Source organism: Aptenodytes patagonicus, chromosome 1 (genome assembly GCF_965638725.1).
Source record: "Aptenodytes patagonicus chromosome 1, bAptPat1.pri.cur, whole genome shotgun sequence".
In the NCBI taxonomy this organism is placed as follows: Eukaryota; Metazoa; Chordata; class Aves; order Sphenisciformes; family Spheniscidae; genus Aptenodytes; species Aptenodytes patagonicus.
In genome coordinates this window covers 98,380,229-98,667,725 of record NC_134949.1, presented here as the reverse complement: position 1 = coordinate 98,667,725, position 287,497 = coordinate 98,380,229, and the positions used below count along the sequence as shown (strand labels likewise).

The 287,497-nt window shown below is 42.2% G+C and overlaps 4 protein-coding genes and 1 long non-coding RNA gene across 20 annotated transcripts; 2 read left to right on the top strand and 3 right to left on the bottom strand.

Annotated features, from left to right (window-relative positions):
* Nucleotides 1-1,881: 1,881 nt before the first annotated feature.
* HHLA2 (HHLA2 member of B7 family) lies at nt 1,882-14,766 on the bottom strand. Of its 2 annotated transcripts, none has more exons than XM_076350507.1 (7): nt 14,713-14,766; nt 10,494-10,590; nt 9,015-9,335; nt 8,289-8,549; nt 6,118-6,408; nt 3,400-3,500; nt 1,882-2,078 (listed from the first exon to the last, which is right to left on the bottom strand). In XM_076350507.1, the coding sequence occupies exons 2-7, from the start codon at nt 10,555-10,557 to the stop codon at nt 2,055-2,057; spliced, it is 1,062 nt and encodes a 353-aa protein (XP_076206622.1). In that variant the 5' UTR covers nt 10,558-10,590; nt 14,713-14,766; the 3' UTR covers nt 1,882-2,054. The 2 variants fall into 2 exon arrangements, with proteins under 2 accessions (XP_076206622.1, XP_076206613.1); XM_076350498.1 differs by lacking the exon at nt 14,713-14,766 and adding an exon at nt 13,706-13,840.
* A 548-nt stretch (nt 14,767-15,314) lies between these two features.
* On the top strand, nt 15,315-35,848 carry IFT57 (intraflagellar transport 57). Its single transcript, XM_076350453.1, has 11 exons — nt 15,315-15,543; nt 17,968-18,130; nt 19,201-19,319; nt 20,262-20,352; nt 23,641-23,709; nt 24,257-24,379; nt 29,299-29,370; nt 29,981-30,112; nt 31,621-31,683; nt 34,124-34,190; nt 35,416-35,848. The coding sequence occupies exons 1-11, from the start codon at nt 15,320-15,322 to the stop codon at nt 35,592-35,594; spliced, it is 1,302 nt and encodes a 433-aa protein (XP_076206568.1). The 5' UTR covers nt 15,315-15,319; the 3' UTR covers nt 35,595-35,848.
* On the bottom strand, nt 18,694-30,835 carry LOC143166271 (uncharacterized). Its single transcript, XR_012996381.1, has 3 exons — nt 30,780-30,835; nt 21,170-21,371; nt 18,694-19,051 (listed from the first exon to the last, which is right to left on the bottom strand). It is a non-coding gene; the product is annotated as an uncharacterized LOC143166271 (long non-coding RNA).
* An 18,532-nt stretch (nt 35,849-54,380) lies between the features above and the next one.
* Nucleotides 54,381-78,748, top strand: CD47 (CD47 molecule). Of its 8 annotated transcripts, XR_012996378.1 has the most exons (13): nt 54,381-54,484; nt 58,163-58,513; nt 59,881-59,928; nt 62,182-62,271; nt 65,515-65,616; nt 66,004-66,096; nt 66,657-66,752; nt 68,567-68,659; nt 70,174-70,205; nt 72,533-72,557; nt 73,232-73,259; nt 74,058-74,111; nt 76,338-76,404. XR_012996378.1 is itself a non-coding variant. In XM_076350431.1 (12 exons), exons 1-11 carry the CDS (start codon nt 54,439-54,441, stop codon nt 73,255-73,257), a joined length of 1,002 nt encoding a protein of 333 aa, XP_076206546.1. In that variant the 5' UTR covers nt 54,381-54,438; the 3' UTR covers nt 73,258-73,259; nt 76,338-76,405. The 8 variants fall into 8 exon arrangements, 7 of the variants coding, with proteins under 7 accessions (XP_076206546.1, XP_076206538.1, XP_076206563.1 ...); XM_076350431.1 differs by lacking the exon at nt 74,058-74,111 and having other exon boundaries at nt 76,338-76,405; XM_076350423.1 differs by lacking the exons at nt 73,232-73,259; nt 74,058-74,111 and having other exon boundaries at nt 76,338-78,748.
* Nucleotides 78,749-120,822: 42,074 nt separating this feature from the next.
* Nucleotides 120,823-268,769, bottom strand: BBX (BBX high mobility group box domain containing). 8 transcript variants are annotated; one of them, XM_076350413.1, is made up of 16 exons: nt 268,739-268,769; nt 265,349-265,421; nt 184,283-184,453; nt 182,435-182,677; nt 175,954-176,152; nt 170,070-170,137; nt 162,554-162,634; nt 154,888-154,968; nt 151,501-151,581; nt 148,360-149,278; nt 147,316-147,454; nt 143,892-144,040; nt 136,152-136,241; nt 128,561-128,758; nt 127,689-127,881; nt 120,823-124,844 (listed from the first exon to the last, which is right to left on the bottom strand). In XM_076350413.1, the coding sequence occupies exons 3-16, from the start codon at nt 184,442-184,444 to the stop codon at nt 124,757-124,759; spliced, it is 2,691 nt and encodes an 896-aa protein (XP_076206528.1). In that variant the 5' UTR covers nt 184,445-184,453; nt 265,349-265,421; nt 268,739-268,769; the 3' UTR covers nt 120,823-124,756. The 8 variants fall into 8 exon arrangements, with proteins under 8 accessions (XP_076206528.1, XP_076206473.1, XP_076206500.1 ...); XM_076350358.1 differs by lacking the exon at nt 268,739-268,769 and adding an exon at nt 234,040-234,123; XM_076350385.1 differs by lacking the exon at nt 268,739-268,769 and adding an exon at nt 234,040-234,123 and having other exon boundaries at nt 143,892-143,965.
* Between the last annotated feature and the right edge of the window lie 18,728 nt (nt 268,770-287,497).

Genomic DNA, 287,497 nt, shown 5'->3' with positions numbered 1-287,497 from the left:
AGAGCAGAAAGTAAACTTTTTCATATGAACAGTCAGTTTAGAAGCCTCCACTACTACCAGACTCTTGTTTGCCAGCTGCAGGAGAGACATAGGAAATGCTGTGGAGGGACATGTCCTGTGAGGACTGCCTGTGGCTCAGAAATAGAGTGTTCTTTTCGATCTTTTCCACTTTTAAACAGGGAAGTTGTCTTTGCTTGAAATTAAAACACTAGAATCATAGAATCATTAAGGTTGGAAAAGACATCTAAGATCATTGAGTCCAACCATCAACCCAACACCACCATGCCCACTAAACCATGTCCCTAAGCACCTCATCTACACGTCTTAAATTCTTCCAGGGATGGTGAATCAACCACTTCCTTGGGCAGCCTGTTCCAATGTTTAACCACTCTTTCAGTAAAGACATTTTTCCTCATGTCCAATCTAAACCTCCCCTGGTGCAACTTGAGGCCATTTCCTCTCGTCCTATTGCTAGTTACTTGGGAGAAGTGACCAACACCAAGTACAACCTCCTTCCGGGTAGTTGTAGAGAGTGATAAGGTCTCCCCTCAGGCTCCTCTTCTCCAGGCTAAACAACCCCAGTTCCCTCAGCCGCTCCTCATAAGACTTGTTCTCCAGACCCTTCACCAGCCTCGTTGCCCTTCTCTGGACACGCTCCAGCACCTCAATGTCCTTCTTGTAGTGAGGGGCCCAAAACTGAACACAGTACTCAAGGTGCGGCCTCACCAGTGCCGAGCACAGGGGCACGATCACTTCCCTACTCCTGCTGGCCACACTAGTTCTGATACAGGCCAGGATGCCATTGGCCTTCTTGGCCACCTGGGCACACTGCTGGCTCATGTTCAGCCGGCTGTCAACCAGCACCCCCAGGTCCTTTTCCGACAAGCAGCTTTCCAGCCACTCTTCCCCAAGCCTGTAGTGTTGCACGGGGTTGTTGGGACCCGGGTGCAGGACCCGGCACTTGGCCTTGTTGAATCTCATACAGTTGGCCTCAGCCCATCCATCCAGCCTGTCCAGGTCCCTCTGCAGAGCCTTCCTACCCTCGAGCAGATCAACACTCCTTCCCAACTTGGTGTCGTCTGCAAACTTACTGAGGGAGCACTCAATCCCCTCATCCAGATCATTGATAAAGATATCGAACAAGACCGGCCCCAAAACTGAGCCCTGGGGAACACCGCTCGTGACCAGCCGCCAACTGGATTTAACTCCATTCACCACAACTCTCTGGGCCCGGCCGTCCAGCCAGTTTTTTACCCAGCGCAGAGTCCACCTGTCTAAGCCATGAGCCGCCAGCTTCTCTAGGAGAATGCTGTGGGAGACAGTGTCAAAGGCCTTACTGAAGTCCAGGTAGACCACATCCACAGCCTTTCCCTCATCCACTAGGCGGGTCCCCTGGTCATAGCAGGAGATCAGGTTGGTCAAGCAGGACCTGCCTCTCATGAACCCGTGCTGGCTGGGCCTGATCGCCTGGTTGTCCCGCTCATGCCTTGTGAGCGCTCTCAAGATGAACCGCTCCGTAATCTTCCCCGGCACCGAGGTCAGGCTGACAGGCCTGTAGTTCCCCGGATCCTCCTTCCGGCCCTTCTTGTAGATGAGCGTCACGTTGGCAAGCCTCCAGTCGTCCAGGACCTCCCCCGTTAACCAGGACTGCTGATAAATGATGGAGAGTGGCTTGGCACTTGGCATTTATACTAAATGAAGTTTAAAACAGTAAGCCCTCTCTTTCCCTCATACTGGGAGGAAAAAAAAAAAATCCCTCAAAACTGAATCTTCTTCTGTGGAAACTTTTTCACTGTCCCTTTAGGATATCCAGGTTCCAATTTTTCACGCCAGCTCCTCACATGCAAGTGTCAATTGACTTACTCTTTTTTTTTTTTCTTCTTCTTTCTCTATCAGTTCAGTTGTTTGTTACTGTTGCTCAGATAATCACATTTCCATGTGGCTCTTAGTATAACTCAGTAGGGAAGGTGAAGGAACTCTCTGTTCTTTTCAGCAGCAATCTCAGTAGCATCTGTGTGTGCAAAGAGGGATTTTCTTCTGGTATGTCAAGGTGCTCATATGATTCCACTTCTGGATTTCTAGTCAAAACAAAAATGTTTGTAAGAACTACTGATGTGTAAAATTAATCCTCTAGTGGGAACAGAACAAGACACACTCACTATAAAGATAAGTCAGTATTTTCCATTTTAACATTAGCTGAGTAAAATAAACATCCATATAACAGTCCAGAAACATTCCTATTTCTTCCATTTAGTCCTCCATCAATGTAACCGGAGCTGAGTTAACCTGTAAGCTGTTCCACTTCCTCTGATTATAGTATGTTAAAGGTCTCAACAGGTCCCAAGATTAATTTAAAGAATTTAAGCAAGATTCATTTAATAGCTACATCTCAAAAGCATGTTATCATCTCTAAAGCCTGTTAGCGTTAAAATTGACTAATCAGAAGCATGCAAGTGAATATCTAAGTGAGAGAAAAATGAAAAAAGACTGAAGCTCAATCATTTTAGAGTTGTCTTTCTCGTGTGTTCTTGTTGAATGTCATGGTAACCATCATAAAGTGTTTCCTGAAGCTTACCAAATTCAGGCTGTGACAAAATCTTAAGGCCCAGGGAGTTTGAAGGTATAGCTCTCCATGGATAGGGCTGTACTGTCAGACACAGAAAGATGTACCCTAAGGCCTAAAAGCTCAAGTTAGTTTTTTAAGGATACTCATCACAAATGCAGAGGAAGGAGACAGAATACTATGAGACAGAGCCAGCCTATTACAAATGCACAAGAATAAAATGCATTTTATTCTTGAAGATGCTGTACTCTAGTAAATAGGAGAGACGTGTAGAGAGATGAGATTAAGGACCATATGGTTATAACAGTCTCCTAAACAAAGCAAGTAGTATAACTTTTCACACTGAAGTTTTGGTGAGCTTTGACATTGGGTATAATTGAAACAGTAATTTGAGCCCTAATGAAGACTAGGTATGTGCATTGTTTGAGGGACTCCATGTTTTGGTTTGGGGTTTTTTTGGTCTTAAACACAAGTGAGAGAAAATTAACCAGTTTGATTGCTTTTAAAGCAAGTTACCAGAAAGTATTTGTGAAGGGTAACCAATTTTTTCATCTTTTTATAGAGCACAGGAGAGCATCTGGTCAAGGGAGGGTCATGTTAACATTGTTACAACCAAAATACTATTGCATAGACGTACCAAAGAGGGCCTTCTGGACATAGAAAATAGTAAGAATGAGGACAATTTATTTATGCTGAGAGTTATCGTCCTACATTTTCAGTCTTTTTTTGATGCTTTAACCCATGAAAATCAAATTTATGTTTTGGTCAAACATGCAAGGTCTGGATTTAAGATTAATAGTACCTTTAAAAATAAATCCCCTAATGATTGTACATACCTTGAACCTGACCCAGAAACAGACTCCAACTACCAGCACAGCAATGACTCCTAGCACAGCAATGACTCTTTGCACAATATTCCAGGTGTTACCTGAATTTTCTTTAAAAATACAAATTCCAAAAAGTTTAACAGAAGGGCTTTATATCGCAAATTAATGTTCATTATTGTTCAATAAGTATATCAAAGCTATGATTTTTTTCTCTTATTTATAATCTAAAAGCTATGATTTAGGGAGAATGTCTCAGTTTCTTTTTAGGGTTACTAATATATAAATGTTCAAGTTACTTGACCCATACTCTAAGACTTTAAAGTGATACTTTAATGACTTAAGTGTGAATAGCTGAAAGCAGATTATTTTACTTAATTGTGCTGATACAAAATTCCATGTGTGTTCATGTAATGTGATTTGACGACTTCTTAATACAAGTCCCACTTAAAAACAATCAACTGCCCAGTATGGTAAACACTGCCTCCAGGCACAGTGCTCAGTGCCATTAGCAGTACTGCTGATTTCCAGTAGAACAACTCAGTAAGTGTTATCCAGCCTGGACCGTAGATTTCATTATTTCTGTTGCGAAACCTTTGCAACTTTCATCTAAAACATTTCCCAACTTCATGATGCAACCACGCAATCCAGGTAGGCACAAGAAGCAGCAGATCCTCAGGTGGGTGGTAACAATGGATTCCACAGGAGATAAGAGCCCGTCTAGCACAGGTTGGTCCTGCACAGCACCAAGTGTCTCATTATGCCAGCCAATTTCAACAACGTGAGAACACTCAGACCCGAAGGACTCATTCCTTTAAGTATGGTTCTTCTACTTCAGGCTTCCTTTCCACTGCTGCGTCTCGTCCAAAGAATTTGAAAAATTCTACCCTCCTCTGGAAACTCCCTATGGATGTCTAGCAAAGAGTTCAAAAACGAGAACTGCCAAACCAGAGCATTTAATCTAGTCATTGCCTTTAGCTTGGCTCTGTCCCCACAAGCAGACCTGTTTACATCTTGTCAGTTCCTTTGGTAGAGCAGCTTTAAGCTGCGACCTTTCTTTACACAGGAGAAGGCCTCTAAAATGATTGTAAATTCATCTCACTTTTCCCCTTAAAAGTCTCCTTTCCAGTGACACTTGGAAATCTTTCTGACAGTTGAGCAGCTGCTTTGCTTTGACCACTATCTAACATACTGATCTAGCTCATTCCCATATGCCCTACTGTCTCTATCTGCTTATCTGCTTTCAGCCTGTGCTGCCACAAAGATGCTAACCTCTCTGGTAAGTGTCTTTGTTCTGTAAAATGTATTTCTGGTCCACGAGTAGGAAAATTCTGTGAGTGGCACAGTAATTTAGCCACTAAAGAGGGGATTTCTATCACCTATGGCTATTGTAAGATCCATCTGCAGAAAGCAGCTACAGAAAGGCATTTGTAGAGGATGATCCAGATCATATTTGGACTGAACACGTGCGTGTGTCTGTCTGCAGTGAATGTACAGGGAGACCGATGGACTTGTGCGCATAAGTTAGGAGCATCAGTTAAGTGTGTAACTCCTTGGGGGTTTTCAATGCTTTCCACTTCAGAGGCACAATATTGGGTTTACAGGATAAGGAAGATCATGCTGGAATTTGAGCTGCAAGGAAATGTGTTTTTCTGACTTAACCATTTTCTTTAATCTAACTCCCCTCCTTCAGATTGCATATAGCCACTGCCATTTAAAACACCCCCTACATTAAGTTTTCAGACCGAAACTAAGCTATCATGGGGGAGGGGGGGAGAAAGGAAGACAAAAATATGCAGTTATTACCACTTATTCTAGCCCCTTTCCTGCTATGTTGCCTCTATTTTTCATGTCCTACTGGCTTATTTCAAGTTCTCTTCTTTCTTAAAAAAAACAAATGAGGTGCTCTATATTAGTTCTCAGTCTTTTAGGTGATTGTATTTAATTGTGTAAAATACCTATGTGCTACTGTTTGAATGTTTTTTTTTCCTCTTCCCTTTGGACTGAGATTTAAGGAGGCTGCATCCCAAACAGCATACTATTTTTGAACAAATCTGTAATTTGTTTGCACTATAATTTTAGAAAGCTGGAGTAATTTTTTTTAACCTTTGGTAAGAATTTTCAATAGATAGAAAAGTTAATCAGTAAGTCTCCTTGAAACTGGAGACAATGAAATAACTGTAACTAAGACTTCACAGTTGGAAATTTACTACAGTTCATAAAAACACAGGCATGCATATAAACATATATATCCCCAGGTCTAAAAAAGGCCTGCTGTGTAGAATTAAAGCTTTGAAAATAACAACTGTGTGCTCTCCTCAACAAGGTTTCTTCTGCAGGCACATTTATACCACATCTTTGGGCTTCCCATCATCTCCCTGCTACCTTTAAAGACTGTATTTGCTATTAGCGGAGCATTTAGGACATGATTCTGAGAGTTTCCCTGTGCCCTCAGTTCTGAGGGCAGTTGGTGGCAACTGAGAGCAGCCACCGATTGAGACCTTTGCCACAACAAGCTGCTAATTGAAAAAAAGAAACTTCAAGTCTTTAAATAAATTCATCTTAGGTAACCTTTTTTTCCTGGGGGCACAATAATAAAACATCTCTTCTACCCACCTGTACTTATTACACAAGATGATTTTTCTCAGTATTTTACTTCTGACTGACTCTTTGGCTCTGCATTCTCCTCACTGGTCCCCATCCTCCAAAATGGAAAGAGTGGCAACTTACCAACTTGCAAAGTTCTCGCTGTCAGTTTTGTGTAGTGAGGTGTTGAAATATTACATAGATATTCTCCACTGTCATTTGCAGTAAGATCACACAACTTCAGTGAAAAGTCATTTTGGTTAATCTGGACTCGAGGCTGGTAAGAGTGAGATGTACCATTGAAGGAGGCCAGGACTGAGATCACTGCATTTCTGTTTAATGTCCAGACAACACTGACACCTTCATTGTTTGTAGCGTTATTGCTGTATTCACAAGGAATTGCAGTGCTACTTCCTTCCACGTTAGACAGTTGGTCTGAAACAGATAATTGAAGAACCCTCTGCAATTTTTTTGGAAAATACTGTGAAGGTTATTTAGACATTTTCTGATTGTTTTCTGAAGTCTGATACTACTGTGGACAAATATAAAAACATATTTCACTATTTTGATATCATATTCAAACATCACGGTATGCTTCTAGAAGCACCTGAAGATTTTAAAAGCAAACCTATCTTACATTAAAAAAAAAACCAAACACCTAAATGGTATTAGCTATACTTATGAAAATTATTTTGTTTTCACTTGCCTATTTCTCCTCTAACTGGGGGGGGGGGGGGGGGGGGGTTCGTTAATAAAAGTGATTCAGCCTAGTCTAAGTTACTGTGTAAAGTAGCATGAAATTCCACACGTTGGGAGCAGAGAGAAAATGCAACTAATCAGACACCTGCACATTTAAAGCAAAAGGGTAAAACTGTTACAATGTAATTTAATTAAAAGAATAAAGAGATTGTATTTAGTTAGAAATAACTTTCAGCTATGGTGGACTTAAGTACTTTACCTGTCTGTGTAGAACACTTACAATTAATTAATAGCTTTAAAAAAAAGGAAGGGGAAGGAAAGAGCAAGTAAGTGGAACTAATAGCTAATGTATAAAATAATAATATAAGCAAATTAGTATCATAGCACAACCATCAATTTGACAGCAGGGATTTGCTGCAAAGGAAGGAAAAACAGAGGAGGCTGTGGTGGCTGGCAGTCTGCTGGAGAGGAAACTAATACGTTAACCACACTTGGTTTCTGTTTGTGGGACTGAATGAAGAGAGACATGGGGCTGAAAACCACGAGGGCAAAACAAAACAAAACTCTACCCCACACTGCTATTATATAAGGAAAAGGAAAGCAGTATATTTTCAAAATGTTCCAGTGAGAAGATAGACGGATGTAAACAAAAGTGTAATGAAATGTACCTTTTTCTCTTGTGGATCAGAAGGATAGATTAACAAAATAGACACTTATAGTGCACTTGTTACCTGCTATGATGCCATACTTGAAACCTTCCATATTGCAAGCTATTGTATGTAAATTAGAAACTGCACTCTTGTTCTGAAGGATATACAGTGGATTAGGAACTGAGAGTGTCTGGGTACACTTTAGGGGGAAATCAGGGCAATGGAAGCAGCCACGCACATCTCACAAGAGAATTGCTCTTGCATTGCTCTGGATCCCATTAAAAATATTTCCTAAGAAACAGGAGAGGTTGAAAAGTACCAGTTATTTACTTGAACTGAATTTCCAGTGAAATTCAGGAGGAGGACAAAACGGAGAGTTGAAATTTCATAGCCCTGTTTTTCCTTAACTAACAAAATGAGCTGCTGTTTGCTCAAATGCAAGCTTGCTGCTCTCCACTCCCATGCACCCCCAGCACCCAACCCGGGCACTTAAGAATGCACTTGAAGAGAAGTACAATGAAAGCATCAAACAGTACTGAAAAAACTTTCACAAAAGATAGGGAATGGACTGAGTAAAGAGCGTATGCATCTAGAGCAGCAGGCAAACTTTCCCCTCTCTCATATAACCTACAGGTTCACTAAGATTTCCATGTATTTTGTCCGAGTTCATTCTTTTCTTCATAGAGTGTAAAGTTTGATTATTATGCACCTCTTGAAACATGAAACTGATATGGAAAAAGTGTTCAGAGTAAAGCTAACTCACAGAAGTGTGAACTATCCCCTCTTATCCCTACTTCTTGAACATATACTGCCTTGTAACAGATGAGTTTCAAAGAGGAAGGCGCATCCTTTTGCACCATCCCATATCCGTGTTGCTCCACTGCAGAAATACTGTATTTAATTTGGCTCTGAAACCAGCTGTGACATTCAGTAACAATGCAGGAAAAGACTTCCATCCATTCCTACCTTGCATCTTCCATTCAGCAGCCCACTCTTCATAAGGGAGATGAACATGACAGTAGTAAGGATCAGCTGTATTTATAATGTTTTGGTCACTTCTAAGAGAATAGAGAACTCCATCCTTGGTTTCCTGCCAATCTGTTTCTTGGATGGATGTATTGCCTTGTACCCAAGATATACGTGGTGCTGGGTAAGTGAGAAAGGCATAGCACTTCAGCATCCTTTCTGTGTCCGTCTTTTGGTATTCTAGTGCATAATAAGAGGAAACTGTAGATGAAAAAAAAAAAAAGAATCAATCCTACTAATTTCAAAATCCTTTTTAACTTGAAGAGATTGGTCTTTTGAAATAACATTGGGGAGAATAAACATAACTGAGAACAAAATTTAATCTGTGTTTGATTTCAGAAGAAAGCACAGCGTTACTTACTGTCAATGCCAGGGTCTGTACCGTTCTGAGGAGCCACATGTTTTAAAACTCAAGTATATTTCCTAGTTACCCTTTAGAAATCACGGTGCAGTAGGTTATGAGAACAAGTGCCGCACTGAAATTTTTCAACTCATGTTACAATGTTTCACCAGCGAAAATGAATTGCCTGATAATACCATCAAGCCCAAAAGGTGCTCTGTTGGGTTGGAGGATTTTGATTCCATGTAAGAAATAACATGAGAAAATCTGTTGATGTAATCCCATTTCCACTGGTGTGATCCAAGCACTTTTGATGTCTTACTGACCTCTTACATGCAGCATGACTTCCACTTCTGTTTTATTTTGCTGTGTTCCCACATAGCAATTATAAGAGCCCTCATCAGTCACGGTCAAGTTACTAAGTTTCAAGGAGGCATTTCCACCAGGAATGTGTTCGTGGAAAAGGTGTGTTCTGTGTCTATAATCTGGGTCTTGTCTTTCCAGCTGATCACTCTGGTAGTAGTAGCTGTGCACAATTTTGTCCCCTTTCTTCCAGTAAATTACTTCATCATCCCCAGGTGAGAAAGGACAAGGGAGGATGCAGTCCTTCGAAAACAGCCCTGTTACTGTTTCCTGTTCTGTAAAACCTAAAGCACGAAGTACAAATGAATAAGTTAAATCTAGTCTACAAGCATATTTCTGCCCCTCCTTATCCCTGACAAAAAAATGCTCTGGCAGGCAGCACATTCCTACCGAGCATGCCAATGGCTCTTTCATGGCTTTTCTGTAGTGTGAGTCTCTGGCACAGCAAGGGTCTTCATTCAGTTTAATCAATATTATAATGCAGAGCTCTGGTCTTGGAACTTATAATCAGTTTAAGTAGATATCCTGAGTAAGCACCTATATATTCAAATCAGCACACCGCCACCTTAGCACCTGAGCTTCAAATGCATTTCCAAAAGCACCACCTTCAACCTCAAAACCTTTTGAGTTGCAGCTTGCTACTTGCTCAAATGTTCATGGTGCCATGTTGCAATGACCCGGGTTACCAATAACCTCACATAGTGCCAAGCAGTTGTACCATCACAGAAAAAAAGGACGCGATGGTGCAATCAGCAGGAAGGACAGAACATCTTGAAACAGCTTCACCACCACAGATAGTGCCAGGGAGCTCTGTCCCAGCCCCCAGAGGTAATTAAGGTGTGGATTCCTCAAAATTAATTCACACAAGTGGTAGCATCTGATTGCTGTTAACATTTAATTTAGGCCTTGCTGGCATAAAAGAACAATTTTAAATTAATCTTTTTAAAAACTGACTGCATTAACTTAGCATTGTCGTATGGACCTTCTTGGCAAGGTCAGACAACCTTTTAGGCTGGTAGCGAGTGTCCTACTGCAGCTGTCGTCTTGGAAATTTTGACGCCCTCTCCAGCTCAGCAACAGGGCAATCCAGATGACTTTTCCTCAGCCACCTCAGTGCAAAGTCAACCAATGTACTTCAAACCATTTTCAGTACAAATGGACAACTACTGCCTGCTGAGCAGCCACACGAGGCACTCCACCAGCTGAGCCGTGGGGCAGAAATGTGGGCAGGTAACAGTTTGGGTGCTCAATGTGCTCGATGGCCTTGGCTATCCATGCAGCCATCTTCCAAACAGTTGTCTTTTGCTTTGGGAGTGTTTTATATTACCCCAAATCAATTCTTTACCATTAATAAACAGTGTTTGAATTAATTAATTCCCCTTATTAAAAAATGAGTAATAATTGTCTTATTATTTTCCATAAACAATAGAGCTAAAACCTACCCCAAAGTGTAGCACCTATGTGCAATATATGGATGAGAAGAGATGGTATTTTCTGTCCCTTCATGTCTTCTTTGGTTCATAGTAGACTCATGTCAAACTGACAACATAAAAGGAGGAGGGGAGAAAACCTGTTTAAATGCAGGTAAAAGATGTACCCTAATTATATAATTTCCTTTGTACAGCTTATTAAGGACTGTAGGCCTTTGTATCACGTTTTTTGTTTGCAACAGTCTTGGCCCAGATTTTTAGCCTTGAGGTCATTATGTTATACTATACATTTCATAATGGTTGAGGCCCTCTCATTACCGTGTAATCCTTTGCAGATAGATACTTTCTGTTTATTTTCAATAAATAGGAAGTGTTTACCCTCAGTGTTCTCACAGGGCTAGGGAACATTAATTTTCATCATTCATGAACAGGACACTGAGGAAAAATGGTCAAGTACAATTTCCAAAAGGATATAAGACGTCCCTTGTCAAGCCAGATTTTTCTACTTCATAAAATATATTTCTGGTTACTGCAACATTTGACTTTCTGAGGTGGGAAATTTGCCTGCATTTGCAAATATTGCAAATATAAAGAACTTTTCACACTTTACTCTTTACCAGATCAAAAGGGCATCAGCTGAACTTCCAAAAATGTGTTTGTTTATGGACGTCTGGGGTAGGAATGCAAAGGAGAAGGAGGTCCTCCCATCATATCTTCTGGTTTGTCAGTTAAATAACAATGAACTGGAAGCTCTCATGCACAACAAAAAAAGAATAATCTCACTGTAACTGATAGACAGCACTCTTCCTCCACCCAGGCACACTATTCTAAAATCCAGCGTACTGCAGTGGAGAAATTACCTCATGAATCAACTAGCTTGAAAAGAGCCTAAAGAGCTTCCCCTAGTCCTTTTCCTCTCCCCAAAGGACAGCTATAGGTACCATTCCTGACTTACATAGGGCACAGGTTTAGCCAAGCTTGCTAGCCAGTTCTTTTAATACTAATGAATAATTTTGACTGGTGTGTGTCACTGTATTTGTGATGGATGTGAATCTTACTTCCCAAGGATTTTTCCATGTTATTTCTTTTGTAAAGCTAGTGTGGTTATTTTATGTATTCTCACTTTTCTATTAGGGAGAAAACCCAACAGAGGGGCACCAAAATATTAAACCTGAGACAGAGATGATGCAAGAGTAAAACAAACACTTATGATAGATATTTCTGTTCCATGTTAGCAGCAATTGCCAGCATCTGCCTTCTCTTCCTCCTTGCCTTAGCAAGTGGTGTACATCATGTTTTATTAGCATTTTTGCTCATTTGTCCATCATTTCCAACTTGATTAATACATATTTGTATATGTATTAACAATGCATATTTGTATAATTATAGAATAGTTTGGGTTGGAAGGGACCTCTAAAGGTCATCTAGTCCAACCCCCCTGCCATGGGCAGGGACATCTTCAACTAGATCAGGTTGCTCAGAGCCCCGTCCAGCCTGGCCTTGAATGTTTCCAGGGATGGGGCATCCACCACCTCTCTGGGCAACCTGTGCCAGTGTTTCACCACCCCCAGCGCAAAAAATTTCTTCCTTATATCTAATCTAAATCTACCCCCCTTTAGCTTAAAGCCATTCCCCCTTGGCCTGTCACAACAGGCCCTGCTAAAAAGTTTGCCACCATCTTTTTTATAAGCCCCCTTTAAGTACTGATAGGCTGCAATAAGGTCTCCCCAAAGCCTTCTCTTCTCTAGGCTGAACAACCCCAACTCTCTCAGCCTTTCTTCATAGCAGAGGTGTTCCATCCCCCTGATCGTTTTTGTGACCCTCCTCTGAACCCGTTCCAACAGGTCCGTGTCCTTCTGGTGCTGAGGGCTCCAGAGCTGGACGCAGTACTCCAGGTGGGGTCTCACCAGAGCAGAGTAGAGGGACAGAATCACCTCCCTCGACCTGCTGGCCATGCTTCTTTTGATGGAGCCCAGCTTTGGATCTTCCCACCATAGTGTGTTGAGAAAAATGTTTGCTGGTCTGTAGAAAAACCTGAGGAGTGCAGGCTCTGGCCCGTTGTCTTTTCAGCAGGTCTGGGGTCTTACAGGCATAAAGCATATGTATGCTGATAGTTAAGAGTCATGCTGCAAAGTGCTGAATAAGCATGCTTTTCCTGTTTGTTACAGACCTGTAAATGGCACAACCAAGAAATCACGCCCTAAGGCTTCGTAGTGAAATATCAATATGAAATTATTTATACAGACAGCATACAACTAGAATTAAGATCACCATAGTCATGTCAGCTACTGATGCTCTAGTTTTCAGGAGACTTATTTCATACAGAACCGTCACAGGCTCAACCGGGCAGCAGCTCAGCCAGGGTTTCTGAGAGCAAGGCAAGGCACTAAAATGCATCTTCCAAGACATACAGCACAGTCAAGCACTGAACAGCTCAGACAGTCATAGGGGCAACACTGCACTTGCTTTGGCCACGATAGGAAACAAACATCAGAGGGCACATGCTTTCTTTTTCTTCTGTTAGTCAGTGACCAAACCACGTGTCCTGCATCATCTTTGAACTTTGCATTCGATCTGAACCCTGATCAGAGCACTCCCTTAGCATACAGGCATCGCGATCAATCTCTGCTCAGTGAACTTTCCTCTGTGACCCCCTTTGAAAGCAGCCATGCATATTGTAATATTCTCCTAAGCCTGTAAAACAAAAGTTATTTATGCTGTACTAAAAAGGATTCTGACTAATTCCTTTTCAAGGTAACTTAACAACAGCACATTTCAAGCACACACACACTTATGAGGACTGGAAATACCTGAGGATTTCAAGTTTTACCAACAAGCAAACAAGAAAAACAAATGTGTAAAGTTCAAAAAAACCCATGTTAATCACATACTGCTAAAATCTCGTCCTAGCCACAATGATACTAGCTTTCCAGCATTTCCCCACTGAATCTTCAGGAGGCATTTTCTGTGGTAGAAAAGAGAATTAATTCCCCGCCTCCCCAATGAAACCCTTACGGCTTAAATGCTGACTCCATACTTCAGTTGTTGAGAAATACTCCCGAAGGAAGAAGGTTCCCACATTCTAAATATCCAAAATTGTCTTAGGAAGTAGACCAAAAATACTGTGTTTTACCTCAATATACACATATCTTATTCCCCACTTCCCCCACCTTGTACACGTATAACACCATAGAGCTGTTATAAGAACGTCAGGGTTTTTTTACCTCTTCTGATTTCACAAGTAGTCAAAAAATTCAGAGTCATCTTGTTTCAGGTGTTTCTTGCAGGCAGGGGTTTTATATATATATATAAAAAAATAAAACGAATATATAGCTCTCCTGAAGCTGTTACTTCTTCCTTGCTCCTTTCACAGACACACCTACACATACCACAGCTCAAGTACTTAACATGCAAGTTCATTCCTGTCCCACAAATGAAAGCAGTTGTTTCTGCAGTGTGAACCACGTTTCTATACATGTGAAGCTTCCACACCTTTTGCATTCACTTCTCCCTCTTTGGGCTTAAAAAGCTTTTTCTCTTAACCATTTCTTTTGCCTGACTTTGTTGAACAAACTATTTAATGATAACTCCTGCAAGCTGTAACTGAGTAACAGAAGAAATCAGTTATGGTCAGAAATGTGATTTCTACAGAAGTGGTGATGCCTCTTGGGGATTGTGCTCAGGCATTATGAGAGCATGAGCACTGCAGCTGCAGCGGACACTGGCAGTTCTCTTACTAAGGCAGAGCGTAGGAACTTGACACAAGGAGCGAGGTAAATTCTGTATGGGCACAGGACAAAAAGAATGCAAGATACAAATTATCACAACATTCTTCTCAGAAAGCTGGTAACATGAAACAAGAACAGTAGGTGCCTTGGGCTGTCTGCAGGGTTAGGTAATTATTTTCTAAGAATATTTCACTAGTGCTTCATTTTCTCTGGACAGTTCAAGTCTCCTGTGTGCTATTTGGTTTCCAGTAGAAGAAACTGATATGACAACTCAAGTATTTTAGGAAAGAGGGCTTACAAAAAAACCAAACAAAATGCAAGAAGAAATGAAAGGAAGTGCTGTCTATCCTCAAAGATCCCAGCTGGTGTTAGCAGTACACAGGTGAGGTGCATCTCCTACAGTCCTGGGAGAACCAGCTTTCCCACCCACTCTCTTCCCCAGCAGGTCCAGCTGGCAATTGCAGCTGATCTCCAGCTACAACTCCTCAGCTCGCGAGATCTACCTTTTCATGCATCCAGCTGTAAACTACCACACCACAGGCCACGAGCTTTGATATCGGTTGGCATAGTTGCTGCCTCGTCTCAGCCTGCATGGTGTTAACTTGTTCACAGCTTAGTATTAAATCGGGTAAACGTTTAACTGAGGAACCAACACGAAAGCCCCGTGCTTACACACGCAAGCCCAAGGTTGAGCCACTCGTCAGGCAGAGAAGAGCAGCAAACTTTAAGAAATACACCCCCCCGCGTGTTGAAGAGTAACTGCGGGCCGGGCCCCACACCGTGAGGCCTTATCCGCTGCAAGCAGCGTGCAAGAAGACGCCGCGCCCGGCCCGGCCCGGCCCCTGCAGCAAACCAGCAACGCCATCTTCACCCCCACCCCGCGGCCTTCTGTCTCCATGGTTACTAAGCGGAAGTGACGACAGCCGATGGGGCAGTGATTGAATGTTGACCCGGCATGCCTCACCGCCATTGGTGACTCGCGCTGGACAGGCGCGGCTTCTCGGAGCCCCGAGCGCGTGTGATTGGGGCAGGAGGTGGGTTTCGAGGCCGAGCCAGGCGGGGATTGGTAGGGCCGGTTGCCACGGTTACGGGCGGCGGCGGCGCTCCAAGATGGCGGACGAGGCCGCGGGCGGCGGAGGGACACGGCGCGGGGCGGCGGCGTGGGACCGGGACCGGGACCGGGACCGGGACGAGGAGGGGACGGCGGCGGCGGAGCGGGGCCCGGGCGCGGCCTATCATATGTTCATGCTGATGGAGGACCTGCTGGACAAGCTGAAGCTGCTGAGCTACGAGGAGGAGGCGCTGCGGCGCCACAACATGCGGCCGCTCTCCAGGTGTCCCTCGCCCGCTCCGCCGGGCGGCTGGCGGCGGCGCGGCCCAGGGGCGCGGAAGGCCCCGGGGAGGGCGGCGGCGGCTTCGCTCGGAAGGCGTTCGCGTGGCTGTGGGCGGTGGGCCGGCTGGGGCCGGAGGGTCGCGCCGCGTGGTACGAAGCTCCACGCGTGAGGGTTCGTGGCTGCCACGGCTGCAGCGAGAGGCGTCAGACATGTACCGCGGGTGCGGTACATGTATCCAGACGTTGCCCCTGGGTGCAAACCCAGAGTGTTAGCAGGAAGAAATCCCAGCGGGCGGTTAGCCCCCTGCGGTCAGATATTGGGGAAGGAAGGCCGGCGCTCAGATGACAAGATGCCTGGGTCGAGTAAAACCGGTCAACTTCACAGCTTCCCATATGATTTTGAAGCTTTCAAAACGGGAAGCCCCTCTGTAGGCTGAGATGTGATAAGGAAATAGTCACTTGACCTTCCCTGCCCCCAGTAGGTAACTTGAGTTTGAATATTGGCATGCCAGTATATCTGCAAAAAATAGTTCTACCCTAAATGAATTTCTTGTATTCAGGGTAACTATTTGTGGGGGCTGTGTACGTGTAAGGGGGCTTGGACCCATTGGTTTTAAGTCTGTTTTTTCATATCTAATACATATTTGTTTCATATGTAACAAATTATTTTTTTTTTTAAATTACGGTGGGAGACAGGAAACTTGGGAAACAGGACCGATGTGCTCCCAACATCCACCTGCCCAATTAACTTTCAAATCCATCCATCAGTTTCAACCAGGTTGCACAGCAGCATATCACATGGTTAAGCTTTCTATGAGCAACAGAATAATAGTCCATATTATTCCCTTGTTGGGAGGGAGGCTCAAGTACGAGCTCAGTGGCTGTAAGCTGTTTTTAGCCCGCTGTCAGACCATCAGTATAGTTGGAGCAAGGATAGCAAGCAGCCGTATCTGTAAGGGGAAGAGTTTGGTTCCAAGTATCCAGTGTGTACACGATTTATATTTTGGGGGGACTAACTGTGGTCTGATTTTATGGACTGAATTCTCATTTGAACCACATCTTTCAATTTAGTGTGATCCAAAATAGATCCAGTTTGTGTACCTTGCTCTCTAAAGTGACCCAAAGCACAGTAGGTGAGGATGGGTGGAAGGGTTGCTTCAAAAACATGCTCCTGATCTGAGCTTACGCACTGATTTAGGTACACCAGCCTCCTGCCACTCTTGAGGAATATGGGAAGGGGAAGAGGTTTGCGGAACTTTGGAGCAAAAGGAACTGGATGTATTGCTGTTGTCAGCAAGAGCATTTGGGGATGTTAAGAAGGGAACAGGAGGTGAGGTTACTGTGGTATAATGGCATGGATGAGGACAATGTGCAGAAAGAGGACACATCTCTTTAGGCAGTGAGGCTTCAGTAAATTTGCTCTCCCCTCCTCAGGGAAGTGCCATTCAAGTTTTCATGTGGTCACTTGATGCAAAACTTATTTATGTATTTATTTATTTTTAAAGAGGCATAATCATATACTCAAATACAGATACTTTTCTTTGGGCTATTTGTCTAAACTCCCTTTAATGGAGAGCAATATGCGCTTCTAAAGCATTTTTCAATGTGTTCTAAAGTAGGTAAAAGATGAGACAAATCCACCCTGGCTTCCAGTGTCATGGGTAAAGGTATAAAGCTTTAGCAATGGATCATTTTAATTTTGTTTTTGAAGTAGGCCGTTTGCTGTATGATGTTGACAGTAGTTATCAATCACTTTTGCTAATCTATTCAGAGGATGTTTTTCAAATTTAAATTTTGTCTTGCACTGTAAATCACTTGCTGTGTGAAAAATGCCAGAGATATAGTAAAATCTTAGCTCATTCATGGCCTACAAGTTATTGGCGATTGTGGATCTTTGACTTTTGATTCTTTTGAGCTTTTAAGTATTTTATGTTATGCAAGGGACATTTGAATGAATTAATTGCATAGGCTTTTAATTAGTCAGTGGTGGTATTTTATGAAGTGATAGGATGGATTCTGCATCCCTAAAATTAAATGGGAACGGAACTGAGCTCATCATGATTTGAGACTGCTCAGGTAAATAAGAGGAATAACTTGGATTTATGTGGAAATGTTAATTTGGTGGTGTTTAACTGAAGCTGTATAATCCTGATGGCAGGAGAGAGGAGTACCCAGTTTCCATTTGATTCCTTGGAAGTCTAATGTTGATTAATAGCTTACTCAAAGCGGGAAACAGATGAGCTGCATGTAGAAAACTTAGTCTGCTGTGGTTATATGTGAAACTAGACATTCTGAATTTAGTTCAGATGGATCACTCATTGAGAAAGTCAGTTAAAGAAACTGCTTTCTAGCCTGTGCTGGCCTATAATGCTGTAAGAGCTTCAGGAGCTCAAAATATTTACCATTTTTTCCCCTTTTTAAACAGGCACTACTTTGCACTGCCCACTAATCCTGGTGAGCAGTTCTTTATGTTTTGCACACTTGCTGCTTGGCTGATCACTAAAGCGGGACATCCCTTCGAACAGCCACAAGAATACGATGACCCCAATGCAATAATATCAAATGTACTCTCAGAATTGCGATCATTTGTAAGTGTTGAACATGCTTTTTTCCCCAAGTGTATTTCAAGCATGTGCATCACCTTCAGAAACACTTTGTCTGCTGTCTGATTATGTTCCCAAGGACTAGACAGACTTTTCCTATCTATAAGTTTGTACTATGTTAATTAGTTAATTAGAAGTTTATACTGTGTGTACCTACTTGCTAACTTTTTGGCACTACAAAAATGATCTTACAATATTATATATGATTCCAATTAGTTTTATTCCACAATCTGTAAAATGGATTAAATCAGGCTTACTCCTTAGAGTGCCACATATGTTGCTCATTTATAGTAGTATAATTTACGAAGATTTTATCTTGAAAGTTTACATAGAGCTTGTGATCCTGCCCTTGCTAAAGTCAATTGTATAATTCATAGTGAAGAAGGTGGTTTAGAATTGTGTTCATGTTTTCTTCATTTTTTTTGTTAAGGAATAAAAGGTTGCATAAACTGCCAGGAACTATTGGGATTTTTTTTCAATATTAAAAATAACCTCTGAAGGTCAGGAGAGTGTATCAACTTACGGGAAGTATGATCTTATGGAAGATTATACTGTGGAACAGCTGTGAATGATGTTAAGAACACTGTTCTCTAAAGGATTTACTTGATAAAAAACTAAGATCTTTATTCTGTAGGACAGCAGTAAATAAAAATAAAATATTTTGTAAATAAAATCTGGAACAAACAAGGCAATGTTGAAAAGCTGGTGGTTAAGTCTCAGTACCCGAGTTCCTCTGTAGCTGTTCTTGCCTTGCCAGCATGTCACTTGTGTGCTTGACCTCTAGCTCCCTTGCGGCTTCTGACTCTTCTGCTCCCTGTGAATATCCTCTTATCAGGTGCTTTAAGATTCCTACACTGCATCTGTTCCTTGGGTTGTTCTGTTTTCCCTTCTGTTGCCTGACTGGAGCTGCACAGGGGAAGAATAGGAATTAACATTGGTAAAATCTTCATACACAATGGAGACTTTGGTTTTAGTGTAGTAAATCTTGTTACCTCCCTGAGAGGAAACTCGATTGATGGGTAGCCATTAGTAAACAGCATATCTCTTTATTTTAGGGAAGGCCTGTGGATTTTCCTCCCTCAAAATTAAAGGCAGGTTATGGAGAGCAAGCGTGCTATGTTCTTGATTGTTTAGCTGAAGAAGCCTTGAAATACACTGGCTTCAGCTGGAAAAGGTATAGTACACTTTTAAGCATCCTCCTTTATGCATTGTTTTCCAGCGAACATAAGTTGTAATTGTAAAGACAAAACATAGTAATTACCAAAAATGTTTTACTTGATGTTTTGTGAGATGCAAAATTCAACTAGGCTTGAAGCAGTGGGACAAATCAATTCCTAATGCAATTTCACACAATTTAGTCTATTACCAGCAAGGATGAGTTTGGGCCATCAATAGACGTAGCTAATTAATAAAGATTTGACTGATGACCTTTTTTTGGTAATTTTCCTATGCACAACTGCTTGTTAATCTGACAGTTGAGTTGAAACGTACTCATATTCTTTTGGGTCCTATCAATCAATCTTGACCTCTTCAGTTGGAGGTATGCACAGGATGTGATCATGTTACAAGAAGGCTACAGTAACTTTGAATATTTAATATGAAGGAAATCTTAGGAGAAATTAGATGACAGATAATTTCAAGTATATAAAAATTTGTTTAAAAGTGCTCTTTATTTAATTCCTTTTCTCTGATGGGTTTTGAAATGGATATAACGTAGTAATTTCTACCTTGGAAATATTTTACTGTTACCTCTATTTAATACACAAATTCCACTGTAAGCCGAAAATGAGTCTGTGGTGACCTGCACTTAAATTTTAAGAGGTTAGACCGAAAGAGAAAACAACTCAGAATTTACTCCCCAGATGTCTTTGCAGTATGAATGTACTGTACTGCTTGGCATAATAACTAACCCTCACTTTTAAGACAGTCCAAGATAAACAAAGACTTTTAAGGCTGAGCTTTAATTTTATTTGTTTAAGTGTGTGAGACACTGTCTAGTCGTGTTCCACATCATCCATACTTCTCATGAAATGTTTTGTTTGCTTAGGAGTAATTTATAGAGGTATTTCCAATTTACTGTGTTTAAAAGCTCTGCTGTTCTTTGAACTGATTTCAGGCCAACATATCCAACAGAAGAGCTAGAAGAAGAAGAAATAACAGAAGATGATGCAGAATTAACACTTAATAAACTGGAAGAGGATGTTGTGGTAGGTTTACCTAAATTTTTTTGATTATATCAGTATTGGTCAGCTATGAGGAAATTTTTCTCATTGTTCATTTTGTTTGGCTTTGTTTAAGAAATGTTTTCTACTAGCTGTTCCATCACCCTTTTTTCCTGCATCTCCTTTCCTGCATCTCCAGCTTCTCCGTAGAGTTTGTTGTTTCCTTTCAGATAAGGTTGTTAACTCTTTGGGACAGAGCTTATGTTCTTGTGTGCATTTACAGTTAATGTAAAGTGAAGTGGAATCTAACCATACGTTAAAATTGCATAGATTCAGAATTGTTTGTTTTCTGCTGATACAAGCTGTTGATGTCAAACAAAACTTCAATCCCTGTTTACGGAATTGTGTAATATTTGGTTAAAATTTGCCCAGCGCTTAATTAATAGAGCACACACTATTGTAACTCAGATTTTGATGCAAATAGGAAACAGTAACTTTGGTACTTAGTTGATCTTAAGATTTGGGAACAGGGCAGACAGAAAAGAACAACTGGAAACTGAGCATTTGTTTAAAAACACCAGCAATGACCTGAATAAAGTTTGCAGAATTGTTTCTGTAGAGAAAGGCCAAGGCAGCTCATCGCTATATATTCCAGCAATGAAATGGTAATATCCAGTCATCCGTTCTGACTGCAGAATAAGTCTGCTTTGAAATACCTTTTACCAACAAGATGGCAATGTTTGAGGATGAACTGTTTTATTTATTCCTGCTTTTTAACTATAATAATTACAGTGAAGTTGTCAGGTCTGTGAAACAGCCTATGAAATACAGCTGTAAGTTCAAATATGCTTTTACGACTTACTGATGGATGGATGTTGAACAGAAGTTGTTTCTTGCTGATTGACTTTCTCAGAAGATTATTTTTGAGAGTTGGAGTCTCAGTGTTATCTGGTAGCATAATGTTATCACAAGACATTGTCATTTTCACAGGCCTCTGTCAGTCTCCTCGAAGTGAGTCTTTGTACTGCTGACTTAAACACGATTTTTCTGCAGACAGAAGTTAGCTGAAGACAATTAAAGTGAAAATTACAAAAAGAAGTTAGTTTCACATCCGATTTTTCCAAAAGCTGATGATTCTGTGCAAAATAAATGTAGATCAAAACCAAAATATCGAAAGCTGTGAGCCTGGAAGTGTTCACTTGCTGGGCCAGTAAATTACTTGAGGAGAAAACAATTTTCTGGAGTGTTAAGGCCCAGCAATACTGGATAGAAAATGCCACAACTGTTCCATTTTTGTGTTCAGATTTTTCAAGTGCTTCGGAAAAATTAAAGGTCATAAAAGTTGGAAATAGAGTGCCAGTAATGTTATCGTATGGTTCTGATCATAGTCCCAATTTATATGCCACAATAGTCCACAAGAATGTAACAGTTGAAGAGTTTCCTTCTCTTCTTCCTCTTCTCACAGTTTTCCTAAGTATTGCATTATTTTCCTCATTTTTATTAGCCAAGAAAAAATCCAAATTTTTATTCTTAAATATCATACAATATGCAAATACTGTGATGTGGGTGTCTGGTTGCATTTTTACCAGCTTTGAAGTCTCCACAGAAGAAGTCTTGAATAATTCTGAGAACAATAAGAGACATTCTGTATTGCATGTTTGACCAGCCTCAGAAATGCAAGCTGTTGGCTAAAAGCTTTAAATATGAAAACAGTCAGCTGTCTGCTCTTTTCTGTGTCTCGTTAAGGTCTAAGCTGTTAAATTGGGAAGTGGGGAGGAAACAGTCAACTAAGGCACAGTTGAAACCCTTCAAAGAACCTCTGGATTTGCTGTCGGGTAGTATCTGAGGCCATGATTTTCACATCTAACATGTTTTATTAGCTATTCTGAGTTTGTGTGTTAATAAAACCATTGAGCTAGGTTTATACCAAGTGGATAACCACTTTTTTAGAGCCCCTAATGGTTCTACATGGACTAATTATATGCTGATGTAATTTTTTTTTTCCCCTAGTCCATCGTTGCTGCCAATATGTCGATATGTCCTGGATGTATTAGCTGTATCCATAATTAAATTTAGCAGTATTTCCAGTAGTTAAATGCTAATGATGAGGTTCACTGATTGTTCTTCTGGTTTTGATTCTTCTGAATAAAATTGATGAGGCTGACAGAGACAAGCCTAGTTCTGTAAATCTTGGGGAATTAGGTGAACAGTAGCCAGCGAGGCTGGCTGTGCAAGGAAATCTGCACAGTTTGGTTCCTCAGTTCTGATAACTAGTTGTCTTGTTGTCACAGTAGTGTTGTAATATGTTCTTCTAAGTGCTGTACAAATATATATTGTCCATTTAGCAAAAGATAGTCCCAATCTAGTCACCATTAATTTCTTGCAAGTATTCAGGGGACTGGGGGCCAAACATGCCGGAAGAAAATAAAGTGGTCCCTGTTAGTTAAAAATTAGGTAAGGTACAGGAATAAGCTCCCAGGTTTTCACGGAGTCTTGAAGGGTTCTACACTAAGACCTGTGTTATTGCAGCATTCATGATTTGTCTAGAAAGGCGGTGAATGATGAAATTTGACTTTCGTGGAAAAGACGATGGCTAACAGAAGAGCTACAGAAGGACAAGGTGTATAAGGGTGAAGTGTATGGGTGATAAAATGGCAGGTGAAATTCAGTATAGATAAATGGAGGGTAACGCACGGCAAAAGCATCTTTGACTTATGCAGTGATGGGCTCTGAGCTGATCGTGATCACTGAGGAATGCAATTTTGAGACTATAATAGATAATTCCATAAAACCGTCAGCCCAGTGCGTAGTGTCATGGACAAGAAAACAAATCAATTGCCTCAATTTGAGTTGTATCATTCTGCACTCTTTTAAAATGTGGCATCATTCTGCATCTCCCCATCTGTGGTGCAGACAACATCTTGAAAACGTTGTTCAGGTCTGGTTGTGGTTTGGTTTTTGTTTTGGTTTGGTTTTATTTTTAAGGCAAAGCTTTAGGAAACACATAAGAAATTACAGTTCCCATACAACTATTTATAATGGCCCATTTGATGTGAGAGGGCTTAGGTTTTGGGTTTGGTTTTGGTTGGTTGATTTAGTTTTTAAATACTGTGGCACCCTGAGAGAAATGTGGGGTAGCTTTCATCTTACAACTTGTCCCAGATACTGTGTCTCCTCGTAAGATTTTTAAGTAAATACAAGCTCCATTATCATAAACTCTCCATGTTGGAAATTTGGAATTTAATACTCCTTGTCCTGTGCTCCTGCAAAATGAAATTATGGAGAAAGATTGTGCAATACTTACTGAAGTCTTACTTTGCAACTTTCCTTAAGGAAGAAGAGTCAGACAATGAAGAAAATTTTATTGACCTGAATGTTCTAAAGGCACAAACATACAGATCGGTAAGTTGTAATCCATCAGTCCTCTCTTGAGAGATTTTTACATCTGTAGCAGCAATTCATTTCTGTTGGATTTAAGTGTGAAAGTCCTTATATAGTCTAAACTTGAAAAAACATTCCAACCGAAATAAATCAGCTTATTTTAAAAGAAAAATGTACATTCAGTTTCTAAACTGTTATCACTGCAAGGTTGCTGGAAACATTTGCAAGAAATTTTTGCAGACTTTTAGGGAAACATGGTATGAGTTTCTTGAATATATTTTAATTTCCCCCTCCTTGCTATTTCAGGAATGTATTATAATTTCTTATTATATATGTTTTATTCTTTTCAATTCTAAATAATGATGAGAAGATATGTTTATTTTAATTCCTAGTCTTTATGAATTCAAAGAAAGCCATTAAAGAAATCTGTTTTATCTGTAGTCTAGATCATTCTGGATATAATTTTTTTTCTGACTATGAACACTGTAAGCCATTGTAATGATTTCTAACAGTTCTCACTGTGCATAATGATGATATTTTGTATATAAACTTTGTGATTTTTACACAGGACATGAATGACTCTGCAAAGCAAGAAGAGATTTTACAGTCCACAACAGATGCAGCAGAGTGGAATCTGGAAGTGGAACGTGTGCTTCCACAGCTGAAAGTTACGGTCAGGACTGACAATAAGGTATGCGAGAATGGCTTTGCATGTGTACAGATGGTGATTAAAGTGTGATTTCAGCCAGTGTTGTTTACTTTCCATTTACAACTTTTTTTCTTTTATCATGCCAAGAACTGTGAATAATGGGCTCTCCAACGCTATCTTGTCTGAATCTTTGTCACTTACTTTTACCCTAGAAGCAATAATTTTCAGTAGGGTTTTTTTTCCAATATTATATAAGAATAATTTTTTCTGCTACTCACAGGGTACCTTATTTCCATATATTTATTTCCATATATTTATTCAGTGGAAACTTCTTAAATCGTTAAACATTTCCAATGTATTCATACTTCTGAAAAATTATACCCTCAGCTTAGCAGCTATTAAAATATCTTCCTGGAAGAGAGCTGAGGAACTTCTTAACTTTCAACTGTTAAATTTGTCAGCCACATGAAAGGTTGATTGCATGGAATTCATCTTGCTGAACTTAAAATGGCAATAAAGTAGATCTGTACCTCTGATATAGTCATCATGGGCTCTGCTTATGTTTAGCAAAAAGAAGTGAGTATTTTTTCGACTGATTTTACTTACCTATCCAGATAACTACCTCAAGATGAAATTCATCATTTCTTAGAAATGAGTATTTCTCTCCATAATCTATTCCAAGGAGTCTAGAATGAGCAGCTTAGAAGTAGACATCTATCGTTGGCAAGTCAAAGTCCAAACCTAGGACCTATTCCTGGCATTGCCGTAAACATTCTTTCTAGGAGCTCGTATAGCACACACAGATCAGTGCAGTATTGAAATTGCTCATTTGTTGTGACCCAGCTAGTTGGGGTGTTGGAGCAATCTGTAGCAGTGATACGGAATTCAATGGAAGATGATTATCTTGCCCAAAATAGGCTAAGCTCTCAACTCTGTTAAATTGCTTGCCTGTCTTATGCTATACTGCATTCTTCTATGTGAAGAATTGCCTGATTTGAGCCACCTTTCTCTGATCCTCAGCAAGCCCATCTGTTACGGAGAACATCATGCTTGATTCTCACACTAAGAAATGAAAACTTATAAAGACGTACATGGAAAATTAAAGCCACTGTAAGAACTGAGGTTGATTAGCTTCCAGTTTAATGCACCATCTCTTGGCTTTAAGGAATATGTCAAAATGAACATGAAAAGAGGATTCTTCTTTTTCTAGCTTCTGTGCTATCGTGCTTTCAGAAATAACTGGAGAGAAGTGTTTGGTGTTTTCTCATTCTACAAGAAAAGCATCATGTCCTGTTTCCTGCGCGGTGCATGTATACATAGTACCAGGCGAGGGTTAATGGTTTAATCAATGGCATTAGAAACTAGAACCTATTTGTAAACTCCTGGGCAGGGGTGGGACGTGTGTGTGCGGGGTGTTTGTTGTTTTATTTAAACTCCAAAGTTTGACAAATTGTGAACAATTGTCACCAGACCAACAAAAGATCCTGAGTCTGCTGCAAACTTAAAACCCAACATACAACATAAGCACATTTTCTCTACTAGCCTTTGTTTCGTTCTGGAAGAGAATAGTGGGCAGCAGCACAATGGTAGACAGCAGGTGAACCTCATGGGCTGAATAGCTTGTTGGAGATGCTTGGCTGTGCTCTTCTGGGATAGTGAGACAGAAGCACCAGTCTTTTGGTAGTTAATGTGCATGTCGTATGCAAGGGGATAGCCTCACTTCAAATCGGTGGAACTGCCTGTGATTGAAGGATGGCACATGTTCAAGTGTGCAGCTGTTTTAAGCCAGGATTTGTTTTATACCTGTTATGAGGCATTATAAGTGGCTGTATCCTCCAGAAGCCCTGGGATTGGGAATTCCTGTTGCTCAGGTGCTAAAGCCCAGCCCCGTGTGCCTGGGGGCCTGCAGGTCTCCATCCCAGACTGATGGATGCAGCTGCTGCTTCTTTCTTGTTTGCAGGTTCAGAAGCATGTATCACACAGACACACAGAGGACCCTGACGTGGCCAGCTACACAAACTGCTGTAAACAAGGCCCTGTCTTCAACAGCACTTGTAGGACTCCTGTAAAATATAAGTTTAGAGGCCCCCTTCCTCCTTGTCAGCTAATTAAGATTGAAGTTCAGTAGTGAAAGCACACACTGCCTTCTCTCTAGATTCACAAGCACAGGCACATTCATGGATCCCTCAGCTATTGGCATGGTCCTTCTGTCTGTGATCCCCCTGCCTGGATGCTGGGCCCTCTTAACTGTTTCACTGCTCTTCTACTTGCCAGCTAGTCCAGCTTGATGCTTGTCAGCAAACGGGTGCACACACTCATGCGCTCATCTTAAGGGCACTCTATGTTTGTGGGTCCCCCTGAATACCAGCATATACCCTCTGCCTGCCTCATACTCAGGCCTGGATCCAGGGCCTACTACTCAATGACTAGTTCAGTTTTAAGTCTGCTATTGAATTTTACACGTGCATAGCAGGTTTAGGGAAGATGCAAAGTTTTGCCTGTCCCTACCCCAGCAGCTGGCACCAGCAATACAGGCCGGGGACCCACAGTCTCGCTCCAGCTGCTGGCACTGAACCCTTGTCGTGGTTTAATCTCAGTTGGCAACTGAGCACCACGCAGCCGCTCGCTCACTCCCCCCGACCCGGTGGGATGGGGGAGAGAATTGGAAGAGCACAAGTTAGAAAAAGTCGTGGGTTGAGATAAAAACAGTTTAATAATTGAAATAAAATGATAATAATAATAATATGATAATAATAATAACAACACACAAAGCAAGTGATGCACAGTACAATTGCTCACCACCCGCCGACCAATGCCCAGCCAGTCCCCGAGCAACGGCCCCCCCCGGCCAGCTTTCCCCAGTTTATGTACTGAGCATGATGTCACATGGTATGGAATGTCCCTTTGGCCAGTTTGGCTGTGCCCCCTCCCAGCTTCTTGTGCACCTCCAGCCTTCTCAGTCAGTAGAGCATGGAAAACTAAAAAGTCCTTGGCTAGTGTAAGCATTACCTAGCAACAACTAAAACATGGGTGTGTTATCAACTTTGTTCTCATCCTAAATCCAAAACACTGTACCAGCTCCTAGGAGGGAAATTAACTCTATCCCTGCCGAAACCAGGACAACCCTTCACTTGTTTTACTTACACCGGTCCTTCCCAATAGCTGGATTTTAGGATACACGCCAGTCCTGCCTTGGTGGCTGAGACCCTCGCTTGCTCCTGTGGCTGGCACTGAGACCCCCACTCTCTCCTCCTGCAGACGCCACGGGCCTGGGACACCTGCAGTTCTGGTCTGATTCCAATTGCCGGCCCCATATGACCTCTCACCAGCAGCCGGCACTTAGTCCTTGCAGCACTCATACACGCACGCGATAGAGTGTGAGATTGCACAGAAAGATGATTAAAAAAGAATTTAATAAGAAGAGAGGACAGACTGCAGTGATCAGGCACAGGGCTCAGTCAGACAAGTGGACTGACTGCCAACAGTTTACACATGACTAGCCCCTCTTATACCCCTCTCTGTTCTCCACTTTGTTCCTCCTCGGTCCCCTTCCCCTGCACATTGCTTCATCAGTTTGCACAGTTGCACCAACGTTCTTCCCAAATATCCAGAACCCCCAGGTTTGCATCCTTACCCAGTTGCAAGGGACAGGTTCACCTCCTTTCAAGTGATGCTTGCAGTTTCTTGATAGCCCATCAGTTAGTGTGACTGATGAGCTTTGTTTCTCGTCCTTGTCTCCCTTAGTGTTCGTCTGACAGGTCTGTGTCTCTGTAGGTTTTGCTTTTTCCCCTCCCCCTTTTCCTTATCATCCCATTTTGACAAGGTCCTCAATCAGATAAATGTACTGATACACTAATGGATAAGGGCATGTGGAGCGTGAGAATATTTGTAACTGTCCAGTTACAAATGTTACTGCCTCCATTATTTGTCGGTCAGGTTTGAGCCTCTCTGTTTTGCTTATTATCCTTTTTGACAAGGTCCTTGATCAGATAATCTTACTGAAGCAAACACCGTCACCTTCCACGTATCCTTACAGTGTTTATTTTACAAGAAAGTCTCCTAAGGTTTGATTTCAAGTGATAAAGATTTATTAACATCACTTTTCTTTTTTAACACCTGGACCAGTACAGTGCCAAAATCTTAAAAATCTTAAAAATATTTTTTAGCATGTTCAGAAACACAATACTGAAATAGCAGTAATTCTGCAGTGCTGCTACTTTGCTTCATTTTGAACTCTCGTTCTCTCTGCAGCTGTGCTTTGGGTCTGGGAGATATAAAAAGTTTGCATTGATAAGGAAAAATTTGTGATAAAGCTTAGGAACTGGAATTGATTTCAAAGTAAAAGATGCCTACCTATCAAGTTAAAACAGCACCTTTTCTCATCCCCCATCCCTGAGTCCATGTATGTTTCCTATGACCTAGAAGCTGCAAATAATTTTCCCCCTTCTAATTTTGTCCCACTATCAAAAACAAGTTTAGGTATTTCTGCCTCTCGTTTCTTTCTGTTCTTCTCCTGATAATAGTAAGGGCTAAGTAGAAAGGGAGGATCTGGAACAGTCTGGAACTGGTAGGTGTTGGGCATTTGAAGCACTTGTTTTGTCTAAGAATAAGCTGAGCTAGTGCAGCTATAATCAATATTTTCAGTATTTGTGCCCAGAGTGTTTTCTAGCAGAAATAGCTCCACAAAGATCAAACAGACTCTAAAAAGCATAGCTGCTGTGGTATCTGAGGATGTCAGTGTTTGTTTATGGTTCTGAGTGTCACATGTGACATTTAGGAGATTTATAAATTGTGTCACATTAAGCAAGTGCCTCTGGATATGAACACGGCAGTGGCCGAATGATGCACGGTAATAGTGTAAAAAAGAACTGACCCTGCCTTGCATACCAGCCTTTGTTTAGTAACCAGGGAAAGATAAAAGTTGTACTTGCCTATGTTTTACTTCGTGGCATCTTTTTTAGGATTGGAGGATTCATGTAGATCAAATGCATCAGCATAAGGATGGAATCGAATCTTCTCTGAAAGAAACTAGGGTATGTCTTGTGTGTGCAGAGTATTTCACTGATCTGTCAGCATTTTTATTTTCTCTTTTATTTCATATACATTAAGAACTAAATTGATTTTCTTAATTTTATTTGTGCTAATGCTGTAAAACTAAAAAGGGAAACATACAATAATGATGATTAGAGACAGTGGGACTGGCAAAATATCTTGTGGGAAAGAGTTGTATAAGTGAGGATTAACAGGGATATTAGAGTTCATTAACATATGCATTACCATAAGTACATCCTGACTACAGAGGGCAAAATAGAGTAATACAATAATACAATCTCAAAATAAGTGCTGAGAAAAAAACCCAAAATACCATCAAATACTGTTGTTAGAGTAACTTACTGACCTTGACATTTGTAATTAATTGAGGGGGGGAAAGTGATGGAAACAGTAAAGCTTGAAATATGTGTTTTGGAGGTGGATAAACCAGAACACATTAGGTATATTTTTTTCGTTGGCTAAACACAGCATTTCTGTACTATTTTTGTCTCTCACTTGTAGGCTTCCATATCCTTTCTTAATTACAGCACCATTTTAATACTCTTTGTGTACTATCTGTATACTGTCAACCCACAGAATATGATTTTCTAGGGTTACATTGACAAACTCCATAATGAAATCGGCAGAACACTGGAAAAGATCAATAGCAGGGAAAAGTACATCAACAATCAGTTGGAGCACCTGGTTCAAGAGTACCGTTCAGCACAAGCCTTGCTGAGTGAGGTAATGCACTGATCTTTTGTTATTGCCTTCTCTAGTATTAACTTGCTCTTAAGTGAGGGTGAAGGCAAAGAAGACTCGGAGGAGTTATCTGTGAATTCTGCTGTTCGATATAAAGCAGGGGAAATGTTGATTGGCTGTCAAATTATATAGTTTTTAAGCTAAACTAGCAACTTTTAGTCAACTATTCTACAGGGGAAAGTAAATGTTTTTTGCCTGAATATTATGTAAATCTGTTGCCGATCTTGAGCAGCTAGTAAATTGCTAGTTCTGCTTTCCCTGTGAAGTTCACAAATCTGTGATGAGTGGAAAAACTACGGTCTCAGTCCAGCATTCATCTCTTATATTGATTACTTGTGCTAACGTGCAAAAAGCGCTATGATTGCTTCTTTGCTTCATTTCGTTTTTATGCCAAAATAGTGCTGTTTGAGAAGCTTTTTGATAGCCTAGTTAGGAGGCCTGTATAAGCTGCCATTTGGCTAGCTGTTGTGGTGTAACCTCAGCCGGCAACTAAGCACCACCCAGCCGCTCACTCACTCCCCTCACAGTGGGATGGGGGAGAGAATCGGAAGGGTAAAAGTGAGAAAACTCGTGGGTTGAGATCAAGACAGTTTAATAGGTAAAGCAAAAGCTGCGCACGCAAGCAAAGCAACACAAGGCATTCATTCACCCCTTCCCATCGGCAGGCAGGTGTTCAGCCATCTCCAGGAAAGCAGGGCTCCATCACACGTAACGGTTACTTGGGAAGACAAACGCCATCACTCCAAATGTCCCCCCCTTCCTTCTTCTTCCCCCAGCTTTATATACTGAGCATGACGTCACATGGTATGGAATATCCCTTTGGCCAGTTTGGGTCAGCTGTCCTGGCTGTGCCCCCTCCCAGCTTCGTGCACCTCCAGCCTTCTCAGTCAGTAGAGCATGGGAAGCTGAAAAGTCCTTGACTAGTGTGAGCACTGCTTAGCAACAACTAAAACATTGGTGTGTTATCAACATTGTTCTCATCCTAAATCCAAAACACAGCACTGTACCAGCTACTAGGAGGGAAATTAACTCTATCCCTGCCGAAACCAGGGCACTAGCCCTCCTATTTGTGGGCATGACTTTAAGGCTAACAGGATCTGATCTCTGTGCTTTCTGTTTACTTTACTGTTAAACTTTAAGAAACTTCAAAGTAGTAATTTACTGTTGACGAAGAAGTATTCTGGGTTTCAGGATTCAACTGTGTCTGCATTCTGGCAAATTTTCTTTATGTTTATTTCCTCATGTAAGTGATTAGAAAACATACTTCTAATTGTGTATGTATTAGGGCTATTACAATTTTTAAAACTGCTGTAAATTTTTGAATGATAGTCATTACAGGGGCTGATATTTCAAGCCTGTCCTCATATGTGTAGCACTGTAAAGGTCACTGGGACTTTGTGGGAGAGTTTCTGGAATTGGGACGTGTGAGAGCAAGTTTTGGTGCATATCTTCAGCTTTGTCATTACAGCAAAAAACATGTTTCTTTCTAGGCTAAAGAGAAGTACCAGGAGGGAAGTGGAGGAGTAACTGAAAGGATTAGAGTGCTTTCTGAGGTAAAACACATGTTCACATAATTTCTTTTGCTTATTTTAAAACAATCTTCAGAGAGTTGGCATTTAGTGCTTGCAGTTTTATGAACCCAGTTCTTTCTGATTTGTTCTCATGTTAAAGATTAATCTGTTTGTTTAGCGGAGGCAATCTAGTCCAGTCCCTAAATTTTAAACCCAGGCTGCCATTGATTTTTAACTTGTGAATTTGGGCAAACTGTTGTGAGCTCTTAATTTCCCCCATTTGTAAAAGAGGGTAAATGTTCTGTATTTTATAACCTGCCTCCTAGAATTATTGAGGATTAATCAAGTCATGTCCATAAATTCTTTGGAAGAAGAAAAGCTTAACTCTTATTTTTAGTTAAAATTAACAAATTGAAATTTTCATCTTCCAAGCACTTAAAAGCAATATTTGACTAAATAGTACCTTTTTCATACCAGTCTGTCGTGGTTTAACCCTAGTGGGCAACCAAGCACCACACAGCCGCTTGCTCACCGCCCCGGCTCCCCCTGGTGGGATGGGGAAGAGAATCGGAAGGGCAAAAGTAAGAAAACTCGTGGGTTGAGATAAGAACAGTTTAATGATTGAAATATTATAATAATAATAGTAATGAAAAGGAAAACAACAACAGAGAGAGAGGGACAAAACCCAGGAAAAACAAGTGATGCAACCGCTCACCACCTGCAGACTGACTCCCAGCCAGTCCCCGAGCAGCAATCGCTGCACCCGGGCCAACTCCCCCCAGCTTATATACTGAGCATGACGTCACATGGTATGGAATATCGCTCTGGCCACTTTGGGTCAGCTGTCCCGGCTGTGCCCCCTCCCAGCTTCTTGTGCACCTCCTCGCTTGCAGAGTATGGGAAGCTGAAAAGTCCTTGACTGAGTATAAATGCTGCTTAGCAACAACTAAAACATCGGTGTGTTATTACAATATTCTCATGCTAAATTCAACACACAGCACTGTACCAGCTACTAGGAGAAAAATTAACTCCATCCCAGCCAAAACCAGGACACAGTCAAATTATCTTCATACCTAAAACTGTTTTTCTGTTGTTTTTTTTTTTTCTTGAAATCAGTGCTCTGACAAATTTAAAGAAAAATCCCCAGACTCCTAACTGCCTCAAGATGTTGAGTGTTTCATGGCATTTCATTTACTGCCTGATTTCCAAATATTTCAACCCTTTGTCCAAATCAGAAACTATTTTTTTAATGGCTCTGTTTGGGTTTGAAAAACCCACTTTATTTATTAGACGATAAAGTGTCTGGAATAGTCACATAAAATAGATCACACTATAAGAATGTGGTCGAAATTGTAAAACAACTTTGAGATGTTTTAGAATAGAACAGAATAGTTCAGTTGGAAGGGACCTACAACGATCATCTAGTCCAACTGCAGTAGGTAATACAGCAGTTTAACGAGAGTTTTCTAGCAAAGATTTCTGAGTGTATGGATTCTGCAGAATTAGAGCTGCTTTCTATTTCGCTCTCGAAGTAAGTTTGAAAAAGAGAGTACTTTACAATAACTTCAGATTTATAATGTGTTCATGCTTTGGAAGTTATTGACTGATTAGTAATGATGAGTATGTTACTAGTTGGCAGCCTTCAAACTATGTAGATGCAGTGGTGCATAGCTGAGATAAACTAGACACACTGGATATTACTACTGATCTGCTTTCAAGCATGCAATCAAGTCTCAGCCCACTTAGCCATACCAGTACCACTGTAGGTATGCATTAACAATGCAGTGATGTTTCATTTTTGTTACTGAAAAGGCTTACTGGAGCCTTAATGAAGGGCCATTTTTATATTATAAAATATTATATTATAAAAATACTATATTATTACCTAGTGTACCTTAGAATCATATATTTGCTTTTTCTTCATTGTCTACAAAGGCAAACTCGTTGATGGTCAGTGCTGAAATGCACTTTTATTCTTCATACATGCATTTTGCATACCCATACCGGTGCCAGTGCCAGCGCCAGCAGGCTTGACTGCTGCACCATCTTTTGCTGCAGTGCTGTTTCTCAGATTTCCACCATCACCTGCTGACATCCTGACACTTCCAGAAGGGCAGCTGGCATGCTCATTCGGTGAATCTTGGTCTGCGGGGGATATTGGTTCCTATCTTCCATCCAGCATCATACTGCAACATTTTACACTGTTGTTTTTATTGTTTTGGGATGCGCAGATTCTTAGTGAGCCCACGCTGTTTGGCCAACTTGTTACTCTTTTTGCTGTAATTTTAAAATATTAATGTATTTAAAGTTAAACTAAAATTTTCTTAATGTTTGAAAAAAACGTTCCTCCATTTACAACAACAAAGACTGATTAGTTAATTTTTTTTAACTAATGCAGTTATTCAGCAGAGAATTTTTTTGTTTTCTTTTTTTAACTTGACATTCACCTGGTGTAATTGAGAAAAAAAAAATCTATTTTAAGATTACAGAAGTATTAGAGAGAGTAAAGCAGGAAACGGAAGAGAAAGGAAGCAGTATGACCGATGGTGGTAAGTATGTTTTTGCCTCAAACCAAACACCTGTTTTCTCAGTGACAGGTACATAATTTGTCCTTTATTAAAGAAAAATAAAACAAGACCAGAATGAGTGACTTGTGTAAAATACCAATATTAAAATTTTAAAAGGTGTCTAAGAAAATCAGGAGTCTAAACCTCTTTGAAAAGGTTACGTAAGCCTGCAGAAGGTAGAGATTCCAGGATTTCCCCCTTTGGTAAATTATTTGTAAAAATCTAAAAAAATATGGGTTTTGTCTCCGCTTTGAACAGTTACCAATTCACTGGAAGAAATTCACACATTACAGGTTCAAGCCCTTTGACTCTGAAATAGTTACTGTCAGTAGCTGTTAGATTCCCTAGGGCTGGCTGGAGTCGGTGAGAAAATTCATTTCGGTGTTTTGATGTTTGGACTTTTTTAATATTTAAAACTATGTACCTATTTGAATTAGTTTGTCTCAGACTCGGGATTTGGTGGTTTGAGATTTTTCCTGATAAATGCATTCTGTTGCAAATGTATAAGGAGTACGAATGCAGAAATAAATTGATGCATGTTACAGTAGGACTAAATATGCAAGCTGTATCCATGTTTAACTGTAACCATTACAGCTAATTTACTTAAGTAGTTGTAAGTGTTCTTGTATGAATAAATTTTGTGCACCCTTGCTTCACTGTGAAGGAGCTCCTTGCGTGCCTCGCAGCACCTTTTCTGTATTATGGCATGGCCAAGGGTCAGGATAAACTCTAGAGACCAGAATTATAAGGAGCAATATGACGCAGCAGCATCCGCATCCCTAGGGTGATATTAGTGCTAAGTGAGGGATTAGAAACAAAGTATGGAGCACAAAGCATTTTAATAGCTTTTCACAAGTAAGGTGACGTCCTGCTGAAGGTGTCTTCAGTTCTCTACCAAACCCCAAGTCAGCTATTGGGATGAAGCTTTCAGCTGAGCAAAACACATCATTGACAAACCTATCTTAATGTTGATGCACATCTTTATGCAGATCTTAGATGTCAAGAAGACAGCAAAATTGTCGTCGCCTATTTCTATCTTTAAAGTGTCTTGCATATTAAAAATGATGTATCAGTACAATAAAGTCTTTAGAGTAGAACGCCCTTTTGTTCATTCAACTCTTCAATTTTAAGGAGTCAATTATAGAAAATAATGCTTTTGTGTTAAGTAGCTGACACAGAGTTGCACTGTTTATCTTTTTTTGAACAGCTCCTCTAGTGAAGATTAAACAGGCCTTAACAAAACTGAAGCAAGAAACCATTCAGATGGACATACAAATTGGTGTAATGGAGCACACATTACTCCAGTCACAGCTGAAACAAAAATCCAATATGACTAGAGATATGCATGCAACAATGATTCCAGAAGCCACAGTAGGTGCCTATTAAAATTGTTTGGAGCTGACTTGGTTTGCCCAAAACACGGTTTTCTACCATTTGCTTTTTTGTTAGTTTAGAGGTTCCTTTTTGTTGGGGGAGGGGGGCATTCATTTTTCTTTTTTGTTTTTAAGAAGATGCTTGTCATGCACTTTTAAGAAGCAACATGCACACTGTGGACTCAGCATGGAATCATGTTTAGTTTTGTGCTGTAAAGATTTACTGCAGATCCCTTCCAGATATACTAATAAATTCTTACTAATGAACATGTCTCTACTTCATTGGAGAATGTTATGTAGCGTGAAAGACTATAGAATGATACTGACAGTCTGTAATCTTGATATTCTACAGTGCTGAAAGAAAATTGCTTGCAAAGGACTTGAAATGAATTTAAAATGTCTATTATTGCCATTTATGTAGGTTTAGTATAAAGTATTTAATTGCTGATATTGAAATAATACAGCATTATCCTTTCTAAAAGGCTGGGTCAAAACTGATTTCAGTGGCAAGTAAAAGTAAATTGTCGCTTCCACTTTAAGTTTATGAATTAAGCAAAAAACTAATGTTGCAATAGCTGCAATAATATTGGCATGTTCCCAGGGCAGCCCTACACAAATTTGTGAATGGACAACCACCATATTCCTCATGATCCTTTTTTTTTTTTTTTTTTGGGAGTGATTCTCTAGACAGACTGGTATGGATGTTTTTTGTAATTACCTTTATTTTTACATTGCCTGTAACAGAAGCAATGGTAACAAAATCTATACAACAGACCAGAGAATGTGAAAAGTGTTGTTTGGAAATTACTTTTGGCTTTCTAATATTTTTTTTATGTGTCATCACTGTTTCAGAGTCACTTTATATTAGCATTGGGTCAAATGCTGCTTTCATTTATAGAATATAGTAAAGCCCTGTGGACATCATTTGGATTATTCTTGTTTTCTCTTCTTGTGTCAGAACACCTAATTTTGATCTCTGTTAAGGAAAAATGTTGACAAATCTAGCTGTGTAATACGGAATGAGAAGAAAAATGTAGGAGGAAGGGGTTGGAAATGTAACGGCAACAGAGAGCTCCCTTTGTCTCAGTAAATGTGTAGGTAGGGAGTGATTCTAGACGTTATAGGTAATGAAGGAGCATGGAACAAAGACATAGCCTTATTAAAGTACTAGTACATCCTTTTGGTTACCATTGTTCATAAGCCATGGACAATATTAGTACAATTCCAGTGATATTAAAATCCTCCCCTAACTTCTGTAGGCAATTCCATTCATCTTACAATTAATTTCTCTCACTTAAAGGTGAGCAGTATTCTGTAGAATCAGTGGATCAGTTCTGTGTCTGAAAGTCAAGACGCTTGACACAGTCAGCACCATGAGCCAGTTTCTTAACTTTGTTGTGCTTCAGTACTTCATTTGCCAAAAAGAAAGAGCCCTAAACCCATCAGATTTTAATATGTGAAAAGCTATATGCAAATGCCAACTATTAGAATTTACCTGTGCAAGCAACTGCTGAAAATCTCTATGAATCACACTGGAAATCAGTTTCCAACTTCTTTTGCTGCCTGCCTATATCCTCCCACATTCAGCTTAAATTAGAAAAGTTATTATTCATGTTCCCTTTGTTAGGTGGTGTTGCTACTGCATGTTTACTTTAACAGTGGGTTTACTTCAACTTAAGATAAAAGCAATCCCCTTCTGCATTGCCTCCAAAGCAGCTCACTGATGCTTTCGGATTGCAAATGTTGTGCTGTGTAAATGCTGTTTATGTAAATACTTTCCCCCAAAAACCTCCTCTTTCATGCTAATACAACAAACAAAATTAATCAAAAACCTTCCCTTATGAATCCAGCCTCTTATTCTATTAGAAGTGACTCTGTTGAGACAAGCATGGTCAAAAACCCTATAATGTGGTTGAAAAACCTCCAGAAGAAAAGTTAGCCTTCCTTATGCTAAAGTAATTCTAAAATAGTGTGCTAATTATATGTAATTAATCTACATTATTTTTCATGGTACTGTCTGAAACTGCATTAATCTAAGCAGGACACTTCTGTTGTTGTCTCAAGAGTGATACGTGGCCCTTAATTGTCATCTGACAAAGAATGGCATTTGCCCATTTAGACAGTAAAACCACTTGACCCTGCTTTGAAAGCAGCCTTACTGATCCAGCAAGTGGCTACACCACCTTCTTCAAAAGCATGAGGAGAGCAGTAAGGCCTGTCACAAGCAGCCTGAAAGGCTGTTCTAAAAAAGCAATTATCTGTGTAATTATTCCACTGCTGGATCAATGCAGGAAGCAGAAGCCACATTAAAATTAAATCACTTGATTCACATCAGTTCATACATTGCTCATTATCTAATGCAATGTCAGAACTGAAGACCAACAAAACGAAGGTGCCCCTAAGTTAGTAGGATGCATGTGAGGCTGTGCTGTGCTATAAAACAGTCTCTCTTCCGAAGAATACTTGGGGCAGAAGGCCTATTCGTAAGAGTTAACTTTTATGTACAGCTCTCCTCTTCCAAGGGCCTTTACCGTTTTCACTCCTCTGAAATACACCAGCATGGAGGCACGGTGTCACTGTTACATGTCATATAGAAGCCAAATAGAAGCTAGCTGTAGACAGATCCGGAAGTAGCGCAGAGGGATAAACAAGGAGTTTCATTTGCTGAATCTGGTCAGAGAAGCCATGGGTTTTGTCCTTGCCGTGAGGACTGCAAATAGTTCAGTCTCATATGTGGCCCCAGGGAGAACTGAGACTTGGCTCTTGGAAACGTGTGGCTGAGGAAGGCTCATCGGTAGCCAGCTCACTCTCCTGCCTGTACTCCCCAAAGCTCCAGAAAAGGAACACTTTTTATTTATGTATTTATTTATGTATTACTTCTTAGGGTTATGCACCTCTGAAATCCCTCTGAACCTCGTAATAGGACTCAATGTCTTATTTCCCTGGGCTATCTTACCTCTAGGCTAGGATGTAATGGATGCAAGTGCCCTGCTAGGAACTGGAAGTAGCTTTAGTGCTCGCTGCTGTATTAGAGGTGCTGTTTACATGCCATTTAGGATGTTTGAGAGTGATGTTATATTTATTAAAGTAAGAAGGTAATGCATGTAATTTTCCAATCCCCATTCTCTTCTAATGTCAGCAGACAACATGATTTGCTGAATATTATGTGCTGTGCTGGTAAAAAGTGCGAAGTAAGGGTTGATTTTTATCTCTTAATCCAGTTCTCGCATAGAGAACCTTCTGTGGAGTTAATGACTTAATATTGAAATTGCAAGAGTTTAATAGGGGCTTTCAATCATATGCCAAGAATTCAGTATTTCAGTAATGACACAAGTTAATCATTTGAACTTGCATCAGTGAGTGTTGTGCAGGAAGGTGAACCAGAAGTTTACATGAATTTAAGAAACCACTAACTGTTACAAACAACTCCAAGATCCGGTCAAAATATTCTCACTCTTTTCTGCTGATGGCATTAAAGGCCTTCCCCTCTTCCCCCACCTGAAAGAGAAGAACTTCAGGAAAAATTCTTTCCTGAAAAGGAAAACAAATGCCACCTACTATTAAACGTTGCCACTTTTTTTGGAGTATAGCTCTGCTGTGCACTATGACATACAAAAAAAATCACTGTATTGCTAATTGTAAGTTACAGTAAGAGCAATTAAGTCATCTCTGCATGACCTATAAAAAAGACTAGGCATAAATGAAGAGCCTGTATGTGAAATTTCCAGCTTCTGAGCTCTTTGAATTTTTCATATAAATTTTGCAGCCTGGGCTTCTCTCCAAGTTTGACAAATGTTAATTAAAAAAAGAAGAAATTAATGTGATGCTGTTTCTGTTCACGCTGGCTCTCAGCCCACTCCCTGAATGTCGATGCTGCAGCGTGCCTCCACAAGGCAGCTGCATGTGCATACACGCACGCAGTGCGCGTACTCCTGCCTGTCATTTGGCCGAAACTAGCAGTAGACTTCGGCAGCATGACAACGTGCCTGTGAATACCCTGTCCCAGTTCCCACAGCATCACTGCTTTCCACTTTCACCTTGATATATCAATGTTCTAGGAAGTGGCTGGGTGTTTTCTGACAAAGGCTTGAAATAAAACTTGGGAAATGCCTGGCCTATGACATCAGTGCCTGTGAGCTTAAGTAAACAGGGGATATGAGCACCAGCTTTTCTGCATGAATACCGTTCATAGGTGGGGAGTTTCCACAGGAGGCTCTGAGATTGCAGAAGTTACTTTTGTCTGCCATTTCCTCCTCTCAATGTATTTCTCCCTTCAGCAAACACCATTACCAGGGCTTTCTCAGGTATTAGCCAATACTTAGCTATTGCTCCAGGGCTTGGTGTTGGTGGAAATGTCTGTCTTTCAGCCTCCTAGTAACAGCCCTACCATTTTGCAAACAATTATTCCCAGGCAACACTGGTATGAGCAGCATTGAGAGCTTTTTATTGAGAGTAAGCTACAATTTGAATGATGCTACTCTTTCACTTACTGGCTAGTTTCACTCTGTTCTTTGTCGTTCCTGGTCTTAAGTAATGAAGAGTGGTTGTATCTCAGTACTCCATTCCAGAAGGGGCTGAGACATGCAAGTCACTCATATGTCTTAGCTACCTGTTGTAAAAATCAACGAAGATGAATATTTTAAGGTCAGAAGTACAGAATAATTATTTCTAATAATATTCCTCTTGATGACTCACTAATTGCAATTGTTCATTCAAAATATTTCCTGTTTCTGTGGCTTTCAAAGGATGGCAATACTTCAAATGACATCTTAGTCTTATTCAGCAGTAACATGAAGAATTAAACTGTGGATTGTAGGCGTCCCCTGGACCAAAAGTTTCCCATCCCTCCTCTAGTTTTAGGGCTGAAGTTTCTCACTGTATCTTGGGAGGTGAGCTCTTGTAAGGTTTTTGAGAGTTCTCTCTACCTTTCTCTCAGCCTTGCTGGTCCATGAGCATGTTACCTCCTTTCAAAGAATCAATTTGGGAAAGAATACAAGCCAGTAGTCAGACCAAGGAAGACAGGCTGTTTGTGAAATTTTGCTGGAAACTACTGCCAAAAAATGGTGCAGAGGGTTTCAAGAGGTTTGACAGCATCTGTTGATCATTGTTTCCTTTGTTATAGGAAGTGCTCAAGTTCCCAGTATGATGGCAGGAGGGATTTCTGCCAAGTTTGACAAATGCTATCAAACAACAGTAAAAACAATGAAAACTCTGTGATATTGAGTGCCATTCACTAATTTTGTACTAATCTGTCTAGCAGCCATTTCATTACAGCCTTCTGTAGCGTGCCCATATTGTGAGCTCAGGTAAAACATACTTGGAGTTTTTCACCATCTTCAGCTGTATCATACTGGCAATAAACAATAAAAAATATTGTTCTGAGAAGACTTTGTTCCTGGGGCAGAAAGGTATCCTCTAGGTGTGGCAGGTTTGAAGAGGTTTTTTTTGCTATAAGTACTCCAGTACTCTGACATTTCTGTTCGAATAAGAATGTACTTAATACTATGTTTGGGTTTGTGAGATCTCTATTGAAAAACAGAATTGCAGGTAACTGTGTTAGAGAAGATAAACAATTGAAAGTCAGTTAGATTTTTCTCTCAGTTGTGAATAGGATTGATATACAGGTAACAGATTCAAATGGCTAGAATGAAAAAGCTTCCTTGAAAAAGCTCCTCCATATTATCTTTGCTTAAATATAGAAAACATGCCTTCACTTAGTTATATTCCCTTCTTTGCTTCTAGTTAATCCTCATCCCTCTCAAGTGCACAGCTGTTGTGGTTTAACCCCAGCCAGCAACTGAGCACCACACAGCCACTCGCTCACTCCCCCCTCCGGTGGGATGGGGGAGAGAATCGGAAGAGTAAAAGTGAGAAAACTCGTGGGTTGAGATCAAGACAGTTTAATAGGTAAAGCAAAAGCTGCACGCGCAAGCAAAGCAAAACAAAGAATTCATTCACCCCTTCCCATCGGCAGGCAGGTGTTCAGCCATCTCCAGGAAAGCAGGGCTCCATCATGCGTAACGGTGACTTGGGAAGACAAACACCATCACTCTGAACGTCCCCCCCTTCCTTCTTCTTCCCCCAGCTTTATATGCTGAGCATGACGTCATATGGAGTGGAATTATCCCTGTGGTCAGTTGGGGTCAGCTGTCCCGGCTGTGTCCCCTCCCAACTGCTTGTGCACCCCCAGCCTGCTCGCTGGTGGGGTGGGGTGAGGAGCAGAAAAAGCCTTGGCTCTGTGTCAGCACTGCTCAGCAACAACGAAAACACCCCTGTGTTATCAACGCTGTTTCCAGCACAAATCCAAAACACAGCCCCATACCAGCTACGGTGAAGAAAATTAACTCTATCCCAGCCAAAACCAGCACAACAGCTTATTCTTCTGTGATGATGTTTCCCTCCAAATACTTGAAAGTTTGACAACATGACCTGAATATAACTGATGCAGTCAGTTTGTCTGCGCTTCTGCTTACCTGGGTGGAAACTATCTGGTGTGTCTCTGTAGAGTGCCATATGTAAGCAGCCACTGCCGGGAGGCCTGCTGACATCAATTCAGTGTGGGTCTCAAGAGATCGGAAGCAGGAAGCTGGCTCCACCTATCCTGTCATACAAACCTTAGCTTCTCTGCAGAGTATTTAAGAACACCCTGTAGGAGACTGTAGAAGGCCGGGCAGACTGAATTTGCTATTACAGCTACATACAGAAGGAAGGCAAACACCATGGTGCTTGTCACCCTTCTGCTAAGAGCAGCTAATCAAAAACTCAGTGTCTCATTGATTGCTTTAATCAGGGGGAGGAGAAAGCGGTGATGAAACCAGGTGGTAACTTCTGCATCCAGAATGAATCAAACAAAAAGCAGAAAACAAAACACACAATCTGCTCACAAATTCAAGTCTTCTCCTGGTAGACTTGATCTCTCGGCTTGTTCTTGGGGTCAGGCTAAATATTCTTCTGAGTCAGGATTAGCTTTCCTACCTCACCTGTTTTTTTTCAGATCTTCACCACCTCTCTCTTCATATGCTGTAACCTTTATGCCTAAAGCCTCAGAACTCTGGATGGATCTGCTTATCTCTTTGTCTGGAGGAGAGACATCTTTGTGTTGCAGCTTTCAAAACCCCTTATATTTCAACCACTTGCTTCTGCAAAGAAACTTCCTTCTTATCCGCATCTTGAAGAGCTGTATTGATACCCAGAGTTTCAAAGTAGCTTAACTTGACCTTTATCAGCACAAGGTTTGGCTAGGAGGAGGGAACCTTTCATTTGTGAAAAAAAAAAAAACGTTCTGTCCAGGGGTGGAAGAAAAGGAAAAACGCGAGAAGATACGGCCACAGGATGTAGCCTTTAGAAAGCTATAATATTCCCTGTGGGACCCAGATTTTTATCCTGTGGCCACATATTGTGGGGTGTCTCCAAACACCCGAATTTGCCATTCCTGATTTTAGCAGTGACCCCAACGTAAAGCTTCAAGAATATAGCAATGAACAGGACCCATAGCATACAGAAAGATCTCTCACTGCGCAACAGTCAACTAAGTCTGCATCTGAGAAGAAACATGGCATTTATTTTTCAGTTACGCGGAATACAAAATACCAGTTTATCAGTGAGGGACCTTCTGACAAGCACAAGATAGAGCTTTGCTGTGATGCAGAAAATGTAACAACAGTAAAGGGCTATGAAGTCTTTTTATGACACTCCATTTTATATTTCATCCCAGAGAATGCTGATACCTCCTTTTCACTGTGTGCTAGTTCCATTATACAGATCCTGATCTTTAAACCATGCTTTGGCAAATGTATCCTTTGTGGCACTTCTGTGATCAATTATGCTTTACTCAGTGCCATAATTGTTTACAACATGCCACAGTCTTCCACTGGGTGAAAACACATTTATTACAGACAATGGTGCCAGTGCCGATCTGTTCTTATTGGCCATTTGAAAACAAAAGCCAGACAAAAAGGCATCTGTTTTCAGCGGCTGGTCAGGTTAGTACTGGAAGTCACTTCTTGGTGCTTTTCACCCTGTGTTGGATACAGCTGCCAGTGCTCTGGGTCCCCTTTCATTCAGGACCGCCTCGCTAGAAGTGTCGTGGTGGACTCGGTTTGGGGCTAATTCTAGCACTGACCTCGCCTTTCACAAGCTGTGCAGGCAAGTTTTCACACTGAGCCATTAGAGCCCTGCAAATGGTTTATACAGTTAATATAGCCAAGAGTGTCAAAATGAGTCATATTTTTCAAGTGACAATCGCTATTTTGAGTGACTGTTTTGCATTACACTTACCAGGACACCCAGGAACCAACGGTGTTTAAGCTTTCCTGCTGATCTCCGTTCCCACCTCATGACCAGCTAGGGCAGTTATTTCACTCATATTGCTGAGCTGCACCTTGCTCTTCCCCAGAAATCATATTCCTGGGCGTACATCTCACCCTGTCAGGAGGAAGTGACTGCGGTTTTCTACGAAAAGTTGCTTCAGGCAAAGAAGGGCATTGTGCTCAGTCGCCAGCCTGAATCGCAGACCGCATACCCGGTGCCTCTGCCTTGGAGAGAGCTGAAAACGGAACCGAGACCCTGTGGGCATCTGCAACAGTACCAGCGTGCAGAGTGAAGAAAGGCAAGGTTAAGAACATTGTCGTCGTGATCACTCCCATGGAAGACGGACTTGGAGGACAAAAGCTGGTGAACACGAGGAAACAGTTGGATGTGCCCATGCAGAGAAACAATCCCAGAAAAGAAACAGGAAGGCTGCAGCATGGGAAAAGTCATCAGCTGGATGAGGCTGTTTCTGTGATGTAAAGGGGCAGAAGGTAGCTGCAATCGCATAGGAAGCCAGCAAGGAAGCAAAAGCACTGGAGCAAGTATATTTGCTATGAGAGTGAACAGCAAGAGAAAAGCACAGTCGACAGGAAAAAGGAGCAGCTCGCTTAAAGGAAGAGGGAAAAAGAGGCATTGAGGGTGGGGAGAACAGACCGGTATGAAATTAGAGTTCACTACAGCCTTAACATAAGCTAACATACGTCACTGTTGGTTCCCCCCAGCATGCGTGCACACATGAACACCCCAAACAAACAAACCAACCAACCTTATGTTTACCAGAACTACCTTTGGTGTCCAAAAGCCACAAGAAGAAATCAAAGGAAATAAGGAGAGGTGAAAAAACAGGGGGAAGTCAAAAGGTTAGGTGAGGACGGAGGCTAAGTGACTTCAGAAACAGATACACAAGCAAAGGAAATTATAAACGGAACGAGAAGAGGAGGGGGGAGGAGGAAGGCAGAGCCCAGTATGCTGAATACGCTGAAATAACGCTGGGTTTCGCATAGACCTCCTTTGTTAGCAGCTCTTCCAGTTCTGGTCTCTGAATAGCTGGAGCTGTTCCAGCTGTTATGCAAGGAGATATTACATTATCTGCTGCAGCCACAAAGAAACAGTTAAGCACAGTGTAAACTGTTGCAGGAGTACAAGCAAGACCCCACTTGTAACGGCTACAAGTCCATAAAATTGTCCTTGTTTGGCTACTACCTTGAGGAGAAAGGGTAAAAAAATTCTTGCAGTAACGCTTTCCAGGGCTTTTTTTTCTCCCTCTTTGGAGATAACAGCGGATAAATGCAGTTCATTTGGTAGATAAACAGGATTTCATTCTTGAGTGTTGTATGTCCGGTATAATTTTTACAAGCAATAGGGAAATTTCAAAAAAAACTAAAGCCGTTTTAGTTTTTTCAGTTCACCAGTGGTAACTCCAGTGGACTTCCTGTTGAACATTTCCTTTTTTTTTACTGTTTGCAAGTTCAGATTTGGTGTCAAAGGGCAGAACCCACAATTATCACTTCAGGCAGGTTTAAAGGCAGTTATATTTAAATAAAATTTAGTTGGGAAAACATCCATTGGAGGCCTGCTCCTTGAGGAGAGCCATAAACTAAATTTAAAGTTGCTACATATAACTCAGAAAATAACTTTTTCTTTGTCCCTACTGCAAACTGAAGACTTGTGATGACAAGGTAGTTGAAAATACTCCTGTGTAACCAAAATCAGGTGGAAAAATGCCCACATGATGAGGCCAAAATGCTTTACTTGAAACAAGCCAGTTGCAGAGTTTGAGCTAGGGTTCAGCTGGAGTGCTGCCTGTGTCCCTGGCATCCTGCCACAGACCAGCCGTATGTCTCCATGCCCTGGGCCTGGGCCTGGGCCTGGGCCAGGGCCAGCCTGCCTGGGAAGACTCCTGGCTCCGCGGAGGTCCACCAAGCTGGAGATGGCAATGCCTCGTGGACTGCCTACACTGGCTCCGAAAGCCTCGTAAGTCCCAGCTTTAACAGCTGCTCGGCTGTACAGGTAGGCGTTGGGATGAAGCCTCTCTGGAGATGCAGCACTCTGTCGGCAGTCACGGTGGGAAAGAACAAACATACAGCCCTGGGACTTTGGCTTTACTGCTAGCTTAAGCTGATCTAACAAGAAGCTCCTGTGGGTAGGTTCAGTTGCCCATTTTGTTTCCTCATCTGCACCTTTCTGCCACTTCCCCCGCACGAGTTGCCAATGTACAGCAGCGTGATGAGCTGGAACAGCTCACAGATCAGCCTGAAAACTAATCCTGTAGGAGCCCCCTCTGCCCGCCCACCCCACGCAGTCGGCTCAGCAGCCCCTTGGGAAGACACAGAATGGGAAACAGGAAGGCACGGGTGAGTTTTCTGCTGGCAATCCACAATTAAACCAGCTTCAGCTGGTGGTCCAGCAGCAGCCTACAAGACCAGAATCTGTGACTCCCCGTTAGCCATTAATGGCTCCTACCAGTACTGGAGAGTTTCACCAAGCAGGTAGGCCAACAGTACGTAATAATTAAAACCAAAATACTCTTCTAATTGTTCCAGTACTTAGTGTTTCTTACATTTGAATTTGATCTTGAGAAGCGCTGTCAGAGAAACAATTAAACGATCCCACCTCCACCTCACAAAAGCTTTTAATTTCAAGAGAGAATAGATTCCTTGCCCCCCACCCCCTGCCGGACTCTCTTGAATATAATTTCGAGAAAGACCTTCGTGGCTAAATTAAACATTGGACAAGAGAATGGCAGAATACCAGCCACTTTATCTCATAATATTGTAACAATAAAGATCTCATATAGTATTATTACCCTTTTATACTCATTCTGGCCTTTTCCCTGTTCTCTCAGAACATCTCCTTTGTCATTGATTGATTTTATTCTTAATAATAGCATTACCCTGAAACACAGACTAGACTGAGGCTCATGCACATAACCATAGAAGAAGACAGAGCAATCACATTCACCCACGGTGCTTTTCAGTGTAGTATCTGTTGTCTTCAGTGGAAGTTCCACCTCCTCTCTCCATTGTGGGCTCTAATATAGGCAGAAACCAGGAGCTCAGGGAGTCTGAGCTAAAAAAGGCTGGATGCTGAGGAAGCAAGAAAGTAAGAACTATCGCATACGTTTGCCCTCTTCCCCAGGCATCCACGTCTGGGCACTGTCATTACAGGACACAGGGCTAAGCTGCTCTTAGGGCAGACCCAGCACAGCCAGTTTCATATATTATACAGCACCTGAATTTGGCTCTGGGAAGTGGTAAGAATTAAAACCTGAATCTCATGGAATTTGTGCCATCAGCTGAAGCTTTGTGATTAGCAAATTACACACCATCACAAATCATATCGCGCATTCACTGGGGAAACATTCCTCAATCAGTTCCGTCACCCTGTTCAAGCAGCTTTATGCGCTATTCATAATGCTGTATAGAAATGGCATACATGACATTACATGCACATAAAAATTCCTCTAAAAAATGAAACACTTGCTAATCTTGTGGGGACATTGTGCTAAAAGTGGTGTATCCATCAAAAGAGAACCAAATTCCATTTCATGCAAGCTCATCAAGAAAACATACACAATATGCAACCATTTCACAGCTGCCAAAAGAGATCAGCCTAATTTCTTTTTTTAGCTAGAAGGAGAAATCTAACCAGGCAAAGCTGTTGGGAGCCGAGAAGACTATTTAAAAAAAAAAAAAAAGAAAAGAAAGGTAGAAACCATCCACAATTCCACAATTTCATCCAAAGGCAGAAGAATTTGTCAGTGAAATGCATGCACTGGGCCAAGTGAAGTAGTGGTGACATTAATGTGTCTGCACGTGAGGCATGTCAATTAGTGAATTTGTTAGAGGATTGTTTGTAATCCTGGGAACTAGAGCTACAGAAAACATTTTGTGCAGTTCTGTTTCTGGTATTCCTCTGTCCTTATCTCTCCCATCCTCCCCCGCCTCTGTCCCCTTCTCAGCCCTCCCCCATACAACAACTGGTTGCATGCTAACAATATTTCTCTTTGTGCCGATGCAAATGCCGTTAGATCCAAGCATATCCCACGGAACTTGAGGTTATCATCTGTTCGCATGTACTGGGTAGTCAACAACTTCCACAGGACAACCATTCTCCTCACCTGGCTTTCATTTTCTTAAAAATATCCCAGGAATGGTTATGAATTGTTTAAACATTTTAAATTAGTACCAAGAGAAGCCCTACCACTCACCTCCCCAGCCGCCCCCAACCTGTGTGCCATGAGAAACCCATTCAGCCCAAAGAGAGGCCAGATGTTAAAATCTCTTGGAAAAATTTAGTATTGGGACTGTGGGCAGGGTGGCTGGATTATTCTGCCCCACTGGAGAATGAGAGCCACCGTAGCTGCCCTATACGTAGCAGCTAAACCAAGACAGAGGGAGGACAAGGGCTACACAGTCCTTGCCCTGGCTCCGCTAGGAAGCGGAGTGGAGAGGGTGCAGGCTCCTCCCAGGGATGGCATGTGAGCTGTCACACAAAAGATGGCTCCAGGAGACTTGGTGTCTCGGAGATACACCTAGGAATCAAAAGTCTTCTGCTCTCTGGGAGAGGGCAATTAATGGCTTACTCCAGGAATAAGTGACTCCAGGAATAAGTGATCCACATCCGGCTTTGGATCCCAGTGCAAGTAGCCCTTATAGACACTATGGGGATATGCTTACATTTTTCTGTCAGTGGTGCAGTCACTCTTCAGGCCCACATAGCTTCCAGTCACTGAATTAACCTCTTGGGACCTCGGTCACTGGCTCTGAACGGGGTGGTATGTCCCTAGCTAGGTATTCCTCAGATGAAAGAAGTGGTATTATTACAATTACTACAGTACCATCCTGCTGCAAATGGACTGCTTGTGCTTGGTTACCTACCACAGATTTAATCTGTCAGCATAACAGTCTTCTCTGTGTGTTTTCACAGCCTGGCTCTTCAGAGGAAGGCCCTTTGTTCCCAACTAGGATGATAAATGGGTTTTAGCTTTATTTTCTCAGAGGGAAGCTTATATGATTGTGCTGTCTGTCATCTGTCTATGCCGATAAGTTTTTAACTGCCACAGCCAATTACAATTATTTCCAAAGAAAAAAATCGCTAGAGGCAGACAGCTCCATGATAATTATATTTCTATGGATTTTGTGAAAGACAGCAGCAGACTTGGTTGGGGCTAGAGAGGAGGGAGAGGACAGAGCGCAAGACCACACCGAGAGCGTGCCATGTCAAGGAAACCTGGGAGGCCTCAGCTGATCCTCAACCTGTCCCGGCCAAAGGCAGCCAGTCAGTCTGCAGGCGCCGGAGAGTCAGTCAGCATGGGTGTCTCTCCAAACGGCTCACAAGACGTACCGCCTCTTGCCTGTGGGTATTATTTCGTAGGGGACATCACGGCAGCTGCAGCTGCCGCAGTGCAGGGGGGGAGCAGGCACAGACCTTCTTTCTGCCGGCTGTGATGGAGGGAAAAGATTTTGTTGTTTTGATGGAGGCAGTGGCACTATTTTCCCCGGGGCCCATACTTGCAGGTTGCAAAACTTGGATGGTGGCTGGGCTGGGCTGGTAGGTGCCTCCAGGGAGGACGGATTGGCTAAGTGCAAGGCGTGGTTAGAATATGCTCCATACTATAACTAACTGAACATAATACGTGCATTGCTAACAAATACTTGTAACGTGGGGGACAATGTGTTCTCTGTGCTCAGAGACCTGCCAATACGCTAACGAAAGCTGCTCAGGCCAGGTTTGTAAATATATTTAGGTGACTGAACCAAGATATTTGAGAGCCTAATTCTCTCTGACATCAAAAGGGATTCTGACTTACACTGCATGGGAAGTCGTATCTTTACACAGCTTTAAAGCTATGAACCTTTCTTCTTAAATATTTTAGAAGAATTGACCCTCTCTCTGAGTGAATCTTGGCTGAAATGAGAGGTTTATGGAACTGCCCTCGAGAACCGAGTAGAAAGTTACGGGTTTTGCTTAACTGAACCATTCCCTGGAATCAAACATATTGTTTCACCATTACAGAACTTTCTTGGAAGGGGCAAAATGCCTAGGGTGAAAGCAGATCACCATCTTCACCACCTAAATACCATAACATTTCTATAAGCTTGTTGATGATCTGATCCAGTTCTCCAGGAGTCTCATTTAAGTGGAGGGCAGCTGCAGATAACACCCAAGAGAGTTGCTCTACCTAGCTGTCTCGGGCAGCGGCCTGAAAGTGGTGACCTCAGCTGCAAATCTTCTCACCGAGTTCAGGAGCCCTCATGGCAGGAGAGTGTTTCACAGGCTGAGTTTTCAGTGGCCACTAAGTCACTAAAGGGATAAGCTGCGTCACGATTCCCAGCAGCTACAGCAGTAGGTGAACAGAGTGCAAAATAAAAATGGAAATGCAAAAAAAAAGCATTCAAATACAGAACATGAGTAGAAAGAGAGTAATTGAGGAAGGGGAGGGAGGAGCGTGAAAGAAGCACTGTTTTCCTAAAATAGTTTTGAAATGGAGGAAAAATGACTGCATGTCAGCCCTATCAAACAACTCTGAAAGGTTAGCACTTTTTCCCAGCATTGCTTTATTTTTGACTAGGTCTCCAGCAACTATTACTCAAAGTTAATTCAGGCTTCGGTCTTTGGGAACTTTTTTAATGTGCTACTGCTTAGAAGGCCATTAATATTTATAAATGTCACTTGAATCCCATTTTTACCCTCTTGCCCAGGCAGGATCTCTCATAAGAAGAAAATATTGTTGCTTTTCTTTTCCTTTTTTTTTACTCTTTTTTTTGTTTTTTAGAACTATAGTAAGTTCAGGGTTGAGCCTGTTCTAAAAATGTCATATTCTGTAGAGCTGTGATGTACAGCTTTGGTAGCCTGCCTATGCCCCTGAGACAGGTCTGAGAGTTAGATCTTAGGCCTGGAGAAATGGATATGGAGTCTATTCTCAGCTCTGCCACTGGCTAATTATGCAACCTTAGTCAGTTCATTTAACCTCGGCATGCCTCGGTTTCCAGCTCAAAAAAAAAAAAGGGATAACAGGCTCCTTTGCGAATGCTTTGCAGCACTTGAGGGAGAACAAGGTATTACCCATCACGTTGCTGCTTTTGGCTGGGATAGAGTTAATTTTCTTCACCGTAGCTGGTATGGGGCTGTGTTTTGGATTTGTGCTGGAAACAGCGTTGATAACACAGGGATGTTTTCGTTGTTGCTGAGCAGTGCTTACACAGAGCCAAGGCCTTTTCTGCTTCTCACCCCACCCCACCGGCGAGCAGGCTGGGGGTGCACAAGCAGTTGGGAGGGGACACAGCCGGGACAGCTGACCAAGTGGGAGTGAGTGAGTGGCTGTGTGGTGCTCAGTTGCTGGCTGGGGTCAAACCACAACACTGCTGCACTGTGACTTCTGGGTACAGATGGTTTCCGTGAGTGTTATGATATGTACGTCGAGTGAGTCCAGGAACACAGATGGAGGTCTGGCCACTGCATTTCTTGCTGAGGGAGACAGCTCTCGCAGTCAGTTTGACAAATCACAGCTACAGACACCCATTTTCCCGCCAGCCATGGCAGCTGCTGCCTCCTGTTCGTTGGCTTGTGTATGTGATTCACGTCTGCCGCAGCTTCACTTTTGCTGATCACAGATAGTGATCCATAGCACTTCAAAGAGCAGTAAACCAGTGTAAAATGGCAGATCAGTGCCTAGTAGTGGTAATAAAATAGTTGCCAAATTTAAAGACCCAAAAGCGTGCCCCGGAAGTCATAAATGAGGGACTCGTGCAGAATTTTCAAAATATATGACCTATTGCTTCTGGAGCACTTGGACCCCAATATGCAAGTCAGAGATGGGTCTGTCCTTTTCACAGCTTCTGAGATGTGTTTCTGTGCAAGCTTCTAGAGCGTGCATGCACTGGGTGAAGACAGACACGCAGTACCGCAGGGCAAAAAGAGATGGAAATGGTCACAGTGATGTTAGTAAAAGTGGTTAAAAGCACGCAGCTCTTCTGTTACAGCAGGGTTTGCTTTCTGTACCTGGCTGAGAAAGGAAAGCAGAACCTTTCTCTCAGGAGGAATCAGAAGCATCAGAACTGCCTTGCGCTGCACAATCCTGCTTCCTGAAACCATCAGCAAGCAGAGGCATTACAAGACAAAGTATTGCAGATGTACACACACACACACATATATATATGTACCTCTAGCCAGATGGCACAGCTACCTCCAAAAAACACCAGGGAAACTGCATGCAGAGAGAGTTATCTTTTGGGGATTTGTGAAACCCCGTTCAGTAGTGTAGGAGACAGCACCTGACTCAGAGCAACACTCTCTCACGCCAAGACTCCTGGTTGTATGGAATTTCCCATGTGCGCTGTTTTGCTTCTAGGCTAGTGTGGGTGTGTTACGTGCTACCTTAGCAACAGCGACAAATGCGTGGTGCAGCTGTAGCCTTCTCCTCTTTGTAGCAGGAGTAGAGCATCCCCGTTTTTCCGACAGACAACGTGCTGTGCAGCTCTCCACAGAGCTGACCCTGTCCCCCAACGCCTGCCTGCGGCTCTCAACTCGCTGGCACTCCATCTGGGCACAGATGCATGAGCTACAACTGAAGCAGACATGTCTTCCCTACTACCCTCTGCTCCAGCCCATTTCTTCTGGCCTCCAGAGAACATCATCCGAATCAGTCTGGCAGGAGCAGGATCAGCTGCTTCGTGCCAGCCCCCTCCATCGTTTCTGGAGTCAGATGGCTCCCACTGCTCAAGGCTTTTTACTAAACTTGAATGCTGGAGGATGTCTGAGTGCTCTATGAGTATCTGGAGAAAACAAATGCAGTAGTCAAGGCATTAGTATCCACTTAAGGAGGGCTAGGGAAGAATTTAAGAGAATAGTCTCAGGAGGCAGGGGTGGGGGAAGAACCACCCAAGCCAATATTAACATTGCAGCTAAAAAAAAAGTAAGTAAGTAAGTAAGTGTGGTAAAACCATGTGAGACATAAAAAATATGGAAATTCAGTTTCTTGCAGGATTTTGATTCTGCCCTGGTTTTCATCCTCTGTTGAACTTTGGGACTTGTAAAAACATATTTTATATATATATACACACACATAACACACATATATGTGTTCCCCAAATATATTTAACCGTCCTTTTTTTAATGCTTCACCAACACATATGCCTGAGAACAAAGTATGCATTCAGGTTGCAAGTATTTATAGATCCAAAATTTTGAGACAATTCTACCTTTAAAAAAAAAAAAGTCCTAAAGAGGACTACTTCTGGAAAAAAAACAACCCAAACATTCATTGAAGCATTGCTGAAATAGTCAAACGTGTAATACTCCAGACGTAGGAAGGAAGAAAGGGAGCATTTATCCTCGCTTTTAACTGAAGGGCAACAACAGATCACTTACAAATTCTTCTGTTTTGTGCGGTCTTTAAAAACTTTCTATTTCAGTTGTGTGTAGAGCGCATCAGTCTGGTAACTCACCAAACGCCAAGCGCTGTGGAGCTGGCGGTTAGCAGGAGGGGGGCTGAGGCGCCGGAGTTTCCCCCTCGCTGCTGTTCCCTTGGCGTGTGAGAGCCGGGGAGGGCATCGGGAGGGCGCGGATTTTAACTTCTGCCAGAAGCAAACGTGCCACTGTCAGAGGCGGGTTTTCCCACAGGCTTTAAGGACGAGAAACCTCTCTGTCCTCCCCCCCTGGATTACTTGCAAGTGCCACGTCAGGTGATTAACGAGAAAGGGAGACGGAAACCGAAAGCGCCCACCGTCCCCTCCTCCCGCCTCTCCCCGCCGCGGGGCCGCGGCCCTTCCCGCCCCCATTTCAGGCAGCCGCCGCAGAAAGGGGGCGAAGGGGGGGGGGGGGGGGGGTGTTAAGCGTTGCTGGCGTGAGGGGATGCCCCCCTGAAGGGGGCTTTGACCGCGTTCAAAATCGATAAAACGATCGGGGAGTCGCTTGGGGAAGGGGAGCGGGAGCCGCCCGCTCAGCGCTTCCCCTCCTGTTGGACTCGGCACCTTCCTCTTCGCAGCCCCGTCCATGTTAGTCAGCCATTTTATTCAGCTGTTACTCAACACACAACCTTCGGCTCTGTGCATGCAGAGAAAAACAAAACAGAACATCATGACGGTCAAGCAAAACATGCCCTGGTAATTACTTAAAAAACAAAAACCGAGCTTTGTTGAAGCTATTTTCGCGGGCTGTTTCGGTTTCCCCGGGAGGGGAAAGGAAGCCGGGCGGGCGGGCGGGCCAGCCGGCCAGCCCCTGGCGCCGAGCCTGGCCCCCGGCGGAGGGGCCCCCGGTGGCCCAGCCCCGTGCTGCCGGGAACCGACAGCCGAGAAGGCGGGGCGCGAGCGGTCTAACGGCCACCAGCAAGCCGTTTTCTCCGTCACCGCGCGGCGGTGGGCGGGGAGGAGGGGCGCGCGTCACCACCCCCGCGCCAGCGGCCGCAGCCAATCAGCGGCGGGAGGACGCCCCCTCCTCCCCCGGGCGCCCCGCACCGCCCCCTGCGCGCAGCCGCCCGCCCGCTGCGGCGACCAGCTCCGGAGGCCGTCGGGCTGCCTGGCTGCGCTCCCCGCCGCCGCTCCGCCATGTGGCTGCTGGCCGCTTGGGTGCTGCTCAGCGCCGTAGGCGCCGGTGAGTTCTCGCCGACCTCTTTCTCTCTCCCTCGTCGTCCCGACCCCTGCGGCTGGGGCCGCGGCAGCCGGGCCCGAGACACCTTCCGTCCACCCCTGCCTCCAGCGGGTTCTGGTGCAGGCGCCCCGCCAGCCCCTGAAGTAGCCCTGGCGAGGGCCCGGGGGGCGAGGGGGTGTGTGCAGCTGTGAGGGAAGGAGGGAAGAGCCGCCTCCCTTGGCCCGCGCGGCCGCTGGGCACGCGGGAGAAGGAGGGGCGGGTGTCGCCCTGGCGGCGGGGTGGGGGGGCGGGACGTGAGGCGGCCGGTCCCGCGGGGCGAGCGGAGCGGAGCGGCACCTACCCGCCCTGCCGCCGCGGTTGCGGGGGGGAGTGCAGCTGCCTCCGCTCGGCCTGGAGGCTCGCATCGCCCCTGCCCGGAGCTCCCGGCTGTCACTGGTGACAGCCGAGCAGCGACGGTGACAGCAGGCGTGTGTGGGACTGCGGTCTGCTTAGCTGTAGCTCGCCATCCGTTGTGGGGGGGGGCTGTTCCTCCAGCCCTACGCCTTACCGCTTCCCTCATCCTCCCCGGGTTTGGGGCTGGGTTGCTTCTTGCAGAAGTTGCGGGGGAGAGGAGGGACGCCGTGACCAGCGCAAAGCTCCTCGTCTTTTTGTGTCTAGTAGCATTAGGGCAGCTTGGCTTAATGTGCTTTCTTGAAGAAATAACGATGATCAAACTGGTCATCTGCTGTACGGTTTCTAAGGTTGACGGCAGTCCTTGATCTTAAAAAAAGTTTGGGTGTCGTGGATGTGTAAATGACATCTCGCAATCTAACTTCTTATTTTTCCGTGCCTCAAGAAGAAACTCAGTGGGGGGAGGGAGAGTTAAAAAAATTACAGCACTTTCACTGAGGTGCAAATGCTAGATTGTTCTTCTGTCAGGAAGCAGCACATCTAAACCTGCACGTTTGAAGCTAGTATCTAAATTCATGTCTGGGTTCCTGAGTTAGCGGTAGACTGGCTTAAATGCTGGGTGCCCGAGCGTGTTTTGTAGTCAGTGAGAAATGCAAGTGTCCATCAGGTGCAACTACCAAGCTTAGCCAATTTTGACATCATGTGCAGTATTCCCGAATTTGCACTGCATATGTAATTTGAAACAACCTTTCTGTGGCAGCTTCACAACTGCATATTCTTCAGAAGCAGGCCCCCCAAACTGCTTAGTGTAAGGCTCTAAAATTGTCGCCTTTATGTGACACCTCTAAGCTGATAATCCATGAGAAAGTTTGAAGCTAGGAGCCCACCTAGTAGTCCACTGCCTGCAGGATTTGGGAACTATTGCCGAAGGGTTCTGATGACTTCCTCCTCATATCACAAGAGGAACGTCGGCTGTTGACAGTGGAAATATCATCTGTAGTAAGCAGTCAGGTTCCCTTTAGTGAGATAGCAGCCAGCAACCCCTTCTAGTAAAGCAGCCAGATTTGCAGAGGACAAAACCTGCAAATATTTGTCTGCTTCTGTCGGCGTCTGTCTGCAGCCTGCTCGTTATTTCCCCAGCACTCTGCTGGTGGAGCAGTTCACATGAGTACTTCTTCATTGGCTTCAGGCAAAATATGCCAGCTCTCGTAGACTACACAGCAGCAAACCGGTGGAATCAGTAATTTACAGCTCCCTGCCATTCCGTGCTAATACTAGCGAGAAAATCGTGATCAATTTAATTCCTTCAAGATGGTTGTTTTTTATTCACTTTGGTAAATATTTGGGAGTACGGTTGCTTCCTTTAGTTGAAAATCACCTTTCTCAGTGGTGGAGCCAGCAGAGAATAAATTCTTCCTACAAAGTGTAAATGTGCTAGCTCTAAAGGAGGAAAAAAAAAAAAAAAAGAAAAAACACAAAACCCAACACTACCCCAAGGTAGTGTTAAAATAAAACAGATGTGAAAATTATTTCAGGGAACCACTGAAGCATTACAGCTTTTAATTGTGTGCATTTATTTTTCATTAGTGTGTATTTTGGGGTTTGGGTACAGTTTCCCTTTGCTCTGCTTTTGTTACTTTTATGTTTTGAGGTACAGTTGAAAAATGCAACATAACGAGTAAACCAGAGAATAATTATTTCTTCATTGTTAAGTGCTGTCATGCATAATGCATATTTAGTCAGTTTATTGTAGGCTTTTGATATTCAGTAGTAATCCAATGACTTGTGTGAGAATGTTTCAAGGATCAGTGCTTTTGAAATTTGATCTGAGACTTGCTTTGAAAAAAATGAGCTACTGCAAGTAGTGACACAACTTTTACTGATTTTCCCCCCCCCCTTTTTTTTTTCTGCCTCCCTTTCCCCTAATTGGATTTAGTCATCAAATACATATCACAATTCTGAGCTGATTTAGACATGTGAATACCAGTAGTTCCTCAGAAGTCACTGGAGCTACTCCAGTTTGTAAGTCTCTGTGCTTACAGTATTAGGGGTTGTGGTCTTGTTTTACAGTACATATCTTTTCCTGTATTTGGTTTTATCAGGTGGACATAATCAGGCATTTTGAATGATGAATGCCACTGGGACTTTGGGGAGCAATGGCTATTAGGACAGCTATTAAACTAAGTTACAATTTTACACAAATGAGGAAAAATATGGAAAATTTAGGATTCAAAGCCTTCATATTTTGCAGTCAAGTTAGTTTAATTAACCTCTTTCTTCTGGTTCCTGGCGTGATTTAAATATTGATGGTATAATTTTTGTTATTCTCAAGAACAGATGAATGGGTCTTCATTTCAGATAAAATCTTGGCATAGGATTTAGGTCTTTCTTGAAACAGTGGTCAGTCAGTACTACTGTTTTAGAACTGTGGTGCAATGTGGGAGAGAAGTGATAAAAACCAGCAGTGATAATATAATCTTGTGTGGTGGTGATTTTTCATTACCTGCATTGAATGCTATTGTTAGTAGCATTAATCACAGCGATTTATAATACAGGACATTTGTTGTTACAAATTCTCCGTTTTCAATTCTATTGTGTATACACTCAAATACTAAGTAAGTAATAATCTTATTTAATATATGGTATTGTGTGCGCCTCCTCCATCGGAAAGGAAGACAGAGAATTTGCAAGAAACAATCTAAACCTATGGGCATTTGGCTCCACCTTCAGAGATAAGAAGGAACAAATGACAAACCTTTGTTGACTAAGCTGCCTTGCCTGCCTTCTCTCAGAAGTGTAGATTCCCCCCCCCCCCCCCCCCTTAACGAGCTGTAAAGGATGCTTGTGTGGAGCTGATGCCTTGACCTCCGTTTTTAGATACCTGTGTGATCAGCAGCAAAAAATTGAACATCAGTGGGACAACCTGTGCTTAATGTTATGTGTATGCTTTGCAGAAAACAGGCAGTATTTCTGCATATGGCAATTAGGGGAAGTGTCCAAGTAAGTGGCAGCCCAAAGTTTTATTACTTTTTTTTTAATTTATGATAGGTTATGTTATCTGTACATTAAATGGATGTGAGAATGGCTATGTCCGCGTAGAGGGGCTGTGGTAGAATTATAATTATGCCTTTTTTCCTTCTTCTGTTACTCCCTTAAAGCATGGGTTTCTTTTTGTGGTTTCGTTGGAGAGTTTGTTTTGTTTTCCCAAGTCACATGTTGTAATTCTTTTTTTCTTTCTTCTCTTGTATATTAAATAATTCTGAATGTGTCAATTTTCATTTTTCTTTATAGGTTCTGCCCAGTTGATATTTAGCGTGACAGACGTTGTTGAAAGAACTGACTGTAATAAAACTGTCATTTTACCTTGCTATGTGACTAATCTAAAGGAGAACAATGCAAATGTCATGTTTGTTACGTGGAGAAAACAAGGAAAAATAATTTTTTCTTTTGATGGAGCAAAACAGCAGTTTTTCAGAGATCCAGCAGTTCCATCAGCTAACTTAGTATCTCAGGCGGATTTACCCAAGGGTATTGCCTCTCTAATGCTTAAGAGTGCAGAAGCAGATGCTGGGAATTACAGTTGTGAAGTAACAGAATCAAACAGAGAAGGAGAAACAAGAGTTGAACTTAGAAACCACTCAGGTGAGTTGCCTGCCATTGTTTTAGAATCTGTTGGGAGAGAAAAAAGCAAAATCTTACGGGAAAGAGAAAAATAATGAATATGACGATGTATTACTTTAAATTGAAAATACAAAAAATGTAGCACCCAGGCCTTCTAACCTGAATGCTAATAGGAGTTATTTTGGATTAAGTTATAGGGGAGTGCTTCTGTGGGAAAGATCTGAACACATTTTTTCATTCTGTAATAATGTCTGAAGATCACTTGTCTAATACAGTGAAATCTATGCTTTCCCACATCTTTTAGATTATATAGTTGGTGAGATTTTCAGCACGCTCATGTTATTGCATTACATACTGAAACATATTCTGAATATCTTAGTAATACTGAGATGTATACATCCATCACGGTAGCTGCAGAGATCTTTTCTTTGAAGAATTGCATCTTGCAATCTTTAGCTATGCTGGAAAAATTACAGATAGAACTAATATAAATTCTGTATGAGAACTCTAAAACTTGATCTGAAGGTATGCAGTTTTCCAGTGAGGTTGAAAATGCTACTACTAGATAGTAACTTGTTAGGGTTGTCTAGCATTAAATGTCATCTTCAGAAGACGATGTTAAATTGAAATAATGGTGACTAAGTGATGAATTTCTCATTTAGTGAGCCATTTTACCGTATCTTGTCAGACGCAGCCCATGTGCTCTAGCGCCTCAGCTATTGAATAATGGGATCTGCTGTACATGTGCAGTCTGTCAAGTATTCTGCAGAAGTGACAGTTTCACTGAACATATGTGTGTATTTATCTGTTCTGCACAGGAAACTTGCTTCTTGCTTCTTGAAAGCTTCTCAGAAGCACTGAATATGTTACATATGTGTAGCACATGGAGTCTTACCCATACACTGTAGAATTGTCTTAGGATGTTTTTGCTATTAATTTTTGCATTTGTCATTAAAATATTTATGAAGCTCAAACAGATGTTATTTGTGTCCTGCTGCAAACATCTGTGTAATTCACAGTTGGGTCTAATTATTCAGTTAACCATATACCCTGCAAAACGTGATCCTGAAATGGATTGAGAGGGGCATAGCCACTGAAAGAGTGAGGATGCTACAAAATCATTCAGTTCTTGGAACACTGCAAAAACAGGGGAAGAGGTATAGGCAGTTTCTTTCCTTCTTTTATAACTTCTTCCTCACTCAACCTGTTTGGACTGCCATTCAGTGTTAAGCTCTAGAAGAGGAAACGAGGCTTGAGGATGTAGTAGAATCAAGTCCCATTTGCAAGTTTTATTGTTTTATTTTTTACTTTTCTGTGCTTAGAATTTTGAAGGTATAAAGACTACAAAGCAGGAAACTGATGTAATTTTTTCTAATTTCATTTTCTAGTTGTCAGTTGCGGCGAGGAAAATACCCCAACACCAAAGGAAAAACTTGGTTGGTGAAGAATTCGTAGTTGCGAGGTCACATTAGGTTTGAGAGCTAGAAAATGTAAAACTTAGTCTTATGTTTGAGGGTTTAGCTGAAGGTAAATGAGTCGCTTGTTCTCTCTTTAAATGCTTCTGCATAATTTCTGTTGTTTGTTCCTCAGTGTTCTAGAGAGACTCTTGAGATAATAAGCTAATAGAAGAAACTGTAGCAAGTGAGTTTTGAAAAGGGTTAGTGAATAATGGAAATCCTGTACCAGTCTTCACACTGTCATTTCTGAGCAATGAATTCATGCTGTCACTAATATGTTGCAATTGATGCGTTTACAAAGATAGTCTTATAAGAGCCAGCTATTCTCCATCTTTACAGAATTCTTGGATTCACTTAGGAAGTGGGTAGCAGAGTGAGCAAGACTTATATGCTAGTACCCTTGCCTTTGGCCACACTCTTTCCTGATCAGTTATCTTCGCAGGAGAGTGACCGTAAAGTTTCCCCTTTTTCTTTTCCCCTCCTTCTCTTTTCTCCCCTCTCTTCCTCCCCTGTTTCCTTTCCCTCCTCCCTCCCTTCCTTCCTCCTCCCTCCCTTCCTTCCTCCTCCCTCCCTTCCTCCTTCTCCCCGCTCCCCCATGTCTGGAAGTCTCTCTTGTTGGTTTGGAACAGACTTCCTTATATTGGCTCTCAAAAGAATACTTTTTGCCAGGAGTTTACTTTATTGCTATGAAGCACCAGTGTAAGGGAAAAGTATTACCAGGAAAATGTGTTCAGCTGTTTCTCTTACTTGCATGTTGCATATACCAGCAGTATTGCAAGCATTTCCATATAATAAGTGCTTTTAGACTCTAAGACTGGACTGTATGTGGTTCCATGTTGCATGCTGAAGTCCTAGCAGATACCAGGCTTCATGGCTGCTTTTTTCCTATTTGTAATACCTGGTAGTGTCATCTGGAAACGCTACAGAGGAAGTGAAGCTGCTTTAGTGTTTCTGCTTGCAAATACTTTCAATTCATTAATAATTCTTAGTTACATTGAACAGCATTGCTGGGATTTGCCTGTAGGATTTGGCTTATCTAGAGAATGGCAGCTGTGCATTGAAGTTACTGTTCAGTATTAGTTGCTTTTTTGAAAATGCAAATGAAGCAAAAAGCCTTCCTTTAAACAATTCATTAAATTAGGCTTCTTTTGGCGATAAGGAAGTTCAAAAATATTCCTCCATTTCTCTGCCTTTAGTATATTTTGTGATTGCCTTGTATTTATGTTGTAACCACAGTATCTTCTGTGACCCCTTGCGGGGGGAGGGGGAAGAGGGGAATTGTGAATTTAAAACTGTCCTCAAGGTACTTACTTGGCATTGAAAGTTGTGAGGTATTGCTCCTTAATTCCATGTTTCTGAAGCTGCAGATACGGCTTTTAAATATGGAGAGTAAGTGCAAGGAGTATGCATCTAGATGAAGATCAGAAATTTCTTTGGAATCAAGTGTGCAGGCAGAGGAATGGTGGCAAGTATAATATAAGAAATGGAGACTTTGGATTCCACTGAGTGAATCTAAATGGAAGTTATGAGGAGAGATGAAAGAATCAACTGCATTTTCTAGTTCAGTGGAGGTATTTTCAGAATTTTATGTTGGAAGGTGGCTTACACGGTCTTACAGCACGAGTGACTGAACAGCCTAAGGCACCCAAGATGCAGGGGAAAAAAAGCTAAATGGATGATGGTGGGAAGACCTAAAGGAACATGTATGATTTCTAAAATTAACAGAGCAGTGTTTCCTTCTCACTTAGGTTAGCTCCTGTATTCCTTATCACACATGTGGAATTCTTCAGGAATTACAGCAGTTGGAGGTAGAACAGAATAGCCGGGGAATCATCAAATTGGACTTTTCGTATCTTGCCCAGCTTCCCTGCTTAGCCTAAATACACCATTTTTCTCATCTACTGTGCTGTTTGTAGTTCCACAAGCTAACTAGCTTGTACTGCCAGACAATAGCATAAACGTATCCTCTGCTGCAGTGGAGGTTAAGACCTCCAGTTTGGAAAATGTTCTGGTAGCTAGAAATACCGGAAAAACAGGTTGTCACACACAAGATCAGAGTGAAAAATACATAGGTAGAAGTCATAGCTTTCTTAGCCTATTATAACTCTTAATGCTAACTATTACGTACAGTATTGAGCAATCTAGAGCATAGCCTAAAAGGAGCAATAAATGTAAAGCTAATAACTCCAGTTTTTGTTTTCTTCCTACCATTTTTCTTTGTTTATTCTCTAGGATCATGGTTTCTTCTAGTGGAAAGAGCTATCATCATAGCGTTGCTGTTCTTAGTTATTATTTTGTGTTCGGCTCAGTTAAGTGTTATTGGTAAGTATTGACTCTTTAATTCTTTGCAATTATTGATTTGTCCCGAAATCACTTGTTTGCATAAAGGCATCCGTGTAAGATGAAAGACGGTGCTTACATCTAAAAGATGTCTGGTAGAATTGATCCAGATAATACGTAGAGGGGTGGTACGTCTGCTTTGTCAAATAACCTGGCGTCTGGTTTGCTCTGGAATCCTCTCCTGATCATCCACATTGTGTTACTTATGTTCATTTCTGGGCTTTCTTTTGGCATGAATCAGCTAACACCATGAGAGAGTTAACTCGTATACAGTTCTCGAGATAGTTCCTAATAAGCACTATTACTCACAGGCCTGGTCAATAAGAGCACACCAAGGTACACTCTTTTGTGCTGCATCGTCTTCCATTTCCTTTTCAGTGAGCCTTGCACTCTTTCAGGACACATAACATACATTTTTGGCATCAAGCTACGAAACACTAGTCTGGCATAGCATTTGCAGAGTTTGGGACCTTTGAACTGAAAAAAACCATGACCTCATCAAAAAGATGTGAGTTGTTGGAGGCTTCAGCATGCCACATGGTGCCCCAGTCATGCAGTGTGGACTGTGTTGAAGGTCGTCTAGCCCTAAGCAGTGGGGTCTGGGTCAGTCTGCTCTGTTTGCTTGGAAGCCAGGGCTTGCTTCCTGGGGATAAGATTTTTAGCAGCTGTATGTCTTTGTAGACAAAGGTATGACGTGCAGCCTAAAGGGTCTGTGTTTAGAGCTAGTCTGCCGTGTGGTGATGTTTCTGCTGCCAGTACTGTTGCAAACGATGAGTTTCTTTGCATGTGTGTAATTTTTGTGGGCTATAATTGATAATGTCTACTGTCATTGGTTAGAACAAGGAAGCTTTTCTTCACTGTTGGTTCACCATGACATTACTGAATCATTAGAAACATGTTTCATTTTATGGTCATAAAATCAATATTAGAGAAGGATGGTGCTCTCTTCTTGATGTAAAATTGTTCATTAGTCTTTTAGCAGTAGCTGAGTTACAATTTAACACCGGCATCAATGATTTTGTTAAATGTTTTTAGAGGCAATACATTCACCAGTGTCAGACATCCTTAGATGTTCTTTATACACTGGTGTCCAACATCTATGCAATGTAGAGTGTGCTTTATGTGCTAGTCTTTCCAATGGTTCCCTGTGGTGCAGTTTGTTACATCAGTCTTTGAGGTTTTTTCAGCCTTTCTCAATTTGTAGAGTTCTAAAAAATAAACAAATAAAAAATTTCTGCTTAGAGTCGAGTCCATAAGAAATGGAAAGGAATTGCACTCAGTGATTTATAGTAATCACATATATTCAGCCATCTATATATAATTTCCTTTATTACCTTTTCATGAACCTCTGAAAGTGGTTTGTGACTCTTCAAAGGTCCATCCATGGTCAAAGGTTGAAAACTAATACATATTTTAAAAATTATTTTATTTCCACAGTGTTAGATTCCTGATTTTCATTACTGTTTATAATGGTTTAGGAGTCTCTGATATGTTCAGGAATTGTCATTGCCTTGCATTTGTAGCAGAAGTTTTAACATTTTTAGCATTTTGATAGGAAAGTAATAATTGTCCTGAAATAAGCATGGATACATCCATGGAGAAGCACTGTCATTTACAGGAGTAAGTTGAGCCTGCTTGGATTTTTTTTGCATCTCTGCACTTTATTGCGAGGTCTGTGACCTCTGTGGGGAAAAGTAATTGTGCTACCTCTAACTTAATAAATGTGGGTGTACTTAACTGTTCGTTTTTGTTGGTTTTTTTTTTTTTTTCCTTTAATTTGCACTGTTTTAGTTAACCTGTGAATCCAGCAATGCTACAGTATGCCTTTAAATAGTTTGTTAAACTGGGTTTCTGTGTAACACTTGGGTATATATGTTTTCTTGGGTTTGTGTTTTATGGAGGGTGTTGGGTTTTTTTTTTTTTGGTCAGTTGGTTTGGGGTGGAGTTTTTTGGGTTTTGTGCTTACAGGGTCAGCTTTTAGGATTTAAGTATAGCATGTCCATTACTTATTTTTGCCTTTGTGTCTTGCTTTCCTTATTTAGCGTATTTATAATATGAAAAAATGTGAATTTCCAGTACAGATATGCAGGAAGTTTTTACTATTACTACTATTCCAAATAAGTTTTTGGTTTAAATGACACTTGAGAGTCATTTGAGAGACACTTGGTAGTTGAGAGTATGACTGGGGTCCTGTTGTGTTAGGCAATGTGAATATAATGAAAGGCAGAGTTTTAACTACAAGAGAGAGTATTCTGTAACCCTTCCGTAGATGAGATACTATTAAAGATTTTGTCATATGTACCCTCTACAATATTTACTGTATCCTCATGATATTTTTTTTGTGCTAACACAGTGCATGTAAGTGGGATGTTAATTCTGTACGTGCTCCTTGTTTTTCTTTCTGAAGTTACTTACAGTACTTGTTTACTCTCTGTTTCTGATTACCAATTTCAACATGTACCAAGATTGTTGGTATATTAATTTTCAAGCTCGGTGCAAGAGCTGCTTTTTTTTGTGTCTTAGTTTTAGCAGTGTGTAAGGCAGAAGCAAACACGGCTTATTATGATGTTTTATTTGTACTGTTCCTTCTTTTCCAAAGACTACTAAAGTGCTGCTGCTTTGAAACCCTCCACTGGAATCAACCATTTCTGAGATGGCAGCTATTTAGCAGTGCCGTTTTACTGAAAATTAGTCTTGTCTATGGCATCTGAACATGTAGGTCATGCCATATCTGCTCATCCTCAAAGCATTGTGGTGAGATGGGAACATCACCCTGTTCCCTAGGGGACAGAGGTGATATGTCTGAGCTCACACAGTGTCACGGGGAAGAGAATTAAACCTGGAATTTCTAAATCCCTGTCTGACACTCATCTGAGTAACAAATTCACTTTAACCTTATTTAAATGTCAGTAGCACATCTACTTGAATTAATCTGTACCATGTCCCAAAGTTGTTTTGATAACATATCACCTGAATTGTATAGAAGGTGGATTAAGAATTTGACTAGAACACCAATGCCAGGTTTCATTTATCTGAGTAAGCCATATTAACCATATCAAACAATGAAAACAAATGAAATTTTGGTAATATATATAGTTCTAATTTTTTAGGAGTTTGTTTCTTTGTTTAGGACAACAGTCCTAATCATAAAACCTGTGTATTTTAGTGAGAGAATCTCTATGTCTGATTGTTTTCCTCTCTGTCTCTCTTTGTTTTTTCTTTAAGCATTAAAATATGAAATTGTACCTCAGAAGAAAATGGGCATGATTGTAGCAGGTATCATCTTCACAGTTGCTGCTGTTGTAGGCACTGTTCTTTTTGTCCAAGGTAAGTGTATTAAAATTGCCTTCCTAGCTTAAGGGAATAAGAGCACAAATTAATCTCTTCCATGCAGTAGTATGGAAGTTAATACCACCTATTAATTGCCATCTACTAATTTTAAAATGAAAAAATACTACAGAATACAACAGAAACAGCATTGTGGTTGTCAGGCCCTCAGATGATCATAGGGAGATAAGGACTCCAAATTTATTTCTGTTTTCTGTCCTGCTACCTTGGGTGAATATTAGGGGCTAGGGAGTGACTTCTGGTGCTTCAGTGGGATTTTTTCTGGACCCTGAAAACTTGATGATACTAATGATTTACTTTTGTTGCTTTGTGCTTTATTCCAATCAAGGATTTCTGTTTTACTAATTTCCACATACATGTTTGCAGATGGCTATACTGCACAGAATCAAGCTGGTCTTGGCCTAATTGTAGTTCCTGCTGTGATTTTGGTACCACTTCAATACTTTATGTTTGGAATTGGTGAGTATTAATTTATTCACTAGCTCAAGAACATACTGATAGAAAAACTGAACGAGCTCCCCCCCCCCCATAATCTACATACCATTTTCATTGTTATAAATAGGTGCTACGATAGCATCCTGGATTCCTGACCTTCCTAGTATCTCAAAACAAAATGTTTAACCTGTGTTTGTTTGGCTAAGTTGCTTCAGGGAAGAAGTATAAGTTACCTGCTTGAAAAATGAGATTTAGGATAGGACATCTGAGTGATCCCTGCTCTTCCTTCCTGGGTCTTGGGACTGGGATGAATAACTAACTCTCAGAATGTATGTGTTTCATTTTTTTCTACTTGTGGTTTATTTATAATTTTATTTATATATACATATATTTTTATATGCATGTGTGTGTATACATACAAGAGCCCTGAGTGACTTGCAGTGACTTGTGAGTTTTGTTATCACACTGGCTGGCTGAGCTTGGAATTTAGGAGAATCTGATTTCTAGCTTCATGTGAATGATCTACCTTTTGTGTCTCTGTAGTTAAACTTTAAAAATTACAATTTTGTTTCTGTCTTTCCCAGTTTTCGATAGTCTACCACAAGCAACATTCGCTCTGATAGGTTTGCAAATTCTTGGTTATGTAATTGCTGTGGTTGGTTTTGCACTGTGTGTCTCAGGTAAGCAATTTATCTTCTCTAAAAGTGTCTTTTTACTTTTGTCTATACCTGATGTTTCTTTATTTGTAACACTAAAATGCTGTGAAAATGGCTTCACTACATTGAGTGTTAGCAAGTAACTTCTGTAAATGTACTTTACTGTGTTAATGCTCTTTTATCTGGTGAAAGAATAGCCCAAAGGCAGTATTACATATAGCAGTTTCATTAGTATGACTATATCCAGCATGACTGCATTCTATGAGCAGTTGCTTAACAGGAAAAAAAAAAAAAGTTAATTTTTTAAATTTTGCAACAGTTAGTGCCCTAAAGAGTCACCTAAAACCAACATTGACCTTTATTACTGTTATTCTTACTGAGGCCTAGGGTATTTAGAAACTAAACTAGAGTCATAATAATTTTCTCATGTTCAATAAATAAATCAGAAATTCCTTGTTAATCTCCGCTAGTATGTGAGTGATAACTGAGTCTCTGGGAAACGAATACCATTGAAACAGCCTAAGACGGCAAATGCAGGGACAGTAAACTTGGAAGTGTTCTTGGACTGTTTTAAGTCTGGTTGTGGCTGGCATTCTGTTTCAGCACTGAAAAACAGTCACTGTTGTAAAGGAACACCAACTAAACACCGCACACAGTGATACCCCTTATCCCTGCCTCTAACCCTCCTTTTCTCCCCTGCCTGCCTTCCCCTCCGCCCACCAGAAAACCCCACTGCAGAGGAAAGGGTCAATTTAGGACTAGGCATCCTTGGCAGTATATTTAGTAGTAGAATACATACTTGTGTTTATTGGAAGCACTTTATATCCCTGATTTATTGTTTTGTAGAGACATTCTTCATTTTAGTCGTTTATTTGGTTGGGGATTTAAGAAAAACAATTTCTCCTTGAAGTGGTTTCTAAAGGTTTGTCTAATCTGGGTGAAATGATAGACCTTTCAATGAAGTTGTGATTTGAGTTTTATGCTTATTGTTTAGTATTTACAGAAGTATTTGTAAGGGGCACCTAAGTGTTGTCAAATGTAATAGTAAAATAAACTGAGGGGAGATTTCTGGTAAAGCATTAATCCTCTAGAGTAATACAAAATGGAGGATGTTTTTATTATGCTCTCAAATGGAAGGTCTCCCTAGTTTTTCAGGGTGACCTTTTCACAGGTCAGATAAGGTAGATGTTATCTGTATCTCTGGAAGTTTAGCTGAATGACCCTTAAGTGTCAGTAGAAATAGCTCATCCTAGGTTGAGCTCACAGGTAGTTGCAATGACTTCAAGTCCCTGGAAACAAGGATCAGAGAACAAGGAGTTTCTGTAGTGAACTATGGTTAGATTGTAATAGCCTGTTCCTGCTCTGTGATATCCCTGTAAACATGGAGCATTCCTGTTATCTGTGGTGGATTTGCCTCAGAGCTACCCTCATATTCTGCTCCCTTCTTCCCATTTTTTACCCTGTTTTATCAGTAACAGTATTGTATTCTGTAATCTAATGCAATTATAGTTCAAAACAATTGGGATTGAAGGTGGATGTTTAAATTTAAAATACAATTAATGAAAGAATGTTGTCAGTTGCAGTGAATGACAGAAGAATAGCTAAACTGTAGTAGAATAATACAGCTAAGCAGGATAAATCAGTAAATGCCTCTCTATCATTAAAGAATGTATACAGAAAAAGAAAGATGCTGAAGTAGTTCTGGGATAGCTTTGAAAGATAAATTAATCACATCTGGTTTTATCAGGCTTATTTATTTTAGTATTCAATTATATAAAAAAATAGAAGTTTGTGCTTTTACTTGTGTCAGATGATACAGTTTCTTGTGTTTTTAACAGCCTGTCCTCCGTTACATGGGTCTGTTTTGATTGCTGGTTTAGCTATTATGGCTATTGCAAGTTTGCTTAGTCTGGCTTACATGTTTATTATGGGTAAGTAGCACCTAATATTCTGCCTTTTTTTTTTTAGCACTTAAATATTCAGAAGAGCAATTTTCTCTATTGTACTTTTCAGAGGTAGACGTAGCTTATTTGAACATAAGGTGTGATTTCACAATTACATAGCTAAAAAAATTACTGAAAAATTGTCTGTATATAGTGGCTTTGTTTCACAGAGACTGCGGGGAATCTTGAGTAACAAAATTTACAGTTTATCATTATAAGCTGTCTTGAGATCAACACAGCCAGGTTTCTTAAGTAAGAGTGTTTCAACTGTAGGACAGATGTTGCTGTTTAAGTTCTGCATTTATGCAGTTGGCTAGCTGAAGCTTAGAACGAAGAGAGCAGAAGTATTTCAAGGATTCTAGAGTGGGTTATGGGATGGTGCAGACAAAAGCTTATCAGAATATGAATTTAAAGAAGCAAAATCTGCCTAGTGATTTCCACTGGTTAGAGGTAGGTTAAAATAAGAGCAATTTGAATGCACACCTTTCATTTTAGTGAATCCTATTTTTTCTTATGCTTAATTTTAAAAGCCAGGAGCAAAGAATAGCAATACTTTGTTTCAGAAACTGGTCTGTTCACCAGATCTCAAAAAGATGAGAGATTTAAAGGTATAAAAGCCAGTCAGGCCTGCTAAATAAGCAAAAAACACAGCAATGCTGTGTGATTGGAATGTGGTGCAGACATCTCTGAGCTGGCACACCACAGCATAACATTACGTGGACTTTACAGCTTGGGTCTGAGAGCAGAGTGACTTTATTTGCTTCTAGCTGCGCATGAAGGCTCTTCAAACAGCTTGTTAGTTTGGATGCAGAACCATGCAATTGAGGATATATTGCTTCCAGATTCAAGCTGATGTGTATACAGTCAGAGCAGTCCCTAGTCTGCACTGAAATATGCAGTCTTCCAGGTTTAGTATGTGCATACCATGTGTGGGCATGGTCAGAAATAATAGACCCCGAGTCAGGGAGGATATCCATTAAAGAAGAAATTAAGGCAGAATGCCTAATATTTGATATCTGAGATAGATGAAGATGAGTCAAAAATGTGACAGAGGTGAAGCAAGCCTTTTAACAACGATAAAAGTAATTTTTATTGACTTTGGACTACTTGTATATACGACTGATGCTGTGTGCTAATGGTCTGCATAAATATTGCATTTGTAGTTTGATTATGCTGGCTGAAGAACTCAAATGTGACTGTTGGGGTAGATTCCAGCACACCAAAATAAGCACAAAGAATAGCGTGTAGCATAATTCAATTTTAGAGCTAAATGCATGAGTGAGACAATTCACAGACTGTATGTGATAAGATTATTCAGTTCTTAAACAGAAGAGTGCTTAGAGGCTTTCAGAATTTGCATCATCATATTAAGTAGTTTTGGATATGGGAAGCTTCAATTTTGTGTGTTGCTACTCTGTTCCAAGTTTTACCAGTAGATATTTTTATTCGGTTGATCATGACATTTATTCATCTGCCTGGTCACTTTTTTGTAATTATTTTAGGTTCCAGAATGAAAGATCATCCTCGTCCAGGGGTAAGCTTAAAATTAATAAATTTGGGGTGACTAGATGGCTCGGGGGATTGTAGTGAGATACTGAACCTTTCTGCACTAGTTCGAATTCAGACCAGGTTGGTAGCAAGCAAAAGTTCTGGCTGTGTAACAGATGTCTAATGTTGAGTGAGTTGGTGGTCTTCATTGTCCTTATTGAGTGTGTCTATAGTACTGTAATTGCCACCCTTACCTAACAGCTACTCCGACTGTTGTGCCCAAATGGAGTTTCAAGGGCTGTCACAAAAAGGTGGTGGATGTGAAGGGTAGTTTGGTGTTCTTTTACAATGCACTTTTTCATATGAATTTATAAAGACCTTTTGCTCACCTTAATGAAAAAGGTGAGTGCAGAATACTGTTGAATCTTTTTATCTAGGTGGCTTAGAACCAAGACTTAGGGTTTTTTTTCCTATGGTCTTTTACACCAGAACCCTTTAATATTCTCTTGAATTCCCAGCTATATGGGTGCTATAGCCTTGATCTTTTTTTCTTTTCTTATTTTCCTATAATGCCTCTTAATTTGATGAGACCATCTGAAAGCAGAGTGTCTGTCTTTAGGTCACACAGAACAAATGGAAAAGCACTTTGTTTTTTTAAAGAAGGTTTTTCAGTCAGTTTTTTTTAATTCTGAAGTAATAATTCCTAAAACAGTAATTTTCGTAGGCTTAGGCAGTGCTTTCTAGTGATCCATGAATGTGAACTGCCTGATTTCTGGAGTTTTGCAGAAGCAGGCAAAGAGGCACAACTGTAAAATACCAGTAAAATTTCCTTGTAGCAGGGGAGCATGGCAAATACTAAGTCATCCCATTTCTTTGCTGGCAGCCATCATTTGAGACAGATTTCCAGGTCTCCTCTTCAGTCTACAGCCTGAGACCCAGTTGTTGAAGAAAGATGGTTTCTAACAGTGGGGCAGGAGAGCTGACCGCAGTTAGGACAACAGAAATTTTTTATTTTTTTTCCTTTGCTTTTTCTCATCCATTTTCATTTTAAGGAACAGTATTTCAGAGGATTGGTCTCTTACTTACAGAAGGAATATAAGTGCGCGGAGTTTAATTAAAAAGAAAAGAAAAAGAGGAGGTTCACAAAGTTTATTATATTATAAAAATGAGCTGAGAAGTGTATTACAGATACGCTTCTTTCAAAATGCAATCTTGCCTTTATCTAACATGCTCATGTTTACTTGTAGAATGGAAGCAAACAGAGCAAGAGGAGATTTTTTTTCTTAACTTAGTTTTTGGTTGTAAATAAACTTTGAAATAGAAACTAACATGCTAAATAACATCCTTTGTGGAAGTCCATTCTCTTTATGAGCTGTTCTCTTCACAAGGTGGTTTTATGCTGCAGCAAGGATTTGACAAATAAAGAAATAGCCACAATTATGTAGTAGTGAACACCATGTTACTCTGAATTGGAGACAGGAATGAAATCAAAAGAAAGTTTTAAAACTTACAGGTCATTGGAAATCTCAGCCACTAAAAACATGATTTTTGCAGCTGCAGTTAGTGGAGGGTCAGATACAGAGGAATTCAGATGATAATTTGTGCCCATGAACTTATGGAAGTTATGGAAAGACTTAGTGGAAAATTAAGTGTATACAATAGTATGTTGCTTGTTTCCATCAAGGGCTGTTCAGCATATATTGCTGTACTTCGAGGCAATAAATAGGTGTGAAGTAATTTTGAAAATACACTTTGATTCTGTGTAATCTAAAGGCTAGTGAAAACTTAATGTCAGTGAAGTGCTTGATTTTGACACTGGGGCACACTTACAAAACGATACTTGGTATTTTCTTGAGTCTGAGGGGGAAAAGGTGCGTATTTTGAAATCTGCTGTCTTAACCAGTTATTGATTTTTCTAACATTTCTGTAGAGTGCGTGTGTTGTTTCTGATGATTGTCTACCAGATTAAATGCACAACTGTGGTGTATTTCCTTTTGAGGAGATTACACTTGATTGCTTGGCTACTATTTTTTTTTTTAGTTGTGCTGCTTTATTTCTAACTATTGATCAAATCACAGAAATAATCAGGTTTTAGAGCTTAAAAGTAGTATCTGCATGCCTTTTGCTGCCACCTAGAGGTATTTAATCTGAGAAAAAATTTACAGTGGGGAAAAAATAACCTGGAGAATGCAGTTATTGATTGATTTATTTTTTTTCAGACCTCTAGTAATTAATTTTATTAACGTTCAGCTTTCTTCATTTTTGTAGAATCACTACTTACTGTATATGTCAATTAGAGTAATTTAACTGTGGCGAGCCAAAAGTAAACATGAAGGCTTTTTATACATATATATATTTTTAAATGTTTTGCAGAAAGCTGTAGAAGAACCACTAAATGGTAGGTGATATTCAAGGCTTATCTTCTAATTAAGGGATGAATTATGGAAAAAGATCAAAAATATTTGTAGTTCGCAATACAACAGCACTGAGATGGCAGATCGGTGTGTCAACTTACGTGGCTCTGAGTCAGTAAGAGTTTCATCTCTTGATGAAATTATGCCTGCAGCTCCAGACCCCTTGTTCTACGCTACTGTGCTTGCTAGCCAGTGGCATTGTTTGACTGTTTTAGGACAAATCTAATATCTCAGGGTATTATATCTACCCTCTTTGCTTTGCAAAAAGTCCAACTTTTAAGAGGAAAAGAGGGACAGGTCTTGAAAGTTGATGTTAATTCTTCTTCATGAGCATTTATCTTGGTGGAATACTTACGATTATAGCAAAACTTATCCTTGTCACTCTGTTCTTTGATATTTCTTTGGGTTGGAGAAACTCTTCCATGGTGTTGGGAAACTCGTGATAGTGCTTAAGATGGGGGAAATTTATGGTGAGAAAGGGATGACTCTGAATTTTTTTTTTTTTTTTAAATTTTCTTTTTTTTACTATTCTGTTCACTAATTGGCATGCTGAGTAGTAGCAAGTTCTAACCCAAATTTTAGAATTAATCTTAATACTAATTATGAAGCATTTCTTGCTGTTTGACTCATTACTAATCCATTTGCTTGGCTTTTAAAGATGCAAAAGGAGTGATGTTAGAATGATGGTAAGTCCAAATGTATCTCCAGTTATTTATTTTAATTAACATGTATTTGGGGATTTTGATGTTTAGAGTTACCCAGTGTGGTGTTGTTTAACCCCAGTGGGCAACGAAGCACCACACAGCCACTCGCCTGCCTGCCTGCTGACCCCCCCACCCCCCCCCAGCCCCGTGGTGGGTTGTGGGAGAGAATCAGAAGGGCAAAAGTAAGAAAACTCGTGGGTTGAGATACGAACAGTTTAATAATTGAAATATAATAATAATGATAATTTAAAAACCTGTAACGAAAAGGAAAACAACAAAAAAGAGAGAGAGAGGGACAAAACCCAGGAAAAACAAGTGATGCAACCGCTCACCACCTGCGGACTGACTCCCAGCCAGTCCCCGAGCAGCAATCGCTGCACCCGGGCCAACTCCCCCCAGCTTGTATACTGAGCATGACGTCACATGGTATGGAATATCCCTTTGGCCAGTTGGGGTCAGCTGTCCTGGCTGTGCCCCCTCCCAGCTTCTTGTGCACCTCCTCACTTGCAGAGTATGGGAAGCTGAAAAGTCCTTGACTGAGTATAAACGCTGCTTAGCAACAACTAAAACATCGGTGTGTTATTACAATATTCTCATGCTAAATCCAAAACTCAGCACTATGCCAGCTACTAGGAGGAAAATTAACTCTATCCCAGCTGGAACCAGGACACAGTGCTAATATGGTAAAACTTGGAGGACAGGTTTCAGTGCAGGTGCTGTTCTTACTCAAATTATATTTCATTGAAAATAAAGAATACCTATTTTCTGTATTATACATAGGGGAAGAATGTGTATTTCTAAACAGTGAAGAGGATGAGTCAGAACTATTAATTAGTATGTTTCTGATCAAAAGTGGAAAGTCAAATAGTTTGTACACTTCCTTTATGCTTATATAGTATTTCAGATGCATGGACTGTTTCCTTGGTGGTGGGTTGTTGTATTTGTTTTTTGAGGTAGGTTTTTTGGTTGTTGTTAATATGGCTAAGCCTTCTCTACATATTTAATTGGTGATCTCCCATGGAAGTTCACAGGGAAGTGCTTTAAAAGTAGACTTTGTCTCCCCCTCCTCCCCTTTAGTTGTTAGTTAAATTCTCTGGGTTTTGTTAGACTGTTTGTATTCCAGTCAGATTTCACTCAATTTATTATTTTTTCAGGGTCAGATAGTAGTGTTTAAAAATGAACAGAACTGAAACACAACAGAATTTAAGAACTGCTTAAATAACTTCAGCTTATTTTTGACAAACTTGAATTTTGAACTTTAAGATCTAAAGGTACGCTGTGGTTTCTGCCCATTGGTTATGCTTGATGTTTAAAGATCTACCAGATATTGTAAAGAAAGATGTATGTTGCAGTGTCCTGGCCTAACTTAAGATTTCTTCCGACTTGAAATGTCCTCAATGCTGGGATTAGTCCTTTCTGATTTTATAACGGCCTGTGAGATTGCAACACCAACTACGTGTGAATAGACTCCTCCTAATACATAATAAGCCATGAAATGAGAGGGACTGTATTAACTTGGCCCAAAATTCCCAAACTGGTACCTAAAGCGGGTAGCCAAGTTTGTGAAGATTCTTGGTTCCTGCAGTTCATATCCATCAGAAGAGTAGCAGACTTTGCCTGGCCAGATTGCTCTTGTTGAAGAGCTTAAATTTTAGATTAGATGCTCAGGCTTTGAAAATGAAAACAGTCTTTTATTGGTTCTTTTGTATTCAGAAGCTGTACTTCCTTTTCATGGGAGTAGGGTAAAAGAGCACTTGTTGATGCTGTGGGTACTTCTGTTTCTTCCTGGAAACTGAGCAAGCTTGTCATGAGGTGTCACTACACCCTTTGCCTAGTACTTCTGCATCAAATTACAACATTTTGCTGGTCAGGATAAAGAGTAAGGTCACTGCAAATCTGTTAATTTACTTGAAATATTTTTATATCATGCCACTTCTAGAAGGCATGAATTGACAGTGTGACAATAAATGAGGTACTAATCAGCCCTAATTGGAAAAAGGTATATCGGTTGATTTTAAAAACAGGCTGCCTTACAAATACCATGTACTGCTAGGTTTATGTTACTTATGACTACTACATGATTCATCCAAATATGCCATAGGATTATTTTCTAAACAATAGGAATACAAGCACTTCTGCAGTACAAAGGAGAACTGCATTGGTGTCTCCTAAATGCATTGATAAAATGTATGCCAGTTAGTATCATCTGAAGTAGGAGGAGTGGAAGGTAGGTCCTGCTTCAGAATGGCTATTGGTTGTTCTCCAAGGCAGCGGTTTGAGATCAGGAAAGAGATATTTGCCAGTCTGTTGCATTCAAAACTGACCGGAAGGGAGATAAGGATGGGATCAATACAGTTACCGCATACTGCTGAAGAACAAGGTAGAGTTTTGCTTGGAGATCCAATTTTAACTAAGTTGACTGCTTCTTCTTGGGTCTCATGTAGGCTTATAAAAACCTGCCTCCTCTTCTAGTGCTGAGGTAGAGCTTCTAAAAGCACAGAAATTGCTAATTATCCATTTCATTTTGACTTTTAGGGTAGGGTTAGAAGTCTGTCTGCTTTTTCTGCCCTGAAAGATGGCTCCTAAAAATAACAGAAGGTTTTACAGATAGAAGGCAAGGGCTCTGACACACAACCTGGAGGCAGGAACCTTTTGAGCTCTACCTGCTTTCTACCTTAACCTTCCCTTGAAAGTTCACACATACACTGAAGGGGAGATGAGTCAGATGCTGAAGCACACTGGCTTACAAAATGGCATGTGAAAGTAAACCAGTATTAGGAGTAAAGACAGGCCAGGCCAGACAGCTAAGGCTGGGAGCTGCTACAGCTTATTCCAATTCGTGAGTCAGAGCTCCAAGACAGCGTCTGCTTTTCTGTTGTGGAGAGGCTGAAACACCACTTGCTGTTAGTACCGCTCTTTTCCGTTATTTGAGTGCTAAGCGTGCCTTCAAAGTTTGAAATAAAAATAAGTCATTTTATTAAGCTGTAACTTGGGTAGGCGGCACAAAACGTTGCTGCTCTTCCCAAACAATCTTTTTTTTTTTTTTTTTTTAATTCCCAGAGCTGCAGAGCTATGTGATATGTGAAAAGTACACCGTTGTTGATACACCGTGGCCTTGAAGATGCACTACTCAAAGAGAAGAAATTCAGGAAACTAATTGTTTTGCATGTGTGGCAAAAGTGCTTTTGATATAAATGATGTAATTTTATAGTCACAGCAGCTGTAGCGAGGAACATGTGTGTTTGCCCACATGTGATCTTTATTTACTTTTGTTATGGTATATATGGTATGATTGAGGGTGAGAATATAAAAAGCACTGTTTGCCCACTACAGGGTCTCCCTGCAGTAATCCTTAGTGGTATTATTTTCAAAAACTATCAGTAGTCACTGCTTTGATAATGGGCCTGCTCAGCCCAAAGATTGCAGTACCATTTAGACTATTGTTTTCTTTATTTGTGTGCATGGGCAAGGTATGGTCATATGTCTATGATACAAGCAGGAAGTAGAGATTGTACAAATACGTCTTTTCTGACATTCAGCAAAACTTTTATAAAAAAATGAATAAAATGCTTATACACAAAGTTGCGTAAGTACAAAGTTTACTCCCAGCTCTCAAGTTATTGACCGAGTTCTCCTAATTCCATGAAATGGTAGTATTCCTCTCCATGGGCAGTAGTCATGTATGCTCTGGTGGCCAGTATTTTAGTTCAGTGAGAGAGCTCTCTGTGCCTCTTCCGTATTCTTTGATGAGAAACTGCTCAGCTGTTGGAGCCTAGTTCAGCACTGGAATTATGGAGCACAGCAGCTAGTAATTTTCATGCTGAATGTGGTTCTTGTGTGTGTTCATGTTGTGCAGTGTGTGGTACTGGAAGCAATTTCAGGCTTTCTTAACTCAGTGAATTTGTAAAACTCATTGATGCTTCATAAAAATAGGAGTTGTCCTATTTAATGTATTTTTGACAGTTTTAAAATCTGTTTTCTTGAATGGAAAAATGAGCTATTTCATTTCTGACCCACGTTTGATATACTGCCATTACATCACAAGTACATAAAATAGAAAATAAGTAGGAGGAGCCGATGAGAAGTGAGGAGGCTCAGTTTCTGTATATATGTAAGTGGTACAGGTAAAAATCAATTTTCTAGGACTTGCACATTCCATGAAACGTTACCACATTTTACAACCGTTTTGAGAGTTGCTCCAGTATAGTTGGCTTCTCTTGGACTTCATGTATACTTTGTAGAAATCTTCACACTGTCTCCTGTTCGTACCAAGGTAATATATTTTGAAGGCACACGTGGTTTTCTCCTTCTAACAATTTAAAACTTTGTTTGGAAAGCCGTTGCCAAACAGTAATGTAATAAAATCCATGTTTTTAAAGATTCTGAGTAATTTGGCAAGTCTCAGAGTTGGATGTTATAAACTAAGGTTCATATCCATGTTGTGGGTGTATGTTACAGAGATTCAAGTCTCTGCATGTTGAGCTCCAAGTCTCGATGCAGACGCCTTGCATCAAGAATTCAACAAAATAAAATTGAGGTATCTGATTTTACAATATTTACTCTCATAAACAGTCCTCTTGCTAGGGCTGCAGGACTGAACCGTTTAGAGCAAACCCATGGTCCAACCCTCACTGAAATCGGTGGAACTGGCCACAGTGAAGAGGGCTATTCATGTGATAAAACATTTAAGAAGCACGTAGGGTTTACACTTATTTTCATACCTTCAAGTTTGTCAGTGGGAGTATTCATATAAGATTTGAGCTCCTATATATGAATCTTTTGATACAGGTTTTTCCATAATGGCAGCAATCTCTACCTAAAGACGGGAGGTTACTCTCCATTAACAATTCAGTGTAAGAATTTACCCGATTAAGTACCACACAGAGCTCCCTATTTATAACTAGTGATTGCCTCTGACAAGTTGAAAGTTGAGCAGTTGAGGAATAAAAAACAAACCAACTGGAATTCTGTTGAGGTATTCTGCCTTATAAAAAGCATTATGTATAATAGCTTTATGTTAACTTCTGTAAAGCAAACTGCAGTAGAACCCGTTTGTGTCACTGTGGGATGAGGCTGAGCTGTCACCAGGCAGTGCTGAAACGTGAGGAGCTCGGTGGCCATGTGCAGGCTGCGGAATCGATTGCCCAGAAATGGGAGAAACCTACCCATCCTGTTGTTGTGTTAAGGGCTCTGCTCTGGATTTCTTGTGGGTACAAATTTAAAAGCGAGAGTTTAAAAAGTCATTGATACACCCAGCCCTTTCCCAACAGTAATTTAAAACCAAAGTTGTTTATAACTGTATGTTTCCATTTGTGTGTGTACGGATGTGTGTGTGTATAAATATATAGACATTTTAAATATCCATAGATCTATAGTCTTTACCCAAGAAAATGTTTTTATTTATGAAACATGAAACAATTTTGTAAATATTGTGCTAATATACTTAAAAAATAAAGTAATTTTAAGTTGTTTTTGTGAGAGATTTTCTTTTTGCTATCACATTGAACTTCTGTAACTGCTTCCATAAATTCATAGTCATAGCTCTTCTTCTCCCTGCCTTTACACCCTCTCTCCCCCCAGATTACTTACTGGATATACAAGAATGTTCTCAGGGTTACTTGGGCCGCTGCAGACGGTTTTGGCTGGGAGATTGTCATGGGCTTATCCATGGCCACACGCTTTGAGGTGCTCCAGCATAGCCTCATGTGCAGCCACTGATGCTTCAGGGTGTACCTGCTGCAGCATGGACTTACCCACAGCCACAGATGCTTCGAGGTGTACATTCTTCAGCGTGGACTTAGCCTCGGGCCGCAATCCCTTCAGAGTTATACCTGCTGCGGCACAGACATAACCATGGCCACAGATGCTTCAAGATGTACCTGTTCTGGCGTGGACTTACCCACGGCCACAGACACTTCGGGGTGTCCTGCTCCCGCGTGGACTCATCCACAGGTCACAGTCCCTTCGACTCGAGTTCGCACTGGAGTTCCAGCCTGTCCAGTACAGCAGCGCAGAAACAGCAGCGATGCCCTGGCCGTCTGCCAGCCCAGGCGCATCACCACTGCTGTTATCAAAATGTTCCCAGGCACAGCAGAGTAAGGTGATAAGCAGTACAGCAAGCAGTGAAAGCAAAAAGCAGCCACTAACGAGCACTAGACTCTAACATAGAGCAAGGCAAGCAAGCCCCGTGGCAAGCACAGGAGCTTGCTCATTAATAGCTAAACAGCAATAACAGCTATAAATTCGATCTAGCACATTCCAATCAAATCTCTGGTTATCTCGAACCCTTCGTGCCCCACGTTGGGTGCCAAAAAAGACTGTCATGGTTTAACCCCAGCTGGCAACTAAGTACCACAAAGCCGCTTGCTCACTCCCCCACCCCCCACCACTCCGAACTTCCCCCTGTTCCTTCTTCTACCCCCAGCTTTATGTGCTGAGCATGATGTCCTGTGGTGTGCAACATCCCTGTGGTCAGTTGGGGTCAGCTGTCCTGGCTGTGTCCCCCCCCCCGCAACTTCTTGTGCACCCCCAGCCTGCTCGCTGGTGGGGTGGGGTGAGGAGCAGAAAAGGCCTTGGCTCTGTGTAAGCACTGCTCAGCAACAATGAGAACACCCCTGTGTTATCAACACTGTTACCAGCACAAATCCAAAACACAGCCCCATACCAGCTACGGTGAAGAAAATTAACTCTATCCCTGCCAAAACCAGCACAGAGATCTTGGTGTTTCTCCTTAAAAAGATCATCCAGTTGGGGAAGAAAGTACGTAGATTGCTCTCGAACAACTTGAATTGGGCTGACCAACTTCAAATCAAACGTTGTCACCAGAATATGCTGTGGGAGGAAACGGGAGCTGAACAACAAGCTCCTAGTGTAACTAAAAACACAGCAGAGCAGTGCATACTTCTAGTCAGTCTTCACAACGCTGAAATGACATTTCTGTGAGAAGATAATTTCCTGGGTTACTGCTAAAGCACTACTGCTTAAGTTCCAGATTTTCTGAAGTTGTGTTTGACATTTGAGAGTGGAGAAATGAGAAGGCTGTAAGTCCTGTCTGGAAGTGTTTCTGCTCACACATCCCCTTCAGTGGAGCTGAGCTGATGGGAACAGTTACAATTATTAGCAAGATCTCCTGCTTGTTCAGGGTGATTTGAACCATGGCTGTCAGTTCAACTTCTCTTCTGAAATCTTGTATGATTTCCCTACACACACACTTTCCTCTCTAAAGGAGCAACGAACCACAGTTTGGGCTGTGAAATTTAGAAGTTTTAGAATTTTGCTGTGCGGGGTCCTAGCTGCAAGGTAAACTGCAAGCTCAGAGTGACCCTGGTCCTAAAGCTCAGAAAAACTGTGTACTTGAACCTTGGGGTGAGAAAAATGGTGCTAATCTAAATGTAAGTGGTTGGAGAATATCAATGCAATCACATCTAATACCTGTAATTCAGACTGTTCCAATCAGGTAAGCCAGGAAAACCAACCCAAACCTGAACTGTCCGGTCCAGAAGCCGCCTGAAAGAGCTTCAGTGCTTTAGCAGAGCTCCATAATTGAACATTTACTACTGTGGTTACCTGCCTAATAGCAAAAGTGGGCATCCCCTAGTTCCTTCCACTTAACAGAAGAATTGTATTTATTTTTTTTTCTCCAGTGAATAATTCTTTTGTGCTTAGTGTTCTTTGCCTTTATCACAGATACAGCTAGTATGATCTTGGGTATGGTGTGACCTGGTAGGTGTGCTCCAGACCCTGCACAAGGCGCTTGCAGTGTCGTGTGTCGGCACTGAGGATTGGCTTTCACAGGCCACCTTTTCTGCCGCAGCTGGGCTATGGTATAAGGGGAAGGAGTAGTCATAAAGTATGAGAAAAGGGCAGAACCAGACTAGATTTCAGTGGATTGATGAATTGGCAAGAAACTGTAATACACAAATGTAAGTAGCACGGAGAAAAGGATCATCTGCTTTGGGGGAGAACTGCAGTGCTGAAACAAGTTTTCGTTTCCTTCTGTTCTTTTGCTTGCTTGCTTGTTTTTAAAGACTACAGTAAAGAAGCTTTTGAAATTACTGGGCTGGAGAGTGGGTGCAATGAAGGGAAGAGAGACTCTTTCATGAATACATAGTTGATGGCAGAAGTATTTTAAAGAGCTTAGGAACTGCAGATTTGCTGGAAGAGTGTGAACAATTTCTCCAACTTGACTCTAACAGTGGCACTTTTGGACCCTTCGGGAGTTATAAGACTATTTATATAGCGCTAGCTTCTGCATGTGACCAACGAACTGACCAAGTAGAGGTACCTGGGGACATATCGTCATGTGAAGTCAGCATGCTACCTCCACGCCTCAGGGATGTCACTCGGGCATAGTAACCAACTGGTGCAGAGTAAGGTCTGGCACGCCTTCGACTTGAATTGGAAATTGTGTTTAAGGAAGTACTACCTGTCATTCACAATTTATGTACTTGCAGATAATGAAAGATGTTTGAAACTGATTGCTCTAGCTAGTTAATCTTCCCCCCCCCGCCCCCCTTTCTTTTAAGATTGCACAATAGGTAGCTGCAGGTTAAACTTAGAATGATTACCAGACCTGTGGAAAAATGAAGGATGACAACATTTTCAATAACTTCTTACCCTAGAGTCAGCTTGGTGGTAGTTCTAGTTGGTTACATTCATTTAACTTTCCTTTTTTTCTTCCATAAATGCAGCAGGAATAGCTTTCAGAGCAAGAACCTTTGGTTGTATTTTGGGCGTTTGGGGTTTTGTTTGCTGTTTGTTTGTTGGATTTTTTTTCTGTGTAAGAAAGCAGTTTTCTTTAATAAATTAGATGATGGATGCAAAAAACCCGGCAGAAATTCACTCTACTGTTGACCAGAGGGTTCACTCAAGCACAAACAATGAAAAGTTCAAAGACAACAGTAAGGAGAATAGGGATCTTCAACGTCTATCCATTGCAGTTAATTTCATTTAAGTTTGAGCATAGCCAGTCCAGATAGACTTTCACTGAAGCAAAAGGTGATTTAGGATTCTCTGACATCTCTTACAAGTTGAGCTCTGTGGAAAAGAGAAAATCCATCATATTAAATATGAAGTGGAAGTAAAGGTGCTGTGTGGTGCACAGACCTCTGCAGGTACTGGGAATCAGGCTAGATAGAACTTGGAAGCTTTGATTCAAAAACCACTGAGAATTTAAGGATTATAATAAAATTATATCATTACAACTAAAGGAATCCTGCACTGCAATTATAAAATAGTGAGGTTTTCCAAAACACAGTCCCTCTATAGCTGGAGTTACTGCTAAGAATGGAAACACTGCATCAAGTACGTCGGGCTTTGACAGAGCGAGGCAGTTTGTATTCTGGGAAGTTTGTGAGGTTTTGGCTGGCATAGAAACAGATAAGCAGGTACAACTGTAGGAACCTAAAACGTCCTTCCTGCTTCCTCCTCCCTTACCTAGTATGTAGGCAGGAAAAAACAAGTTATTTTTTGATAGACTGAGAAAGCTGAGCAGTACTGTGATATTGCTATTCAATGTAACGATGTGAAGAAATTGGGATGAAAAAGGTTGAGGGGAGGAGGAGGGCAATTGCTTTTTCTCTACAGTACCCCTTATCTGCCCTTTCGTCTGATACTGCAGTCACTGGAGAACTTCATCCCAGCAGAACAAGATTGGGCAGGGGGCACTGGGCCCCTGCTGCCTTCCCCCTCCTGGTTTGACACACCCCCCCCAGTGCCTCTTCCACTGCTGCCACGTTAGCAGCGTGGCCGGTCCTTTCTCAGGCTGTGGGGGAGAGATGGGCATACAGCTCATCCTCTCCTACCTGAATGCCTGCAAGAGGTGGGGAAGGGAACCCCAGCCTAGCTTTGAGGAAGAGGATGAGGATGAGTAGGGTTGGATGTGCAGTGGAGCTGGCTCTTTGGAGCAGGGTACAAGATTTGCCTCAGATGTGCCACCCTACCACCCTTACAGCTGTGTTTAATAAAGGCGATGCCTTGACACTACTATAGCCCTGTTAGGTTGCCCTTTATGCTACCCTTTTTCCCTCATACCAGCCCTCCAGTGAATGATATAAACCAAACAGTAATGGGCAGTCAGGGAATAAAAAAAATCGCCAAATTATTCTGGACCGTGAGGCTGCTTTTGGCATTTGCAATAACAGCACACCTGAGCACCAAAGAAGAAACAGCTTTAAATGTCATACTGAGCGTGAAATGAAGCTGGATACAGTGTCAGTAAGGAAGTATGATTAATGTATGATGGGGTATGTCATGACTGTGCCAGTCACAGTGAAGGCGACTGAGGAGAAGGTGGTTCCTGTCCTGTCCCAGGGCTGGCTAAATGAACTACAAATACTTTGCTGTGAGCTCTTGACAGGCTCCGCAGGTGAATTAATAGCATGATGCATGTCAAAAAGCCAGGAGGGAAAAGATGCTAAAACAAAACAAGCAGCGCAAGAGAAAAGCCCTGTGCCAAAAGGTTACAGGACGCTACTCATTTATTTACCAACAGTACGAAAACACCCTTTTCACCACATGCATTTGGTGAGGGACTGCTCCGTGCCTGAACCTGCTCTTAATCCAGATTGCAGCCTCAGGCTGGGAAACCTAAACAAAATAACCTCCTCGGTACATAGCAGGATCTGCTGGGCCAAAATCTGGCCCCAAGTGAGCAGCAAAGAGAAAGCGCTGGGAGCCCACAAGGCTTAAAGAAAAGAGCAGGCACTGGCAAAAGGGAGGAGGTGGGGGAGGCTTCAGCTGCATCTTTTCTGTGTCAAGCTGGTTGGGGGGTTGAAGGGGTGGTCACATCAGCATGAAGCAGCTGTAATTGGCGGCACAGTTTACCAAAGTATGGGCTAGGCCTTCCCTTGCCTTTAGCACAGCGCAGTGCTGCTCTGACACCTTCAACTTCCTCAGATGTGCTCCAACAGGACACTTGGGCCCCTTTGGCAGGTGGCAGAAACCTCCATATTACTTTATACTTAACCCTGTCATTTGCCATCGCCAGTTCAGCTCAGGTTGGTTTCAGCCTTCCTGAAGACGAGGAATGAGACCAGTTGTTTCGTTCCAAAGCATCCCAGCATCTCAAAGTCACCTAAATTTCTTAATTTAAAAAGTGTCCCCCCACCCCCCCAGCCTCCTCCCCAGGGAGTGCTGCTGCAAGTGAGATGCAGCCCATCGCGAGGCTTGCAGTTTGCTTGAATCCCGCAGCACTAGAGAAATGTTAAGCCTACAGGACAAGAGGGGAGTGTCAAAGTCACAAGCTCTGAAAGCATCTCCCTAGAAGGATTTCATACGAATTTGAAGACCTGGGAATCTTTTGCTGAAATATTTCCTGATCTCAAGAGGTATGGTTTCTACCAGGAAGCTGGTATGCTTTGATGGGATCTGAATGATCCACACAAAAAAAATCAAGCAGAAAGGAGGCTATTTTCTGGATTTTTAGGTAACTACTAGGCCAGTCAATCTGTGGCTAAATTTTATTTTTTAATAAAGCAAATGTATATGCATTTGCTGTTGTAAGCATGTCTTTAGCATACCATTCCTGAATGTGGTGCTCTCACAGATCTGAAAAGGACCCCAGTAAAATAGTAGCTTTGCCAATGGAAAGATTTTAAAAGCCGTACATATAGGTGACAGTTGTATCTCATTGGAGTCTGAGCATCCCTAGGTGCCAAAATTCCCTCAGTGCCAGAGAGAAACTGATGACATTTGAAAGCCCTTGAGGTCTGCGTCTTCCAGTAGCTGGATATTTGGAGATAACATCGCCACCTCTGAGATGACCTGTTACCGGCCAGCTTCCTGAAGGTGTTACGGGGACCCCAAAGGAAGAAAAAAACCAATTTTGCCAGTGAAGGACTGAAGATGAGAGCAAGGCTGAGTGTTGTCACCAAAGTGGCAGGAGGGGGATGGAGTGCAGCAGTGAGCTGAGCTCCACTTCCATCACCTTATTCATAGCGATTACTCAATCTCTTCACACCTGCCACAACAGTGATCTTAGGGAAGTAAAATGGTGGCCTACCTAATGCATTACGAAGTAGGCTTTTTCACTACAGCATTAGTAACGTACCTCTTTTACAGTACCGGATCATTCTTCCCATGGTCTGATTATACCAAAGTGACCTCCTTGCAGCTCTAGTGTGTAATCAGATCACCCAAAATATATAAACAAGAGCAGTGGGAGAGGCAGGGGAAGAAGGCAGCTGCTTTGAAGGTACCACCACCATATCCTGTAGATGGTATGAGACCAGCGCTCGTTCCCAGGCTTCTCAGTCTGGAAACCCAAACTCACAGAGTGCTCCGAGAGCTGTGCAGTGCAAAACACTCTTAGCTAAAAGATGCAACCCCTCTTGCCATTTCTACAGAGTTACTCCTTAGTAGATTTTCCCATATTCTAGCCTAAAATAGCTTGAGTGGGGATGCTTCCCCACTTCCCTTGGGAGCCTGTGCTTGTGAGCCTTCAGAGGGTGGCTGGTGGGTCAGGTTCTTGGTTTAGATTTTGTCCCATCGCTTTTAATTCTCACCCAGAGCAGCTGCTGCTGGAGCCTCAGGTCCTCGTAGGCTGCTCACCTGGCAAACGCTGCCAGCACAGAGCCACTCCCCGTTACTCAGCCAAGCTGGCCAGGTTCTGCGAGGTGCAGCCTCTGAAACACCGGCTAAAGCATCCCAGACTCCTACAACACGGCACCAGTACCAGGTTTCGTTTGCTTTTGATTTAATAGCAGGTCTTCCTCTGTTGGCACTGCATGAATAAACTGAAACTGCCCTTGAAGAAATTTCCTGTGCCAACAAAAGCAAAAGTTTACTTTTGCTTTGGTGTAAAGGCAAATAAAGAAAAAAAAACGTAAGTGCTTTTAGGCTTGAGCCTGCTAGAGGTTGGAGGGCTATGGTAAGAAATGTAGGTTGTCTGCCTGGGAACCTGTAGTCCCTTCCAGTGCTATAGTCCTAAACCTATTCCCATTTTGAGACCTGTCAGTGCTTATGAGTCTCAAAGGAATTGCATAGTCCATAGGTGAGAGAGAGAAGCCGCAAGCAATGAATACAGAATGCAGACCAAGTCAAAAGCTGCTCAAGAGCAACATGTCAGAACATCAATATAAAATAAATAACTTGGAAGCTGTTAAATTATTTAACCTGAGCTTATACCTATATGTATGTACGTGTTCGTGTACATATGCAACCACATAAGTATTTTCTGTGCATTCACAATCAGGAGGAGATGGATGAAACACAGCCAGCTTCAGCAGGCTGGAAACAGCGGTGCAAGTGCCACCACCTGTAAGTGATCATCTGTAGGTATAGCAGAGGTCACGGAGGGAAAGGAAAAAATAGGGATGTGCCACAGCAGGTGGATGCACACCAAAATCCAGCTGGTGCAAATGGAGGTGTGTCTCTGTGGCGTGTGAAGAATTTGCTTGAATCACAAGCTGGCTGAGTCACCTTGTGCTGTCATTGAGAAACGCATCACATCAGGCTGGAGGAAGAAGAGGGTGGCCTAAAAAAGGCTTGTCACTCTTCCCTTCTGCTCAGAGGTGTTAGGGCCCCAGCTGGATTTCAGGGGCTGTAGTTCAGCTGTGGCTCTGTTGGAGGGCAATAGGGGACCCCAGGGAAAAAAATGACCCTAAGTCTAGAAAAACATGGCCTTAGAGGAAGGATTGGAACTAACGGGTTGTTTAATGAAAAAAAAAAAGTCTGTGGCAAGGCATGACAACAAAAGGGATGAAAGGGGCAATAATCACTTTCCCAGACCTGTGGCAGAGAGGACAAAAAGCTGGCTGCACTGGGATGGAGAGGCAGACCAGACGATTTTAAAGCTACCTTTCTCCAGTGCTAATGTTTATGTTTTAACAGCTCAGAAAGAGCAACCGAGGAAAAAACTTTCCACTGTGGCTGTTCCTTCCCAGCCATCCCAGTGGGGAGCTGCTGCAACATGCCACGCACCGGGAGCACACACTGACAGGCTCTGCGGGCTTGCTGAGCCGGGCATGGCACCAGCACGTGGTGGGAACGACAGCCTGTGGAGACCTCTGGTCCCTGCTGCCCTCTCGTCCCAGGGCTGCTCAGCCACTGTGGCCGCCCAGGCACAAAGCAGCTGAAGGCAAGGGATGGTGAGGTTGGGGGGGAATGGGCACCAGTGACACTGTTTAAAAATAGTGGTTGAGAACAGCTGGCCCTGCAGAATATGAAGGATTCAAAGCAATGACAAAAATGAGGCAATATGTCTTTATCTGTTATTTCCTCTGCAGACACTTGTGAAGCAGCACCTCAAGGAAGCAAATTTTAAAGGTTTGTCCAACTTTAAAAAAATTAACCTGTTTGATTGATGAAGTGGTTGATTTTTGGAGAGTCAGTGAGGAGACTGGCAGAAATCCATACTGTTTGTTCTCCCATCAGATACACGAAGTGCTGACTCCGAGTTTGCACGGTGCTGTGGGTGAGCCCTGGTGGACAGCTCAGCCCCTGCAGCTGCTCACTCACTCGCCCCCCCAGTGGGATGGGGGAGAGAATCCGAAGGGTAAAAGTGAGAAAACCCGTGGTTTGAGATCAAGACAGTTTAATAGGTAAAGCAAAAGCTGCGTGCACAAGCAAAGCAACACAAGGCATTCATCCACTCCTTCCCATCGGCAGGCAGGTGTTCAGCCTTCTCCAGGAAAGCAGGGCTCCGTCATGCGTAACAGTGACTTGGGAAGACAAACGCCATCACTCTGAACTTCCCCCCCTTCCTTCTTCTTCCCCCAGCTTTATATGCTGAGCATGACGTCATATGGTGTGGGATATCCCTGTGGTCAGTTGGGGTCAGCTGTCCCGGCTGTGTCCCCTCCCGCCTTCTTGTGCACCCCCAGCCTGCTCACTGGTGGGGTGGTGTGAGAAGCAGAAAAGGCCTTGGCTCTGTGTAAGCACTGCTCAGCAACAACGAAAACATCCCTGTGTTATCAACACTGTTTCCAGCACAAATCCAAAACACAGCCCCATACCAGCTACGGTGAAGAAAATTAACTCCATCCCAGCCAACACCAGTACACATGGGAACCCCAGTCTTCCCTCCCAGAGCAACAGTAACAGCCGTAGGTCTGCAGTGCCCATGGCCACGGCTGGGAAAATCAAATGCTGCAAAATCTACAAAGTAAAATAACCTGCATCTTTTTTCATCTCTTTTTTTAATTCCAGTCTCAGATGTTTTTGAAAAGTCAAGGCTTGTGATAATGGGAATTGCGTGCTCTTTGTATTTCCTCTAGCTTACTTATGGTTCTTCCTTGCAAAAGGAAAACTGGTTATCAAAACTGAGTGTAGTGCAACTATTTAACCTATTCCTAAATTTTAACCACACTCAGTTTCTAACTGCTCCTGGTGTCATATGGCATGTGTGAAGCCTAGGGTGATCCCCATTTGCATTTCAGAGGAGAGTCCTCGCTCTTCCTGCAGATTACATCTAATGGGGGGTAGAGGACTTACTTCATCCCACAGTAGTCATCTAGCAGCGAACAGCTGAGTGTCAACCCCTCACCTAGGCTCCCTCAACAGCCAAAAAAGAGAAAAAACACATCCACAAGGCAAGATATGTCACCTGTTTTAGGATGGGAACGAGTCACCCTTGGGCAAGTTTGTCTTTGATGTTCATAGCTGAGACGTAGATGATTACCTTTCGGAAGGACAAGGCCAGGCCAGTTTATCACCACTGTCAAGGACAGCCACTAGCTGAATGTCACAAAAGGGGAATGGCCACTTTTAACTTAATCATGAGTCTTTTTGCTGGTGGTGCTTTCTTTAAAGCCTCAGTTCCTGGTGTCACATAGCTACATGGGAATCTCTGCTTTCATTGAAAGAAAGGCCATTCCTCCTGGCCATTGAATCCTTGAAAATGTCAACCTTCCACTTATCGCAAACATATATATGTGCACACACGTGCTCACACCAGCTAGGCAGTGTCCCAGTGTAGTTATTTTTAAAGACACCTAATGAGTTTTGGCTGGCCTGGCATGTAATTTCTGAGGTTGCATTTCAAGGGTTGGTATGGTAAGAAGGTATAAGATCAAAGCAGAAGGTCTGGATGGACTTGAGCTCCTCAAACAATGCATCCACACAGCAGAATAGTCTCTGACATGTGTACACCTCTGGTGATGTAGGACTTGGAGCTGCACTGATTGACTTCTCTTCCATTTTGCAGAGCCACACTACAGCCCTATTGCTTTATCTCGGCCTGTGGGAGATCCGAGAGATCTATAAAAATGGTAATCAGATTATGAGGATGGATATTGCTATTCTGAGGGCTAGACCTGCAGGCAAAACCTCCTGTCAAGATGGGACAGACATGACTACAGCTGGGGAAAAGTGTGTGAGAAAGGACACCGTGGAGGGTCTGAAACTAAGTTTCATGGAAAGGGAAAACTCCCCCCTTGTGATTCCTGGGATGGGCAAGGTGTGCATTTGACTGGAAGAAGACTGGGGACCTGAGGACTCATGCATGAGGCCAAATAGGGTTCTGGATCATTAGAGATCATGAGGACAGTGGGAGCAGTGAAAATCATTTCCATGAGGTGTATCTGTACCCAACTATTGCTTTGGTTTGTAGCAGCTCCTTTTCTGGGGAACAGCCTACAGGACTCACAAAAAGGGAAGCAAAGCACTGTTTTTTCCTTGGGAATACCTCTGAAAACATGTGTATGTCCCGTGCCAAAAAGGCACACAGCCATCCTCCTGTGAGGAGGAGGATGGCCAGCATTACATTTTAATGACCGGTCCATGCGTGTTGGAGAGCGGGGCCCATCTTGCCTCCAGAGGCTGTTTGTCTTTGAGGATAATACTCTTCAAACTAGCAGGGGTTCTCTTATGCAGGGGATTATATCTGCTGGAAGAAAGCTAAAAGAGAGCAATTGGGGAAATATGTCATGATTATTCATAAAGGCCGATTAAAAAAATGTTTTTAGTGGCTTAATTCTCCCTTAGTGAGTGTGGTTGTTGGATTCATACTTTGTTTTGATTCAGATGGCATCTGCAGCAGGGTGAATCACTTGAACTGAAGCCCCGAGCTTTTGAAATACCAACTTTTCTTTAGGGAAGCAGAAAAATAGAGCTGGAATTTAAATGCAGCTGATTTAAATAAGCAGTTTAAAAATACCTGCTTAAAAATTCTGATGTATTTTAACCTCTCAACTTATTAAAGCAACAAAAAAACAGCTTTTGGACAGACTGTTTCAACAAACACGCAGGTCCTTAAACTGCTTTGAAACCTCATGACATTGCCAAACGTAGACTTTGGGGCTGGGAGGTGGGATGGGAAGGTTAGCAGAAGGAAATGTCTACCTTTCTTGAAGTGTGTCTTTTGGTTTTTACACGAGAAAAAAAACGATGTTGAAGGCTTATTGGGTACTGCTTCGGCCCAACCAAGCACAAACCAGGTAAGACCGAGGACCACAACAGCCTTTGGCACAACACCTGGCTTTCCCAGCCTACCATGAGCTATGGTCTAGAAAAACCTTAATCTTCATTCCCTCGGTGCAGGGGATGCTGGTGGCATTTTGCCTGCTGGTGTGCTACTGATAAATTAGAAAATAATTAATATTACTAAAAGATTATTTTTCCCATACCCAGTAGTGTAACACACCAAAATAAGTCCTGTTCACTCACCTGAGAGATGAAGTGCAGGAAATGCAGTGCCATCTCTTACGCAGTGCCACTATTAGGATACAAGAGGTAGAAAGATGGCCTTGAGGTACTTGTTGACGCTTCCTCGAGGCCTCTCCCCACGCTGTGCTTTTCACTCATTCGTGACACTCAGAGCAGCGAAACACGGTAGGAAACAGGGTTACTGGCACTGACCATGCCAGGTGTTGGCACCGCTTGCCGTGGACCAGCGCACTCCTCCCTTGCTTGTGAGTGATGTGGCCGAGGGCACGCCATGGCTGCCCTCTCCTGTCCCAGCCGTGCGGGACTCGAGCTGGGAGGATTCAAAGCTGCCTTTCTGTTTTATTTTTCTTTAGCAATGCATTGGTGGTGGTGTAGCCCCGACTGCAGCTGTAGTTAGACACAAGGAGCCCGGTACTCATTCCTGATTTTCTGTATGGCAACCGGTAGTTACTCCAGTATAAGGAGACAGGGGGACTTTTACCATTGTATTGTGGTATATAAGGTACTAGATACATGTACATACAGACATACACAAATACACGTATGTGTATGGTATGCACATTACACCATACACGAGTGGTGAATGCACCATACTCTGTGAATACAGGCAAGGGTAGCCTTATTTTGCAACCAGCGACGGTACGACAGCTTGGAAAAGAAGGAAAGAGATGGTTAATCAGATCTTTTCTTTTTCACTGCACATTTGCTTCACTCCAATAGCTTGCAGGCTTTATTAATGGACTTTATTAAAAACCTAATCCTTTCATCCCCTCAGCCAAAGGCTGAGAAGCCCTTAACGCATGGTCCCAAAGGGAAACCTTCAGCAGAAACCAAGAAAGCGAACTTGGCAGCCCAACCAGATATTTCAAGGGCCAAAACTATGTTTTCCCTCCCACGAGAGCTTCTACCTACAACAAGCCATATATAGAGCTTTCCTTAGCCATCACAGAGAGGTGGAAAGAACTCCTCTGGCAGGGTCTGGGGCATCGGCCAGGCTCCCTGCCATCAGGGCCGGGGGCTTTCAGGCGGGGAGGCACGAGCTGGCGTTACCCCACCACCAGCGGCAGACGTGGTCTTGGGTTCCGCAACCTCTGGCGTGAGCCCAAGGAGGGACGCCCATGCAGGATATGCACAGCAGTTGTGTGGTGCCGGCTCACTTGGCAGCTGTACTGCAAAGGCTTGGGCAAGGGAGAAGCATCTGTGCCACCACCCCAGCTGTAGCTACTCCCTGTTAGTCATAAAAATTACACTATGAAGAACAAGCAGTTAGTTGAAACTGGTAAATTAAAAGTGTATCTGTAGATGTAAGTTGTATTTTAGTCGAGTCAAAGCCTACCTAATATTGCAACAGCTCTGCCGTGTTTGGTAAGCCGCAAGGAAGGTACACAGATGTTTTGAAGGTTTCCAGCAGAATGTGAACGCTGCGGAATAGCTTTTCTAATAGGAGTGAAAGCATCAAGTCTCAGAAGGAGAGGGCAGAGCAGCAGGTATTTGCAAAGGTAGCCAGTGGAAAGGAAGAAGCACAGGCTTGGGGCTGGCCAGTAGCCAAAAATGACAAAAGGAAAGAATTCGGAGAACTCACAAGGGTAGAAAAGGGGAATTAAGGCATAAAAGCTATGGTGAAAATAGCCATATCCTATAATTTCCCCAAAATAAAGGAAAAACCAGCGATGCCACAGAAGTGACCGAAACCAAGAAGCAGAAGGTGTTTATGGAAATCCCTGTGCCCTGGGAGTTTGTAAGTGGTGTAACTTCATCCTGAAATACAAAGGGTAACAAATTAGTTTCTGACATGTCCCACACCCCATTCTTGCACACACGGACCACCAAGCTGGTGCCAGATCGGAGAAGTGATACAGCTAAACCTTTTTTATCTTTTAAACGGGATCTGTGAGTATTCTTTTTTTCCTCCATTTTTCCTAGATAGGATCATCACCACGGTGTGTCATTTTTTTCTAAATGGCAAACCATGGTTGCTTTTCAGCTAGCTTGTAGCAGGGGGAGTATTTTATCTGAGTCACCAGAGCCATCTGTTTTAGACAAATATTTTAGTGAATGATCTCTCTTTTGTAGTTAGACAATTTCTTTATTCTACTGTTTAAGGATCAATTACATGAAGAAAAAGGCGGGGTGGCCTCTCACCGGCTCGCTCGCCCGTGAGCACCTGCTGGCATTAACCCGTGTGCCTCACCCGACTTCAACACCACCAAATATTAAAATGGTCCATGGAAAGATTTTTAAAGCTGGGTTGGAACTACGGCTTAAAGTTTAAAGAGAAACATTTTTAGCCTCCGGGGCAGTTGCAAACAATTTCTATTCAGTTCCCTGCGGACCGCTCAGGAGATAAGAACATCATGTGGAGGTGGGGGTTCCTCAAAACATTGACCTGTGCCTGCTTCTCATGGCACTCGGGCATCATTCAAGGTTCACAGCCAGTGTTTCCTCAGTATGGCAAGTTCCTCCCCTTCTTGCGAGGGGTTTGAGTGGCTTCAGCCTCAACTCCTTCCCTTGGTTCCTGCTATCAGTGGCATTCTCTTCCCCTTCTCCTTTCTGCCCAACCATAAAATCCCAAGTGAAACAGCCTTCACAACACATGCATTGGGATGGCTTCCCCTCACGGTTGGCAGCATGAGACTCGGCAGCATCCTCTCCCATACCACACTGCAAGCAAGACTGGTGCCGCCGGGCAGGCTGCTTTCCTGGTGTCCCTCCCCATGCAGCTGTGCAGGGTGGGTGGCTTCTGCTCAACTGGGCTTGCCGCAGTGGCAGGCCAATGCCCAGGCTCCCGGCAGCAGTTTTGGCTGAGGCCGGCGAGGAAGCTGTAGCACACGGGATTTCTGTCAGCAACATCTTGTCACCCGTAGCCATGACCATCACGTGTCCGAGACCAGCTGTCCCTGAACCTCGGGATGTGGCATGCCATGGTGGCCAGCCCAGTTACAGGCCTTTACAGCCTTGGGATATTGTTAAATACGATGTTTAAAAAAAAAAAATCCACTGGTGCTGGTTAGTGGTGGTGGTACATATTGTGTCTCCACCACTAGCCCTGCCATTCTCACACAGCACCAGAATTGCAAATATTTGATCTGATAAAAAATATTTGATCCAATAAAAACTTTCCACAGAAGCAGCATAAGAAAACCATAAAGCACTTAGAAATAACATTTTTCTCTGCATAGCAATAGACTGGCTGCAGGAAAAGCAGCCGTTTCAGAGACTTCTGCATTTATTGCCTTAGCAGTGCTTGAGCCCCGGCTTGTGCTAACACCATATGGATGCAAAAGGAAAAGAGAGCCCAAACTTGCAGCTGAAGACCCCACAGCAACATGGTCCTAGCGGAGACGCCACCACTGCTGCTCTCACTCAGGCCTTGTTACCCGAGGCATGCAGCCCAAACCACCGGTGCCTTGCTCCTGCTTGCACACCAGCCGCCGGACCCCAGCATGTGGAGGCATGAAGCTCTGGGGCGAAGGCCAGAAAAAACGCTATTTTTTTTGTCATGGGCCAGTGTTTGCCCTCAGTTTCAAAGCTCAAAGCCGGCACTGCACAGAGGTGGGTTTGGCTTCCTCTTTCTGCAGCACAGCCTGCACTTAAAAACTGCAGCGCACCCCACTGAGGTGTGTGAAGGTTGGGCTTTCATCTGCACTTGCTCTCCTTTGCACCCAAGGGCAGGTGACACTGCCCTGGCAGCTCAGCAGCACTCCCAGACGGGCGCCGGAGCCAAGGCAGGCTCTCCCCAAGGTCCATCTCCCTCCCCACTAGCCAGCCAGGTGAAGCAGCACTGCGAGGTCAGCCATGGGTAAGTAATTTTCCAAATGACTCATTGGCAAATAATTTGCTGCAATGGACTAGAAGATCGAGACAGCTGAGTCGCTGACTCTGTATTGAAATTTCAGGGGTTTTACATACAACTAGGTGTAGTCTGTCCATCCGTCCCCATGCACACACACCGCAGGTCCCCAGTGCACACGTGGCTGGAAGCTGTCCAAAGGAGGAACCTACATGTCCTCCTTGGGGCTTGCTTGCGTTTGGGACATGCCTGGCCCAGAGCTGCCAGGTTATTAAATGCTGGAAGAAAATTAATGCACATGCACCACTGTCGCCTCCCCCCCCCCCCCCCCCCCCTTCCCCCCCGCACCCCCCCCCCCCCAAATCCTTCAAACCAACACAGCCAGGAGGAGATGAATTGAGCCGAAACACTATCGAGTGCACCAGTTTAACAGCAACGGGAGGCTGAGCAAATCTGGTGAGACTTGGTGGTTGCATGGGGTCCCTTGGGTTTGGGTGGGATTAACCCACCCTTACTGGGTGTTTTGGGCCAGTTCCACTATGCTTGCCTATGATAACCTGAAAATCATTAGTGTGGACATCAGGCCAGGGCTTGTTTATGTTTCAGTTTTGCACTAAATAGATTTAACAGTACCTTGTTGTGGCTCAGCTTGAAACAGCACCTAATCAGTGTAAACTGTATGGATGTAAGCGGCTCTGAAACCACAATGTGAGTGTACTCACCCAAGTATGTACTACCTGAAAAGCATCGCTGCTTGCCTGGGTCTGCAGGAGACCAATAACCTAGGGGCACACTGGGCCTTCGGAGAGTTTGAGAATCATTGAATTTGCTAAATAATGAAAATTAATAGAAAGCTACAGATCGGGTTGCATTATTTTTTATGATTCTGCTCTTATTTTAGTCTTGTCACAATAGCAATCTCCTCTCCCAGCAACTCAGGGGTACTTCCAGGAGCGTCACACCCGATGTTTGATGCTGCTTTCAGAAGCATGACCCCCTAAATCTTGACTGCAGCATCAAAATCCATCGACTGCTTTACTTGGGAGAGGCTCGACTTGTGCCACAGCTCCCTCCATAGGGCTGCAGGTAATTATTTGCATTACTATCAATCAAATGCTGTAGCTGAACTACACCTTTATCAGACAGCCAAAGTCTTTTCATGTTTGGGCAGTGGTTCAGTCTGGATCACGTCACTGGCTGAAACAAGTCTGGGGAATAGAGAGGAGAGTGAAATAAACTGGTTTACGTGAAAGTGGGTGGTGCCAGTTTAACAGCTCCCAAGAGCTGGAACACCACTGGTGAGACCTGAGAAATATGCAGCGTCTCGCCAGGCTTGCAGCGATTTAAACTGACTCTATTTGATAAATGTTTGCTGAGTCAGGCAGGAGGGATGCTTTCACCCCCACTGCTTCTGGTAATGGAAAGTCGTTTACCTTCAATGGCTGGTTATAAAAAAGAAAAATAAAAGGAAAAGCTGCCTCAAAATCAGATATCTTTTGGGAAACACTTTGCTGGGCAAAGAGGAGCCATTGGAGGCACTCTTGTCGAACATTTTGGGGAGCGAGAGCTGCCTGCAGGGACAGAGCCAGGGCCCAGAGTAAACCTCTGCAATAAGATACACTCGCAAGTGGGCGGTAGCTCAGTGCCACGAGGCCTAGTGCCTTGGAAACTTGTTTTGGGCACTCTTGACCTTATTTCAGCTTGTGTTTTGCTGTAAGAGCAATTGCCTGACTGTTGCCTAATTTTCTTTTAGGTTTAGCTTCGCTTTGTGCAAGGAAACGATCGCAAGGGTTTGTCAGACCCTTACCACCCAAGTGATCATCATGTAACTACCCCTGCAGACAATTTAAAAAAAAAAAAAGCAAAGACTGCTCAACCAGACTGCTTAAGATGTCTAAAAAATAGCCTCAAATGGGCTCTTGACCAAGGAGGAAGAAACCCCACCATCGATGTCCTTCTCCTGGCAAAGAAACAGGGATGTAGAGCACATGCCATACCAATGCATGAAAAGGGTAAAATAATAACAAAAAATTAGCAGTAATTAGATAATTGGGATTATGAATTTCAGTAACATGGTAACTGAATTAATAGAATCTGTTGGGTTTTATTATGATTAGGCTGGCAAGGCTTTGTTAGATGATGAATACACTCGTTGCGCCACGTAGTAGATGTGGTTCCTCAGCCCACATAGATCGAATTAAACTTGCGTAGCACAGCAAAGCAGAAGAGCTTTCCATCAAAGTACTCACAGAACCTCTTTTGACCAGGCCTAGGAGAAAACTGTGGGGCGAAGTGCATCAGCTAGGGAGCAGGGAAAAGCACCCAGCATTGTCTTTCATGTCCTTCTATTAAGTGGCTCGATCAGGAGATTAGTCCTGCTCTAAATGATGATGAACCTTTCCAACACTAACACCAACACCTGGAAAATGGGAATAGGGTTTGGCGCAGGGGCTGGCAGGAGGGGTGGTGTCACACCACAGGGGTGGGGATTCACACCCATTGCCGCTCTGCAGTCCCAGCCTTTGAAGGCATAAACCTTCCGGCAGGATTACTCAACTCCCACCAGGGATTTTCCCCTTTCCCCTTCCCTTTTCCTCTTCCCCCCCCCCGTGCAGACATCGCCAGGTGTGCTGCAGGGGATCTTCCCCTCCCTCCAAGTTTAATCTTTAAATCGTCTTTGTCACTGGTGCTTTTCCAGAGCTGCAGTACCCAGCACCGGTGCTTTCGGAAGAAGAAGAAAGCAAAGCACATTGGAAATGGGTGGCAGTAGTGGCTGTGTGCCCTGGGGGGCAGCGGCAGTGGGGCAGCCACTGACTGTCAGCCTTTGCATGCCTGTGCTCTGCATGCTTATTTAAGGAAAATATTGAAGTTGAGATTTTTTTCAAAAATGTCAGAGGGATAAGCATGTCTAATTCCTATTAAAATCAACAGGAACTAGACATCCAGCCAGCTGGGGGAAAAATAAAAGAAAAAAAGATATTAAACACCTGGCTAAAGCTGTAGTGATGAATCAACCATACTCCAGCCCCCAAAGGATGACTCAAGTATACCGCTAATCCAGACTTTTCTAGCAACTAAAATTTGCCTTAAAAGTCCACGTGTTATGAATACACCACTTTTTTCAGTAACGTGCAAAACAAGGGAATAATTATATTATACATAAATATGTATGAATATTTTCCATTAGCCTTTAAAGGACCTGGTTTTAAAAAGATCTTTACTGGCTGTCACTCAATTACACAAACAATGTGGAGATTTAGAAACCAAAACCAGGGGCCAGGCCAGGCCAATTTCTCACATGGCAAAACTCCACTGACAGCAAGTGCATTTAGGGCACGGCAGAGAAAGCATCCCTCCCAGGAACAAAAGGAATGAGAAAACACTGGGGAAAACTAAATCCCCTCTGATGGACACCTGGTGTGCTGCCTTCCTGCCGTGTGGCTGTAGCTTTTACATCAAACCCACCATCACTGTTAACAGCGCCTGTTGAAAAGACCCAACGGCTAATGAAGCGACCAGCAACACGTCGTCGGACGATGAAACGTGCAGGCAATAAATACAGGGCTATTGACAGAGGTCCGGGTGTCTATAGCTCTGCTTTCACGCAGGGGGGCTCCAGACCCCCCACCCCACCCCATTCCCCCCCCACCCCCACTCCGGCAAAGTGATTTACGGGCTCCAGAGCGAAGGCAGCTCTGCTCTGCCCACCCCGTGCCAAATCGCAGATCAAAGGCAACCATCTCTGGGGTGGCAAACATGGTGTGGTCCAAAAATGGCTTGTGAGCAACAGGGAAAGCAGAAGAGCCAAAAGGAAAGATGAACACCTGCGTGCTGTTGCCGCCATGCCATGACACTTTTTATCAGGGCTGCCGAGATGCTGGCGTATGGCGCAGCAGTTCCTCATCTTCAATACAGATGGAAAATAAGTGATGGGAGGCTGCTTGTTTGCTAAAATGCCCAGACAAACTCCAGGTTGGGAAGAACAAGTGGAGCAGCTACCAAGGCTTGGTGACCTGCCAAATCAAACAACTCATGGCAAGGAGCTAAAAAAGAGACAACATTTCTGTGTAACAACGCATCTGGTAAAAATGCCCCATAAACAAAGCTGGTAGAGATAACCTGATCCTTCCACTGGAGCTGGCTAGAGGTCATGCCATGGTCCACCCAGGCATGGTCCCATTTGCACTTCTCCAACCCCTTCTTGGCGTGGCCGCCACAGGAGGGACACTTTCAGCTCTGCAGTCAGCGCTCCAGCATGTCGGGACCACCGCCTGCCCGGAGGCACAGCCTTGGCCACCCCCAAACCTCCATCCATGCTGCTACAGTGGGTGCCAGCCACCCACACTGGCAGGCTGGGAACGTGCTTTAAAGAATAGTATCCATGTTACACGCACATGGGTTCAGCGTCCCTTCGGCCAGGCTAACCCCCTGCAGTGCCAGGGGTCCCGCCAGCCATGCTGAGGCGGCCGTGATCAAAGCCCCTCTCCATGGGCACCTGCAGCCTTTCTCCAGTGCGGCATTAGACCATGCACTGCCAGCTGCAATACTCCACAGTGTTCCACCCACCAGAAGAGGGACATGCACATCGTGAGGACAGGTGATAAGGCTTTTCAGTTTGCTTTGAATCCTGTGTCTTGCAGGCTAAGCTCTCCTTGCAGCTGTCCCAAAACTAACCCCTGAAAGCAACAGCACTGTAATGGAGTTACCTTCGCCTCTTCATTTTAGTGCTATAAGTGATTAACGCCAAGGAGGTGAGCTGTAACCAGAAATAGGGCTTGTGTCCTCTGAAGGAACAGCCCACGCTGGACATTTCCCCCCCGCCCCTGACCTGTCACCTCCCGGGAAGGGCATTGGGTGCCCCGAGATCCCTCTGGAGCAGCGGCAGCCTCGGCAAAAACCCAGCCTGCTCGGCTCCACGGCACGGCCCTGCGGGGAAATGCCTGCCGGCAGTTTGCAGGCTTTTTGGCAGAGACGGAGGCAGGAAGCCCTGCGGTGAAGCGCCTGAGATGGAGACCCACCACCGCCAAGGGAAGGCCTGATATCGCTTGGGGCTCCGGATGAGGAGGCTAGGAAAGGAGGGAGCACGTCCGCAAGCGCCAGGCCACAAGGCAGCGGCCGTGGCGGACAGGATTACTGCTGGGAGCCGGGGCAGCGGTACCAGGCTGTGTGTGTGCACATGTGTGTGTGTGCACAGGTGTGCGTGCATGTGTGTGTGCACGTGTGTGAGCAGCTTGGGGGAGGGCTGGCTGGTAGCTCCCTACCACAGAAAATGCAAACACAAAGATCAAGCCTCTGCATTTACCAAGCTCCGGGGAAGAGCAGTTACTGGGAGCGGGGGCAATCCGGACCCTGCTCTCAACAGCTGAACTTTCTTTTGCAACATCCTAAAAAAACCCCAACCCCAACCCCGCCCCAGTGTCTGACAGCTGATGCTTTATTACCGTTATCTGAAAGAGACTTTGGTGGGTTACTGTGGTCCTCTCCTTGCTTTGCTTCCCAGCCTACAGCCCTTTCAGAAAGCTTATTTTGGGAGACCCCACTTTTGAGGGACTCCGACACCTCCCTTTTCCTCCAGCCCTGGTGACACCCCCTTTATCTGAGCTCTTTGCCGCCTCTCAGGGTTGCGCAGCCCTACAGTGGTGTGCCTGTGCCGCAGGAGCCTGCTGCGCTGGCTTTTTGGGAAACCAGCCTTTGACGTCTTCAGCAGCAACTCTTCCTGACCACCACTTTGCAGAGAAGGAATTAAGTGTTTGTCATCACAAATGGCTCAGAAACAGAAGATTTTCACACAGCTTCAAACCCAAGCAACTCAGCTTATGTAGATCTACTTCTTTCTTGTTTCTCTCTGCAATATGGGGGGAAAAAAAGGATATAATCAGAGGCCCGAGTGCCAGGTTTGCTTCCTTGTGCTCTGCGCCCCATGTTTGCCTTATGTGCCTCTTCATTACACGTCCTGGGAGGTCAGCACAGTCAAATCTCACTTAGTAACTAAAAGCAGCAAAAGCACAGTAGGACGTTTGCAGAGCCCCCCACCCCTCCTGCTGCTCGTAACTGCTGGAGACCCTGGGAGATAAACCCTCTTCCCAGGCTGGTACAATTAGAGATTTCCCTTCCAAAGGGATGGCTGGCACTGAGAATATTTGCGTTTGGTTTCCCCTTCCCCAACTCTATCTGAAGAAAAAGGAACTGCTGAAAGTTTGCAAGCAAATTTCCTTTCCCAAGTGTCCACAGTATTTTAAATCTCATGGTATGCCATCAGGAGAAAAGCAGGCTAGATATCAACCATTTATAACATAGAAAGCTCGAGAAAGTTTAAGGAATGAGACATATTAGTGAAAAAATCCATTTTTATTTAGCTAGGGAGAAATTAAGACCAGGAAAGATGGAACACTTTGGTCAAGATATTACATCCATGAGCGCTGCTGCCACTTAGGATTCCTCTCCGTGCCTTGCAATATCAGGCTTTTAATTAAAGACTCAGGTCCTTAAGACAAGCAATTAAGTGCCAGCCCAAGCATGCCCTCAAATCTATCTGAACAAACAATAGGAAGCTGATGAGATGCAATAAGGGGGAGGAGAAGGAGGATGATTTCTGCCCCAAATGGCTTGCAGTGCCTAGCTTTATTTTTTTTTCATTTAATTTTTAAATCAGAGGTTATCACCTCTGCTCAGTGACCCACAACCAAAGCTTCCCTTCTGTTATCAGATAAAAAGGAAGCTGTTTGCTTTTTGCAGGACGAGTCCAGCACAAGGTAGCACTTGCATGCCAGGCGCATGGGCTGCCCTGTCCTGCTCTTGCAGCCAGCCCCCCCAAAAGTCCCGGCGGTGCGAGGGCGGTGTACGGAGGCAGGCTGCATTACGGGGTGTGCGCCTCCCTGCAATGCCTGCCGGGAGGAATGGGGTTTAAGGGATTTGCCTTGGGAACCTGGGTGCCGGTGCTTCCATTCTATCAGCAGCCGCTTCCATAAACGTTAAAGTTACAGAAAACGAGCTCCTGGTGCTGGTAGCGACCTTCCACCAGGGAGGAGAAACGTGGTCGGTGCAAGCACTTCACCACCAACCACCGTCGGTGGTTTTCGCTGCTTGAAGGGGGCCTGGCTGACATGGCCACGGGTCAGAAACGAGCCCTGGGTGCAGGGACCCGGCTCAGGGGTCTCGTTCAACCCAGCCCCTGTGCGGCAGGGTGGAAAGATGCGATGATGCTCACACAGCTGAGCTCCAGGGCTTGCAGGCTGAAACAATGTTGGTTTAATTAAAGATACCTCCCCATAATCCTGCCAGACGCATGTCCTGAAACCACTGAGCCCATAACCAACGCTACTGCCCAAACCCTCTGGGTTGGTTACAGCCAAGGGACTGGTCATTCTCCGACCCCCTCTGATTTCACCCAAAACAAGCATGTCTGCACAGACTTTTGTCGGACTTCAAATCAGCTTGAAAGCGCTCCTTAGTTTGCAGGGGTGCAAGTCCTTCGTTTTGTCGAGCTGGTTCAAAGTGTTCACCAAATGGTGAAACACTTAAATCACAGAAATGCAGCAGTCTGTGGCTGAACACCCAGAGTCTGCCAAACCACAGCTTCTGGAGGAGCCTGGAGCGCACCCAAGCCTTTCCTCCACAAATCTGGGAGCATCTGCTGCCTGGGGTTTCCTCTGAGGACACAAGGCCCAGCGCGAACACAAGATTCATTTTATTTGTACAAACGCTCCCTGTGACTGCCAGATGGATTAATCTGGAGAGGAAGGCATTAACCTCCCTAAGTACCTGCAGCAACCCTTCTTTTCTTACATCTAATTTGCGCTGGCAGAAAAGCCTGTGTCGGATCCAATTTGTGCTATGGAAAAAAAAAAGAAATCCCGTCAATCATAAATATGCCATAATAAGCAATTTTAAAAAGGAAAAAATATATAGACACATACATACAAAATATGCTTCATAACTGAGGTTTTATTCCAGCACTCACTAGTTGCTGAATATAGATGTTGTGGGCTGTTGTACCCACTCAGAGCCGCCAGCTTTGCTGCTGCCTGCCTACGTTACCAACTAATTTCTCCAGGTGGGATGTGCCAGTAAGGCCAAGTCTTGGCACAGGCACCTGAGGATTTAAGAGCCATGTTTTAGGTCCAAGGGAGAAGCAGTAGTGCTTAGAAAGGGGAACCAGCTTTTATTCCTGTTTTCCCCCCTGATGCAGCAAGCACAGCAAGGTGAAGCCAGGCATTTCCCAATGCGAGTCTCTGGTTCATCTTCTCTGTTGATGTCAAAACAAATCGAATAATCCTCCACATACTTTTATTAACGCAAAAAAGCACTTTTTTTCCCAGCAGGAGGTGTGCCAATGGTAGAGGACCAAACTGAAGGTGCTGTTCAAGGGGTTGTGTTGTATTCCTGCTTCTAAGCGAGGCAAGGACAGCTTGAAAATGAGCAGAAAATAATTTTTTTACTTGCCGAGCCCTTTGATTATGACCACGTAAAATGAAGAGGTGCCCCTCTCACCCCTGCATCCCCACCTCGAGCACTTACTGGTGAGGAGCCCCTCCGTCCCCCTGCCAGCAGCCACAGGGCACCCTTCACCATGGGACTGGCTCCCCAGTGTCCCTGTGTGATGGCAAGGGCACCTTTGGGGCCCCTTTTGGCCCCCACCCAGGGCGCTCCGTTCCTCCTTGGAGGGCAGTAGCTCCTTGCCCCGTGATGCGCACATGGGGCCCTTCGCAGCTGCCTGGTTGGGCACTGGGGCTGGGGGGGGGTGCAGCAGCCTGTGTCAGTTCCCCCCCTGAAAACCCCACCTTGTGGTGCAGGGACCAGAGTGGTGCTCAGGCACACTGACTAAGGCTTTTCAGCTGTCCCTCCTTGTGTATGTGCAATACGCACGCATTCGCCCACACAAAAAATAGCAAAATAGGTGAACGTCAGTGCTGAAGCAAAAAAATTCCATTTGACTTACAAATGAGGGTTTTTTTACTGCCTTTTGGGAAGCTTTGCTGCACAGGCAGCGCCACCGTTTCAACCGTTGCTTCAGGGTGGAACAGGGAAAAATAAGCACCAGAAAATCGCGTTGACTGACAAAGGGTGAGTTTTTTAGCAGCTTCATCTCCCCAGACACCAGCACTGTTTGTTTCTTATGAGATTTAGTGGGAAGCGGCTTTGCCCTCTTACACCCCATCCCCCGAGCCGCCGCATGGGAGCGGGGCCACGCGCCCACATCCTGACTCCCGGAGAAGGACCGGTTCCGTCAGATGAGTGACCTGATTGCAGCCCTCCCGTGCTGCGCTAAGGCTGCTGTCTTCTGCTGAGAGGAGAGCAAAGCACAGGGTGACGCCGTGTCCCCCCCTCGGGAGGCGACTGATGACCTCCGAGCAGGGATGGCTGAGGAAGAGGAAGGGAACGGGGTAGGGAAGGACGTGCTCCTCCTGCAAACGCAGCACCTAGCATGCTCCCACTAGTTGCTTCTGGGACTGAAATTTTTGAAACGCAGAAAAAAATGCCACAGATGTCAGGAAGGAGAGGAATGGCCATGCAGAACTTGACTCCCCATTAAAAACAAAACAAACCAAAGCAATAAAAACCCAAACAAGCAGACCAGGTAAGTTCGGGCAGTTTGACATGTGCATGAGCATGTTCCCGTGAGCACGGTTTCGGCACACACTGCCTGGGTGTGTAGCTGCTGAGGATGGACGATGCATCACCTCGTGTGCGGGAAAGCACAGAGTGTCCCTGCCGCTCCTGGCCAGGCCGCGGACCTGAGCCCGGCATGTGCGCCGAGCTCTGCTGATCTCCGTACCTCAGGGTAAAAACCCAGCACCGTCAGGGCACCAGGCTGTTGAGAGAGCCAGAAGCTGCCAGTGACAGTACCTGCCACTGCCACCGCTATCCATGCTGGAGAAGTAAAAAGGTTTGTGTGTGGAATTAGAAGATATCCAGTAATTCATCTGTGTCCACACGGTCTCCTCATGTCCTTAGGGATGACTAGGAAGCAAGGCTATGACTGCTCCTGGTTGCAGCTCCTTCCTTTTCAGTAGGAATCGCCAGGTTTTTGTCTTGGGCACTTGCCTGGGCCCTGCCTTGTCCAAAAGCTGCTGTGGGAGAGGTGCCAGCCGCGGCTGGAGAGCTGTCCTCCGGCCAGGCAGAAGCCGCAGCTCCACCGTCCGGCCTCCGCTGACACTGACTCCCCCTTAATGGACAATTAAGAAGCACACCACTTGGCTTCAAAACATACAATATACTTTATTGCCTGCTAGATAATCAAAGTGAGGAGTAAACACCATAGCTGGAAAAAGCAGAAAAGGACCAGGAGAAGGAAAAGAATATCCAGTCACCAAACAAGTTATCAGGCAATAAACCATACACAATATAAATAATCTGTTTCCCAAACAACTAAATCTTTATTTTGCTAATGGCCATTATATGGTTAATTATCAGTAGTAAAATCTCTGGATTTCCTTTTCTACACAGCATTAGTAGTAAGAAATATATAAGGGACTCTGCAGAAAGCAATACAAAGGAGTTATATACACAGGCACCTTCTGTGGAGCAAGAACAGAACCTCATCTAATAAGGAAGGGCTATCTACAAACCAGAAGACGATAGTAATACAATATTAGCTCAGACTTAGTTTAGTTGCAGCCTTTCCACAAGGTAGGCTAGCCAACTTATGTATACATATATATTTTAATATAGATATATAGAGATTTATTATTTTAAAAATAATGTGAACTACCTGTAGTTCCTAGACTAATTTTAAAGAGGCAGTGTACCTTTCCGAAGCTTCATTTCAGGAAGTATATTAAAAATGGTATATAAAAGACTAGCAGACCCAAGCTCGCACATCAACTTCCGATATCTTCCCTCCAAATTTTTTTCTAATGCAATAGCTGCCATCCGCATTGACAGCAATGCCTTTAGTCATCTGGATTGCTATTTATGTCGCTTTAATTGCTACCACTAAGTTTACTGGATTATAGTGTTAGTAATTGTTGATTATAAATAGCAATAATGCTGCAGTACACTGTCAAAGCCTGGCCGCGTTATGAAGATCTAGTCTGTACGTGCATGCAGAGTTTTGTTGTTTAATCTAAAAGAATATTTCTCAAAGTGCTTCCCCTGCCAACCCCCCATGTTGTTCACGTCGCAAGGGCTCCTCTCTCTAAGGAAGATGTGATGCCTCTCACCCCACACCAAACTCTCAGCAGTCCTTCACACAGCATCCATCCATCCATCCATCCATCCATCCATCCATCCATCCTATTTTATTTTTAGGGCATAACCCTTCCCTCTCCCACAGCCAGTGTCCTGAGGGCTACTAAATATGACTTACTAAAATTAAAACCAACTATTTGAGGAAATGCTTTTAATACATTTTGGGCCACATCTCCAGCTGGGCTATTTTGGCCTCGTGCTCCCCACAGCAGGCAGGCAGGCAGGCAGCAGAGCGCTGCCTGTTGCTGCTGCCCAAGAGCCAAGCCCAAGCCACCGAGCAGAGGACGGGGAAGGGAGAGATGTTTGCTGGGGACACTGTTAGGACCCGGTGAGACCAAGGGTACCTTTTGTGCCACCTGTTTCCAGTCTGCTCCCTGTTTGCATCTTGGGGTCCACTCTCAAAGGCAAAGTGGGAGCATGCACGTGCTGACGGGCAGCAACTCGTCCGATGGGACTTTCTGTTAAAAACAGGGATCAAGGGACAAGGCCCCTTTTGTAAGCGATGTCATTTTGTTCTCAGCCCAACCCTCCCTAGGCTTTGCTGGTCCTGAAGTGCTACATCACTTTTGTTCACGACGCAGACGTCACTTAACACATTCCTTGCCATAAGGGTTTCTAGAAGCCTCTTCCCAAACCAGCGATGACACCCTGATGTGCAGTCACTCTACTTCGGGTACCACCCCAGCGGTGAGGAGCCAGGTTTGCATGAAGTAAGTAGCTCAGACCCAGGAAAGACCCAAAACAGCAGCGCAAGCAGGGGGGTCTCCCACTCGGGCAGAGAACCCGGTGGAGAGAGATGGCTGGGGGGGGAGAGGGATGTTTTCCGGCTTCGGCTCTATTTTCACACGTGCCCAGGTATGCCCCCCCCGCCTGCAATGTTTCCTCGTGACCTGCCAAGCCAGGATCTGGCCTGTGTGACTCGGCATGGTCCAACCAGTGCAAGGGACAGCTCTGCTCCCCCAGGACCCCCGGCCTGGCACAGGCCACCGGGCAGAAACAACCTCCAGTATGAGCACCGACATCTGACCAAAAACATACAACACACCCTCAACAGAAGCTGTCTTTTGAGTATAGCAGAAAACGTGTATCAAGAAACGTGTGGCAATAAATAAACTGTTTCCCATAACAAGCCTGGCATTTTGATAGGGGAGCTTAAAAACGCATGCCCTGATGGAACAGGATGTATTTGCAGTATTACAGAATGAAGGATGAACTCTATTTAAAAGCATACCTGTCATTAGCACTTTGCCAGGCAAACACATCCTTGCTGAATTCAGCATTACCCTCTGCATCTTCGCTTGCAAAACAGTAAAGCTAGAAAATTCCTGACTGGTATTTCATAGTGACCTCAGAAGCAACCATAGCTATCCAAGCAGCAGGTATCCTTCTCTATCTCGTCCCGGTACCATCCGGAGCACGCAGGTAAGTACCGTAAGAAGAGAGGCACACACAAAAGCTAGAAGCTGACCCGTACAACGCAAATTCTTCTGCCTATATTGGGAAAGCCACTGTGTATGGATGCTGTTCAAAACTCAGTCACCTCAGTTCCTGCATCGCCACAGAGTATTACTTCATCTTATTTATGTATCTGGACCTTCTTTTACCCTTGGTGTTACACAGATGGGTGTGCAAGCACAGCAGAAGGGAAATGCTCCTTTTTTCTGTATTTTGGTAAGAATTTTGTGCCTGCAAGGGTTACAGGATTAGTGCTATTTCTCAGTTCTGTTAGTAATTCCTGTTCAGCTCTACAGGACTCAAAGCACATGCTGATACTCAACAGCAGGGAAAATACGAGAAGCAACCCGCTATGCTGGGAAGGAAAAAAAAAAGGCAAATTTTAAGAGAGAAGCACTTACATTGGATATAAAATCAATTAAAGATTCACCTTTACTGGCTGCTCTTGTGTTTTTTTGACTACCAAGGAAAAGGGTGTAATTTGGCAGTCAGGCTCCGGTTGATCTGCTGCAAAGTGCAGCCTTTTTTGTCACTTTTGACTCCACTGAAACCTATTTTTGCTTATCCTAGGTAGGGTTGCTAGGTCTGAGCAGGAGCGAGGAAACCAGGGGAAACACGAGGAATTAAGAGTCTATTGGAGCGAGAGAGAAACCGTGAAACATGGAGGAAAACACTTTTCCTTCTCCAGGCATTGCTGAAGATTGTATCGACTGTGAAAGCCGGGAACTGCTGAACATGTTGGTTAATTTGCAACTGAAGTGCAGTTTGATAGGCATCCACCGTTTTTCTTAGTTTGTGTGTGAAACCAGAAGCCAAAAATTCCTAGCGCTAGGCCATCCTAGCCAGGGTGATTACTGGGCTTGGGGAAAATCTGTTCATCCCTTCCACAAACCTCGTTTCCCCTTTTATAAAAGTGCCATTTCTCCCACTCACAAGGTTGTTGAGGAAATTGCATTTTTTGAACTGCTCTGTTGCACCCGTTTCTTTTTAGCCATGAAATGCTTTTTCTCTCAACACTCTGAGATCGCCAACTACTGCAGCAGGTTGTCTGTGGAGATACAGCCCTTAAAAAGTCAGCCTCTGGTTGATACGCAGTTGCACTGGGTTTCTTCAAAGGCTCTTGCTGGAACTAAATAGACTTGGGTCCCTCACCCATCTATGCTCCTTGCCATACCCACGCCCATAACTGGGCCAGGTGCCACCTGGAGCAAGCACCTGTAGGAGGCCAATGTTACTAGGGCCTCTGCTTTGTGTCCTGCCTATGGTTTCACTTATTTTAGCTCTTCGATACAGCATCAGTCTCTGCTTTTCTTTGTTGCACCTCCCTGGGTGTCAGTGCCTGGGTCCGTACCACCACCTGGAGCGGCTTAGAGGGAACCTTGAGGCCACAACGGCAACTGATGGGCACTGCACGCCTCCAGCAGCACCTGCAGGGCCACCTCTGCCGCAGCTTGCTGCCGTTTCTTGTTGGGGTCGCAAAGCCAAGGACATGCATGGCCGGTGCTCAGCAGCACCCCAGCACCCTGTACAGCCCTCAGTGGTGCCGCTGGTCCCTGCCATGGCAGCATGGGGCCGGCAAGGGGCTGCCGTGCATTGCAGGAGGTGCTAACGCCGCTTGCCGCCGCAGCCAGGGGACTTTGCCATTGTCTCCCCCTGCCTCCGAGCTGTGTAGTGCTGTGTAGAAGAGCAGGGCTGGTGGGACCTGGGGCCAGGTCCCAGCAGCACGCTGGCATGGTCAGGGCGACCTTTGCCCTGTGCCTGGACCGTTAGTGTGGAAGAGGTTTGCCGACCTGTTCCTGTAAGCCTACAACTTCTGCTGAGCACAGCAAAACCCTGCCCTGGTGCCAGCCACAGCGACTGGGAGTGCAGGCAGGGAGCTTCCCAACAGCCCCGCACAGGCAGAAAATGAAGGCAATTGCCTCCCTTGCTTGAGGGATGTGCTCTCCCCTTTGCTTCCCCGTTGGAAGCCCGTTTCTGGTTTTAGGTATTCTGCATGGAGAAAAGCATGGTCTGTTCCCGCGCAACTCCTTTGCAAACCACGGCATCTCCCCGGGTAAATCAGTGCACTATCAGCAAGGGAGCGCACCGCTCTTGCTAACACACTGGACTTGCTTCATTAGTCTCCTAACTGTTTCAAAATTATTCCACTAGTCCTGGTTTTGGAGCTGGAGAGAGTATCGCATGCACAGCCATGGGTCCCCGTCCCAAAGCGAAGACCGAGGGATGTCCTGGTCCCTGAGCTGCCGACACCATTGTGGTCAGCTTTTCCCACATCTCCCAGGGAGAAGCTGGATTGGACACCAGGCAGGGACCTCTCTGCGAGCACAGGCGATGCCTCGCCAGCAGCACCCCACCAGAGGACAGCCAGGAAAACACCTGTTTCCAAGCCCAGAGGCAGCTGAGAGAGGATGGCCACAGAGCGAGGGCAGGCTCCGGCGCCCGCTGGTTCACCAGCCTCTCGGCGTGGCTGGCACAAGCACTGCCTAACGAAATGACAGTTCTCCTTTGGTTTCCTCCTCTCAATATGGCTTTAATGATGGACTCATAGTGTCTGAAAAGGGTACCGAGGAAAAAGCTGGCAAGCTGGGTTGTTTTGGGTTGGGTTTATTTTTTTTGGTTTGGTTTTTTTTTCTTTTTTTTTAACTGTCTGAACTCTGTAAAAAAAAAATTAAAGGCAACCGCTAGATAGAAAACACAGCACGAGGAGAAAGGTCTCTTTGAACCTCTCTGGTATGGCTATTAACCGTCAACCTGACACACCATTCGAAGCAAGAGATTTTCAAAGGCATGGAGGAGTCCTGTGGCTAGCCATAGGGTTGGGCTGGCACTCCTTGAAAATCTTGTCTCAGATTTTATTGTTATTTCTAAGGTTGCATTTATAAAAACAGCTAAAACGCTTCTCTATCTAACATCTTTTTGAGGACACCGTCTTTTTCTCCTATACCCTAAAATTTTGTACTTAGGCACTGGGGGAATAAACCACCCTCAAAATGTAAAGATAGTCAAGCACTGGAAAAAATGGCATGGGGAAATGGTTGAGTCTCCACTATTAAAGGCTTTTAAGGACAGGTTCAACACCCACCCGTCAGGTATGTGGTAAGTATAGCTTAACCTTCCTTAGGGCTGAGAAACTCTCTAGCTGACATCTCCGGGTCCGTTTTGGCCCTGTGACTTTGTGCCAAGTAGATACTGCCAAGATCTCATCCTGCCATGACCCAGGATGTGTTTAATACCCTGACTGGCTGCTCTGTTTTCTGCCTTGGCTTGCTGTTTGTCCAGGAACACGCACAAGCTCTTCAGACATCCTGTCAAGAGTCAGCTTACATCTTCCTCACAAACCATCAAAAGCCCGTCTACTTTTACAGTCCCCCTGAAAAAAAACTGGGGAGCAGCAAACCAAGAAGAATGCAGAGAAATGTTCACCCTAACATTTCAAAAGCCGCCATGGAAAGCTTTCCTTCAGCCTTCCATCGTCTTGAAAAATGTTGACTGAACTGTTGGCAAGTTGATAATGAGCAAGAAAACTCTACACTGACAAGAATCACCGAATCTTTTAAATGTTTTCTGCTGGTTCTTGCTGATAGCTTGCATTGGCTGGGCATTCAAAGAAAAAAGAAAAAAAGCCAAGCTAGGAGCCTGGGACATTTAACAGGCACTCACAAACATCGAGATGAAACATCATTAGGAAGTACCAACGCTACTGCAAAGATGATCTGCGACACTGCATTCAACGTAATACGATTGCCCAAAGCTGACCTCACACACCCAGCTCCTATCAGCTGGCTTACGGTGCGCAATTAATATGACAACATTAATAGCAATCAACCTACAAGGAATGAAAGGAAGTGAATAAACAGGAGCAGCGGCAGCACCCGTCTGCCATGCTCACCTACAGATGGCGTGTAGTGTTCTGCAGTGAACAGTTATTTTAGCAGCTTGCTAACCTGCCCTCACCATAGACACACAAGCAGAAAATGCAGAATTTGATGCTGGCCTTTCCTGTAGGCTTGTCTGCACCCTGAATTATTTTTTCCCCCCAGTTTATAAATTTCACGTGGGTTAAAAAAAGATCATCCAGTGACACATTTAATTATGAAAGTCTGTTGCAGCCTTCCCGATTTCATGTTTCTTGATTAAATCAATGCCCAGTAACAATGAGGATAAAAATGTCTTTGCATCAGCAATAACTCCACGCGCACAGGAGAAGGACAGAGATTACAACAGCAAGTATCCAGTGCTGCTACAGCCAGCATGAGATCTTTGACCGTAACAACCCAAAACCATGGAGAACTGCTCACCCGACACAAGCTCCGTCACACAAAGTGCCCAGCACAGCTTTCAAACAGAAGTAGGCGAAAGACAGAGATTAAATGTAACATTTTACTGACTGACAAGACATGCAGAGCAACAGCCCTTACTTTGATACCTGAAACCTGCAGGTGCAACTCTTACTGCAGCTTTCTGCAGTGGGTGCTGAGGGGGTCTGTCCACAGCCTTCGGGTGGCATCCCCATCCGATCCGTTCGGATGCAGTGGGGCTGCTGCACCGCACTTCCCAATGGCCAGGGTGCCTGCCCCAGAGGGAAAGCAATGATGCTTCGTGTAAACATGGTCCTGATCCCGCAGACTTCCCCAACGTGTACCTGTTGGCTTAGGTGAGGCTACGTGGGCAAGGTAACTGGAAAAGCCAGTGTTAGGTTTATTTGATCTGAAGGTTTCTTCAGTAATTAAGGAGAAAGAAAATTTAATTGTCTGGGGACTTTTTTTCCCCTCTAAGAAATTCAGAAATGTGGCAAGAGTTTTACTTTGCAAGGCTTAGTATGAGCTAACGCAAACGTTGCAGGTCTAATATGCAGTGCTGAAGGGGGTTTTGGTTTGTTTTTTAAGAAACGCATGCGACTTCAAGGTACATTAGTTGCTATAACAAGCCATGCACTAAAAAATGAACCAGGCCAAATCCTCATAAACTGTGAAACTATTCTCAACAATAAACTGTTAGGAGAAGGAAATAATTTATCCTATTTCAAAAGCTTGCCGGGTTCCTGACACTGGTGCTGCTTGGGCTTTTCTACAGAAAGCCGGGGCGCAAGAAGGGTTCAGGGAGTGCAGCTTTGCTGCTGTACCCACTTCGCTGGCGGATCCCACCTCCTTGTGCCTATCTTTTTGCAGAAGCTGTGTTTGATGTTCAGCCACAGTTGGGGAAAATTGTTGTTAAAATGCCACTAGTTAAAAAAATGTGGGTTTTTCAGAGTTGTGCAGTAGCTCAGGAAGGTGTGGGACACTGTCTATCCTACTGAAAATCAGTGGGATGTTTTGCTACTGATGTCCATCAAGTTCTTAGCTGCTCGAGAAAAGAGAGGAGAGGAAAGGCAAGATGACTGAAAAGGAAGGTGAGAAATTTGTAAGTGAACCTTGACATTCCCAACTTCCAGCAACATAAACAAAAACATACAGTGAAGAGATTTGTCTCTATCAAATAAAAAGCATTTTCAGTTGGACAGTAGATTTGACAAAAGTGACAAAAACCAACCAGTTCTTAAACAGCTTTTATGCTGTTTATGCCCCTTCTATCTTGAAGGCAATGGATTTCCAATGGCTGAGATTTACAGGACGGTGGTTTGAGGGCAGCTGCACATTCCAGACATGCCACCACGTCCTCCTGCAAGCACCGCCAAGTGTGACGGGCCTGTGCTGCCAAGGGGCTCCCATCTAGGTCTGAGGCAACGCGTGGCATCTAAAAAATGACATCCACCATTTTCTATTTATTTAAGGATTGTTAAACTAGCTGTATTTGTGGTTTTGTTAATCAAAAGTAGTAAAAAGTTACTCATCTTGCAAAGCACTTGGAGTATTTTCTGAATGGTCTAAAAACCCAGAAATTTTTCTTTGAGAATACATTTTTATCTCATTATTAAAGATGCTTTTAAATCCCTGCTGGCAACCCTTGGCTGTCAATTGTAGAATCACTTTGCCAAGGTGGAACAGCACACACGTTTTTTTTGTTGAGGTTTTTTAAACTAGTTGCAGATTAACAGAGTCTGTGAATATGAAACTACTGCTTTTATATTGCCTCTTACGTATTACGGTGTTTTCATGGTTCTCACACATGAAACATGTATCAGGAGTACAACTCACAAGTTAGTTATTTCAAAAATGCATCTGCAGCTATGCTATCTGTTTGAAAATGCTGAAGTAAGGACCCAGCCCTACAGACTGGGGACAGCCCAACAACAATCTGGGGATTATTGTTCTTCTAACCACCCGATGACCAAGGCATGTCAGGTACATTTTGCCATCTGGTAGATACAGAAATCTGTAAAACATACATATGCTTTCCCCTCACTTGTTTATAAGAAACCAACTGCACAGTGCACGCTGCGTGAGTAGTGTAGCTGTCAGAGCTCATGGCAGCAAACATCGTGTATTCAAGGCAATTTTTATATAAAAGCCATAAAAGACTGAATGGATCCTGTTGCTATGCATGTATGGATGCGACTGAGTAAAATTCTGCTTGACTTTCATAAGGACTTTTTATGAGCACCCTCTATTTCTGCTGTTCCCAGAGCCTGGCCCAAGCGGGGCAGTCAGTGACCTAAGGACAGACGGTCTTTTCCCTGTGCGCTCCTGCAGCACTGAGTGCAACTGAGTCCGTCCAAGTGACTCGCTCAGGCGTGCCAGTGCTGCCACCATAAAACCCACACCCCGTCCTCCGAAGCAGGCAGCAACTGCACTCGGCCACCCCAAGGAGGCAATCCTGGAGGACCTCAAGAACCGCTGGTTACCACTTTATTACCTTAAATCTACAGTGGGGCTGCTGCACCTCTCAGTAGACAACACTATTGTACCAAGTATCACTATACTACAGCTGCGACTGATCTTGGAACCTGTGACCGTCTTCATATCCAGTTGTAAGTTAAAAATGCTGAGTTTCAGAAAACAACGAACAGCAAACACTCAGGACAAGCAGCACAGCAATGGAGCCTCCCGCCGCAGCAACCCTCAAACTCCCTCTGGGAAGAGCACATGGTGCCGACGACACATTGGACTCGGTGAATCAAACAGGTTTAAAATACAGCTGTCCTGACATTTAAACCATAGGCTCTTTTGTTTTCCCCTAGTGCAAGCCAGCACAATGACACTGAACCTGTGCTGATACCTGCCAAGAGCCTGGCTCCTACATCTGCAATCATACATCTTGTATGTCACACATCTTATGAGATCTAGCATTTGCATATGGCATCCCTTAGCAACCCTTCTTTTCTAAGACATTCCCTTGCTGGTGTGGATTTCTGCATAAGAATTAAGTAGGTATCTTCACTTTAAAAGATCCCAGAGCTGAATTAACTACATCCTAAATGCAGTACACTAAAGATAGTTACTAGTAAAGAGGTTTTGAAAGAAAATATGTACCAAGATTAAACAGTCACATCGCGAATGCTTCCAACCATTACTTTCCAGGGTAAAACGATGCCCTGTGCCAGCCAAGCACAATATATTTTCCTGAAACACAGCAGGAAGAATTTTCTTCAGCACTAATTAAAATGACGATGAACACTCAGTATTATTTATGACGTACATACAGGGAAGCACTTAGCAACACTTATGCCACGTGCCAAATACATCTATCATCTAGAAGCGAATGGCATGGTTTAGAACTGCACCACACCTCAAGTAGCTCACATATTACTTCTGTCTGAAAAACTATCACTACAGTCACTGAAGCAAAACAGGGCATCCATTCCAAGCCACAGACTAGAATTGCAATTTCTCTTTTTTTTTTTTTTTTTAGACCGGCTGGCAAACCTTGCTCTTGAAATTGGAACCTCTTGAAGGTTGATGAAAATAGCCCATCTGCTGCGATAGCAATTTCCCTGCCACCTTACTTCCATTAGAAAACACTGGTTTCCAAAACAAAAGGAAACCCAGCTTTGTTGCCATAAACTGTCACTCTCTGCACGCAATTTACATAGCTGCTCTAACCGAAGACACATTACAGCCCTCACTCTCAAACTATGGCCTACCGAAACCTGAAAGTTCATGAAGGTCTGACTTTACTGTCAAGTTCCCAGCTAGGTTTGTTTTATTTTGTTTTAAAAAATTGCATCTGAGTAGCTGTGGGCAAAAAGAGATCCCAGATGCATGGACAAAGTTGTCGTGGCATAGAAACACTTTGCTCTCCTGAAGGGGAGGGGCTGTGAGGCTTGTGGGGAAAAAGCCTCCCTCTGCCAGAGCCCTGCTTCATGACAAATGGCACAACTGGGAGCCCCAGTAAGGTTCACCCATGGGCAAGAATGGGTGTTTGATTGAGCCAGCAAGGACCAAACCAGATGGAACATCTCAGCCAGTATTACTGGACACTGACACCAAAAATAAATCTTAAACTACTGACAGATTGGGACTATCTGACTTCCAAATTCTCCTTAACTCTTGAAAGATGGTAAGGTGTTTTAATAATCTCCAGTGATAACACAGCAGCATTTAGAGAGCCCCAGTTAGAACAGAAATCCCATTATGGTAAACTTTCTGAAGTTGGTATATCTCAGATACTGGACCTTGAAACTTTTAGCAACATGCTGCTGAGTTTTAAGACCTCCAGCAGCAATATCATTTTAAGAATCTCACTCATGAAAACATCCAGGAATCAAGATTTTTCACACTAGGAAAGCCTGAAACGAAATCATAACTCTAGGTGTTGACCCAGTATTAAGGGAACCCACACAGACCTTGGAAGGAAGGTAACTGATTCTCAGATTGATCTGACTGGAGCCTGATGGTCTGCCATGACTGGGAAGCCTTTGGTAGGCCATATATCTAACTTTAAGATGTACTCCAAATACTTCTTTTGGATCAGAAGGACATCTCCTGAGAGCTCAGTTTTTTTCTTCCCCCTTTTTTTTTTTTCCTTACACTGGATGTTGTTTGATGGCGACACTGGCCTTCTCTTACAGTCTACGAACTGTAATAAAGGTACCTGACACGATGTTACTTCTCCATATCCAAACACTAAGGTAACAAAAGTAATAAACAAAATGCTCCAGAGTGGATTAAAATATTAGGTGTTTGCATCCAGAAAATTACACTTTGGTGCTAAGCCTGACACTCGTAACTCAACTGGTCTGATCTTTGGGTCTGTTTCAACTAGTTCCTCTTGTTTCATGGGCTGACAAATAGGTTCAAGTGCTGCTCTATCTGGAATAAACTTTTTGTATCACTTTATATAGGCTGGATTTTCAACTAGAGTTTCAGCTGGAGTTGAGACAGCTACATCTTGTGCTAGCTTACTTCTGCTGAAGAACTAACATTATCTTCTCCTATCAGAAAGTAACTGATAGTCTAGTTGAAATCTAGAGTACGTTTTAAATACAACTATATTAGAGCTCCATTTCTTACTGTTTCTGTGGCAAGAACAGTTCACAAAAAGAAGCTGAGACTGAATAGATGGCAGGCATTATATCTTACAGGTTTTATTTCTGAAAACAAAACAAAATAGAACTTTGCAGCAGATATAGGAACGCATCTCATATTTTGTTACAAAGTGCCAGTGTCCTACTGAAGAATCAACAGCTTCACGAGCTATAGCATGGTTATGGTATGCTCAAGTCTACTTTGTGTCTCACTTAATGTTGTCACACTGTAGGGGGAAAAAAAAAAAAGTGTTCGAAAGCAGGGTGAGCTGCACGTTAAAAAACCCTGGGATGAACAACGAAAAGAACCCAACAAATGGTATCAAGGGGAGAATGTTGGAGCGCCTGGCAGAAGCATGGCGCTTTACGAGGATGATGCCTTTCTGCCCCGTGTTTTTCCAAAGTATTGGTGGAAATTTATCTTACCTGACATTTAAGAAAGTGTCAGCGTAATGCCATGCAGCTGCAAGAAGCAACGTGAGTGAGAGCTGGGTAACAAACTAGATGCACTGAGTTAGCTGAATTCAGCAGGTGTTTTGTTGGAAGAACAAAATGAGAGCAGATGAAAAAAGATGGGAGTTCAAGGAATGAAGAGGACTCCTTTAAGGTAATTTGGTAATCAAAAAACCAGAGTAGTGACTTCAATGTCCCTAACTGGGCATACTACACTGAGAGAATATATACTTCATAAAAAAGCTGGAAGAAATCTTCTTTGCTCACCAAATCAGAGCTTTTCTCCCCCCTTCCCCAAGTATGACTTTTACGTGGCCTTTAATGCTGAAGCTCTTCCTTTCCTGGTGTTTCTTTGCAGACATACTGACGCATACACAGTAAAGGCAGTGCAAGACTGCGTACATTTCTTCTTCCCTGAGTAAATGGCACATAGTTAAAAAACCCCCCAACCTAAAGGCTTCCCTTCTGCTACTTTTGACTCAGACAGGATTTCTGCTCCCATGTGAATAACTGGTGTCTACTGGCTTAATGAATTCTGTACTTGGGTCTTCTGTGATGAGAAAAATACATTGCAATCAAGGCAGCTTCAGGCATCCAAGGACAGGAAAAGACAAGATCCCCAACAGTCTAATTTTCAAGACTCAAGAGGGTAAAATATATGGGCAGAACACAGTCCTGGTTTAAGTAAGTTTCCAAAGTAGCGGGGACCTTTAAGTTTAAACATTGATGACACCTGCTACTTATTTCTAAAAGAGAATCCACTTCTGAGTAAGTTCTCTTATAGTGTCCAAAGACCGAAAACATAGCAAGGGCTTCTTCACATGAGATGACTTCTCTTATACTTGTGTGGACTATAGTTGAGCTTCCCAGTTGTGCAAAGACGACAAAATCCAGAAACACGAAGTGGATACCTGGAAAGCTCAGGAGAAAAGGCAAACTTTTCCCCCACAGCCCAACTGCACTGAGTGCTGGCGCTCTCTGTCCCACTATCTCCAGCTTTATGCTGATATAAATCCATTGGATTCTGGGGCACTTGCATTATGGATCTTTCCAACAATGTCAACAGTGCTGAACCAGGCTCAGAAGTTTTTAAAAATAAAGTGGAAGCTCCCGTTACAGATGTGTAAGCAAGAACAAATGGGCAGAAGTTCTTTGCAAAATATGCGACATCTTTATAGTCATTGTGTAGAAGTTGAACAGATGATCTGACAGGAAACTACAGCTTACAGTTCTGAGGATCCGTCTCTGGGTTTTGGCATCTTCCATTTTCAGGTAGAAAACGACCTTGTTTCTTTTTAAGTATAAAAAAGCCTACAAATTCATACTGTAGCTAAAAACAAATTCTGCAAATACTGCTAACTCAGCCATATGTTAAAGTAAACAATCATTTGATAGTAAAGCAGGTGAAGTGTCAAAGAAGCTCCATTTGAATAGTATTTATTTGCAATCATTAGGTTTAAATGGGAAACTGTTTACAGGCACACACTAGATAACCAAAATAGAATGAACATCAAGAAATCTATTTGAAGGTCCTTTTCAAATATTTCAAATATTTTATTAAATATTTTATTCAGTTTCATTATCACAGTTTAATGTACTTTAGCATGTTATACACATGACTTAACATGTGCACTTAAAAATATCAAATTAGAGGTTTTTGAAGAAAGTATGACATTCTATAAATGTGCTTATTGACTTTTAACTACACACATCTAAGAAGGCAGTAGCTCTGTTATACCATCGATGGAGATGAACTATTGTAAGGCATGTTTACACCAAGCTTTGGAGAGAATAAAGCCAAATACCGGGTCAAAACTCAGTGGAATTATGTGTGAGAATAAAAGTTGAAGGATTGGGCCCTAGAAAGAAAGATCATAGCAAATCAGTTGTGTTAAACCTGTCAACAGATACTGGTTATTAAAAGCAAGCACTGCTGAGAAAGAAGGTTTTCGTAGCATCCAGGTCAGCAGGATCTGTGGTTTTTTTCAGGTGTGATTTTTGAAAATCACACCTTATGGTGTAACGTGAAGGAAAGAGACTGAAATCTAGCAAGGAAGTTGGAAAACTACCGTCTGAGAAACCTCATGTTGTTTTATGACCTAACATGGGAACACTTCTGTACAGAGAACATGATGCAAGTCACTGCACTCCGATGTGTGTGTGTGTATGCAAGTGTATACATGCAGACACACGCACATATATGCCTCTCTTGCTTTTGTCACCTTCAAAGCCCCAACCACTGATTAAAGTGTAGCAGTGTGTGGGAGAAAATAAGGTTTCAGCTGCAGGGGTGAAAAGAGATTAGACCACTACATTTGGAAGCCTAGTTAGTTAGCCTGTACAGGTGTGGTTTTTTCCAGTACAGTGTGGGTCTGCTGGTATATGGTAACAGTTAAGACCCAGAAACTACAATGCAATTCTTTGGAAGAACTCAATAAATGTTAAGCTATTTGCAGTCATTTTTAAAGTTCCATGTCAATGAAGGCCCTAGGTCACAATGACGTGCCTCCCCCAGGAACATCACGCAAGCGCAAGCTTAATTCCAAGAGCGTAGTGGTCCGTAATTGGGGCTCCTGCACTGTCACAGTGCAAACAACAATGCTGCCCCATAAGTAAGGATGGTTTTCAGCGTAAGCTTAGGTGTGTTGCCGAGTGGAGATCTCATGTCAAGTCTTCCTAGATTTCTGCCTTAGAAGAATTAGTGGGGGAACATAAAATATACATCCATCTCATAAGCTTCTTCAAAGCTGTCAGTTCAGTAGAAAATACTGAGTATATAAATGACTATAATAGTACTTAGGTGAGAGCATAAACCTCACTGTGCCTTTTCATTGGGGAATTCAGGGGAGGAGGCTAGCAACTCTTTCACAGACTAAATGCACTCGTTCACGGCGCTCAGTGTCCTGAAGTGCCTCAGCATCCTGGCAGCTGTAGGTGACAGTTCCACAATACGTACAAGGTAAGGAGAATGCCACAAGTATTACAAAACATGGCAAAGATACCCAGGAGGCTCTACAATCTGTCAAACAAGCACGGCAAACAAACAGCATCTAATGGATAACATTATGGTATACAACACACAAGTTGCACAGTTATGTTTCCTTGCGAAATCAGGATTGCAAACGTAAACTCCAGAATAAGTTTCAAAAGCAGCATTCGGCTTACTGCGTCACCTCTGGCAAGATCTGAAGTCCACCCCCTCTTGAGCACTGCATTTTCTGCTGTTACAAAACACGATCTCACGGAACCAACTAGAACTAGCGGGCCCACGTCCTGCAACCCATATGACTATGGCAGAGGTTAAACAAAAATGCTCCAGCAACATAGTTTGGCTACCATAGTATATTCAGCCTTTACGTTGTCTGCGCTATATAAACGTTGCTCTTGCAAAGTAAAGCACACAGTGATATACAAATGGTATCAATGGCTGAAAAGATTACACGATCAAGCCTGAAAGCAAATGGAAGTTAATGAAAGTAGTCTTTTAGGAGAGGTAGCCATATTAGACTCAGCATTCAAAAAAAGGGAGTGCACTCAAAGGGTCAACATACCTTATAGTCTCTTGCAGACCCATCATGTTTTTGTTTTTCCTACTTTTTTTTTTGCAGAATGTACACACCCAGGCGCACACGCACACACACACACATATATACACACATCTATTTTTTTTCCTAATCCCCCTTTGTTGCCATAACTTTGCCATACTGAGAACAAAGGCCAGCTTTCCTTTCATCCTCCCTTAGCTGTCCCACATCTACAACTATTGCCTTCAGTCTGTTCAGTATCCGTACAGTAGCTAAACAGGCAGTGGAAATTAAAACTGCTTCAATTTAATATCTTGTTCCAAAAGATAGCATCCAAACTGTAAGGCATTCCCGTGTTCTGATGTGAGTAACAACTCTCTTGGGTTTCTACTCGATACAAACTGCAGAGTGCTCTTCAGCCTTGTGCTACAAAGGCAGCTTTCACCCAAATAATAAAGACCAAAGCTGGAATTTGAACACCACAAGTTCACATGCTTCTACCAGTCCCTTGTTCCTGTGCCCCTTTCCAGCAACGCTTATCACTTTAATTTCAAAAGTCATCCACCAATGCTATAAAATAGATACCCAAACTACCAAGAAGTCTCTTGCTCATGACTTTGGGATACTGTATTAGTATAAAAGAGCATTCAGTCATCTTAAATAAATATATTCTATTTCTGAAATCACAGCACATTCAAGGGGTAGTTACTGCCATAAGCAGAGCATTAAGTAATCTCCATAGATGTTTTTAGAATCATGGAATCACTTAGATTGGAAGAGACCTTTAAGATCATCGAGTTTTGATTGATTTGGTCTAATATCTGGAAAATAACCTACTGTGGGGATAAGAATCTGCATCTCAAATGTTCTGCAGAACATTTTTCCCATATTTGTATACAGTACTAGAACAATTAAGAGGACATTACAGTAATTTTCTCCCAGCTGCTTAGATCTGTAGCTTCGGCTACGACAATGTATTTTGTATACCTCAAAACTACATATGAAATATCGAAGATCACTAAATAAATAAAAGCCAAGGAAAACTGGGACAGTACTGCATTTTACACTTGAGACAAGATTCCCCCCTCCCATGGATAAGTCACAGAGGACGACTACGGTAAATGCTTTTCTTTTTTTTTAAAGAAAGATTTATACACAGGTTCAGATCCAGAAAATAATGTGAAACGCATAAATATCGATAGCTTTAGCTAAGTTAAAATGGGTTCAGTAAAGTATGATACAACATATTCAGAATAAACAAAGCAGAAAAGCATCATATTTTGGTTTGCTTGAGATATACATAAGGTGCAACAATTTCTTCTCTAGAGGCATTTGTGGACAATGTGTTAACGGGTAACAGTGTTTGCTGGTATACTGAAGTACACACAATAGCAGTAAGATTTTCCAAAATGAAAGCAGCTGAAATTAATAAAAATTAAAACAAAACAAACAAGGAAAAAACCCAACCCCAATACAGTAAGATATTGGTCTGAAATTTTTGTTGTGCTAACAGACTTTGTTACCTGAAAATACTGATACCCATTCTAGTAGATTCAGGGAAAATTCTAGCTACTGAAATCAAGACATCACTCAGAGAACCAACAAAGGCAAATGCCTAGTGAACTATAAAGCTTTGCAGGATTTCTGCTACTCTCAGTGCCTAATCGCTTAAAAATTAAGCATATCTACAAAAAGGTTTATAAGTATCTGAAAACAGTCATATCCAGTAAACTGACCCAACCCTACCCCCTCTCTAAGGGAAAGTCAAGGAAAAGCAGATCAAGTAAGGTATTAATTCATATAGAAAAAAGTAATTTTCTGTTTCTTTTAAAAAAGGTACCATTAATATACAGAAATATCTTCAGGAACAATATTGAAATTTAAATCGAGGAAGGATGGGGTGCTTTGACAAAAATATATCTACTCTAAAGGTTTCTAGAGAAATAAGTTAGTACCATTGTCAACGTGAACGGCCTGCACTGTAACATATTTGGATTTCAGCTAATTATAAAGTGGTCCAAAACTCCAACAGCCACCCTGCTGTGACCCAACAGTTTAAAGTCCTTTAAGTTTTTCCTGTCTTGTTAAAATAACTTATAAAACTTTAATAAAATCTTATTAAAAATACTGCCATAGGCTGCAATGGCATTCTAGGGGCTCTTAGTCATGTATTCACCTGAATTTTTAAAAAGCCTTTTCACTGACTCATTGGCTCGTAAATTTTGTTGTTCTTTTGTTGTTGTTCCCTTCTTCCAACACACACGCATCCTCGATGGTGCTGTTTCAGTGACACTTCCCCAGCTACCTGCCTTTTGTCAGACCTTTAATCCTTTGTTACAACTCGTGTGGTATGTTGTATATTGTTTCCCAACACTGAACCAAAGACTTTCACTTAACTACAACAATGAAAGGCTATACCTAGCAAGCATTAATAGAGTTATTCTCCATATGGCTATTACATCAAATTAGTTACAAAATAACCCCAAAACACATTATCAATTCAGTCAAGTATAAATAAGAATGCCTGATAGAATGATGTAAACTCGCATCATTTAAAGACTTAATTCAAAGAACTTCAAACTCAATCTAATACTATCAAAAGTTCAGCCGGTATGACGAAGACTAATAGAAAATTATTGCTGGAGTCCAATTTGGTAAATTGTTGTGCTACAATGCAAAAAGTAGGGAAACATCTTGTGCTATAGAAGTACCCTGTTGAATTTGTAGCTTTAGATCAATTACTAGTGATCGTTTTGCATCTGTTGGTAGGAATCAATGCTTGGTTATACAATAGTGTAAGTCAAGATAACAAAGATAACAGGCCAAGTGATACACTTGGCCTGCTTTTGGGATGTATTTATGAGAGCAAACCACAAAAATTCAACATAAGCAAAGACAGAAACTGGCAGATGGATCTGTTTGGTAGTCTGAATTCAGTCAAATGTTACTCTTCGGTTGTAGTTCATCTGTATACAACTTGCCACTTTACCAACACAAACTGTAATTGGCCCTTTACGCAAACTCTGAAGCCGGTTTGGACTGTGCATAGTAACTACAACGCCAGTGTCTGTAAAATGTAAAAGGTCTGTGTATCGGTGTACGTATATATCGAAAAGTCACGGGTTTAGGTTTTTCAGAACGGTGAAATAATACTAAGGTCACTTTTGAAAAACGCATTTGCAGTACTTTTTGTTTACAGGAAAGTTTCACCAAGTAGCTCAGATATCTATGCAAAAATAAAGGAACCCTCCAAGGCATGAAAGACAAGTCAATTATCTGCAGTATTTTCTTTTCCATACACCACTCCTTTTTCTAATGCACATCATCCTGGTTATTCAAAGCTAAATTAAAAAGAAACAAAACCCAAACATAGCCTGTCAGAATTTTTACCAGTAAACTCTACCACTCTGGTGGCAAATATAAAAGTGCAGAACATCTGGACCACATGGCTGCCCAAACACCGCTAACAATGGTACATCTGTCCAGGCTGCCTTGAGTTCTCTGGAACAGGTTTTAAATTCATTCTACAATATAAACGTAGGCATAACCTATTAATATAAACCATCTTAGAACTTAAATCTTCATGTACAAAAATGACTAAGAATATCTAATAATAACTAGTGCAGTGCGTCAGTGTTTTTGTTGTTGTTGTTTTTTTTTTTTTTTTCATTTTCATTTAGAATAACTAGGTATTATACGAAACTAGTTGCCGTACTCTCTGGTTGGTAAAAGAGATGCTGTGTGAACTAACAGTAAAGGCAGCCTTTTTCACACCAACCACCTATTTACTGTTTAAAAGCCTTCAATAGAAAGCAAGCTCTGGGATCATTCCATTTCTGTTCATTATAGACAATTAATATCACCCTCCTACATACTGGGTTCCGATTTGAGGACCTGGCCCAAGTTGCTAACGTCTGGCTTCCAGTGAATTCTGGGCCACTCAGCAATAAGCACTTGCTTGCAGTCTATAGTTTCCATCACATGGACTGACTAGCTTCCCTTGGTAAAGACAAGGCTAGGATATTAGGTAAAGCACAATGTTTTACAATAAAGTGGAGCTTCACTGGTCAGCGCAGGAAATAAGCACTGGAGCCTGAGACATTTCATTTGGCTGTCCGTCATGTGGGAGAGGTGTGGCCCTCTGACTTCTGCAAAAGAAGAAAACAAAAGCCACCCATCATCATTTGGAGCACAGAAGGTGCTTTTATCAGACCAGAAACGATGGAAAGCAGCACATGTTATGGTTTAACATCCGACATTACAGCACTGTTAACTCCCTGCTCCTACAGATGCCCACATACCGCTGTTACATGCTCTTTTTAGAGGTATTCCTACAACAGTAACAAAATATCCTGTGTTACTGCAACACAATGCAAAGTCAGGCAAAACCAAGACGTGATGGTATTTGACTACACAAAACAAAATGCATGGCTGAAGAGTAAGTTAAGAGTGCGCAAGTGCTGTTACTCATTTTGTAAGGGAGTGGCTTCAGCCCTCAGAAGCAGAGTACAGCTCATGCGTGGCAAAAGAAGGTAAATGCAGAGAGACATATATCATGTCAATGCGAGTCAACAGCCAGCTCTTAAGCAATATGGAAATATACTCATCAGCAGAGTTGCACATTGGGATTACTCCAAGTTTCATGACTTACCACTTCCATCAGCCCAGCACAACATCTCTTTCATTACTACAGCAGTGTTAATTTACAAATGACCCCCTGGCACAGGGTATCATAAAAATAAACTGCGCCAGAATCACGTACTGGAAATCAACATCAATCATTGTAGCAGATGGACTTGGGAGAGCTCCTTTGCAGCTTGCCTTTTAAAATACATACACAAAGCACGTCACCGCCTGTTATCTAATCTCACAAGTCAGGTTCTATTTTTGTTACAGTATGTGTCATTTACAGCAATGAAAATCTGGGGCCCACTTCTTATCTACACAAGGGCCACTTTCCCTTACTCTGGCACAGCTAAGACCCTAGCAGAAACGGAGGTACCAACGTGCTTTGCACAACCAGAGTGCAAGGAAGTGGGCTTGGCACAAAATGCAACTCAGGCTCATAGCGCTTAACCGGGGCATGCACAAGGTAAATAAAGCTAAACAGAAGCCTTCAAATGAAATCCACGCTGCCACTTCCAGACAAGCTCTAATTACAGTTAAAAAGGAGTTTGGCTTCCATGGCCCAAGGCTCTGTGAAAGTATTTAATAATCAAATTCAGACACTGAAGAAACACATCAAGCAAACCTCTAATGCCGTTGCTCTCATTTCCGGCTATTTGCAAATAAAGAAGTGAGTTGCAAAAGATAACAAACAGTCGACAGAGTAGAAAATAGAGATGCATCTAGCCCATCAGATTTAAGTTTCTGTTTTGACTTCCATTTGCCAAGTCTGCGAGAGACATGGCTAAGTTTCTACTGGGAAAGAGTCCTCCCCTGTTGTCATTTCCCTCTGGGGTGATTACAAGCTGGACTTTGCAACAGTTGCTCGACATTTGCTGGTTTGGTGTTTTCAGGCCTCATGGAAGGTGCTGCATTGCTCTAGCTGCACGGCAAGATGACAAAAGGTGGGAATAAGAAAGAAAGACCTAAACAGAAGGCTATGTAAAATATTAGCTCACTTCAACAGGGACAAGAGGAGGACAAGAATTCTTAAAGGAACAAAGAGGGAAAACCCACAGTGAAGCAAATTGTGTTGCTCTTGTGTAATTCTGGTCAGTGTTAATGGAAATCAATGAAACCACAAGGGTGTGAGAAAGAGCAGAGCTTAGCACAGCACTTCCCCAAGTCTCACTTCTGACCACAGAAGACGGACAGAAACGAGTTCAGGCTTTTCCTGTCTTGATAGCAGACACTTGTTTTTCAACAAGCTGAGAAGAAAGGCCAGGCTGACTGCAGTGTGAAAACACTTCTCACCCAAAACAATGTTGCTTAACCAAGACAATGACTTCTGCAGAGAAGAGCTAGCAGGCTGGGTTCAGCTGACTTTTTTTCTTGTAGGGCCCCTGAGCTTCTAAAAAGCCTTTCAATGTTTGATGTGCAGCCTGAACATACAGGACTGGGTTGGCCGATGGGGGCCACGAGATCAACAGTAAACTGAGGTTGTGAATGGTTTCATCAGCCGCTGCTTTGTGGAGTTTCTTAGGCAGTCAGCAATCTGTCAAATGCCATTTGCAGAGGCTGTGATGGTTTCAAACTGCCCCAGCATTTCCTCACTGGCTTTCCACTGCAGGAAAGGATGGGGTTTCATCTCCAATAAAGCTGCAGCATCAAAGAACAACACTGGATAATTAAGAGCCAAAGAGGAGGAGTTGTCATTGGTTTCCTCCCACCACAGGTCTAGCATGCAGGATCTGACCATGCTGAACTGATCCAACAGCCCCAAGTAACTTGCACATTCTCCACCTTCTCTGTGTGGACGGCCTACTCAGTAACTGAGAGGACCAACCCAAACTAATGTGGCTTTCCATCACCCAGAGTTGTTCTGCCCCATGCCATTCTGCAGATGCTTTGCCTCCTACACAGCAAAGCACAAGAGTAAAAATAACCAGCTAGCTTCCTTCAGCCATGTTCAGCATAAAAACTTCAGCTGAAGTTATATGAAATTCTCTCCACAGTCTTAGGCCACTGAAAAATGCAAATCAGCACGCAATAGCTATTTAAATCTGCTATTATCTGACAAATGGCATCTCATAATTAGAAACCCTCAATCATTAGGATCTCAAGGAGCATATGAACCTGTTTATATACAAAAATTGATAGGTAAGCTTACCAAGGAGGATCGTTTCACTGACTACTGAAATAGATTACATTGTCATTTAGGTGAAGACTTAACACTACTAAGCAAGCGGTGTAAAACAGACATTCATAGAAAGCTGTGGAAGAGGAAACACAGGCCAAATTAAACAGTCTGCAATTCACATGCTTTCTGAACAAGCTGGCAGCCACATACTATTCACTTAGACAACAAGGGGAAAAGAAAACCATACCTGTGTACATTTTCCATGGCTGCTACTTCTGCCAGAGCAGCTAAGCTAAAAAATGCAGACACCGCTGGCATATCTGATGTAATACTATGATTTTCTTCTGTCTCTGCATTTCTGGAGCATTCGCTGTTGCAATCTGTTTCTGCGCTTGATGTTTTTTGAAGAGTACTTTGTGGCAGCTCTTTCGGCTTCTCCTCTGCAACAGAGGAAAGTTAAGCTTGCAAATCTAGCCCTTAAATTCACAGCAGCCCATCAATATACTGACTAGTCTGGTGTTAACAGAATCTTTACCTTTAGGACTTTGATTTTGCAAGTGTAATCCAATTCATGCTGCAACCTCTTCTGACCCAAGCTATTAGCAGAAGCACAGTACTAAGGTTTATGAAGCAGTTTACTGATTTTGCATTCAACTGAGTTTGATCTTTTAGGTCGGGCAAGAGAGCTTTTGTGTACGTTTTAGATACAGAAGTCCTGAAAGATTATCTTAACTGCAGAGGACTCCTGCAAGGGCTGTGGCATTAACTGTCATATTATGGAATTCATTTTTACATCCTGTAACTAGATGCAGTGTCTTTGCTAGACTGGAAACAAATTATGAAAGGTAACCATTTTCCATTTCTCTCTATATCAGTTCTCAGTTCTTACAGAGAAATATCCAGGGAGAGAAGACTGATTTGGGCATCCAAACAAAAGCAGTTGGCCATTACTGACTCACTGATTTCCCAGTTGATTGAAACCTGTATTTTAAAGAATGACTTTTCTAAGCAGGTATGAAACGAAGCTAACTGAAAAATACTTCCCGGATAGGCTGCTTGTACTCCCAAACGTTCTCCAACCATTCAGTTTTAACAAAATTTAAACTCCAATTTCCTTACCCAGTGTCCCTCCTGCTGGTGACACTCGACCATCTGCTGTTCGGACAAGATGTGTGATCTTAGTTTTCCTTGCTTTCCTCTTCTGGCTGCCAACTAAAGGCTCATGCATCATTGCTGGCTCTGGAGTGTTTAGGGCAGATATAGAAATTTTATTCTTCCAGGCAGACTCACTGGAATTTCTGTCTTCTGAGAGTATGGCTGAAAGAGCAGAAAAACGCAGTTTTACATGTAGAGTAATTCAGCTACTAGCTATGCTCATTTACCATTTTGCATCTATTTGCATAAAGCCTTCCCTCACAGGTACTCAGAGCATAACCCATGGCAAGATATGATCTGAATGCTGCAGATATTTGCAGAGGAATAGTAGCATCAGCTCTTAAAGATATGCTGAAAGGTTCAAGTTTCTAGTATTTGCAAAGAAAACTGTGAGACGGGCAGTAGCACTTCAGTGGGAGCAGGGTATCAAACAGTCTGTATAAAAATCTGTATAAAACACTTTGCAACAGAAGATGCCAGCAAGTAGCTAAGAGACAAAATGTATTTAAGGAACAATAATCGTCCTCACGTAAGCTTATCTTAGCTCACAGATGAACTTAAAAGCAGAATTCAGGAATTCCTGACTAACCCCCAGTCTTCCCTCTATAGTCATTCTACATTGGATCCTCTAAGCAGAGGGAAATACTGCCTTTTACAAAACAACAAACCTTAAAAAACACCCAAAAGGCAGCAAATACAAAAGCAGAGCTGGATCACAGTTGAAGACAAGAATGCTAAAAAAAGAAAGCAAGCATGGGATACCATGACGGAAATACTGCCTACATAAAGTCAGAGAGTGAGAAAGGAACAGTTTGAATCTTTCTGAACAGTACCATCGTTGGCGTTTTGAAGTAGCCTTCTGCCCTGAACTGGAACATGATCACAAATTTTCACCTGACTAAACAGTCACTTTAATCTTGTTTATGAAGAAATTGGTCAGACAGCAATCACAAAATGTATTTAAGCTTCCGAAGTCTGAGATCAGTGCGTAGTTGTCAATCGTTTGTAATTTCCATTGATTTAATAAGCCATACTGCTGTTACCATATGGTATCACTAGTCCATAAAGTCAATCTGTGACATCTTTTTTCCTCCTGTGATAAAAGTATGAGGCCTACCCCACCTGTGATCACCATAATCTAGGGTTAGAAAGAGACTACAGGTAGCAAAGGGAATGCCCAAGTCATTTCTTACAGATGCCTAACTAACCTGTTTTGAAATTGGGAGTATTCATGCCATCTGCACCAAGTCCTTGGGGTATTTTTTCCCAGTGCACTGCCATCCTGAATGATTATGTATTTTTTCCTAATGCCTGCACCTCATCTTCCCTGCTGCATTTTCAACTCGTTATTTTCTTTACTACCCGTCACGTTATACCCCATTCTCTTTGCAACAGTCCTTTATATATTTTACAGCTGTTACTGTGTCTACAGTTAGCTTTCTCTTCCCCACAATTTCCTTCAATCTTTCTTCCCGTTTTAAAGATACGTTTAAGACCCATTTGTTCACTTTCTGGGTGGTAGGACCAGCAAAAATTACTGGCACAAAACTCAAGCCATAGTGCAAATAACTGGTCTTTCAGAAGGGCTCAGCACTGAACAAGACCAACCTCTTACACTGAGACTGGTTGTGTCATGCAGGAGCACCCAACCCCACAAACCATGCACAACAGCCAAGCAGTCTACATGGACTTTGCCCTCTTTCATTTTAGTCTGCATTTACTGTTTATTTATTGTTTTGTAAATTTAATGAGCTTCCTATTCAAAGAGATGGCTAATATAACCTCTATCTTTTGCTAGCTTCTTTAACTGTTAACTGTGCAAGGATGTGGACTGGGTGAAGAGAACAGCTGTAACACATTTTATCTTGTTAGCTGTTGCCCTTTGCTCTTTTATTTTAAGTGGGAAGGGACCTTTTAATGTTTTATGGCATAAGAATACAATCAGATCTAGTACATATGTGTAAAACCATTTGGAAATGTTCCAAACCTTAATTCATTTATGTTCTTAATTCACCTTCATACCTTCTCTTGTAAAACATTTTTGAATTTGTGCATGCTCTTTATTCTGGAAAAAAGCACACAGCTTCAATTAGCTTTTCTCAGTGTTTAGCTATATCTGCTAACCTTTCCAGAGCAGAGCTATGCTGTAAAACTTACTTTTTGTAAAGAGAACAAGAGAAATCACAAGAAAAGATCTGCCCCGTAACAGTCCAATTAAGTAGAAGCACCAATGACTGCAAATGTGACTTCCAAGTAACTCAACTGGGCTAATGTTCAGATGTTCAGATAAGCTTACTGCGCTGACTGAGACCAAAATCTTAATTGGAATGTATAATTAAATGGGCAGCTTTCTCTCTAGATTTCTTATTTGGGAATTTACAAGCATTGATTATGTATTAATGTAATGGTTTGGTTGTAGTCCAATGCTATTTATTAATTCTGATTTGGGGATTTGCTCTAATTAGATAGTACTTTGACAGTGCTGTTTAATTCTAGTTTGATTGAGTTTATAATGGCTTTAATCTTACTAATACAAGTAAATTTTTTTTTTTTAAACATTTAATAAAAAATATTAAGACATGACTTCAAACAATAAACAACATACCATAGAAAGAAACCTGATCTGGTATGTTTTTAGTTAGATGCGTTGTATATTACAAGCCATGTCAGGTCACTAGAAATTAACTTGATTGGTCAATACAGTAGACAGTTCCCTTTTACATGTGTCTTCTTTCTCATACTATGTGTGTCAAAAAGCTCAAGAAATTTAAAGATAAGAAAAAAACCTTGATAGGTAAAATAAAAAGAGGCGATAGAGATTAAAGACATAGTATGCAATGTTGGCGTGTTTGACTAAGAAATAGCAGAAGGTGGCTGACAAACTCAGGATGCAGCAAGTATATTCCCTCTCCATGTTTTAAGGTTTTTCAATCCTTGAAATGAGACTTGAGAGTCCTCTACTTTTTTTTCTCCTCTAAAGTAAGCTCTTTATCACTTCATTGTAACACTGCTGCCATACAGTTTTGAAGAAGGAAGGATTAAAGGTGAACAATGAACAAGTATTTTTTTGTTCATGGGGTTGGAGGGTGGGTGTTGAAGGGAAGAGCTTTTTTCTTCTCTAGCAGTCTTAGTGGACATTGGGATAAGAAATCACTTCATTGACTTCTTTACAGATTATTATTCAAGCAGACATAAAACCTAACTTGCAGGAAATCACGCAAAGGCTTCACTCACAAGACCCTTTGCACTGAACTCCAGAGGAGAAAGGAGCCCATGCTTCAACAACCATATTGCTAAGCTAAGTGCTAGTAGGGGTCCTCCTGCACCTCCTTCAAGAGGAACAGCACCCCATTGCTTCAACTGACAAAGGTATATCCATACAGATGCTCCAAACCAGGACTTGGTTTTGCTGTGCAGAAAGGACAGGGCTAAACAAGTTTAGTTCCCTGTATTTTTCTTTAGTAATTTCTTTAATCCATTTCACATCCCTTCTGTTTCCATACAGTCCTGTGTTCAAGAGCTGTCCCATGTAGAGTTCAGCTAATTTTAAGAAGAATGCTGTCTAGAAATGAAATAAGGTTCTGCAGTTACTGTGCAGTCCTGCAAACAGGTATTTACATGGTTAGTTTTCCGCATGACAGCAGCACATGCAGAACTACAGGGCTATTTTTGCAAGCAGAGTTGAGCACATGATATGAAGATGTGGGCCTTTTGGCACGCTTACACCACAGTGACAAAAATGACTTTGAGAAAAACATCAAGAGCTCTATGCCAGATGGTTTCCTGAGCTAGATTTGTTAAAAGTTAACATGGACTGTTTACCCTATTCTGCAGGCATGCAGAGTACATATAGTCTTATTTCCCCCCATATTTATGAACAAGAAAAATGGTCAATTGGACTGACTCAGCACACCACAGAAGAGGACAAGCTTTTCAGACTGAACCCCAGCAAGACACAGACAGATTTAGAAGAATTTCTTCAGCGATGCCTATCTGTTACGAGAGGGAGCTGCAGAAGTTTAACCACATTTAGTGGAGAATGAGCACTCTGTAGGTCTAAGCATGCTGGTATCAAGAAGGAAAGGTGGGCTGTAATGCTTTAGTGGTCTTTATGAAGTTAAAAGGGGGAAGCCTAGCAAGGCAGAGCAAAGCTTCAAGTCACCAGTGCCTAGGGAACCACTTCACCAATGAAGTGATGCCAAGCACACTCTGACCTATGCCCTGGTGGGAATTCCAGCTCTTCTGACAACAGGATGCTGCTGCAATACCGCTCGTGGGGTCAAGCGGCACACAGAGCTGCAGCAAGGCCTGGGGACTAACAAGCAGAGAGACACCAGCTGACAAAGCAGCAGATGGTCAAGCCAGGTGTATGGAACAGCTGCCTGGATAGAAAGCTCTGCTGCATGAGCCTATGCTGACCCAGCCCTCTTCCAGCCTGGATGGATGCCAAAGGCACAGTGGCACAGAGCTGCTGGCTCCCTCTGGGCTGCAGGCCCCACACAACAGGGCTTTCTCAGCAGAAAAAGAAAAAAAAAGGTCATTCTGCTAATTTTCTGCACTTTCTGTTCTTTCTCAAACATATTGCTAAGGCTGTACAGACTGATGTGCGTGTGGGAGAGCTGATGGAGGATCAGTAGCAGGTAGTTAGCTCTACCAGCCACAGGAGAGGAGGCTGCTTCACACATCAGCTAGTGTTGAGATTGATGTATATGTTCATCTCCTCTTCTCCCCTTCTGGTGCAAAGGCCAACATTGCATCTGGTTGTTACACAAACCATGCAAGAGCCCTCAGCACAGCTCACTAAATGTACCTGCAAGGAGTCAATGGTTGTGACTTACCCCTTGTTATTTAAAGTATTGCTTCCCACCAGAAAGCCTTGACAGTGTGGCAGAAAGTAAATCTCTTAGCTGAGTGGTGTTCAACCCCCCCAAACAGGGATGGGTCCAGCTGTGCTTCTGTCAACCTTCCTAAGGAAGTGACATATCTCTTAACATATTCAGTTGCATTACTGTGTGCTCTCTGCTAGGAGGAGCAGGGGTTGTGGCATGTCCACTGGTATTTTACTGGGCTGTATCTATCTCTGTAAACACCTGCAACCTCATAATATGGTGATTTGCACTGGTGATGCTGTGTACGATGTGGTCACATGGAGTCAAAATTCACTCAGATACTCAAACCAGAGACAGACCCAAACACCACGATCCAACCACATCACAATTTGCCTTTACTGCACTTACTTTTCTTCATTCAGAACACAGATGCACACAGGCGCACACACTTTTCAAGACAACAAAACATGAATCCAGCGTGACCTCTGCTGACAGCAACTCTTCCAAGTGTCTCCTCTCCAGTTATAAGAATATTCAAGCTCCTTCCTCCAGCAAAACTAACTCCATAAAAGCCAAACCCACACATTATAGACTTGTGACTCACCACAAGCATAGACCAACCACAAAAAGGAGTTGAAATTTTCATTTAGTGTTTGATTCACTAAGTCCTTGTATATTTGACTTGAAATGAAAATGCTGGGATTTCCAGCTTTAAAGCTGCAGAATATGGGACAGTGAAGTCAAAGGGTTTAGGGCCCTGCTGCTAGGAACTCATGAAAGGATGAAGTTATGTAGGTAGCATGTGATGTTGAGGCTGTACGCTGCCTGTCAAGCCAATACCCACACTGCACTTTGCTGATCAATGCTTTGCTATCAGTGTCACTACATGGTACACTTAAGAGTAGGCAAGACTCCAAATTTTTTCCCCTTTGTAACTCAGAGAAAATGCAGTTCCCCACCAATATCTATATATATCTCCACTGTCTTTTCTTTGATGATTTCTATGTGGGCTGTGCAAGACTGGTAAGTTCCTTGTGTCTTTGCTTCAGTCTTGGGAGGAACTTAGCAAACTGGCCCTACTCCAGCAAATGCACAGACACATCTTTAATGTTTAGACACGATGACATTATTCACATGCTTAACTTCCAAGGACATGCCTCTGTGTTGTGCTGGAACGAGGCCAGGGTACTCAACACTTGCCTGGCTTGAATCTTTTGATATAAAGTGAAGTGTGCACTATGATCAAACAGGCTGATTTCTTTTAATCAAATGGAGTTTTGACATTTTGTTTAGCCACATTTTATATCTGCAGATTTTAAGATTTTTTTTTTTTTTAGCTCTATTATGTATTAAATGCTTTCTGTTTCTTTTCCCACAGGAGAATTTAAACACCCATTTTTCTTACTAATTTGTCTAGATGGTCTATTAATAATTCAGGGACAAAAATTTGAATGGCACCAAATAAAAGCTATGTTAATGTATAATGCCTTTTTCACACTGGCATGGAAGCATGATAGTTAATTCCCATGAGCAACTCCCACAACATGTTTGTTGTACAAATACAACATAACAGAGCAAGTAATTTCAAAATATTTGCACTGTTGAATGCAGCAGAGCTGGCAGAGCCTATGTGGGAAAATACTGCACGTGCACCACAGAGGACACAAAATGTAACATCAGGAAAGGAGACAAAATTACATAGCCAAGCCTTAGGGAAAGATATTAAGCATAAAGGTAGCTGCGGGAACTGGAGATGGGGATAGTCATTTTATTATCTTAAAAAGAGACAGATATGGATGGGAAAAAACATGGAAGAAATTCATGGAGCTACCTAAGTAAGCAGAACCAGAGAGGCTCTTCTACACCACAGGGACGATGTGGGAGAAAACTCCACTGTGGAAGGGCTAAGGAACAGCCTGGGTGTGATTTGGATACTGTGGGCAACATAACTACAAAAGAAAAAAAGAAAGGGCCCAGGGAAGCAGGCTAAGCTACAATTCTGTACATACTGTACACTTGAAAAATGCCCCTCAGAGTTGTGAGTGTGTAGGTATGCAGGACCACAATACTTTAACAAGAAAAAGACTTTGTAGAGCTACCAGCAGGACAGTGGGCAGAGCAAGTCCAGGACGTAACTTAAAAAACTGTCAAAGTTATCTTCAATCTGAGGCAAACAGAAAGCTGTTTAAGATTTCTACAGAGGAAGGGTTGGTTTAGGTTAGTATTTCTGAGAGCTGGTGCAGAAACAAGCTCTTACATCCTGATCAGCTGCGATCTGCAAAGTTCTAGACAGTGGGAAATTACAGGGAGAGGAGATAGGGACATGGATAAATGCTCTGGTAAAGAGATAAATAATATGGTCTCCGATATAGAAGGGATGGAGATAAGAGCAACCAAAGGACTAAAGAGCTACGAACTGTGGAAGATAAAGAGTTCAGGGGCAACTGCAGAACTGCCCTTGCTTTGTCAGCTCTGCTGCATGGCATCTGGAGCAGGGAAACTGTAATTAAGGGAGATGTCAATTAAAAACAAAACAGCATCATACTGGAATAAGGTACTATGATCAACCGGAGCCAGAAGCTAATGGAATCAAAGCAGACAGGGAAATAAGGGACCAAAGCAATCAAAGACTAGAGAGCTGAGTAGCCTCTGTCTAGAAGCATTTCCCCGAGACTGAATCGAGAGAGAAGGCGGCCCAAAACCTTAACTAAGTAATGCACCAGTACCTGTGTCCGGAACATTAAGCTTCTCCTTTCTGTGCTTACATTTGCTGACAATTTTGTGGAATAAGTTCTTTTTCTGAGACTGGAATGAACCTACAGACAACATTAATAATACATACTTTTAATTAGCAGTTTTAAAAAGAGTACAACAGTCACAGTATGTACTATACAACCTCCCCTTCCACTAATACAAGATGCCATTTCATGGGAAAGCACAGGAAAACCTGACCTTCTGCCAGAATGGACTCTGGAGACTTTCAGCAGGCTGTACTTCAACCCATCAGCTCCCAATGCTTAAGTGCATACAAAGCATTTTGGAGAATGATGACCTTAGGAAAGCTTAGCCATACAACAAAACAAGGGTTTTGCTTTCTTTTTTGTTTAAAGATATGCTCTCTTTTGGATGTGTACTGGGTTTGGCCGGAATGGAGTAAGCTTTCCTCATAGCAGCCTGAATGGTGCTGTGTTTTAGACCAGTGACCAAAACAGTGTTGGTAACACACCAATGTTTTATAGTTACTGTTGAATAATGTTTACAGAGCATCAAGATCTCTCTTTCTCCCTCTGCCACCCCAGCGAGCAGGCTGAGGGTGCGCAAGAGGTTGGGAGGGGACACAGTTGGAACAGCTGACCTACACTGACCAAGAGGTTTTTCATACCATATAACGTCACGCTCAGCAATAAAACTGGGGGGAGAATTTTTTCAAAAGTAGTCATTGCTCAGGGACTGGCTGGGCATCAGTTTGTTGGTGGTGAGTGCTGGCTTTTGCATCACTTGTTTCTCCCCCGCCTTTCACTTATTAAACTGTCTTTATCTTGACCCATGATGTTTTTTCCTTGCTTTTGCCCTTCCAATTCTCTCCCCCATCCCACTGAGGGAGGGTGAGCAAACAACAGGGTGGGGACTTACCTACCAGCCAGGGCCAACCCACCACAGGACGCAATAGTTACCTTTGCCTTTTTGGTGACCAGAAGTGAGTTTATACTAAGTGCAGAAGTAAAAGCTCTCAGGAGAGGAAGGTGAGTTTATGCCCAGCTCATGGTATCATTTCTACTTTGATAGCAGAGTCTTTGCTAGTAGTAGTAGTAGTCAGAAGACATCTTACATGACATCAGACCACAAAGTATGCCACTAGCAGAGGTCATCAAGAAGCCATCCTTTGTCTCATTAATAGAGTAAACAGTGATACAGCAGCAACATAAGACATAACAGACCAAAGATATAACAGATGCATAATCTCTACACTGCAAAGCCATTTTTATGGAGTTACTTTTCAGAAACTGCACTTTAAAATCTTATTTCCAATGATACAGCAGGCAAGCAAGTCTTCAGGCTAGCTAAGAACAGACCTGCCCAAACAGCAGTGAGACGCACTGCAGGTGACAAGACGGCTTATAGCCTAACAAGAGGGTATCCTTCCTACCTGCAGGTGACTTGGAACAGGATTCTACCCACCACAAATACCAACCTCCTCTACTCCTCCTCATCCTTAAGAGGAACCAGACACACACCTTGGCTACTGAGACACAACTGCAACCATGTAGTAACAGCGATCAAGGTTAAGTCTATATCATGCATCTGCAATTTGCCATCACTGACTCTATATGCAGGGAAAGGAGAAGTGTGTAGCACACAGGAGGATGATCTAGTCTTATGAGGGAAAAACAATTCATAGACACTAGGCTGTTTGAATAATATTGAAAGTTACTGACAGAAAGCTAAAATCCAGCTAGAAACAGGCATAGAAAGCCTAAGATTTTGAACATGTTGGCTTTGTGGCTCACTGCTGCTTGTTTTTTTTTTTTACTACCGAAGAAATGAAATCTTTGGGAAAAGTTTAATAATCTCCCAAAAATCTAGGAGTCAAACAACAAACCAAATAAAGTCCAAGTGAGACACCATCTTAGGCAACATCAGCTTGAATCTGAATAGCTTCACTAGAACTTGTATAAAAAAAATCATAAAGTTCAATAGAAGAAGCCATATTCACTAAACTGATTCAAGTGTCATTCTGCAAATTTTACAATAGCTTCCTCAGTATCACAGAGTTGGATAAGCAGTCTAGTGTCAGTGCAATAAAAATGCAAAGCAAGGAATGAAAAAGCTCAGGCAGGTTGAGGAAAAGCCTAAGTGAAAAAACTGAGCTTTTCTGAAGACTAAGGTCAAACACTTCATCCACATCAACAGAGGCAAGTCTTCCCACAACAATTCCACAAGACAACAGAGGCAGAGGTATGTAACTAGATGATTCTTATGACATTTTAATTGTTTTTTTAAATTAGCAAATTAGTGATTTTTGCAGGTGTTTGGAATAAGCAACACGTTACATAGTATCACAGAAGTCTCCATTTCTACAGATCAACCTGCACCCTACAGACCATTTCAATCAGTATTGTAAACTGTCAGCCAGCACCAGCAATTCTAAGCAGAATAACTGAGATGAAAAATTCACAAAAATATGACAAGCATTGCATGAAGAAGGAAACCCATGTCTTTCTTTTCTACCATCCAATGCACCTTTGTCATAAGCTTGTATCTGCGACATGTAGGGTACTCCAAGGCACATGCCACTTGCATGTAAAATTTTGTTCCCAAATGGAAAATCCAAGGACATTGACTTCATTGGGGTCAAAAAGAGAAGCTGCCTTTTTATAAGGAAACTTCCAATTTCCTACCCTTTTAGCTGTTACTCCTGTGAGTAACTGCCCATTGACACTTGAATACCCTTTGGCCATGAGTGCAGTGAAAGAGAAGATGGACTAATAGCTAAATAGGTCAACATGTCATACTCGGACCTGAGAATATAACTTCTGACTCCCTGCGAAACTTCATCCACACTCCCTGCCTGAACTACTTAGAGTGAACTACAGGATACACTCACTGTCCTCTGTGAAAAGCCAAGTTACAATCACTCTTACACTTACACATATAAATTGTTTAGTGATTACCAAATAGACTATTTGGTGGTTCTTTGAAAATGGCCACATCCCATCCTGCCTTTAGATTAAGGCCTACGCCAATGAACTGCCAAATACAGGATCTTTGCATGGCATATTCAGGTATGAAAACCAGAGCTTTTCTTTTAATAGAAATTAACTGAACTAAACCAATATGGAGAAGGCAAAATATAGTCTGGACCGGAGAGGACATCTGCATGTAGGAAAGGCTGAACAAGGAAGCATTCCTGAGATCATGTGCTGGTTTTGGCTGGGATAGTGTTAATATCCCTTCTCAGGCTCTCACTAGCAGGTGCCCCAGGGGCACAGTTTAGGCACACTCACCCATGCAGGAGTTTACAGGAGGGCTGGCTGGGCTACACCTGTTTCATGGGGACAGCAGGCAAGTACTCCCAGACTTCAGACAAATGCCATTTGTCAACATTCAATCCAGAGAAAAATTCATGACTGAAAAAACTAACCTAAAAGGCTCACTGTTAGGCAGTGGACCCTGGATGTGATTTCCTATAGAAAGCTGAAAAAAACTTTTAGTGTTAGTTTACTTGCTATTGTTATACAGCCATCCGCAAGTGTAAAGTAAGTCCTTTTCTCCTGCTCATGGGTCTCTTGGAAATATTCTACACACCTCTTCTTTTCCCTAGGACTTCAGCAGTTGCCACAGGATTTAACCACCTGCTAATCCCTGGATTGTCCATTGTGCTCGCTAAGGGCGGTAGGAATTTCCTCCTGGGAATACTTGCTACAGCCAAAGGCAGCTCCTCGGGGAAGCAGCAGGCAAGAATGAACCCACCCTATGAACAAACCGTAACTGCATTTCCTCCACATTTCTGGGCATATGCCCCCTCTGCTTTCACAAAGTGCCCTATCTTAAAGGGCCTGATCAAATAGAGAACACTTCAACATGATTGTAAGAAAACCAAGACAAACGGATTTGTCTGTGCATCTCTCAGGAGGAAGATGCTGTATTTTTAGGTCATGATCTTTGGAACATTACGGCATGCGATCTCCAAGCATCTGAACGATTTGAACTGAGCCAAAAAAACCTCCACACTAAGACCAAGAGGAATGCCACAAAGAAGCATCCATTTTAAGCTGATGCTTTATTTCTAGTTCTAGAGGTCACGGACAAAAAAAATTGTAGACAATCCCTTTCCCAAATAAAAGCGCACTATGCATTCCTCTCCTTGCCTTCCCAAAACGAAAGCTGTAGTGAAGTGCTTAGTGTATAAGTGAGCATTTCTTCACAACACAAGGCAGAAATAATGACTATGCCTGTTGCTCATTTTTGCATACAAGCAGATTAGTGACTCACTGCAGACTGCTGACTTCTGCGTGGTGGGATGTTTTGGCACATATGCCATTGGAAAGAAGGAAAAAAAAATATCAGTCACAGCTCCAGCAAATGTCAGAGCAGGCCATCTGTACAGATTCAGTATAGCTGTATTTTTCAGCCATTTTGTGACATTATTATTGTATATACAAACTCACAGTTCAAAATCCTTGAGGTAGAATTTGCCAAAGCGTTATGGCTTGTTCAATCCTGCTCCCACTGGAGAAAGACCCTCATTAATTTCAGTGGGAGCAGAATTTGGACAATTTGGAAAGCTCTGGGGAAAAAAAGAAAATTCAAATTTTCCCTTATACATGTGGATTGGAAACAGCTTTCATGTTACAGGGTTCTTCAGGTGTTTTTATATGAAAAGAACTGGCTGAAGTGAGGACTGAACATGACAAGCACAATGGAAGGAGTCAGCGGGCGCTGACCCACTCGTTTTCTGCTTAGGGGTAGGAAAACATCCTGACAATCCTGGCTGTCTGGGTTAGGTAGCAGATCAGGTCTCTTGTAGGTGTAGGTTAATGACATTTGACAGAAAATCAATCTGGCACCATTTACTCCAAAACAAAACGTATTAAGGCATACAGCCCTAGTTATTGGGGGGGGGCGGGAAACCACCCCAAACCCAACAAACAAAAACATTTCTCCATTTTTATTCACCTAACATTCCAGGGAAGTTTTAGTGTGCAGCACTCCAACCTATTTTCCAAATTTTAAATGTAATTTAGTAGGCACTGATCTGTAGACTGCAAAAATTAAGTACTTATCTGAGAACTGAGAATGCCTGGGAAGTTTATGATCCTGCACATGCTCATTCAGAAAAAGCAGGGAATGATTTTAGAGAGTGTTTACTAAACCTACCCCTAGTGATTATTATCTGTTGTTTGGAAACACCCAGAGGCCCCAACCACTAGTAGGCGCCATTTGTGCTGGACATCTCTTCTAATTACCTTACAGAGAGAGACAACCCCAAGGAAGAGCAAAGCAGCAGAAACAACTCCACACGACATGGTAATGCAGAGCACAGCAGAGCAAAGTTAAGGTCTCCTACATCCCAACACAGTCACACCCATAAGACTATATTGACCCTTCATGGTTCATGCTCATCACATTGCAAGAACAAGGTGTTACTTTTGTTTAATTCTGATGGTGTAAAAAACCATGATAATTCAAAAAACCCAGAACCATTCCAAACCAAGCTCTATCATCTTGCACAATATGCCATTTTCATTTCCTGCAATACTTGCAGGAGCCTAGTTTGCAGACCTGTATGCTTAACACCTTTGGAGGTCAGTATTCTCTGTCTTTGGACTTGTCACAGTTCACAGGCAAGCCAACAGCATGATGAAGCTGAATGGCCTGTCAGTACACCACAAATTAAATTGAGGATTCAACTTAATGAATGTTTGGCTCGGCTGGAACAGTTTCCCTACTAAGCTAGTAAGCTTGCTTGTATGCAATTTGGTTCAGGTTGTTTCAAATCCACAACTCGCATCCTAATAAAAAACAAATTAAAATTTATGCATTGCCATGGAATAGTTACATTTTAGCAATCTTTCTTTTCCAAAAGAAAAATGGTTTGTCAGAAAGTTTTTCAACTACCTCGAGAGCTGAACTTCACTCTCCAGGGAGCTGGAATGACTGACACAAGCTGACAGCTTGCCCAGCTAACTTGTGTGAATTCGACATTCGTTGAAATTAGGAGCAGATATCACTAGCTCTGTCTGGATTTAGTTCAGGGCTGCGGTTAGATGTTTACTACAGAAACAGCAGTGTCACAATCAGATATTCCTGCCCTGGGGCTGCCTGTTGCAACCCCACAGCTCAGTTGGTGGAAAAGTTCTTGTGACTGTTTACCATCTGCTTCAATGCGAAGTCAGCTGGCTTAGTTTAAAGAGCCCTTACTGTCAGCTAGAGGCAAATGCTCCATGGCCTCCTCGCGAAGGCTGTGCCAAACCTCCTTATATCAGGCTTGTAACCTGCCTGCAGTTATGCTTCTGACTTTCCCTTGAGACACAACCGAATATTATTCCCAAGCTTTTTAAGTGATGCAAACAAGGATAAAAATTAAGCTCTCTCATATGAACCTAGCCAAAAGCAGAATGCAGTTCTGGGCTACCTGACTTGAGGTATTCCCAAAGAACATAGGGCCTGCAAAATTTTTAGACATACAGACACTTGAACAGGTAAATACTGTAGCAAGAAATCCAAGGAGCTGCTGTTACAACTTCAACTGTCAGATCACGGTAGATGAGGAGATCTTGTTCCCAACAGATGTTGCTTAATTACAGTATGGTAATACAGTGGTTAAAGCAATTCATTCATGCTCACTGAAGAAGTTCTGTCAAATATATGCCATAAAAAAAATGAAAGGCATCTGAAGTCAGAACTCACTTGGTATTAGCACAAGTCTAATTTTGCAACAGTGACTGTTCCACACTTAATTATATAAATACAAAAATCAATACCAAAATTGGCATGCACTAGAAAAGAACAGCTGCTCAGTCCTGCATACTGTAATGTGATTATTCATGAAACATTCAAAAGGCATAGACCTAATCCAGGATCACCTGGCTAAAATAGCAGTATTAGATCTGAAAACCTGTCAGTCAGTGGAACTACCATAGTAGCAGAAAAGGAAACCAGTTTCACATTGTGAACTGTACATGATGAGGATTCTTTTGAGCGTCCTTTTATCTTGCAGGATTACTGGTACGTCATTCCTTCATTTTGTGATGCTTCTGTACTGTATGTATGCATCAGTATTTCTGCCACAGTCTGAAAGTAGTTCTCCCTACCATATTCTCACTTCTCTAGAACCTGTGTCACTGGTTGGTGGTATACGAAACAGCCAAATGTGTCATGAGTTTCTCCCTCCAAGAGCCTCAGCAACAGAGCTGGGTATGGAATTGGTTTTCCTGTCCTCTAACCTTTTTTTATCATGTCAGGACATATTGGCTGCAAACTTAGGATAGAGAGTTAAAATCTTGATGAAAAAAAAATCCAAATGTTTCATTCAGACATCTCTGGTATCTTATGTTTTCATTTATAGAGCCTAAAATTACAGTGAAATGCAAACTGGCATAAAATTACATTTTGAAAAATGTCAAAATGTAACCTTTTGATCATCTGCCATTTTTTCCCCATTTTCTCCTGGGAGAACTCGTCAAATTCACTTACCTCACAAATATTCACTTTTTTTGATAAATTTGCTTGCTATGAGGAATATATTTCATGTACAAACTCTAACCAGTTCTACTCAACATGAAAATCAGGAGTCAGGAGTACAGCCTGAAAACTCAGGTGAGAACCAACTAACTTCAGTGCTAGAAAAATATTTTCTTTGACTTCACACTTTTCACATATAACAGTAAAGTAAGAAAGTATAAATTCCCGAGCTTTTTGTAGCATTCTTGTTGCTTAAGAATGTATTGCACATGGTTATTTACCTTTGTTGGATTTTGGTTGTTCAGATGAGCTGCTTCCAACCTTTCTCTTTTTCCTTGGAACAGCTGAATTTTTCCTGTCAAAGGTAATAGGACTGTATTGAGGGAGGCTGTTGAATTTCTTTTCAAATTCTTCTTCCAACTTTGCTAAGCTAAAGGGGAAACAAAACCAATCAAATTAAATGTAACTCCCTTTCTGGAGAAAAAAAATATTGTTTAGGAGCATGTGTGAGTATATACATACCTATCTACATAGAAAGAGGGGGAAAGAGATAAGTGCACACACACTGTAAACATCAAACTAGTATATATTAATCCAACTTTGGGATGAGAATGTACACTCCAGCTTCTGCATTTGTAACTCAGTACAAATTGATTACATTAGTTGCATATATTAAGAAAAAAAAAAATCAGTGTCACACTGGTGACATGTAGCTCTGTTTGCTGCACAGATTCGTACAGGAGATTTGTCTGTTCTGTGAGGGGAATGAAAAAAAGACAATAAAACTAATAAACAAACAAACCAATAAAATAACTTCAAATAAAAGTCCTTACACTGGAATGAAAACAACAATTCAAACCAGAAGAAAAATGTCAAAACTATTCAGTCTTCTGGGGATATTCCAAAACCTGATACTTTGGGGTGGGAATTGGCTTTGTATTTGTTCTGAGGGATTATATTTCCTCCCCTCATATTTTATTTGTTGCAAGATAAAAAATGCAACTAGCTCATGCTTTCAGGAAACTCAACATCCCTCATACTTCAGCCTAACCTGAATGACTGTAACTAATTACCTACAACCCAAGAAATCCACAGACATTATACTGTTGTTCCTAAGGCCAAATGAAAACAAACCACTCGAACAGGATGGTATGGCATGGCATTTCTGGCTGTAATGACTACGCTGTCTTGTATAAGCACTCAGTTCCAGCAAATTTTTGCAGCCAGGCAGAAGCATAGGAAGGAACTGTATTTTAATAAAAAGCAGTGCGCACAGCTAAGCAGATTATAAATACCACCTTCAATGACAGGGGAACAGTAACATTTTCTACTCTTCTTTAATTCTGTTTGCTACAGAAAACCTGAACTTGACAGAAGTTGGCATGACTGTTGGAGGGATGGGCCTTACACATTGTACACTTGGAAGTATCACAAGAAACAAGGCATTTCTCTCTGCTCTCTGAAGCAGCGCTTCAAACAAATTGCATTCTGCAAGCTTTGGTACGCAGAATGATACTTCATTTTCTCTCTGTAATCATTACTTCTTTCGGTAAGCAATCTTCCATCTTAAAATACGGCCTTGGCTCTTGGCAGACTGCGTGCATGGTGGGGTTTGTTTGTTTGGGTTTTTGTGTGTGTGTGCATGCATGCATATTTTGTTTTGTTTTGAAATCACAAAGATATCTGACATTAGCGGTGCTCGGTACTGCTACCTTTCTCTTCCATGCGGATGTTCCCTGACAACCACAAAACAAGCTGATTTTCTGCTCTGACAGCTGTCATGCGATTCCATCCTCTGCCCCAGCTCCTCTCCCACTGCCTGCTGCCACCTGCCTCATCTCCTGCCCCAAGGGCATATGAGGGGCTGCAGCTCTAATTCAGAAGGACCTACCCTGAAAGCAGATGAGCTGCCATCCTGGCTAGTAATTTATAGCTTGTGCGACATGGAGGCAGGGGAGAGTGCTGCTATCACTGTATCTGCAATTAATTATTTAAGAACAAACAAATGAAAAAAATATTCACAGTCATGAATTTTCAGAGCATCTCACAAGCCTGGTTAGACACACATAGCTGAGCTGAGGCCTGCCAGGCCTCCTGTATCTCTGCCAGAAGATACAAGCAGGCAGAGCACTGCTCAGCAAAGGAGCAGGCTGCACATGGACAAAGCACACTTGACAGGGACCATCAGGGAAGCGTGGGCAACTACTGATGGAGAAGAAGGTAAGAGGACATGGGGAGAAAGATGTAATTCCAAAGGGGTGAGGACCCTCCCCCCTACACCCACACACAAAATGAGGCTGAAAGGTGATGCTGAAGGGAGCAGAAAGAGTTAGGAGGAGCAGCTAGAGGTAAAACCAGCTCTTCAAAGCAGCCAGAAGATCAGGTAGTGCAATGAACAGGGATAATGGATACCTTTCTCCAGCACTTACACTCCACAAATTACCAATTCTGCCTTTATATAGAGTTCACTAAATAATATTCATTAATGACACGACTGAATCAAGAAGCAAGATTGGCAAATATGTATTTTCCCCATCCAGCCAGCTAATTGTGGTAGAGCAGTATTTGTCGAATGAATTAATTATTTACACAATTTTCCTAGCTACTTTGAATAAATGATTTGTAACTACATTTTATTTGGCTAGGAGATGCATTCAGTTTTCACACCATTAGGTGTAAAAAGTTTTCAATCTTTCAATTTAAATTTTAAAAATATTTACTAAACTTATATACAATGCACTAAAAATACAAGAAGCGTTCCATTAATTTTTCTTCACTATTCCAAGCAAACAAGACTTGGAGATTTTCATCAATTTACTATGTTTGCTGTAAAGTGAGCTGCAGCTAAATTTCACATAGCCTAGGTTATAAAAAAAGGCTACTGCAAACCTGCACAAAAGAAACACATTACAATTCTAAGCATGAAGTGTGGAAAATCTACTCCTTTTTAATTCATTTTCACCCTCTGAATTCTAATAATTGGAAATCTTCAAGAATTTGCAAGTAAGTATGAATGGCTAAGCAGATTTAACAACTACAACTAAGCAGATTTAACAACTGTAATACTCTGAAAATTTCGTTATTCATACACTAGAAAAGTAATTCTGTGTGGCCTTGCTAAATTTTAAGGCATTTGTAATCATTAATTATTCTTCTGATATATTTAATTTCTTCACGGTGTACACGAACAGTTTAAGTATCTTGTCTCTACAATGGAAAAATGATATATTTATCATAATTATTTGCCAATATTATAACATTGTTTACTCTTCCTCTGTAAGCAATCTCTCTAAATGGGCAGAGATCTATTCTTTCTAGTCTAATTCTGTTTATGATGATTGAACACCTACACAGAACTTTAAATACTGCTTATGAAGTGCTCTGAAAATATAAGTAATCCTCTTCATTACCTCTTGAGCAGGTAAATATTGCACATTTCTTTTTAGAAGTGAGCAAATAATGTCATTCAAATCTGTTTACAGCAGTGTAAACCAGGAAAGATCTCAAAGGAATTACTTTGGTATATAAACAACAGGTATCTAGAGCATGACTCAGCCCAGCGGGGTTTGTAATTTTCAGGAATTCTGTCTAATTGTGATTATTTGGGTGTTGGATGCAGTTCACTTGCTGCAATGAGATGGACTCACTTGTAAGTTACCAGGCTGACCTAACTAGAACTTTGAACAGTGTTAAGCCGCTACTTACCCGAAAACAAACTCTTCCTTTGGCTTAGGCTTTTTCAGTTTTTTGTTCCCACTTGTCCCACTTTGGGAAAAAGCCCAGTTTTCTTCATTCCAGCATCCTTCATGATCTGAGGAGTTGCCTTTTCCTGAGCTTCTTTTTCCTGGGATGAAGGCAGAAAATTGTTTCTCATCTTTAGAAAAATGTACCAAAACAAAGAAGGCTCAGAAGGAACTTGTGTACCCATTCAGTACTGCAACTTCTGATGCCTTCTTGACCCCCTTCTTGAAGGGGTTACAAAACATTTATTTATTTATTTTAAACTAGATAATGATGATATTGGCAACTATTTCCTCCCCCTGTTGCCCCACCCCGGTTTTTATACTACCTCTAAAGTCAGGATCTCTCGAGGTATAACGGAGGAGAAAGAGATGAGTAGATTTACAGTAATAAACTTCCCTAAATTACAAACATCTTTTTCTTTCCTGACTGTTCTAATTACACATATGAACCTACTAATCCGAAAAATACATTCCAAGACATCTCACTGAAAGCTTCCAGAGATTATCTCAAATTTATCCTTCCACAAGGTGAAGGGTTCTCGCTCACCACCTACAGCAAAACTAACAACCAAAGCAAAAGCAGAACACATTTGCCTCTTGTAGGACTGAGAACTATGCTCACAACACAGGAGTTGTTCATATAGAAACAAGCTAGTTGTTCAGGGTTACATACAACACAAGTCCTACATACATCTATCAGCAGGCTGACAAATTAACCAACAAAGCCTTCGGTCAAAAAGCTAAATCTCAGCTCATGAAAGACAAAAATCAAGAGGTTAGAGCTTGTGAGGTAAGTACAAACACAGATAGCAGGACTCGAGAAGACCTGTCCTGGACCATTGAGTCCATCCCCTCCACCTGCTCCCAGCATCTCAGGTGACCAGACACAGCATTCCCATCACACATTGCTCAAACTCCAGCTTAAACACAGACTTTTGCTTTTCCTCCCACTCCAGGCAGGCTTTTGCGGTTCATGCTGTTAAATGAAACACTCAAAGCCACCCACCTCTGTCCACGTTAGCGCGCAGAGATGTGAGCATGCCCTCTGACACCAGAGTTTTATAAAGAGCACCTTTGCAAGATCTCTCCGATTTCCTGGAGCCACAGGTTTCTATCTTTTTAACACAGTCACTGTCCTCAGTTTTGACCTGTCCTGGTAAGCTTGGGGGTACCACCTCCTCTGTTGGGGTCAGTGGTTCCACTTTAATGTTATGAGAAGCCTCACAGGGTACTTCCTTGCTGGCTGCAATACTAAGGAAATCAGGAGGCTTTGATTCTTTGGTGGTCTCCGTGGGTTTCTCCTTTGATGTTTTCTTCTCTTTCGATTTCACTTTTTTCTTTGGTGATTTTGTATCCAACAGACTTCCCTTCACATTTGAGACAGGGCGGTTTTTTTTGCGGGGAGTTTCCGTGAGTCTCTCAGCACCCCAGTCCCCCTTTGCAACAGCTTCAATTGTGTACATTACACTTTCAATGTCCGACTCTGAGGACTGCCTCTTTTTACAAGGTTTCTTGGGGGTGGATTTTTCGTTTGTGTGCCGGTCCAACTTATTTTTTTTCTTTTTCTTCTTTATCTTTTCTGGCTTTAGCCCGAGGATATTCATGTCAGCCATTGAAAGCTCTGGAGAACAGCACATGTGATCCTTTGTGTTATCGTTTCTCTCAAAAGGACTGCTCTCCATTGCAAGACTAGTAAAATCTCTGCATTTTGCAGTTTCTGATTCCTCAGCTTTTGTCTCATCCCGGTTTTGCATTTTCTCTATCTCGGACTGTTCTACTTTTCCTTTACAGGAGTCTTTTATTGTTGTTTTCTCCAGTTCTTCTACTTCCATTTCCTCTGGAACTTCCCTTCCCACATCTTCCGGTGCTTCCACTTTTGTTTTCCCAGGTTCTTTCACTTTTACTCCTTCTGAAGCAAGGCACATCTAAAACGAGTTTAAAATAGTCTCATGAAGCAAACATCAATTGTTAACATCACTTACCTATATTAACAGGAGCATTACACAGGGAATCTCTCTGGTATCTTAGTTCAGGAAAGCAAACTATGCTAAAGGACAATACTGAAAAAGATGCTGAAGCCCTACCGAAACTGATGAGACATGATGATGGCTAAGTGCTAGAATAAGGTTGGTGGGTTCTACTGCTCTAATAGAAAAAGACTCCAACTGATCTCAGTGGTGTTTCCATGATCCTTTAAGTGCCTTTTATGTAACCCGGAAACCCACTGCTAGATTGATTTTCAGAATACCCTAAATGTAACGGAACAATACAGTATCTCTCACTATTGCCACAGACAAGTTACTTGAAATCTCACATACGTATTCCCTTCAACTCCCAAATGTCTCTGTATACAATTCTTTCCTCCATCTTCCAAATGGCCCTGAAGGAGGGGGGGGAAGTTAATCAAATCTCAGTAATGGAGATTATTTTCTTTTACTTGAATGTGCAAAATAATTTGGAAGGTAGTAAAAAAGCCTTCCAAATCTTTCTTCTCATGTCACAGACGTATTTTGCAAAGAACTGCAAAGCAGCAGTGGTTGCCATGGTTATCTCCTCTTGGAGATAACATTAATGGAAACCAAAACCCTCATACTGTCTGAGGAACAGCAATACTAAAAAACCAAAAAGCTGTAACAAGGTCCTCAAACTGCCATGTTCCTGCAGCACTGACTTGGGAGATCCTCTCCGTTTTGGATCACCTGTAAGCTACACTGACGCTGCTACAGAGGGTAGTCTTTCACAGCACCAAGCAGTTGTCCTTGGAAGACACGCGTTCTTCTTCTTACTCTCCCTCTCAAAGGCCACAAGCTGAATTCCCAGTGCTATTTTGTTTTTAAAACACATGTCAACCAAACAGCCACCTGGAGCAAAACCAGATGGAAGAGGCTTGCTTTGAACCAGACATCAGGAGTTTCCCTATCCCACAGCTCAGCCCACGGGCCATGTCAATATGGATGTACCCTCCAGATCACTGGATTCTCTTTAGGTCGATTTTAGATTTCTCAAATCAGCAAGGCATTTTTTTCCTTGCAAACTAAAAATATCTCTTACACCAATATATGTACGAACATAACACCAATGATCTAATGCTTTGTAGTAAGCTTCCAAAATTCTTGCTGAGGGAGTAAAAACTCCTGATCTGGCTCAGGTCAAGCTAGGTTGAACACTGGAAACACCGGAGCTTGGGCAGCACAGTGTCTATTCAGAAGAAGGTTAAATTATGCAGAGGAGAACCCCACAATTATGCTGAGGTGGGTTCTTGGTACCAAGGTACTTCTGTGACTTTTTTACTGCACTGCAATGTAAACACAGCCTGTGATTTTCAAAAGCTAAAGATCAATCTTTAAAATGCAACTCATTGGATAGTAATAATATTTTGTCAATTAAACACGCACCCCCCTTGCCAATGGATTATTTTTTTTTCTTTATACCTTTGCTGCTTCTGCAGTACCCAATAGTACAAAGGGCTACAGATGTGGCTACAAAAAAGCGACTTCTGTTTTGTGAGCTCTAAATAAACTTGCAATTCACAGTCCTTAAGATTGGGAAAGCTTAAAAAGAAAAAAGCTTAGACAGAGAAGAAATACAACATTTCAATAAGAGGCCATTGGTTTTAACTGTTCCCAGAAGGAGGATCTGCTGAGAGTATCATAGCAGAGTTTCTATAGAAGTTATTGACCTGTTTATTCCCCACTTCAAAAAACAGTAGGCATGAAAAGCAAAAATAAATGAAAGCTACTAATGACCTTTAACAGGTATTTGCAATGGCAATGCCCCAATCTGAGTAACAGACTAATCCAGCCCTCTTTCTCAACTCCTTGCGCATCCCTGGCCAAACCAGTCAAAACCCCAAACCCTAAAACAAGGAACTGAAACAATTTCAGTGGCGATTGGAAAGTCCCTTTGCCACCAGGGACTAGTACTTCTTCTCAGCTACAGCACAGACTCTTAGAAACCTCCAAGGTGATGGCTAGTCTGGGGAAATCTTGACTTGTGGCACCCAGGCCACAATAATTTATGCTTCCATAAGCAACAGTATAATTATAACTGTAGCATTGTTCTGCCTTCCAGACTTCGGTAATCAACATCATTAACTTCTCCGCCCCACTGTGCCTGTGGTAATTAGTCACCAGTATTTTAATATTACCTCTGCCAGCTGAAATAATGCTGATGTTCCACACTGTTTTGTTAAATCAGAAGAACCTGAATGGGATGTACTTGAAGAAATCTAAAGAAAAAACAGAGGGGGAGAAAAAAGAAAAACATTATTTTACTAGCACAATTCTTTTATGTTTACCACACAGCTTTTGAATGGATTATTTCCTCCCTCTTCCAAAAATTCATTCATAAGATTACATACTGAAAAAGAAGCGCAGACCTGTGCATGCTGTTATAAATAAAACCCTGCTCCACCATTGCTACGGTGGGTAATACCACTGGACACTACAAGCTATTTCCAGATTTGGGGATCTTCTTGTCAGGACTCCCTTTGAAGAGCAGGATGAACTGGAGCACATACTCTCTCTCAAATAAACAGACTCCAGAGGATAAGCAGCAATCTACACCAGCACACAACCCAGCTGGTGGTGTTTTTACAGGCTTAGTTGGACATTTGATTGCAAAATCATTTCATTGTCATAGCTTAAGAAGGTTACTCCTGTCAGGCTATGGCACTGCCTGTTGGTGTCCTACAGGACTCTCATAAAAGAGATGCTATGAAACCAAAGTGAAGTCGGACCCCTCAAGCCTTTGGTAACCTTTACTACTCCTCAAGAGTATGGGAGGCTGTCTGGCAAGCAGGTAGCTGATTATTCTCCAAAATCTTTTTCCTGTATCAGGTCGTGATCCTCTTCAATAGAGTGTTTTGTATCAGCTTTGAGCTAGGTGCAAAGAAATTATCTTTTTCTAAACAAATTAAAAGGATCAGTCTCAGGATTGGCCATCAGTATGAAGAAAATGTTCTGGTTTTAAGGACATATCCCACAATCTCTGATCAGGCTTCCAGGTTTCTTATACTTGCTTCCTTAGAAAGAGGGGGAGTTCTAGGGGCTGGGGAACTAAAACGTTTACAACCTTTTAGCTCCCCCTATCCCTCCAAACTCAGTTTTCATTGCTGTCAACCAACACAGGCCCAGAAAGTCGATTTTGCAGAAATCGACCCATCATTGCCGTAAAGGAAATTAAACTTTTTTTTTTTTTTAAACAATGCTGTATCTCTATGTCTCCTGGAAGGCGCAGCTCTTCACAGCATCTCCCAAGCTCTGACTATTACAGCTCAAGTCTCCAAACGCCACTTACAGCCACGCATTGTTAGTGCTGTTGGCACTCTGTGGCAGAAGTGGCCTCCTTGCCTTGTGGAGGTGACGTGCACCCCCACCAGTGCCTCCCTTCACCCTCATGCCTCCACACTAAAGGCTAAAGACAAAGCATGCATTTAGGCACAGGAAGAGACTCAGCAGATATGATCAGCAACAGCCTCCCAGGCTTCAGACTGCAGAGTGGCTGCTCCAACCATTTTTAGAAACTTAAGAAATTCTCAGAATTTTTCAGAAAATAATTTAACCCACTTCTGCATTTTATTTTATCACCATCTGTGAAATACTGTGAAATATCAAAAAGGAAGGCATAGGGAAGGGGGGTAGGGGTGTGTGGAAAAGATAAAATTGGTTAATCCACATAGCAGAGAGATGAAGGAGGAGCAGAGCAGTGTGGTGTGCTGCTCCCACGCGCCAGACCCCTGCCATGGCAGCAGCATGGAGACAGCAGTCGAGTCCCCTCCAGTGCACAGCATTCGTGGTTTGGAGTTACAGCGGCATGGCACAGATGTCTGCCAAATGAACTTGCAAACCTAAGACACCCTTGAGGTGATAATGAACACAGTTTATTTGGGATGCTCCAAACCAGGTCCTGAACTGCTATCTGAAAACTGAAGCTGAATCTCTCACATTTTATTTATTCAATTACAATCCAACATTAGAGATCGCCAAAACTGGGTGGGGGAGGAAATCAATAGCACTAATGTCCTACAAGAGCCAGAAACAAGGAGGACGTGCTTAGTACATCTGCCATGCTTTTCTCAGTTTGAATCAGAGCCTTTAACATTCATTTTGTGTATTAAATTAGGCTTGTAGGAATCCATCTGAGCAAACACTGAGAGCTAGATCACAGAAACCTGTCCAACACACAAATGTCATGCTGCCAGACTTAGCTTCACTTTTTCCGCCAACTGCAGTACAAACTCTGCACTCCAGTGGACAAGCACCTGTCCTTCCCCCAAATTAGGGCTTCACAAGCTTTACAGTCACATCACAATTTTAATGCTGGCTTCCAAAAGTCAGGCTGCACTCAGCAGCAGCCTTACTCCAGAACAGCACTACTCAAAGCCTGCTGCTGTCCTGTAAGAGGACACCTCAAAAAACTTCTGGTGTCCCTGACTAAATATTATCAGCCTTTCTGCTGTCCCAGGGCCGCAACAGTCAAATGCCCTTATGGATCACTGATCATAGTTAGGTTAATCACCCTTGCATAGGCACTGCTGACAACATAGCACACACCCACAAACTCTACTACTGCCAGGGACTGGCTGTATGGTAAGGCCCATTTTCTTCCACTCACATAAGTTCCTATAAAGTCAGATAGTAGCATTACTATCCATGGAACAAGGCATGTAATACTTTTATTTCAGTGCTTCCACATTTTCCCTGAGAGGAATTAACTTCACCAGCAAGAATATATTGCTGGATGCCACTAGATGGGATCCAGAGAACCATCTTCCTCACTGAAATAGGAAGTGATTTTGAAAAAAAAGAAAAAAAGGGAATAGAAGTGTACACATAAGGTGCTAGCATCCTCCCTTATTTACCTGGAATGCAGCATGTATCTTCATCTTTCAATCATCAAGAAGAGTAATATTTGCACACGAAGCCTCAAAGGTTTTTGAGTGATTCATACATATCAAATGGGAGACCTCTACAAGGTTATATTTAAGACTCTCAGAGAATTTCTAGGACTGTTGGGAAACCCGACCTAGTATTCTTGATTACTGCTGACAGCTGCCAATTTCAGAACTTAGACTGCTTCAACTTCCAACTCTTCATACAGATTCCTGATGATCTACTTTCCTCTTCTTATTCTTGGTCCCCGTTCAGCAATGCACCTTCCAGTCCTTATACCAAAGCTTTACTTTTTGAATCCTGGTATTCAGCTCCCCATTAAGAAAAATGCTGTTGTCTCTTGTCTTTGCTATTGCCCTGAGCATTGTTTTTATTACAGTTACAAGGGCAATTTCTCTAAAAAGAAGTGTAAATTTTTCTGTGCAGTCTCCAAGAAACTATGCACATTAACAAGTATATAAAGAAAAGCTAGGTCCCTGGGGCCATTGCCACTGCCTAATTCTATTGCTATTCCATTATTTACTAATTTATGCTTCTGGAAATACCAAATTTGATACTAGAGCAAACCTTACACAATTCATGCTTTTTTGGGGAAAGATACACACATCTTCCCATTGTGATGCTAATGGGTATAACTTTACCTCTGCCAACTGGAAGAGTGCCGACTTCCCACAGTGCTTTACTGGCTCAGGACTTGACAACTGAGAAGTATTTGATGAGATCTAGGTTTTAAACGAACAGAGGAGAAAATATTTCAGTGGCACACAGGAAAGACAGAAAGGAAGGGAGAAAAAGAATGAAAAAAATTAAGGAGTTAGTTAAATCAGTTACTTTTAGATCTTTCTGGCAGAAGGCCCTACTTCAGACAGGGTATCCCATCCAAGAAACACTTAACAGGCATTTAGAAGTCAGCAGGATACAAGCAAATACAGAATTTCTTCCTTAGATTAGGCCCATGGATTCTCTTCTACGTTTGTATTGTCCACAGCTAATATTCTATCGTACCGTGTGTTTTATGTGACTAAGTGAATAAGACATACCTGTTGCTTAAAAGCATGAAATGTGGTGGTCAAGGTTAAATAAAATTCTCCCGGAAAGCCTGGGCAGTATTTCCCATTTGGTTAGATATAGAAGAGGACCATTTGTCCTCACAGGCACTGCTTGTTTCTCTTTCTTTAGTTAGAAAAAAGAATGAAGACCTTACATCTGGAGATCAAATCTAGCCTTCTAAATATATGTTGGTGTGCCAGCACCAGCGCTGAGTAAATAACAACCACCGCACTTCAGGGAATTGCTTTTACAGCCAAATTTTTTCTGACCTGTTTCCAAGTGCAGCATTATGAGTTCACCAACGCAAGAATTAATCATTATTTCTCATATTTGATCTTTTTTGGCATGGCATTACATGGTAGTATTTGACCTGGAAGCCTTGAAAAGCCCTAAGATTAGGGGCAAGACCACCAGTGTTTCCGTGGCATCTGCCTCATCACAAAAATCACGCTTATGACCATGATCTTTCAGATGCAAAAATTATCAGCTTAGCCTTTCTCTTTATATATAATGTCTTTCTTTTGAACTAGATTATTTGAAGAGTTTACTTTTCAATTGTCAAGGAGATTCATTACACCCGCCCCAATCCAGAACATCCATTTACTGCAAGCTATTTAAAATATGGTGAATAATACTTGAATGTGCATTAATAATAATTTTTAATATTAAACTAAAATAATTCAAAATCCTAGTTTTGCTTTGAGACAGTTCAGTGAACCTGCTCAGGACCCCACTGGAGTAAGTGATCTTGTACACTGCACTTTGCAGGAAGAGGGCCTCAATATTTTATCTTTCTACCGTAATAAATTCTCAGCCCTTAATGATTTTTTCAGTGCAATACGAATGGCAGAAAAGGGACAGAAAAACCCCCACACAGTGAAGTATAACCTGAGAACATGCAGGCATATCTTGCCTCCTGATGCACAATGTGAGGAAAGAGTAAAGAATTTTGTTTTGACAATAGAATGGGTGCTTCTAACAAAATGCGAGATCCTTATAGTACTAATAGCAAGAGGGGAAGCCAACAATTCACTTCAGCAAAAAAATTCTCTTCATAGTCAAGAAATCAAACTGCAAGAGCCAAACTTAGAACTCATTCTGCTGAAGTTGCTGGCCAAACATCAGAAGTAAGAGGATGGCTGATCTATCAGCTCTCAGTGAGACTACAGATCTTATTCCCTGTCTCAACACCATCTTCCAGTTTTAATTAGAATAATCAGAACCTGCAGTACTACAACCACAAATAGCCCCTTCTTATGTAGAGGTTTAACTGGGGGATCATTAGGATCAAGTTATTATATTTTATTACAGTGCAGGTCAGCATTTTAGCTACTATATTACATTCTAGTTTGCATAAGAAGCATGTGCCATGGTACCACTTTTTCATTTCCCTCCTAGAATAGGCATTTCACTTCAACACAGATATTTAATAATTTCAGTATATAGGCAAACAGCAAATATATTAATCTATTTTACGTAACGGCTTTACCTGGGAAGATTACAGCTTTACCTAAGGGAAGGCTGGAAGAGAAGATACTAACTCTCGCATTCCCAATTTCAAGGCATTTTGACCAAGAGTTTTACATTCAAACCTTCTGTTCAGCACAGAAATAAAGAGAAAGGGCTGCCCGCAAGCCCGGTCAAAGTGAGTATGCGAGAATGCAGCAGTGACAAAATCATCCTCAAGCATGCATTTTTCTTAAGTGATAGTAACCTGCTGGACTAGCAAAGAAAATTCCACCTTGTTGCATGCTGCATGCGATTGTTTTTTTCATTAAATCACCTAGAGAAAAACTTCAGAAAAGCAGCTGAAAGTGAAGAGTTTGTGGGTTTTGGCTTAATTTTGTTTTTAAGATGGGTGAACTAGCAATTTTATTGCTTCCACTCTCAGGAAGCATTTTCTTTGTTTAATAACAGATAAGAGTTTAGCTAAGTAAATCTAAGAGGTGCTTGTGTTTCTTCTCTATGAAGCAGTCATCACCATCTGTTCGCGTTTGCCAAACACGCATCCAGTAAGACCAAGAGAGCAAGGGGTCCCATCTGCTCTGCTTCCCTCACATGACAAGGAGGATGACAGCAACCAGCCCATGTGAGCAGACAGCTTGCAAACAGCCACCATGCTAAGGAACACAGCTCACTGCTCAGAAATCACTGGCCTATATAATGGCTTTCCATAAAGGTACAAATGAGAAGGACAAAGGCAGGGCCAAGTATTTCCAAGATCACAGTGGAATGAGAAAGCCAAGAGCATGACTTGGCAACATTCCAAATGTCAAAAAACTTGTAACGATGTCACATCATCTTCGAAGACCTCCAAGGCGCTTGCCTGCATGCCTGCAGGACCCAACGAAGTCTTACTCCCAGGACTTTCATTATCTGTTGTGGCAAGTCACTGGGCTGGCCTCATTAGCCATATCCTCAATAGCTTTAATTGAAGACTATAGCACTTGGGACAGACAAACAGATGAAAGGCTAACTGAGGCTGTAAAGAAGAAAGAATCCCATGCTATGTCTACATATAACAAGCTGTTTCTGAGTGACAGGGGACTTGTACTCCTGGGGTAAAGGTGTCCATTTTAAATGACAAGTCTACTCAATGCGATTGCTGTCTTCACAAAGAGGCACTCTTACTCACCCTGCTGCAAAGGCGGCAAAGAGAAAGGGAACATATGAAGAACACCCAGCCAGAACCAAAACTGAGCTGGGACGTCTGCCAAAAGTCTCCAGGCACATCAGACCACAGCACACTCCACATTTCTTCACAGGTCTACTTGGCTACTGGCTAAATAACTACTTTCTCTCCCTCTCTCTTTTCTTTTGTAGCACTGCACATTGCTGACAGCAGCCTACTGCAAATTGCTTATCATAATTTAGCTTACTAAATGCGGTAATGTGTTCATATAGACAGGACCCAGTAAGAAGTGGCACAGTAAGGAACGGGGTTTTTGCCAAACTTGACAAAGACATCCTGTGCAAATGAAAGCCCTTGTATTTGAAAGAGCACAAGCAGCTTTAATAGCGGGGGGAGAAAGCTTAAAGAGGTTCTGTAGCATGCTCAATACTTTCCCCTGGAACAACCTAAATGAAATCAGGCTGTGATCTTAAAAAAAATGCCTTTTCTCTATTGCTATGGATAAAACATGATGTTAGTCACTGCCATTAAGATTTCACAACAACAGTATAACACAGGAGAAATAACCATGGCCAACAAGGTATTTTTTTGTTTTCTTTTTGTTTTGTTTTTTGCTGTTCCAGATTTCTGTCCCTTATTTCCAGACACTGAAAAAACAATCAAAAAAATACAACCCCCTCCAGACTGCACAGACATTTTAATATTTTTTACAAGAAAAAAAAAAAGAGATTAACCCTGACTTTAAAACTGTCCTTTCCAGTTTCTAATTAACTTTCTAAGCACCTCTTCTACCTAACATTTGATGATTCATACATGCACTCCAATGTGCCAAATGAGCTGGCTCAGTGTAGTAGTATGCAACTCAATGCACTGTCACATCTGTATAACAATTTTCAGGTTTGTCATTTTGTTGTTTGTTCAATTAGGAGAAGAAATGATTTTAGGTTCTGTGAAATTTTGAAAGTATGGCTAAGTCAGGTTTTACATGACAATTTGAAAATGCTGTACTAAACGCAATTCATATCCTGTTCAACTCTGCAGATATCTGAAATTGCTGTTTAATTAAAATGTAAGATGGCTAAGATTTTTGAAACTAAGTTAACAGATTCACTCGTGCAATATTTTGCAATAAAATTGACAAGAAATGTTTTCCAGCTTATATCTTTTACTTGGTTTAAAAGGTTGGTGTCAGCACATGGCTTTGTCCTGCTCAAAAAAACTTTCCAAATTAACTTGTAACTTTAAAAAAAGGTGGCACATATGAAAACATCTTCATGATTAGAGATATTAACTCTATTGTATCTTTTATAGGGGTGTTTGTAGTCAGGTATTTTATGGCACCTGAATCAGTAAATTGTTTTTTCTTAATTGGGCCTCCTAAGAAACACAAGGCCCATCCTAGCCAAGCTAAAAACACAATTAGCTTAACATCTAACAGAAAGAAGCATGTTGTATGTAGTCAAACCTCTGTAAGCACACAGAATAACAAACAGGGTATCCTTTCATCCCATTATGCTCCTCCACAATAGCACCAGCTCTAATCCCAGTCTTTTCACACACCCTGAATATACCTTTAGCAAAACTGATTCTGCAAGCAGTACCAGACTCCCCCAAACGGGCAAGAGCAGCATATGTGTGGAAAGTCAATTCACAGAGGCATATTAAACACATAGGAGAAGAAATTCTTAAAAGCAATCTTTAAGAACTCCAAATCTTCACTACATGGAGGAAGAAGGATAGCTTACATACTTATGGGTAATTTATAGGCTTTACAAGTCACCACCTAAAGATGCTGTTACATATTCTTGTAGCTGTTGGGATAAGCTTTCTTTGACCGGCAAGGTTATTTTTCAAAGGATTCCTGCCTCTAGGGGAGTTGCCATTTCGCACTGCTGCAGCATGTTCCATAGGCAGTGCATAGTGTCATTTCAGAATGTCTTTTATTTGTTGTTTTCCTAGATGTAAATTAAAAGGCCATTTGGAAAATATGTCCGCAGTGGTCCTTTGGTGTGGAAGGTCAGGTAATGTTCGCAAGCCCAGTACGTTTTCTGTATGCTACAGCTGGTAGAACTGGCCAACATCTCATCCAATCGCTGGTTATTCCCTCCACAATTTTCTTAACACAATGCTGTCATGAAGATAAACATCTACTGATGGGAATCCCTTACAAGACAGTGTGCTTCGCCATTCAGTGACAACTCTTACTGGTTCCTTGCTTCCTCCCATCCTCCCCCACCATATTTCAGCCATTATACCTCAACAAACTGAAACAATGCAGATTCCTCGGTTTGTTTTACAACTCCTGGGACTCCAGGCTGTGATGTGCTTGAGGAGATCTGTCAGGAAAACAATTACGTTTGTATTACCTAACTCTTCAGTTTCAGTATCAAACTTCAATGGGCTAAATTTCCGATCCTCATACAGAAAGACTCCTGGTACCTAAGAGCATGCAAACGAGTCCCAGCACACCCGTACAAAGAACAGTATCTGCTTTCCAGGAGACACGTAAGTGGGTGATCTGTGAAATGGTGATCTTGAATTATTTTTCACAAGGAAAATATTTCCTAGGATCAATATAACAGTCTAACGAGTTTTCTGAAGAGCTTTTATTTGCCCGCTGATGTCAAAAGAGGGTTAGCAACAAAAACTTAACACTATTGTATTTCACAGTTCAGTGAAAGACCTGAGACTGCAGAATGGTGGTGCTGATAGAGCACAAATTGCTACTTAGCAAGGAAGGTAAGTGTGGACAGGGACACAATGCATGCAGGTACTTCGAGATACCAGATCTATCCTAGACACTAAGGTAACTCCATTTTATACTGTTAAACTTGTGACAATTATTTTTGTTGCAAATGACACCTCTGATTAATGTTAGGCCTTGGTACAAGTACCAATTTTTTTGCCATTGACACACATACCTACCATGCACTGGTTAGGTGCAGCCTCACTACAGGCTGTTTAACATCCTTGAAAAGACAGACTAGCTAATATGCATTTCTCATTACCAATCATCAGTGAGCTACTTCTAAACCGCATGTTTTAGCAGAGCAGATGAGCTTGTTTCCTGGCACCTACTGAAACTGTTCTTTGAGGGGTAAGGAAAAGCCAGGGGTCACAAGCCCTTAGCAAGAGCTTATCTTGTAGCCCACAACACAATTCCTGCCTACTACCACATGGCTCTGGCACTTTCCTGCTTGGGCACTGTAAAATGAACTGAAACAATTAAGTGAGCCGGTATTTGTCTTACTCTTTGAAAGACTGAAATTCAAGAAACAGAGCGTTATCAAGAGGAACTATACGAAGTATGACATTGCTCAACTGACAGTATAAGTATGCAAAAGCATCTTAGAAATGCTTGAAGATGGATGATGAATTATTACCATAGAAGTATCATAAGTGACACTGGAATTAACCAATCTTAAGAAGCTTCTAAGTATCGCTTTTCATTGCTGGCACACCAGGCATTTCCTCTTCCTAACAAGAAAAGCCAGCAGGTTGTTTAAGAGCCTAACTACAGGTTATGTACTTCACTGTGGCCGTTACCTTTAATCAGAAATAAAGGATCAGTGCTTTATTTATAATACATTTTGAAAGCCTCAGATCTTAAGTTGGAACTAAAGGTCTTGTGGGTTGATGTTAAAACAAACAAAAAACAAACCAAACAAACAAACAAAAAAATCACATTTTCTGTGTGCTAGTATTGCAACGTATCTGCTCCGTAAGTGATGACATTTAGGGAGGAGTATGAAGGTGCACGCAACAATGAGTATTAAACACATGGGAGTCAGATTCACGGCTGATGTGAAAACAGGTAATAAAAAGGCCCTGCTATGACACAATTTCTTTCCATATGCACTTACTCAAACACCACCCAGCATCCTGTACAATCAATATTTATAGAGCTAAATATCTGTATGTCACTTGATTATGATCATTTCAGAAGTTGGAAAGATATAAACAAGCAAGTGAGGCTTGCAGAGGACCAGGATTCTTTGCAACCTCATTCTTGTTGTGTTAGTTATGTCAGTGAAATCCATTAAAACTTGGATGAAATGGTGTATACTTAAAAAAAAAACCCAAACACCAAAACAACCCCCCCCCAAACCAAAACACCACAGTTGCACTTCTAGCCATAACTGGAAATACGTTGACAAAAACGTTGCACATTGCAAAACTAAAGCATAGTTGCATAGAGCTATTTGGTGGTTACAGAAGAAAATTTTGGGAATTCCAGAACTACAGTTATTTTTGATGGGGTCAACGACTAAAGCAGCCACAATAGATAAAGGACATAATGTAACATCCAAATATACATGTTAAAACTTTAGTTAGTAAGACTCTAGTTTAAAACTAAGTGCAGGAGTGACACATCTCTAAATTACTGCTTAAACCACAGCTCCATTATTGCACCAGGGTTTCCACCATGCTCCTAAACACACTCTGCTGCACTTCGAGTCTGACCTATCTACCTGATACATGATCCAGTACCATAAAACCAAAAAGAAGGAACAAATAAAAGCATGAATTTTAGTTAAAGATTTTTGATTTCTCTTTCAGCTGAACATCAGATGCTTCTTAAAAGGAAAACGCTGGGGAATACAACCCTTTTTAAAGAAACTCACCTCCGCAAACTGAAACAATGACGACTTCTGACAGGTTTCTGTAGAATTAGTTGCATCAGATTGGCAAGTACTTGAGGAAACCTGAAACAAGGAGTGTGCAGAGTAAGACCTCAAAGGTGCTTCTTTCGAGCTAAGAACAACAGTGAGCAAAACAAAATACCAGGCAGCAGTAACAAGAAGCAGTGTTTTAAGAGAAGATGGGCAATCTCATGTTCCGCAGTCCTGGACAGGTTAAATCAAATTTATAGGTGAAAACATAGTTTAGCACCCATTTTAATACACTTGAAAATCACCTCAGAAAGACCACAAAAATACCAGGGTTTTTTTTCCTTTTATAATTCCAAACTTTGCAAGAGAGTTTTATGCAACAGAATACTAAACTGAGGATATTGGGCTACATACACAACTACCTCGTATTGGTGATGCTATCAACACTGCTGTATCTGTAATTTGTACTACCATTCTGAATACGGAAACTACTTAGAAGCTAAAAAAAATTTTTTTGAAGACACTGAGGGTTGCTAAGTGACAGAAATACTTACTAGAAAAATAATCCCCAATCACCTGACAGCATGAAAATAGGTAGTTAAGCCTAGAATTGCTCAAATAATATACCTAAACATCCATTTAGGGGCGCTTATGGGACACAGTTCAAGAAAGAGTCGTAACTTCTGAAATCAAAGTACAAAGATATGACTTCAAAAACAACAGCCTTACTCGAACTAACACTGAGCTTAGCCATACTATTCTTATTAGCCAGAAATGTGTTAATCAAGCATCATTCTGTAAAGGAATTGTACCAAATATGATACATTCATTAAATGTCACATTTGAGTGTAAAAGATTTACATGCATAACTCCTAGAAGCTTAAGGTAGTTCGTATAAAATAAGGTATGTAACATGGCTTATAGGAAACAGAAGAAAGGAAGGAGCCTTTGCGGGATTTTAGGAAAATAACAGGATGGATTGTTTTCTCCCTAACCATTTTTCATTTTTTCATGAAATTTCAGTTTATTTAAAACATTTTGCTGCTAATGTGTTTTTTCTCTTATTTATTACCAAAACAAGTATGTCAATAGCATTTATTAGTGAATGCACACATGAGATTTAGCTAGCAACTGCATCTGTTGCTGGTAAGCACAAAGCACCACAGAATAAGCAGGCCTACAGCACATGCAGTTTGTACTGCTGCTCCTGCTGCTGTTTGTCCGATACGCTTAAGCACTGCAAGAGCACAGTAGCATTTTGTTTCAGGAATCTGCTACCCATACCCCCCTGAAAACACTAAATCCAAGTGTAGCAACCCACAGGCCAAGGGGAACTATACCACACGACAATTTGCTTACGTACACAGTCAAACTTGTTTCTTCCCTGCCATAAAACCAAGCAGTAACAGTGCCTCCTATGATCTATGCTTCCATTATATTTATTAAACACCAAGCAGGATGTTTTATCAGTGTACTATGGGAGCATACCAACCCAAAGGGTTACACAAATAATGTATTTTTAATGCCTGTCTTTTGCTTTTTCAGCGGTTTGTGTTACTGTTTTCACTGATGTAATGTTTATTACTGCTCTTCTCATGTTTCTGTATGATCCATTTAAAAAATCTGTGCCTCAGCAGTGCTGTGGATTGTACCAGGGATGCATACCAAACTTGCTGCTGTTGAGTGACCCGTCTCTGGAGGTCTGAGTCTCTGCACTGGTGTGGAATAGACATGCAAGCAGCATCCTTATATGAGCGCTCATTTTGTTATTTCAGGCCACTTCACTGATGGGATTGTCCCAGGAATAAGCAAATTTGGGATTTGGTTCCCCATATAACTTAAATTTTCTGCAGTTCGACCACCTGCCTTACGTAGCTTAGTTTGTGGTGTCTATTGAAGCAGTTTGTTTGCAAGCAGAGCCTATTCAACATGCTGTACGAAAGGGCAGGAGAAGCTCATTGCTTAGGAGAAGCGATGTGAATGAGGAAGCCGTGTGAAACCCCTCTGCTCCCCGGGGCAGGCGCTGCAGGGCCACGCATGCCTGAGCTCTGCCCACCTGCTGTAACGGAGACCGTGGCTTCGCAGCTTCCTTTGCCTATCTAGGGGCACGTCCACATGAACGTGTCATAGAATCACAGAATCATAAAATCATTAAGGTTGGAAGAGAGCTCTAAGATCCGAGTCCAACCGTCAACCCAACACCACCATGCCCACTAAACCATGTCCCTAAGCACCGCATCTACACGTCTTTTAAATACTTCCAGGGATGGGGACTCAACCACTTCCCTGGGCAGCCTGTTCCAATGTTTAACCACTCTTTCAGTAAAGACATTTTTCCTCACGTCCAATCTAAACCTCCCCTGGCGCAACCTGAGGCCGTTTCCTCTCGTCCCATCGCCCGTTACCTGGGAGAAGAGACTGACACCCCCCTCGCTACAACCTCCTTCCGGGTAGTTGTACAGAGCGACAAGGTCTCCCCTCAGGCTCCTCTTCTCCAGACTGAACGACCCCAGCTCCCTCAGCTGCCTCCTCAGCAGACGTGTGCTCTAGACCCTTCACCAGCTTCGTTGCCCTCCTTTGGCCGCGCTCCAGCACCTCAACGTCCTTCTTGTAGTGAGGGGCCCAAAACTGAACACAGTACTCAAGGTGCGGCCTCACCAGTGCCGAGTAAAGGGGCACGATCACTTCCCTAGTCCTGCTGGCCACACTATTTCTGATACAGGCCAGGATGCCATTGGCCTTCTTGGCCACCTGGGCACACTGCCGGCTCACGTTCAGCCGGCTGTCGACCAACACCCCCAGGTCCTTTTCCGACAAGCAGCTTTCCAGCCACTCTTCGCCAAGCCTGTAGCGTTGCACGGGGTTGTTGGGACCCGGGTGCAGGACCCGGCACTTGGCCTGCTTGAACCTCACACAGCTGGCCTCGGCCCATCGATCCAGATCCCTCTGCAGAGCCTTCCTACCCTCGAGCAGATCAACACTCCTTCCCAACTTGGTGTCGTCTGCAAACTTACTGAGGGAGCACTCAATCCCCTCATCCAGATCATTGATAAAGATATTGAACAAGACCGGCCCCAGTACTGAGCCCTGGGGAACCCCGCTCGTGACCGGCCGCCAACTGGATGTAACTCCATTCACCACAACTCTCTGGGCCCGGCCGTCCAGCCAGTTTTTGACCCAGCGCAGAGTCCACCTGTCTAAGCCGTGAGCCGCCAGCTTCTCGAGGAGAATGCTGTGGGAGACGGTGTCAAAGGCCTTGCTGAAGTCCAGGTAGACCACATCCACAGCCTTTCCCTCATCCACTAGGCGGGTCCCCTGGTCATAGCAGGAGATCAGGTTGGTCAAGCAGGACCTGCCTTTCATGAACCCGTGCTGGCTGGGCCTGATCCCCTGGTTGTCCCGCACATGCCTTGTGATCACCCTCAAGATGAACCACTCCATAATCTTCCCTGGCACCGAGGTCAGGCTGACAGGCCTGTAGTTCCCCGGATCCTCCTTCCGGCCCTTCTTGTAGATGGGCGTCACATTGGCAAGCCTCCAGTCGTCCGGGACCTCCCCCGTTAACCAGGACTGCTGATAAATGATGGAGAGTGGCTTGGCGAGCACCTCCGCCAGCTCTCTCAGCACTCTCGGGTGGATCCCATCCGGCCCCATAGACTTGTGAGCATCCAGGTGGCGTAGCCGGTCGTTGACTGCTTCCTCTTGGATTATGGGGGGTTCGTCCTGCTCGTGTCAACACACGCCTGAGCTGGCACGGCACAAACCAGCTCTGAGTTGGGAGCCATTGACCTGTGCCACCCCAGGAGCACCGTGCTGGAGCGGAAAAGCCCTCCCGAGAGCAGTTATTACGGCTTAGCCCCTGCAACACAAGCGCTGTAAGGCACCTGCGCCCCAGGCAGGTGCAAAGAGGGAGGACGAGCCTTCTCGCTGCCTCTGAGGGCATGTGCTGGGGGTTGGGCACAGCTTGTTCACCTTGTGGCACAGGAACCACAAGCCGTGGAAGATGTGAAGCCTGGTATCCTACAGCTTTGTGTGTAAAGGACAGATTGCTGGTGCCCAGTAACTCAGAGATGATTCTGTGATTAGAACAACCATACTTTTCGTATCAATTTCCGTTATCTTTAAAAGTTAATGCTCTTGCCTTTGCTTGACAGAAGTACTGATTTGAGCATGTTTCTTCTACTCTGCTGCTCCCCACACACTCCTGACTTGTGGGAAAGTTACTATCTCCAGGACTTCTAACCTCTGCCAGGCTGAACCTGATCAAAGCGTTAAAATAATTACCGGAGGGAATGGATGCACAGATAGTGCCATCGCATACGTCTCATTTCCTGCTGTAGTAAAACGTCCTCAGCATCTCCTCATTTCTTCTCCTCTTTCCTCCTTCCAGCTTACCCTAAGCTGCACTGAGAGATTTGATTTACACCCTGGGCAATACCACCCTGTGCAGATCCGGAATTGCATGCAAGATAACCTTTTGCTCTCAAAGAGAAGGAAACCACAAGGGTAACGCCTCCATAGCCTCCCTTTCCCTGCAGGTTACCGTAACCTGCTCTAAAACGGATCACACTGAACGAAGGCGAAGGACAGCCCCTGGCTCACCTTCCACACTGACCAATGCGAGAATGCCGTCCTGATGTTCCAGGCAGCAGCACAGGGGGGAAACCGGTAGAAGAGCCAGGTTTTGGACCACGCTACAAATTCCGGGATTTCTGGGCGGTAACCCACAGACAGGCCACTAGGTGCTGCTGTAAGGCAAGCAAAGGGCCTGATGGGCAAGTAAGGGAGATGTGCAGGGAGGGAGGTAAGCGGGCAAGCAAGGAGTGGTCCTCACCCAGCTTCAGCCTTTCTGCTCATAAACCTGTTGTGAGGCCCAGGCTTTGCCTAGCACAACGACAGAACCTGGAGCAGGCCCGTCTGGCGTTTCTGCTCGGGTGTTCAACAAAATATGCTCATATACACACCATAGTCCTGTGTAACTAACGAAAGGACCCAAGCACCAGGTGGAAACTCACTGCATATCCAAGTCCTTTGTTTTACTGCTGGTAAGGTCTGTAGCTTCTCTTGCCTATCTGCTTAGTAACTCCAGCCGCTGCTTGGAAATCAATCATGTACCGACACTGAATTCTGTTATCAGAAGAAAAACTCTAGTCTATTGAAAAAAATTACAAAAATAGGAACATAACTGGCAACACACAGAGATGGTGACTAAAGCCTCAAGGCAATTTCATAAATATCGCTGTTGTGCCTCTTCCCGTCCTCCCGCTGGCACCTGTTCACTTTGTTACCTGACATCTGGGCTCCTGACAACTCGAAGGTTAAACACCTGACTTGAAAAGTCCCTATACATCCATTTAACATACACTTGACAGAAAATCAGTGGGCGCTGAATACATTTACGTAGGATTAGCAGACCTGTAGGTATCATTTCCCTCATCTTCTCCCAAGTTCTGAGCAACTTATGCCAATGCTGTCCTCCTTTCTATTAAATACTATTATCACCTTAAAAATTGTTAAGACCTATGCTTACAAGGCCACCCAAATCTGCATAATCATACACATGCACAAGCAGTCAAATTGCATGTTGACAGGTAATCTTACGTCTGGCGGTCCGCCAGTTGAAGAACCATACATATGCATGTGTATCTTACATGTATACGCACATGTTTTAATGATAATGAAGACTACATGATATCATTTAGAGCATGCCTTTAAAAATGACACTGCATCTGTTGTTTGGTTTTTTTTTTTAAAGAAATGCCAGGGTTTTAGATATACAACATATATTTATATACTTACATGCATATAAAAATATATATAAAAAATACCTGCTTCTCAAATAGTGTAGGACAATTAAAATACGGTAATTTACTAATAAGTACGGGCTAATTTCTGGCCCATCATGATTCTAACACCACCAAACAAATCCCTCAACTAGTATTTATGACATTCATTTTGCTCTACGTTTTGGGGGAAAGCAGATTACACAACTTGCCTCTTTAATGTGGAGGGCTGGGTTTCAAAAGAAGACTACAGGCCCAAGAGAGCACAGCATAGTATAGCTTATACATAAAGTAACTGTTACATCACAAGCCATATTGCATGCTTCTATCAGAAAAAACAGGGTTTATGTAGGCGCATGGGAAATGTGTCTTTTGTTAAAAAAAAAAAAAAAAAGAAAATCCTGATTAAAAAGACATTCATATACTAAAACAATCACACATCCTTTTTGATTTGTCTCTAAATCCACATGTAGATTTTATTCCCTCACTGCTATCTGAAATCATACTACTTGAGGTACTTTTCATGTAAAACCAAGAAAGCTCAACTCACAAGGCCATAGCAAAGACCCTTCTTAATGGAACTGAGGATCTGTGACTACAACACACCTTCCCTCTCATTTAAATGTTATAGCATAGTAAAAACAGTTTTTAAAACTTCAAGCTGAGAGATTCAAAGTTTCAAAACTACAGGACATTCTCATTTTAGCACAAAATAATCAATTTCTTTACACTTCTCTGCCAACCTTACCCTAGTGTTTCTTATTTTTCATGCTGCAGCACAGAAAGCCAGTACCCACATCTGCATAAAGACTTCCACTGCTCAAACTGGTGTGCAAAGCATTGAGGAGTCTTGGCTCAGTCTTGGCAGTACAGAAGCAACCCATCTCAAATGCACTACACATTTCGCATTTGGGGGTATCACATATAGATAGTTAATTATTGCTTTTCCTCCCAATAACAACAAAAAAAAAGAAAAAAGAAACCCTCCTTACTTCCATGGCTCTTCTTTCTAGGCTAGATATTTATGGCAGTGACTACCTATTTTACCCAACATACAAGCTACCTCTTGAACAATTTTCAAAGCTGGCCCAAAAAATAGATCATAAATAATAATCAGTCTAAAGAAAGACCAGGGATCTCTGCACTACTGGAGATATGCAGGAACACTTATTTACTAGACTCCTTCATAAAAACAAAATGCTTGTGATGGCAACTGAACTACAAACTTCTTTTTAGACATAAAGACTTAGTGAATAGGAGTAGACTGCAATACTTTGATTGCCTGTTAGCACTTGCATGGTTTCAGAATGCATATATAATGACACTGACTGTATGGAAATTATTAGGTATTTATTTTGCTGTTAGTGCCAAGGCCGCAGTTGTGTGAGGCATTGCACAAGCATATTAAATCCTTGCCCAAAAGAGCTTGCAAACCACCTGTTTGTTAACATAGTCACTGTATTTCAACCCTTCCACCTGTGACAATATCCTCTCATGGGGCAGACTTGCCCGGTCTGATCAAATATTCAGTCAGCGGAGTTAATACTGAAATGATATAAAAACTGGGCCCAACCTCTACATTCACGGTTGGAATACAAGACTCATATCACAGGGCTCCCACTTCAGTCCCACCTGAGGTTACCCAAGATGTATCTTAACTTTCATTTACCACTGGTCAATTACTCCTCTTCAGAGCTCTCTTTAAATTGAGGGCTCGCAGTAAAGGAGAGAAGAGAGTTCCTTACCTCTTGTGCAGTCAGGGCATGTTCCCCTGCTAGAAGCAGCATGCTCAGGCCTCCCATTTGTGTAGGATCTGTTAAAAGAGTAAAACCAAGTCTTAAGTTTATTCATTTGCTTGTTTAAAGAACCTACCATTTACAGCGTTAAACCCCCAGAAGACTACTTGTCACAGACACTCTAAGCAAACTGCCATAAAAGGCAGTTCAAGAGAATCACAAATAACCATTTCTGTACTCTCTGGGAGAGGCCTTCAAAGCTGTTTGAAGGATTTAATTGGATTTGTGTGCTTAACACCCCATTGCGTGGATTTACAATTTTACTGCCAAAGGTTTTATGTACTACAGAGATGGATATCTTTAAAACAGCAACTGTAATGATCTCATACATAAATATACACAAAGATGCTCTAATATTGCACATCTTTATAACTCCATGGATGCTCCTACTGAGGGAGTGGTTCCCTTCCTTAGCCACTGAACAAGTAAAAGGATGGAACAAGCTCTGAAGCAAAATTTCTATTTTCGTTTAGCTTTAATTTAGAGCTGCATTTAGTGGTGAAAAGTGCCAGCCTGACAGCTCTGAAGCATGAAGCGCTTGATCCTCTGTGCCAGAACAGTGCAGGCACTGGCCAGGCAAGCTGCCTGCCTACTCGTTGCCCTGCCAATACAATATATAATTGAGGAAAATAAAATGGAGATATAAATGTTCTTTCTCCAAGTATTTGATGCTGACAGCCTTCCTGCACCTCAGGAGCTCGGAAAACGACAACAAGAAGTGAAAGCAATGAACACTGGCACTGCATTACTCATGGAGTGGCTTTTCCACTCAGAACAGTGGTTGCTCTTCATCATTATGAAGACTAATTGTCTGATTTTGGGGGAGTGCCTTGGAAGCAATGCAGAGGCCTGATTTAACAGAGTGTCACGTAGAGAGAGGGAGACAGTCTGTGGCCCAAATGCCTCGCACAACAGCCACAACGTGAGAGAAAGGGAAGCATTATCCTTGCTGTGTTGCTGAGACACCAACTTCAGTAATGATGAGACACCAAAGATAAGTAACTTTCCCCAGGTTTCACTAAGTGTGCACTCACGTTTTCCAATTTCCTTTCACTAAACTATACAAAAACTCTCTCTACAACAATAAATTACACATGCCTGGGACCATTCCCTGGAATGGAGGCCAAGTGGCACAGTTACCCTTGTCCATTTGATTGCATTTTGTTATGCAAAATTTAGATGCGGAATAGCTGCATCCAAAATGCCCACCAGGAAATCCCCTGGCCCATTCCCACTCATGAGCGGTGCCGAGGAATTTGTTGAGCTTTTCAGCTGACATGGGCCAAACCTGTACCTGTAAACCTCCAAACTATTTAGTGCTACAGATGATCAAGGTCCAGTTCACGGGAATACTCACTGGTGCTGTTTAATTCAATACCACAGATGCAGCCAAAAGTTCTCCCTCAGATAGCATCTCACACTGACATTCACAGGGTAAGTTTTTTCAATACTCTTTTAGAACAGCAGTAAATAGAAGCAGAGGAAAGCAACGTGAATAAACCAGGCTCATCCACTAATCTCAAGGATAGAAGAGTGGCTCATTATCTTAAGAACACAGCCTAAATAGCATCTGGCTTCAAACCCAATGTCCAACTGGAATTAATTTTTTCCTTTACCATAATAAACAGGTAGAAGGTGAATGGGTTTTCTGTAGGTTTTTTTTTTTTTAAACTTTTTACTTTTAAATAGAAAAGGGAACAAAAGATACTAAGTTTCTACAAAGAGACAAGGCACTATCAAAAGTGCAGGATCTAGTAACAAGAAGTGGTTGAAGAAATGGAGACAGAAAATGGGAAGGGCCAGCGAGTACCTAAGCACAATTCATAAGTGAAGCGAGCCTGTCAGCACAGCACTTTTTGCCATCAAAATACTTGATCAGAAACAGTTCAGTCCTTCAAACAAGAGGACATCAGAGCAATTAAGAAGTGAGAAGTGAACATGTATCTTGAAAGATAATGTCTGAGCAGGCAGTTAATCTGGAGGAAGGAGAAATCGGAAGAGATCTCCAGGCCCATAATAAACTTACTGAGCTCCACATTGAACAGTAAGGGTTTGGCTGGTTGCTTTCTACTTTCTTTATTCTTATTATTAATGGAAGTCATTAAGAGCTTTCTTCCAGTTTTCAGCTTAAATTTACTCAGGGCCAGGTGGTACACATTTTTTCTGGTCCCCGCTTCTTTAAGATTAAATAACTGTTCTCCCTAAATGGTATTCTCCTCTTCTCCGTTTACAGGAGTCACCCTACTCTTCTTCCACTTGCTTTCCTAGCCTAAGCAAATCAAGATCTCCCGGTATCATCAAAGCATGCCCATCTCCCACAGTCCCAGCGATCCCTGTAGCTCTCCTCTCTGGTTATTCCAGGTGGAGTTCATCTTTCTTGTATGTGAATGACCAGCAGGGCAACCACGTCCGAGGAGCTGTGCTCTGTTCAATGGCATTAACTCTTCTCTACAGTTCCTGAAAACACTTTGCCTGACACACTGCAGTATAGCACTTAATCTTAAGCCCAGATCACAATGATGGCTCCCAGCTGCTCTCTTGTGCTTCACTTTAGTTACCTGTGGGTCGTCTTCCCTCTCCTCAGTTTTGGCCAACTGGAAAACACCCAGCTTATGGCTCTAAAATTCTTCCCCCTCTTCTAAATATCTTCTTGGTGGTCTCAGCTTTCTGCCCTTCAAATAAGTAGCTTATCATAACAGGACAAGGATAGGACTGTCTTTTCCCCGAGTAAGCAAATACTTAAACTGTTTATTTAAATATAGAAATTAAGAGGAAGGAAAAAAATGACAGCTAAGCGTAAAGTGAAAGTTTAATTTGGTGCTTCAACAACTTGAATACTTATGCTGCAGCTGTAGCAGAAGGCCGGCACTTAGATGTCTGATCATGATAAAAACAAAAATCCTTCCACTAAGGTTTCAAATTACAAAATAACTTCATCTAAGGGAAGACAAAATGTAAATATGCAAACACTGTTGTATGTTTATAGTGCCTTCTCAGCACAACAATGTTTCTCTTATGGCACTAAGAACTTACTGGTACGACAAATTAAGAATTATAAGTGCTATTTTAAAGCAATTTACAGCTAAAAAATCAGCACACACATTTGACGTGCAGAATGGGAGGCAATTCGTGACTTTCTCAACTGTTTTTAATATTGATGAAACTTCAAACCATCTCACTATTTGGGAATGACATACTTTGTTAGTATTGGTCTGGTTAGAAACTCAGCAGGCTGGCTTGTTCATCATCACAATTTTTCAGTCAGAGGAAAGAAAAGAACTGAGGAAGAACTAAGCAGAAAGAAGGCCAGCAGGTACCAGTTTCAACTAACTTTTACCTGGGTGCAGAATTAAGCTTCTTTCTAAAAAAGAAAAATTGCATCTTTATCAGGATATTGCCTAATCTAGGAAATGTCTTTTTTCCACCCTTTGCTTCACTAAAAAGCTTTTTTGCTCAGATGGTTTTCTTCTGATGCAGAAATGTGAAAGTATCGGGAACCCTGCACATGTGTATAGCAACGCTGTTGCTCACTTAGCTCTGTAGTTGTGAGAGTAGATGCTGCAATGGTCACCTTCACCTGCGAACAGCAGTTGTCTTTGCCCTATGCCCTACAACAGACCACAGGTGAGCCATATCATGAGAAAAACATGCTCAGTTACAACTTCCAGGCTGGATGAGCAAAGACACCACTAGTGGGTCTGCAGGTCAGAAGCCCAATGCTGGTGCCACACCTCAGGTTCTTGACACAATGGTAGGTCAACACGTGAGGCTTAAAAGTGGGGTGGTTATTGCTGGAATGCCAAAAGTAGAATGAGAGATATGGGCTGTGTGGGACTTAAAAAAGGAAAGGAAGATCTTACTCTCTATATATTACATTTTCCAAAATGAAATGTAATATGTAAAAAGGAATCAAGACAGGATTAACAACTACCAACAAGTAAAACAGATTTCCTGGAATGATTCTGGAATCATATAATTCCTGTCCTAAGGAAGCTATCTGCCTTGAAGATGCAAGACAGTCAGTAGCATTTCAAAGGTAAAAGTGTTTCTGAGGTGCTTCAGCTACATTTTAGTTCATCAGCTAGTACACAGCCTGAATTTTAAAAGAGGTTGTGCTGGATAGAAGAGTCAGAGTTGAATTGAACTACCATGTGAAGTCAAGGAGAGAAGAACACAACAAAACATATTTAGCATGAACTGGTATATAGTTGACAAAACAGTAATCCATTTGGCATGGCAGACTTGTCATGATTTGGATGCTGCTAACATCTCTGTCAGAAGCTGTCATTATTTTATGAGCTATTGTTATACTCAAGAAATAGCCAGCCTTCATTGGCGTGAGGGCTGGAGTGAGACCCCTATGAATGACTATGCTCATTGAGTCAGTCTGCAGTAAAAATAAATAAATAAATTTAAAAAAAAAAAAAAAAAATCAAATCACGTAGCACAAAAGGGCCTTCTTCAGAAATGAATGGCTCTATAGAGAAAACAATGGATTAGATTAATTTCTAATTAATTCTTAAGTTCTCTGTCCTCTGCTCTGACAGGTGTTGATTCAAGATCTCTCTGTACTCAGAAACTCTACATTTGGATAGCCCAGCAGGAGCAGTGGGGGATGGCAGACAGGTAGACCAAGGCCTATTACTTGTTCTTTGCGTTAAGTCAATAAACCTTTAAGGAGCCGAGAAGTTACTCCTTTGATAGCAAAAGCAGAATGGGATGAAGGGGTTTGCGATTTTTAGAACTAGTCTCCCATATATCATAACTATGTAGCATGAAAAACTTTATTTTGATCACATTTCACAGTTCCTTCATAGCCAGAAGGAATTTCATTACAGGAACTGTCATACCACTATACTGGCAAAAAGGTATACATGCCTTTTTATCCCTTTTTATCCTTTTATGCTTGTTCCATAAAACCATTTTCCACTCTTCAGCTCATGATCTCTCTAAGAGGAAAAGTCCTATCTGCCTTGTCATAAACTAGGTAGGATATAATAAAGTTTCAAATACACCAGTATTTGTAAAATTAGAAACTTTAAACAGCAAAAAGAAAAAAAAAAAAAAGAAAAAAGTGTGGTGGGGGAAAAATTATTTTCTACCTTGACTGTTAGGTTCTTAAGCTGCCAGTATTTAACATTAATATCTCTGTATTTCAAGGTCAGGATTGCAACAGTTCTGCTATTTGTAGATATCAGTGAGAGATTATCTGCCTTTCACCAGTTCAGGCGCCCCACCTACACTTATTCACAGATTTGATTTTTTTTTTTTTTTTTTAATGTTTAAAAGGTTAGAATCTGCCCCTCCAAGGTATAATGGGCAAAAGAGCATATTTTAAATGAAATTAAATTACTCTTCTCTTGATTTAAATACAAGAAGTTAGCTCCAGCAGTACATTCATCCACAAGAACATTAACACCTGCAACTTCATAGACACACATAAATTTTTTTTTAACAGCAAATTACCAAACATAGTACAATGCTCTGTGAAAGAGAAAAAGAATGCACACAGCGTTTTCCTTTTTGACTAGAAAATCTCTAACAGCAGATAAGCCGGAATTAAAAATCAATCAAATCTGGACCCCAAATGGGATATGGGTTATAATGCCATATATCTGGACTTGACTCTTGAAAGCAATCATGCACTAAGGAAAATTTTGGCAAGCTGTTATGCAGAGGTTTAACTAGAGTCTTGGCAACCTAATTTGGGACATGAAAGTTAATTGCGCTACAGTACCACGTGCAGTAAACTGGTATCACAGTTCGATCTCAACACCACATCCTCAAACAGAACGAGGATGCCACGTCTGAGTAACATGGATGGAAATCTCACCTGCCATCCCGAAGTTAAGCTGTGGCATTTCTTCACTTTTTGTCGCTTTTCTTGGGCTCGGTAAATCTTTTGCAGAGTCTGATGCAAAGGCCCATAGCTTTTTCCTGTTTGTAACACTGGATGTCTGGGTTTTCACAGGTTTGTTTGTCGTGGGGCACCACTTGTACCCTGGGTTTGCCTTCATAAATGCATCCTTGTACTAGAAAAGAAAAGGAAAATTACTAGTCAATGCCAGTCATGACATTATACTATCCACAGGGCCATAGAGTACACTGCGTGTAAGAGGATTTAATACAGTAAATAATCCTTAAATATCTTGATTTTTTTAACAGTTTAATCACATGCTTAGAGTCTGACCACCAACACAATCTATTAAGAAGAAATATTAAGATAAGTAGAACTGTATTTAAAAAAGTGAGGTTTCTCTTTCCTTTCCTGCGGGTTTATCACTCAGAGCAGGCTGAAGTTTTGATCCTGCAAACTGTTCCCCAGTGCTCATATGCTCAGCTCTCTGGGAAACACAGACAGCTATTTGAATTCTTTTGCAGGTACAATCTTTGTTTACTTTCTAGTTTGAATGAAATGAAAACATACATTTAGCAGTAAATGCAGCACAATGCTTCTTACCTTGCACTCATTTTTCTCTAATAGTTCTGTATTTTAGAATATTTGAGTATATGCTTTCCCAAACCAGGCACCGAAAATAAACCAAAACCAGTATCATCTCATTTTCAGTAACTTCTGATACATCATCCCAGCGTTCCTTCCAAAATGTACCATGCTGCATGGCTGCATAAAATAAACTGGAACCGTTTAAGACTTTCTTTGGCCTTGAACACACAGCACACATCTCAGTTGTTTGCTATATTCTTGGTATGAGGCAGCAAAACGAACCAAGCCAGACTACACACGGGGGGAGGGTGTGGGGGGGAAAGGTCTGGATCCTACACAGTTTGGGGGGGGTAGGGGGTAAGGATGGGGACCTATTTTATTCACAAAATGCAACAGTGACATTTTCCAAGTAGCTTGCCGACCAGACCAAAACAAGATTTTTGAATGTTAACAGCAATAAAAAGAACACATTTCAGTATTTTAAATGTGTTGCTATGCCAGGTGGAGAACGGGCGAATCAGAGGAACATGCCACACATTCCAGCTGCAAATGTTTGCCTAACAATTGATACGGGCGTACAGCACTGGCCGCTGTGGGAGCCTACCCAGTAAGTACCAGTGCTGAACGCAGGGAGAAGGAACCCAATACCTCCTCATGCACTAGGTAGCTCTCGATGGCGGCAAACAACCAAAAGAGCGGTTTTATCCTGAAGTACATGGCAGAGCAGCTGCAGGAAGTGTCTTCCATGATTACGCATGTTCCCACCCACCCAGCTGTCATCAGTTCCACTTACGGCACAGAGAAGCACCTATGTTTCATGCATATGCCTGCACAGGAACACATGCAGAGGGGAAAAAAAAAATCCCTTGAGTATCAAATACAGAAATAGCACTGAAAACCTCATCCTCCGATAGAGTCACTGCAGTGTCTTCCCAGATCGATACACAGCATGCCTTGTGGAAGGATCACCATCGCATGTGTATCGCTTACTTTCATTTCCATCTTAATCTATCAGCTGGCACTTGCTATCTCCAGACTGCAGCAAGGATAAAAACAATTCCGTTTACAAGAAGCACAGCACCGTGTGAACCCGCTGTGTGAAGTCCTGTATTTATAGAAATGGCTATAAATAATAAAAATCTGCAGGGACTGCTGACCCACATACACACTGTATTTTCTGAATAGGGTGTATGTATTAAATCTGCAAACTAAGGACCGTGACACCTCTCACCTCGCCCCTTTTCCCTTTCCCTCAGTTTGGTTTGGGAGCTCAGTACACCACAAAAATAGCCTGGTGGAGGGAAGGGAAGGGGAGGGGGTAAGGGAAGAGGCGGAAAGGAAATACAGAGAGAAGCAGCTTTGCCTTCCATTGTTAAAGCCACAGCCCACTCACAAATCATGTTTCCAGCCTGCAGAGCGAAAAGCACAGAATCGCTAGCAATGAGGTACATAAGCTCTTCATATCAGCATTGCTGCTTTGAGTAATTGAATTATTCTGTGGAGTAATTTGACAAGCCGACAGGCTGCCCATCAAATGAGAACCAGAATGCATGCCATTTGCGAGACGAGGCAGCAATAAGCTTTCAATCAGTTTCCAACAAGAGCAATTCAAGTGAGGTGGTGTATTAATGTATTTTTTCCTCTGAAAAGCCAAGAAGCGAACATTAGCTGCACTCTCCGAAGGGGAGGGAGCAAACTGAGGGAGGACAACTCATCGGCCCCTTTTACAGTTTCAACACTCAAGATAAATGAAAAAGAAAATGTAAAAAGTTAAACAATGGCCAAGAAGTAGTTTTATAAAATGCATACGGGGGCCTGATCCAAATCTCAGAAAGACTTTCAGTATTGATTTTCGTGACTATTAGACCAAGGCCTAAAATGAAGCAATAGATTCTGCTTGCCAGGTCATGAGAAGATAACTTAAATGAGCTACACAGTAATGAGAAAATGCCAAAGGCAGTAGTGGAGCTTACTGTTTTCCTGCATTTGACCAACAGTGCAGTAAACCAACTTAACACCGCCAGTCTAAGTACATCTCTAAAGTCACTTGGGGGGGGGGGGGGGGGGGGGGGGAAGTAAGTTTAACCTGGAATGTAAAGATACCACCTTGGTTCCCACACAGGAGTGGCAGGGACAGCCTGGCAGGGTCATGTCCCAAAGTTCCAGGTAAGAGAAAAAAAGCACAGGATATGTTTGTGGGATCGGTCTGATGTATCATTTCTATTTTGTAAAAGCCTGGGGAAGGACGCGTTATGTGGTGGGACTGGTGCCACTTTAGAGCTGAGGTTAAAAAAGGTGCTGTGCTTCAGTGCAACTCCCTGAGTTGCTTTCATCACCAAATAAAAAAAGATTTGCTTTCTCCAGTGTAGTGGGAACAGGAGCTCAAAAGTGGATTCCAGCTACATCTCAGGGTAGCAGTTTAGCACGTGCTTAACTTTACATGTATGCTTAAATCCCACCAACTGGCTATTAAGTGTCACATGGATCCCAGAGATCCAACCAACCAAACACCCCCCACCCCGAAAACGCTACACTCCGTTTTTCACTCCTGAGGGATGCAGGGTTCACATTACACGTTACGGTCCATACGTCACCCAGTGAACTTGCCAGACTCCAGCCGGGAAGCCAGAACATTTGTCCCCTCCTACCCCGAGGTGGCTGCCAAAGCAGCGGCATAGCAAGGACAGCAAGCTTCCAGTCAGGCTGACACTACCTGCAAAACCACTGACTGAGCACTCACAGGGAGAAGTGTTCAGCTCTGCCACTGAATGGCAGCATCCTGGATTTATCAGGTTGCTCCCTACAAGAAACAATCCTGACTGCCTGGATCTTGCCGATGCAAAAACGTATTTAAAAACAAAGTGTTTTCTAGCAAGGGAAACAGGGCTTGAACAATAATAATCTCACTGGATATTTTCCAAGGCAGCTGAATATTCCCAGTAAGCACGAACAGAAGAACACTACCCCTATTATTTTAGTAACTAAAAATGCTGGAGCGTATTTATGAGTGGCCAGAATTTATTTTACCCTCAGTGAAGGGAAATGCTAACAAATGGCAGGAACACTTGTGGTTCCGCTTGGGAGTATTTATCAGCTACTGTGCTTCAATCCTCTAGAATGAAACTTTCAAAGTTGATCTACAAAGCCTGTAGGATACAAATAGAAAGCCTGCTCCTAAAGAAAACACCAGCAGAAGCCGACACTGAGCTCTTGTAGGCACAGTATAAGGTTTCTGGGGCAGGTGTTGCTACAAGAGACCATAAACCACAAGAATGAAAATAGAGAGATCATGGGGACAGTTTTTCTAGGAAATTAAGGCACCCCAAGGTACAGGCAGGTACATAATAGGATTTTCCAAAAGTGCCTAAATGAGCCATAGACCTGATTATCCTCTCAGTGGGAATCACGGATAGATGTCCAACCCAATAGAAAACTTCTAATAATTCCACTTGGCTAAGTGTTCAGGTGCCTCACTATCTTCCAAAATCCTAGACCTTGCATATAGCTAGATATGTGTAAGTAAATACGCCAATGCCTTGATTTGCACACTGCTGATATAGTATCAGTTGCTGGTACTAAGCAGGTGAGAAACTGAAAGCTGGTTGCTTGAAGCTTGATCTGAGCTAACTGGCTGTGTAAACTCTGGCTTCAAGTAGTAAAAACATTCTTGAGACTGTAAAACAACAGGGGTTGTAGCCACTGCAGTAGGGACCACTTCTGTCAGGCCCATTCGTATCTCTGGAAGAGCGATTCAGATGCTCAGGGTACACAAGACATACTGTGAGGGTAGCGGATATGACACAGGGTCCTTTGGGAGATGTGTACCCTGTCAGGGCAGTGGCCAGAGGCTATGCGGTAAAAACTGGAAGTCCAAGGGCACTGAAAAGCTACATTTAAGTAACAGAAGCTCATCCACTGTAAGCCTCAATGAGCTTATACATATAGGTACTCAAAACAGAAGATTATTGGTACAATGGTAATTTTATGTCCTTCCAAAGGCATTCACCTTCTTGACTTTTAAATGAGCTCTCCTTAGGACAAAGAAAAATACCAATAAAGGTTCGCGCCAGAGTTGACATTAACATCTTTTTGACAGTCTCAGCAGTAAGCCTAACTACAAAAGCAAGCGTTAATACAAAACAATCGATATACACACACACACACACACAGAATAGGCCTGTTGGTGAAGAAGGTCCAAATATATACAATAGCACATTACAGCTGCTAATTATTGTTGTAACATACAACTGTTTAAAGAATAAAAATTATATGCTATCTCTCTTCTACACATTCTTGGAACTAGTTGTAATGATGTGAACTACGTAGATTTATTGTTTCGCTTTGACATTGAATATGCAATTTGTTCTTCATGCCAAGAAAAATAAATAAATCACTACATGAACAGTAATTTCTACAACAATATGATTAATAGTTTCAGATCTGTCACTTCATACAGAAGTTCTCCAATTATTTTCCTTCTTAATGAATGAGTTTCCTTCAGCAAGACAAAAGGTTAAAAAAAACAGTCACACCAGGTTTGTTTCTTCCAGAAATTATTTCTTCACTTTCATCTTTCCTTCCTCTGTATCTGTACTGGATCTCCTAATTGCCCTTTTCCCACACATTTCAAGAAGCATCGCTAATTTGTAAGTGGGAATGCACAACAAATCAGGAATGCTTGGACAAAGCTGAGACTCGAGTATTTCAACACTGTGTCACAGGTGGGGAACTACAGACGTACTACAGACCCTGCTTCAAAAAGGACTTGCCATGCAGAACACTTCATTTTTCCCGTGGACCTTTCCATGCTCACACAAACTACTGAACAGCCAGACCTTATATACATGTGTTAACAGTAGCAGACAACTTCAGGTGACAGGACAGGTACGGATAATAGTTTCCCCAATCATTTCACAGCTGTCTGTACTTCTTGTAGTCTGCTAGCATCACTCGACAAATGAGACACATGTTCTTCCTTCTCACTGGCCCTCCATTATTTTTTCTAAGATTGAATTCAACGGTTACCTGCAATCTACATCACACAGGTAATTACAGGGATCTGTTCTGGGGTGATGTTATCAGCCTAAGTAACTGGCTGTCTCTTTCTCACTCTACTGTTGATACCTGCAGCCTTCCTGGGGCCAGCTTACCAAGCAAGCTACTTGTTAAAAAGCCTCATTTAAATTTTAAGTTGACGTCAAGATACTTTGTGAAATATGGGAATAAATCTCTTTTCTTTGCTCCCAGTTAAAGGACTCTGGCTATGTACTGCGCTCTGATTCGGGTATTGGACTCTGCCTCACCAAAGTTTGCTCTATCAGAAACTGGTTAACAATACATAGGGAAAGCACTTCATGAAACACTAATATTTTTTCAATTCTTTAGCATCAAAAGTAAAAAGGGACTACATTTGTTGACTATGCTTTTGGTTTGGTTCACATGTATTATAATAGCAACCTGTATTATCGATAGCAAGTGCACAGCCTGAGCTAAGTATCACTATTCAGCTGACACTGCACTGTATGTTATTGTTTTCAGTGACCACTATCCACACACTATCCACATGTTAATGCTTGTACCACAGCAATTATCAGGTGATATCTATCACAAAGCGCATATATTTGTACCAATGACTACTAGAGCCAGGTTAGTTTGTGTACACAGACCAATTTCTTTTCATTCTGGTCCAAAGGACCAAGTGAATCAAAGCAAGAACAGCAGCTGCTCTGGGCACCATAATCCCACTGGGGAAGCTGAGGAACTCAGGGAAGAGAAAGACCCCACGCAAAACATTTAATACACAGAGAAACAGAAGTCAGACAAGTATGTAATGAACTCCCTTTACATCCACCACTCAGACAGAACATACCTCCTTGGCCATGTCAGTGTATTTCTGCTTTTCTTTTGGATCTAGAACAGCCCACCAATCTGCCAAGATCTTGGTTGCGCCACGATTATCGAGGCGAGGATGTTCTTTTCGCACAAGAGAACGATGGCGTTTGCAGAACAAGAGAAATGCATTCATTGGTCGGCGAGCTCGTTGCTCTGAGGACTCGTCATCTTCGGTTTCATCAGCATCCTGCTCCAAACCATCAGCGCCAAGGAGCGGCACCTAGCAGAAGCGAAAGGGAAGGGGTGTAAACTCAGTTATCCACGCTTCTCACGGAGACTGAGAGTCTGTGTATGCTGTTTGTGAACGAGGGAGATGCACATGGATACACACAGTTGTCTCCAAAGGCCATCCGTTCTGTCCAGAAGACCAGGAGTCCTACATCACACCTCCTCACCTGACAGTCCAAGGTTCATTCATGCTCTCTGCAAGACTTAAACTCTGACTTGCAAGTGGAGCAGATTTCTAAGCTGAGGACCATTCTCTAGTAAACAGTCCTAAAGGGGCTGGAGGGAGGAGATCCTTCCTACCCCTTTCCCACAACCTAGAAATCATCTCAGTGGGATGAGGTGAGCAGAGCTGCTTTGGACCTCAATCACTTGTGTTTGCAGCTACACAGTGCGTAGGAAGGAAAGTGCATAGGTAACAGTTGTTCCCCCATCTCCTGCCATTCATTACTCGGCCTGTGAGCTGTGCTGCAGCGCAGCCACTGCACAGCTGCTCAGTCGGAGCCAGAGGGCAAATCTCAACATAATACACCACCAAAATATGCTCTCTCTGCTCACAGACCAGCCTATCATTCCTGCAAGGAATGCACCACAGAAGACTAGTTCTGACTGAATGAAACTTATTACTGTACAAGACAGAAAACCATCTCCTACCTAACTGCAACATGGCTGTTTTATGCCACATTGTGGCAAGTGACCTGTAAGGTCAATAGAAAGCACTCTCAGAGTATCAGGCTCCTCCTTGTTGCTCCTTATCCTTGTCAAGGTCACTCTTCCTTATCAGTATGTGGCTCCAGGCAGTCTCCTCAGCACTGACCTCTCCCTTCCTGCCTTAGCAAAGCATCAAGGAGATGCAGATATGAACGTTATCCACATGATGGAAACGTCACGTCTCCAAAACCCATCACCTCCCATTCCCATTTCTTGTTACAGAGGATGAGTCTAACTGTACATTTGTGAGATGCCACATTGTGGGATCCTTACGAAAAAAGGGTAAGGCCAGCATCATTGAACAATACCAAAGTACCAAGCATCAAACGAGAGAGATTATTCCACCTGTGCTCTCAATATTCTGGAGGGTAAGTTGAATTTCACATGCAAAGACAGTAAAAATTGCTGACAGCTTTTTCTTCTTTTTCTCTTTTAATGTTTGTATTTTTTTAATCTTTAAAAAAAGAAAGAAAAGTATTAGCTTGGTATGTCCTCAAAGCCACTAGAAGCAGCTATTAAGCACAGGCTAACTTCATGTCTAAAATGAACAATTAGAAAAATCCATGTCAAAAACCCACCTTGAGCAAACCCACCTTGAGCAATCAAGACCAAGATGTGTAACATGTTATCAAAACAACCTTGTTAAAACTCTTACAGTCTAACTCTAAAAACCAGAGTTTTGTCCGAGATTTTAAAAGCGTGGTTGACAACTATTTTTGTGTTATTTGCTATTCACCTTTATAGCCTTATGGGCACAGCATCACTCCTTTTAATTGGCTGTGTTTGTTCATAAAAGAGAACAGCAAGAAGCAAACAAAACAAAAACACAGCTAGGGAGAATCTGACCCACCATTAACCTTCTCCAGTCAAAGCATCCAATGAAGTCTACCTTATCAATATCTTCCTCTTCCTCTTCTTCCTCCTCCTCTTCAGAGAAGTCAAGGAGTTTCTTGGCAAGCAGGGGATGCCACTGAAGACACTTTCTTTTTGGTCGCTTCCCAGTTCCTTCTCCTTCTGTCGAATGATCCTTATTCCTACTACTGCCTTTCATTACTGTGACCTGTCATGCAAAAACAGTTGTAAGTTCACAACAAACCCTTAAGCATAAGTGACCATCATATAGATACTTAAACCAGTGACAAATATGTGGGGCACTAATGCAAGACTCTTAGAAGTTTTTTGGCAAGGTAATGGCGAGAGGTTTATTCCAATTATCAACAACAGCATGGAGTATCTTTTCCAATCTCAACATTTCCACCTAATGCCCAGATTAACTAGCAATACACAATTTAAGAGCACGAAGCAAGGACACTAGCCAGTCCAGCTCTCAAATGTGCTCCTGTCTGAAGGATAGCATAAAAGCCCTCACACTTCACTGGTCAAGAGAGTGAGAGACTCTACAGCTCTTCCACACCTGTGTCCACTGTAGTTTTTCATATTTTGCCACTGAAAATGTCGGATATCCCTCTTTTTAGCAGTAGAGCATATTGCCAGTCACTCATCTGTTAATCACGCACTTAGATATAGCAATGTTGATGCAGAACCCCATGACACTATGAGCTAGGATTTCCCAAGTGCCATTAAAAGGTGCAACAGAGAAACCTGACTCCCTGCCTAAGAGAAGTGGATTTTAATACATGAATTTGAAGGAAACAACCAGAAGTAGTTACCCTGACACTTCCAAAGTACTCATCAACAAGAGCCCCCGCACAGCAAACAAAAGCCATCCGCTGAACCAAGTGCACGCAGAAGCTAAATAATACTTACACACCTATCTTGTGTGTGTGCCCTCATCTACAAAATACCTCAGAACTACCTCTCAGTAAAAATACATTTAACACATGCTAACTACCAATTTAAGGGATGGCTTAAAGATCTAATACCCAAGTAAGGGGCGAATAAATATATAAATAAATAAAACCAGCACATCACATCTGAGTACCGAAGCCCACAGGAAGCAAGCACTGCTGGCACACAGTCTGGTCCTTCGTAGCCTTCTGTTTACACTGTGTACTGTCAATGGATAATCCTGACAGGAGCATGGCTGGCTTTCCAAGAAAACAACACAAACATCAAAACAAACTGACACTGGAGAGCGGTTAGCCAGCTAGATCTTTATAAAGCCAACATAAACTGAAGTCTCACAGGGACTTCTCTCCAGCAGGATAAAGACGCTGGGCTAAGTCCTGGTCCTGCAGGTGAAGCCAGCAAAAGCTCTGTTGTTGACTCTCAGGAGAAGGGCATGAAAAGAGGTCGAGCCTTGTAACTGCAAGGCCACATCGCATTTTAGGATGCTGCTGTCTGGAAGATGCCTGCTGGAGCACTAATGTTTCAGCCTACAGTGGCAGAAGGGAGAGCTCTGACACCTGCACTTACACCAGTTGCCCAAGCCCTGGTGCCACTGTCAAGGTGAATGCCTTACCAGAACCATCTCGCACAGCAGCACTCAGCAACTACAGCCCATACAGCTCCGGCCACACTCCTACATATCCCACCCATTTAGCAATCACTAATTCTGCTTTTGGCTGATCTCTTCCACGTGTTTCTTGTTGGTTAACTCACTGGCATTTTGGCCATATGCCCTGTTTGCACCAGAACTGTGTGTAAGCAGCTCCTTCCCCCACAGCCTCCAACAGCACAGAAAGCTGAAGGACCTTCAGACACTGCTTGCTGGAGGAAACAACTGAACCCTGAAGGAAGCAGGTTCAGAAATTTTAACTGACATTTAAAAATGGCATTTTCCTGGATGTGTATTAGATTTTGTCAGTTCTTTTCTGCTCGTCAGCAGTACCTGGCCCCCACCAGTTAAGGATGCCCTGTAACTTCATAGCAGCTTGCCATTAAGCTCCACACTTCGCTGTCCCCATCACGCCGCTTCCACCTGGAACACATTTAAACTTTGATTTCACAGCACCCGCTCCTCTGTTCATTTTCTGTAACCAACTCCTGTCTTTTCAGCAAGTACTATATGGCACATAATCATGCACCATTTCACCTAAATCTTTGTCTGTGACTTGCAAAGCAGATCCAAATACATAGAAACAAACAACTTTGGCTTTAAAAAGAACATTAAAGTGTGGAAAACTCAAGCCGCAATCCAGTATCACGAAATGCAAGTTTGACATTGTTTCTGTCCCACCGTGACCTCCGTCATGTACCATACTGCACTGTGCTACCCATCTGTCTCTCTTCCTAAAGTGCTGAACCACCATTTGTTTTTGTTTGGGGTATTTTCAGACACAAATCAACAAAGTAGCCGAGTTACTGTTTGAGCAGGAACTTCAGCTCCTGCGGGTAGCAGAGATTCGTTAAGTCTCAGAGTTTGTTAAATTATAGAGATCTGCCTATTACTGTAGTCAACAAAGTACGTGGCCTATTTCTGAGCAGGATAAGTGCGCTACAAGTACGACGGGGAGTCAGCTACTCCAGCCCTTACCACTGACTTATCTAGGCAAGCTAATCGTACCGTTTCTGCCTACAGTCAGTCCTAAGTAAGATGAGTACTACTGGTAGCCTTCTACCTCGTTAGTGTGAAACTAAATTAATGTTTGAAGAGTGCTCCACGATCCTCCTTTACAAAGCTCAGCTGAAGTCTCAGTGCTATTTCAACAACAGCATCGCCTTCAGCTGGCGCCTCTCTGCCTGCTGCCCTTCTAAAGATGAGCAAGAGAAAACTTCACAGGACTTAAGTGATCCCACGGTGTATTTTACACGTGTCTTCCATCACCCCTGAGGCCCTGCCTATGCTCTACGCTGAGCTTGGCAAGGCAGCACAGACCCTAGGTACCGGTCACCTTGCAAATCCCAAAGGGGCTCTCAGTACGTTATGTCTCTTTACTACTGCTCAGCTCATGAATAATTTTTGTTTTCCATGCATGAAGGCTAGGTATTGAACACCCAGTTACCCCTAAAATAAATTAACCAGAGCTCACTGTACATTCGTGCTAAAACAGAAATGTATGCTCAGCTCCAGGAATTCAAGTGATGTTCATTAGATGGTTCACAATTTAAGAAAACAATTTTACCCTAATTGTCACCCTGAAACAGCAGTTCTTCTATAAAGAGGCTGTTTGGCAAGACAGGTCATTACCCTATCAGCTGAACAAGCATTTAGGAGATCCAAGACACAGAGCAAGTCAGATCCTGGCTGTTATACAGGCACCATTTACTACAGAAAGACACACAGTCGCTCTTTGCTTCCACTCTGGAGTGAATCTCTGCATAGGTCAGCAACAAAAATCCTCCTGATTTAACCCCACTGATGGAAGGATTGAGGCCACAGACTGACTTCAAACTTTACTTTTACAGCATGGCCTGGAAGCCCCCCGCCCCTTAAGTATGTCAAGCTATTTACTTTGACCTCTATGCCCTCTCTTCTTTCCTATAAAATAGGGGGTCATTCATAACATGAACAGATAAACTATTTCAGCCCCTATTTTTTAATACTTTTGTGTTTCCAAATCCTTTTTCCCCATTTTTGGTTATGCAAGTTCTCATAAGTTTTGCCCTACATTTCAGAGACTTTTTTGGTGTTCATTTTTTGCTGATGCGTCTCTCAGTCAAGCGTAGGATTGGCATAATGAAAAATGTTCTAATTCTCTATTACATCACATGGGGCTTTTCCTCTTAAAAAAATGGATGCTGACGTAGTACAATGAACTTGTTTTCCTTCAGATTGCTTCATCTTCCATATTACTACCACCACACTTCGTGGGCATTTCTGTCATAGTTGTTGATATATTCGCATACAATTATATAATTATGAGAGAAGCTGTCCCATAAAAAAAAAAATCCCGTCAAATGCAAAACACAGCTAACATGGACACTTTCATTTTTTTGTATGGAAGATTTTGGCAAGACATAGCATAACTACTTAGACAAGACACTCCATGGACAAGTGAATGCATGTATGATTAAATGACAGTGCAAGTTTACTGGCATTATTTACTTGTTGAATGGCAAAACGTCAACGGAATCCATTTAGTGGACTCTTCAGATTCTGTTTATCTGATTTTTTTCCCCCTCAACACATCAATAGCATGTTAGCTGCTTGTTTCATATGGAAGATGGGAAGCTGGCAGATGGAAGCAAGCAAAAATACCAGCTCCTTCTCTCCTTCTCAGGGATCCCTGAGTGCTGGCAAGCATCTCTACTAGCAAGCTTTTAAAAACAGAGCTGGGCTTGGACCCTACAAGAACTGAAGCATGCGTTTAAGCTTCGCCATTAAATAGTTCCACAGAAAGTCACAGAACAAGTCATGGGCAGTCTTTGCATGATTTGGGGCTTAGAAGTATAGAAGATACACAGCACCCAAAGTGCAAAGTTTGTAATAACTGGAATTTATGAACCATATAACAAAAAAAAAAAGTAATTTCTTCTACAGTATCAGTAAAAGTATCATTTATCTTTCAAGGCAGATGTAATTGGCTTTTAGAAGTTAGCAAGAGGAGAAACAATTGAAACCAGCTAACAAGATTTTACAAGGTATTTCTCAGCTTAAGGATGACAAAAAGTGTGACAGACACTAGGGAGAAAGTAGGAATGTTCCAACAAGACAAGACAAAAGTATGGACAGTGTTGCTTAAAATAAGCCACATATGCTTTATAACATCACCAGAGGATACCTGTCAAGGCTGACATTCATGATCCACTGACAGCAAGCGGTACCTTCAGGGTGATGTTCTACACCTACCTTTAGTTCAGATACAGATCAAACGTTACAGAGATATTACACCAGTAAAAAAAAAAAATTAACTTGTTTGGGTTGTGGTTTTTTTTTTTTTTTTTTTTTTTTGGTGTGTGTGCTGGCTGTATTATTTCCTTTCTGGTCCTGGAAACATTAATCAAAGAATCACAGTTTTCTTGGATGTCTTATAAACACATATACCTAATAGGGCTTCAGAGAAAAATATTAAGATTCCTTAAGAAAAGAGCTGGATGGTGGTGGTGGGGGGAGCAGGGAAAAGTATGACTGTAGCTTTTTACGGCATACATTTCTATTTAAATTACACAACTGTATGCAAGCCTTAATTCTTTAAGTGTTCATTAACAACAAGTGTTTGATTACCTTCATTAATACTAAGTTTTGTTTTCCTCCTATCTTCCTCTATTTACAAAACCTGATATAGACAGGTGACCAACTTCTGTGGTCCTAATTTTGGGACTATCTCACCCCACGGTTGATCTGTCACCAAGAATGCCACCAGTGCTTGTGCTGAACAAGCTGCACTCACCAGGCGTTCCCCAAACTATGTCACAAACACCAAAATCCTTATAAAGGTCTTTAAAAGTAACCAAGCACTGTAAGGCACATGTTGTAACATAGGCTAGAAAGAAATCCAAGACCTGCAAAAGCAGAACCCCAGAGATGTGAATTGTGCCTATGGTGTAGTCTCTGTTGGAAGGTTCTCCGTGGAAGAACGTCTGAACTTCAGCAACACTCATCTTATTTCCATGAGGACAGTGGAAATTAAGTTCTGTTCTGTTACCTTAAAACCACATTTCCTGGAGTCCAGCTGGGCCCTCAGCTGACTCCATGCATATTACTGGTACAAAGGAGCAAAGGGAAAATTTCAAGTGGATTTTCCACGCTTTCTGCTCTGTTTTACACTGTGTAAGTTCTCTCCCACTTTATAAAAAACAAACACCAAAGAGAGAAAAGAGGACCGAACTATTACACTAATGGCTTGGTGTTTTGGGGGCTACCAAGTCAGTGAACTGAGCTGTTTCAACAAAGAAGCAGGAGACTGGGAAATTAGTTCATGTTCTCACAGGTCTAGTGGGCTTAAGAGGTATTTGAATTTTCAAATAAAAGCAAAAGGAGATTGCTGGCAGTAAAATACACCTACATGAATACAAAAGTTTTTTTTTAAAAAAATAAATTTCTTTAAGCTCTGGAATAACTGAACCAGAATATTTCTATAATGAAGGACAAAAACTAGTTGGCACTAATTACTGACCAACCAGTCGGTGAATATATTCTTTATTGTTTCACAGTGGAAAGCCATTAATGAGCTTTCTAACTTTCGGAGATGTGATGGTTTAATGGGGGACATGCTGAGACTCAATGGAATCCTGCTTGCTAGCAGAGGTTTGGGATAGACTGTCACCACATGAAATGCTTAGCAACACAGCAACGAGTCTTACTTAATTTTTAATGGCACGCTCTTCCATCTTCATAAATGATTTTAAACTATTCCTTAGTCTCTCAAACTCAGATCTGAGTTGCTTGCTTTCTTTGTTCTCTAATACATAAAATTAAACCCCAAGATCATCAAAACAGCACTTTTTTGAATTTTTGGTTGTTTTTTTTAAGTGAATCTTTCATGCCTACCAAAGAGGAATAAAAGCAACATATAATAAAAGTCAACAGATTTTAAACTTCAGCTCTACTCTTTCTCTGCTCATTCACACATGCACAAAAAATAGGATTTTCTTTGGGGTTTTTTAATGCAAAGAAATAAAGCAGGTTTTGTCTAGTATGAAAAGCACTTTATGTTGAACAACTATATTCACCATTAGCATGACATCAGGATGCTTCAATTTAAAAAAAAAAAAAGGGGGGGGGAGAATAAATTTGTTACTAGCATTCACTTGCCTTTTTTATGTGCATATCATTTAGTTTTGCTTTTGGTTAATACTGTCATAGTTAGTTCTTCAGAGCTATCGGTCAGAATGGTTGTAAGTGCATTTCAAGTGCTAGCTCTCTCCAAATCTGCTTTTAAAATGGAAACCACACAGACAGCAAGTGCACAGGATGGCACAAGAAAACCTCACACTGAACAAGAAAACCTCATGCATTCAATAAATAGAAAAAACTTGCCTATTCTGTGCAAGGAATACTCTGCCCAGATGTGCTTGTGTCACTATTTCAGGCAACTGTGTTTTAAAAGATACTAAATGAACATGAATCTTTCCACGAGACTTAAGCATAATATAAGAAATAAAGCTTGAAAAGTCATGAGGAGATACGTAATCTACTGCAGTGTCTTTTAATGATGGCTGATTTTAAATAACAATTTCTCATTTTTCTTTCTAGTTCTCTTTTTTCCTCTTCATTTATAGAAGAGAACATGAAGAAATAAAATAATATTTTACTTTGTAGGGAGTTCTTCAGCCTTTAGGAATGTCCCCATTAAAATAAATGAAAGGCAAACCCTGCCTGCTACAAAATTAGGAAGTGGATCCTATCGCTACAGTGCATGAGTAAACGGATTAGGAAATTAAAAAGACAAAACTTAGCATAGATCTCGACTATCGGGTTTTTCTTACACCCCTGCCAGAGAACAAACACAGCTGACCGGACCTTATTCGGCCAAGTGAGTATTTCAACCTACACTCAGCCTGAAATTCAGTATGTAACCCAAACTTGGGAGTGCTACATTAGCTACAGTACTGGAAAACCAAGTTAAGAGTGTATCATGGTTAGGCTGCCAGCACGTGCTTGTTGTCAGCAGGGCAAACTACAACTTGGTACTTGTAGTCTAGAATATATACTCAAAAAAAATAAAAAAAAAAAGGGACAAGAGAGCAAACAGTAAAAAGACAAGGAGGGATGAGGGAAGGAAAAAGGGTGAAAAAAAGAAAAGAAAAAAGACTGAAGAAAAAGGGCAAAGAAAAATAAAGGAAAAGCTTTGTGAAAACTATCATCCTTTAGCCTGACAAAGACAAAATAACAGGCTTTGAATACATAAAAGACATCAGCAAATAATCTATTTTCCACATCCACAATGCAGAGCACAAGTGGGTGGCCTCTGCTGACAGGAAGGAAAACAGAGGCCAAGCCCTGGAGAGCGCTCCCTGGCAGGCAGCAGTACAGGAGCAGCAGACCAACCCCACAGGAAACATTTGCTCTGTTTGGGCCACAGAGTTTCTGTTTGGCAGAAACTTACCGCTTCCACATCAAAACAAAACACCGAAGCCACTTGAAAACAACGCACATCCACAAACCCAACACCTGTTCAGTAGGTGAGAATTAAATCCAGAAGAAGGAGGGGGTACAGGAAACACGCCTGCCCGAACGGCACAGCAATTCAGGAGCAGGATGGATCGGCACGCTGTGGAGGATGGGTCAGGGAAAATGAGGAGAGGGCATCAGAAACGCTGCTGCTACCCAGTGTCAACGGGGTGACCTGCGTCAGGGCTGTGACAAAACGGCTGGTAACTGCATCATGGCACTGGTACCTGTGCAGGATAAAGGGGGGCTGAAAAGGAGCGTCCGGGGTGCTGGACCCGGCAGTTGTGCCATGGCCAGGCAGCCAGAGAGGTACAGGCAGGCAAGGGCTACAGGGCAGCCCAGGGCAGGGCAATCTCCCGGCCGGCTGCCTCCCAGGTCGGCAGCGCTCCTGGGGCACAGCAAGGGGGTACGGATGTGTGCCCAGCGGCTGGTGCAGCTGCTGGGGCGCAGAGGGGGACAGGTCCGACCGGCTGGCCAGGCACTGCTCCCATTGGACCAAACCCGCGGGCGAGGGGCTGGGCACATTGGCTGTTTTAGGGCTCCTGCACCCATGTGCCAACTCTCCAGTCACATCAAGCCACCACGCAGTGTTTTGGGAAGAGGGAAAGGGCAGTAAATACCTGCTGCGGGGAAGAGGAGAAGCCACGCTGGCATTCAGCAGCTCTGCTGAGCCATGCCCTCACAGGAGACCTTCACGGGCCCAGAGGAAAGCCAACAAGGTGCTCAAGGCTTTCTCGGAGCAGGCTCCCTGCAAGCTTGGTGCTGGAGGAGAGGGAGGACGCAGAGCAGAAGCCGAGCCCCGGCAGCAGGTGAAGGGGTTGGAGGTGTTTACTTCCAAACTGGCCCCAGCCCCGGGAGTTCCAAACTGGCAGCCTGGGGTGGGGGGAGGGGCGCGGGCAGGGAGGGGAAGGGAAGCTCGCACCTAAGGCTCACCCTTTTAAAAGTAAACAAACAAACAAAAGACCACCAAAAAACCAACCACCCCAACAAGTGGCAGGCACCATGGAAATAAAACACCAGCCAACTCACCCAAACAATTTGCGTGCAATTCTCTCTGCGAAGCGGCTCGCTGGTGCAGTCGAGGGGAAAGCTGCTCCTCTCCCCTGTGCTGCAGAGCACGTGTGTTCAATGGAAGAGTTTGCCTTGCAGAAATAGGTTTGGGGGTGTAAATCACTAACATTTTTATTCAAATGCATTAATGTCTCCAAACAGGAGCCTCCACAGAAGGATGCAATTTAAACAGTTTGAAGTAACCAGCCATAACCCTTTTGTATTAACTTTTTTTTTCAGATTGCGTGGCTTTCTTCCAGAGTCATTTGAAAAAAAGCAGTTGTCTGAAGACTCAGGTCTTAACCAAAACAGGCCTTTTTTTGCCTTGAATTTAAGTTACAGTAGGACATTTGCTATTGCAGGATTCATTTCAGCCTTCAGGAGCTGCAGAGGCAGAAACAACAAAACAACAAACCCTGCGAGTCACAGGCCACAGCTACACTTACTTCACCGAAAGGTTAATGAGACTCCAGTGACACACTCCGCTAGCCAAGATTTCTGGGTCATAAAGTGCAGAAGACAAGCACTTGTTAGGGTGAGAGCTGCCTTTCCGAACACCAGGCACTAACCACCCCACGTGCCAGCCGACTGCCACAGCAGGTCTGCCCACAGCCATGCGCATCCCCTGGGAAAATCCACCAGGATTAGCCTAGCGGCTTCCTTTGCCTGGAGCTCCTGGAGAGCAGGCAGGGGTTTCCCTTGCTGCATGCTCTGTGCAGTGCAAATGCAAAGGAGCCAGGCATTTGGGAGCAGCGCCAGGCCTCCCGCATATGGAGGTGAGTCACCCAGGGGATGGATACACTGGGACACCTATGCTACTAAACCTGGCCCTGCTCCTAGGTGAAGGAGACATGACCCACCCAGCCAGAAAGCTTTGGCATCCTTTTGCTCCAAAGCAGCATTTCTTTTTGCTCCTACATCTGCTACCACAACAGGAGAGAGCGCCAACAAACCCGGGAAGGTGAGCAGAATAAATGCCTGAAATTCAAAGCACAGAGGACACAGAGCCCAATCTACTTTGCAATGCTTCCTCCCACGGAGAGGGGGATAATGACAACATGCACTACAACAGCCCTCTGCTGACGCCAGAGCAATTTATCAATAGTGCGCTTTTTCTGCGGGAACACAGGGTAGGCTGTGAAATGCAACCACCTCTCAGACAGGAGATGAGTACTTGCCTGCAGAGCATCATAGACCATAGCAACAGCACAATCCAAAAAACAGTGACTTTTGGCATGTTAAAGCAGGGGAGAAATTTTGACAGAGAGAATGGTTGCCCAACAGCAATGAAAACAAGGATCCAGAACTGAGAGAGCATTCACATACACAGCCTGAAAAATTTGCTTTGTGCTCCTGTGTGATCGGGACTACCTGAGCCTGCATGAATAGCAGCTTTTCTAGAAAGACAGCTGTCATTCCTGTGTTTTGCCATTATTTTAGTATCGTCCTAAAATGAAAATCTTTGTGATTTGTTAACTGGGTCACCAGGGGCTCCCTCTGAGCTTTTGCAAGTCACTAAACGGTTAATCTCAGCATAAAGAGCTTTAGAGCCAGTGAGATCACAGGTAAGATGGCCACAGGAAATACTTAATGAATTTCAGTGCATGGGTACTCCCATCAGCTCATTCCCACAAGGGCATCTGCAGTTCAGCAACAGCTTCCTCACTGAAGGGCCTATCGGGTAAGAACTCAAAGTCAAATTGAAATTTTATGTGAACAAGAGTGATGGCCTGGAGTTCTGCTCACAGCCTACAGAGGATGAGACCCACTGAATGGGAAGAAAGAAAAAAAAAAAAAAAAAAATCAATCTTTTTGACTCGCCACTCCCAAAGCTTAATTTTTATCTTTGATTAGTAGGCATACAAATTGCTGTAGGGTCCAGTCATGGCAGAAACACAGCCAAGTGCTTCTGCACAGCGTGGAGCAGCACAAAAGAGGAAACGTTCCTGCAGCAGACGTCGCAGGGTGAACGTGGCTGAATGGGAAAATTGTTCAACTCTCCTTTTCACCTCTTGTTGATTGTGTCCTAGTGTCTTCTGCAAAACCAGGACAATGCGGCTGTGTCCATCACTACTGTAATCCATTCTAAGGTTTACCATGTGCGTAACGAAGCTTTCATAATAAAATTCAGTCATGATTACTACCAGTGTCAGGGGAACCATATACAGCTGTATGAGCAAATGAAAGAATTAGTCCCTTAGTACATATTTAATAGGCCATAAAATATCCTTGCACAACCCAATATTATAGTTTGTCTACTTTCGCTCTCTTCAACTCAAGTACAATAGGCCAAGACAGTTGTCCAAACAACCCCTCGAAACAGCTACTACCCACTGCTCCTACGGAAGAAGAATCAAATGAATGGCTACAGACAGTATTTACTCAGCTTTGCTCATCTTCAATATGATTAGCTCATAAATCACAGCAATGTAACTCTTATGCATCTCAAACAACAATAAAGAGGCTACATGAAAATTTCAAATAAAACAGGCTTGTGCAATGATCACTGACAGAAATAGCACAAGATTGACTTGATAATAAATTCCTAGCTACTATTGTTATTTTCTGCAGAATCAAATTGTCACAATCTCCTTCCATCCTCTCCCCCTACCAAGAGATAAAGTCAGTAAAGCAAAAAATTAGTGAAAAGTGAACTCTCGGAGTCTGTTCCCTGCCTGAACCCTCCCTTACCAGACTCTGGGTTAATTTCCAAGCTATTGACTTAAAATAACATTAAAAGAAATATTAAAGCAGCAACACTTTGTCAAAACATGTTGTATCTCAAATTAGGCATAACCCAAGAAGGTAAACAGAATGCCAGGGCAGAGCAGAATTTTGTTTAAAAGCTGGATATAAATAAGTGGAAAACAAATTTGCACACATTTATCAGTTATACAAGAATTTCTCTTCTTTCTAAAGGCAGCATTTTAAGCATCAGGAAGGAATCTAGTCTGCATTAAAAGATCTTTAGTGGAGTGGTTTAATTTGATCACAAAAGAAGGAGATACAGCTAAAGGAACTTTGACTGACGCTGTTTCTGGAAACACCACCATCTCTCAGAACTACACAGATCCACATAAAATCCTTTTGGGTCTATCAAAATTTGTATTGATTTTGAAAGCAGATGTACTATCTCAATACACAATTTTCAAGTGCCATCTAGTGGTTATTTTCATTTTTATTTCAATTTGGTATTAAAAAAAACAACCAACTTTCCCCACTTTTTGAATTTGAAAAAAAGTTCGTTATTTCTATCACTGACTGTTACTTTATTATGCAACTCTTGGTCCTGCAATGGTAAGTAGATGCTTAAATTAAGCCTAAGTTTAAGCATTCTGATGGACTGAATTTGGGCCAGAAGACAGCTGATTTCAGGACTAAAGAATTAAAAGAAAAAGGTGAAAAAAAAAATCTTATCCATCTCATCCATAGCAACGAAACAAGGCACAAGTGTGAGTTCATTATTTAGAGCTTTTTCAGTACAACTTAATGACTTCTTACCATGAGAAAATTCTGACATGTTGAAGTCCGTAAGTAATTAGGCCTCAACTGAACGTATGACAAAATCCTGCAGAATAAAGCATGTTCTAAGCATTCCTCACACCAGATAAAGCCAAAAATCCACAGTGCCAGATCAAGAGGTTTCTGTTTTACACTCAACCCAACCTGTGATCTTACACGGGCCCAAAACTTTGATACTCAGCTAAGTTTGGTGACTTAACATACTAGCCTCATAATGGGAACAATTACTTCAGGTCTTCTGTCTCCCATCTCAAATATCCTCTTATTCTCCAAGTATAAGGAATTGGGCTGACTAGGTATCCTGAAAAATGGCTAAACGTGCACATGCAATACGGTGTGCCCAAGAAGGCATCAAACCTGCGGTGCATGCCATGCAGACAACCTGTGCGAAACATGCAGAGCACATGAAATCCTGAATTCAATGCGCATGCAAAGACACATATGTGCTTGCATCTGGAAATCCGCAGACACAAATATGGAAGTCAGTGTCAGGTAGCCAACCAACCCATGAAAATATCTAGGCTTCTTTACAATGGACCTCTGAGAGCCTAAAAGGAAGATGTTGTTCTACTTCTGTAACATACTTTGATAGAGCTACAGTAATATACATGTAAATTTGTGTCTATCTATAGAGGAAGTATTAGAACACAGAGTTTGAGACAGAGCCAAAGTTAAAAACATACCGTTACCAAACATCATCTTCTATTATTTTTCTACTGAAAGACTTGTTAGCTACCTTGCTGTGGCAGAATCAAATTCACTGGAGGGAAAAAAATTAAAAAAAAAAAAAAAAATCATTCTGCCTTGAATCCAGATTTCAAAGCACTTTAATAGAAGGTGAGAACATTAATATCTTCCTAATTTTTCCAGTTAGGAAAGAGTCTGAGAGATGAACGGTCAGAAAAAACGGTCAGAAACAAATTGATGGTCAAACTGGGAAAAGAGCTTGTAACTCTGATTCAAGCCCCTGCTTCCTTCTGCCATCTCTCCCTTCCAGAACACATAAGATGAAGAAACTGAAAAGAAAACTTTCACATTCAGCAATCTTTTTGTGTGCTTGTTACATGGGTAGTTACAGAGACATTAAACATCCCCAGGGAGGCATGCTTTAGATCTACCTCCAGGCGGGCCTCCATGGAGCTGCAGAATTCAGATGATGAAGCACACATGCACATACCACTTTGCAGGCGCACACTGCTGCCCATGCACGGAACGGCCCTGTGCTAACCCACCCCCCGTGCAGGTGATTGCTACTGTTCAAGCTACTTGCTCATTGAGCAAGCCAGGTGTATCACCCCAACATGACACCGGCAGCAAGAAGTTCGCTGGGCAACCCGAATTGCTTGTGCCGACAAAACACTACATGGACAAGCCTGTAAGTGTCTCACTTTAGACCTGAGCACTGTCTCCCATTCATAATGCATACAAGCCCTTAAACACACCGTGGAACGTGTCTATCTGATATGAGGCTTATCCAACATTCTCAGTGTAATAATCCACGTACAGGTCCTGGAAAATTTATAGGATAGTGCAACTACCTCTGGGTGATTAGGTAAAAAGCAATGCAAAGATTTGGAGATGCAGGAAACCACAAAGCTGCCCCTGAATACAAGAACAGGGCATACACAATGCCAGAAAGAGTATTAAAATTTCATAATGCACAGATAAAAAAAAAGGAACAAACAACGTTACTTAAAAAACCCTCAGAAGGAAGAGTGTTATCTTATTGCATGTCTAGCCTCAAAAAGGCGGCCTCAGCTACTCAGCACATTAAAGTTCCCTTTTAACACCTATCGAAATAATCTAAATAATTTTAAGTTGTATAGTTCCGTATCTCATTGCCTAAACTGTTGCACTTCACTATTCAATTAATCCGTTAAATAAAAATGTGCATTTAATTTGGAAGGCATGGAAGTTTTGGCCTACATGGCTGCTAGCCCTTTTTAGGATAAGAGTATTTTGTGTATTCTCTCAGGTGTGTGCCCACTCAGAGCTCATGCATCAAAATGATCTGAGCCAAGTTAGCAAAGAACTTCCCCCAGGATGCCACGCAACACCAAGCCTAAGTCTACTGCTTTTTTGCAGATGAAATGTAGATGCAGGTGAAACATAAGCTAAAACTCTGCACGCAGTCTTAAGCTACTTCATTTGATGGAAAAGTCTGAAGGTCAAACCCACACAGCTTAAGCAAATTAGTAAGAAAAAAAAGGAGTAGTTTTACTGTCTTTCATAGAATAATTTTAAAAATTGCTTTAATTGAGAGCTATAGGAATAGCAGTATTAATTAGAAAATCCTGTATAATGGTAAACAATATTCACAAAGATCATAAATGTGTAACTGAATGCACCCTTATTTAATGGTTGGCATTTCACTGTAGCATTATAGCCACATTCTTCTGAAGCTCAATGGATGTTGGGCATGAATGACTTCAAACTCCTGGAAGAAAGCAAGCTACCAAGAAAATCTGTTCTTCGCCAGGGAGCTAACTTTATGCCATAAGACATAGTTTTCAGAGTTTTTCCCCCTAAAAATCTCTCTCTCAAATAAGCTTCAAACTAAACCATCAGAAGTAAGCAGGGCTGTAGACAATGCTCCCATTCTTAAGCCATATGCATGCTCACTAATGTTTCAAAAATGCATCACCACCTCGAGTTCTGCTGAACATAACAGTCTCTTTTAAGCAGAAAGAGATTTGGCTTATTTTTAATTCATGGAAAGACAATCACATGATTCAGCAATGTCAACTTCAAAAGATCTAAAGCTAGGAATTTGACATGAGCTGCATGTGAGCGTCAAGTATTTTTGCATCGTTCCCCTTAAAACTAGACAATATAATTACTAATTTTCATGCACTAACCATTATTTCAAGAAAAGGCAAATATTAAGGACTACATTCATAGCACCTGGAGGTCTCTAGTCCTGCTCAAGGCAGGCCTAGCTTCAAAGCTGGATCACGCTGCTCAGAAGCCTGCCCAGGGATGGAGAATCCACCACCTCTTTTGGCACCTGCTCCACCACCCTCAGAATGGAGGATATTTTTCCTTCTGCTCAGCCAGAATTTCCCCTGCTGCAACTTGTGACTACTGCCTCTTGTCTGTCCTTTCACTATGCACCTCTAAGAGGAGTCTAGCTCCAGCTTCATAATTGTCCTACAGATAGTTGGAGTCAATTGGAGCATCCCTCAGCCTTCTCTTTTCAGCCGAAACACAACCAGCTCTCGCAGCCTCTTCTGGTAAGTCACGTGCTCCAGACCTAACTATCTCGCTGGTCCTCGACTATACTCCCTCCAGTTCTTTGGTCTCTTTTGTATGGGGGTCCACAATCTCAGCAGCGCAGAGTGGAGCAGGAAAACCCCTTCTTGCAACCTGCTGGCTACATTCTTGCTCACACAGCCCAGCCTGCAGTTTGCTTTTGTGGCCACAAGGTCATGCTGCCGAGTCCTATCCAATTTACTGCCCATGAGGATCCCCAGATCTCCTCTGCAAAGCTGTTTTCTGCCTTTCTTTTTGCTGAACTTCATGGGGTTCCTGTTAGCCCACTCCAACTTTCTGAAGTCCCTCTGAATGACAGCTCTGCTCTCCTGCATATCCACTACTTCCACCAATTTGGTGTCACCTTTGACTTGCTTAGGGTGCACTCCATCCTATCATTTGTATCATTAATGAAAATATTCATCAACAGTGGCACCAGTATCAGCCCCCAAGGAATACCACCAGTAACTCTCTGCCAGTTCATTGCTGAACCACTTTTTCACACATTGTGTAATCCATCCAACCATCCATCCAGTCTGTATCCAGTTTAGCTCCAGGGATGCCAATGGCAGTGTCAAAAATCTTGGTACCATCAAAGTAAGCAAGGCCCTCTGCTCTCCCCTTGCCCACAGCACCTTGTCTCCATCACTTCATCACACTGATCAGGCACAATTTGCCCATTTTAAATCCATGCTTGGCTGTTTCCAGTCACCTCTTGTCCTTCATGTGCCTGGAAATGGCTTCCATGAGGACCAGTGACACAATCCTCCCAGGGACTGAGCTGAGATCAGCCAGTCTGCTATCTCCCAGATGTTTCTTTGTGCCACAGAGCACAATTAAACACCTCAGGGTCTGATTTCCTCCTCTTGCATGATCCATGAGAATGATGACACTGTTTCATTTGACCTGTAGTAGCCTGAGATTACAACCACGTTACCATATTTGCCAGCAATTCTAAATGCAGAAGAGCTGGAAATACCAGTAGCTAGAGAACAGGTAGAGCAGCTTGTTTGGCTCAATCCTTCCTGTATTTTTTCAGAAAGCTGCCCAATACTACAAATTCAAGTTTGAAAGCACCTCTCCCCCACTCAAAAAAAAAAAAAAAATCCATGAGATTTAAACATAGCATGGTATTTTCATTGTGTTTGCAAATGTGAGCCCAATTTAGTCCAAGCTTTCCGTCGTATTTTGACTTTTAAAAAAGTTCGTTTTTCAGTAGAGGGAAGAGTATGAAGTTACCATGACTCTGAGGAAAGCCCTAAAAAAACCTCAAGAGAACCAGCAAGTGAGCTTCCTGGTCAAGTAATGTGTGTAATTTAAGAATAAGGTAAGAGTGCCTGGCACCTAATAAACAAATTCTTTCTAAAATCCAGATGTTTAACATCCCCAGAGATCTGCTGTGGACAGCCCAGTTTAGAAGTCTGTTGCTCTATGCTCAAGGCCCTAAACACAAACAAGTCTTCCCTGAAAGTCTAGGTCCCTGACGAGCTGGTAAGCAACTAGACAACCCTGCATGATTTGCTGATCAAAAGCTTACCAGAAACAGCGAAGATGCCCAAGGATTTAAATAAGCTTGGATAAGACTTTCCAATTCAAGTTCCAAAAATAACTTAACTTGCTCTGTTTGCCACGGAGTTTGGGAGAAAACAGGTGGAAGGTCTTTTAAGTACTCTAGAATTGCTATGGGATGCATTAATTTGGCAGCAATCTCTGTGATACAAGGGTCTTGCACAAGCCTTAAGTGGTGACACAAAGGATCTCATTGCAAGAGACTGAATTCAGCCCACCGAAGAATCAAACGCTTAAAATCAGCTGAGACAGTTCCTTCTACAAATAGTCCAGGTTTGCATTGAACTTCCTCAGGAAGTAGGAAAGGGTTTTTCTTTTCTTTTTAAAAGATTTTAAGTGGAGGGGCACTTTGGAACACAAAAAAACGCTCAAACCTGGCTGTGGAACCTTGCTTATTAAATGCTGGGCTTTTAATGAAGCCCTCTCAGAATGGGTGGATTTCATGCATACGTGAATGCAAACACGTAACATTCATTAAGCAGTAACTCAGAAGCCTCAGCCTTTGAAGCACTGAGTTGTCCTTTGTCTTTATCTTCTGATGCCCATTCACAATGCAGTACAACTCAAAGCTGGACACTTTTTACCATTTAACAAACAGAAATCTTAAAAAAAAAAATCTCAGTTAAAAAAAGCTCTTAAAATATCAGCCAACAAGCCACAACTCATTTAGGCTGTCATCACTCTCAAACAGTTATCCCCATGTGTATCCAACGTTTTCAAAAGCCTGGGAAACAGATGGGTTTCTCCTGAACACTTTGGGTATCAATAATGGCAGGCTACTGTGGACAAGAAAATACTCATTACGCAGCTTACTGTTCCTTGTACTCCTGTAGAGAGTACATCCTACCACCTATGCTATGTTCATTATCTATGACCCAAGTTCCTCCACTGATTTAAACTGCGACATTATGGTAAGGGAAAGAAGCAGACTTAACTGTGAATGTGCCAGGTTATTTGATCAATCCTACCTTCTTCATGCTACTACATGAAATCAGTAGGGGGACTCCTTTAGTTCAGTGGTCTCTAAGGTCATTTTTTTCCCCTGTCAACAGCAATGGAGTCCTGAATTCCTGCTCTTTGGGAAACATCACAGCATCTTCATGAAGTTACACTGCAAACAGCTTAAAAATTTCCTCCTGATTGGAAAGATTTTCTCTGGAACATGAAAAGTGGAAGATGAACTGACACCTCTGTGCTTCAACATCTTTCCTGCTTTTCTGTTTTCACTGTGTCAGATTAAATGACTCATCCCAGTCTTAAGGACTAAAACTGGATTGTGAAAACCGGCTCTTGGTAACTCTTTCTGACATTGGCATTAAATACCTTAGTTTGCCTTATATCACAGTTAAATTATGACAAATCAAACATTTGGCTAAAGCTTAGGAAGAGCAAATGAGTTCTCACCACTGTAAATATTCTCAGTACAAGGCCAAAGTCAGCTCAGAGGAAAAAGTATGCCACTTCCAAAGTCAATTATCTTTAATTTGCACTTCCACTGCACAGGCCTACCACTGAAGAAAAAAGCCCACAGAGACAGACGGCATATAAAGATTCCCAAAATGTAAAGGCAAAGTACTCGGTAAAACATTTAACACACTGAATAGTTTCTTGAAAAGAAGGACACCTCAAGACCACCCATGGTAGCAACTGCAACTTCCAGTAACAACGCAACCAGCCAGAAAGTTGATTTAAAGAAAAAAGCAAAGGAAAAGAAGCTGTAGGAGAACATTTGATGTAGGCACTCCTGACTAACACTGAAGTCTGGAAAGAGAGTGCTAACACATAAAACACAGGTTCCCTCTGCTGCCAAGTCTCACGGCCTGGGATTCAGCTCTTTGTGCTCATTATGAATATAAAAAGTGTGGAAAACAGCTGCCTTTTCTTTTGGGGTTTTGTTGTTAGCTATTCTTTTTTAATAAAGCCTTGTATGCCTCAAAAATATGGAGTAAAATTGTGAACTGGAAGAGCTGCAGTCAAAAATGATATTGCCACAAGTAGAGGATCTCAGCCTGCACTGTTTCATTATACTTCCTTTTGGCAAGGTTTTCTGGAGAACCACCAAGAAAGCACCAGAGGCCCGTAACAACTGAAAGAAGTCCTCTTAGTAAGATAGATTATTTAAACTTTAGGTTCTCATTTTGTTTACGTTATCACCTATTTAAAACTCACATTTCTTAACTGACAGTCAAAGTGGCTTCATGAAAAAAAAATTCCAACAGTCTGGCTCCAGCTGGGTGGTGAAAACTGCTTCTGTAGTTCTCCAGCAGAAAAAACAAAACAATAAACCTCCAGCCAACATAAAAAAGCCACTTCACAAGTAAGCCACACCTCAAACAAGATTGGATAGTTAAGATTACAGGTAGGCATTATGGTTTTTATCTTCGTATCTTTATGACCACAGAGAAACAAAGATGAGAATATTGTTTTTCCCAGTTCTTTTGATCACTACTGGGGATCTTTGCTGATTGTTTCACACATGTAAAATTGAGTTTTTATGAATGCCTCCAAAGTTTTTATGAGCTTTATAAAATGTATTATTATGCCTATGCAGAGATTCCTAGATGGAAATACAGATACACGTTTAGACAAGATATATCTACCTCTAACTATGTATACATGTTAGGTCATAAACTCAAGGTTTTACATCTAGCTACTCTGCCACCGGCCAAGGAGAAACTGCAGCTGTGCCCGCAGATAAGTCAAAATATAGTTTACTGAAATGAAACTATCAATACAGAACTATTCCTGTAAAGAGAACAATTGCTGATGGAAGCCCCCTCCTCTAGGCTTAAGGACTGGATCTCTTCGAGCAGAGGAAAATTTCCTGTTTTCTCTGTTGAGTGGCACAGCAATGACATCAAGGTTTGCCCTTTTAATAACAATTTGCTGAACAGTCAATTATCAATTAAAGAATTGATCACGTCAAAGTAATTGTAAATGATACAATGAAGTCACAGATCGTGGAATATTTCCTATTTGCTGTAATTTTGGTTTACTCAAGTGTGGTAAGTCTACCTTTAGTTTTTCTCCAAAGCCAATCAAACTCCCCTTTCTGTTTGCATCAGGAACCAAAGCAGGTCGTTTTGAACTACAGAGCAGAACAGTAACAGCCACCCTCCACCTTTTCACCTTCCTGCAGTGAACTCACTTGTTGCAGCAGGAAAACTATTTGCCCATCAACCCTCCTCCAAACTTTGCCTTGCCCAGAACATTCACCCATCCCCTGCAACAGAGAGAAGCAGAAGCCAAAAGGACAAGACACCGACCACCCAGTGCTGACGAGGAAAGAAGTAACGAACACCCCACACTGCACCCAAACAATAACCGCCAAGTCTTTCTTACTCCTGCTGTGTCCTTATGAATGCAGCTTTCTTTGAAAACACTAAGGTCAATGCAGTATTCACCATCTCATAGCGTTCTTTTAATCACACTACCTCGTCGCCAGCGAGTGGCTTTGGCCACCCGTATCCCTGCCTGCAGCTACCGCAGGGATGTGTTAGAGCCACCAGGGCAGCTGAACAGCATCTTGGGCCCTTCTTGCTGCACACGAGGGGCTGCACAAAGGTGAGCGCGGGTGTCCCTCCTATGTCCAAGGATGACAACTGGTGTGGCAGGGCTGACAAGCGCTTCCAGCTACAGGATTAACCTCGAGGCGTTGTGGTTTTTTACGCTGCAGATTCCCTTCCGCACTACATACCTCAATGCAATTCCCATGTCAAAGTCAGCAGAGATTTCACCTGAAACAGCCCCAGCTGCCTCAGCAGTGCCAAGCACAGGGCCATACATGGCCCCATCCGCTCCACAAAGCCTGCTGCTGGTCCACCGCCAGCCTCCTCTCCAAGGGCTTAAAGTCAGGACTTCTGTACGCTTTCCTGTCTGCAAGACTCATACCTGCAACAGTGGCAAACTGACTACAAAACAGCCTAAAATCATTAGGATTTTAGGGGCTACACAGTGAATAAGCAAACAAAAAGGCCCCTTCCAGTTGTTATTATTTAGAAGTTTTCTTTAAGGTTGATAAAAGAGTGTGTGTGTGGAGAGGGCGGATGGGACAACAGATATATTAGACAGCACACCTTGGAGATCATCTTTTTTGTAATAAAAGCTGCCATCAGTTATTGTTATGCAAGTAACAGCACATCAAGCATGCTAAGTATCTACTAGTACTCAGGACGACTCCAGGCAAAACTCCAGAGGATGTCTCCTGAAGTCCTGAGATGATGTTAGGTCTTTGACTTAACAGAGAATTGTAGACTTGAATTTACTCTGTTAAGCTTCAAAAACATCTTTAGAAAGCAGTGTAATGCCTGAGAAAACATCTCTTCTTATTAAAAAGACCATGCATTTAAGTAATTAATTTTTTTCCTTTACATTCATTAAAAGGGAACAGTATCCTCACACAGAAAATTATAAACAAGCTGTGTCTGCAATAACCACCACATACAAAAAAACCAACCCTGCAAAGACATCTCTCTGGAGAAGAGATAAGGGATGAAAACAAACAAAAAATCTCAGGTTTTTTTTTCTTTTCCCCCCTCCTCCCTGTCTTGTTTTGCTAAGGAAGCCCTAAAGTCTCTATTGTGTTATCAAAGAAACCCCATAAAAATATAAAAGGTTACACCACGCTTAGACTCAAAACTAATTTAAATCGGCATGCATGAGATAGGAATACAGACAGACCATTACTGAACTACTGACACCCTTGTATTCAAAGGCTTTTCTTATTCATCCTCAGACAATTTGAGATTGTGCCTTCCCTGTTGCATGGAAAAGCAGCTTTTACAATTCAGATAACGACCTACAATACCTACGCACCAGGCTATGGAAATCAAATCTTATTGAAGGAGAAAGATCCAGAAAGAGTGAAAACAAACTGACAGCTTATATGATGCTTGAAGACCTCTCCTCAACCGCTCTATGATGTTATTCTGGAGCATCTCTTCACCATATAGAGTCCCCAGCAAAGCCAAAGATAAATAAGATAGATAAGATAGGATAAATTAGATAAATACATTCAGGTTTGTAATTTCGTATTTTGTAGACTCTACAATATAACTGAGCATCCTGTATGCATTGTTATCACCTAGAATAGGTATTTAGCGAAGAAAAACTGACTTCTGCTTTTTTTTAACTCCTACCTGATAAAGTTCTAATGCAGTTTTTATTGCTTTGCACAATAAAAGCATACGGGAATGCACAGCGTGTTTTAAAGTGGTCTCACTGGAGAAAGTTAACAATAAGTAATTTGCCAGAAATCACACTTTTTATTCAGTTGTATTATACATATAGTGAAATAATATCTAATTTGAAATAGTTGAGATACAGTTTAACATATACAACTTTTGGACTTTGTGGCTGTATCAAACTTGTTTATTTTACTGTACACACATATTTACAAGAACCAGGAAAGGGGATTTTTACCCTGTGGGGGGAGAGAGTGAGAGAGACTCTTCTGAATTATGAATTGCTTTGTGACATTAACGCCTAGCAAGATGCATCTCAGAAGACCATTTATGCTGCAGCCTGCTAGAGTTCAGTGACAAGATGCACTGTATGCAAGCTCCACATCAAATGAGAAGTCAGTTACATCACTAAGTGAGTGTTTATGGTATTTGACATTTTGCTTTCTCCAGATTACCTGTGTCACATAACTTTTCATAGGCCATTATGGAAATTCAAATCAGCAAACAGACTTCTAAAATTTCCTACTTGTTTAGGCTATGGAAGTTACATTACATATACAAGAATAAGCTCTTATTTACGCAGGAACTCACATTAGTAAGTTAAACCCAACTCAGATGCTTCCAATTCTTATTTCAGCCCAAGAGTCATTTATTCTCAGTTAGCTTAGGTTGGTTCCTCAACACCACGAAGCTCAGAGGATGCCAGGGGAATAAAGCCGTACCCAATGTTGGAATTTACATCCATGACATATGTTGACTGCCAGGATGTCACAAAACCCAGACTCATTTCTAATGAAAGAAGCCACAAAGCTGAAGCCTCACAAGACAAATCATTTAGGGAGTTCACTACTTTGATTTAGGTTAAATGGATTTATGAGCTTAGAAACAGGACTAAGTTACTGCAATTTGAGTAGCTGAGCTGTGTAGCTGACCATACATACGCAATTTAGCCTACAGCAAAAGCCAGGTCAAGCACATTTTTGGCTTATGAAAATCAAATGATAGGAGATTTGAATGGAGAAAATTCAGTGAAAGGAGATTTGTGGAGCCTACCTACTTCACCTCACCACTGGGACAAGAGTATTCCCAGTGGAAGCTGCAGATACTGTTATCAAAACTTCCTGCTGAAACATATCCAATGGTCTGCTGCAAGGTCCATCCCACCACGTGTCCACATTCCAGAGACCACTGTGACAATACAGAAGTCTCCATGTGTGAAAACAACGTGCGTGGTGTGTCCTACCACATGCCTGGCCACGTACCCAACATGTAATGGCCAGCTCTTAATGCATCTCTGATGACACAAAGGGGAACGCAGCAGCAGCTGGCACAGTGACTGCAGTAGGCTGGCCAGCGCTAGAGTAATGGAAAGCTATCCTACTACAGCCGAAGTTTGAGATACAGGTTTGCAGATCAGTGACATTACCCAACCCATTTGTTCACTACTGTAAACACACTGGTAAAAGGCTCAGACGCAGAATCAGATGCTGGGCAGATACTGGCTATCCAACTCCCCCTAATCCAACAAAGCTGCTGCCCAGAGTCAAAAGCAAGCAAGGATTGTCTGGAGCTCAACGTGTGCCCTGTACTCCTCAACTTCTGCATGAAGGAAATAGCACAATACTGGATTCCCTGAGGCTTAATCCGAGACAATATTAAAGATATAAATATCAGCTTCAGTTGGAGGAAAATGGGAAAGCAGGCATCTTCCTGAACAGTGAGACGGTATTAGATGCCACAACTGACTACCACATTCTTGAATCTTGTTACCTATTTTAAGTCACAGGTCACAACTTCAGCAAGGCCACCGATTCACAGTACCTAGAGGATCTGCCCTGTGTTACCAATGAACTCCTTGTGCCCCCTGAGCTCTACAAACCATTACCTCTGGCTTGACAGGAGTAAAATTTACCCACCTTCTCTCCATCAGGACTCCTGGATGAATGGCGACTACTGCTAAAACCAACGCCAACTAGAGAGAAGAAATATTTCAAGATCTTGAAGTATTCACCTAATATAGAGCAAAGAGATTATTCCTGGTGAAGACATTATAGTCTGGAAGCTCTGCAGGCCAGAGGTGCCCACCCAAGCCCAGGGACATGGGCTCAGGAGCCTTCCTGGACCCAGGTGGCCACCATCTCCACGGGAAACAGAAGCGCCACGGCGACACAAGTAACTGAAAACGGAATGGCCGCTCCCAATGCTCATCAGGACACCACTTACCTGTTTGCTTAGCATGGAAGCTATGAATGCACCTGCTAACGCTTCAAATACTCTCTCCTTTTGAAGAGATCAAGTTTGAGAAATGCCATCAAGCAAGCAGGAACTGCAAGCAAACCTGCAGATGTATCCCTACAGCCCACAACAGCTGGCTTCATAGCAGTGGCTCAGTCTCATTTACCAGCTCACTAAGAGCTACTGATGCAACAAACATCATCACTACAAAGCTTCTTCAGGAGTGAGTTGTACAATACCAAAACTTTTTATTTTTCACATATGGTCTTTTCCAAACACTCAAGCAACATAACCCTTGGCCTAAGGACCTCACCGCTTAAAGAGTATCTGACACTTGTGTGTCTGATACAGAAAGCTATACAAAACAATAACCAATCCCTGAATTGGAAGAGGCTCACGAAGAAGAGGTCTGAGAACTATCCCAGCTAAGCATATTACATGTTTTGATCCTGGGTATAGTTCAGAATTACACAAACCAGAAACTCGTCAGGGGCTTATCCACATGGACTTTGTCTGAAAAATCAGAGTGATACAAGCGTGGAAAGTGCTCTTCACCATCACCTCCCAATGGATCCCAAGTCTTGCCTGGTTAACTCCTAAGAGATTTTAATTCTAACAGGCTGAAAAAAGAAAAAAAAGGGGGGGGGGGGAGAGAATATAACACAGAGCCATCTCATCTGAGCACCTACTGACATGCCTATGCATCCATAGGACAGGTTGTTGCTACCCGCTTTACGCTAGATGAAGAGAGAGAGGGAGATAGGACTGAGAAGAGAATGGGTTTATCCCGAGTTTCAAAAGAAATTTTCCTTCTTCTTTCTTCACAGCTTTCCCTTTGGGAGGAACAGCGTGAGCGATAAGAGGCATGATCTGACGATATCCAATTGATAACCAATTTCCAAAGGAAAAAACATAACTTTCATAAGTTAATTCAGCTTATGCCCCCAAATAAAGTCATGCAACAGAACTTCTAATTAAGACAAAGCTTGGCATAAGGCATAATGATTCCTAACATTATCCATATCAGCAGAAGTTACTTTCACTTGAATGTTTATATAACTTGGACAAGTTTGCAAACATGGCTGTGAAAAGATAGTTGAAAAACAGTGGTATTTCCTTATGTGTGCTCCTGGGCTCTTTCAGACCACTCAGAACTACTGGGGACCAGCCTCTTTGCCTTGCCAACCTTTTCCAAGCCAGCATATGGGACCTGCTCCTAGAGACACAGGGCTGTTCAGTGCAGGAAAGAGGTGGTTGACAGTGCACGTGTTTGCCTGTAAATTGGGCACAGCAGAGCCACGTAATTGCTGTATGTACTGCTATTGGTATGCAGCAACTTCTGAGAGAGAACAGCAAGAGCTCCCAGTTACCCATGTGGGAACACATTAACCATGAAACTAGTACCTGCAGTGGCAATGAAGTTATTGAGACCACGAAGATGCCTGTGCACAGACACCTGAAGCATGGGAACACAGGTCCTGAAGGTGTGTCAGTCTAATTCCAATACACCTAACATTCATTTTAGTGTCCTCCCCAGCCTAAAATATCTCTTAACACCTTGGTACAGTAGGCAGTACCTGCTATTTATTTAGTACCACATATACAATATATTACTTGTCAATGAAAAGCTTCTGGGAACTATAAACAGGTAACTGTCAACCAGAACAAGGCAAATTTTAATTCCATTTAACCAATTCCCTTAATTCTCCAAGTGTTCCCAAAAAGGCATCCATCACAAGCAGCTGTAGATCATCAGCATTATCTGTAGTCTAGCACATTTTGCACTGAAAAAGTGTTTACCTAGAGCATGAAATGTTTAGTGCAAACAAAGGTTAGTCATTTGATGATACGAGAATGCCTGAATGTAATGATATTGCTTGCTCCCCTGAGCACCATTTCTTAAAAGTGTATTAAATGGGTAAGAAAAGAAACTCTTCTCTTATTTTCAGCCCTGATTCACCCAAGTTTCATCATTCCTTAGAAATATTCAGGAAAACTAGAAAAAGAAATTAAGCAAAACATTAAAGCCAAGTCTTCAGTAAGGAGGAGAGAAGAATACATCCAGCTTCTTGTAGCTACAGAGAGGTCAGTCAGAGCAAGGCAAGTGAACACGACCACCTGAAAAGCCAGAGATGAGCAGTCCAGGGAACCACAAAACAGAGCAAAAAATGAAAGGGGGGGTGGGGGGGGGTAGAAAGGGAGACGGAGAGATTCAGAAAAGACAAGCTGAACTGTAAGTGTCAATTAGTCTTCAAAAGCCTTTGTGACTTCTCAAGTGTTTATTCAAATGAAGGTGTCTTCCTGATATGTCTCAACAAATCAACCTCTTCTGCAAACACCTTCTGAAGGCTGCCGAGGCAGCTCTTATCAGCCAAGCACAATGCTGCAGTCCAGTATCACCTTCAAGGATCATAATTTCGATCTGAGTATGCTGTACCTGCTATTGTTTCAGGCAACTGGTAACATGCTTATAAGTCAGAGGAGGTGGGAAAATGTCTTCCATTTGCATATATTCTTCTTTACTGTTACTCATCTCACATTTTAGTCCTTATCAATGAGCCACACAAGTTTAGTGTCCGTTCACCCAAGCTGCAGGAGTTATTCAGCTAAGAAACAAAGGCAGAAAACAGAGGGTGTTGAAAAGAGTTCTTTGTACTAAAAGGAAGAAATCCTACTGCATTTTAAATCTAATGCATGAACAATGTGCATGTCCTTCGCTTCGGTTCTGCTGAACACTGCAACTCACAACAGGTCTTGCCAAACTGAGAGGTATGTTTGTGCATAATTGAGGTCACTGCTCTTTTCTCAGGGCCTGCGCAGGGGGATGTTTACCAGTCTTCACATGAGAACAGCTGAAAATGAAAATGCACCAATAGAGAGTGAGCTCAGGGAAAAACCATAGATAAGAAAAGGCCCTTTCGGTGGTGTTGCTCTCATCTATCAAGATACTTAACACTATTAATAAAGTAAGTAGAAGATACAATCCTACGGAGAGAACATGTTAAGACCAAAGAAGATTCCAGGTAAATGGGACTGAGTCAACAATTGTATGATTTCAAATAAGTCATCATGAACTCTTTAGTTTGGTGTCTAACTCTGAAGCTTCAAGGGCTTGCACTTGCAAGATTTTTTTTTTTTTTTTTAAAAACAGAATCATCAGGGCATTACTTTCATTAAAGACAGGAATTTTAAAGTCAAGAATTTAAATTAATGTCATTTTAAGAGCTGAACCTTTAAAAGTCATTAGATACTATGAACCCCATGAAAGGAGGAGCTGTTAATAGCAACACCTCTTTCAAGACTATTTTTATAAATTCTTGCGTATGAAAAGGAATTTTATCACGAATAGCTGATAATCCCCCCCACTGGCTTTCTTATGCCAGCTATCAGCACACTTAACGTCTCTATCAACTAATCAAACTGCTAGCACCATTACTAAATGAACCTTTTACTACAATATAGGCACATCCCAGATGTTCTCTGTTTTTTAAATCTGAGAAAACAACCAATAAAAGTTATGTTTATGATCCACAAGACGGTGTTGAGCAAATCAATTCCATGACTGTATTTTATTACCATACCTGCTATTGGGGTATAAGAGAGGGAAAGCACAGTCAAGACAAGTAAGTGGGCATGAAATTCTAAGATTGGGAGAAGGTTGCTTTTTATTAATCTCAATGTCATTTAAAAGAAAATGACTGAAGGCATTAATTTTAAGATATTTCCTATGTTGTACCTTAAAAAGACAAAGTTTGGCTTTATTCTGTGTTGGTGCATGTCATCTCTTATACCAGTGCAAAACGCTTCCCGCCTGCATGGTAGAACCATCTTCAAACTTCATGCTGGGAAAAGAATTACAGAGATGTAGTGCAATAATGGTGATTTTGGCCCCAAATATCAGGTGACTCATTTCTATCTGCAATATTCTTTTGTTAGTTCACTGAAAGGAAAATTTAGTGGACTCAGTAGACTTTGAGCACAGCACATACACATATACACAGTTTCTATGAGGTAATGTATGTACAAAGGGGGAGACGGAAGGGAATCAAGCTTGCCCACCAATCCCATCAATGTTATTACTAGTAAATCAGAGCAAGCAAATTTCAGAGCACTGAAGCAATTCAGAAAACACAGCAACAATGAAATCCTTAATGAAGCATCTTTAACTAAAATGAAAATGGTAATTTTTCCTATTTGCTTTATTAAAAAAAACCAATGCATCAAAAATGTTTATTTTCATTAGGCAACTATTTCTACTTCTTTGGATCTAATTAATTATTAGTTTGCAGTTATTAATTTATTCAGAGAAGTACAAGTCTGCCCTCTAGTGACTAAAATATGCAAATTAAGTGATATTAAAGGAGCATCTTCCCCACCCCCTTGCCTTTGAGCGTTAAAACATTTGAATCCTGATGTTTCCTGCTTGTAAGATAAGGTGGGACAGACAAAAAAAAAAAAACATGTAAGAAGGTTGGATTCACATCATAGAGATAAGTTGACCAGTGGACTTTATTAAACTGGTTCTCATCAAGAACAAGATTAAGTCAGTCTGATTTGGTTTTCTTTGGTACCATGGAAGCCACATGGTTTGCTAGAGGACAGCAACAAACAAAAAACCTGAATCTTACAGGAAGGTCTTGGGCTGCATGGAATGCCAAAGATATGCAAACTACTCTAGGTAAGACAGAGATGGTAAATGAGGCAAAAATAAGAAAAAAACCTAACGAAACAAAAAATCCCAAACATACACAAAACCCACAAATATATTCCACCAACCTGCAAGTGAGGTTTGCTCTTTTTTAAGATGTGAAAGGAAACACACCAATTCAAACACTAAAAAAGGAGATCAAGGAACTAGGTTTTCAAAGGGAGTATGTGTTTGATTTGAGGTTGAATCAATTGAGGAAAAGGACATTATCTCTTCACAAATTATAACTATGTATTGCAAATGCAAACATTTGGCCTTAACCTGTAACTTAGGGATGCCAAGAATGTTGAAGCACTATTGGATGAGTCATTTCTTCAGGTGTCCTGCAGGAAATTACTGAGGAAACAGTTCCTGAACCCTGAACCCCTTACAGATCCTCCTCATGCAATGGAATACACTTGGAAGGCTGAAAATCCACCCTGGGAATGGAAACAGACACCTCCACCCATGTTGTCAGATCAGACCACTTTGTAGCTTGTCATTTGGTATTTAGGGAACTAGTCTTTCATACCTCCAAATCATATTCTATGTTCAACTCAGGCACACAGATATGGAAAGTTAGATGGTATGATTATCCCATTAGCATGTCACAAATTCTTGAAATCCAGTGGTTTCTGCTTTCCTTCAGAAGAAAAGATGGCAAAGCTCATAGCTGCAGAGGAATGTTTAAAGATGTAAGTCTCAAGCATGGGAGTTAAAAACCACAAAGTTGAAAAAGCATCCTTGTCCAGCTTCATTAAAAAGAAGGACATATCGTTAAGCAACCATTGTTCTTGGATGCCTGTTTTTTGTGTTGGGTGTCCCCCCCCCCGCCAACGTTTGGAATTGGCCCTGTGCTAGAACATGAAGGTTCAGCTGCCCACTGTGACATTCAGAGTTCAGGATGAAGCCGTAATACGGCTTACAAGCCATACTCATTATTGCACCCTGACCCATTTATAATAAAATTATCTAGGCAGTTTAAACTGCTCTCCTCATCTGCTGAGGAAGGACCAACACGTACCAAAGGATGACATGGAAACTCCTGGCCTCCTGCTATAGTAAAGTGTCAGGCACGAAGCAAACTCCCTGCCCAGAGTTTGATGTAACCATGAAGATACTTAGAGAAAAACACTGGGAAGGGCTCAGATTCCACTTCTATAACCTCAGCATCGGGGGCGGGAGGAATTTTCAAGCCTCCTATTTAGTATGCAATATACAAAGTATATATATAAAATTATTTACTATATACATGTTGTTTATATTTTATACATACACACACACACACATATAACCTAAACAAACAAGAGACTGCAAAAGAAGGAAATTTAAGCCTTCTGCGAAACTTGTTATACTGCTACTTCATACTCCACAAGACACTTGGGTTTTTTTGGTTAAATTGTCCAGTCCTCCTATGTGCATCAGCAACCTACATGCTATTTAAAAAATACATAAATAAAAAAAAATCAATACACTGATGTCTCATTAATTCTGCAAATGGTAGAAACGAGAGACATTTCAACTCCAGCACAGATGCACACGTACCCCTTTATTATTCTGAACAATACTAATTTCAAAATCTCATCTGGATTTCTTTAACTGCATACATTTTAACTGGATTGTCCCAAATTAAAAACTTTGCACTGCCAAACTGCTATTTACTATACAAAATGAAGAAAGTATAAATGCACAAAATTGCATTAGGAGTAAATATCCTTTCCCGAAGTACACACTCCTAAAAGTAGAGATGTAAAACTGATATTTTCTGACTCAGCAGATGATCTCCCTGTCAGCACCCATTTTAACAACAAAGAGTTTTATTAGTTCTTAGCCTATTACCACCGCCGAGCCAACAGAACTACAAGCGGACAGATCGCAGCCTCAGCTCTGCGTCACCAAAGCTACCCACCAGGTTTTGTCTGCAAGACCAGTTTCTGTGCACGTGACCTGTTTCCCTTTCTCCTACACTCAGCCCAACAGGATAACAGAGCTGCCAGACAAGGCAGAATCAGGCCTAAAATTAACTTTATCAAGCACAGTAAAACCCCAGGAAGAACCCAATTAACTCCACTACCCCAAGCTGCATTGAGCAGGACAAACAATGCACATTCCTATCATTCTTCCAGCTTTTGCATTCAGCAGATTTGTCACAGAAACCCTACAACTAGCCTGCAGCCTGACAAGCCTTTTTCATATGGTAACGCTGAATTTACCGGGAATTCCTGAGCACTCTCTTCCATCTCCCACTGGCGTGCTTCCCGAGTTAGTCCACACACCAGCCACCTTCAAGCCACATTTCTAGTTTTGCAGAAGCGTTTCAGTGGAATGGACGGATGGACAGACCGGTGTGCAAAATCGCTGCAGCACTCCTACGTCTGGAACTAACACCACACCATTTAATAAGCTAAAGTAACCGTGACTCTAGATGGTTAGTGCTTGGGAGTACAATTTATCTTTTGAGGCTCATTTGTGCTATGTTCAGCTCAACAGGATCCTTATCCTTACTCAATTCTCTTCTAATGCCGAAAATAAATTGGAAAAGCATGAATATGCCCTCGTAACAGAAAGAAAGAAATAAAATTAATGATAAAATCTTCTCCATTGTTTTGTTTTTAAATCATCTGACAGACTTTAGTATAAAAAAATTAGAGCTCTTTTACAAGAGACTGGAAAACAGTACAGTGAAGAGAAAAATTATGACTAATAATTCTTCTTAATCCTACAGAACACTATTAAATACTGAATGATGATGCATGAGGGGAAAAAAGGAAGTTTCAGAAGAATTTTGTTACATTTTCTCACTCAACAAAATCTTGAAGCAAAAAAACCAAAAAAACCCCCAAAAACACCAAACCAAAAAAACCCCATGACACTAAAATACTTTTTCCTACATTGCAGCTGTCAGTTTCAAAAATCAACTAGAGTGGCTACTTCCATTTTCACAGCTTGTGATCAACCAGATTATAAAAGATGGTCTAAATAATGGGCCCAGATATTAAAAATATATATATACACACCCCTGCAATTTAGCATTAAGAAATCATTTTGCCCCCCAACATGCTGTTCCAGCATCAGCCAACAGCTATGCAGTCTCTTATTTCCTAGTATACAAAAATAAATAAAATCTCAGAAGTGATGCCCTAACAGTTATCTTCAAGTTTTATTGGACAGGCTTCCCACAGAAGCCCTAAAGTGGGGGAAAAAAACATGTGCCTAGATGCTAGGCACTCCGAGAATCTGGAAAAGCACAGAAATACATACCAAATAAATTGCAGGAAAAAATATTTTTCCTAGTTAGTTGAGACAAAACTTGTTTTTCATGAGCTCTACATTTATCCACATTGTTGCATATATTTAGAAGACTGTGTGCATACCCTACATCAGGCTTTCTATTAAAGCCAGTAGCTATACACACTGAAAGCAGCAGGATTAACCCACAGACAAAAAGGTTACAACCAGGGTAAATGGCAGGAAAAGAAAATTATCCTTCTCCAAACATATCTAGTGTGTTTGTATCCATATACATTTCCAGTGTATTGGCTCTGACAGAGCCAACGGTCTTAAAGAACAACACCCGAGTAAGATTTCTGATCCAAACTAATCTGAAGGAAAGTAGGGACTCTCACAGTAAGGCTGCCTTCTTCACAACCCCTCTCCAGTCCGATTTTGTCTCAAAATGGGAGGCACTGCATTTAAAGGAAGGAAATAGAGATATTCTAAGTATGATCACAAGTCCACAGAGATGTATTTAAAAAACAGACTTACAAAAGTTTTAGAATAAAGCTGTTTTAAAGGTAAAAAATAATCCTAGTTGCTTTTCCTGTTTTATCTCAAGAATACAGCATTAAGTATATAAAGTATATAACTTCATATATATAATATTTCATTATTTATTATAATGCTTTATATATAAAAAGTATTTATAATATAATAATGTTATATTATAATACTCAAGAATATAGCATTAAACTATACCACGGTACCAAGTTTTACACACAGATTACATAAACTTGTTATAAATGTTTAGATTTGCAATGCTCTGTGATCTTTGATAGTTTTCATCCAAGTTTGCCTTCAGTTACATTTTCAGTCCTTTCCTTCCTCTTCAGGTCCATGGAAATTACACAGAAGAGGTAATAGCTCAACTTTCAAGGCAGCCCTCGCATAAATTTGGGTGCAATACAAAGGAGATGTGCTGGGATGGGAGCATCATCCTACTGTGGAGCGAGTGGAGCTTTGCTGGCAAGAAGCCAGGTAGCCCATACGGCTACGTAGGGTCTCATGGCTTTCCCAAAAGCTTTTCCTATTTAGATCCATGAAAATGGACCCGTTTGGATGCTGGTCAGTGACGGTACCCACCCCTTTGAGGAGACAGCTGTATGAGGAAAACCTTCCTACACAGGAATCCTCAAGGAAGCGTACTCTCTCAGTAGGCACCACTCCACAGTCTTCTCCAAATTCCGGATCTTAATTGGGGAAGTTTGTTATGTTTAGTGCTGCAGGTCATAATTGGCTTTTCCTGTAAAAATCGAGAGGCCATGTGAGACTGGACACTGCGCTGGAGGTGTTGAGAGGGCTCTACTCCAGTATCTATCCAGCTGGCACCTCAGGACGTCCATCCTATTCCAGCTTTCTGGAAAACAAGGGACAACACCGGTTAACTCCTCTGTGAAGAGCCCCAGTAATGCAGTAATAAGGAGCATTAGGTGTCAACTAGGGATTATTATTCTCCATTGCCAAATCACATATTTGTTTCTGTACTATACAATAGAAAGTAGCTTTAAATTCACTGCAGGAGTAGCCTTTTATGATGTAACAAATTCAATGATGATTAGTTACCCAAAGTTAGTTTCACCATACCAGTGAGTGGTCAGTTACAAATCACTTGAAAAACAACTCAAACTTACAAAGGATGAAAAAAAAAATTCCACTTTTTTTTTTTTTAAAGAAATGCTGATGTCTTGAGTCCTTAATTGCTCTGTGCAATCACTCAGAGATACAAGTATTTATTTTAATATGTAATTACAGAAAGCATCTATATAAGTACTTTCTCCCCTCCTCATAAAAGACATTTACAGATACCACAGAGCTGTTTCTTAAACAACATTATTAACTGGAAGGCTGACAGAGAACTGAAGCAACCTGAATGGGCAGAAGGACAGTTTTTTTCCCCTCCATCAATACCACACACAGACCAACTCAACCACTATCATCCATCAGTCCTGCACCTCTTCCTTAGCATGAGTTCCAACACCGCGAGCATCCCCAGCGTATTAAAGAAAACCACCCCGCATAATCATGACTGCCTTGGGAGATTGATGCAGTGGCTGGTCACGACCCTGACAACAATTTCAGTAATTATTGCATTTTTATTAAGAGTTTCAGAAAAGCTACTTTTTAAAGTCTATGAAGCAGTACCTTTATCTCAATTTCGCCTGTTCAGTAAAGATTTCATTACTCTGAAATAGAGTCAAGCTACTTAGGGTGGGATGCTGTTGCCTAAAAACAGCTGCCCCAGAAGAGGAGGAGATTCATGGGGGACCACAGCACACTCTTAAATAGCACGCTTTGGTGTGTAGCCAAGAGATATGCAGAAGCCAAAACACAGCATGCTAGGACTTGCCTAAAGGCAACTCTAACAGGGACAAGCTCCCAAGTAGTTCCAAAAATGGATCAAGAGAAACTACCTTTGCTCTAGGTGCTGCTCTGGGGCCAAGCACAGGCAGCAAACTGCACAGCTGGACAAGTTGTTATCACTGCAGTTAAAATGGGAACCAATTAGTTTTTCCTGTAGAGGTACATATATGAAACTTCCACTGAAGGAGATGAGCCTGCTCATTAACACCAGACTTAGCCATGAAGGGTCTTTGATGATTTTATACTGAAGAACAGTATTTGTGTCTTAAGATGATGCGGTAATATTCAAATCCTTTTCCCAACAGCACATTTTGAAGTTACAGTGTGTTCTGAGGACATCGCATGGCAATTCACTTGTATCATCTCATAATTAACTGTAATTACTATACAATCATTTCCAGACTTAAATGTAGTTAACCATTGACCTGTATTTATAGACTGTATTTGCTGAACAGCATGTATGTTCCTTCATTCCCCAACGCTATGTAATCATACAGTTATAGACCTTATAAGAGTGGTCAACTAAAACAGTTTTTGCAGGAGTGGCCACAGATACCTAGTTATTATTTAAACATTTTTTAGTAAAAAAAATGCCATTTTTTTTATAAAACTTTGTCAGGAAACAAAATAAATGAACACGGGACTGCTAATTTTCATGCTTTCTGGACAAACTCCCTCAAACCTCCAGTTTCAGTCCTTGTGCCTATACCAGCGTAGGAAAAAGTGGCACCAAGACAATTCTTCAAGCTTCCAGCTGGATTTCCTTACTATGCCTGGTCTGTATATACACATGTCTATTAGACAAAAAAAACCCGCATACTTTGAGTCTCCAGCATAGTATAAATGTAATTTAGTTGTTTCTTCCATAATAATGAATGTATTAACATATTTGTAAAGCATTTGCAGTAAGATTCAGCTGTTGTGAAAAAATAATACAACAACAATATAGTGTAAAGAACACTATTCAGTATTTGTTACCCATTCTAGTGGTACAGGTAGTCAGCAGCAGAATGCCAAGGATGACTGCAGAACTGTTGTATACACAAAATTATGCATACTGAATCTAGAGTTGGGGGTTTTTTGTTGGTTGTTTGTTTGGTTTTTTTAAATGAATAACACTTAACAGGTTTGTGCAATCACATCTATGGAACTTGCTCTGTATTCTGTCACAAACTGAGGTGTCACAGACCTCTACCAACTTTAAAGAAAGTGCTTGATGCAGAAATATACCACAAGATAAATTGAGATAAGTTGCCAATCACACAGATGTAATGTCTATTATAGTCAAATAAATATCAAGTATTGTATTTGAAGTCTGTTTTGCTGCTCCTTTACATTTGAGAAGGAATAACAGAAACTATTTAGAAATTCAGAATACATATCAACTAGTTACCATCAGGACTCTGCTTCCACACAGGATCTACTGCAGCCCATCTCAGGCTGTAAAAGCCCTGCTACAAACAGTTCATCTCTTTGGAAACTCAATCTACAACTTTCAACTGCTTGAGAAAGACTCCTAGCTACCAGCTTGGCCAGTGTGAGGTGTTACTTTGAGGTCTCTGGCACCACCTTATGCAGAGTTTCTGCCGCAACCTCAGTTAGGGAACCAAGCTTTGTTAAATAAACCCAGATTCTTTATCCTCCTTACTGCACAGGCAAAAAGCAAATGTTTCATCTTGTCCAGCATGATGCATTGGCACAACCCGTAAATAGATTGTTTAGCTGCAAATTCCCTAGAAATACTATGCTGGAAAGGAGACAGACTGAGATTATGACTGACTTCAAAGGATTCTCAATAAACCAGTGAAATTAGTACCAATATCATCCTAAAATGAGGTTTTAGTACTAACAACTGTTATTTAAGTATTTCAGCACTCTTTTCCCACAGGTTTCCTGTTCTGAAGGCCAGGAAGGGTAAAGAAGATGGTAGGAGTTTGGTCACCCCGATTGGGGAGGACTTCTTATGCACCATAGGGTGGCCTAGGCAGTTGCTACACAATGCACTGGAACAGGCTTTTACGCCATATACAATTCTCAGCAGTACAAAAAGCATTCATCTTAAAGCAGCTTTGGGAGGATGAGGAAACCTAATTCTAGAGGGAACCCCCGTGCCCCTGTACAATAGAAATCCCACCCACACCAAAACAATTTTCTGGATGCACAACAAAGAACATACCCTCTTCAGAAAGAATGCTAAACACACCTGTCTCAGAACTGTGTCAATATTGGCACTAGGAAATGAAACCTGACTTCTAAAACTGACGCTGGGAAAGACTCCAGTTGTCAGAACCTTCATGAAAGCGCTAGTACAATGTTACCTGCACTTCAGCCAATAGTAATACAGGTACAGACCTTTGCAAAATACAGTTAAGGCATGAAAATATCCTGGGTTTTTGCAGGACCAATTAAAAGTTTTAGGTGCTCTTGTTTTAAGACACAGTTTACAGTTATCTAATCCAATACATAAATGAAAAAGGCAAACTTCTTCAAAGACATCTGCAAACAGTCCTCAACAGGATTTCAAGTTTACAATTAAATCTTACTTCATAATCAAATGCTTGTATTTGAGGGGAAAGAAATATCTGCAGCTTTACTTCTTAATCCTAAATCCAGTAACTTGTGTACGTAAAACTACTGTACAACCTTGTCTCAAACAAAATTCTCCTCTTCATTCAAAAAAGTTTCTCAGACTCTGAAGGAGTTTGTTTTGTGGTTGGGTTTCTTCCCCCTAAATAAACACAATGCAACCCTCATTACCTGTCTCAGCCTGACCATTCTCAGTACTCACTTCCCTGGGTCTTTGCACAACAAGACATAACGTTACGAAGTACGCCAATTGACCATTCTGAAAATTTACTATGCTAAGGGTTGGAACAAAGAAATATCAAAGGGACTGGCTATTCTATCACCACATGATAGTCGATGAACAAGGAAGAAGCAGAAAGGTAGGCAGGCAAGCACAGAGAGTCCCACGAGCTAGAGGTCTGGTGGAGGGATGACGGCACCTTGCTCAGCCTTTTCCCTGTTGCTGTCAGTACTGCTGTTTGATCCAATTCCTCCACTTCAGAGAGGAAGTTGAACATAAAATATACCACCGACACTTGTGCTCCCGACTGCTGCAGCAGTCCAACTAATTCCTGAAATGCCAGATGCCCTCACAGCCGATAACATGTACATATCCCAGCACGTCATTCAGGGCCCAGGAGAATGAGAAGAGGAATCTGGCAGAGGCCGGGGGAGATAGGACCGGCACACACGCACACACATGAATGCCTCTCCCTTTGCATAGTTCTAAATAAAATTAAGCCACTCATGTCATTTCCACTGCCAGATTAGCTCAAGCATGGTAAATTTCCAATTCAGCTCATTCACCTCACTTTGATCCATGCTATATGCTGCCTTCTATTCATATCTACAACCATCACTGACAGCAGCTGGAAAAGTAGCATAAATCCAACAATAAAACACTTTTAAGAGTGAGAAGTTAATGGGAACTACAGGATTAGGCTTTTTTTTTCTTTCCTTTAATATTTTTTTAATTTTACTAGTCTGATATTAACATGCTGCAGTGTAATTACTACTAATAATTTTCTTTTTCTTGCTGCATGTAAGAGATTAAAGCACTGAATTCACCCAAACCAAGTAAGTTTAAAGAGTCATCAGCTTCCTCCCCAGCCTTGCCCCTAATCCTTCCTCCTTGACCTTTCAATTAAGCAAGGCAAGGGATCTTCTTAGAACTATGGCTTTTAAGTAAATAAATAAAAACATGGAAATCTCAAAAAGCAAGCTAAAAAGAACACGCACTGTAACAAATAAAATAATGAAGCAGCAGCAAGAAGGATGGAAATGATTTAAGCAAATGCCAAAAATCCGTTTCCTTAGTTCAATATTTCCCATCAGTTTCATCATACTTCATTTACAAATCATTAGTCTAGTTTTAAATTATGGGTCATGCAGTTTCCCTTTAGACCAGTATGAAATTGCTATAGCATGGCTTCTAAACTTACAAATCCCAAAGTTTGGGGTCTTAGGGCAGAAAAGAAGGTAGGCAGGAAAGGAAGGATGCCTCTGTATGAATGTTGAGGTATGCGTATTTTGAAAGTGAGAGAGAGAGCAAGAGATAGGGGATGTTTACATATATATGAAGAACTGTATGTATTACATACATGTCCTACACACATAAATAGAAAGTAACATAAAAGCAGCTGTTATACGCAATTTTTCAATCATGTCTTTGTGACACATCCAAAGAACGAAACCCCAACATGCTGCTGGGTAAACATAACCCTCAAAAAGGACATAGGTTTGGGTCAAGAAAATTCTAGTCCTGGTTTGCAAAGACTCAACTTAGCTTCCAAAAATGAAATTCTGGATTAATTCAGAAGGGGTTTTGGACTTATCAACACATCTTATGTATTTAAGAGACAAAAGGGAAAACTTTAGCTGAAGAAAACTTTCAAACATGATAGAAGCGGAAAGGTTGGTATGCCTGACCCTTACTTAAAAGTAGATACACACTCTTAATGTCTATTAAGTTTAAAAACAGGACTAGCACTATGGTTACAATGAACACCGAAGCACTCAAACATTACAACTTCAAAGAATAATATAAAATATTCGCAGGTCAAGCCATAGTTCAGGGCCAAGTCTCACCTCTATGGGATTCTTGGCTGATAAAACAATAGTGCACGTGGCTGATGATATTTATTTTTTCGGAATTGTTTTTATCCAGCACATACTTTGCACCAGGAACTGGTCATATTTAATGGCAACTAGTGATTCATTATTACACCTCAGAAATAAAAATGGATGTCAGAGAAACACATGGAGCAACAATGGTACCACCTCATCATCTAATTACCTCGATAAAGTGGCTATATGCTTAGTACAGACATTGGCAAATACATGTTTATGAAACTGAAGCATCATTTATGCTGTCTCTAAATGACAGGAAGATTATTTAATCATGAGCATTGTAGGGTAAGTGGACCCTCTGAGTATGCAGTGAAATCTGTAGGGAGTTTGTGGAAATTCTGCCTGGGCCTTAATTTCAATAGTCTGTTCAAATTTTTTCCAGCCTAATGGGATTCATACATCCAACTACAAGACGCAAAGAAGAGGCAAAGATAGTGTTACGTTGCTGCTGGTTTGGGTGGGGTTTTTGTGGGTTTTCTTTTTTTGAAAGCTTGCAAAATAACAGTTGCAACAGCAGAGCTTGACATAAAACCAGGTATCACTTGTAGTTTAATCAACAAGTAATACAACTTGTGAAGAAGCTAATTTTACATGTTCATTGCCTCAATAAATCCACCCTGACCTTAAGGAGGTCTTTGTTTTGCAAATGCTTTCAAAGTACCTATCAACAAACCTCACAAATTAGTGATTTCTAGAGATATATCATCCCATAACTACTTCAACTCAAACTAAAAACCATGTTAACACCTCCTTCAGTTGCGAGATACATAACCTGTTTATTTCAGTGCATCTCATTCAGTACGGACCAAGAACAGCCTTCTCCTTCCCGTACCAGGTCTTCATCGCCACAGCTTTTTTCAGCTCTGAGTGCACCTACTAGCAGGCTGAAAGAGTCATCTAGTGGCCACAGATAATTCCTGCAGCCTCACCAGCTTCTGCACTCCGGCTGTCAGGGCAAGACACAAGGTGTTTTGAACCCTTAAAGCACACGCAGCACTGACAAGAGTCTGCTGGCAGGGCTTCAGCTGAAGATCCAGTACCTGAACCATGATACAGTCCTAGCAGCCATGTTGATGATGTTCCATGTTCATCTTCCCTATCACGCCCTAAGCGTTAGTTTCCCACTTCTGGCCCACATGGAGGCCAAATTCGAGTTCTGTCCTTCTTAAACGTGCTTGGGAGCAGACACGGTTGTGTTGCTTCTAACCTGTATGTAGCTCACTGCTCCTCTTCAGGGGCAGGCAAAGAGACTTTCTGAGTAACATCGCTACACATGCAAAGCACCAGTTCAAGTGGCAGTCTTGCCCACCGATTAAAGAGCAAAGCAGCAGCACAGCAAGCTAACCGATCTTACTCAGTTCCCATCCCTCCTCCACCACAAACTTGCTGCGTAGGTTTGGACAAAGCACCTAAGTATTTAGGCAAGGTACCTCAGTCATGGAAGAACCATCTGCCTAATAACATGCAAAACTCAGTAAGACCCATAATATGTTAAACAGGTATTCAGAGTATGATTTAAAATAACACTTTGATAAACAGTATTAATATCTATAAAAATCTTACTAAGCTTCATAAAAATTTCTAATGTTTTATCAGTTCTCCGTTCAACACCTCCAGTCAGGTAAGCTCCAGAAACTTAAAGGAGTTTAAATTTAAGTTTTTTTATTTGAAAACCTCAAATATTCATCCCTCAGATGAATGGTCATTTCAACTATATTAGAAATAAAAAAGTGAAAAATCAGTACCTATTTTTCACATAAACACTTTAGTTTGAAACAAACTCGGATTCTGATCAATTTGTTACTCTGTGTTAATTTGTGTCACTGAACTGCAGGCACCTGACCAAAGAGCAAGATTGTCTTAAGTTTCTTGTTTCTGGAAATCACTTTGCTGCAACACTAATGCCAGGCTCTGGAAGAAAGTGTTGCTACTCTTCCTTCACAGAGTAGAGACTGCTATTTACATCTTTTCTTTTTAAATGCTTGCACTTGTTGCACAGAGGTGAATCTAATGCAGTGAGCACCAGGTGTTAATATACACCCCCCCCCCCAAATTTTCTAACATGCACACACACCACCTATGCAGTTTAACATCTTATAACTTAATCTCAGCAACAGTCGTTCCCCCCCCACACCAAATCAGGAACTATAGGTTCTTCAGACCTCTCATGGATGAGCCAAAAGACTTCCTTAAATTCATACTCAACCTCCCTGTGACTCAGAGCCTCTATCTGCCTCAATCACCTCAGTCAGAAAGGTGTCACAGCTTTCTTCATCAATCCTATAAATCATTTGAGTAATTCAAGTGAAAAGAGCTATAAAAGTGCAAATTATCATTATGGTATTGTTAAGGAGCCCTGACCTATTTCAAGCTGCAACTGAAGGTGGAAAATGGTGGTACCACAACTATACCAACAGGTGAAAGGAAGAAAAATGAGCCTTGCAAGCCTTAATGTCAGAGTTAAATAGAGAAGGTTCCTTCAAAATGGTGTGGCATGAGCAGCAGCTAAGTGATGTTTAAAGTTAGTATTTAGCTCAGCCACCCTCTGATCTCAGCAGGCAACACCTCCACCTTGCTTGTTCACAGGTCTACCAAATTAAGTGTTGGTCAGATCTGCCTTACATGAAAGCACCTGGAGAAAGACTGGCTCTAAAGCACATTTATTTCTGTAAGGTGGGGGACACCTTACCCTTTTAGGCCAGTAAATCACCAAGAGCTGTTTCTTGCCACTCACTGCTCAGGGGCCCAGTCACAGAGGTGTCTGGAAGTTAGAAAACACTTCTGCAGCACTCCGAGGCTTGCACAAGCACACCCTAGATCTATTTTTCTAGTTTTTAAACAGGCCTAATTTATATTGCCAATAAAAATAATATTGATACTTTGCAGACTTAACTGGCCAACATCATATGAGGGGTAAGGCCACTCTTCTCTTAACCCATTCTAATTTTATTTCTTAATTTTAGTTATGTATTTTACATGTAAGATCCTCTTTGGAAAGAGCAATGAAAGAGTGGGTTCACTGCTGGTCTAAAACAGCATGCCAAAAAGTTTCACTGATGAAATGAGTAGTAGACAGTGGTAGAGACCTACTGATTTATACCGTGCTAGGCCAAGTCACATTGCCCTGTCTCACGCCATGCTTTCAGTGAACTGCAAAGAGTGAATGAGGAGCAGTAACAGTCACGCAAGCCCACTTTGTCCCACTATTACAGGAAAGATGCACACACTTTTTATATTACACACATATACATACACACACAGACATATGTGTTTATGTGTGTATGTATCTATACATACTTTTTTGCAGGTACGTGCAAGATAAAAACAAACACCACACAGCAGGCTGGTTTGCAAAGTAGCCATGCAGAAGAAAAGTAGTGGCAGAGTGGAATAAAGAGACAAGAAATTGCCAAATACCACAGGCACTCTTAAAATATCTACCTACCTTTGTGCATTGAAATGAAAACATGAAGCTCCTTCTAGAGCTTTTACTACTTCTTAATACGCAGATCAGCCAAAGCATGGCTGTACTTTGTTAGTGCTGCAAATACCTGGGTTGACACATTTCCTTTTGATAAAAGGTTTATTATATTGATCAGGCTTTTATGACCCCAGAAGACAGCCATAATTTGTTTTTCCTAAAGGTCTTACCACAGACTACCTGGCAACTTTGGTTAGCTGGGTAGCTGCCCCCCACCCCCAAGACATTTCACAAAGGGAGCATATTATACTCATCTTCCAGAGATGGCACAATTTTACAGAATTATTTCCAGGCATAATTCAAGGAGGCTGACCATCTTAAAACAAACACATTACTGACTGAAGCCTAAGCATCTCAAGACAGCCTCTCTTTGCACCTTAATTACTCAGCAGAAATCAGCTAAACTGTATCAGTCAACTGAAGATGCTTTTCTTTAAGGGCCCTACCCTCCTATCATTCCTCAGCTTGCTGACCTGCAGGACAAGCTGAAATACCTCCCTCAGAACTGCCAGGAGCAAAGGATTTATCTGCTTTTTATGTACATTTGTCCACCCATACGGCAGGAAATTTAATCAGAAGCAACACTGTTAATCGCTGGTAATATTTAAAATATATTCACTTATTCTGAGAGTTCAGACAGAAAGTACCTCTTTTTCCTCTGCCTAACCATCACTTCACTGATGCAGCAATTTGGATTCCTTCTCTCACTAGACGTCCACCAGATGAGTCCATACCTGTAGCAAACGTTTCCATGTGGAGATTCAGAATTCACAGTTTAGTGGAACCTGCCAGAGACTCAGAGTCAGACATTCAGAGAAAGCCCAACATCTAATTCAGAAAGCCTCTACCACAATCTTATTCCTGTGATGATTTTGAATAAACCATGAACAAGAACATAGATGGGAAGGCCTCAGTTTTGTTAGAATATGTCATAGTCTTTTTCAAATGGGGCCTGGCTAGCTATCTGCCTTCTTGCAGCCTTGAAGAGGGAGGAAATAGCTAAATCTAGTAACTCTTTATTGGCCCTGACTAACAAGAACCTACTTCTTGAGTGAGTTCCACCAACACGGGAGGTATTACTGCTGACTGAGATTTTGTCAATGCACATAGGCCCACATGGAATTTGCTTGCAGCTTTACCCAAGAAACTTCCAGCTGTTTACACACCCAATTGCTATTTCTGAGTTACTCCATACACTAACAAGCTTCAAGGGGCACCAGTCACAAAAAGAAAGTAATTTAGCCAAGTATGGAACACTTATAGCTACATTATTATCATTTTAAACTTAAAAAACATACATTCTTGTAGCCAGCTGGGAACAGGAAAAGTCAAATTATTTTCACTTCTCTTATAGACAGTTTCACTTTTGAATTAGTTTGGGAAACAAACATTTTGCTTGAACATCTGCATAAAGATATCCCTTGTTTGAAAATCTTTTAACCTCCTGATATATAAAAAACACTTTACCGTACAGTAGTGATCTAACAGATGAAAGGGGAGGGATCCATTTTGCATAGCTTTACTCTGCAGTAGATCCTGCTAATCTTTAGTTGAAATGCACAAGTTTTTCCGGTAGCATCTTTTGGGACTGCTTTTGAAAAAAGTGTCCCCTGTGAAGCATTAGTCCTCATTACAAAAAACATGTCCTGCCATACCCAAGTTTCACATCTGAAAAATCTCAGATGCTGCCAGGGTTTCAACTCAGGTTAGCTGGCCATAAGGGAAGACTATGTCCTGAGGCAGCACACCACACCAGCTCCCTGCATCATCCCTCCACAGCTGTGACAGCGCTTGCCAGTGAGGCCCTCCCAGTATCATCCCAGACAGAAGTCCACGGAGAACACTGCTGCCATTACACCATGTCCATGTGGAGGGTGGACACAACACTGTTAGCAGGCGCTGCAACAGGGGCAGTAACTCCATGTCCTCACCAGCAGAAGCTGTGTACTTACAGAACCATGGTCATGGCCCAGCTGCATCAACTCTCCAGGTGTTAGGTCCCTTGTATTTTGCTGTAATTTGCCTAACAAAGAAAGCATTATTCTTGTTGATTTACTGTCATTAACTAGCTTCTCCACTTACTTCAGGAAGCAAAGAGAGACTTATTTTTCCCTCCAAAAGAAAGAGATAATCAAACCAAACTGCCAATTTTTTTTTTTCTCTGTTTTATGCTTGGGATTCTAGGTAGTTCTTTCAATCCTTCTGGCTGTATAAAAGCCAACTGAATTTCATGCTGTGCAAGCTCGATAGGAACACTTAAATAAGTTTTCTTTCTCATCCTGAAACTACCATTCCTCTTGTTCCTCTCCCACAAATACAATTTTTGTTTTGTATAAAGTTTTCATTGGACAGCATCTTTTTGTAGCTTAGGGTACTCTAAAGTACTAAGCAAAAATCTGAAGAGTCAATGTGCCACATTTTGCTATGGGTTTTCAGTTTACTTTGGTAGGGCAAGGGAAGGAGTAGAGATGATATTTTCAACTCTTAACTCTACTATCTGAACAACTTCCAAGCAAAGCAAACATCGATCCTTTAATCCCCTGTCAAAATCCACTAGCACAGATTTCTGTACTTGCACGGAGTCTCACAGAGGGTAACAAGGCCCTGAACAAATGCAGGGGTCTACACTAGCAAATCTCAAAACTGGATCTTTATCTTGGGATGTAACACTCGACCACCCTAGCCAAAACACAGCCCCAGGGAATTAATGTAGAAATACTTATCACTGCTTTTTGCCAGCACCTAACACACATAACAAAAGCTTGAAAACCGCTGACAAAAATCTTTCTGAACTCCACAAATCACACACAAGCAACAACAATCACTCTGCTATTTAAAAAACAAACAAAAAATATTACAGTACTGGCCACAGATACGTACTCTTCTTACAGGCCATTGGAGGAGAAGCTACCTTCTCTTTTAGAAATATTCCACCACTAGTCAAAATCTCAGAGTAACTGACCACATGAACAATTTACAGCATCAACTCTGGACTGAAATTTAGCCAGCACCTTGAATCTGTAGTAAACTGGTATTCTGCATCCAGACAGAGCTACCTTGCTAAAATCACTTATCAAACACACTCACTGAAAGTCCCATGCAACTTTTAAGAACAGCCCCACATGCTATGCTGGGTCACACGAAGGAAAGCTATGGAAGACAGCACCTAGTTCAGAAAGGATGACAGGAGGAAGATAAAAGCAACATCACAATTAAGACATGTTATCTTCAGCATCAGTAACTAACTGATGCTATCTGGACTGGAAACTATCCAGACTGCAATATCACATTTAAAAGATGCATATATGTCCCTACTAGGAGAAATATTGACAATAGTGGTCTATTTCTGGAGATACATCCTCCTTCTCTTGCATTTTACTTAGCCTGCCCTTAAGGCTCTAGCTTGACAAGCAGTAAGATAGCATAAGCCAGCGCTGAAGCCAAAAGCAGTCCTGTCCCCTGTCCTGCTTCTATTCCCCACACTCCTGGACCCCTTTTTTGGGGCAAAAGAGCTGTCAGTTCTCCAGTCTGATTCATGACACAATATATGATCCACCCAATGGTGGTCAGTTCTAGCTTTAGTGAACAGAAAAAGTTAAGCTAATAAAACCCATTAATTTTAGCTATGATCAGTCCTCCAGTCCAGTTCATTATACAACTGCAAAAACGCTAGCACAGCCCCATGGGGTAGGATGCAAGTGTCTGAGGCTGGGAGTGCTTCTTTCAGTGACAGTGCTGCCATTTAAACATGGTGCTTCACTATCACCTCTGTCAAATAAGTCTTATTCACTTCTTTGTCAGGGAGCTGTAGTTGAAATAACATATTGTATCTTCTATCTATATTGAAGATGGGGTCAGCATTACACATGTAGTGAACGGAAGGTGAAAAAAGACTGTGGGAGCCATACCCTTCACTGTTCTCTTCATGCCTACAAATAGAGAGCACTTATTAACACTCTTGCGATCTCTCCAACAAGGAAGGATCCACTTTGCAGACAGAACTTCCCATCCCCCTTCAGTGCACTCCAAAATAAATTAACAAATCTCCACAAGTTAACAGAAGACCAGGTTGCCAAAATGTGACAGAGAAGTAGCAAATGCTTTGACCCTAGCTGTCAGCAAGGCTGGCAAATCAGTTATAAGCACAAAATTTAGAGCCACTGGTAGGAACCCTTGACTCTACTGATAGAGGTTGGATTTTTTACAGCAGCCTCCTATCAATCAGAATGAAAATTTTGAAAGTAAGTACAAAATGAGTAAAACAGCACAGAAGTCCACCAGCTGTTGGGCTTGGTGCTTAACATCATGCAAAGTTTCTCTACTGGCAGAATGCAAGTAAAAAGACAGTAACTTTGGCAAATAAGAGTTGGGTACTTGGGCTCACATGGGAAATACATTTGCATCTATAGGATAAGCACATTTCTCACACATTTCTTGTGGAAACATTAGTGTTTAGAATTATCTTTAGAATCAACACACTGATGATGCATGCCCATTTTCCTCTTTCTAACATACTGATATGAACAGCACATAAAATGTCTTTAACCACAGTTTATCCCTCAGAGTAATAACATAACACAAGGTTAATTTCTTGAGCACAAGTCTATATCAAGAAGTAGATTTAGCAGCAATGAATTTACAGATTGCATGGAGGCAAAACCACGCAGTGTAGTATACCCAGTGCCTGAAACCAAACACAAAAGATGCAGGGCCATACATGACTGGAAGTTTTATTATTACTTCCTATACAATGCTCTTCCACCACTACCACAGACAGGCCACAGACTGGGCAATAAAAGTGGTTTGTTGCTTTTCTTTTGACCTTACACGTTTATCTACAAAGCTGTTCAATTACAAGTGGTAAGTGTGGCCCAGTAATATAACACACTCTTAAGAAAATGCGCTCCTACTTGCCCCGCAACTGAAAGAAGCGGAGCTAATTTCCATCAAGGAAAAAAGGAAACTCAGTCATGCCCAAAAATGTTACCACAAATCAAACCTCAGTTTCTAATTTACCGTATCTCTCTGATTTTTCCATCAAAATACATCAAACTTTGAAATCAAAGTTTCCCCAGAACTGCTTTCAGCACAGCTACTGAGGAACTTCACTGTAAGAGAAGCATCCCCCACTCCCACAACTAATCAAAGGCTAAATTTGTTTCATTTTATAGCAGAACCAATAAATTCAACTTGGCATCACAGAAAAAAGCTACTCAAAGTGTGCACTCTGGTCTGGATCAAGAGTACAAGCAATTCTGGTCAGGCCTCAGAGCTTGGGACACGCCACATTTCCCACAATCCTGAAGAAGATCCTTGATTTCCTCCTGTTGCCCCTTGTCACCTGGGGAGCAGCTCAGACCTGCAGCAGTGCCCTATAGCTGCAACAGCAGCATCCAACGCCTGGCTGAGCCCACTGCAGCTATGCTTTTTGAGTGGCTTCTTATAAAGAGTCCTCTGCAAAATCACTCAGGGCACCACAGTGAGAATGAACAAAGTCGTCCCATTAATCTGACTGTTAACAGGCAGTAATGAGAAGGCAGCAAAAGAAGGATACCACAACACAAAACAAGTAGCAACCTGCCACCAGTTACGGATTAATGATTTTAGAGCTCCATTAGAAGGCATACAGAGAACGATGCTCACCTGTTTAGAAAACTGAAAGTTGGTTAATGAACCTGTGGTATTTACATTCTTCACTCCATAAAGAAAAATAATTAAAAAAAAAAAATTGCAACAATGTAAGACAACACGTTTCTATACAAGTTGACCATTTGTTGCAACTGAGATATTCTTCCAAACAATCTGCTTTCTCTCAATCAACCTAGCTTCCACCCTGATGGATGCTCAGCAACTGTAAAAAGAACTTTTTTTTTTCCTTTTTGTTTTTCCTGTGTATAATTTTATTTCCACACATTATAAAATCATGTTATTCGCTCACACACATCACATTATTCTAGATCCACAGTTATTACTAAATCACTGTTAAAGTCTTTTTCTGGCATTATTCAATCCATCTAAAAGTTCTGAAACTACCTAGGCTGAGTGTTTTTTCTGTCAGAAGTTGTTTGGAGTGAACCTTACCCTTTATCATCTGTCCTTTATGGCTTTATCCTTTATTTGTGCCATATCTATCTACACTTTTCAATGAAAGAAAAACAAATTTACACGCTATAAACTTTCATTGACTACAGTTCTTTGCTACAGCAAAATCCATCATTTCCTGAGTATACTCCATTACAGTATTAGTAGGAGCAAAAGTATCTAATCAGAGAGCATAACATAATTGCTTGTTTCTTGTTCCTGAGCCGGGGTAGGTTGTGACTCCCAGTTCCACCTCCAACAACTCCCTGGACCTACGCGACATAAAACCGGCACTCACCTCCTTCGCCTTCCACGGTCACAGAGCTGGCACAGAAATGTTTTCGGTGCAGCAGTCTACCATTCTGCCTACAGCTCTGGTTCACTGCAACAGAACAAAATCACCATGATACCGCTTTCCAGCTTGGCATGTTAGCCTGTCAGAAAAAGAGCCTGCAGCCACCCATAAAAATTAACTCCAGACCGATGAAAATAACTCTTTCAGGGGAGGAGTAACAGCATTTTGAGGAAAATGAAAAGCAGGAAGCTGATCTCAGCAGCGCGGGGAGCAGGGACGGGGCGGAGCAGAGGCACAGAGCGAGGAAAAGTGGAGCAAAGACTCACTGCTTATAGCTTGGTTTTGGCAGTATGGCCAAATACCACCGCATTACTGAAATACCAGCGTTATGGCTAACAGACGCCAACAACACCCCCCTCCCCACACACACGGACGCCCCCCCCACCGCGCGGGCCGACGTCAGTGACGGCGTGCGCCCCGCGCAGCGGCACTCACCGCACAGGTAGCCAGCCCTGCGCAAGCAGCCGCCCACCCACGCTGCCTTCCCCGCTGGCGCCACCGGCCCCCAGCCCCAAAGTGCCCTCAGAGGCTTCTCCACTCGCCCTGGCTCGGGCGAGGGCTGCCTGCGGGTGCTGCGCTGCTGAGCCCGCTTTCACGTGTGAGCCGATTTGGAAAGGCACATCCTGCAGGATGGATTCAACGCTCCTGCTCTTGCAACTGGAGGAAACTCTTATTGCACATTAAAAACAACAGATGGTGGTATCTTCTAAAAGATCGAACTGCCATGTTTTGTGCAAAACTACTTTTGATGAAGTTATAAAAAAAAGGCAGGGGAGCATTCTTTAGGAAGACAGCTTCAAGAACCGCAAGGCTTTTCAGGCTAAAATTCAAACCGATACCAAGCTGGGCTTTAACTTGGTAACAGCATCTGCCACCCTGTATGAACCTTCTCTCTCAAAGGTATACACTAGCCACACCAAGGCCCCCCTTCCCAGGGGATGGAAGGCCACAGGAGCTGGCTCCCCCCAGGAAGGGCAATTCTGCTCCCGCAGCACGGGACTCCCCCGCCTGCCCTCCTGGCTTCTGCAAGAGTCGGGCTGCATCTGCCACTTGCCATGCTGTCCCCATGTTCCTCAGGAGTGAGGTTTGTTTGTATCATTAGGATGGCATTACAAAACCCACATAAAACAGAGCAATATATAACATTCTAAATAAATGTGAGCTTGCAAAACAAAGTGTCAGGGTAAAGCCAAAAAGATACAAGGCAAGGTGGACTGACTACCAGGAGCCATCAAACATTGTTTCAAAAGAAGAATTAAAACCCGTAATGGAAAACAGCATGTCAATGGATCTTCCTAACACTCGCACAGCCAGGATGTGATCTATACTGCTCAGCCAAAAGCAGACAATCCCTATGAGTTTATGGTTTTTCTAAATGAGACCATGGAGATAACCACAGAGAGTATTCTTACTTAAGACACTTGTCTTGCTCTCTTTCAGGTCTGTTTTGCCTCACTGGCTTTGCACAGCAAGATCTGCAGGTATTTTGCACTGGTCAGTACAGAGGAGACACAGGACCAAAACAAAACAGTAAATCAGTTTAAGTCAAGTTCTTACACTTTTGCAAATCCTGTCTGATGTCCTCTACGCTAGTACTGACAGGAGAAGGGAAAAGAGAAGCAAGGTGGCCAACCATTTTTATTGTTACCACTTCTTTCATATATTTTCTCTTGTCTGTTCAATATAGGAACCTGTAGCATGTCTTTAACTTACATCTGGAAGATCCCATTCCAGAAGATGATGAAACCCAGCAACTTTTAACATAGCATTTAATGACTCCTTTGAAATTCACTGTGCCCTGTTCACTTTTTGACGCTGTTTCAAAGTATATCCTATACGCACTCAGTCTGCAGTCAAATCCAGACTGAGCTGGAGACATAATCACACACCTCTCCCTACCTCCTCTCTGCAGAGCCTGATGGCCTTCACTTCCAAGAGTGGACAGACAGGACCCATGCCTTCGTCTCCAGCCTTCCCAGTTCACAGCCTACCTTTGGTGACTGCAGTTACATTAACCCCTCAGGCTGTAAGTTCAAGGTCACTGATGCAGACATACATCCCCATCTACAGCTACTCTGATGGAACAGTCAGCTCTGACCGAGTGGATGCAAAGCCTCATTGCAGCAGTATCTTCAGGTGCTGCAGCAACATCAGCAGAGCCGCAAAGAGACTAAAGGCAGCCTAAATCTCAGCATGCAGGCTAGGCCAGCCAGTGTACGAGCAGCAACACGCCAGATCCCATCCATCTTAATCTCAGTGCCATTTCTGCACTAGTGTCCGTGTAGTTTTGCAGCTTTATCCCTTTTTGTTCATATACTGAGACACTAGTTTCACTCTCAGGAGAGCCTACACGTTTTTGGGGAAACTATTAGCACTGAAGTAACATACAGCTGCTTCCTTACTAAGAAAACATATAGTTTAAACCCAGAACTATATCAGAACTGGGAATGTAATTCATACACTCAACTGAACAGATTTAGTCAGTATTAAAAACAAGAATTCACAAAACCTGCATGGCGTATTGTGCTGGTGATAGTGTATGGACCAACAGCAGGCAAGGTTAAAATACAGGTAAGAGCTCAACTTAAGAGAAACAGCAAAGATATTCCCAAACTTTTTCTGATATAATTACTGTTACATAAATGCCTGGGCTTCTCTTCAAATCAAAACCAACACCTGTACAGTATCACTCTCAGCTCTGGGAGTCTACCACACCAGAGATAAATGAGCTCACAAGCCCACCTCCAATCCCACGATTATTCTGTGTATTTCAGAGAAGCTGTTTCCTACCTGCTTTATAGAAGAGAGATTCTACAGCACTGAGTACTGGTTTTCCCCTGCTATTCAAACTGATACTCAGTTTTGAAAGGGCACTTCTCAGTTCTCACAGATACCGGTCAGGTATGCTGTTGCTACAGTGTACTAGCCTCCTTCCTCCTCTCTACTTCTTCAGTTCAAGTACACATGTACACCAGTGAGAGTGTTTCATCAGATACAGAAGAGTAATCTCTGGCACTCTTGATGTGACAGCCAAGGACAATTTATTCCAGCAACCTAGAGAACACCAGAAGCACTTTAAAAAAAAAAAGTATTCTTAGTTAGTAAATAAAAATCATTAACCAATTTATAAGGTTGACTAACAAATCTCTTAAAACATACCTTTAACTTCAGCAATGCACATCTTTAACTTCAGTCTATCTCGACTTAGTAATAAACTAAAACACTCTCATACATGTTTTTAAGTAACTTGCTACTATTTATTTTGCAAACAATTTTTTATAAGTGTTCTGAAAGACCCTCCTCTATCAGCCCACTTCAGTCTTTTATTATTGAAAGCACTTTATCCTTAAGATGACAGGTCATACAAAGAAAAAGTTGGAGAGACACCAGCTAAATTATTGCATTGTTTTCAGTACAAAAAGCTCCGTTTCTTTAACCCTGCCTTTCTACGCAAGAAACTTCCTTGAGAAACTAGAGTAGCATCTGCTTGTACTTCAAATAATTATTGTCTGCTTCTTTGCCCCTCCCAAGTTTCCTTGACTGAGGTCATCAAAATAACAAGTATATTTTAAAATCAAAGTTTACCATTTGTAGGATTTCAGGGGCAGGACTGTGGAAGTCATTATTAGGCAACCATTCTTCTCAGAGTGAAACAGTTTGTGCTTAACACTAGCAAACAGTTAGACTTCTGTCATTATCTTTGCTGGCTAGTGTTATTACCCTGTCCAGAGGTCTCCAACTTCAGTATAAATACAAGCGTTAGATCAGCAGTTTTTACACTGCAGTTGTTATTTCCTACGGGCCTGCAAAAGTAACTAAGAAGATTAGTCCATTGTTGGTAGGCTTACATTCATTTTTCAGGCATCCATATCATCTACAGGACGCTTTTTTTTAGTGGTTTTAAAGTAATAATAATAAAAAAAGTTGAAAACCCACTACTTTAAATTCTGTCAGCTTTTTTCTCACAGGGAGAATACAAGTTTTTTGAAAGCTTGAAAATGGTCATGAAAAGGGATCATCTAATGTATAATCATCCTTTAGCTACTAGACACTTAGAAGTCCAGGCACTTGCCCTCAAGTAATTATTCTGTACTGTTTTAACATTAACTTGAAATTTTTGTGTTGCTTAAACTACAGTTGTCAATATTCATTTATATGTGACAATTTCTGACCTCTCATCCCCTAACATTAAAGGCAGGTGGAGATTAGGCACCAAGTTATCTCTATATTTATTTAAAACAAGCCAACCTGGAGATAGTTTGATCACAAATTTACTCACTCCATCAGTACATCTATCTTCTCCTGAACTGACATGACAGGATGACTTCTCCTGGCTTGTTACTTTATGAGCATTAAAATTACTTAGAAGCGACCAAGATGGGGAAGACCTGGTGAAAGAAGATAGAAAGGGAAAAAGTAACACTAATGTATCTTGCACGGTTGAAAGCTTTCTCCTGCTAACCAGCAAGGAAGTATAACAGCAAACAATCAAGGAAACAAACATTTTGAGAGCATATTTAACACACTCCAAAACTTAACCTGGAAGCAACTGTCAGTGAAGACATCCCCAATCAATCAAATCTGCAATATCAGTCTACTATTGTAATTCTGCCTCCTGTAAAATTCACAAAAGAATTGTGCTCACGCATACATACAGAGTTTGCGGCAATATCAATAAATTATAATCTCCAATGAAGCTCCATATTTTATTCCAATCCCATGAAGAAATACAATATTAATCACTAAATCTAAACAAAGTCACTACTCAGCTCAAAATGGATACAATCTCCCAATCCAACGCTTATATAACTCTGCAATACCACAGTTAATATAACACTAAACAGATAAATTAACTCATAAAACATTCCAGAAAACACCATCAACAATCTGTGTATCCAGAAATAGCAGACTCACCCTTTTAATGATTCCTAGATCTCAGCACTTTCTAGAAGTTGTATCAAATATTTTCATATATGAACACATACACACAAAAGCTTTCTGAGCTATGTAGTACATTAACAGCATACATGCAACAGCAAATTTCCATCACCAGAAAGCCACTGTCCCGTTACCTACTACACACAACCCACACATCACAAGTGTCAGAACAACTTCACGTACAAATGTCATACATAAATAATGCACAAAATACCCAAGCCAAAAGTCCTACCACAAGCAGCATGCTGTCCCTTCTTGTCCCTCCCGCACACTGTTATCCTGAGAAGTTAAATCCCAGTTCTTCTCTGCTATAGGTGGAAGGCACTCAGATACTACATACAACGTGGCAGAATAAAATCCTAACGCTGTTGCCCCCTTTTTAGCTTTTTTACCAGAACAAGATACTGGCAAGTTTAGAGATGCAGAAGTTTACTTCTCACAATGTAAGATCATGCACTACCTGTAGCAGAAAAAAACCCACCGCATTTCCGATATAAAAATTTCTTAAAATTAGGAGGGTTTTATCTAGTTTTTGCTTTAAGAATAGTGAGAGCTGTTCTCCGTGAGATTAAAATGTAAAACAGACTTTTAAAAAGAAAACTACATTAGCATAATTTTGTCTATTTTCTAGTTCTCCTATCAGAAACAATTTAATTAGAAAGATATATACTTCTGTTTTTTAAAACAACCCCGTTTTCTTCCTAGATGTACTGCTGCAATATTCTGCAAGCATATTCTTAAGAGATGCAAAGGTTCAAAGAGCAGTTGCAAAAGAAAGCTATTTCACTCCGCTAATTTGCATCGTTTTATGGTTCCTATCCTCTCTTCTAAATGGAAAACTAACTGTGATAAAACATCAAGCCCAATTAGAAACGGCCACTACACACAACTATTTATTTGAATTATTTTCTTTAGAGTACGTGTAATTGTTTTTACAGAATCCTTTAGTGTTTGGGCCAAATATTGTCATCTTTTCTTCAGAAAAAAAACTTCCTCCAGCTTCACATCTCATTCACCAAGTACTTAATTGAATTCAAATCTTGATACATATAAAAATAAATCTTTCAAATTTAATTTATTTCAACGAAGTGCTGGAAAACCACTATGGCAGCCCGAGTTCTGCATTCAGAATACACTTGTGATTTTCTCCAGGTTACAGTATTAGCTTGCACATTAAAAAGCCCAAGTTTGGCACTTACTTGAATTAAGATGGCAATCAAGTGCAATGTAAGACTTCAGCACCAGAACTAGAGCTCACATTTTTGGAGCTTGGTCCCACTGGTATCACATTTGCCAAAATCCTGAAGTTCAGCTTTGTTTTGGGCTGTAATCTATTATCCGTTCCTTTTAGATTTAAGGGCCAAAAATCTGACAGACTTCTGTAGGCACGGGAAGAAGTTGGGGAACAAAGTGGGCAAGATTTAGAAAACAGGCAAGTGACTAAGAAATGTGTTTTGTCCACATCTGTGGACAGCTGGCAGCTGTGCCAGCCACGGCAGGAGATGAGATCAGTCTCTGTGGCAGCACCAAGCGAGAAAGGGAGCGAGCACGGAGGAGAGGTCAGGTCCCTGCAGGTGGGCTGCCATCCCGTTCTTGGCATATCCAGGTTATATTTTCCTCCATAAACATGCTTTCTGGAAAAGCAAGCAGGGCAGCAAAAACAGCAGGAAATAATTCTCGTTCAGTTTTACTGAAGAGCAAACCCAGCCTGACCTTTAACTGTGCTTACACTGTTTTAACCTATGGCTGCTCTCCCACCTCTGCAGCCTCCCCTCCCGCCCCTGCCCTCTGGCAGAGGGGGCCCAGGCCCCCCACCCTGCCCCGGGGTGCCTCTCCCACCGCAGGGGTACACTAGCACACATCATGGCTTCGGCAACAGCCGGGCCTGGCACAGCCAACCCTCGGAAGCAGAGCTGCTAGGAGGACGGCTGGCCCCAGCCAAGGCCATTGCAGCTGTGAGCAAGGACAGACTACTCCTCCCTGGAAACACGAGAGGCGGGGTTATGCCAGCAAGAAAGCACTGTGTTAATACAGTACCCAACATGCAAATCCAGCAAATAAAGTAAAATTTTCAACCATCCCTGTGGTTTTATGAGATATCACCCAATCTTTAGCTGTTGTTTTACCAACAACTACTTCCTCTGCATGACTGCAAACAAACTGAACTCAAGGTGCTTCTGCAAAACCATTAATTAGCCTTGGCTAATTGCAAATGCACTTTAAAAAAAAAAGATGTATCATTTTATCTCCAGCAATAAGTGTTGCTTAGGGTTTCATACACCAGAGCAAAACATTTGCTGTAACATCTCTCATGATGATGCCCACTCTTATCTGAAGACCTGACACCAAAGCCGGACGTGTGAATCAGTGGCTATCACATGGTCTTCTCTAACTAAGAGTTTCTTTATGTTTTGTTAGCATACTGTCTAAAACTAATGACTCATTTTTCTCATTCAATCAAAAAAAAATGACGCTTTTTCTTCTCTGGTCTGTGGTTTTCTCCCCAGTATTTGTGTGGGACTCTAAAGCTAAAAAAAGTTTCTATTATGCAACACTTCACTTTACTATAAAAGAACACAAAACAGATTACCAACATTCAAAATTCACATTTTACTTCAAACATGCAACCCCCCCCTCCACAAAGACCCAACATCAAACATTTTACATTCTAGGTTCAGCCACCAAAAGTCAATGCACTATGTAAAGTACTGATTGATGCACATATAAATACAGCAAACCTCTTCATCAAGGAAAATCATACAGGTTTCTTGCATTCAAGTCTAAAACACATCTGTGGGACACCATAGAAGAGGTTGGGTCTCTTCCTGCCACTCCAGCACAAATGCAAGGAACACAGATGCCAATCCACATGTTATCTACCTGCCTGTATAAATATAAACACAGTAACAGCATTAATATATTGGCCCTTCTATAATATACAAGCACGTTTTTGGTTTTTTTGTTTTGAATTGACAGGAAGAACAGGTTTAAGCTAGGCCACTCATTACCAAAGGGTGCAATGCTTTATAGATCCAAACTATGTCCTTGGTCTATGCAGAAAAGCAACAAACACTCTAGTTGTTAGGGTACAGCGCTGGCTTGCCAGTAACACAAATTCCCCTATTCCTGCATCTGTCCTGCACTAAAGTTAAACACAGGTTAACAATAACAGCTATTTACATGAAAGCCTCACTCTGTGACATGTGGTGGCTGCAGAGCTGATCCACTGCTGCTTTTGCTACCGGTGCATTTTAAACTGCCACAGAAAGGTACGATGGCCCATGGGAGACAGTAAAACTTCCAGCTGCTGCTGTTAAACTTTAGAGAAGTCATCGGTTGCGTCCCTGTGTCTCTCACCTAGCCGACCACACCACTGCTGCTCTCTGGGACCCTGCCTGGTATGGCCCGGGAAAAGGAAGGAGAGCAAAAGCAACTGCTAGCTTTGGTGCTGAAGAGACCCGAGAAAGGGCAAGTGCACTCCTCTAGGAGAAAGACGCTGCTGTAACAAGCAACCTGGAGAAGTTCAACATCTCCAACATCCATGTTTTTGTCAAAGCGATTCCACTACTACAATTCGATCTTCTGACTTGGGTGTAGATGTGGGTTGTGAACTTAACTGCATCACTTGTAGACCAATGCAATATATGAACCACACAGACATAATCATTCCCTGTCAACGGACACTTATTTAAATCTTCAGCACACTAAATGCTGTAGCAATTATTATTCTTTTTTTTTTTAATTTTACTTTCTCTATAAGAGAGTGGAGGGAGGATGGGATAGAATGTTAAGCATGGCCTTGAAGGATTATGCTGGTATAAGAGCACAAGGCTTGGCCCCATAATTGGAGCACTAATTAGTCAGTCATCACATTTACAGTTTCTTTTAAATTTGGACATACCTGACTTCCTTGAAGTCACTAGAAGAGCAGCTTGATCTATTTAAGCAATGGGTACTAAATAGATACTAAATTGACTGGTACACACTAGATACTTCAGATAAACACAGGTAACTTGGCCTCAGTGTTGACTTACTTCTGTATTTCACATACATTCCCAAGGACTCTAGTTTTCAATTACACCTTCTTTAAGGAAAGACAGAAGAGCAGGACAAAAAAATCTACCCTGAGCACCAAAGGCAAGACGCTTATCCTCCCCTGCCTCCCCCCCACTCCTATAAAACCCAAGAACAAGCCCTCTAATAAGCAGATCTTATCCCCAACTAGTTGTCACTTTCAACAACAAAACTTAATATCAAAATAAATACCAAGTTAATTGAATAATAATTTCCCAAGAGAAAGTACTGTTTTCAACATCCAGTGCTATAAAAGAAATCCATAAACAGGATTTGCAACTTGCTAGTGTAGGAAGAGTTGTTACTGCAGCCTAACCAGATTTTGCATCTTCAAGGAATGTCCAGGACATGCCTCACTGCATATGGCACCAACTGTCAGTGACTGGCCCTAAAGACTCCAGACGTTTTCAGCAGCCGTATGCTCCTAGACGCAGAAATCCGATTTAAACCAACTAACCGAGTACAAGGAACTAACTACAGCAGCCCAGCCCAGCATGAGCTAATTTACCCTTACTCAATGCAAGTTAAATTAGCATGCACAGAGCTCCATGCTATCACTGCCAAACCACTTCTGATACTTGTTCTACCTTATTGAAAGCACAGTCAGGTAACTACAAAACACAGTGGTCTACAATGTAGACATACCCTTAAGGTTTGAGATTATGCCAGGTTTTATGGATAGGTTGGATTTTAAAATGTTACATTTTAACAAGGTACTTCAAAAAAGTTAGTAATAAAGAATCTTTTGAGGTTTTTTGTTGGGGTTTCTTGTTGTTTTTTTGGTTTTGTTTTTGTTTTTTTAAAGACCCTGCATACTGCACAGCCAACTCCCTAGATATCAAAATCTATCAAATCCAACTGCAAACCAGACTTGGGAAGGATGCAGAAAACTCTTAGCTTTGTTAGTAAACAGGCAGTATATTTGCCTGTTGGTCTGGCTGAACTCCTTAGCTGTGTTGGGCATTTACCAGAGGCCAGTGATGCCCTGTATTTTCAAGGAGGTCATGGAGAAAAGAAAGCACTCAGCACCTCGGTAGGGGATCTGGTGGATGGGACAACTCCAGTTGTCCCTGAATTAACTAAAATCAACAGAATAGTTGAGACATTAAAGACAGGGTTTGGCAGATATGGAGGGAAGACCCTGGGTTTCCTGGAAGAAGATATTTATACTGGAGAGGTACACGTCCTGTGTAGTCCTCTCCACCTCCCACCTCTATTTCCCCTAGTAATACTGTGATTAATTTGGAGTCATACAGCAATTGTTATCAATTGCCAAACTATTCAGTAATCTTCACTATGCCTCCCAGTTCACTGTAATAATTTTAAGTACACCACAAAGCAGAAATCTCTCACGATCATTTATTTATCACTGCTGAAAAACACAACACAGTGTCCACTGTTCTCTGGAAAGCTACCACTCTGCCCAAGAAGATGTATGTCACTACACACTCTGGAGCCTTTTTCTGTATTGACTCTGTGCTCGAATTAAAGCAAGTTGCTTGCATTACTCTTTCTACCCCTAGTATTACCACGATCACTGACCTTTTGTGAATAAAGAAACTTAAGAATCAAGCTTTACCTTGCTATATTATTTTGAATGCGCAGCGGTAGCAAACTCTCTGAGCCACATCAAGGTACACGTTTGTAGCATACAGAGACTTGTAATACACCTTGGTAATACATGACCTCCCATCTTCAAGTTTAAAACTGATTTCTTTCATTATATGTACATGTAGGTGGTGGGGGACTGTATTTCAAGTCAATGTAAGTGACCTGTTGCTTCTCACTGAGTTGCAATGGGAACGAGGCATCTATCTCACTTGCATGACTGAAAATTTCAAACAGAAGTAATGACGGATATAGCTAAGTTTGCTTCAATAAGCACCAACTCCTTTAATAATTCACAGCTGATAGTCATTTAATTTAAATTCTGATAGTCAGTCCAATCCTATTGGTACATAACTGCGTAAATCATGCGCCTTTTCAACTGCATATAACAGATTTCAGTAGTGTGCTCACCAAATGCTGAATCCTTGCTTAATTATTTACTTTCCTAATCATTATTTTAAGATGTTTACGTAGGAACTAAAATTCTTTTCAAATTAGAGGCAAGTGAAAGGTGTAACCATTGGAAATCACAAAATTTTCACTTTGAAATTTTAAGTATCATCTGACTGCATCCACTAGAATTATTCAGCTCTGCCCTAACAACAAAGATTTTCCAAAATTCCATGCATTCCTGCAAATAGGGGTATAAAAAAAATGCTTCTGAAGCTCCCACATTTTGGCAAGACAATGGTATACTACTATACTATACTACTCCTTTATGGCAGTTGCTGAAAACGTTCATCTCCACATCGTCCTGTCACTCCTGTCAGTAAAACGAGGTGTGGGCATTTTACGGGACAATGCATGCTAGTGTAACAGGTCTGTAAGTCACTACGGAACTGATTTTAAATATTCTTAAGTTGCTTCCACCATTACTAGAAAAAGAAACAACACTGTTTCATATACAGGCATGGAAGAATTTTCACTCAATTCACCTCATATGGCTATTCCAGATATCACCATCACAAATGCTTAGATTATTTTCCTATGGCATAGTAACAAGCAATTGACTAAGTGGGATGGGAGAAACTGAAATTTTGTGTAAGAGTTGAATTGTTTTTACTCCTAATATCTGTCTACTGGTTAAGAAAGCTACCTATTCTCAATTTCAACTTAGTCCTACTGAATTGCATTGTCTGTCCACATAAACAGGGTTGTCCAAATTCCCAAAGATACTTGGCTAACATACAGATCTGTCCTCTCATTCAAAAAATAGAAATGGACATTTGCTGATTTAAAATAAAATCTCTTAACACAAATCAAGAGATTCACAAGTCTTAAAACCAACAATTTGTGGTCCACTGAATCAGGGCCAATCACTTCATCTTACTACTGTTTTGTTCAGTGTTATTCCTGCCAACTAAAACCCTAAAGTCCACAGATTTCTTCTGAGGCAGGCGAGAGAGATTTTACAAAAATGAGAGACTTAGAACTCAAAGTGCAAGGTTAAGCAAGCATGAGCATATAACCACAGGTCTCGAATCATGCCTTCGATGACACATACTTCATTAACCCCCTTGTTCTTTTGCAGTGCTTTACATCCTGATCACAGAACGTTTCAGGAGAGTGCTGACCATCAGCAGGTAAGTGGAAACAAAAGCAAGAGTGAAACAAGAACTCCAGCAGCCTAAAGAAAGATCAGGACAGTGGGAATAGGAAGGAATACATTTCAGCCTTATGCACTATATACTAGCCAACACAGTCTCGCTAGTTAGGATGAGCTATTTTGATTACTTCCAATAATCCCCAAACTTGGATACTTTTAATGCCATTTTGATTCTCCAGAGTTTCCAAAGAAAAGCACCTCTATGGCCTCGTTGAAGCAGCAGAGAATTCCTTTACTCCCACAGTCCCTCAGCCCCAGCTGCTGTGTCCCACCATCAGCATTCCCATGATGTCAAGGTGAGTTTGCAAGTTAGAGATGCTCACTGCCAATTTGTTAAACTGTGAACTTCATATGCCAGCAAGTTCCTGCATGGCTTCATCCCTGCTCTCCACTCACAGTGATGATGCACATTACAAGCAAATTACCACCACTGAGTGAAAATAAAGGTCCTTTTTGTTGACAAAGTAAGAATGCTTGAGCTTTCTCTTTTGAAGTAAGATTCTTGAGGACAGAATCTCGTTCATTTGTCCAAATTATTCAGAAGTCCAAGAAACACCTAAACAAGGGGGATTTTTGAAATTTTGGTCTAACTTGCTCATGATTTGAGTGCATGCAACTAGCAAGACCAGTTTATTACCTTTACTTTCCTTCAGACCACAGCTCTAGTATAGAACAGTTAGCTCCTGCCACCTTGTGGGACTCCATGGATTTCCCCGAAAGCTTGTTCCAGCAACAAGCTAGTCAGTTAAAACAAATAAACATTCAGGAGTTACTTTCCTTGTGTTTCACCATGGTGAATGTTAAAATAAGAGAGAAATATTTATGGAAAGGGTATGCCATTTTGAGTATTTTCTGGTTCATTATTCCTAGCATTGTTTATATAGTTGAACTGCTAGATTTAGTAATCTTATGGAGGGTGTTTTAAATATTTAAATATCTGTCAAGAATCCTAAGTTTTGGAAGCTGATGCATCTAAGTTTAAAATAACGTTATGATCAAATACTTGTCACCAGCAGTAAATTTCACATATTTGAAACAGATTCCACATAGAAATAATATGAATTTAGGCTGAAAATCTTTGCAGTCAGGTGCAATTTTGAAACCCAATAATCATCTCAGTCTTATAAGGAATTATGCATGCGCTTAACTTTTAATATGGTGATAACACATGTCCAGTTCTCCTAAAAGATCTGATTCCATGTCATTACTTTTTAATTGCAATTTGACTTGCCAGTTAATGTTTTTCCTCTCCTCATCCCCCTCCACCCCTATCATACATACCCAACTTAATGAATGAGTGAAGTTCTCCAAAGAAGGAGACAATTGGAAGAAGTTTTTCAACACAGTAACAAGCAGGTGAAGATCCATGGATCTCCATCCTCATGTCTTACATGTTGCCTACTGCCCCCTCAGAGAGGTAACTCATCACACCTACTTTGTGGAGGTGCAAAAGACAATAGCAGCTGCAGACAATAGAGAAGAAATGAGGTTCTCTTTATTTAAGCAAAACCTCTGCTGCTCCAATTCAAAAGTTAAAAAGCACAGAGGAGTGCAGATGATGTGACTCCATGAACCTGATCAACAGCCTCAATGAACCTGCTCCTTTCTATTCTCGGAGCTAAGTGATTTGTTACAGATACATAGACATGCAAGAACAGTTAGGGAGCACTTCTTCCCCCCCCCCCATCATCCCGCAACTGCTTCACTGAACCCAGTGGAGATCTACCGTGCTGTGTACTTGGTGTCAACTGTAGCAAACTTAACTCTTTGGAACTTCCTTCTGGTAAAGGAAAAACTGTCAACAGACTCAAAACAGGAACAGCTCTTCCTGACGTCACAAGCAAATCATCTCTAGTAAAGGCCTTAGTAGCTCATAAATAAACTCAAGAACAATAATTACAGACCCACAGCCAAAGGAAATACAGCAGAAACGTCCTCTTTTATCCATAAGCAGAATGCATTTTTGCTAAAGAGTGAAACAATTACAAAATGTCAGGCAATGAATCAAGTTGGCACAGTATACCTGAGGGACAGAAATTTTGTGTCTTTGAATAAAAAGTCTTACGATTTCATAAGCTTCCCTGGTAACTTCACAAGTGGGATTGTCTCTGATAATCATCATATTCCTCCCCCCGGTTATCTCCTCCTACTCTTAAAGTCCTAGTAGCCATACAATTAACTTAGAAGCCAAAGTTCAGAGGTGTCCGTGACAACCTCTGACCACACCTCAGCTCCAGTACTGAGAAACCCTCCCAGACTGAGCTGTGTCTGTGTCCTGACTGTCTGGAAGACACCCAAATGCTCCTCACAGTTGTCCTTACCCATCCCAATCTCCACTAGAAGAAACCCAGACAAACACGCAGGGAGCTCTAGAAAGAGGCTCCTCAACCTGGATGATCAGGGAATCAGAACTGCAGGGCATACCGTACCTGCCCCAGATACAGCCAACACCTTGCAAGGACAGCCCAGGTACTGCTATACTCTTACCTCACTCTGGGTATTAGGAATAGAGACATCTCCTTGTCACGACCTATTTGGTTCAGCCTCTTCCCTGCTCTGGAGCACCATGACGTTAAGTCAGTCTGACTGTAACTGCAGACATGTATCTAAGAGCCACCTTCAGTCCTTGGCTACAGAGAAAAAGAAATAGCATGCTCTAGCACCTGAATGGATCAGATCCAACACCCACTGCAGGTCTCAATAACACCATAAAGCATGAGAGGAAAATTCTAGGACCCTACAAGAAATTCCACTTTGATGCAAGTGAATCATATCCTGCCATATCCTCTTATTCCCATTTTATTTCTCTACTAGTCCTATATTCTGCAGTATTACCAATGCAGCGGGAAGGTCCCTGAGCTAACTTTCTGCTTGTGTACATGCTCATAGCAGTCTAACTGCAGTACCAGGGAGTTGAGCTACTACTTTATTCTTCAGGATGGTTTGAAACCAGTGGCAGCATAGACACAGTTCTCATACCCTGACTAGAAGTCCTCTTCTTGGTGAGCGTAACTGAATTGGACCTGATAATAACAGCACTCCCAAGCAGCAGCAGAGTGAAAAGTATCTGATGATTTTCAGTTCTCACTGTTGTCCACGGCATTCCGAACACCAGCAGCGAAAACTGACCAGCATTAACTTTGCTTCAAGTTGCGAGTTCTCTAAGGACCCAGAAGCATCTGGTCCAGGTCAAGGAAGTGTCACGGCATGGCTTCAGCCTGGTTCCCATCTGAAACACTACTCCTTAGCTGTCAGGATACGATTTGTTTTACTTTGTCTCAGAATATTTATTTTTCTGCACAAACATTATTTGACTTTTGAAAACTTTTGTTGAGGGAACTTTCCAAGCAGTTACATAAATTAATTACTTTATTCAAGTATTAACTGGAGGAAGAAGTATTAAAAACAAAAGACACACTATTGGGCCACTTACCCCTTCTGTTTTTTATTTTATCTATACCCTTATTGATCTCCTTTCGCTGTCAACTGTTTAGCCTTACATTTAAAGGAAAAAAAGAGGAATGTAATTGTCTGTATTTCTTGAGAAACACCTCTAAAAAAATCACTCAGGTTACAGAATTTACAAATTTCTGTATGTAACAAGTCTTATCAGATTTCCAAGAGGAACGTCACTGCTTCATAAACCGGAATCTACAATCAGATCCCTCTTCACCAATTGTTTCATTGATGCCAAGCCACAACAGCTTACCCAGAACTGTGCATGTGCACAGGGATCTGTGCCAAAGTGTCTCAGAGCAGGATCAGGTCCCTGTAAGATTAGCTGCATGTAGGGCTTCAATCCTGCAACGGCAATAGCTCAGGGAGACCGCTATGACAGAGGCATTGCAGGACTGGGCCCTAAAATAATCAAGTATGTAAAGATCTTTGTCCTCTCCACAAAGATCAATTCTTAAAAACCAGCCAAACAAAAAACTTCTGTATTTGTGAAATTAAAAAAAAAAAAAAAAAAAAAAAAAAATCAATTCTTTGGATGGCAAGCAGGACCAGCATTCTTCAGGCCAAGCTCCTTAAGATCTATAGGCTGTTTCCCCATTTTTTGTTTTGTTGGTTTTTTTAGAAGTTGTTTTTCAGTTGGTATTTTTTTTTTCCCCTTGAAGATTAATATTTTTATTCTAGTAATTCTTTCCCATCTCCCTCAGATGAAAACCCTACATGGCCCTTGTCTTAAAGATAAACCCAACACAGGAAAAACTCAGTCCAAAATATGCAAGTTTGGCAGCATTTAAAAAAAGGTCAGCAGTTAAAAAACCTGATAGTGCTGGCTGGAACTGCAGAGCAAGGATGGGGGATAACTCCCTTGGGATCTACCGATTTTTACCGATTATCTGCTTAGCTTTCTATCATTTTATTTCACAGTATAGCACACAGATGGCTGGATTTGAAATCAGAAGGTGAACAAGATATTAAGAATTTTCTGTGTAATTGAGTTCTGGTACGCTCAAGACTGCATGCCAACTGAGAAAGTGGAACATGCTTAAAACCCTAGGTCGGCACAGAAGTCCACAGCTCTGAACAGTACTAGCCTAAGAAAAGAAAGCACGAGATCCATGGATTCTCAGTCTAATCTGCTTTAAAAGACAGTCATTAGGCTTCCTTGTTACTGACCTACTATGAAACTACAAGTTTAAACTTGGGTCCTGAACTACGAAGTGCCCCACAAAACCCCACGCTGCCGCAATGCTGACTTCCTTCCAGACCACTTGTGCCAATCCTTAGAGCAAGAAGCTCAGAATAGAGAACTGAACTGAACACTCTGAAATATCTAAGTACAGACCAGGCCTGGCCTAAGAAGCCCTTTTGAGCAGTAGGACATCTTAGCTCATGCCTGGAACCAGCATAAATACTTTTCTATCACCTTCACACATCTCGGACCACAAACAGAACATGCTTATGCGCTCTTGCAAAAGTCACTTTCAGAGAAGTAGGAAGAACGGAGGGCAATATTCACACAGGACTGAGTTAAGAAGAGACCCTGGGTTGGAAGAACAAAACACCAGGTCCAAAAGCTCTGACCTACAAGGTTATGTTTCTATCATGCAGCACAAGGTCTTCAATGTAGTAGAAGAATTCTGAATTGAACTTGGATGCTAACAGATTTGGTAAGTTCACAAATACTTAACCAGTAAGCCTGAAATCGATAGATGACAGTTCACTATCATTTTTTTCACCTACCAATACGGAAAAGTAATATATGCACATACACAGGGCAGGTGTTTTAGTAAAAAAGAGGTAGCTGGTGTATAAATTTAACAGTGATGTAGAAACTTGCAGGAAGTTCAGGAGTTCTGTACTTGGTTCTGCCATGAGCCATCCGGTCTTACCTGAACATCCCTGGGTCTACTCTGCAATCTGCAAAACAGGGGTGGTAACACTGGTTCTGAAATGTTTGTAAAATGTAGTTAGTTGATGCCTGTAAAAGTACACAATAGGAGAGCAAAGTGTTATTACACCCTAATAATGTGCTGTTTAACAAAATATGTAACACATATGAATGACAACACCATCTGTGTTCTACAGTAAGCACTCTTAAAGACTTTGTTCATATACGTGTTAGGAAAGTTTTGACTCTCTGGTAGGATGAAATGCTAAAAGTCAACCTGAAGTCCACCTCTCTAGAGAAAGAAGCAGGCATCTTTTCTAGATCTTCACAAACTTTAAACGAAACTGAGCTTCAGTGTAAAATTTTCCCCAAGTATTGTAACACCACCACAATTAATGCAACTGCTATTTTACCCTATGATAGAGCCAATGCACGGTAATAACAAAAAAATAAATAATCTGGACAACTCTTCTCCTGCTACTGCCCTGCTACTCATCACCAAGTTTTTCTTCCAGAGATTGCACAACACTTCACAAAGGAAGAAGCCATCACCATCCCAAGTTTGTAAATGGAGAAACAGAGAGAGAAAGAAAGAGGAAGCAATCTGCCCGAGATCATGAAGCAAGTTAATGGTAAAAACTGCAGCACCAGCCAGTGTTTTTTTTTTCCCCCCTATTCCATCCGGCACAATTTTCACCCTTTGCCGGAATCCTAGAAGGAAGTGCTAACCTTTCATTTGCTTGCAAAAATATAACTGCAGAGTTGGAATGTACTTTCACCCATCCCTCTGAATATATTTGAGCTTAAATAGTAAATTGTAATAGATACAGCATTGCGTATGCCCCAGGTCGTACTTGAAGAAGTTCATTCAGTGTCTGGGACACATTTTACTAGAAACTCACTCCAAGATCACTCTTCTTTGCTCCTAGCACCATCAGAGTATAATTTATGCATTATTCCATGAATTTGTCTACCTTAGAAAATAGTCTTGTTTCAGCTATACCAGAACACAATTGGAACAAGTACTACAGCACCAGGATACTAGTCTATACCTAGCAAGGGATTTTTTGTGTGTGCGCTTCACTTCTACACCAGTTATTATACCAGCATACCTCAAGGGGCTAAAAAGCAAACTTACAGAAATGCAAGCACACCCTTGTGAAAGGGATTTTGCTGCTTTGTTTCGTCTCCGTACTGTAGCTGAAAAAGTTGTAGTAGCATACTGTACCTTTATTCTAAGGTTACTGCATCCATGCTCATACTTTCACCCACATCTGTACAACAGCAAAATTCACACCAATCACCAGTATCATTATACCAGTAAAGTACAGATGGTCCTTAAAGAATCTTCAATAAGATTCATTAAGGTTTTCTTACAAGTCAGAACTTATTTCCACTGAAGTCAATAGCAAAGTTCTCACTGAACTCAGTGTGACAGTGATTAGACCTAATGGCGCACAGCTCACTGGTAACAGCATAGCTCCATTTTGGATGGGAGGTGGGGAATCACACATATGGTTAGTTGCCCCTGTCACTTTTGGGTGTGTGTGTGTGGGGAGTACCTGGGAAAGTGACAGAATCTATTTTGCAGACAGTGAGTAATACATATGATACTTTGCAAAGGATATTCCCCTGCAGCCTACCTTATACAAACTTGGAGTGCTCGCGCTAAGACAGCGCACCTGCCTTTGCACTCCCTCTCTGCTTGGCTGGAGCTGCCATGAAAGCAGACTGCTTGGCAACGACACTAGTTTGGTTCAGCACTAGCAGAAACGCTTCTGGTTGTGAAGATATGATTTTCTGGAAGTTCCTGAGTATAAAATTGTTTCAAGAAAAAGACTGGCCTGTCATCTAAATGTGAACTGTTGGTGGAATTATTTCACTAAATTGATCCATCTGACTAACTCTCCAAAGCAAAGGGAAAAAAGCAAGCCTTAATTGCAGTGATGGGACCAAACCCCCTCCCCCACAAATAAAAAACAAAAAGGAGTGAGGGTGTCTCATTCTTCCAATCAAGTGTTACTGATGTAGTTACAGCAATATTTTAAACACGCACTGCTCCTAGCTGGTTTTGCCACAATCCCCGTGACTAACGCAGCCAAATTCTGTTCAAGCAGACTCAGTGGAACTGCACAAGCTCACACCAACTCTGAATTCAGACCAAAGTGAATTTTATATCCACATTTTTTAGCCTGACCAGTAGCCCATTTCAATGTAACCTAGCAGGAAAACACTGCTAAGCACACGCTGAGTAACAGGCTTCCCTGAGACATCTCAGACAGAACACCCTTAAAGATACCAATTCTCCTGAGAAAATCTTGGCTCAAATACTTCTTTTCTGAACGGGAAGAAAGCCTCAACATTTCACATGTCTGGGGGGGGGGGGGGGGGAAGCAAGTTAGAACAAGAATAGTTCAATCCTATGGAAATGCAATAACTATAAAATCAGCTGCATTAGTAAAGCATTCTGTTTAAACACTTATGCTAAACAAGAGCTAATTGTTTTAGGGCAGCTTCATAAAACATGAATGCTTCAGCAATAAACAGCTTCCATCAGAAAAGTTGCCTAAATACGCAACTACTTTATTTTCTTACTGATCTTGTACCAAATGTATGTGAAAGTGAGAATGACGACCCTTTCAGGATCAGTGATTCATCTTACTTTGGCTTGTTCTCTTCTTAAGAAAGTAGGTAATACTCATTAGTTTTCCCATTTTAATTTTTTAAGGAAGGTTTGTTTTATTTTTCTTTTTTAAAAATTGACTGTCTTAAATATTTGTGACCTACAATAGCTTTTTGACCTTTGCTTTGATTTTCTTCTAATTTCTGTTTAGCCTTCTAATCTTATCTTTTTATATTTAGTTATACAAGACCACAATAACAGTCGAGACTTTGAATACCCTATACATAGATATGAAAGAATATGGAAAAACAGGACAAAGACAGGAGCACGAAACCTATGTTTGTGCTAGGCAGAGAAGGCCATAAAAACACTTCTTGAAGTGTGTAACTCCTCCTTTGGGGGGGCGGGGGCAAAATTGCAATATACGAGTAGTTTGTGTAACTGTGCCACCAGGCCTCAGGCACACTCCACATTTCTGAGCACAGCCCTTCTACTACCTGAGGTCTAACTCTGCATTCCTTAATGGTCACACATACTGCTACATGGTTCCCCCGCTGCAGAAAAACTGCATGGACCTGCAGAGTCAATACATATTATCAAGCTCTCTGACTCTGCCCAGATGCTATTAACATTTTGGTAGGGTGGGGGTTAGAATTCTTTACCCATGTTAGCCCACAGAGTTGCTATGACATATTTACCAATTTTTTAAATTTATTTTCCTTACTCTTTCTTCATCTAATACATTAGTAATACCTTCAGCATCAATTAACCAACTTGGTTTCACTTTTTGGTTTCTGGACACCAGTGGTGTTAGATTCATTCCTGGAAGTTATAAAGTCCCCTCTCAACCATTAAAGTCACAGTCACATGCCACATAATCTAGAGGAAAGCTTGCAACAGCAATTTTAAAATAATAACAACTTTTTTTTTTTTTTTTTTACGTTAAGTATGTAACTGTGTAAACAGAGGGGTATCTGTTGATTTATATCTGCTAGAAGCTACAGAGGGGTCTAGCTCCCACAAATAAAGGTTAATATGGCAACAGTGTCACCTAGTGAGCTACTCTGCATTCCTTAATGGCGGAAGATACTGCCCAAGGCATCCGTTATTACAAACGGAAACTTTGGATAATGGATACTGAAGTCATCTGAGAAAATATATTCAGCTTAACAGAAACAGATACAGTTACAAATGAATCCTTTCTGAACAAAGAAATCAGACTCGAATTTCAATCAGGTGTTATTGATGCTAAATGTATTTTAATAAAAAAAATCTAATTGTAATTTACCTTTAAATTATGACAAACCAATGTTAAGTTCTACTGTAATATTATATAACTCAATTTATATTAAATTAAAATAAATTACAGATGTTTGATGTCAAAACTGTAAACGAAGTTCAAATACTGAACAGGTAAGTCTTCATCGAAGGACCATGGACAAGCATTAGGTTTAGAACTAAGTTACCTGAAAGTAGTAACTTCCACTGCATTTCCAGAGAAAATGTTTTTGCTCTGTGAGTCACTTAGTGGAATTTGATATAAAGTTGAGAAACTAACTGGGAACTGAAAAAGCAAGATCACTTGTTTTCCTCCTCATCTGAGAAAGCAAAGCAGAGAAGTTTGAGTTCTGCTAGTTCTAAAAGCTTGCATTCGGTTACAGTGGAATCGGTTACCTTATTAGGGATAATACTTTGCTTACATTTTATGTGCAAACTCTATTTGCATTAACTTGTGTGCACGTGTGTGTTCGTGCATGAGTGTGTAGCTTTATTAAATAGGACATTTTTAAAGGCCACAATTTAAAAAAAGCATAATTTGTCATGTCCTAAAGCAAAACTTTCTTAACAGTTGCAATCTAAATAAATGCATGTAAGCCACATAATCGCTTAGAAAGTGTGCAGGCATACAGTGCGTCCTCTGAACTAACAAAAAAGTAGTACCAAATTTAGTGTAAAGTCTATATTTAGCAACATATTTTAACAGTCGTCTACCAATAGAGATTGCTTCTGAGAAAACAAATACAAAAACACCAAAGCAAAATGAGATTAAAAGCACCAATTTAAACCAAGTGTTTACTGACCAAAATCATGATTTAAGTCAGCTCAATAGGTATAACTGGAATGTCAAGGCATCAGACACGTAAGCGTACGTACAGAGGGGCTCACAAGGGCCAGGAATACGAGGTGTAAAAACCTCCCTGCTTTCACTGTGCCTCCCCCCACTCTCTCCTTCAGCCCTGCTCAATCTCTGCAAAGCCTGTTAGCGCTCCACAAAACACCATGCCCCACTCAAAGACTTTTTTTCTCTAGGATCCTTGAATAAGAACACATACTGTCCTCACTGGAAGACCTGCACTGTGCCCTTCTCTCCTGCGACCGATTGCATGGGGATGTCTGTGACACCCATTTCGATTTCTCTCTTTCTATCTCCGTAAGTGAAGAATAACAGTAAACTTCAAATGCAGCCCTGTGGGTCCATCCAGGAAAGCAAGACTGCACACAGAAACTAAATCACCCGTGGCACAGAAACCAGCAGGACAATTCTTAGACAAAACACAGTATCTGGCTAGTTTTCTCAGGTGCTTCCCTCCCCGCACTCCAGCATCTTCTCACTTGCTTTGGCCCCATCGCCACACAGCACAGCAAAACAGAAGGCTTGACAGGGACATCCTTGAGAGTCCACTTCACTATATAAATAAATAATCTGTTTCCTCTAGACATGTCTCTCAGGAGGGCAGGATCTTCCTTTGCCGATTAAAAACCAGGAAGACTTTGCAGGCACGCAGGCCCAAAGCTTGCTTTGGAGCTCCCACCTGAACAACAGGCCAGCCCTGAGTAACAGCAAACTTAGAGACTTCAAAGCCTGCAAGTGAGCATCCAGATCCCTTCGACAGCTTCCTCCAAAGGAAACTGACGGTCCAAACCGTGGTGAGGGCCCTCACAGTGTAAGATTTTGCCTGGGTCACTTTTAACCATAGACTTTATTTACCTTCTGCTGCTTTGGTACACAATGCTGAGGTGAGACAGATGAACACAAGCAAGCACATACAAGAGATGCAAGGAAAGTACGGATTTACTACCGAGGGAAACACTTAAAAGATAATTTTCCCCTCACACACATGGGCAATTCTCTCTCATATTAATGGGAAATGGACACATTCAACCAACTGTTACACTTAGCTATCCATAATTTACTTCCCTTATTTAAGGTTTTCTATACTAAGAAATAAAGTTAAAAACTTCATCCCCTCGCTCTAGTTCTGCCACCTGTCTTCTTTTAGTCCAACACTTTTAAAAGAATGGCACTGGAGCTTCTGCTTACTCTTTCAGCACTGGAACCCATTTTTAATCAATAGAACAGAGGAAGTAACTTGTGAATAGTTACTTGCATTAATATATTTGCTACCAGTTTTGTCATTCTTCATTTTGCAGACACTAAATTTCCCCCTATAAACACCTGTTTCTCAAAAGCAGCTGGAAATTAATGATACTGTTTTTATTTTCTTATTAATTCATATGCCATAGCTCTGTAATCAGTGCTGGATCATGCTGCAATTTTGCATACTTGTTTCAAAATATATTATGAGTACTTGATGACTGATGTTTAACACAATGCATGAAAGAGTATCTCAAACAAATTAGAGGGAAGAAATACAAATAAAGACACTTTACTTAAATAAGAAAAAAAGATTACAAACATATTCAAACAAGAGCTAAACCCTGAAACTCACAAGTTTGTGGCACGGAGCACTCACTGATTAGAACTGAGCCAGGCAGGAATTTTGCACTCTTCAACATGAAATCTGGGTATAAAGAAACCTTCTGCAAAGACAAAGAACATCTGAAGCCAGACATACCAATGAAGTGGAGGTGATAATACTACTTCTTTCCAAATCTATAATTTCCAACCATTGGTTTGCAGTACATCAGAATGCTTTCTTTGCCTAGCCACATAACCAGCTTGGGAAGCAAACACATTTGAACAAAATGGCATACGTGCCAGAAAACATATTATCTACCAAATGGCATTCTCACACTTTATGTTCTTACACCCTCTTCTCATTTATGGGAACTCTGAGTATTTCAGCAATGTCTCTATTCCTAGCCCTTCCTGCATTGCTCATCATCAGGTCAGGGACTGCCTATAAGCTTGTGCGCTGATCGCTGAGTACAACGGGTGCATGACCCTGGCAGGACTCTCTGCACATCAATAATTAAGAATAATGTGGAATCTGCAGCTTTCCTGAGGAATTACAGGCCACCGGCAACTTCAGGCAGCAGATCTGTGAAGGGGTGCACATTGCTGATGCGGCTCTGGTTCTGGCTTTTTGTTCAGGAATCCAATTGCAGTTGTAGCTGCAGGATTCAGCTCTTCAGTAGTTAGGACAAGATACATTGATGTTCCTGTACTTCATCCCATAAGGAGGGGGGGAAAAAAAAAAAAAAAAAAAAAATCAGCATGATGTTGCTAACTGTAGATGACTGTAGGCACGATATGGCTCAAAGACCACTTGTGGAAAGCAAATTAAAACATGGCCAACCACAAAAATGCCTTTTTCATCAACCTGGCAAAACAAAGCAACTTCCTCCCAAATGTCACGGACAGATTTTAATGTAGAACATCGCAACATTTCAGCTCCACTGACTTTCGTAGAGTTACTTCACACTGAAGAGGCTGAAATAAGATAAGAAATCAAGTTCTCTCTCACTCCTTCCATTCTCTCCCAAGGTTTTCTTTATCCAGCTTCATCTCCAAATCTCTCGTGATGTCTTTCTCTTAAATATTGCTTTGACAACCACAAAATAATGCATTCTCTCACATACACAAACAAAACCCTAGGATTATTTGCTTCATAAAAGAACACACAGGCTGAAGAGTGAAGACTTACTATTCTAGCACAAGAGATATAATCCTAACTATTATCGTGTGACATGCCTTACCCACTGCCATTGCTGGATAACTCCTGATTGTGTAGGACATGGGTACAAATGAAAAAACAAAACCCAAAAACAAAACCAAAAAGACAAACAACTTCTGACAGGGCATATATTTAAAAGTCCTTACATAGCTGGCACAAAAAAACATAGTGGGGAAAGAACTGAAAGGTATAGGTTGAAAGCCATCAACCCAACAGCAGTAAAGTACTGCCCAGCACGCTCAGCAGTACAGTGTAGTCACCAATCCATGACCCAGCCCACCAGAGGCCCAGGACCAGGTTTAAGCTTTCCTCACTTGAATCCTGCCATGGGCCAGTTCAGCTCTCATCAACAGTACCAAGGAGCAGGCCTTTAACGTGTGCGCCCGGCCTTGCTGCAGGGAACTCCGGGTTTCAGAAGAGCAGCATGAAGCTCCTCCTGAGAGTGTGGATGGCAGAAGTCTTCCTCTTGCTACACCTGCATAAGAGGAGAGTAACCCCACAGCCGGGCATGCAGTTAGTGTGGTTTCACAATGTCTCAAAGCAGACTCCTCAACAATTTGCTAAATACATATTGCCTTTCAGAAAGAAAAAATAATAAAAAAACCCAAACAAAAAACACCAAACAGGCGGAGGGAAGACACACCCCTCCACTTCCCCTAGCAAGGGAAGGTGTAGACAGGATTTGTTAAGCTTCTTGTCAAGAGAGCTTCCACTTGAATTAACTTCCATAGATCCCATGTTGTCCAAGTCCACGGAATTATTTTTATCTTCGCTGAATGAGGCTCTCTGACATGAAGGGTCAATAAAATGCTGTTTCCTATTTTCAGCGATTGCTACATTTTATAAAATCTCTTATATTGAAACACCCACGTGGAAGATTTCTGACAATAAAAATTCCATGCTTCCTAAGCTACTGATTTTCTTAGTATAGTCCCATAAAATCCTGTTAACTTTCCTTTCCCTCACTAAAAATTGAGATTTTGTTGTACTAGCTTTCTTTGTACTCGGATCTGCCTGAAGCTAGTTTATTTTCACATGCTGAATTGTCCATGCTCATAAGGACTTGCTATTACATTATGCATTTGTGTACTATAAAGGAAAAGGCACGAACACTGGAAAGTGTCAAAACCATGCTCTTCCTCTTTGTTGATTCATCTTTTATGTAATCAAATTTATAAATATTAAAAATAATAAAATGCTGCTATCATTGTGAGAATACTACAATTAGGTCTACGCTCAGGCATTAGTAAAGTATGCTTTCCTCCTTAAATACAACTCCTATTTTAAAATCAAAGCCAACCCATATTCTCAGTAACAAAACACTAGTAATCAGCAAATCTGAAAATCTTACAGTATGAAGTATGTTTAGCACGTTTAGAAATAAAAGTTCAAATTAGTAAGTTACCCTATTTATCACAATACCGCGTCAAAGTAACTGCTTCTGTCAATTCCATGTTTCATAAGAAAATTGTGATTTCACATTAGATTATGAATAAAAAATAATTTAATTGTAAAGAACTATTTTAGATCAATGCATCTTTTAAGAACTTTGCTATGAAAACCAGTATCTTACTCCATAAAGTTAATACAAGGAAGTTAGTATTAAATAAATAGTGTAATATACACAGCAGCTTAAATACCACATTTAGTGGCAAAAACTCTTAAGGAAGCTCTCCTACTTTAGACTCTCCTGTCAATAAATATAACTGAATTGAAAGTCAGTAACTTCACACTGTTTTGAAGGTGTTTTTTTTTTTTTCTTTTAAAAAGTAGCATTATGAATGAAAGTTGAGTATTAGCAAAAGATGCCCACCTGGCACAGAATTCAGTGAGACTACTCACATGTCAAGACATGCATTTACCAGGAAAGCTTCAGAGTTGTAGCATACACCAAGGGAAAGGACACAAAACTAAGGAGTCAGATGTGGATTTTATTCCATTTCCTGCTAATGCTAACCTGCTAAGTGACTGCAGGCAAGCCTAGAATCCTTCACTGCTTTGTATCTCAGATGCCTAAAACAGGGATAAAAATGATTGTTCCTTGTTTTGAGGTGTATGATTACAGTATGGCTTATGTACTTTGCCAGACAGGACATAAGCACATGAATAAGGCAATGCCTACAACTGCCAATTATTAATAATATCATTATTATTGAGAGAGAATACCATGTGATTTTTTTTTTTTTTTCTTTTCTAAGCAATGCAATCTAACAGCAGCCCATCAAGCCATTCTTGTAAGTTAGAGTAATCCTTGTGCTGGTTCAGGTCTTACCCCTTCTGAAACTGTCAAGAAGGGTGACAGCTGTAGAAGTCTTGTGAAATTCACACGTCCACTAGTACCAGGCTCACCACATTGCTCTCGGACAGAAACACTGTATCATTACCAATCTTAAAAAAATAAAATAACAAAAAGGAAGTAAGTCCTAATAATCTTTCGACATAAAACAGAATGAAAAAGCTTGACAGTGATACCCCAGGAAAGGGGGGTGGGGGGAACATGGTAGAAAGAAAAGAAATAAAGTAAATACTATGGAAGTCAGAAAGTGACTTTTTCCTGTTTCTTCTCAAGAATATTTTGAAATACATACGACTACTATTTCAATCCAGCTTTATAGACTCCCAAGTAATAAAGAAAGCAAATTATTAAGGTTACAGTAAGGTAAAACAGGATCCACACTGCTTTAAAACCAACTTAATTCACTTCGGAAAACTGTCCCAATATATGGGCACCATATGATTTCATGATACAGGGAAGTACCCTTAGTCTCCATTTGCAGGTGGCAAAGGGACATATGGCTGTGCTTCCAAGAGTAAACTCTTACCCTGGAAGCCACCAGCGGGCCACAGCAGTGCCGCTGACTCCACCGGCAGCTGCAGCAGGCCACCCTCGTGGCAGGGCACAGGAAGTTCGACTTGGGTCCAAAATTTGGAAAGTGGCCTCTGGTTTTGACTACGTCGCTTGCCAGAACTCACAGAGACAGCCTGTGGCACACTCAGAAATTAAAATCAGAGTTTCATTTCAGTTCCAACTGTAATTTATAGTACCTTCCTCCACCAAGGAGCCACCTTCAAAGAAACAGGGAGGCCTGAACACTGCAAGTGCCACGTACCGTCGAAAGAGAGGCAGTGTTTCACCTCCCAGGTGCCCAGATTTCACTGCAGATGCATTTACAGCTTTCACATGACAGCAGAGCCTTACACACCGCAGGTCGTGTCTACCTCACCTGCACCTTCCCAACTGCTATGCGCAATGGAAGAGTAACTCTCCCCAGCTCACTTGGTCAAAATTTCCTTTCTTCATACCACTCTGTGCTACCAGCTCTATGCCAGAAGACTGCCCTGCCTAACGCCATGTTGACTGAGCTTCAGAGACGTTGCGTATCCTCAGCCTGCAGACCACGAGCGGCAGCAACTTCGAATAACTTTAAGCTCTGAATGTGAGCAATCGTATCAGTGAATTTAACAAGACTTGTCATCTGCTCAAAGATATTCACATGCTTACAGGATCGCAACCTATGGAACTGCTAATTTACGAATAAAGTGTATTAAGATCATTCTGGATGAAAAGGAAAAATGTTAGCTATAAAATAACTGCACAATTACCTCTGGTATTTTATGTGGAAAACTGACATTTAGTATCTTTAATTATTCACACAACAGCTACGAAAAAGAAAGGTTTTCTTCCTTGAACGGGAAAATAAACATGGACAAATTCCTCTCACCATCACTCCTACACTCCTTTCCTAAATAAACCTCCTGCTGAAACCAATGGAAGTTTTGCAGGCGACAGGTTTATGGCAAGCAGCCCGCAAAAAACTCAGAAGCATCAAGGGCAAGCTTCTTAAATACTCTGAGTTTACCTCAACACAGAAGCCAGTTATGTTTCTGCTAAATTATGTGTCTGCTTGAAATGGTTTATCAGCTTGCGGTGTCAAGAGGGACAGTAGTATGCAACAATCTTTTGAGACCATGGGCCAATTTTTGAAGCATTCACAAGGCCCCTTGCTAAGCAGCTCACCCCCTTGTAGCTTGTGACACACCAGCACTGCACCCAGCATTTCTTAACCAAGACCAGAACCCAGGTGTCTCTCCTGTACGTCAAGACTGAATTACTGAACTCCATTCATGAAAGGTTACTTTACTGTGAACTGTTTAATAAAAGAAATCTTCCCTTTTACCAAAATAAAAGCTCCCTAAAGTAAATGGAAGTTTCTAGTCATGGACAAATCTAATGAAATCTCTATTCTCCCCTTAACTAGGCATATTATTTTTATTACCTTTTTTTAAGCTATGAGGAAATATATTTCTCTGCTTCCTCTAAAGCTTCTATTATGACTCTTTCATCAAAAACATACCCTACCCTTCTTTTCTTTGTAATTTGTTCACGCCAGTTCAACATCAGGTAAGACCTACATTTAGCACTACACACAGAATCGAGGTCCACTCCTCTTAAAGTTGTGGGCAGATTATGATCATCACTTCATTTCTAGGACCAAAATTCCATGTATCCAGAACACTTCATCACATAAAACTAAAACCAGATAATGACTGAAGATACTACCTGAAGCAAGGTCCCTGAGCTATTCTTGTTCACTACCCTTTACTACTACTCCAAATAAAGAAAAAGTCCTTGGCACTTATAGCACTCTAATCTCTTACCTGAAAACACAGAAAATTAAGTTCAGAAATCAGTGCATTTGTATTCAGCTCTGAACAACAGTTTGAAGCCTATATGCCAGTTTTTGAATTTCCCAATACGTTTTTACTTTGTGAAAATTGTTGCACCAATTACTCTACACAGAACATGATCCTCGTCAGTAATGCTATAAAACTGAAAGCAATATTCTCCTATGCAACTAGTCTGTCATAAAGAATTTCAGTAATTTAATTTGGTGTTTATACTCTCAGATCTACATGTACCAACCTCACTGCCCACAAAATCTGAAAAACTGAAATTTGGGTGTAATTCTACAGGAACTGGAAAACAGGCAGAATCCTCCCTTCGAACCGTCTCCCCATAGTGCTTATCCCAGCCTTAAGACTAGTTTTGTGGTCATAATATCACACCAGAACAGCTGTTCCCAACAGCCCCCTTCGAGCCAGCGTGTTTGGGACCATCACTTACCCTACGTCTGCTATACACTGCCTGGAAAAGGTCAAGAGTATGTTATTAATCATTCGCATTTATGAGTACTAAGCTTACCCCAAATACATGTCTTGTCTTAATTATGTACACAATAGTATCATAAAAAAATATTACCTCCCACTTCCCCATTTTGGGCCAAATGCAGTTCAGTGCAACCACGGGCGATTCTATGAGAAGTGCTCCAAGTGCCACTCATTTTATTTCATCTATGAATGTGACCCCATAAATTTAGAACCTCTTATTTAAACTACCACTTCTACTTCAGCTTAAAAGATGTCAAACCCTTCAAAAGGTGTCAAAACTTTTCCCAGCATACAAATAAAAAAAAAGTTGTGTACCTGAAAGCTTAGGAATACTAGTAAATTAGTCACTAAGAGTCATCTTTCAAATTGATAGGTACCTGCATTAATCAATGCCAAAAGAGAAAACAGTTAACACACGAAGAGCATGGATGGAATTCTAATTAGCTCTCAGTTTACATGTTAAAACTGAACCAACTCCTGTTGCAGTAATATTACAGTTCTGCTAAACTTCTCACTGATTCTGGACCTCCAGAGATTTCAAATTACCTATTCTGTTTATATTTTCATATTTTTCTTACCGCTGAATTTTAAAAGGACTTTACATTCTCATTAGGTTTTTGACCTGTGTGTTGCACTTTGCATATTCTAATGTTACTTTGGTTTAAAACTTTTGCCCTAAGTCAATCAGCTGATTATCTTTATGAAACAAGGTTTAAGAAAAAAAACAAGAAAAAAGAAAAGAAGTGAAGAGAGATCTGAATATGCACAGACTTTTAATTCTCAGGTTATTCAGACCCACCCCTACATACGAACTTTGTAATCTAGCAGTTGCTATGAGCACCCGGAGAAGACATGTTTTCTGAGGCGCTAAAACCTGAACAAGCATCTTCCACATAAAAAGTGGCAGCACGAGGACCTCTATCTCATCAACAACAACTGAGTTCTTTTTCCATGTATACAGTTTACATACTTACCCAGGAGGGCAAATGGAAATTACAGACAGACGAAGACGAAGCTGTCTCAAAGCCTTTGTCATGTGATAGTGACCTATAAAGTATCAAATAAAGGCACATCATCAGCACACCATGATTTTACAATATTGCAACTCACCACAACGCCAACAAGAGGAGAGATCCCAAAACTTGAAACTTGCTTCCTCCTCAACCCCACCCCAGATAAGTTGTCATTAAAACAAGATGACAGTCGCAGGAAACCGTAAGGAGCAAACAAAAGATGCACCGTGTCTTTAAAGGGCATTAGGACTGGGCAAATGGAGCAAATCATCTGAGTGTGCATCAGCAGGGTGGGTTATTTTTCCTCTGTGTCTCTCGTACACACGGATGCATGTTCATGTGCACACACAGACATATATACATACACATAGGGATGCATCACGTAATTATTTACATGCACACAGAGAGAAACACACACGCATTATCAAAATAAAGGGCAGAAAGTTGACCACCATCTGCAAGGAGGCATACATAACAATAACCCCCGGGAACTTACACAAGTGAGCGATCAATCCCCGCGCGTGGATAAGCCAAACAACGCAAAATTAACATCAAGAATAAGCCGCCAGACTGCAGGTACAAGAACCACCCGGGGAGACAGACAGACAGACAGAGAGGGGGACGGACGGAAGGCTGCAACGCCGTAACACAGTTTCAGGTAATGCCCGTTCCCCCCCGGCAGAGCCCAGCCGAGCCGCCCGGACTCCTGCGACCGCCCAGCCAGCCCCTCCACCACCGCAGCCCGCGGGGAGAGCGGCGAGACCCCCGGACGTTTGCAGCCGCCGCCCGCCGGCCGCCCACCCCCGCCCGTGCAAAGTGTAGGGCCACCGGAATCCGGGCTCCGGGGTGGGGTGGAAAGAAAAGGTATTAAATATGGAGAAAGACCGCCGTGACCCAGGGTTTTCCCGTCTCCCCCCCGCGCCCCCCCGCCCCCGGTCACCATCAAGTTTGCATCTTAGTTACAAAATGTCGATCTTGAAGGCTGACAAGACACAGGGAAAGGGGGAGAGAAAGAGAGAGAGTGTGAGTGAGTGAGAGAGAGAGAGAGGGAGAGAGAAGAGAGTCCATCTTGCTTTGAGGGGGGAGGAGAGGAGCAATAATGCAGCGCATAAATCTCACCCTCCCGGGGGAAAAGTCTGCACAACACCTTTGGGGGCGGGAGGGCGGGCAGGGAAGGGGCGGCGGCGCGGGGAGGGGGCGCGGGGGGCTCCCCGGCCCTCCCAGCTGCCCTCCCCGGCGGGATCTGGCGAGGCAGGCTGGCAGCAAACACCTCCCTGCTGCTCCCCTCCTCCTCCCCGCGGGCCCGGGCGATGATCCCGCTGCTGCCGCCGCCGCCGCCACCGGGGAGGAGGTGCCGCCGCCGCCGCCGGGAGAGCCACATGGAGACCGGCACCCCGTCCCTGCCCCGGCGGCCGGGCCGGGCCCCTCCGCCGCCCCGCCGGGCTGCGGGACTTGGACGTGTCACCAGCAGGACGGGCAATGGTTTCGGCGCCCCAGGCCCGAGTGACCACCGCCGGCCTGGCGGCGCCCCGGCCTCCCCGCACACACTCACCTCCGGAAAAAAACTTTTAACCGCGGGCCTCCCCCGGAAAAAGTGGCGAATCCGCCCCGCACACGGTTAAAGCCCCGCGGCCCCCCGGCTCGGCTGGCGGCGAGCGGGGGAGACCCGGGCACGGTCCTTCCCCGCCCCGGCGGGGAGGGAGGGAGGAGGCAGGCAGGCAGGCAGGCAGGGAGGGAGGGAGGGAGGGAGGGGGCGGGCAGCCGCCTGCCGGTGCCTCTCGCCCCGCCGCCGTACATGTCGCCTCGGCGGCTCTCGCATCGCTTCGTTTTACCTTCCTCATTCAGCGGCGGCGGGCTGCCACCGGTATTTCCAACGCAAACCTGCTGCCGTGCGGCGCCCGGGATTAACGCGATTGCCTCCCTTCCCCTGCCTCCAACCCTTCCTTCCCCGTCCTCCTCCTCCTCCTCCTCCTCGCAAACCTACACTGGATCGGCTCTCCTCACAGCCATGCAAGTTTCATACATTGCAAATAAACCCGAGAGGAGGAAGAGCGAAGCGGCTGGCGGGGGGGGAGAGCGGGGGGGGGGAGCAGGAGGAGGAGGAGGAGGGCTGCTTTCTGTAATTTACCAGCGACCCGATCTCGTAGCAGCAAATAACAGCCGAGCACCCATCCGGCTCCCGGCGGCAGAGAGAGCCCCCCCCGAGGCGGCCGCCCCCTCCCCGGGGCGCCCCCCGCCAAGTTTTCTGTCATCGCGACCACCCAATGTCACAACTTACCTTCAGAAATAGGACTTCGCGCGGCCGAGGCCTGCCGCCGCCTCCCCCCCCGGCCCCCGCCCGCCTCCCTTTCTCCTTCTCCACCTTAAACTTATTGACACAACATAATCCCACATCCACGCGAAACCCCGGCAGGGCCGCCCGCCCCCGCCCCCCCGCTGCCCACCGGGGCCGCTGCCGCCGCCGCCCCGGGTGCATCGCCGATGACTACCGGAAAACGCACAGCCCAACTCTCCGGCCGAGCCCGGCCGCTGTTGTTGTCGGGGTCGGCGCCGGGGTTTTTCCTCCCGCCCCCGCCCCGTGCGGCCGCCGGATCGGTTCCCTCGCCCTCTCTGGTTTTATATCCCCCCCCCCCTTCTCCCGGCGGGGGCGCGGAGCCCCCCCAGGCCGGCAGCAGCCGATACCGATCCGCGCACTCTCCCCCGCGCCTCGCCTCGCCGCCCCTCGGGATGAAGTTTCGTTTCTGCCTGCCGCGATTTCTCTGTCAAGTCCCCCCGGAGGCACACACCGAGCGGCGGCCGATGGCTATCCCTCCTCCTCCTCGCCCTCCTTCCCCTTCCTCCCTCCGCCGCGGCCGCCGCTGCTCTTGCCTCTCTCTCTGTGGCGGCGAGAGGTGCCTGGTTTCAAACGCAGCCTGGCACTGGCTGGCCTACCCCTGCTGCCTTCTTCTTCTGTTTTTTTTTTTTTTTTTTTTTAAATGCACTGCGCTGCAAAGCAATTCACCTCGCCCCCCCGGTAAAACACCCCCGGTCACCCCTGCCCTCCCGACCGGGCAGAGGGCTGGCGGCACCAACCCAGCCGTCCTCCCCTGCCCAAACTTTCAAACGAAGGCAGGGCTGACGAGAGGGAGGAAAAGTGACTGGGAACCGCGGCCGCCGCCGCGCAGGGCAGGGGAAGCTCCACACCTCCCTCCCGGCCGCCGCCGCCGCGGGGGGTGGGCCGGGGGGCTGCCCCGCCGCTGGGGCGCGGAGGGGAAAGTGTGGGGCGAGGGCACCCCTCTCCCTGCCTGCCGCTGCCCGTCTCCGTCCGTCTCCCTGCCGCCCGGTGAGGGGCGGCGGGCGGCGCGCACTCACCTCGGCGGGGCCGGCGGGCGGGCGGGCAGAGCGCCGCTGGGCCGGAGCGAGGCGCGGCGCGCAGCGGAGCCCCTCCGCCTCGGCGCCCGCGGAACGCGGCTCCACACAGAGCCATGCAACCCGGGCAGAGCCACAACACTCCCCGGGATATAAGGCGGCCCGCCATTGGCCGGCGTGCTGAGGGACGGGCTCGCCAGCCATTCAGAGGCGCCGTTACACCCGCGGCCCGCGAGGGAGCCGCTGGCGCACACACTCACACAAAGATCGTCGCGCTGCTCTTCACAGTGTTTGAGGAGCCGGCGGCGGCGGTGGCGGCGCGGGGCAGGTAGCGGGGGCCGCTGGCCGCCGGCCCCCGGCGCCCAGGGTTGCGCGGAGCCGCGCCGGCCACAGCGTCGGCAGCCGCTGTCCATTGGCCGCCCGGGGAGGGCTGCGAGAGTAAACTACGCCTGCCCTGGGCAGCGCCGCGGGGTAACGGCCGCGGCGGGGTGCGGGCGGCGGGCACGGCCCGGCCCTGCCCCGCTCGGCCCCAGCCCCGGCCGCCCCCCGCGCTGCCCCGCGATAACTTACTCTGTCGAGTTGGGCGGGTTTCATTCAGAGGCCAAAACACGGCGAGCAGAGAAGTTGAGGGAGGCAGCAGTGCATCCGCACAGCCCCTGCTCGGGGAGTAAACACGGGAAGCCAGCCCCGCGGCACGGGGGGGAGCCGGCCAGACGGGCCGAGGCCGGCGGTCGCCCCCTGACCTGGCGAGAGGGTTTCAGGCGGCGGCGCTGCACGGGGATGCGGCGAAGCGCCGGGTGGTGCCTGCCGCCTTAGTAATCCTCGCCCAAACGTGGCGGAGAGGCCCTCACCGGCCCAGCATCGACAGCACGGCAGTCTTCCCATCAGCTTTCCATAGAGACAGCAGGCACTTATTTGGCAGAACTAGTAAAGTATAATGCTGGCGTCCACGCCATGCCTCGTGTCCTGCCCGGTTGTCTGCCCTGCGCCTCACGTACGTTGCCAGCTACATGGATATGAAATTCATCTGAGAATTTGCGTGACTCGCAGGCTCATACGGACAAAGCGACAGTGTGAGGCCAGCAGCTTTTGGGTGACTGCGTGGCGATTGTGCTGACGGGTGTTGGAAAAGCCCTGCTGAAATGTAGTCTAACTTTTTTGGAAAAGCTCCGTTCTCCTGCAGGAATCAAACACAATGTGAAAGCGTACTGTGTACACTGACCCAACGTATTAATGTTCTCAAGGGTTTGAACATATACAACACAAGACCTTTATGTTTTTAAGGAGAAAACGTGGCATTTATTCTTACAGTTAGGAAGCACTAATTTTTGTGTGGCGCTGTCTCCAGGTGGGACTCTGACTTCCAGTCAGCAATTGGCATATTAAAAAAAAAAAGATCAGAAATAGTAATAATAACAGTGGAAACTGAAGCGCACTCATCTTTTTGCAATAGAAAAGCAACGTTCGTGCTTCACAACGGCTTTACATATCCAACACTGCAAGGATGTTGCAGAGTTTATTCCGTATGTTCTCTGTCCTGAGCTTTTTTCCGTTGTGGTATGGTTGATTTCAGCATCTTCCCATTGCTTGCCTACTCTTCTTTAATTTTTTCCCCCCATTTTTCTTTATGGCAGAATTATGTTAAATAACTGAAATAATATTTCTTATGTCTGAACAAAATGGTGGGGTAAAGTACAAGCTGATTTTAGAAAATTAAATCGTACCCATGTTTCTGAGAAGACATTTTAAATTAGCCCACACATTTTTTGTTAAGATGTGACAAAAGTATTCTAAATGCGCCACCGTCTTGCTTGTTGTAAGCAGGGCTGGGTTAGTCAGTGCCTGAATAATACAAAAATATCAGGATAAACATATTCTGTAATTAATGCATTTTACCTCAGTTTTTCATTTTCAGTGCTAAGAAAGCAGAGCTGACCATCCATCCACTGGAAGTCAGGTGCATGTCAGGTGTCGCAGGTTGGGACACCGGCAAGTGAAGGCACACAGATGTCATTAGTCACATTTGAAAAGGTTGGCCTAATTTTTAGGCAGAGCTTCCTCCTATCATTTGTAGATTGTGAAGTGCTTTGCAATTGTAGGTAAGCAGCATCTTTTCAGTATGCATAAGCAGCTGCCAGCAAGAGGCCTAAGCTAGACAGTTAAAACATATATGGTATAGTTTCTTACTTCTTGGTATTAGTGCCTTGTTTCTTGGATTCTTTTACTCATATTAATAGTAGTACACCATGGAGCCTCTCGTACCTCTTCATTGCTAAAATCCTGCTAAAGTAGGTAATTACTGAGCAGTGTAAGTGATGTAGATGCTTGATAGTATACATGAAGTTCATTTTAAAGGATGCTTCAATTTCTTGTTAACAGGACTCTCTATTACACTTGATGCCTTTACTGGCTATTTCAGAAAAGAGGTCAAGATAGGGACACCTTGCATGTAATGCAGTTGTTTACAGCTATATGAAATGGATATACAGTGCTACTAATTAGAACAATCGTGTTTTGTGTCCACTTCGTGCAGTTACAAATGACTTTATGAGTTGCAAGGCAGCCACCTATTAGGCCTGTAGAAGCAGAAGTATTTTGTCACCCTTTAAGAGAGATGAGTAAGCTAAGGTACGCTGGTATGGTCAGAAAATAAAATGCTTGAGTTTCCACTGCCTTTGGTTTATTGTGTCCATGGTGAGGGGACTGTATTTTCTTGGGCTATCGACCCAGGACCTTCTGCAAACACTGAGGTCATGAGGGGTGGCGGGAGAGGATGGTAAGTATTTTTGGGTTTCCATTTCTCTATATATGATTTTAAGCAAATTAATCCCTTTGCATGTCCACTTGGAGATATTTCTGGCTTTAGTCAGTCACTGTTATCAAGAGTTATAAGGTGCTAGCCAGAGTCTTGAGGAATTTTTTGAGGAACAGCAAGTGCTGAAATTTTTAAAATTGCTTGCTGATTATTAGTTGTTTTAAAACTACGTACAAGTTGCATTTCCAGATTTTTCTGCAGAAATTTGTATCATCAGATGGTACTTTTTTGTCACTTCTGTGTAATTGGTATTAGCTTTTAAAAGAATGATGCCCTGACCCTACCTTGTGGACTGCTCACAGGTACTCCTGCGTACAGCCAGCACTCCGCTGGAGTCGATGCAGTTCAGCACAGATAAAGCAGTCTGCTCAGATGCAGATGCAGCGGGATTTGGGGCTTCGAAGTTGTACATTTGTGGCATTTGTTTGAGTTCATCTGGGTTTGCCTGTTTTGCAGTCAACTGACGGTGGAGTATCTCCCTCCCAACCGTGTGTCTCCTCTTAATCCGTGGCACTACATAAAAGACAAGTAGCCGTGTGTCTATGATCTGTCAAAAGGGGAAAAAATATCTCTTAAGAAAACTTTGTTGTTATTTAATAATAACAGGAAAAATAATAGCATTGATATAAATAATGGTAATCAGGATTTGTTCTGTTCCCTTCCTTTGGGACCGGCTGTGGAGCTCACTAACGTTGCAGGGGGGGCCTGAGTTTGGTCCTTGATTACCATTTTCTCTCCTCCTCCTGCTCACGGCGGAAGCTACCTGCTGCCTGTGGAACCGAGCTGACCACTGGCAGCTCTTCCGGCCCGAGATAGACATGTGCTTCCATGGCCGTTTTAAATGTATTCAGATAATAAAAAGGAAGCTTGGACTAGCCAGCTGCAGCCTGAGCCTGCAGGCCCTGGATCCCTTTGAGCTGCTACCATGGCTGACTACAAGTGACGGTTGTCATGTGAGCAGGGAAGGAAGGCCATAAGGCAACTCTGGGAGCATATGCTTTATCTGCGTTAAGCTTTGCACACAGCCTGGGGAGAAGCATGGGGAAGAAAGGGTGAGGCAGATGCAGCCGTATGGAGCCTGTCCCACCTCTGTTGCTTTTTTCCTGTGGCTTGTGCCCACCCACAGTCCATGGAATAGCGTGGCATCCTCCAGGTTAAAAAACACTGGAGCAGGACAATGCATTAGTGGGCCTATTTTCCTCCCCAATGCACTTGTATAACATGGTAACATTAATAGCAATTTATGTGCAAGCACTGAGGGGAGGAGGCATTCTATCTGAACTAAAGCTGCAGAATATCCACTTTAGAGTAGGAACAGAGCTACAGGATCAGTGCAGGACAGCCATTCTTCAAGATCCACACTTTAGGAAGTTATTGTTCCCACCTCAGCCCCTTTTAGGAACACTTTCAGTTTCTTGAGAGCTCAACAGAAGCTTGTAGAAGTCAAAGAAAGGCCCAACTTGTTCTGTTGGTTTCTCTGTCGGAGGGTACAGTTAAGCTCTGTTTCTTTGCTCCCATTCCTTACTCCTGTTATTTCACAACATTAAAATAAGCAGGATAATTTCTTCTTTGTAATTTTGAGATGGTGCTTCTGAACGTTCTCTTTCTACACCTGTGCATCTAATTCCCACTGTCTCCTATTAACTCTTTTTCTTATTTTTGATGCCCCTTTTATTAGCGGAGCATTAACAACTGCAACCTTCTGACAGAACCAGCCACTAAGAGCGTTAGATCCTATAAGCAACCTCTGGCCTAAGCTGCTAGCAGTTTCGTTTGACAAGTTAGACAAGAGAGTAGGAAGGGGAACAGACAAGTGAAATGACTTGCCAGTAGTCTCACAGTATAGAAGCAGCAAAGTCAGGATTCAAATCTGGGCTTCTAACTCGCAGTGCATTGCTCCATACATTTCTTTCTCTGTTGCTCTGAGATTTCTTTTTCATAGCGCCTCCCTTTTTCAGAGAAATATTACTACACCTTGAGGAGCTGTTTACCATTTTTTCCTGTTTCAGAAGAATTGAGTAATAGGTTAGCCAGAGCATCCAGATCCATTTGAGTCTATCTATCACCTCTGTAAAAACTGCTTCTGATTCTGCAAGACATTTAGGTGTATGTTAAACTAATGTATATTAACTACTTACCATACTAGTGTATATGAAATGTGCAATGTCTGCAATAATGAAGCAATTGCCTGCTAAGCTCTAAACTCAGTAGATTTTCATTGTCCTTACACAAGTATACGGCATTACAAAAAATACGTAAATCAGGTCCGACCTGCTCACCTGAGGTTATGTAGCCCATTGAGTTAATCTAGTGCAAATCAGTTTCCACAGCCAGCGACACAAGAGAGCAGCGGGTCTACCATTCACATCCAGTACCTTGGGATTCCTTCTGACTTACTGACAAAGTCCCCATTAAAAGCTGGGCCAAAGGAGAGCAGCTTTCCTGCAACCCCACAGTTTTGATTTTTACAGTTACTGCTTTAACTCTCATGTAAACTGCAATAATATTTAACTGCTTTAAGCATAAAATGTAATTGGAACTCATTTTTTAATTTTAGGTTGTTTGCCCCTTATTACATTTCAGTGCTATCAAGTAGCTCTCTCCCTCCTCCACCCAAGGGCCTCTTTCTCCTATCTCTGTTTCTGGTATTATGCAAACATTTATTTGTTTATTTGCTTGTTCTCCCTTTTCTGTAAATGTTCATGGTGCTTTAAAGAAACTACAACTCTGGTCTAGTGTCCTCCTCCAACCTCCAATATACCACCAGAGACTTCAGAGCTACCTCACAAATACATATTTACTTCTGTCTAGAAGAACAAGGACAATCAAGGAGGAAAAGGGTTTTAGCCTACTAAGTCCACTGCTTAACTGAAGAGGATGCCATTGAGTCTGTGCTTGACAAGTGGCAAGTCCCTGCAGTGACTCAAGTGAAAGAGCAGCACCCATTAGGTCTTAGCACGAATTCTTACAGCTTGGTGAGCTTCCTAGATGCATGTCTCATTGACCCACTGCCATGCCTGTAGTTATGGCCATTTTGAGACCGCAGCACACTTCTTTGGCCGCACAGTGCTGCTACCATTTGTAAAGTAAACAAAGCAAGTGACCATTTGACCCTAAATAACAAGAGCATGCATTAGTCACTGAACTACTCAAAGACATGGTATTTGACTCTTAACTTGTTATATTTAGGGACATACAGAGCACTGCAGATTTAATATTAGTGATCTTGTTCATCTCTGCAAGGGAGAGGCTTCAAAGAGGCAGAGATCAGAATTTTATTCCTTCAGGTGGTAGTCATGTGGGGACACAGTGAAGGAGTCCTGGCTCAGCTCCTGGCAAAGAGGGAAGAAGCATCCAATCCAGTGGAGCCCAAAGGCAGAGGACCACATCTACACTTCCCTTTTTGAGGAATTGCTTTTGGTATTAAAATTATCAGCTTTGAAGAATGATGTAGGGTGGGGAACAAAACTGGATGGATCTTGAGGCCTTCCAGGAGAAAAAAAAAAGAAAGGAAGAAGAAAACAATTCATGTTCTGGACTAGTGCAACCCACTGTAAATATTCTCACAGGAGCAAGGCTATGCACTGCTTCAGTGCATCCAGGTGAGAGGCCTCACGAGAGGAAATTAAATCAGAACATTGCATTGTTTCTGTCCCACTGGGTTAAAATGGAGAAGAAGGTGAAACTTAAGAAGGGCACTTTCTCCTGCTCCTCCCTGCTCCGACATGAGAATCGCTGGCAGGCCAGCCTGTAAGAACTAACCCTTTTAAAAATATACAGTGTGCCTTCCTGCATGCCCTCTTAATGTGGCTTTTCCCTGAAGTCGGCAGGTTCTCATAGCTTTCCCCAGTGCCAGTGCTGTAGCAAGGAAGATATTTTACTCTGTAAAGTAGGCAAATTCCACGCCGGAGTCTGTCTGCCAACCCTGCTTGGTTTAGCCCTCAAACACCCATGGTGGGTGTGTATTTCCCTTATTCTGACTGTCTGCAGCTCTAGTTGAAGCATTTATTTGTATTGAGATCTCTGCATCACTGAAAGTTACAACCCTCTCTGGTTGAAATGCTCTCCTTGTAATTTTATAAAAAGTAAGTGATGGAGGTGATCCATATTTTAAGTTTTAACTTTGTCAGCAAAAAGTCAGTTTGATAATAATGGGCCATTTTTTTCAAAGGGTGGGTTTTGTCAATCGCTGGTTTGGGGAATTAGGTTTATGTATGTGGAGGGAAGGGGAGGTATAAGTACCTGTATTTGCATGCAAAAGTTTAAATTTTCAAATGCTTTCTAAATTAAACTTTTTCATGTTTCAATTAAAAAAAATTCCTTAAAAATTATCAAACCTGAAACATAGCATTTTTAGTGCATTTTCCTGGCCTTCAATGTCAATTTGCTTCAACATAAGTTTTTGAAAAATAATCAATCCAGGTTAACACAAGTGATCCGTTGTCCCGTTTTTTTTTTTTTTTTTTTGAACTTCCAGCAATTTGAAAAATCGGTGGTTTGCATAGCCCTGTCTGCATTTTTTTTCAAATGGAAGTTGTGGAAGGCATGCAGAGATCTACGGTGAGATTTATGGTCTGTGATGAACTGGGTGTTCATAAAGAAACCTTAAATCTGTGCTGAAGTCCTACTGAGAAGAACTCAAGTCGTGCATGCTCAGCAGTGCTCAGATTAAGTTAATAATTATTTCCCCTTCATTCTTAAATTTCCAGGCTGACTTGTTGCTTCCACTCCACTTTTCCTGCCCATATAAAAACCTTATTTCAAAAACTACTAGAGCGCCTTACGTCCAAACATAGGTCTCAGTCAAAGGGAGGTTTATATACTCATCTATGGACTTTGAGGGAGCTGTTTGTGCACATAAGGTTAAACTTGTGCATGATCTTGGTTCTTCCAAGAAGACCTGCCTAGAAACAAGTGACTATGGCTTCAAAGGTCTGTCGCTTCTGTCTTCCTTGTGAAGCTGGAGCTTTGTGTTGAGATGCACTTCTTGCTCCAAAACTTTACAGTCAGAGAGTGAAATCCTGACAGCATGAAAAGCAGTGATGGAGCTCTTGTTGACTACAGTGGGATACTCTCCTGCTATCATCAGCTTAGAAGTACTTGTCAGGATCTCTTATTTTGCAATACAGATGGCAACAGCTAGACTGAAGACCCGGTCTGAGACTTCTCAGTCGACTAGTGCTGCATCCCAAATTTTTGTTACTGGAAAGAATTGAGGGAATTGGTTGGTGTAACCACATTTGCTTGTATAGCTTTTCAGTTTATGATTTTTTTTTTTTCATTGTGCTTCTGAGTGGGTATGCGAAGTACCGAAAGCCAAACAAAAATTGCCCCTCACTGGCACGTCTGCATCAAAGCTGGTCTCCACATACTTCAGTAACAAGAAAATACTCCTGGTATTCATACTTTTGGGGTACAAAGCCATTTTCATCTGAGGATGAAATGTTGTGTATGATGTTTGCTAATGGGGGCAGAGCTAATGTTTCCTTATGGGCAGAGCCATCACATCAGTGCTGACGGAAAACTCTTTACAAGGTGGGGTAATGGCACTGGCCGCCGAGCAGGGTGGCATGCACACATCAGCGCGTCAGCTCTAGAGCAGGGAAAACCACCTTGCTCACTCAAATCCTCTTCTCTGCCTGCTGCTGCACGAGAGTCCCGTTGCATTAAATACGGGTTGTAAAAGTGGATGAGGAAGCAGACAAATTAACCCAGGCCCTCACCCTCCAAGCGTATAGAGACAGCAGAATGTGGCCCTAAGGATTTTGGGGAAAATCTGGCAGATGCCATGGTGAAACAGGGGATAGGTTGAGTATCTCCAGCAGCTGAAGTGACAGGTAATGGTAATATCTCTGCACGTATGCGTGCTAACAGTAACAACAGTGTGCATGTATATGTACTGGGCTTTCTACAGAAAATTGCTGACACAGAGGGCTTGTAGCAACCTTGCAAAGGGATTCAGCTTTAGCTTTAGTGGGCTGTGTGGGAACCTAAAGATCTCAACAAGCCCTTGCAGGCTTGAGTCACTGAAAAGATAGAGAGTAGAGGAGTGTGCAGCTTTACCTAAGCCTCCTTCTGGCTCAGTAGCAACTAAGGTTTGGGACCAGAGTCCAGTCCCATATCCATTCTTTTTACCCATGGAGCTTACATGCAGATTACTGTACTGTCTCTGAACTGTAGGCATTGTATGTTCACCTCATCTCCAAGTGGTGAGAAAGTAGATATTATTACGTCTGTTTTACAGGTAGAAAACTGAGGCAGAAAGAGGAACAGTGGCTCTTTCCAAACTACATTGGAAGATAGTGGCCAAATAGGAGATTAAACTGAGTTTTCCCCCGCCTGAAGTTATAGACATACACCCAGAACCATCCCTGTGCCTATGGGCACCCTGTGAACCGGCTCAGGGATCGCCCAAAGCTAGTCATCATGGCAGAATGAGTTCTGGTTTTTTAATGCTCACATGGCTTTCAGTTTTCTGGCCTATTCTCACAGCTGTCATATACCTGATCTGTGCTCAAACTGGCATTCCGTCCTGTACGTTCCCACTCGTGGTTCGGTCCTGCACCAGTGCAACTCCTCAGTCAGCTGGAAGCAGTTGAAAACAATTTTTTAAAAAGTACTTTTAAGGCACTCTGTGCATGCATTATTTCATGAATAATCATGACTTAAGATGCTGACTTGTTGAAAAAAGTGAAGTCTCTCCCTGGCTGCCCTCACAAATGGATACACAAAGTCAGCGATGTTGTGTGAACCCATTCTAAGAAGGGTCCTGTACCAAACCCTGTCAAAGTTAATGGAAAGGTTCACATTCGTGTCAATCAGCGTGGGGTCCTTCACAAAGCTTTGTTGTTCTGATGGGATTGGTGTAATTTAGAGCTCGGCATCTTTGCATCCACACATGCAGGTGTAACAGGCTTGCGTGGATGAGTGGAGGAGAAACTGTGACCATGCACTCTCTTCTGTTTCCTTTCCTTACATATAGAGTAACTGATGTGGGAAGTGTTGTTTCCTTAAGGACGAATCCTCCTAGTCTTTCACATTATTGTTGACAGGAACCCCTTCACCTTCCAATTTCAAATGAATACATTTCATTAGAAATTTTTCATATTTCTTGTGCAACATATACCAAGCAGAACGTTTATTTTCATTGAATTGTTTGCATTTACTATCAAAATAGAAAAAAAAAGTTTAAGTGGAAATGACATTTCCCCATGGACATTCTCATAAAAACAAACAAACAAGCAAACAAACTAAAACCAAATAAAACCCAACCAGCTTCCTGGCAAGAGGAAAATTGTATGGGTAAAAATATCTGCTTGCTTGATTCCACATGCAGCTCTCCTTTTCAGGGAATGGAAATGTTTCATTGTGGAGGCCTCTAACCGCATACAGGCAGAACCTCATTATGTGAGGCTAGATTGTGGAGCTGTAATACGTGTTGGCAAGCACTTTCTCAGCAGGTACAATGACCTAAGTAAATGCCCACCAACATGAACAAGGTCTTCACAGTTCCACCTGCCTGTTAGTATACTTACAGAGTGAATACTGGACTGAACTTCATTATACACACAAGTTTACAGGCAGAAACAGCTAAATACATGGAAATGGGGTAAGCATGCAAGTCTGAATACAGGTTATTGCCAGAGATAAGTTCACTTACACAAAATGTACATTCACCCAGCATGTTTGTGTGGTTCATCCCATGCACACAGGGATGAACATGCCCCAAATACATCAGTTTTTCCTGAATTAGTGCCTTTCAGCATAGGAAACAGCATGGGTAATACAACATATATCCCTATGGATTTGAACATTTAATTGGCGAGCCCATTTCTAGAATGTTTTATCCTGTTTCTGAAATGGGGCAGGGAAAACAAATTAAAGACACCATTAAGATATGGTGTACACAAACATGAAATGTGGACTGAAACTATTGGATATCAATTGTGATTGGAAAAAAATTACTGGGAGCTAGGACAAGAATCGCTTTAGCTATCTGCTAGTTCAGTAATTCGAGATGTATTACAATAATAAATTCTCTGAGTGAAGTATTGCCAATCCAAATGCACTAGCAGCAATGGCCTCAAAATGGTGCTAGATGGAAGAGCCTAGTTTCACAGGTGCCTGATGGAGCTGCTTTGAACGTCAGTGCCTCTAAATCGTTCAACAATAAGACACAGCATGTGTCTGGGAGGCTATGAACTTGTATGGCTCTTACTAGCAGAATGGCTAGAGAATAAGCACCTCTGCTTCAACATTCAGGTTAGGTCTAATCTATCCGTAGTCCTATAGGAACTTCCAGGATAATGGGAGCGCAAGGATGCCACCATACATTGAAACTCCGTTATTGAAGTAGGTAGTTCTACGCTAGGGATTTTTTGTTGTCAGTGTTGCCTCTATATTAACTTGGTTTGATTTCTGATTATAAGCATTGCCCCCCGAGAGAAAAACTCTTGCTGACTGTTTCTGTGTTGTGTTTTCTGCTGAGTCGCTCCATCACCGTAGGAAAGGCTGGAATGCCCCTTGTCCTCCAAGACACATTCAGGTAGGAATATGTGGCACACTCTGTTTAATGTATTTTCTCCACCATCTTCGCTTCTCTTTCTATCTTTTCTCTGCATTGGTTTTTCACTCTGCTTGCACTCGGTTGGGTATTGCCCCCATTGTTTTTCCCGCTAGTTTATTTTATTGCTTTTCTTATTTCAGAATCTCTCCTTATGCTGAACACAACCTCAGTAGCACTTTTAATCAAGGAAAAATGAGTTTGTTCACTTCTATACTCCTTTATGGTTTAGGGCCAGTAAAAGATATAGAATCCTTCCTCAAAAGCAGTTTCTATGTAATCAACTGCAGTGGTTTAATGAAAGGGCCCAAATACTTTTAGGCATTTTCCTGTTACCATGAATAATAATGCACTTTATCCAAGGGTATTATTTGATTTTGGCTAATCTGTAACACCAAGAAAATTGTGTGGTTGCTACCTTCCCTGTTAAGACCATTCAGCATCTTCCCAAGAAAAGACCCAGCTGGTGAAATCTTGGTGCTGTTTTTGTTAGAATACCAACTATTATTTAAAATATTGTTTTGACCTCTTTTGTTCTCCAGCTTTGTTCAGAGCTTTTACAGTGACACTGAAGTAAGTCCAGGGTGTGGTTTTGTCAGGTTGTCGTCCCGGCACTGAGGTCTGTAGGGGTAGCCTGCTTTCCCGTGGCAGTAACCGAGCATGTACGTTGCCACTGGAATTCATTGCTTTCTTTTGCAAAACTTCTACGTTCTTGGAGAAATTTTGTGGATCGCTAGCTAGTCAGTTTTCACTCTGAACAGGCGTGTGTGTATGTGTATGTGTGAAATGAAGAGGGGAATAATATCCTACAAAATTCAAAGGTTTCAGTATGGCAATTGTCCTAGTCCACTTTGGGACTCCTTTATGTATGGTGAATTAGTATTTCAGCATAATAATAAGAGGAAGGTCAAATTCTTCATGTGAATTAACTTTTAGAAGCCCTCATTTTCTCACTATCTATGGATGCAGGATAATACAACAAGGATGGTAGCACAGACTGTTTCAGCATTTACCTTTTCCCAGCACATGGTGCTTGACAGTAGCATCCTGTTGATCTTTGTCCTCCATATTAAGCTCTGTGAAAGGCTGTTAGGAAACAGTTGTGGTGCTGGGGACTGATGAAGCCATAGGATGCTGCTGTATCTTCATTTCAACCAAGGTTTTTATGAAAGTATTAAAGGGTTATTTCTTATCTCTGACTAAATTCAAGGTTTCATTCCCCAGCGCCATCAAACTAACACCTTTCTTTAGTATAATGCATACATGCCTTTACAAATATTTCTAAAACAGTCATCCATCATGTGTTGTAACAGAAAACTAACCATTAAGAAACAGACTTCCTTGCTTATTCTCCAAGGGTGGAATTCAGTTATGCAGAGGAACAAAACCAGGTTTATGTACCATCCAAGTCCCTCATAGTCCTATTTGTGCTGACTCTTTACACACAGGTAAACTCTACCACAAAGAAACAATTTCTGGGTGATGTCTGAGTGCCACAATCAATTAAATTTTGTCTGTAGGACCCCTGTCAGTATTGTGTGTGGAAGATGGAAGAGATGCCAAGTGGAGTTTTATGCCCAGTGGGCCTGGCTCGTGCCCAGCTGAAGTCAGTGGAACTTTTGCCACTCCTTCCAAAATCAACAGGATGGCTCCTCCACTCACTCCCTATTTCTCTTGCTAAACCACAGTTTTCTGATATTTTCAGGGACTCATGCTCATCAGCTTGGAATCCACACAAGGTTGGGTTTCATAACAAAAGGCGGCCCTGATTCTTTTAAATCTGAGCAGACAGAAGAGGGCAAGGTGAGTCATTTTTTTTCCCTTGCTAATCTTGATGGGATGCTGCAGGTTTGCCAAAGATTACTTGAGTTTTCCCTGGCTAAGGTGTGAGTGAAGACTGCAGCAGTTTGAATCGAACTGGGGTGCTGTTTTCATAGGTTTTCTTCTTAATTCACTGGAAGGGACAAAATGCACGTGCAGTACTATCCTAGTGCCACTCCTTCAGCTGTTTGCATTTTAGCAGCTACTTAAAAATACTTTGTATTATCCTCAGTAAATGGTCTCTCTTAGTCCAAAGCAATCTGTTGTTCCAGAAAGGTTCCCGTCTCCTCGTAGAGAGCTTACAGCACCTTGCAGGCCTGACACAGAGCCTTTGAAGTAAATGGAAAGTCTCTTAATGACCTCAAGGGTTTAGATAGTGAGCCCTGTGGACTGCACAAGACAGGTAACACCATCAAAAGCACCTAATAACTACTGACAGTCAGTGGGTCTTAGTATCCAAATCACTCGGATGACTCTGAAAATATTTATCCCAGGGCTGGCTATACATTCTCAGCAGTACAGAGCACATGAATGGCACTCAATGAATAATATAAAAATTCTTCTAAGTACAAAAATCTCTCTGTTCAGGAAAATGATAATTTTATGCTTTGCTATTTCTTTTGTGTCAATCTCTTTGTAAGCATCCCTTTGGCTATAGTATTTGCTTAAAGTACGAATATGTACTATGTGTCAAAATAAAATATTTATTGAATACATTTACTTTGTGTCTGTTGAGTTATGAGTGGATTCCAAAATGCTTCTTTGCTGCACCTGTTGGGGCCATTTTACATTTTCTCTTGGCTGGAGACAAGGAAAACTCGATGCCTCACAGTTCTGTAAAAAGAAATGGTTGAAGAGAATTTGAATTAAAATTTAGCACAAACATTCACTGTTGCTGGCACTCCAGGACCAAACACAGGACCGCTTAAATCCTCAGGGTAGGGATAGTTGTCTCTATCAGAGTCAGTGCTGAGTTGTAGGTGGGCTGAAACTAAATGGTACTGCAGACTGATGGGTGCAACTTGTCCAAGGATGCTTGAGGTGAACTGTGGCTTTCCTGATGTCCCCAGAGGGGGCAAAGCCCAGGGCTTGGTTTCTTTTATTCTCTCTTTCTTGCAGTAATCCAAGGAGGAGAAGTGTGAGCCAGCAGAGGACTGAGTCTCTCACACCATGGCCTGCGTCACCCAGACACTAAAATGGATTTTGTAGATGACCTTGACATTACTGAAGGAATGTACCACTACGACCTCTGAGAAGAAAAGGGAATGCACCTTTGCCAACCTCCAGGGAGTCTGCATGGTAGCTAAGAAATTGAAGAAATTTCTGGCACTAGCAGAAGTTCAAAAAAACAGCTTTGGGTCCAGACAGGTGGTCCTTCCTGTCAGAGAAATTTACTCCTATCCAGAGGAGCAAGCTGGTATTCAGATACTGACAACAGTGGATACTCATATTGGGTTTACCTGATGGAAAGTGATACGGCTGATGACAGCTCATCAGGAAATAGGAGGGCACGTTCTCAGAACCTCATTGTTCATGTAAGCACCACCAAGATGGAGGTGGGCATTGGAAGCTCAGGCCTTAGCTTTGTGTGAGACTCCCCCTTGAGACACCAGGCGCTGCAGCTACTGCCCTCTTCTGTAGTTGCTTCACAAGGTGTCCTGCAGCCCTCACTCCATTTCTTTCCCTGAGTATGTTAGAAGAGACAGCCTTGAGGCACCTTAAGCCTCTTGCAAGAGGTGAAGGACAAACAAAGCCACTGTCATCCAGTTACGTGCTTTAATTTGGAGACAAAAGCAAAACTTTGGGCACATTTTTCAAGGAGAATCTATGAATGACTAACTGGGCCTGTGCACAGGCTCATAACCAAAGGGTTTGTGAATGGGGAGACAAAGTTCTATTGTAGCTGTCTCTTTGTTAAGTGATCAGGTCCTTTGAATATGTAAGCAATAGATTATGAGGCCTAGAACAAGTAAAATTAGGTGGGGATTCAGTTTAGGCTAGATCTCCTTAGGCTCCTCCTGTAAGTGGTGAAGAAACATACAGTCTTGTATGTCTCTTCACTTAAGAGTCTCCCCTTCACTTCAAGGGTCTCCCCTTGGACCTAGACTCACTCTGGACTTCTTCTGGTGGTTGCTCAGCTCCCCTCACTGTCTATAAACAGAACCTGAGGAGATTGTATTTTGGCAGAGGTACTTAGGTGCCTGAAGTTAGGTGGTGTCACAATTCCACTTAGCTTTCCTGTATGAAGATTTAGAAGAACAGAGAACCTAAAAAATGCTAATTTCCTTTCCACCAGATTTAAATTAAGCATCCAGGGTTCCCTGCCTCATATAATCAAGTTTGTATAGTTCAAACACATTCTTTAACCTGAACAAAAGACCCAATTCAACAACTATTTTATTTCTTCACCCTGTTACAATCATTGCAACCATCATTATGATGCCATTATTTTTAATCCAACACAGGAAACCAATTATTTTTATGGATTAACTCTTTACCTCCAGTGGGATATTGACTGCTAGAGAATGGGAATAAAGGTCCATCAAACCAAAGAGACCGAATGATGACTGGTCCTTCAAATGATAACTCTAATTTCTTAAAAAGCAAAGAAATATCAACCCCTTCTTTTATCTTTGTGTCTCGTATCATACAGAAAGAGGTCTTGACGCTCCTTGAAAGCAACTCAGAAACTTCCACATAAGGCATGCATAAAAAGCTGCAGCTGACACATAAAAAGTCTTTAAAAACAGTTCTGCAGCCGTGGCTAGATCCACTGGGATTGAATAAGGTAGTCTTTAATTATACCTCCCCTGAAAAGCTATGCACATGCAGAACGTTTCCAGAGTTTGGCTATATCTTGAGAGCTGTTTGTGAAGACAACCCTTGCACATGTTGTAAATGGGATTTAGCCAAGTTACAGGGATGAGCTTATGCAGTTACCTGTATGATCAGAACCAAAGACCCTGATTTTGAAAAGATTTAATGTTTCTGCTTACTTTGCAGGCAGAGACCTATCCAATTGAAATAAGTACACCTCTGTGAAAAGTTAAGCATGTCCATAAGCTTTTGCAAGATGGGTCTGAGTTTGTGAAAATGTACTGGGAAATCTGTGTAGTACCTCTTCAGTTTACTTCAATAAGAAAGTGTGTTAAAAAGCCTATCTGTATTGCTCTAGAATTACACAGTTAGCTGTATTAAAAATAACATTTTCTTGCAAAAATTTTCTGGTTGTTTTAGCAGATTTTGTTCTTTGACAGAAAATGTATTGATCTGATCCCAGGAAAGTGACTGTAGTGCTCAACAGAACAGTTCCTGCCATATAATTTTGATGTTCATAAGGTTGTGTAATATTTCATATGAAAAGCCTCTGTCAACTTCCACTGACTGTTGAATCTTAAAATGATTCATCTACACAAATATATTTTTCAGGAAAGCTTCTGAAGCAGGAGGCTGACCTCATTGCAAAATACAATTTAATTGAACATATGTTGATTTTAAAAGTACGTACATATCTATACATGTTTCTTTTCTCTTTTCTGATTTATTTTTGTGACTCATATGGAAATCCAACATTTAAAAATATACGAAAAAGGAAATTCATTAGAAGTAATACATTTTGAAGAATAAACTTGCAAAAGCATGTATTTCTATTTTGTAACTTTTGATGTTTACATATAACTAAGGAAGTAATGGAAGTTAATATATGAAATAGCTAAAATTGTCAACATTTCTCAGTTCTGAACTAAGCAAACTTTATATTTCCAATAATCTCAGTCCAAGTTTGTATCTTCAGATTTTCATCTCAGTATATCTGAATGTCAATGGAAAATCTGATTTCTATTCCTGCCTTTTACAATTCCTCTTGCTCTTAATTTTATGGGAAGAACCATCCATAATAAACTAAGAGGGGAGAGACTGGTTCCACTGACAGCAAATTAAGCTTTTCCAGTTAGTCCACTGAAGTTAGGGGTTTCAATCTCAAGACATAATTACAGGTAATTACAGGTAAGGATGGACACGTTGAGGTTGGTGGTTAGCCATTGGCTTCAAGGGGGACATATTTCATCCTCAAATGTTTGATTGCAGTAATGTTTTAAAATATTTGTGTGAGTAGATGTATACAAAACCACACACATACACACACAGAGAGGTTCCTCTACTCACGTTTTAATATGGGAGAAAACATGATAGGCTCAAAGTGAAAGTGCTTGAAGGTATTTGTTTCTTTTTTTAAATACAGAAATAACTTGCAATGAAATTTTCTCTTTTTTGCTCTCACCTAGATGGAAAAGACTTCTTTTTCATGGAAGAAAGAAGAGTTTTATCAGCTTGTCTCTGACTGTGTTGTCAGGACCACTGCCTCACTTGTGTGTGATGTTATGTTTTCACATAAACCTTTGATAGGAACTAGACACAGAAACTTTAATTCATTTCTTAGTCCTACAGCAGTCAGTATTTTACAAACCTAGGACCAAATTTCATAGTAAGTCTTACAAAGATCAGTGTGTTGCATAAAGCCACAATTTCTCAAGCATAAATATATTACTATTTTAAAATCTCCTAACCTTTAAGCTAAGCTTACAATTTTGTGACCTGTTGCACGTTCACATGTTGCAGTACTCAGCTTGAAAGCTGAGCAGACTGGAGGTGAGTGCAATCCGAACGTGCCAATCCAAGTAAGACCAATTTGGAAAATTGTATCTAAAAAAAATCAGAATCATAGAATAACCCAGGTTGGAAGGGAACTCAACAATGTAGGTATTTTTTTATATCTGCTCTCAAAGAACAAAAGAAGGCCCAACACAAGTATTGTACGTCACTAAAGTCTCTCGACATGATTAAATTGGATTTTAAGCGGTGTAGAGGCCTTGAAATGGTCTGACTGACTTCACCTTTGCTGACACTGGGGATTGAGCTATGGATCTTCAAAGTGAAACATGATAAACCTCTGCAAACCATGAAGACCTGAGAATTTTAACAGACATTTTCCATGAAATGGCTGTGGATGGAGACAAGAAAAACACCCTGATAGCAATCAAAGCTTTATTGATGTACAGTTAGTATAATGCTTCTGCAGTAGCTGGATGAAACCAAAACCACCACATTGATATGGATTCTAGGCGATAATCAGATGGAGAAAATAAATGTATCCCAGTACTGGCTGAGCCCTTCACTGTATAATTTTCATTGCCATTTAGAGCCCCTGATAAAGGATTTCAGTTCACAGATGCAAAATCCTTTCAAGAGAGCGATGCTAGAAATTAGAGATCTCGGAAGCACTGACCTAAATAAAAGCTACTCCTTCCCTAAATGTAACTTTTGAGGTTTCTTTCTGATTTAAGGGCTATTTCCCCCTCTCCCCATTTAATTAGTGCCAAGGAAAAGTGCTGAGCTGCCCAAGAGGAAGGCTGTAGCTTTTTGCTGAGTCCAGTTGTTCCACTCAAACAGCAGTCTTTGGACATCTCCTGGTCCTGTTAAGTAGTTGTAGGTTGTCTCCATAGAGCTATTGGGTCATTGATGCTGTTTTACTGTTTTCTTTTATTTTCAATTGCTAAATCACTTA

What these genes read in the sequence shown, in the direction of transcription:
- HHLA2 (XM_076350507.1), bottom strand. Translation starts at nt 10,557, where the DNA reads ATGAAGGGACAGAAAATACCATCTCTTCTCATCCATATATTGCACATA. An exon ending in CATAGGTGCTACACTTTGGG is followed by an intron (nt 9,336 to 10,493) that starts GTAGGTTTTAGC and finishes TTCGTGCTTTAG; the next exon opens with GTTTTACAGAACAGGAAACA. An exon ending in TGCTGAATGGAAGATGCAAG is followed by an intron (nt 6,409 to 8,288) that starts GTAGGAATGGAT and finishes TATCTGTTTCAG; the next exon opens with ACCAACTGTCTAACGTGGAA.
- IFT57 (XM_076350453.1), top strand. Translation starts at nt 15,320, where the DNA reads ATGGCGGACGAGGCCGCGGGCGGCGGAGGGACACGGCGCGGGGCGGCG. An exon ending in CGGTCAGGACTGACAATAAG is followed by an intron (nt 24,380 to 29,298) that starts GTATGCGAGAAT and finishes CATCTTTTTTAG; the next exon opens with GATTGGAGGATTCATGTAGA. An exon ending in CACAAGCCTTGCTGAGTGAG is followed by an intron (nt 30,113 to 31,620) that starts GTAATGCACTGA and finishes GTTTCTTTCTAG; the next exon opens with GCTAAAGAGAAGTACCAGGA.
- CD47 (XM_076350423.1), top strand. Translation starts at nt 54,439, where the DNA reads ATGTGGCTGCTGGCCGCTTGGGTGCTGCTCAGCGCCGTAGGCGCCG. An exon ending in AACACCAAAGGAAAAACTTG is followed by an intron (nt 59,929 to 62,181) that starts GTTGGTGAAGAA and finishes TTTATTCTCTAG; the next exon opens with GATCATGGTTTCTTCTAGTG. An exon ending in GGCTTACATGTTTATTATGG is followed by an intron (nt 68,660 to 70,173) that starts GTAAGTAGCACC and finishes TAATTATTTTAG; the next exon opens with GTTCCAGAATGAAAGATCAT.
- BBX (XM_076350413.1), bottom strand. Translation starts at nt 184,444, where the DNA reads ATGAAAGGCAGTAGTAGGAATAAGGATCATTCGACAGAAGGAGAAGGA. An exon ending in GCTTAACTTCGGGATGGCAG is followed by an intron (nt 170,138 to 175,953) that starts GTGAGATTTCCA and finishes CTCTTTTAACAG; the next exon opens with ATCCTACACAAATGGGAGGC. An exon ending in CACTCTTCCAGTTGGCAGAG is followed by an intron (nt 151,582 to 154,887) that starts GTAAAGTTATAC and finishes TTTTTTCTTTAG; the next exon opens with ATTTCTTCAAGTACATCCCA.